The 227,822-nt window shown below is 49.6% G+C and overlaps 17 protein-coding genes, 1 non-coding gene and 1 pseudogene across 89 annotated transcripts; 11 read left to right on the top strand and 8 right to left on the bottom strand.

Moving 5' to 3' along the window:
• The first annotated feature begins 5,577 nt into the window (after nucleotides 1–5,577).
• Nucleotides 5,578–20,592, top strand: KIF22 (kinesin family member 22). The gene is made up of 14 exons (XM_081553085.1): nucleotides 5,578–5,652; nucleotides 12,689–12,884; nucleotides 14,172–14,299; nucleotides 14,390–14,544; nucleotides 14,913–15,122; nucleotides 15,211–15,441; nucleotides 15,578–15,731; nucleotides 15,857–15,992; nucleotides 17,947–18,115; nucleotides 18,620–18,788; nucleotides 19,173–19,240; nucleotides 20,003–20,215; nucleotides 20,308–20,367; nucleotides 20,449–20,592. The coding sequence occupies exons 1-14, from the start codon at nucleotides 5,598–5,600 to the stop codon at nucleotides 20,494–20,496; spliced, it is 1,992 nt and encodes a 663-aa protein (XP_081409211.1). The 5' UTR covers nucleotides 5,578–5,597; the 3' UTR covers nucleotides 20,497–20,592.
• Nucleotides 20,593–21,319: 727 nt separating this feature from the next.
• On the top strand, nucleotides 21,320–25,475 carry MAZ (MYC associated zinc finger protein). 6 transcript variants are annotated; one of them, XM_081553089.1, is made up of 6 exons: nucleotides 21,320–21,397; nucleotides 22,022–22,108; nucleotides 22,192–23,048; nucleotides 23,472–23,535; nucleotides 23,811–23,982; nucleotides 25,303–25,475. In XM_081553089.1, the coding sequence occupies exons 1-6, from the start codon at nucleotides 21,362–21,364 to the stop codon at nucleotides 25,473–25,475; spliced, it is 1,389 nt and encodes a 462-aa protein (XP_081409215.1). In that variant the 5' UTR covers nucleotides 21,320–21,361. The 6 variants fall into 6 exon arrangements, with proteins under 6 accessions (XP_081409215.1, XP_081409214.1, XP_081409213.1 ...); XM_081553088.1 differs by lacking the exon at nucleotides 25,303–25,475 and adding an exon at nucleotides 24,784–25,008; XM_081553087.1 differs by lacking the exon at nucleotides 21,320–21,397 and having other exon boundaries at nucleotides 21,761–22,108.
• Nucleotides 25,476–27,612: 2,137 nt separating this feature from the next.
• PRRT2 (proline rich transmembrane protein 2) lies at nucleotides 27,613–31,216 on the top strand. 3 transcript variants are annotated; one of them, XM_081553094.1, is made up of 4 exons: nucleotides 27,613–27,678; nucleotides 28,342–29,306; nucleotides 29,692–29,824; nucleotides 29,999–31,216. In XM_081553094.1, exons 2-4 carry the CDS (start codon nucleotides 28,410–28,412, stop codon nucleotides 30,007–30,009), a joined length of 1,041 nt encoding a protein of 346 aa, XP_081409220.1. In that variant the 5' UTR covers nucleotides 27,613–27,678; nucleotides 28,342–28,409; the 3' UTR covers nucleotides 30,010–31,216. The 3 variants fall into 3 exon arrangements, with proteins under 3 accessions (XP_081409220.1, XP_081409219.1, XP_081409221.1); XM_081553093.1 differs by having other exon boundaries at nucleotides 30,673–31,216; XM_081553095.1 differs by having other exon boundaries at nucleotides 29,703–29,824.
• A 259-nt stretch (nucleotides 31,217–31,475) lies between these two features.
• On the top strand, nucleotides 31,476–34,343 carry PAGR1 (PAXIP1 associated glutamate rich protein 1). The gene is made up of 4 exons (XM_081553096.1): nucleotides 31,476–31,506; nucleotides 31,864–32,365; nucleotides 32,561–32,643; nucleotides 33,905–34,343. Exons 2-4 carry the CDS (start codon nucleotides 31,884–31,886, stop codon nucleotides 34,102–34,104), a joined length of 765 nt encoding a protein of 254 aa, XP_081409222.1. The 5' UTR covers nucleotides 31,476–31,506; nucleotides 31,864–31,883; the 3' UTR covers nucleotides 34,105–34,343.
• Nucleotides 34,344–34,895: 552 nt separating this feature from the next.
• MVP (major vault protein) lies at nucleotides 34,896–54,200 on the top strand. Of its 4 annotated transcripts, none has more exons than XM_081553099.1 (15): nucleotides 34,896–34,958; nucleotides 42,823–43,009; nucleotides 43,125–43,358; nucleotides 44,414–44,537; nucleotides 44,650–44,781; nucleotides 45,569–45,663; nucleotides 45,911–46,147; nucleotides 47,874–48,155; nucleotides 49,231–49,475; nucleotides 49,562–49,759; nucleotides 50,727–51,113; nucleotides 51,893–52,009; nucleotides 52,203–52,329; nucleotides 53,004–53,192; nucleotides 53,934–54,200. In XM_081553099.1, the coding sequence occupies exons 3-15, from the start codon at nucleotides 43,185–43,187 to the stop codon at nucleotides 54,150–54,152; spliced, it is 2,526 nt and encodes an 841-aa protein (XP_081409225.1). In that variant the 5' UTR covers nucleotides 34,896–34,958; nucleotides 42,823–43,009; nucleotides 43,125–43,184; the 3' UTR covers nucleotides 54,153–54,200. The 4 variants fall into 4 exon arrangements, with proteins under 4 accessions (XP_081409225.1, XP_081409223.1, XP_081409224.1 ...); XM_081553097.1 differs by having other exon boundaries at nucleotides 42,823–42,955; nucleotides 43,163–43,358; XM_081553098.1 differs by having other exon boundaries at nucleotides 42,823–42,955; nucleotides 43,163–43,358; nucleotides 47,883–48,155.
• A 12,358-nt stretch (nucleotides 54,201–66,558) lies between these two features.
• Nucleotides 66,559–70,024, bottom strand: CDIPT (CDP-diacylglycerol--inositol 3-phosphatidyltransferase). 3 transcript variants are annotated; one of them, XR_014072292.1, is made up of 6 exons: nucleotides 69,602–70,024; nucleotides 69,372–69,506; nucleotides 68,507–68,660; nucleotides 67,968–68,049; nucleotides 67,359–67,733; nucleotides 66,559–67,240 (listed from the first exon to the last, which is right to left on the bottom strand). XR_014072292.1 is itself a non-coding variant. In XM_081553113.1 (6 exons), exons 1-6 carry the CDS (start codon nucleotides 69,642–69,644, stop codon nucleotides 67,095–67,097), a joined length of 642 nt encoding a protein of 213 aa, XP_081409239.1. In that variant the 5' UTR covers nucleotides 69,645–70,024; the 3' UTR covers nucleotides 66,559–67,094. The 3 variants fall into 3 exon arrangements, 2 of the variants coding, with proteins under 2 accessions (XP_081409239.1, XP_081409240.1); XM_081553113.1 differs by having other exon boundaries at nucleotides 67,359–67,440; XM_081553114.1 differs by lacking the exon at nucleotides 69,372–69,506 and having other exon boundaries at nucleotides 67,359–67,440.
• On the top strand, nucleotides 69,802–74,084 carry LOC145532350 (uncharacterized). The gene is made up of 7 exons (XM_081557145.1): nucleotides 69,802–69,956; nucleotides 70,568–70,771; nucleotides 71,082–71,151; nucleotides 71,346–71,490; nucleotides 71,766–71,799; nucleotides 71,984–72,089; nucleotides 73,797–74,084. The coding sequence occupies exons 1-7, from the start codon at nucleotides 69,802–69,804 to the stop codon at nucleotides 73,830–73,832; spliced, it is 750 nt and encodes a 249-aa protein (XP_081413271.1). The 3' UTR covers nucleotides 73,833–74,084.
• Nucleotides 74,085–75,929: 1,845 nt separating this feature from the next.
• SEZ6L2 (seizure related 6 homolog like 2) lies at nucleotides 75,930–96,740 on the bottom strand. Of its 10 annotated transcripts, XM_081553102.1 has the most exons (19): nucleotides 96,487–96,740; nucleotides 95,384–95,544; nucleotides 94,311–94,466; nucleotides 93,380–93,679; nucleotides 92,901–93,040; nucleotides 92,441–92,642; nucleotides 86,687–86,872; nucleotides 85,542–85,710; nucleotides 84,744–84,907; nucleotides 82,655–82,855; nucleotides 82,057–82,195; nucleotides 81,040–81,236; nucleotides 80,726–80,920; nucleotides 78,475–78,666; nucleotides 78,200–78,391; nucleotides 77,696–77,734; nucleotides 77,397–77,514; nucleotides 77,174–77,270; nucleotides 75,930–76,143 (listed from the first exon to the last, which is right to left on the bottom strand). In XM_081553102.1, the coding sequence occupies exons 2-19, from the start codon at nucleotides 95,460–95,462 to the stop codon at nucleotides 76,114–76,116; spliced, it is 2,796 nt and encodes a 931-aa protein (XP_081409228.1). In that variant the 5' UTR covers nucleotides 95,463–95,544; nucleotides 96,487–96,740; the 3' UTR covers nucleotides 75,930–76,113. The 10 variants fall into 10 exon arrangements, with proteins under 10 accessions (XP_081409228.1, XP_081409232.1, XP_081409229.1 ...); XM_081553106.1 differs by lacking the exon at nucleotides 96,487–96,740 and having other exon boundaries at nucleotides 93,380–93,469; nucleotides 94,335–94,466; nucleotides 95,384–95,462; XM_081553103.1 differs by lacking the exon at nucleotides 96,487–96,740 and having other exon boundaries at nucleotides 94,335–94,466; nucleotides 95,384–95,462.
• On the bottom strand, nucleotides 87,681–87,753 carry TRNAH-GUG (transfer RNA histidin (anticodon GUG)). The gene has a single exon. It is a non-coding gene; the product is annotated as a tRNA-His (tRNA).
• Nucleotides 96,741–97,134: 394 nt separating the features above from the next.
• Nucleotides 97,135–101,161, top strand: ASPHD1 (aspartate beta-hydroxylase domain containing 1). The gene is made up of 3 exons (XM_081553185.1): nucleotides 97,135–98,419; nucleotides 100,239–100,352; nucleotides 100,897–101,161. The coding sequence occupies exons 1-3, from the start codon at nucleotides 97,540–97,542 to the stop codon at nucleotides 101,004–101,006; spliced, it is 1,104 nt and encodes a 367-aa protein (XP_081409311.1). The 5' UTR covers nucleotides 97,135–97,539; the 3' UTR covers nucleotides 101,007–101,161.
• Nucleotides 101,162–101,286: 125 nt separating this feature from the next.
• Nucleotides 101,287–114,462, bottom strand: KCTD13 (potassium channel tetramerization domain containing 13). Its single transcript, XM_081553134.1, has 6 exons — nucleotides 114,047–114,462; nucleotides 112,497–112,666; nucleotides 104,915–105,004; nucleotides 104,773–104,825; nucleotides 103,889–104,084; nucleotides 101,287–102,066 (listed from the first exon to the last, which is right to left on the bottom strand). Exons 1-6 carry the CDS (start codon nucleotides 114,288–114,290, stop codon nucleotides 101,830–101,832), a joined length of 990 nt encoding a protein of 329 aa, XP_081409260.1. The 5' UTR covers nucleotides 114,291–114,462; the 3' UTR covers nucleotides 101,287–101,829.
• Nucleotides 114,463–114,533: 71 nt separating this feature from the next.
• TMEM219 (transmembrane protein 219) lies at nucleotides 114,534–163,966 on the top strand. Of its 20 annotated transcripts, none has more exons than XM_081553160.1 (7): nucleotides 114,534–115,123; nucleotides 116,576–116,751; nucleotides 151,291–151,492; nucleotides 151,583–151,772; nucleotides 160,461–160,690; nucleotides 162,672–162,838; nucleotides 163,865–163,966. In XM_081553160.1, exons 2-6 carry the CDS (start codon nucleotides 116,741–116,743, stop codon nucleotides 162,804–162,806), a joined length of 768 nt encoding a protein of 255 aa, XP_081409286.1. In that variant the 5' UTR covers nucleotides 114,534–115,123; nucleotides 116,576–116,740; the 3' UTR covers nucleotides 162,807–162,838; nucleotides 163,865–163,966. The 20 variants fall into 20 exon arrangements, with proteins under 20 accessions (XP_081409286.1, XP_081409290.1, XP_081409284.1 ...); XM_081553164.1 differs by having other exon boundaries at nucleotides 151,294–151,492; XM_081553158.1 differs by having other exon boundaries at nucleotides 114,534–114,658.
• LOC145532159 (glutaredoxin-related protein 5, mitochondrial pseudogene) lies at nucleotides 154,199–158,391 on the bottom strand (annotated as a pseudogene). Its single transcript, XR_014073047.1, has 2 exons — nucleotides 158,388–158,391; nucleotides 154,199–158,178 (listed from the first exon to the last, which is right to left on the bottom strand). The product of XR_014073047.1 is annotated as a glutaredoxin-related protein 5, mitochondrial pseudogene (transcript).
• A 718-nt stretch (nucleotides 163,967–164,684) lies between the features above and the next one.
• TAOK2 (TAO kinase 2) lies at nucleotides 164,685–182,570 on the top strand. 3 transcript variants are annotated; one of them, XM_081553116.1, is made up of 19 exons: nucleotides 164,685–165,458; nucleotides 168,449–168,615; nucleotides 168,798–168,869; nucleotides 168,967–169,068; nucleotides 169,556–169,601; nucleotides 169,732–169,828; nucleotides 169,974–170,087; nucleotides 170,194–170,285; nucleotides 172,232–172,325; nucleotides 172,426–172,507; nucleotides 173,283–173,450; nucleotides 173,607–173,885; nucleotides 174,019–174,180; nucleotides 175,632–175,997; nucleotides 176,083–176,286; nucleotides 176,584–176,823; nucleotides 179,912–180,124; nucleotides 181,062–181,244; nucleotides 181,327–182,570. In XM_081553116.1, exons 2-19 carry the CDS (start codon nucleotides 168,484–168,486, stop codon nucleotides 181,846–181,848), a joined length of 3,168 nt encoding a protein of 1,055 aa, XP_081409242.1. In that variant the 5' UTR covers nucleotides 164,685–165,458; nucleotides 168,449–168,483; the 3' UTR covers nucleotides 181,849–182,570. The 3 variants fall into 3 exon arrangements, with proteins under 3 accessions (XP_081409242.1, XP_081409243.1, XP_081409241.1); XM_081553117.1 differs by having other exon boundaries at nucleotides 173,625–173,885; XM_081553115.1 differs by lacking the exons at nucleotides 179,912–180,124; nucleotides 181,062–181,244; nucleotides 181,327–182,570 and having other exon boundaries at nucleotides 173,625–173,885; nucleotides 176,584–178,737.
• Nucleotides 182,571–183,264: 694 nt separating this feature from the next.
• On the bottom strand, nucleotides 183,265–186,671 carry HIRIP3 (HIRA interacting protein 3). 3 transcript variants are annotated; one of them, XM_081553121.1, is made up of 8 exons: nucleotides 186,071–186,671; nucleotides 185,873–185,993; nucleotides 185,640–185,754; nucleotides 185,013–185,191; nucleotides 184,203–184,928; nucleotides 183,933–184,101; nucleotides 183,751–183,849; nucleotides 183,265–183,665 (listed from the first exon to the last, which is right to left on the bottom strand). In XM_081553121.1, the coding sequence occupies exons 1-8, from the start codon at nucleotides 186,133–186,135 to the stop codon at nucleotides 183,502–183,504; spliced, it is 1,638 nt and encodes a 545-aa protein (XP_081409247.1). In that variant the 5' UTR covers nucleotides 186,136–186,671; the 3' UTR covers nucleotides 183,265–183,501. The 3 variants fall into 3 exon arrangements, with proteins under 3 accessions (XP_081409247.1, XP_081409245.1, XP_081409244.1); XM_081553119.1 differs by having other exon boundaries at nucleotides 184,203–185,191; XM_081553118.1 differs by having other exon boundaries at nucleotides 184,203–185,191; nucleotides 185,636–185,754; nucleotides 185,871–185,993.
• An 88-nt stretch (nucleotides 186,672–186,759) lies between these two features.
• On the top strand, nucleotides 186,760–195,761 carry INO80E (INO80 complex subunit E). 13 transcript variants are annotated; one of them, XR_014072296.1, is made up of 10 exons: nucleotides 186,760–186,936; nucleotides 187,092–187,162; nucleotides 187,340–187,392; nucleotides 189,823–189,901; nucleotides 189,996–190,107; nucleotides 190,485–190,601; nucleotides 193,637–193,729; nucleotides 194,303–194,520; nucleotides 195,096–195,200; nucleotides 195,519–195,761. XR_014072296.1 is itself a non-coding variant. In XM_081553175.1 (8 exons), exons 1-8 carry the CDS (start codon nucleotides 186,856–186,858, stop codon nucleotides 195,100–195,102), a joined length of 738 nt encoding a protein of 245 aa, XP_081409301.1. In that variant the 5' UTR covers nucleotides 186,760–186,855; the 3' UTR covers nucleotides 195,103–195,761. The 13 variants fall into 13 exon arrangements, 8 of the variants coding, with proteins under 8 accessions (XP_081409301.1, XP_081409305.1, XP_081409308.1 ...); XR_014072297.1 differs by having other exon boundaries at nucleotides 194,450–194,520; XR_014072294.1 differs by having other exon boundaries at nucleotides 195,096–195,761.
• On the bottom strand, nucleotides 194,584–206,648 carry DOC2A (double C2 domain alpha). Of its 5 annotated transcripts, none has more exons than XM_081553124.1 (12): nucleotides 200,383–200,550; nucleotides 199,969–200,084; nucleotides 198,999–199,276; nucleotides 198,563–198,642; nucleotides 198,192–198,266; nucleotides 197,967–198,076; nucleotides 196,326–196,452; nucleotides 196,186–196,245; nucleotides 195,949–196,112; nucleotides 195,727–195,808; nucleotides 195,546–195,642; nucleotides 194,900–195,455 (listed from the first exon to the last, which is right to left on the bottom strand). In XM_081553124.1, the coding sequence occupies exons 3-12, from the start codon at nucleotides 199,261–199,263 to the stop codon at nucleotides 195,310–195,312; spliced, it is 1,206 nt and encodes a 401-aa protein (XP_081409250.1). In that variant the 5' UTR covers nucleotides 199,264–199,276; nucleotides 199,969–200,084; nucleotides 200,383–200,550; the 3' UTR covers nucleotides 194,900–195,309. The 5 variants fall into 5 exon arrangements, with proteins under 5 accessions (XP_081409252.1, XP_081409250.1, XP_081409248.1 ...); XM_081553122.1 differs by lacking the exon at nucleotides 200,383–200,550 and adding an exon at nucleotides 206,279–206,648 and having other exon boundaries at nucleotides 194,902–195,455; XM_081553125.1 differs by having other exon boundaries at nucleotides 194,902–195,455; nucleotides 198,999–199,272; nucleotides 200,383–200,556.
• A 51-nt stretch (nucleotides 206,649–206,699) lies between these two features.
• Nucleotides 206,700–208,068, top strand: FIMP1 (fertilization-influencing membrane protein 1). The gene is made up of 4 exons (XM_081553193.1): nucleotides 206,700–206,776; nucleotides 207,085–207,243; nucleotides 207,362–207,449; nucleotides 207,570–208,068. Exons 1-4 carry the CDS (start codon nucleotides 206,713–206,715, stop codon nucleotides 207,589–207,591), a joined length of 333 nt encoding a protein of 110 aa, XP_081409319.1. The 5' UTR covers nucleotides 206,700–206,712; the 3' UTR covers nucleotides 207,592–208,068.
• TLCD3B (TLC domain containing 3B) lies at nucleotides 207,798–219,426 on the bottom strand. 11 transcript variants are annotated; one of them, XM_081553151.1, is made up of 8 exons: nucleotides 219,283–219,426; nucleotides 219,082–219,129; nucleotides 218,431–218,654; nucleotides 214,628–214,692; nucleotides 213,717–213,800; nucleotides 210,533–210,767; nucleotides 209,553–209,648; nucleotides 207,798–208,884 (listed from the first exon to the last, which is right to left on the bottom strand). In XM_081553151.1, the coding sequence occupies exons 3-8, from the start codon at nucleotides 218,446–218,448 to the stop codon at nucleotides 208,597–208,599; spliced, it is 786 nt and encodes a 261-aa protein (XP_081409277.1). In that variant the 5' UTR covers nucleotides 218,449–218,654; nucleotides 219,082–219,129; nucleotides 219,283–219,426; the 3' UTR covers nucleotides 207,798–208,596. The 11 variants fall into 11 exon arrangements, with proteins under 11 accessions (XP_081409277.1, XP_081409274.1, XP_081409276.1 ...); XM_081553148.1 differs by having other exon boundaries at nucleotides 214,628–214,812; XM_081553150.1 differs by having other exon boundaries at nucleotides 218,431–218,658.
• Nucleotides 219,427–227,822: the final 8,396 nt, after the last annotated feature.

A 227,822-nucleotide genomic window follows, 5' to 3' on the forward strand; every position in this document is an offset into this window, starting at 1 on the left:
GATTACTTTTAGAAATATAGAAGAGATAAGATTCTGGCCTGAACCAATTCTTTTTTCCAAGTGTTTACCCAAACTGGAGGCTGAAGGTAAGGCCAAGTCTTGGCTTATTGCCAAAACTCCAGATATTTCACTCTCCAGCCCTTTCCTCCTTTGTCTTCTTGACACAGTGCCTTTCCACCAACAGGCTGTCACCTCACTCTCCTGACCTCAACCCCCTCACCGTTTGTGGGTGCCTGGTTCATCATCCTTCATTCTTTCCCAGAACCCACCTGACTCCCAAAGTTTAGCCTGAGTGCCTGCCAAGGACTCTCGCTATTTACCTCATCCTAGCTCCCGCCTTTACATGTAAGTCCTGGGGTCCATGATCAGCTCTCTCAGACCTCAGTTCTTTCCTTCGGAAGCCACAGCCTCCTCAACAGCTTCCACTCTGCCAACTGTTGTTGCTGTCTAGTCGCTCAGTCGTATGACTCTTTATGACCCCATGGACTGTAGCTCGCTAGGCTCCTCTGTTCATGGGATTTCCCAGACAAGAATACTGGAGTGGATTGCCATTTCCTTCTCCAGAGGATCTTCCCAACCCAGGGATCGAACCTGCATCTCCTGCATTGGCAGGCAGATTCTTCACCACTGAGTCACCAGGGAAGCCCACTCTGCCAATTTTACCCTCAAAACAAAAGGGCATTCCAAGAGGTGGGGTTGGGGTGGAGATCTTCCATCATGTTTCCATGAACTGAAGGGGCTGCTTAGAGCTTAGGGGAAGCATTAGGGGGACTGGACAGATTCAGCAAGGATTTAAGGGTATATAGTTGCTTTGGAAATACTAGTTCTTGGTCCCAAATTTTTGACAGTTTTTTGTTTGTTTATTTGTGCTAGTGGTGGTGATTACTCATTGCTCCCCATAGGTTTACTCACATCCCAGGGAATTTCAGTCACATCTTTTCCCAATTAAACAAAAATAACAGTCACGTATATGTAATTTTACAAAGAAATATTAGCATGATACCAAGTCATGACTAGTCTGTTTTTTATAAAAATTCCTTTATTTCTCTCAAGTCCATGGAATGGAATATTATGCAATTATATTTTTATTGATATATAAATCATATAAGATAAAATTCACCCTATTTTTTGACTGTGCCCCCATAGCATGTGGGATGGTTGGCATGGTTCCAGAACCAGGGATGGAACCCATACCCCCTGCATTGGAAGCACCAAGTCTTCATCACTGGCTGGCCAGGGAAGACCCATAAAATTCACCCTTTTAAAAAATTTTTATTTATTTATTTTTTGGCCTTGTTCTTCATGGCTCATTGTGGTAGCTTTTCTTGTTACAGAGCCCTGGCTCTAGAGCGCATGGACTTCAGTAGTTGTGGTGTGTGGGCTTAGTTGCCCCATGGCATGTGAAATCCTCCTTGAGCAGGGATCGAACTATGTCCCCTGCATGGGCAGGTGGATTCTTAGCCAGGCGACCATCAGAGAAGTCCAAAATTCCCCCTTTTAAAGTATGCCATTCAGAGGTATTTAGTATATTCACAGATTGTGGAACCATCATCACTCTCTAATCCCAGCATACTTTCACCACCTCAAAAAGAAACCCCGTCTCCATGAAGCAGTCACTCTCCATTCTCCTCTCCTCCAGCCCCTAGTAACCCTCATCTATTTTCTGTCTCTATGAGTTTGCTTATTCTGGACATTTCACACAGATCAAATCATACAACTACGTGGCCTTTTATGTCTAGCTTCTGCCATTTAACATAGTATTTTCAAGTTTCACCCATGTTAGAGCATATATCAGTATTTTAGTCCTTCTTATGGCTGAATCTGACATCCTTTTGATAGATCAGATATCTGGTCAACTTTAGGAAAGCCTCTGTTTTTCACCCAGTTAGGGGACTGGCACCAAAGGGGCAGCCATGGCAGAAGGGGATTAAGGGAAGGGATTCCTGGCTTTTATCTAGTCCTTATTAGGTTTTGGCAGGAGATTATGATTAAGGAAAATGTCCCCTTACTTAAAAACTTGAGTTTTAAGATTGCTGATATAAGCTAATCACACATTTACCAAATAGTCCCTGCTAAAGGGTAGGAATACAAAGAGTACTGAAGATCTGGTTCTTTTCCTCTAGTTAAACTGTTGGTTTGGTGCCATAACAAAGGTGTTTTTCATAATATGCTAAGAGAGCCAAAAGGACGGTTAACTTTCTCTGGGAGGTCAGGGAAGTCTGTGTGTGTGTGTGTCTGTGGAGGAACAGTACTGAGTCTAGCTTATGTAGAAATACAAAGATATGAGAACTACAAGTGGTTCAGTACAGGTAAAATGCAAAGCACAATTGGGCAAAAGATGAAGCCTCACAGAAAGGCAGGAACCATGAACATAACACTGAACTATTTAAACTTTATGGGTTATGGGATGGCACTGAATCAAATTTTGCCCATCGGATTGATAAGCTGTACACCAATTTTTTTTGGTGTAAGTTGGGGAAATGGACTAAAGATAAAGCAGGATGAGATAAAATAGTTAAGAGACTAGCTCTAGATCAGAAATGATAATGTCTGTACAAAGGCAATAACATGAGAAAGAGAGAAAAGGGAAGAATTTGAGAGATTTGAGGGGGAAGATAGGCTCAGAAGAATTGATAAGTAAATCCAAGAGGGTGAGTGAAAGAGAATCTAGAACTACCACGTCAGTAGCTTGGGCAACTGGGAAGAAGGATATTCTCTGAGATGGGGAATACAAAAGAAAAACTAAATAGTTTTTGGACTCATTGAGTTTTTTTTAATGTTTACTTTCTAATGTTTGTTTTCTTTATTTATTTGGCTGTGTCAGCTCTTGGTTGTAGTATGCAAGATCTTTGATCTTTGTTGAGGCATGCAGGATCTTTAGTTGCAGCATTTGAACTCTTAGCTGTGGCATGCAGGATCTAGTTCCCTGACCAGGGATTGAACCTGGGCTCCCTGCAGTGGGAGCACCAAGCCTTAGCCACTGGACCACCAGGGAAGTCCCTGGTGTCAGCTCGTATATCCAACTTTGCTCTCCTTTGCTACTTAAGGATCTAGTTTGGAAGCTTTTTGTTTTTTTTTTTCAATTATTGTTTCTCTTGGAATACCAGGTGTTTAACAATTGGAATTGCCACTAGGCAGATGCAGATTCCCAGGAAGTAGATCTAACCTTCATTCCCTTTCAAGAGCTAAGGAAATTAAGGCACAAAGAGGTTAAATATCTTGAGCCCAGGCGCCTGGCAACAAAGCCCTGTACCTTAGCTATTTTTTTGATCTTAGAAGTCCTGACTCCCTGAGCTACGCTCTTTTCACTATTTCTGGCAGGTATCTTATCATATATCTGGGGACTGACCACAGATGTGAAAACCTGAATTAAAGTGTTAGTTGCTCAGTCGTGTCTGACTCTTTGTGATCCCCACAGACTGTAGCCCTTCAGGTTCCTCTGTCCGTGAAATTCTTCAAGCAAGAATACTGGAGTGGGTAGTCATTCCCTTCTCCAGGGGATCTTTGGGATCTTCCCAACCCAGGGATCAACCCAAGTCTCCTGCATTGCAGGGAGATTCTTTACTGTCTGCACCACTAGGGAAGCCCAAATAGTCCTCTGTAAAGTGCAGGGAAGACCAAAATGCCAATCGTCTAATGGTTCTTGAGATCCCTGAGACACTGTTAGGGGTCTGCAAGGTCAAAACTATTTTCATAAAAAAACTGAGATACCATCTGACTTTTTACTTAAATTCTTTCTTGAGTATATTGCCGAATTTTCAAGAGGTTATATGATATGTGATATTACAACAGACTGACTACAGAAGCACATATAAGAATCCTGCTATTTCATCTTAAACCAGACATTGTGCATGCAAGCTCAGTTGTGTCCAACTGTTTGCAACCCCACGGATTGTAGCCGACCAGAATTCTCTGTCCATGGGATTTTCTAGGCAAGAATACTGGAGAAGGTTGCCATTTCCTACCCCAGGGATCTTTCCCACCCAGAGATAGAACCGGAGGCTCCTGAGTCTTCTGCATTGGCAGGTGGATTCTTTACCACTGCATCACCTGGGAAGTTCAAACCAGACATTAGGTTTGCAAAAAGGTAAAACAATGTCACTTTTCTTTTTTTTTTTGGCTTTGGAAAATAGTCATTTTAAAAATTAAAATGTTATCTATGTTATATGTAAAGAGTTTATTATTGCAATTTTTGGCAATTTTTAAATGGAGACATAATTCATATACCATAAAATTTATCATTTCTAACTGTACATTTTGGTGGTTTTTAGTACATTCACTGTGTTGTGCAGCTATCACCACTAATTCCAGAACATTTCCATCACCCCTGAAAGAAATTTCAATCTATTAGCAACAGTCCCAGTTCATCAATTCCTTACCATCCCCTGCCAACCACTAATCAACTTTCTGTCTCTATGGATATGTTTCTGTAATTTTTTCAAGTGTATTAATACATGTTTCAAATTTATATTCATTTCTAACCCAGTAAATATGGATAGATAAACCCCATATAAACAGAAGATCTTTGGAGCCTTAATTTTTAAGAATTCAAAGGCATTCCAAGGTCAAAACATTTGAGAATCACTGGTGGTGTATTTGTTTTCTTATATGTTGGACATAATGTCTACACCACGGCCCTACCAGGAGCTCAAAGATGGTTACGCTTCCACAAGGGCTAGGGAACTATTTAACAGACTAGACCCACAGGACATGGGAGCAAGGGTGAAGTTGACCAAGATTTAAGTCACCAAGTAAGAGACGGACCAGGGACATGCTGAGCGCTGAGTTACAAAGTAACTCGACTCAGACAAAAGACGTAAGAGGACATATGTCACCCGGCCTCTACACCTCAGAGTGGCTTTGGGCTCAGCAAGAAGTGAGTGCAACGTGATTATCCACAATCTAGCCAGCGTGGTCCTGACCTAAATCAGTGATTAGACCGCTGACTGGCCCTGACGGCAAAGTGCCCAAATCCACAAAACGATTCCAGCCCCACAAAGGCGAGAAACAACTTCTGAGGCAAGAACCTGTAAAGCTGGAGATCACTGCCAGTCGTTTAGAATAATCCCCTTTCCGTGCAACATCTTTGTTCCTGTAACGTGCTTTTATTCTGCCACTAAAACAGCGAAAGTTGTATTCAGTTCAGAGAAATTTTCCGATAAATCAATTAAGTGCCTTCGATCACCCTTTGCTCAATTCATACCACGATTCGTAGCTATTTGAGGGGGAAAAAATGAGGCGAAAAGGCTACACTTGACGCAAACCTACCACTCAAAACCCAGAAGGTATCGGGAGCCCACTACCCGGCAGCGCTCACTAGCGCCCTCGACCGGCACTGTCGCGAAAGCCTAGAGCAGCGGAGTTTGCGCGGAAGCGCCGGCCCGACGTCAACGGCTAAGTAGCCGACGTGCGCGCATGCGTTCTCCTCCAGGGGAAACTTTTTCTTGCAGGACCTGGAGGCGAGCCCTAGAGGGCGGGATAGTGGTAGGCACACGCAGGGGCTTCCGGCGACGAGTAGCCGTGATTGGTGGAACCCAGTGGAGGGGGCGGGGCAGCGGGAAATTCGAATAGAGAGGCGGGCCCAGGGAGGGAGTGGAATGGACGCGGGGGTCCCGGCGCGGAGGCGACGTGAGATGGCGGCGGCGATCTCGGGTAAGCTAGCCCGACCTGGGCAGGGCGGCTGCTGTAGCCTGGAGTCTTGCGGGGCGATGGGTCAGAGTCCAGCCTGGGCTCCGTGAGTTGTTCCGGAGACCGCGGAATGGCGCGGGGGCGAGGAGGAGAAAGCTGGGAGTGTGGGTAGGAGTCGCAGTTCTGCTTCCTGCTCTTGGTGTTGGTCTGTAGACCCGGGTTGAGACCTAGTTCCGGCGCGTTTTTGACCCCAGCTCACTTTTCCCATGTGAACTTCAGTTTTCTTTGTTAATAAAATGGGGACAGTGCCCCATCTCGGAAGATGACAGGAGTAAGCGAGCGAAAAGTAGCTAACTTTATACTCTAAGCATAGGGACAAAAGGGATCTAGATACACGTTTGGGGAAGAGTTCCCGTGTGACGTGTTGTTTGGGTGCAGGAAGATCCCTGAGAGAGGTTAAGAGGTTCAGACGGGCTGAAGCAGGGTGTGAGTTGACAGCGTAAGGTCTGCTGTTATCACAGAAAAGGGAAATAGTGACTGTTTCCTTTTTTTATAGCCCTTCAAGTCAGAACTGTTTTAAGTTTGGAAAGGTTGTTAGGACATTCAGAATCGTGCTCTGCTGTCTTCCTGTACACTGAATTCTGTTCAGTGATTATAATGGGCACCATAGAAGTTATCTGAGACCTTACTCTTTGTCGGGCCCTGTTTGGAAACAGACCTATTTAATAGGATGTCAAGCACGTGTTGAGCCCTTGCTAGGGGTCAGGCACAGTTGTAAGTACTTTATGGTGATGAATCATTTAATCTCTACATGCTGCTATGAGGTAGTTTATTACTCTTCCTGTTTTACAGATGAAGAAACCAAAGAACCATAGATAGGTTAAAAAGCTTGCTCAAAGTTAACACAACCAGTAAATAGAGTCTGAATTCGTACTCAGCAAATCTGATTCTAGGGTCTCTGCTCTTAGCCATTTTGCCCAAGCACATGATATTCCTGCCATCTGAGCACAACCTACCCTCAGCCTTCCAAGACCCACTGTGTCTGGTACATTGTAGATATCATAAAAATGCTTGAATGAATGGTGTCCCTTCCTTTAGAGGAGCTTTAGTCTGTTTAGGTAGATAGTCTATATATATTATATATATAATATATTATACATAATATATTACATTTATATTATATAATATATATTATATAATACATTTATATATTATATATATTATACATTATATGTTATATATAATATAGATACTTATATATATTATATACTATATATATAATATATATAGTGTGTATTATATATAATATATATGTAGTATATAATATATATAATTATATACAATATGTATTATATATTATAACATTTAATATATAAATCATATATATTATATAATATATAAATATAATTATGATTATATAATTATAATCATATTTATATATAACACATATTTTATATAATATATAATTATATAATATATAAATTATATATGTTATAATTAACATACTTATATATAATATATGCATTATTATATATTATATATAATTATATAACATATATTATATATGTTATAGATTATAATATAGATTATAAATTATAATTATATAATTATAATAGTTATATATAATTATATAATATAATTATAGTTATAGTTTATAAATAAATTATATAAATTTATTAAAAGTATAAATTTATATTATAATTATATAGAATTACATAATTATATAGAATTAATTATATAATTATATAGAATTACATAATTATATAGAATTATAATGTTATATATTATATATAATATATATAAACTATATATAGACTTTATATATATTATATATTTATATAAAAATCTATAACATTGTGAAAAGCATTGAGAGGTATGTATAAACTGCTATAGGGAACACAGACTCTGAAGTAAACTCTTGGGTATTCTAGAAGACTTCATTAAGGAAGTGATATTTGAGGTGGGTTTCAAAGGTTGGATAGAAGTTTGCCAGGCTTTGTTGGAACAAAAAGACCACCAATTGATCGATTTCTTATTTATGTTGTAAAGAGAGGCCAAAGATGCTCTCTTTGGCTCAATTTCTTCATCAATAAAAGAAGAGTTAAGTTGAATGAAGCTTGGGAATTGTGGGAGAGGGGAAAATTAGAAATAATTAGAAGTGCTAACTTCGCCCAACCTCAAAGTGACTTTTTTAATAAATTATTTTTTTCAAAGTGGCTTTTATGGTGAAATAGACTCTTCTACCATTGGCAATTGTGTGAGTGTGCCTCTCCTTCCATCCTCCCCTGGACTCTGAGCTTTGGAGGAAGAATGGCAGCGGCCACAGTTTATGTTATTCATTTGGCAGATCTTAATTTGTTCAGCAAATACCCACCGAGAGCCTAGTCTGTGCTGGACTTTGGGAATATAAAGGCAAGCCAAATAAGACTTGTTTTCACTGAATTCACAGTTAGATGAAAAAGACAGACAAATGTACAGCTACAGTAGAGTGTGATGGAGAAGCTAGGGAGGAAGTAGAGGGAGCATGATTGGAAGGGAAAGAGACTGGAGGCAAGGAGACCAGTTGGGAGGCTGTTGAAATGAACACAACCTTGGCAAAGACTGCACAGTAGGAAAGGAGAGAAGTGGACTTATTTTAAAAAGGTAGAATTAACATATGTTAATGAACAACTGGTGTGAGAAATGAGAGAGAAGATGGAGTTAAGAAAGCCTCTCCGATCTTTGGGGTTGGTTCCATCTATTTACGTTAGAGAGCGTAGAAGGAAGATGGGGTTGCAGAGCGATGGGGAAGGATTCAGTTAAGACGAGTGGAGTTTGAAATACCGTGTAAGAGGAGGTGTCAGGGCAGCAGAGAGCACTCTGGTGTGGAGGTGTCAATTAGGAGTCATCAGCCTTGAAGTGGTAATTGAAGTCAGGAGCATAGGTGACCATGCCTGTGAAATTAGTCAGTCAGTAATGGTGTTCTCAACTGGCGGCAATTCTGTTCCCCATGGGGACACTTGTGATGTCTGGAGACATTTTTGGTGCAGTGGTGATGGTGGTGGGGTATGTGCTAAACTTCCTACAAGGCACAGGGGAGCCCCAGAGAATTATCCAGCCCACAATATCAATAGTGCAGGAATTGAGCAACCCTGATCTAGAAAGAGGATAGAAGGAGCTTAGGAAAAACATCTAAGACCGGAAGAAACTGAGGAGTGAATAGACAGCTGGTGGGTGGCAGGGAAACTAAGGGAAAAGTGTATTTTCCAAAGGAAAGCGGATCCGGGGTGTTGAATACTGCAGGGAAGTCAAACAGGATGGGGACTGAACCGGGCTGTGGGCTCTAGCAGTAAAGAGGTCACTGGTGACCCTGCTGAATGATGAGGGCAGGAGTGTGTTGTTGCCTTGAGGGAAGTAGCAAGAGAAATGTGTAATTACAACAATAGCTGACATTGCTGAGTACTTGCTGCTGGCACTGTGTTAAAACATTGTATGTACATTATTTCTCTGGCTCCTCACAATCTTATGAGGTAGATACTATTATTTTTATAAAAAGAAACAGGTTTGAAGAGGTTAAGAAAGAAGCCTTCCCAAGATCACACAGCTAGTAGACGGAACTTGTCTCCGACTCTGAGGCAATGGATGCAGGGGCTAAGAAGGCCCGGGAATCACATATTGCACTTTAGAGTTAGACCTTCATCGGAAGCTCTGTCACTAGCTAGCTATTGACTATGGGTAAGCTAGCTAACCTCTCTATACTGCCACTTCCTCATTTGGAAAATGGATGGATATATAACAAGATGCTTACTGGGTTTTTATCAAGTACCAGCGCTGTTGTGCTTTCCAGGTGGCGCGGTGGTCAAGAATCCGCCTGCCAGTATAGGAGACACAAAAGACACGGGTTTGATCCCTGGGTCGGGAAGAGCCCCTGGATTAGGAAATGGCAACCCACTGCAGTATTCTTGCCTGAAAAATTCCATGGACAGAGGAGCCTAGCAGGCTACATAAAGTCCATGGGGTCATAAAGAATCCAACATAACTGAGCATATACACCCACACACCAATGCTATTGTTGTTCTAAGCGCTTTTATGGGAATCACCTTACTTACTGCCGTAAGAACCCAACGAGTATTTTTATTTATCCCCATTTTGACAGGTTGTGGAAATTGAGGCATAGGAATGGAAAATCATTTCCCCAGGTTATTTAGTTAGTTGTAAGTGGCAGAGCTAGGATTTGAACCTAGGCCATCTTAACTAGAATTGTTACCAACCTACTTACTATGTACTAGTTACTCTGTAGACATTTTATATGGTACTTCTTTTAATCCTCATTAAGATCTTCCAAGGCCCTCCTCACCCTGTTTTATAGACAAGAAAACTGGGGCTCATGGATGTTAAGTCACTTGCCGAAGGTCACAAACTGCTAAGTGTTAGAGCTGGAATTGAAATCCAGCTTTGTTTAGCCAGAGTCTATACTCTTTCTACATCACCACAGACTTCCCTTTCTACTGCTCACTGAGCTTCTTTAAGTGGTTCTGTATCTACCATCTCTGTTCTCACTGAAAAAAACCTGGGAAAGACAGGCAAGGGGAGGTTCCTGCACACATTTTTGAGAAGTCATTGACCTTCTTGCAATCTTAGCTTTCTCATCTGCATCTGCAGGTTTCTACTTACTTCTGACTTTCAGGACTGCCATGAGGGTCAAATGAAAACTAGATACCCAAGTGCTTCGTAAACTTTAAAGTGAGAAATGGGGTTGCTAGCTTCATTTGTCAGATGAAGGAACAGAGGTCCAGTTTTTGGAACAGGCCGTCTGCTTTTGGGTATACCTTACTTACATAAAAGATTCTTCCTGGGGTAGCCTGTCCACCTTTTTGTCCTGCTGCTTCTATGTTGGCCACAGACACCAGCCTGCTACCTTATATGAGGTCTGTGGTTCCCAGCAACCAGCTGCCACCACCAGCAAAAATAGTGAGTCAGAGCTACCAAGAACTTTCCCAACTGGTATATGACAGTATGTGACAGCAATATGACATCCTCATTAAAAGCAGATTTTTGGAGGTGAAATCTAGGCTTGAATTCTGCTGTTAGCTGTGAGCTATAGTATGGTGTTCTCTAAAATACAGAAATACCTACCTCATAGACTTTTTTCAGCTCACAGAAAGGCCTTTTTTTTTTTTTCAGTTTTATCTTGTTTTTTGATGATAAAAATAACTACCCCCACACTCCCCCGCCAAATGACTTAGATTTAATTATGAGAAGCAAACTAAACAGAAAACTTACCACAGAGAAGCACTGCATGTTAGTGCCTTTGAAAGCTCAGGGACTTGAGGCTGCCTCTTAACTTGATCCTTTCCAAAGTTGTCCACAGTGTCGTGTTTTGTTTTTTTTTTAATTTTTTGACCACATCGCTTAGCATGCGGGATCTTAGTTCTCCGACCAGGGATTGAACTCACACCTTCTATAATGGAAGCACTTAACCACTGGACCACCAGGGAAGTCCTGTTATTTTTTAATGCAAACATTACAGCATTACAGAACTGGGTAACATAGAAAATAAACCCACATGGCCCTCCATGGAGAGAAAACCATCACTTAACAGTTTGTGCAGGGGGGCATATGTGTGTATGTACAAATTTATATACATAAGAAACTCCAGGTAAGAATAGAGGCTCAGAAAGGTCAGGGAGTTCAGTGACTGGTTTTTAGATGGGGGCAGTGTCCACTTCCTTAATCCTAGAAGAATCCTGTGAAGTCCTGGTCTGCCACACCATGACAATTCAGTGTCCCACTGCAGCATAAGCATTACCTAGAAGTTGCTAGAAATGCAGAATCTTAAGATCCTCTAGGTTATTTGTATACACATTACAATCTACACCCCCTTATACCTACTTACTGAGCAGGATAGGAACTGAGACCAAACTTGCGGACACACCCAGCACCGCCAGGGTGGAAAGCGCTTCCCCTGAAATGAGCTGTGGTCCCCTGACCCTCCCAGGGGTATCTCTGGGACACAGTCTTCAGGCTTCCTTCCCTGCCTCTGTTGTCAAGGTTATGGGCGGGCGGGGGGAGTCTCTTAGTCTACTAAGATGCTGGGGTTTTGCTCAGCTTTTAGGCCCTGTTTATTCCTCCTTTGAATAGCAAAGAAGACACAATGTAGGTTATGGTTCAAGATGCAGTAATAGCCACAGGGCTCCAGGCCTAAAACACCAAGGTGCTTGGAGAGCGGCTGCACCTCTGTGAGCGTCTTCACAGGTAAATGGGACTGACAGATGCTACCTTTCAGGGACACCATGGAAGTTAAAGTGTGCCTAGCACGTAGCCAGTGCTTCATAAATGTGAATGTTTGCTAAGTACATGATCTGGTTTATGGTTCCAGCCATAGATAATCTCTCTCCTTCAGCCCCCTACTGCACCCTGCCTGAGACCATGTATTTGATTCATCTTTCTCTTCCATCCTGCCCTTCTGTGCTCTACTCACCTACAGGACACACACAGTCCTTCCTTACCGGTTCTACACGGGGCTGTGCTTTCACCCCTCCATACTTTTTGCACATGCCTTTCCTTCTCCCTGAAATGCTTGGCCGTGACCCTACTCATTCTACAGCGGTCAGCTCAATTAACTGCCTCCACCGCCAAGACTCCTGTGTGCTCAGTTGCGTCACTCGTGTCCCACTCTTTGGAACCCTATGGACTGTAGCCCACCAGGTTCCTCTGTCCATGGGATTTCCCAGGCAAGAATACTGGAGTGGGTTGCCATGCCCTTCTCCTGGGTATCTTCCCAACCTAGGGTTCGAAGCTGTGTCTCTTATGTCTCCCACATTGGCAGGTGGGTTCTTTACCACTAGCGCCACCTGGGAAGCTCACTCCTATCCTTACCTGTCAGCAAAGCTGCCACCACGCTGCTGCTCCTGCTGCTGCTAAGTCTCTACAGTCGTGTCCGACTCTATGTGACCCCATAGACGGTAGCCCACCAGACTCCCCAGTCCCTGGGATTCTCCAGGCAAGAGTACTGGAGTGGGGTGCCATTGCCTTCTCCGGCTGCCACCATACTTCACACCTAAAAATGATCTTCTTCCAGGAGCCGGTCGCTGTCGGCTAAGCAAAGTGGGAGCTGGCCGGCGCCCACCTCCAGCTCGAGTAAGGGTAGCTGTGAGACTGAGGCCATTTGTGGATGGGACAGCTGGAGAAAACGACACACCCTGTGTGCGGGGCCTGGACAGCTGTTCTCTGGAGATTGCCAACTGGAGGAATCACCAGGAGACTCTCAAATACCAGTAAGGTTCAGGCCACACTCCCTCCCGTTCTCTCTCCTAGGCCTGCTCACACTATCACTTGCCCAGAAGTGATTTCTCAGACCTCCTCAGGATCCTTCTTCTTTCCTTAGTGCAGCTTTGTTTGCCACACCTTCGTTTCAGGTAATGTTCACGGGTGCCCACTGCGATAGGGCCTCTCTAGGATAGTGTGGGGAAGGCTGGAGGCTGAATCAGACACACGTTATCGTTCACAGTCTTAGAGGGGAAGCAGGCACAAAGTGGGGAAGGAGCAGCGATAGTGAGCTGGGGAGCCCAGCTCGGACCTTTGGGGAGGGGTGGGAAGGATTGGGGAAACGTAGACCAGCTAGCCAACCCAGTCTGCGGCTGGGTGGTGTCAGAGAAGACCGCCCACGTTTGGGGGATAGAGCTTACAGCTATTTTAAAATTCCTTGGGAGATTTAAGGTTCAGGCTCCTCGGCCTGTCATTCTAGGCCAGGGTGGCAAACTAAGATCTGCAGGTAAAATCTGTCAGCAGACTTTGTGTAAATAAGGCTTGATTGGAATACAGTCATGCTCATTTATTTACATATTATCTGCGGCTGCTTTCTGCCTGACTACAGTGACGGGTGAGCAGTTGTGAAAGGAACCATGTAGTCCACAGAGCCCAAAATATTTACTATCTGGCTTCTTACGGAAAAAGTTTGCCAACCTTATTCTAGGCCCTTGACAACTTGGCTTCAGTTTCTTTCCAGCCTCATTTCCCCCAGCACATGCTACACTCCTCGTCTATTAGTGCTAATCCCTGCCTCAGCCAGTTTCTCCACCAGAGTACAATGAATAGACTTCAGGTGTGTCGAGTCTTTACTCCATTGTGGTGTATGGATGCCACTTTCTATAAATCCTGTGATGTGAAAAAGGATTGGGAAGCCTGGCCCTTTCATACCATGTCTTGTGTGCTATTTTTGACACTTAAGAGTATCTTTCTCTTCTCTCTCTGGCAAAAATCCTCCTTCCTCAGGCAGAATGTTACTCCTAGTGCATTCTCATCTTTGTTTCCTGAGTCACAGCAAAGTGTGGGTATCTATCTATGCCATCAGACTGCAGAACTCCTAACAGCAGGGATACCAAATTCATCTCCATGTTTCTACACCAATACAGAGACTGGGACAGAACAGGTGTTCAGTGGGCACTTTCTTAGATCTTTGTGCAAGAAGAATAGAGACCCTTAAATGTGAGACCAGTTTTATCCTCTAGACCTGGGTGAGAATGGAACCCGCCACTGATTCCCGCCTTTCTTCCTGCCCGCAGGTTTGATGCTTTCTACGGGGAGAGGAGCTCCCAGCAGGACATCTATGCAGGATCGGTGCAGCCCATCCTGAGGCACTTGCTGGAAGGGCAGAATGCCAGTGTGCTCGCCTATGGGCCCACAGGGGCAGGTGAGGAGGCCAGATACAGAGCAGCCCTGGGCCAGAAGAGACTCGGGAATGGGGAAGAAAATCTCACAGCTCTCTCCACTCTTTCCCCAGGGAAGACGCACACGATGCTGGGCAGCCCAGAGCAGCCTGGGGTGATTCCTCGGGCTCTCATGGACCTCCTGCAGCTCACAAGGGAGGAGGGCGCTGAGGGCCGGCCGTGGGCCCTCTCTGTCACTATGTCCTACTTAGAGATCTACCAGGAAAAGGTGAGCCCCCCGGCCCCATTTTTAAGTATTTGGTTGCTCAGGGTCTTAGTTGCGGCACATGTGGATCTAGTTCCCTGACCAGGGATCGAACCCAGGCCCCCTGCACTGGGAGCGTGGAGTCTTAGCCACTGGACCACCGGGAGGTCCTCAAGGCCCCTTTCTGATTGCGGAGGGAAGAAACAAAGGGTAAAAGTCAGACCCGGTTCTGGAACATGAAGTTTTGATCTAGCAAGGAGACCTGGAAAGACAGAGGTTGGGGTAGCAGATGGCACAACTCTTGAGAATCCAGCAAAGAAAATGAGAACCACAGGCAGGAAGTAGGCAGCCTGTAAGTGGAGAATTGGCCCTACCCCTCACTGCTTACATAGGTATTAGACCTCTTGGAACCTTCATTGGGAGACCTGGTGATCCGAGAAGACTGCCGAGGAAACATCCTGATTCCGGGCCTCACGCAGAAGCCCATCACTAGCTTTGCTGATTTTGAGCGGCACTTCCTGCCAGCCAGCCGAAATCGGACGGTAGGAGCCACCCGGCTCAACCAGCGCTCCTCCCGCAGTCATGCTGTGCTCCTGGTTAAGGTGAGGTCCCCCCCGCCCCCGACAGGGGTGAGGACCTGCGGAGCCCCCGGAATCTGAACTAAATGGGGGCCCTTGCTCTTGCCCCCAGGTGGATCAGCGAGAACGCTTGGCCCCATTTCGCCAGCGGGAGGGGAAACTCTACCTGATTGACTTGGCTGGCTCAGAGGACAACCGGCGCACAGGCAACAAGGGCCTGAGGCTGAAGGAGAGTGGAGCCATCAATGCCTCCCTGTTTGTATTGGGCAAGGTGGTGGATGCCTTGAACCAGGGCCTCCCTCGGGTGCCCTACCGGGACAGCAAGCTCACTCGCCTGTTGCAGGTCAGGCCTCCCATCTCGGGTAAAAGGGGCTGGAGAAGGGGGTTCTCAGGCCTGCCAGGGTATCAGGGAACAGTGGTCAGGGAGGGGGAAGGTGAGGCTACTGACCTACCCACTCTGCCCTGTCTCTGTCTCTCAGGACTCTCTGGGTGGCTCAGCTCACAGCATCCTCATTGCCAACATTGCCCCTGAGAGACGCTTCTACCTGGACACAGTCTCTGCACTCAACTTTGCAGCCAGATCCAAGGAGGTGATCAACCGGCCTTTTACCAATGAGAGCCTGCAGCTTCCTGGTGAGGACTAGGGTGGGCTGGAGTGGACAGGCCAAGGCTGGACACCTGGGGAGTTTGCTGAATCCACCAAGGATCAGCATAGAAACTGACGCCCCCTCTTTCCCCACCCTGTCATCTTCCCCTAGTCTTGGCACCTGTTAAACTGTCTCAGAAAGAACTGCTAGGCCCATCAGAGGCAAAGAGAGCCCGAGGCCCTGAAGAAGAGGAAACTGGGGGTCCCGAACTCCCAATAGCTCCAGCTTCTGCCTCCCAGAAACTCAGGTGAGCAGAGAGGGAGGGGTCTTGGGCATATTCCCTTTCCTGTTGTGTCCGGGTTGGGTGCAGAGTGGCTGTGGGTTTAGTCTGTTGGATCCTTGAGTTGTGAACTTGTTCTTCCACTGGATTCAGCCAAAATCCTACTCTACTGAATTCACTGCAACCTCCAGCCTTGATGCTGCTATCAGGGGTCATAAGGAGGCTCCTACTTAAGCTCCTAGCTGCCACTCCCACCCCCTGCCCCCCTTTTTCATTTTCCAACTCCTTTAGGCAATCAGCAAAATCTCACATTTTGGCACCAATGTTTCAAGGATGAGCACTTTTGCTTCTGATTCGAGTAATGAGGACCAGGTCTTTCAGGTCCCAAGGATAAAGCATAGCAAAGGAGATAAAAAGAAAGATGTCTCATTGTCAAAAGTCTGTGTGTCAAAAGTCCAGCCTGTGACTTTCCATGAGATTAGCTGCTGTCCTAACTTTGCCCTGCTTCTACCCTCAATCCAAACAGGGCCTCTCTAAACCAGGGAGGTGTGTGACCTCCCTTCCTGTTCTGATAGCCCCACCTCATGGCCCAGTGTGCACTCATGTTCAAGTCACCCCTGTTCAGTGCTTACTTTCTGTGTCTGGCCACCTAGCCCTCCCAGGAACCATTTGCATCTTGAACTTTGTCCTTTTTCTACCCCTAGCTCCAATAAGCTTCTCAACTCTCTTAAGTCCTAAGACAACTGAACAGAGGTGACATGAGGAGGCCAAGGATTAGTGTACATTCTGCCCTAGGGGACAGTTGTATCATGTTGGCCAAAAGATTCGTTCAGGTTTTTTTCATAGCATCTTACAGAAAAACCTGAACTTTTTGACCATCTCACTATTTTAGAAAGGATGGCAAAAGGCGCTTGGATACTTGTGTTCACTCGGAACCCCATCTCTCGATCTTGTCCTTCTTAAACCATTTGTCAGCAGTCCCCTCTCCTATGTGTACAGACTCAGAGAAACATATATACATGCACATCTGTAAAACACGTGAACAGGCAAGGTCTCTGCCAGATAGGCACCTTGGGTAACCTCAGATGTGGGGCACATCAGACCTAAACAGACCCCAGCCTCAGCGGGCTCACATTTCAGTAGAGGAAGCAAGACAGGAACATCGTATAGGACAGGTCGACAGTACAGAGCACAATAGGGAAGGAGGATCCTTTTGTTCTGCGACAGCCAGGAAAGAAGAAATGACTTCTATGTTCACCTGTACTTTCTGATCCTACTCTCGGAGGCCCTTGCACATAAAGAACAGGGCAGTTTCTATCCTCGAGAAGCTAGTTCACACTGTAGGAAAGAAGATTCACAGCCAAGCTGGCATCACCAGAAAGGTGGCATCAAACTGACTTTGAATGATAACTGAGATCAGATGTGAGGAGGGAATTCCAGACAGAAAGAACAAATGTTGCCCTGTTCAGATTTAAGTCAGGTCTCCGTTTGAATAGGCTTTTCCTACTGCCCACAGGAGAAAGGCTTGGCATTTGAGGTCTTCAGTGGTTTTCAGAGCCTCGCTGAAGATGACCTCCTCTGTGAATCTTGCACCGCCTGCTCCTCCAAATGAACAGGCACACGGATGGCCCTTGCTGTCACCTTATGATCTCTTACTGTTCGACAGTGAGTGCCTCAGGGCAGGGGGATGTCTCAGATCCCAAGAATACCTGCCGTTCAGTGGTCATGAAATGCGTCTTCTCATTTGATCTCCTGGCCTCCTTGAGAGGTTTACCTGGGCAGGTAGTGATTGATCCCCATTCACCTGAAGCAGACACTGCACCCAGGGTGTCTGGATAACTTGTTCAGGGTTGCCAGCAAATTAACAGTAGGGTTCTGGAACCACAGAAACACCAAGTTAAGGCAGGATGAGGGGAATCCTGCTGCTGGAGAGGATGATGAGAGAAGAGGTAAGTGGGGAGTAACCTCTTTGTGTGCTCAGCCCCCTACAGAAGCTAAGCAGCATGGATCCAGCAATGCTAGAGCGCCTTCTAAACTTGGACCGTCTGCTGGGCTCCCAGGGGAGCCAGGGGACCCCTCTGCTGAGCACCCCAAAGCGAGAGCGGATAGTGCTCATGAAGACAGTGGAAGAGAAGGATTTGGAAATTGAGGTGAGTGTTGGGAGGTTGGGGCTGGGATTCCTGCTGACCTTGAGAAGCAGTTGGAGTATCTTCAGATAGGGAAGGACCGGAAAGGCTGGACCAGCATCCAGTTTTCACCCAACACTGGAATCCCTCAGTTCTGTAGCTTCTGTCCTTAACATGGCTGCACTTTGAAAAATAATTGAGATCATATGTGAGGGGGCAAGAGAAAAAAATTCCAGGTACAAGTGTAAGACATTGCCATTTGCTAAACCCAGATCAAATTAAGTTAGGACTCTCTGCTTGAACAGCCTTTCCCTTCAGTATTTCACAAAGAAGCTCCTTCCACCTCTGGGCAGCCCTGATCATTAGAAAGCCCTTAATTACCCTGGGCTCCAGTTGTCTCCTGGTAGTTTCTCTTGTTGGTGCTCACTCTCCTCTTCTAAGGGCCTCAGAGCCCTGCATACCCACTTTCCTAATCCACTGCCTTAAAGTTGGTTCTGGGTCATATTTCTCCCTGATCCTTTCTAACAGAGGCTTAAGATGAAGCAAAAAGAACTGGAAGCCAAAGTGCTGGCCCAGGAGGCTGCTGACCCCAAGGAGAAAGAGAACTACTCTCCCACAATGCTCCGACCCCTTGCTCGCCATACAGTCACAGTGGCTAAGCCCCTCAAAAAGGCAGTGGTGATGCCTCTACAACTGAGTAAGTTTGGCTGTATGGGCCAGAAGGGCCCAGATAACTGAGATCTGGGAAGAAAGGTGGTGTTTGGAGCAGCTGTCCTTATGTCACTCATGTCCTCCCACCATGATGGAAAGGGGGAAAGTGGATACGAAATAAGAGCTGGGTGTACTGCTCTCAGTCACTTAGTACAGTGGGGTAGACTGACCAGTGCATGACTGATTATCATGAAAGACAAACTGAGATTACTTTCATATACAAGTATGAGAAAGGTCCTGTGGAAACAAAAGAGAAGGTTAACTTGGAGTGGAGGGGAACTGAGGAATCAGTAATGGAAGACCAAATGGCTACCAGGGGGGCTGAAAAGTGGCCTCTGCTCTGACTCCAGCTCATAATTCTTACTTTCAGTTCAGGAGCAGGCAGCATCCCCAAATGCCGAGATCCATATCTTGAAGAAGAAAGGCCGGAAGAGAAAGGTGAGAGTAGCTGCAGGCTTAGGCTACATCTAGAGACCAGGAGAAGAGGCAGAGACCTCTAGTGGGAAGAGGACTGGCCAGAGTTATGTGGCCTGTCCAAACACTTATTAGCTATTTACAACCCTTCCATGTTGCTTACCCTCTGAATGCCTTACAGGGCATTTAGGATGAAATGTGATAGTATGAATGTACCTAGCAGGATGGGTGTCCATCACCTGTTATTTTTCTTTCTTCCCAATGGCTCGCACTCTTGACAGTAGCTACTTACTAGGTACAGTGTGTAGCCTGGGTCCTGCCCTATACAAACTACAGAGCCCACTTAGGCAGACAACTAAACAGTCAAGAAATAACACTGAAAGACCCACCTCAGTTTTTAAACTGAGATGACATCACTTGAGAGTCATCTGTTGAGTATTTTGTCTTATGTGCCTTCCTGGAGATGAAAGAACTTATTCTTTCCTTTTCAGAAATGAGGGACCAGATATAAGAGCTTACTGTGTGTTTTACATTCATTAACTCATTTGATCATCACAACAACTCTATTCTACTCTTTCACAAATCAGATAAATTGGGAATCACGCCAGAATGACCAGAAGGAAGGGTGTCGGGACAGACACTGGATAGGAGGGAAATAGAGGCTGGGGAGGGCAGGCAGGTAGCTGCTGTTAAGACTCCTATCCTTGGCATAGGATAGGAGCGGTTCACTGCCGCAGGCCGAACAGCAAATTCTGTTGTTTCTGTCACTCACCTCCTGCCTCATAGCTGGAGTCCCTGGATGCCTTACAGCCAGAGGAAAAGGCTGAGGACGGCTGGGAGCTGCAGATCAGCCCAGAGCTACTGGCCCATGGACGCCAAAAAATATTAGATCTGCTGAACGAAGGCTCAGCCCGTGATCTGCGCAGCCTGCAGCGCATTGGCCAAAAGAAGGCTCAGCTCATCGTGGGCTGGAGGGAGCTCCACGGCCCCTTCAGCCAGGTAATGGCCCAGGGAGGACAGCCCTGGAATGGAGTTGGGTGGGGGGAACCTGGCACTGCCTAGACCCTTCCCCATCGCTGCTGTCCTGCCAGGTTGAGGACCTGGAACGCGTGGAGGGCATATCGGGGAAACAGATGGAGTCATTCCTGAAGGTGAGCTCGGGCCCCCTTGTTCCCCTGGCTTATGCCCTGCCCGGCTTTAAACCTGCTCTCTCCTTCCCTCCTGTGTTGCAGGCGAACATCCTGGGTCTTGCCGCGGGCCAGGGCTGTGGCCCCTCCTGACTGCCGGCTCCCCTCCTCTGTCCCAGCTCCTCCCCCCCCGTTTTTTTTAAGTCCTTGTGTAACTGCTTGTCTTGTAAATACAGTTTTCACTCCGTTGCTTCAGCCTGATTCTTGGGAGTACGGGGGCGGGGCCGGGGTATAATTGCCCTTGGGATGGGCCACAAGCTCAGCCGGCAAACTTCTTTGGGCGCCATCTTTGGGAAAACACGAAGCAGCGCAGGATTGTAAATAAACTGCTGGAGTGGGAGGGGGACGGGACGGTGGCCGAGAGGAAACAAAAAGCTCCCGCGAAAGCCCTAGGACGACGACCGTTAGGCGGGCGCGCGCTTAGAGCTTAGCCCCGCCCCATCCGTAACCCCGGCGCGCGCTCCCCTAGTCTCCCGCTCGACAACGACAGCGAGTTTGTGCGCGTGCGCGCGGAATAACGGCCGCTGGCGGAGGGGAGCGGGGGGTGGAATCTTTGAGGGGGGGAAGAGAGAAGCCGCCCCGTCTCCCGCGCGCCCACCACCTGCGCCATCGTCAGCCAATCAGCAGCCGTCTCAGGGGTCTAGCGCTTGGGGCGACTCCGGCTGCTGGGTGGCTCCCCTGTCCCTCCTCCCGCCAGAGTCCCTCTCGTACCTCCCCCCTCCCGCGGGCCTCGCGCGCGCTCGCGCTCGCGCCCGCTCCAGCCTCTTGTGTGTCCTCGCGCCCCCCGCCCGCCCTCCCTCCCCGCGCGCAGTGTGCTCCGCTCCCCCCACCCTCCTCCTCCTTCCCCCCTCCCGCCCGCCCCGCGCGCCTCCTCCCCGGGTTCCCCCCTCCCCCACGGCCGCCTCCTCCTCCTCCCACCCCAGGGTGAGCGCGAGCCACCTCCCTCCCTCCCTCCGCCATGGATCCCGGCAACTGGAGCAGCTTCATCTTCCAGGTAACAACCCCCTCCCCCGCCCCACCCCCCCTTCCCACACCCCCTCCCGCCCGCCCTCCCGCCCGTCCCACCCCCCCCTCCGCGCGCCCGGTGCGCGCGCAGCTGTCCCCCTCCCTCCCTCGCGCCCTCCCCCGCCCTCCCCGAGGCGCCGGCTGGGCGCGCGCGCGGCGGGGGCCGAGGCTGCTCCCTCGCTCCCCCCACCCCGCCCCGCCAGGCTCCAACCGCCGCCGCCGCCGCCGCCGCCCGGGCCCCCGCCCCCGGCCCCCGGCCCCGCGGGGCCTCCCGCCCCCACCCAGGGGGCGTCGCCGCCGCCGTCGCCGCCGCGCTCCGCGGCCCGCCAGGCGCCCTCCTTCCCTCCCTCCCGCCGGCCGGGGTGCGCGGGCGGCGGGGCGGCCCGCGGGCCATGCGTTCGGCGCGGCCCAGCCCGGCCGGCCGGGGGCGGCGCCCCGAGCCCGGGCCCCGCACGGCCCGCGCCCCCGGCCCCCGCTGAGCCCCGGGGGCCCCGCCGTGGCTGAGGCCATGTTCCCCGTGTTCCCTTGCACGCTGCTGGCCCCCCCCTTCCCCGTGCTGGGCCTGGACTCCCGGGGGGTGGGCGGCCTCATGAACTCCTTCCCGCCACCTCAGGGTCACGCCCAGAACCCCCTGCAGGTCGGGGCTGAGCTCCAGTCCCGCTTCTTTGCCTCCCAGGGCTGCGCCCAGAGTCCATTCCAGGTGAGTAGGGGCCGGCCGTGGCGGGCCGGGCCGGGAGGGCGCCGACCCGCGGCCGCGGCCCACACGGTGCCTTGTCTTCGCAGGCCGCGCCGGCGCCCCCACCCACGCCCCAGGCCCCGGCGGCCGAGCCCCTCCAGGTGGACTTGCTCCCGGTCCTCGCCGCCGCCCAGGAGTCCGCCGCGGCCGCGGCTGCCGCCGCTGCTGCCGCTGCCGCCGCCGCCGTTGCCGCTGCGCCCCCGGCCCCAGCCGCCGCCTCCACTGTGGACACAGCGGCTCTGAAGCAGCCCCCGGCGCCCCCTCCGCCGCCCCCGCCGGTGTCGGCGCCCGCCGCCGAGGCCGCGCCCCCTGTCTCTGCCGCCACCATCGCCGCAGCCGCGGCCACCGCCGTCGTTGCCCCAACCTCGACGGTCGCCGTGGCCCCGGTCGCATCTGCCTTGGAGAAGAAGACAAAGAGCAAGGGGCCCTACATCTGCGCCCTGTGCGCCAAGGAGTTCAAGAACGGCTACAACCTCCGAAGGCACGAAGCCATCCACACCGGAGCCAAAGCCGGCCGGGTCCCCTCGGGTGCTATGAAGATGCCCACCATGGTGCCCCTAAGCCTCTTGAGCGTGCCCCAACTGAGCGGAGCCGGCGGGGGAGGGGGAGAGGCGGGTGCCGGCGGCGGGGCGGCCGCAGTGGCCGCCGGTGGCGTGGTGACCACGACCGCTTCGGGAAAGCGCATCCGGAAGAACCACGCCTGCGAGATGTGCGGCAAGGCCTTCCGCGACGTCTACCACCTGAACCGACATAAGCTGTCGCACTCGGACGAGAAGCCCTACCAGTGCCCGGTGTGCCAGCAGCGCTTCAAGCGCAAGGACCGCATGAGCTACCACGTGCGCTCACATGACGGCGCTGTGCACAAGCCCTACAACTGCTCCCACTGTGGCAAGAGCTTCTCCCGGTGTGCACGGGGCCTCGGCCGCCCCCTGGGCGGGTGGGGAGGGAGGGAGGGAGGGAGGGAAGGTCGGCGATGGAGGTGGCCTGGCCTTGGCTGGTGGGGAGGGAGGGAGGGAGGTTTCTGAGGATGGGGACTGGGAGCCACTCCCAGGGAGGAGGGAGGAAAGCCTCTCCCGGTTACCAGGGAGCAGGGGGTGGTCCTTAGCAAAAGGAGGTGGGTCCTTGGGTTGTAGGAGTGCTTCGAGTGGGAGGAGGCCGAGGCCGCCTAGAGCGAGAGGAGGGATTTCCTGCTTAACCGGGACTCTGAATCCCTGGGCTTGGGAGAAAACGCAGGGACTCGTGCAAGTGCTTGATGGACCGAGCTGGGCAGACTCGGGGGACCCCTCCACACCCCAGGGCCCTAACCCCAACCCCAACGTGTCCCCAGGCCGGATCACCTCAACAGTCACGTCAGACAAGTGCACTCAACAGAACGGCCCTTCAAATGTGAGGTAGGAAGCCCGCCTCCTCCTGTCCTGATTTTCATGATTTTGATCCTCATTGTAGTTGTCTGAGTTCAGCCTCTCAGAGCCCCTTTTTCTCTCTCTTCTTTTTGCTTTTTCACTCCATTTTCTCATCCCTTCTTCAAGGCCTCATCACCTCACTCCCATTTCCTACAGATTAAAGACCCCCAAGGCTCTGATTCCTTTAACCTCTTGCCCCCCTCGCCCCACTCCCCGAAGCTTTAACTCTCCTGACACCCCCCACGCCCCTCCCCCCTCCCCAGAAATGTGAGGCAGCTTTTGCTACGAAGGATCGTCTGCGGGCCCACACAGTACGACACGAGGAGAAGGTGCCATGTCATGTGTGTGGCAAGATGTTGAGCTCCGCTTATATTTCGGACCACATGAAGGTGCACAGCCAGGGCCCTCACCATGTCTGTGAGCTCTGCAACAAAGGTACATGCTGAGAGATGCCGGGAGGGCCAGGGACAGAGGGTGGGGACAAAACCAGAGGCCCTTCCACAGATGTGGGTTAAAGGTGCTGTAGCCAAGAGCTCGTGGCATCTAGAGCCCTTTAGAAAAGCACGCGAAGGAATGTTGGGACAACGGAACATCACTAAGTTCTAAGATGTCATGGCTGGAGGAGATGATCTACCAGAAAGAGTCAACTCCTGGGTGTGTGTGGGGAGATGGGAGGGGGCACAACTGCTTTGGGGAAGGAGTGGTCAAGAGAGCCAATTCCCACCGGTTGGCAGGCAAGGTTTCAGCTGTGCAGCCACAAGTTCTTGTCTTCAGCTCCTGGGGCAAGTGGAGTACATTGGCAGAGATTTACAAAGTACTCGCCCTGTCTCAGTAGCAGAGGGAGCTGCTTTTAAACAAATTCACTCCACTGAGTAACTGGGCTGAGACTGTATGGGGCACTGGAGGGAGGGGACACAGCCGTCTCTGCTGAGGGTCAACTCTTGAAGTGGCTAGGAATCAGTGTCCTGTCACCCCGGGAGAGATCCCCCAGCCACAGAGAATGGACTCTGGGGACACCAAGGCCCAGAAGCCAACACCATTCAACCAGTTCCCACACTCGGGGGGCTGTGCCCCCCCCCCCAGCCCCAGCAGAGTAGTTGGCCCCAGGCTACCAAGGATGTGGTGGGAGGAGGACAGGGCCATCTGAGGAGGACGTCCCCAGCCTAGGAGAACAACCCTGTCTCTGGGGTCTCCGCCTGGCTGACCCCCCCCATCCCCATCCACCCCCCCCAATAGGCTTCACCACGGCAGCATACCTGCGCATCCACGCGGTGAAGGACCATGGGCTCCAGGCCCCGCGGGCTGACCGCATCCTGTGCAAGCTGTGCAGCGTGCACTGCAAGACCCCTGCCCAGCTGGCCGGCCACATGCAGACCCATCTGGGGGGGGCCGCCCCCCCTGTCCCAGGAGATGCCCCCCAGCCACAGCCCACCTGCTGAGGGGGACCCCCGCACCCACCAGGCAAGGCGTGGGGCATGGCTGGGGGGGGTGGGATGGGGTGTGTGGGACGAGGGGGCTCACAGGACCCAATAGGGGATCTTAGGAAGGCCAGGGATGCCCAGCTATCCCCAAGTTAGGGAGACTTCTGGGACCAGGGAGGGCCTTTCAGGAGAATGAAGTGAGGATGCAGGCCGAAATCTCAACTAAACAGGGAGTGAGCAACGGCTGTGTCCCAGGGGAGGGCGTCTGGGGCAAGGGGCAAGGCTCTTGCCATTCAGATCGCGCTGTGATCTCCTGGTGTTTCTCATCCCGCAGGTACAGGTGAGGTCTGTCCAATGGCAGGTGAGGTCTGTCCAATGGCAGCGGCAGCGGCAGCGGCGGCGGCAGCAGCAGCAGCAGTAGCAGCCCCACCCACAGCTGTGGGCTCCCTCTCGGGGGCCGAGGGGGTGCCTGTGAGCTCTCAGCCACTTCCCTCCCAGCCCTGGTGAGCTCCAAGTTGGTGGGGGGGAGAGGGGAGAATGGAGGAAAGTCCCTCGGTACCATCTCCTCTTCCCCTCTCTTTTCCCACCAACTCCTCACTACTTCCCCCAACAACCAAGGAGCCTCCAGAAGGAAAGGAGGAAGAAATGTTTTCTTAGGGGAATTCGCTAGGTTTTAACGATTTGTTTCTCCTGCTCCTCTCTTCTCCCTATGAGACCTGACCCCACACATACCTGTTCCCTTGGTTGTGTTGAAGTCCCCTGGACAGTGGGCAGGGGGGAGCAGAGGACAGGAGTGGCCACTGCCCTCACCCCCTCTCCTCTCTGTGACCCCCCTGCCCTGCCCTTCCAGGGATTTGTGAGCCTTCTCCCTCAATGGTCCTTCTTGCTCTCCTCCTTCCAGTGCCCCCCCCTACTGTCTGCTGCCCCTCCCTGGGGAGTTGGTGCTTTTTTTTTTTTTTTTTCCAGGGGGAGGGAGGAGAGGAAGGAGGGAAATCAAAGATTCTGTCCCAGAGATGGGGAAAGTGAGATTTGAAAAGGGGCAGAAGGCAAAGGTTGTACCTTCATCAGGTGGGGTTGTTTGGGGTCAGGCCCTGAACATCATCCTGCTTAAGAATCTGTCAGGGGAAAACAAGTCAAGGGGAGCAAAAGAAGGAGCCACTAGGGCCAGAGGCAGGACAAGAGATGGAATCCTAGGGGCCAGGGTAAATGGAGGTATCCAGGGACTAGAGGTGCTTCCTGGGGGTGGGGGGAATGCAGCCACAGTGTCTCCCCCTTCCCTCTTCCACCCCAGCTCCAGCCCTGGCCTTTTCTTTTCATCCCTCTCCCCCACGACAGAAGCTGTGGCCCTGGCCATGTCATCGTGTTCCGGTGTCCCCTGCATGTTCCCCACCCTTCACCCCCTCCTTTTGCGCGGACCCCATTACAATAAATTTTAAATAAAAACCTGTTTCAGACTCAATGAATGAATTGCTCTCACCAAGCCCCCTGTTCCACCCCCAAGGGAATTCTTAGGCCTGTAGTCAGTCAGTGGCAGCCTTGCTCTGCCCTTTGCAGCTCTGAAGCTCCTGCTCCTCCTTTCCCAGAGGCAGCACCCCCGAGGCAGTCCAGAGTCAGGGTGGGGCCGAGGCTCCTAGGCTGGGGGTGGGGGGGAGGGTGTTGGGGGGGCAAGTTCTAGGACTTCGGAGTCTCTGGGGAATACTCCATCCACCCAGGCCCAGAATAGCCCCTGGAGGTTTGAAGAGGCCTGGGTCAGAAACCCAAACAGTTGCTGGACATAAATGCTGCTTTTTCCCCTTCCCCCGTCCAGACCCACTGCCTGCTGCTCACATCCTAGCCCAATACCTGCACACTCTTAAGGCCCTGAGAGGTGATGGATGATGTAGCTGTGGAAAAAGTGGGCAACTCAGCCCTAGGACTGGGAACAAAGACGTTGAGAATAAAAACCACTTCTCCCCACTCGACCTCATCATTCTTGGTGTGGTCCACCCTGCTCTTACCCAGCCCCCTCCCGCTGTTCCAGACTGCTCTTGCAGCCTCCATCCTGCCCCTTGGAATTCCCTTCCCAATCACTGCTCTGACCCTTCCAGGGACCCTTTTCTTGAGCCTTCCATTACCCATTTCTGCTGCTGCTGTACCTTGGCGGTAGAGGCACTTCTCTTCTGCAGGCTTCCTTCTGGAAACTCCACCCTGATCATCCTCTGCAGCCTCTCCCAAGTTTGGCCTCATCTCCCTTCCCTTCCTGCTGGTAGGGGTGCCTCCACCTGGTCCTGCCTGACTCACTGGTCCAGCCTCCTCGGAGACCCCTCTCCGCTTCCCCTGAACCCCTGCCTCTGCCAGGACTCCCGGTGACCGTTGGCGGGAGGGGCCCGGGGCCTGGGAAGGGGGCACCCCCAGGAGGCGCGCGGGGGAAGGGCTAGGGAGCCGCGCGAGTGGTCCCCCGGCCGGTTGCCCAGGTAACGCGGGGCCTGGCACGCGTGGCTCCCTCCGGCTGGCCGGGAGGGGCGGGAGCCGTGCAAGGGGCGGGGGCGGTGCGCAGCAGCGAAGCGTAGGGGAGGGGACCTGAGAGGAGGGGATGAGCCGAGGGGAGGGGAGACCCGCCGCCTCCCTCCCTCGCTTGCTGACTTGCTCCCTCCCGGGCTGCGGCGGCTGCAACCGCGGTGGTGGCGACGGCGGCGGCAGCAGCCGGAGCAGTCTGGAGGCCGGCGTCGAGGTGAGACGGGAATGGACTGACTGAAGCTGCGGGTAGGAGTGGACGGACAGACCGCGGACGCCGGGAAGGCTGTACCGGAATGCGGACGCCTGATGGACTGACGGGTGGTGCTGGGCGCGCCACGCCAATGGGAGGAGACGGCGCCGGTCCCCCGGGGCGAGGGAATCCCTGGGAGAGGGGCTGGGAAGGGGCTCAGCGGAGATGCCCAGGTCCCTGAGGGAGGGGCGCGGGCGTCTACGCCCCAAAAGCGCAGCACGAAAACCGCACCGGCTGGGCGCCCAGGCAGGAAGGGAGGATGCAGAGAGAGTGGAGTGTGAGTTTCGGGGTCCTCTGCCTAGTCTGCCTATCGGAACGTCTGAGTCTGAACAGCTTGTTGATTTGGGGGTGCTGTGGTGGATCTTGTTGGGTGGACCCAGGAAGAGACCGTGGGAAACCCTGTTTACAAAAGGGTTCATCTCCCCAGGGCTCTCCAACCAGAAGCCTGAGCAGAGCACTCCTCCCCAGAGATGTCCCACCCCAAAGCAAAGGAAACCCCAACTTTTCTTCCTTTTCCCCAGAGGCAGCCCAAGGCTGGCCCTGAGACAGGAGCATCGCCCTCTTGGGCTGCAGCACTGAAAGCTACCTCTTCCCTCCTCACACCAAGCCTGTCTCCTCCTCTTGCAGGATTTGCTGCTGTCTTCGCCGCCGCTCCATCCTTCCCTCAGAGGCCCTCTCCCCTCTCTTGTCTCAAGATGGCAGCTAGCTGCTCTGAGGTCTCTGAGATTAAGGGGGTAGAGGAGGGTCCCCAAACCCAGGGAGAAGGGCCTGGTCATTCTGAAGGCCGAACTGGCTCTCCCCAGATCCCAGCTGGGGTCTCAGATGAGCCAGAGACCCTGCAGCCAGGCCCAGACGTCATGGGGGCCCCTGTGGACTCAGAGCCCAAGGTTGGGCTGGCTCCAGAAACCACAGAGACCCCAACCAGGGCCCCTGAAGCAGCTCAGGCCAGAGACCTCAGCTCAAGCCCAGAAGGGGAAGCAAAGGCCAACTCTAGCACTGAAGAAACATGCCAAGAGCTAGCATCCAAACCCGAAGTGAGCAAAGAGGCCACTGCAGACCCGGACTCCAACCTGGAATCTGCAGCCCCGCTTGAGCCAGCCTCAGAGCCTGCCCCCCAGCCAGAACCCCAGTCAGAGCCCCAGCCAGCTTCCCAGTCCACTTCCACACCAGCCCTTCAGCCAGAGCCCCCTACCCGGGAGGAGCCCACCTCTGAGATCCTGAGCGAGAGCATGGGAGAAAAGCAGGAGAATGGGGCAGTGGTTCCCCTGCAGGCTGGGGATGGTGATGGGGAAGAGGGTCCAGCCCCCCAGCCTCACTCACCACCCTCCACAAAGACCCCCCCAGCCAATGGGGCCCCACCCCGTGTGCTGCAGCAGCTGGTGGAGGAGGATCGACTAGGAAGGGCTCACAGTGGGCATTCAGGATCTCCCCGAGGAAGCCTGAGCCGCCACCCTAGCTCCCAGCTCGCAGGGTCTGGGGTGGAGGGGGGTGAAGGCACCCAGAAACCTCGGGACTACATCATCCTCGCCATCCTGTCCTGCTTCTGCCCCATGTGGCCTGTCAACATCGTGGCCTTCGCTTATGCCGTCATGGTGAGCCCCAGGGGACCCTGCCTGGCCCAGGCCTGCAGTGGTTCCCAGTTTCCTGCCCCGCGCTGGGACACAGCCCCAGAAGTAACCTCGCCTCCCCTCCCCTCTCTGCATGGATCTCACTTCCCGATTACAGGGCCTTTGCTCGCCTCTTCCTGGGACTTCACCTTCTGAGCCCTACCCCATCAGGTGGGAGGGAAGTTGAGACATTTCACACAGTCTTACTGACCTGTGCCCTTCTCCTACTGCCTCTCAACCCCCTTCCTCCCTTAACCACTGTCCACCGGCTGGCCTGTCTCCTCTGGATGACTCTCACACCCGATCGATCTCTGCCTGGCTGGCATTTCCTGACCTGGGCTGGTGCCTCCACCCCTCACTCTAACCCCAGTCCCGAAACAGCCTGCAACAGGGGGACGTGGATGGGGCCCAGCGTCTGGGTCGTGTGGCCAAGCTCTTAAGCATCGTGGCACTGGTAGGGGGGATCCTCATCATTATCGCCTCCTGCGTCATCAACTTAGGCGGTGAGTGGGGGTCTGGGACAGGCTGGGAGGAATGGAAGGGTTGGCAAGGGCGGCTTTACTAACCCCTGCCCCTGCTCTCTCCTGTCTGTCCTCCCTACTTCTTTGTCTCTCCTTGTCTCCCCCCACTCCCCTGCCCCACCGTCTCTGTCTGTCCCTCCCTCTCCTCTCCCACAGTGTATAAGTGAGGGGCTCTGCCCTGCATTCCAAGACTTTTTTTCCTGTTGGGAGCTGCCTTGGGCCCATCCTTCCCTGGGGGGAGCCCAATCCATGGCCCAGGCCCGCACCCATAGGGACCAAGGGAGCCTGAGCGGCCTTGTTTACAGCTTCTTTCCTGCTCCTGCATCCTGCCAGGCTCCTCTGCCAACCGTAGGCCTCCCTTCTCCCTGCACTGTTCCCAACCTCCCTGCACTTCTGCCTGCACCCCCTCCAGCCTCTCGGCTTCCCTATCCTTGCACTTCTGGAAACCTCCCTGCACTTTTGGAATCCTCCCTGAATATCTCCCCATCTCTCTGTGCTCTCAGCCTCCCTGCATCTCTCCCCACCTTCCTGCACTACAACCTCCCCGAATTTCCTGCACCTGCCCTCCCTTTCCCAACTTTCATTGTCTCAGCTTCCTCCCCCCATTCCTTTCTTCCTTCCCACCTTATTCAACGCCACTTCCCTCCCCACACCCTCCGCCCCCTTCCTCTTCCTGCCTCCTCATCTCCCTACAGCATCCTCTCCTCCACCCTCTTCCACCGTTTATTCTACAAAAACTCCAGCACTTAGATCAGGCTGGGGGAGGGGAGTGGTGTCAGGAGAGGGCTCTCTCGCCCGGGCTCCGACTGTTCTCTGTTGGGACCACCCAGGTCCGGACGATCCCCAGGGTGCCTCGGGGTCGCAGAGCTGGCAAGCCAGGCCTCATTTGGAGACTTATGCAGGGGTGGCGTGTTCCGAACACGCACCTGGGAGAACGGAGGGGCACGGCTGTTGACCCTCCCTGGTCAGCCTGAGTTGACCTGTCCCATCTGGGCTTTTTAACCCAGTCAGCGAACTCGTCGGAGCTGGGGTCATTCACGTACTTTGTAAGAAAAAGAACACCCAAAATAGGACCAAAGCTCCCAGCTGCAGGGAGCAAGGGAAGGGCGGAGAGGTGTATTATTATTTTCTAAGAGGACGAGAGAGGTTTGTGAGGTTTGTTGCACGCGACAGTCCGCTGGGGAGGCGGGGACCGAGCCACAACGCGGTTCGGAGTTGGCGGTTTTTGTTTTTTTTTCCTAAAAAAAGTGTAGGGGAAAAAACCTAAAAGTCTAAAAGCAAAAAAAAAAAAAAAAAGATACATCAAACTGATTCTCCCTTTTTGTATGCCGATGCTGCATGGGTCTGAGACACCAATAAACAAAGAGACTGCATGAGACTCGTCTCTAGCCTCAGTTGGTCCTTACGTGCGTGCGCCGCGGGGGCCAGAGGTACTGCCTCCTTTCCCGCAGAACCTACTGCGTGGTTTGCGCGTGCGCTGCCCCGGTGGCCATCTTTACTGTGGGCCGAAGCCTATCATTCCGGAGCGCCTACCTACGCATGTGCAAGCCTTCCCTCGCTTTCCTCTTCCAAGTAGCTTAGACTAAAGCGGAGCCTCCCGCGCCATCTCGGTGCGCCTGCGTACTGTGACCCTGCGCAGCCCGGGAGGCGGGTCTTAGCTCCAGGTGCGTACGGTAGCTGAGGTGGCGAAACTTCGAGGTGTGGGGAGACGGTGCTGGATCCAGGTGTAGAGAGGGGCGGCGTGAAGGCGAGAAGAGCGGGTCCGCCCCCTCTCCGGCCTGGAAAGTGGTTTCTGTGGGTCCCTGGAACGTCGGAATACCAGATCTCGATCCGTGGGGGTGGGGCCCTTGGCGGGAACTGGAGCGCCCCCTTCTGGGAACCGGCGGGTCTGTTCGCAGGGACTGCTGTTGGAGCCTGATTGGTTAGACTGACGTTTCCCTGAAGCCCCGGGAAGCCCAACCCGCGGAGGCGGGGGTGGGGGATCCCTGGCTTAGTACCCCTGCCATCTCGTGTCATCGCAGGGCCCCTTCCCTAGTGGCATATGTCCCTTGTTCGGGGCCATGGAGACATTGCAGCCATCACGGCGGCGCCTCTGTCTGAAGAAGGGGAAGTGACCTCCGGTCTCCAGGCTCTGGCTGTGGAGGATACCGGAGGCCCCTCTGCTTCGGCCGATCAAGCCGAGGAAGAGGGAGAAGGAGGCCGGGAGGAGGCTGAGCATGAGGGGTCCGGGGCCGAGGAGGTGCAGGGAGAAGCCCGCAGCCCTGAGGGGGAGGAGCGTGCCAAGGGAGAATCCGAGGACTGGTGCGTGCCCTGCAGCGATGAAGAGGTGGAGCTGCCCGCAGATGGGCAGTCCTGGATGCCACCCCCCTCCGAAATCCACCGGCTCTATGAACTGCTGGCTGCCCACGGTACCCTGGAGCTTCAGGCTGAGATCCTGCCCCGCCGGCCACCCACGCCTGAGGCCCAGAGTGAAGAGGAGAGATCCGATGAGGAGCCAGAGGCCAAAGAGGAGGAAGAGGAAAAGTGAGGGCACACCTGACACCTTGTCCTTGGGGCTCCTCCCCTGATGCCGGGAGGAAATAGGGAGGGGAGGTGGGACCCAGGATCATGGGAAGGGAAGAGGGGGAGGGAAAGAGCCAGGAGGTTGGGGACAAGTGTGGTGGTTTGGGGGTGGGGGGGAACCACCCTCACCCTTCACTGTCTGTCCCCCTGCCCTAGACCACACATGCCTACAGAATTTGACTTTGATGATGAGCCAATGACACCAAAGGACTCCCTGATTGACCGGAGGCGCACCCCAGGTACAGATGAGAGGGGAGTACTGGGCAGCGGAGGTTGGGGGTGATGGGGGGGCGAGGGTGAAGAGCCTCTGCTCCCACTTACTCAGAAAGTGACTCCCTAAAAGAGGCCTTGACTTGGTGCCTTGGTAGCTACACAACTTGTAGCTTCAGGAGAGAGCATGCACCCAGTGGTGCCATCCTTCCAGCCTAGGTGGTCCCCTATCTTCCTTTAAAAGATTATCACAGATGATTTCATCATGCCTCTCATTACTTTGATCTCAGTCATCCTAGAAGTCATTATTATTATTACCTAGATCCACATACCTACACTGCTCTGTACATGTCGTAATCTTACCCAGTTTCGCATCCTATGTGCCTTCCTAGAGTTTACCCTCGGAGCCATTTTTGTTTGTTTTGTTTTGGGCCATGCTGCTCGGCATGTGGGATCCTAGTTCCCTGACCAGAGATTGAACCTGTGCCCTTGCAGTGGAAGCACAGGGTCTTAACCACCGGACTATCAGGGAAGTCCCCTTGCTGTTGTGCTGTGCTTAGTCGCTCAGACTCTGCAATCCCATGGGCTGCAACCTGCCAGGCACCTCTGTCCATGGGGATTCTCCAGGCAAGAATACTGGAGTGGGCTGCCATTTCCTTCTCCAGTGCATGAAAGGGAAAAGTGAAAGTGAAGTCGCTCAGTCGTGTCCGCCTCTTAGCGACCCCATGGACTGTAGCCTACCAGGCTCCTCCATCCGTGGGATTTTCCAGGCAAGAGCACGGTAGTGGGGTGCAATTGCCTTCTCCATCCTGACTCTGCTAGCTCTACATTTTTAAACAGACCTCCGTGTTCCTTCCCTGGGGCTTTTGCACTTGCCTGTCCCCTGCCTGTGACACTCCTCCCTGATCTTCACATTTCTGGCCTCTTCTCATAATTCAAACCTTCACTTCCCACCCCTTCTGAGACCCCAGCCCTAAACCTCAGAACCTCCATGACGTCTATGGCAATTATGTCTGAATGAATTGAAAATTTTACATGGTTTACAAGTAGTCTTCTACCCTGCATGTAGAAAGATAATGCGCTTCTAATTCTAAAAATTTGAGTGTGAGTTGAACGTGCCAGATTGAAACCAAAAAATTAAAATGTGACAATGTCCAAAAAAAAGTGCTTTCAACACAGGCCTGGAAATCTCTCTGTTTAGTAAGCTCCCCAAGTGATTAACAAGACCCAGGCAGGTCTGGCACATACTGCCTCACTCTCTTCCACATTTCTCACCTTCCCCTTCTTCAGGAAGTTCAGCCCGGAGCCAGAAACGGGAGGCCCGCCTGGACAAGGTCCTTTCAGACATGAAGCGACACAAGAAACTAGAGGAACAGATCCTTCGAACGGGCAGGGACCTCTTCAGCCTGGACTCAGAGGACGCCAGCCCCGCTAGCCCCCCACTCCGGTCCTCAGGGAGTAGTCTCTTCCCCCGGCAGCGGAAATACTGAGGGTGCAGAGTCTGCCTGCTGGAGCCCTGGCCCACCTTCCCTCACCCAGGGCCTCGGGCGAAAGGAGAGATGCTCATAGACTCCCACCACGACACCTTGCCAGAAAGAGAACCGACGTGTGTGTGTGTGTGCGCGCGCGCGTTTGTTTTCTCTTGAACATCTGTTGGGAGACCTGAGCCGAATTTTCTGAATCTAAAATAAAAAAAAGAAATTAAAAAAGCAAGTTACCTTCTCTTAGAGGAGAGGCTGCAGCTGAAGCCGAAACCCTTGTGGAGAGGCAGGACTGTACTCACCCCGATTGGGCAATTAAAGGCAGATGGGGTAGAAGTGAACTCAGTCAGCACCTGCCCCCCTGCCTCGGGCGGTGGACCCTTCCCAGTCTCAGTCCAGTGCTGCCAGCTGGCTGTGAGGTGGGAATTCCCCACCACTGAATGAGCTCAGTGCCTTCAGCTGTAGTAGAAGCTACCTTGTTGTTCATTAGTTGTTCAGTCGTATCTGACTCTTTTGCGACCCCATGGACTGTAGCCCCATGGAGAGGCTCGTCTGTCCATGGGATTTCCCAGGCAAGAAGACTGGAGTGGGTGCCATTTCCTTCTCCAGGGGATCTTCCTGACCCGGGGATCAAACCTCCATCTCCTGACTTGGTAGGCAGTTTCTTTACCACTGAATCACCTGGGAAGTCAGAAGCCACCTAGAGGTGGAGAGAAAAAAAAAGAAATGAGAACCAGCTGCGAGGGCCCTTTAAATCCCAAGCCCCACCCCTGAGCCTGCCCTGCCGGGAAGTGATCCCCGGGGTTAGGTGCTGGAGTTTCCCGAACTAAGGAGTCTTTTGCAGCCAAGCCACACTTCTGAATGTGAGTACTTCATAAAGGCCCCAAATCCCCAAACCAGTGAGTGGGACCTTGTGTCCCTCAAGTCCCTCTCCAGCTCTGTCGTGCCTTCTTGGGGCTTCAGCTGGGGCAAGTGGTCCGTGAACCAGAACCGAGAGAAGATGGATGGCGGCTTAGTCTTGGGAGGGTTTGTTTTCCTCGTTGGGTTTTTTTTTTTTTTCCTGGCTTCTGAAGTAAAGGTAGATCAACTTGTCACCTTGCCAACACCCCCAGCCCCGAAATCTCAGGCCTTTCTGACTTAACAGCTCCCCCATCGGCAGTAGGGGGCAGAGGAAACCTAACGGGTCCATTTAGACTCCCTCCTCGAGTGAGATTGATCCCTGCTAGACTTATCCTGCCTGTCGCCTTGAGCTCTTAGAATGTGATTTTTTTTTTCCCCTCTCCGTTGAGATTCCTCAACTCGGCAAACATCGAGGTTTTCCCCTCTACCCTGCTCAGGGCTGTGCCAGCTGTGGGCCTTGCAGATCATTTGAGAAATCATTGGCAGAGTAATCTTAAGGAAGGCTTGATTTCCAGAAGACATGGAGTTTGCTGAGCAAGGCTCTGTTTGGTTTTTGTTTTTGATGGGGCGGGGGACAAGGGTGACCAAAGTGAAAAGAGGAAGCTCTATTTTGGACCTACTGTCCTGTAATTCTGGGGATCTTAGAAGCACAGAGGGTAGGGGGGGTAGTAGTAGAAGCAGGTTGTGCCCTCTTCTCTGCTCCATGTCCGGGTGGGCCCCTAGATTTTATGGGGAGAAGGGCTGGCAGTCACGAGGGTGCCAACTGACTCCCAGAAACTTCTGCCTGTCGCCACCCTTGGCACACAGGACACCCGACCTGCCCTGGGGTCAAGGCTTTCTGGGCAGGGCAGCCACCTTGAACGGCTCCTCGGACCTCCTTGTTGGGTGCTGCCTTCCTAGGTTGCAGAGAATACCTTTGCACGGGCACTATCTCCTGAAGAGTACCCAGCCCCACCCAGGTCCTGAAGTCCTGACTCTAGAATCTTACTGACATTTCTGCGTGAGAAGCCACACTACTTCCTGGTTTGGGGCCTCTGCAGACACAGTACCTGGGGTGGAATTCTGGCTCCATCCCTTGATCACTGTGCGATTCTGAGCAAATTCTTTAACTTCTAGGTTCTTTTTTGTGTGTGTGTGAAGTTGCTTAGTCATGTCCGACTCTTTGTGATCCCATGGACTGTAGCCTACCAGGCTCCTCCATCCATGGAATTTTGCAGGCAAGAGCACTGGAGTGGGTTGCCACTTCCTTCTCCAGGGGAATCTTCCTGACCCAGGGATTGAACCCAAGTCTCCTGCATTGCAGGCAGATGCTTTACCATCTCTTGGTCACTGTGTGATTCTGAGCCAATTCTTTTAACTTCTAGGTTCTTAGGAGGATTAAATGAGTTAATTAAAAGCATTTAACACAATACCAGGCCCAAATTAAGTTATTAATGAGTAGGAGGTGTTATAGGGGGAAGGGAGAGGCACTTCCCACAGATAGAAATTCCAGAACCTCGCTCCTGGAAACCTCGTGAAAGTGTTGGTCACTCAGTCGTGTCTGACTCTTTGCAACTCCTTGAACTGTAGCCAGGCTTCTCTGTCCGTGGGATTTCCTGGAAACCTCAGTCCATGGATAGGGGGTGAGGCCTGGGAATCAAGACGACCAGCTGAGTCCTATGATTGGGCGATTTTAGAAAACGTTGATCTGGCTCAGGGGTTCTGAAGCCTGGTTCCTGGGTCACTTCCAATCTAGCTGATCTTTGCTGTCAATGACTGGCATTAATTGGTGACATTTGGGAGTTGTTCTTTTAGTCTCTGAGTCGTATCTGACTCTCTGCAATCTGATGGACACTAGGCCACCAGGCTCCTCTGTCCACAGAATTTCCCAGGCAGGAATACTGGAGTGGGTTGCCATTTCCTTCTCCAGGGGATCATCCCGACCCAGGGATGGAACCCAGGTCTCCAGCATTGCAGGCGGATTCCTTACCCCTGATTCCTTACCCCTGAGCCACCGGGGAAGCCCGCATCTGGGAGGCAGGATAGAAACAGGATCAGCATCAGCCTGAGCTGGCAGAGCTGTTCTGTCCCCAGAACAAGTTGCTGCTCCCCAAAAGTGGCCCAGCAGGGCTAGAGCTTCTCTAAGGTTTTCCTCGGAAGAAAAATTTCCTAAAAACTTTGCTGCTGCTAAAGAAGTGGCTTATGTGAGACAAATTCTCAAGAATTCCCACTCTAGTCCTCTAAAACAGGAAATAATCTCCCTAAATAGGGAAGCTGTTTGGTAAAAACAGCCTCTCTGCAGTCCCTGAGTAATGCGATTCATGAATTACCTAAACAAAGACTAGAATGTTTAAAATCAGTGAAGGGAAGCTGCAAAGATGAGTTCTGTTTGTGTTTGAGTTTTCTGTGTTTTTTCCTAAACGTAAGCTTGATAGAGGGCTTCCCTGGTGGCTCAGTGGTAAAGAATCTTTACCTGCAAAGCAGGAGACGCAGGTTTGATACCTGGGTTGGGAAGATCCCTTGGAGAAGGAAATGGCTACCCGCTCCATATTCTTGCCAGGAAAATCTCATGGATAGAGGAGTCTGGCAGGCTACAGTCCATGAGGTGGCAAAAGAGTTGGACACGACATAGCAACTAAACAACAAATCCACTACAAACAAAACTTGATAGAGGTGGGAGGCAATGGGCACCAAGGCTGTCTCCACCCTTTCCTCCAACCTCAGGCCTGCTCATGGCTTGGGACCAGGGGACTTGAGCGTTGGCTGGGGGGCTACTTGGACCTGGGGGTGAGGGGCTGGGAGAATACATGAAACTTTCTGTATTTGAGGAACAGTTTGCCATCTGGATTGACCTTCCTCCTAGCCACCCTTCATTGAGCTCCTGCTGTGTATGAGACATAATCCAGTCTCTAACCCCTTTAACCCCAGGAAGCAGTCACTTTTATTCCCACTTCAGTCTAGGAGAGTAAGGCTCAGAGGCTAGCAGGTGGCCCAAGATTGTATTGGCAGAGACAGACCTCAGTCCTTTCTGTATATTAGAGTCAATGGAAGAGCTTTTACATATACCAGTGCTTGGACCCCACCCCTGACCAGTTAAATCTATTTCCAGAGACAGATGGTTTTAAGAAATATCCAGGTGATTCTAATGTACAGTCACGCAGGGTTGAGAGGCTGTTACAGAGCAGAGCTGCTCATACTTTATGCCCAAATCATTGGGGATCTAGTTAAAGAGCTGACTGATTGAGCAACTCACAGGTCAGGAGAACCCAAGATGCCGCGTTATTAACAAGCTTCCAGGTGATGCTGTTGCTCCTGTTCGCTGCAGCCCCATACCTCATGTGGCTGGTCGACTAGGCATCTGCTATTTAAGATTCACAGCCATTCACAATTGACCCTGAAAATCGGACCTGTAATGACTCATTTATTAAATTTTGCTATAGCATGTTTACTCTTGAGCCAAAAGGGGTCAAGAAATTACCTCTTAACTGAAGGATAAAGCCAGCTTCTTCTCACGGGCTGTTTCGTGTTCTGGTAGTGCAACACTTACTCCTCCCTCCTTTGTCTGTGGGTGCAGCTGTGGGAGCCGCTGGTCTCTGAGACTTTGGGTGAAAGTGACTGGTTCTGGCAGGAGCCTCATGAGACACGAGGGTCAGTGTGATCAGGCCAGTCTGGACATGTACCCAGAGAGCAGCCTAGGGCACAGATTTCAGAAGCAGACACTGAAAGGAAGTCTCAGTGAATTTAGGGAGTTGGGACCAAACTCGGGGCTGGGCAGGACTTTCTAAAGTTCAACATAAAATTGTCTTCTGAGGGCCCTGGTATATTGAAAGTAAAATGCTCCAACTGTACATGTCATCTGGCAAACCACAAAAGTCTGTATTTGATACACAAACATGCTGCCTTAGGTGGTTTCCCTGGATCCCTGAGAGACCCTCTGAGGCTCACTTCTACTTCCGGGGATAGCAAGATTGAAAAGGCAAAGTCTGTTTTGTAGGGGGTGGAGTTTTTTTGTTTGTGCATTGGTGGCACTGTGCAGCATGCAGGATCTTAGTTCCCCAACCAGGGATCCACCTGTGCCCCCTGCATTGGGAGCACAGAGGCTTAACCACTGGACTGCCAGGGAAGTCCTCAAAGCCTGTTCTTGGGTGAACTTAGCAGGTGATCTTAGGTGGAAGGCACAGCTTTGGGGCTGAGGATGTGGTTGACCAGGGAGGTGAGACAGAGTCCCGGTACTGAAACGAGTAGTTGACAAGGGCTTGGCCTCGAAACAAGACAGGAACCCAGCCTGATAAGCTTCAAGGATGATTCTCAGCTGAGTCACTGAGCTGGGCGAGGCTCTCGGCCCCCCTAACTGGGCCCAACTGGGGTGACAGATGGTGGAGAGGCCTCAGCTGTAGGGGGTGAGGGATCGTCCAAAGGAGCCTTTGGAGGCTGTTCCCAGAGCCTGCTTCCCAGTCTTGTGTGGCCTTCTAGCATTCAAGTCTTGTGGGGCCTCCCAGAGCTCTGTGCTCCCCTCAGCTTGCAGCCCTAGCCCTCCCTCTCCCCCATCTGGCTTTCTGGCCAGGCTTCCACTGTGCAGAGAACCAGGAAGAGGCTTCACTAGGCTGTCAGATGCCCCTTGACTATTCTAGGCCCACAGCTGGGGTGACACAAAAACCTGTCACCTTCCTGATCAGTAAACAAATTTAAAGCAGAGATGCTGGGTGGGATAAGGGGCCTATGGTGCTAGGTCACATCCTCCAACTGGATAGGGAGGCTGGGCTTCAGCTGCAGGCCACACACAGTGCTGCTCAGAGCCAGGCTTTGTTCCAAGTGCTTTATAATAAACTCCATTCTCATAGGCTTGGGCTGATGCCCTATCCATCCCAAGTTCATAGTCCAGGAAACGGGAATAGGGAGGGCAAGGGACTTGTCTAAGATCACCCATCCATAATAAGGCTTAGAACCAAGATCCAGGCAGTCCTAGCCAGGGGAGGGGAGATGCTCTTGTGGGGCCCTGTCCCAGGGAATGGAAGCGCAGCTGAGCAGGATGGACAGTAGAGAAGGAAAGCAAAGGCCCAGGTTAAGAGTGGGGAGAGCAGAAAGCCCACACTGGGTTTTCACACACTACCTGAAATCAACAGAAGAGGGAGCTCTGATGTTAGAAAAGTTAAGGGTAATCAACCTGACAAACAGGCAACAGAAAAGTATCAAGACCAAATCCCATACAAAGTTGCAAGAAAAAGAATGCGGAGCAGAGAATCATAGCCCTCTGGATATAGAAAGTGTACCAAGAAAACAGATGAAAACTGTAACCTTTGAAAATGAGGTAAGATTTAGAACATTGGGCTTTCCTGGTGGCTCAGCTGGTAAAGAATCCACCTGCAGTGCTGGAGACCTGGGTTTGATCCCTGGGTTGGGAAGATACCCTGGAGAAGGGAACGACTCCCCACTCCAGTATTCTGGCCTGGAGAATTCCATGGACTGTATAGTCCATGGGGTCGCAAAGAGTAGGACACGACTGAGCGACCTTCACTTTCATTTCACCAGACAAGAAAGTGGCAAATCGGGATTGTAAGTAGCCCCTGGCAGTCTGGCTGAATCCGTGCCCCTAGCACTGCCCTGCATGCCACTGGAGAGACATAGGACCAAGTATTCCATCAGGATGAGAATCTAATGGTGTCAATGACTTCTGTGGCCTTGAACAACTCATCCTCCCTACCTAGGACTCAGCTACTTAGAACTACGCTGTCTATCTGATATTGGGATCAACTAGCCACATATGATTAATTAAAATTTTAGGACACTCTTGCCTTCTGAGATGACCCATATTCTGTCTGTGGAGTGTGTTTCTCTCTAAATAAATCCACTTCTTAAAAAAAAAAAAAAGTTTCTCAGTCACACTGCCACATTTCAAGAGTTTGGTAGCCACAAGCAGTCAGTCCAAAGACCGCACTGATTATTTCCATCATTGTAGAAAGATCTATCAGATGATGCTGAGTTGCAAATTTTTTTTTTTTTGGCTGCGCTGGGTCTTCACTGCTGCACCTAGGCTGCCTCTAGTTGTGGTGAGTGGGGGCTACTCATTGTTGTGGAGCACAGACTCTAGGCACACAGGCTTCAGTAGTTGTGGCTCAGTTGCTCCGCAGCATGTGGGATCTTCCCAGACCAGGGATTGAATCCATGTGCCCCAAGTTGGCAGGCGAATTCTTTACCACTAGACCATTAGGCAGGTCCTGGAAGGTTTTAAACAGGAGCCACACAGGTGATGTGAGTGCATTGGCACAGGGGTAAGACAACAGGGAGTGGTGGGGATTGTGGTTAAGCAGGAAAGCTTGTGACCCATCTAAAGAGCTCAGCAGCTACTTGGCGCTCACCAGTGTGTCACGTGGGAATGTAGGGCCTGGCTCCTCATTCGTCAAGAGAAGCAGGAATCGGCAATTTATAAAAACTTACAATTTCTAAACAGAAGAAATTTTGCAGATTGTGTGGATCAAGTAAAACTCTTGGGCCTCGCCTTCATTCTATAATTTTGTGGCTCCTGCCTCTGTTTCCCATGTCAAGCCACTCTCCCTTCCTCCTTCTCACTTCCCATTTCTTTCTCACCCAGGTTGAAAACTAGATGAACGGTGGAGTAGATGGGTACCACTCCTTTTTGGTGGTGGCTTCAAAAATGTTGGACTGGGACTTCCCTGGTGGTCCAATAGTTAAAACCCCTCACTTCCAATGCAAGGGGCGCAAGCTTGATCCTTGGTCAGGGAACTAAGATCTTGCATGCTGCACAGTGTGGCCAAAAAAAAAATTTTTTTTTAATTGGACCAAAGTCTCAGGGCAAGGCTTTGAATTCTCTAGTAAATTAGATTCCTTTTGTGTGATTCCAGGGGACATGTCCAAAGTTCAAGGCATGCTGAAGGCAGGACTGGGGTTTAGGTAGGCAGTGTGACATTCCTGAACAGGCCGAGCACTGGATGTAACCACCCAGGATTCAGAAGCAGGTAGGGTGGGGGTGGACGGAGTATTCATTTACTCCCTTTATCCTTCCCACCCGCCCCTACCTGTGATGGCAGGGAGTCATGGGTGGCAGCAGACCAGAGAGAAGTGGGGAGGAAAGGACTAGAATACTTTGGTATTGCTAATCCGGCATCAGTTCCATCAGGGGTCCCTTCCTTGAGAGGTGGCTCATATCTGAACAGTTCATCAGGATTGCCTACCATGCAAATATTCTCAGGATATGGGCTAATGTTTGCATACAGCTGGGGCCCTCAGGATCCCCTGAGATAAAGGATCCTGCCCCCTGGAGAAGCCAGGGAGCTCCTCAGAGCCTCTGCCCCCACCCCCACCGTACTGGGGGAAAACCCCCACAGCTCCGCCAGAGGCTGACCACCTTTCCCAGCTCAATGCACTTCTGCCTCCTCCACACTGAGGGTTGGATATGGGGGAAGTTTTGATCTGAAGCCTCCTCCAGGGGAGTTCCCTGCTGGTCCAGTGGTTAGGACTTGGTGCTTTCACTGCCACGAGCCCGGGTTCTATCTCTGGTGGGGGAATTAAGATCCCACAAGCTGCGCTGCGTAGGAAGCTTGAGGGAGGTAAAGTTGATGGGAATGAGGGAAAAGAGCAGAAAACCGTGGGTTTCTGTGGTTAACTACATCAAGCATCTCTCAACAGAGATGAGGTCCGGACGGGCTGCCCTGGTGGGAAGAAAGGAAGAAGTGGGTGGGGGTTGGTAAAGGATGGAATAACCTGAGTTGAAGGAAGAAGGGCCCATTCCCCCATCACCCCAAGAAGTCTTCACGTCAGCCTCATCCCAAGCCCCCTGGACTCACCTTTTGTCTTCTGCCCACCTCTGTCACTCTGCTGCCCTGGGCTCAGGAGTCACCATGGTGATGGAAGAGTCCATCATCCGCATCCCGCCGTACCACTACATCCACGTGCTAGACCAGAATAGCAACGTGTCCCGCGTGGAGGTCGGGCCAAAGACTTACATCCGGCAGGACAATGAGAGGTGGGTGGCCAGCACTGGGCCGTGGGGACACCCGGGGCCAAGGAGGGCCTGGGAGTCTGGCTGCTTTGATCGTCCATCTCCTCCTCCCTGTTCCGAGCAAGACTGGCATTGGCTCGGGTCACAGGAAGCTGTCTCTCCCATTCGCTGCCTCCTTCGGGACTGGGGACAGGGGTCTGAGTCCTCATACTGCTTCTCACCCTCCAACAGGATCCTGTTCACCCCTGTGCGCATGGTGACGATCCCCCCACGGCACTACTGTATGGTGGCCAACCCGGTGGCTCGGGATGCCCAGGGCACCGTGCTGTTTGATGTCACAGGACAAGTGCGGCTCCGCCACGCGGACCTAGAGATCCGACTGGCCCAAGATCCCTTCCCCCTGTACCCAGGGGAGGTGCTGGAGAAGGTACCCGGCTCATCTTCCCCGTACCCACTCTCTGTGTCCTGCCACCTTGACCTAGGGCTCAGCACTGCTTCTGGAGGGAAAGCAAATTGGGGTGTTGGGAGGGGGTGAGGATGGTAGGGGACATTTGCTGGTTCTCAATGGGACAGAATTGACTGGATGCCCCCTCCCTCACCTTCCCCAAATACCCTCTTCCTCTTCACACGCCCATGTCAGACCTTTGGGAGCTGTTGGCCTATCTCACCACCTAATCTTCAGGCTCCAGAGCCTGCCCAAAGCTCCTGGCCAGTCTGGCACTCAGTGACTTGTGCTGAGAGTAAGCATTCATTCCCTCAGACGGTCTCAGGCGCCAGTGGGCCAGGACAGCAGTGGCGGACCAGGTGAGGCCCTGGCACCTGTGGTTGTTCCACGACAAGGCATCGCAGACCTGAAGTACCAGCTGGGCCCTCGTCTGTGTTGCCCTCCGGCCCTGGGTCTGAGAGAGAGGACACCCCACCTTCATTTCTGTGACATTTCTTCACCTTCACTTCCCTCAGGAGTCCCCTCTACTAAAGAGTGCTGCTTCTCTTCTGCGCTGGGTCTGATGACCATGAGGCAACCTTGAAAACAAAGCCTCATGCTTCAGATATGCCCGTCAGCAGTTTATACCTTCCCACCTCCTCCTATTTCCTGAGTGCCCCAGTGCACCCTGGGCTATGAGATATTCACCTACTCAGCTTCCCTGATGTTTCTCCCACAATGCCCAGCAAGCCCTCTACCCAATCTCCCACATGGATTTCTAGTTCTAAACAAGATCTGAGCACTTCTGCAGAAGAAAGCACGTCCTTGGCCCTCAGCCGTGGCGTCAACTCCATCTTAACTCTTGGCTCTGTCAACCGCGTCTCAGCTCTTCAGGCCAGATGGCTCTGGGACCACCCCTGTCTTATACATTCCACTTGGAGTCGTCTTTGGGGATGTGGAGAGATTGATGCTGTGGACTCTGATCTTGAGGGTCTCAGTTGGCGTCCAGGGGTCACAGCTCTGAGTACTCCATGACTCGTGCCTTCTTCCCCTGTTAGGACATCACTCCGCTGCAGGTGGTTCTACCCAACACTGCCCTCCATCTTAAGGCGCTACTGGATTTTGAGGATAAGAATGGACAGAAGGTGGTAGCAGGAGATGAGTGGCTATTTGAAGGACCTGGTAAGTGTTTTCCTATCCAGCCGGGTTTGGGGTCAGAGGCTTCCTGACTTCTCATTAGGGCCATGATATCTTCTGACCTTCAAACCCCACCTCCCCCATCTTCCCTTCCCAGGCACATATATCCCTCAGAAGGAGGTGGAGGTCGTCGAGATCATTCAGGCCACGGTCATCAGGCAGAACCAGGCCCTGAGGCTGAGGGCCCGGAAGGAATGCTTGGACAGGGATGGCAAGGAGCGGGTGACAGGTGGGGTCTTGAAGCGTTGTTCACAGGGGTGGGGCAGGCTGAGCCTTGACTTGCAGGGGTAAGTGGGGGAGGTTGGGGGCTAGCTGCCTTTAGCCTGGAGGAGGTGCTTCGCTGGTATCTCTTGTCAGCTGTTGGGGGCTGCCTCATGCTGCTTCCCCCACTAACCTGACCCGGATCCTGTTGACATGGCTTTCCCTTTCTCCGACTCTATTGTGAGCTGGGTCTGTCTCTAGATCAACAAAGCAGGTGTTTATATTGTTGCTGTGCCTGTGTGTGCTCAGTCCTGTCTGACTCTTTGCAACCCCAGGGACAGTAGCCCGACAGGCACCTCTTTGTCTATGGGATTTTTCCAGGCAAGAATACTGGAGTGGGTTGCCATTTCCTCCTCCAGGGGATCTTCCCAACCCAGGGACTGAACCCAGGTCTCCTGCAGTGCAGTTGGATTCTTTATTCTCTGAGCCACCAGAGAAGTCCTTCTGCCCATTTTAGGGGAAGAAAACAAGCTGATCTCTGGAGCTTAGAGAAGGCCTAGAGGGTACTAGCATAGCAACAACTTGGATACTTGGAAGGACTTTTTTTTTTTTTTTAATCTGTCTGAGGTAGGGGTTGCTTTTCCTCTGGCCTCAAAAAGGGAAAAGAAGGACTCTGTCAGGCCCTTGAGCCTGGGGGCAATGATCTCAAACTGGTGTGTATAGCCCTGCAGGTGCCTTTTATCTAGGCTGCAGGAAGGGGCAGCTGGGGAGCAGGCTGGGTGACTTTTGACCTTTGCCTCTCCTCCCCGGCCCAGGAGAAGAATGGCTGGTCCGCTCTGTGGGTGCCTATCTCCCGGCAGTGTTTGAGGAGGTTCTGGATGTGGTGGATGCTGTGATCCTTACAGAAAAGGTCTGTGCTCTGGGGGACCCTGGGTGGGAGATTCTCGGAGGGGCAGAGAACGGTGGCAGAAAATAAGATCACCTGAGGAGTGTCCCGGGTCACTGGAAAGGGTTTAAGAAATCCTCCTGGGTTGGTAGACACTGTGACTCAGACCTGGAGCATTTAGTGGCCGGTGGGGTTCCCAGATCCCCCGAGGAAGTTAGTTGGAGGTGGGTTTATTGAAACCCCCCCTACCCCTTGACATCTCGCTCTCCAGACAGCCCTGCACCTTCGAGCTCTGCAGAACTTCCGAGACGTGAGAGGGGTGACCCGCCGCACTGGGGAGGAGTGGCTGGTGACCGTGCAGGACACGGAGGCCCATGTGCCAGATGTCTACGAGGAGGTGATGGGGGTCGTGTCCGTCACCACCTTAGGCCCCCACAACTACTGTGTGATTCTCGACCCGGTTGGACCGGATGGCAAGAACCAGCTGGGGCAAAAGCTTGTGTTCAAGGTAAGTGCCTCCCCCTCGCCCAGAGGGGAATGGCCTGAGGCCCTGGACCCTTGTCCCTTCCCTCCTCTCACCCCAGGTACACGTTTTAGAAACATGAAGCTTGTTTCAGCTCCCTCTGTGCACACTTGCCTCTCTCTCTTGAGATACAGTGTCACTGATCTTTCTGGCAATCCCTGACCTCAGGTTACCCACAACCTCTTCCCGGAGCACCTCCCTGACCACCGTGAATGCAGACCCAAAAACACTCTCTCATATTTCACGTCTCTCTCTTCTGGAAACTTTGTCATCCTGCATCAGACAAATCTCTTGGTTTACCCTTCTCCCCATCCTCTACCTCATCCCTTCTTGGAATTATATGTGGGGCTACCAGAGCTGGGCAGGCCTCTCCTATGACAGTCATAGATATTTGGGGCTTTGGGAGGTGTATGGTCTCTGTTGTGCTTAGTTCTAATGTTATGCCATGAAAGCAACGTAGATTGTCTTTTTTTTTTTTTTTTTAATCACAAAATAATTGCTTTACAGTATTGTGTGGCATAGACATCTTGTAAATGAACCAGTGCTGCTGTGTTCCTGTAACGTTTTATTTGCAAAAACAAGAGGCAGAAAGAATAGAAACAACTCAAATGTCCATCAGTTGATGAATGACTGAAAAATATGGTATAGCCATTCAGTAGCATGTCAATCAAAAGGATAAGATAATCTTTCTGGGGTGGAGGACACTCATGTTCTTGAGATAATTCAAAAACATAAAAATCAAAAATGAGGTTCTAATATGTCCTACAACATGGATAAACTTGAAAGCATTATGCTAGGCAATAGAAGCCAGGCATAAAAAGACCACTTTTTGTATGATTCCATTTATATGAAATGTCCAGTGTAGGTAAATCCACATATGGTGGTTGGGATAGGGATGGGTAGTAACTACTACTGTATACAGAGTTTCTTTTCAGGATGATAATGTTCTGCGATTAGGGAGTAGTGTTGTTGGGCAACTCTGGATATACCAAAGCAACTGAATTGTATACTTTAAATAGGTGTATTTTATAATATGGGCTTTCCAGGTGGCGCTAGTGGTAAAGAACCCACCTACCAACGCAGGAGACATGAGAGAAATGGGTTCAGTCCCTGGGCCGGGAAGATCCCGTGGAGAAGGGCATGGCAACCCACTCCAGTATTCTTGCCTAGAGAATTCCATGGACAGAGGAGCCTGGCAGGCTACATACAGTCCATACAGTTGTAGAGTCAGCCATGACTGAAGTGACTTAGCACATGGGCACACATTTTATAATATATGGGTTTTATCTCAAATATATATTTACATTGTATTATGTTATATTAAAAAATAGTTAGCAGGCCATATTTGGTCCAAAGATCAGAGATGGTAAACTCTGTACTACATCACCCCAAGGGAACAAAGCGTGGGAGAAATAAAGCAATAATAGCTTAATTCTTAACTATTGAGTTTGTGATAACCCAGACCTTGACACTTCACAGAATCTTTCCAGGGCAGGTTTGGCCACATCTACAGGCATTTGTGAAGAGCCTCAGCCTAAATAAACGATTTGCTGTATGATGGAGTGGGGGGGTGGGGGGGGCTTTGGCAGGTGGGTGCAGGGGCTTCTTTCCTCAACAGAAGCCCACGATCACCCAGGCCTGAGGGAGGTACCAGCAGAGGGCGCCACAGTCCTGGGAGACGACGGCTCCTGACCCCACTTCTCCCTACCAGGGAGAGCAGTCTTTCTTCCTCCAGCCCGGGGAGAAGCTGGAACGAGGCATCCAGAATGTGTACGTGCTGTCGGAGCAGCAGGGGCTGCTGCTGAGGGCCCTGCAGCCCCTGGAGGAGGGGGAGGGCAAGGAGAAGGTCTCCCACCAGGCTGGGGACCACTGGCTCATCCGTGGACCCCTGGAGTATGTGCCGCCCGCCAAGGTGGAGGTGGTGGAAGAGCGTCAGGCCATCCCACTGGATGAGAACGAGGGCATCTACGTGCAGGATGTCAAGACCGGAAGGGTAACTTCGGAGGGGTGGGCACCGTCACTGCCGGGTGGGCGTGGTGGCGGCTTGGTCTGGGCGAGTGGATGACGCGGATGGGGAGGTGTGCAGTGGAGGTGACAGAAGGGGCTCCACAGCATTGCTGGCAGCATCCGAGCCAGCTGGCTGCAAAATACCAGGGCATTTTCTGGAGTTCTTGCCTTCCCTTTGCCTTAAATGGTTGTTTAGTCGCTCAGTCGTGTCCGATTCTTGCGACCCCATGGACTGTCGCCCACCATGGCTCCTCTGGCCATGGGAATTCCCAGGCAAGAATACTGGAGTGGGCTGCCATTTCCTTCTCCAGGGGATCTTCCCAACCCAGGGATCAAACCCACGGATCTAACCCACATCTCCTGCATGGCAGGTGGATTCGTTACCATCTAGTCACCAGGGAAGCCCTTGTCTTAGTTAATTTTAGATGTTAGCATTCCTGAGCAAGAAGATGAACCAGATTTGAGGATGTGGACTCAACCCCCAAGGCATCTAGATCTGGCCTCTGGCATAAAGGTCTGACTGGGATGTGGCATAGGAACAGTATGACCCCACCTGCCTCACACACCCTTTTCCTGGTGGAATCCCTCCTCTTTGCCTGTCACCTAAACCTTGATCTTGGTTTGACCGAGGACCACATCTCCAGCCTCTTTTAGGACTCCAACCTGCAAGTCGAGTTCAGAATCCCAGGAAATTTTAGTGTGTGTGAACTATTTCCTAGGATTACATCTGTCCCTGGGATGCCCTCCAAGCTGCCCTATGAAGGAAAATTCGAGAACAATATCGGAACTTAACTATATGCCAAATTCTTGGCGCTACACATGCAAGATGTCATTCATTCTTCCACCCTACCCTCCATTTTGCAGATAAGGAGCAGGAGTGGGGGCAGATAGCTGCCCAAGATGACCGAGCTCGCAGAGCGCAAACTTGCACGCAGCCTCCTTCCAGAGGCCACGTTTAACCAGGATGCTGTCCTGCCTCCTGGATCACTTCCTCTTTAGGGCTGCCAGGTGGGTCTCTCTTCATCTTCCCTTCGCTGGTGACATCCCTCCTCATCTTCCAGGTGCGAGCTGTGATTGGGAGCACCTACATGCTGACCCAGGACGAAGTCCTGTGGGAGAAGGAGCTGCCTCCGGGGGTGGAGGAGCTGCTGAACAAGGGGCAGGACCCTCTGGCCGACAGGGGTGAGAGGGAGACATCCAAGACCCCTAAGCTCTCCGCTCCCCGGAATAAGACCCGCGTGGTCAGCTACCGTGTGCCGCACAATGCCGCAGTGCAGGTGTATGACTACCGGGAGAAGAAAGCCCGGTGAGCAGCGGCCTGGGGGGCTGTGCCGTCAGGGGGCTGTGGCGGGAATGTCTCTCCAGGCCTCTGACCCCTGGCTCTCTCTGCAGCGTGGTCTTCGGGCCAGAGCTGGTGTTGCTGGGTCCTGAAGAGCAGTTCACGGTGTTGTCCCTCTCAGCTGGGCGGCCCAAGCGTCCCCACGCCCGCCGCACGCTCTGCCTGCTGCTGGGGCCCGACTTCTTCACCGACGTCATCACCATCGAGACAGCGGACCATGCCAGGCTCCAGCTGCAGCTTGCCTACAACTGGTAAGGGGCCCCAGGGAGATGGGGCCCCGGGGGGGCACCCTGAGGAGGAGAGAGATGCCTCCTCAAGTGCTGAGCCCACAATCAGGGCGGAGCGCCCGGCACCATGCTGTGCTCAAGGGGCAAACCCAGGGGTCCATGCAAATGCAGTCTGATGCTGGAGGGGAACGACAGGGAAGATGTGGGCTCGCCTGGAGCAGGATTTGGATGGACGTAAGTGGAAGACACTCACCAGCTAAACTCCCAGTGGGAATTCAGCCAAACAAGGTTTTAAAAAGACTGTGTGTCTCTGTGTGTGCTGGGACGATCAGGTGGTCAAGAGCAAGTGCGCTGAGGCCAACAGGTATACCACTTGCTAACCACAAGCTGGGCAACCACTGGGTGCTTTCCACAGGTTGCCAGTCTGTAAAATAACAGTGTAACTATCAATTTTGTGGGGCTGTGGACAGGATGCTATGAGAACTAGAACAGGGACCCGTCTGTGTTTAAAGCTCAAATGGCAGTGATGCGAGTTAGTGGAGAGAAAAGTCAGACCCAGAAGCAGTGCTTGACAGCTTCCAAGCACACCTTCCTCACTTCTTGGCTGAGTGACTGGGACCGTGACAAAGGCAGCTAGCTGGGCACTGGCGTCTTTGGGGGCATGCAACATGACAAACTGAGGGTGCATGGTTCCAGGAGCCACACCACCTGGGTTCAACTTTCTGGCTTGGGAGGACCTGCTGTGTGACTTAGAGTCTGTCACTTAACCTCTCTGGACCTCAGTCGCCTTGTCTAAAAAATAAGGATAATGCTCATTCCCACCAAATAGGGTGGCTGAGTGAATGAAATGGGAACGTGTAAGTTTCTTAGGACTTTACCTGATACATAGCAGATGCTAATTAGCATTCTCTGTTGTGAGACCCTGCCTAAACCACAGAAGGTGGGTGTCAATGTCCTTTTTTGAAGACAAGAGAGCTGTCTTTGCTCACAGGCACTTCGAGCTGAGTGACCGGAAGAACCCCCAAGAGACGGCCAAGCTTTTCTCAGTGCCCGACTTTGTGGGTGACGCCTGCAAGGCCATCGCATCTCGGGTGCGGGGGGCTGTGGCCTCCGTCACCTTTGATGACTTCCATAAGAACTCGGCCCGCATCATTCGCACTGCTGTCTTTGGCTTTGAGACCCAGGAAACCAAGGGGCCTGACAGCAGGGCTCTGCCCTTGCCCCGGGACCGGGCCGTCTTTCCCCAGAACGGGCTGGTGGTCAGCAGTGTGGATGTGCAGTCAGTGGAGCCCGTGGACCAGAGGACCCGGGACGCCCTGCAGCGCAGCGTCCAGCTGGCCATCGAGATCACCACCAACTCCCAGGAGGCAGCTGCCAAGTGAGTGTGGCCTGGGGGCCTGGCTGCCCATGATGCCCACTGTGGGCCCTGCCACTCACAGGTCCCCGCCTCTTGCCCACTGCCAGGACCCCAGGGACACGGCGCCCCTGGTGGTCAGCCTGCTGTCCCCCTTACCCAGCAGATAGCCTGGGCCACTGAAAGTGGAATAGATGCTACCTCTGCTTCTGTGGCTCCTCACCTTGCTGGTGCTGGAACCCAGATTTGTTTCCACGGCCTTCCAGGCACTCTGGGGTCCAGCCCTGCCTCCCCCACCTCGCCTTCCTGCCTTCTCCCAGGGCTCATGTGCTCCAGGCCCATAGCTCCTTTCTGCTCTTCAAGGTGGGAACTCAGCTGTGCATTTCAGGCCTTCTGCACTGGCTGCTCCCTCTGCCCAGAGTGTTCTTCTGCACTTGAGGGCAGGTTCCTCTTTCTGGCCTCCAGAGTTCACCTCCTTGGAGAGCCCTTTTCTTTCTACCCCAACTAAAGCAGCGCCCTCTTTGCCTGGTCATGTTATTGTAGCAGCCATTTTTTAAAGAGCTTGTCACTGTCTGAAGTCATCTTTGTTCACTTGTTTTTTTCTCCCCACTGGAAGGTAAGTCGTGTGAAAGCAGGGTCATGGCCATGTGCCACTGCCCCTAGAACCACGCCTGGTTCACATAATATTCATGCTGCTCTTTCATTTGCACGTCGAGGGCCTCTCATAGGCCAGTGCTCCCGGCCCTTGGAGTTCCTGTTCTGGCCCCACCCCCAGCATCTTACCTGTCCCCTCTCCCACCCAGGCACGAGGCTCAGAGACTAGAACAAGAAGCCCGTGGCCGGCTTGAGAGGCAGAAGATCTTAGACCAGTCAGAAGCTGAGAAAGCTCGCAGAGAACTCTTGGAGCTGGAGGCCCTGAGGTGGGGGGAGAACTGGCAGAAAAGATGGCAGAGGGTCTTGGAAGAGCAGCTGGTGGGGGGAATGTGTGTGTGTGTGTGTATGTATATGTGTGCATGTGTGTTCACTCATGCTGCCATAGCATAAGTCAAGGGTAGAGGAGGGTGGGGCTGGGCTTCCTCCTGGGTCTCCCCGACTTCTCTGCACCGCCCTCAGCACCGCGGTGGAGAGCACCGGGACTGCGAAGGCGGAGGCCGAGTCCCGAGCCGAGGCAGCGCGCATTGAGGGAGAGGGTGCTGTGCTCCAGGCCAAGCTCAAGGCAGAGGCCTTGGCCATTGAGACGGTGAGTCGGGGAGATGCCCGTGAAAGGGTGTGGCCTTGGGGTCTGGACGAGGCCTGATCACTGCGGTCTCTGAAACCATATGGGACACCAAGTACCCTAACAGAAAGCCCCATTCAAGTGTTTTGTGGTTTGTGAAGTCCTTTGCCCTGTTTCCATTCACCTGATACCTGCTTTGAAGGTAAAGGTAGTAATTACCCATCTTACAGATATGCGTTCCCACACTGGCCAGCTTTGTGCTAGGTATGTTGTGTTTTTACAGGCAAGATCTTGAAATTCCATTATGGGTAGGAATTCTCTCCATTTTACAGAGGGAACTGAGTCTTGGATTAAGGAGTTCCCAGGGGTCAAAAGGAGAAGAGGGCGGCAGAGGCTGAGATGGTTAGCATTACCAACTCAGCAGATATGAATTTGAGCAAGCTCCGGGAGATAGTGAAGGACAGGGAAGCCTGGCATGCTGCAGTCCATGGCATCACAGAGAGTCAGACACCACTTAGTGACTGAACATACACAGGGATCACTAGTTGAAACATGGCCTAGGCAGGGTTCACTCCTAACTGATAAGTTTCCTGTTCCATCCTTTCCATCCGAGGCCCCTCAGGCTATCTGGCTAGGTGACTTGCTAGATACGTCCAGGGGCCACCCGATCAAAAGAATGCTGGGTTTTCCCTTTCCAGGAAGCTGAACTTGAGCGGGTAAAGAAAGTGCGAGAGTTGGAGCTGGTCTACGCCCGGGCTCAGCTGGAGCTGGAAGTGAGCAAGGCCCAGCAGCTGGCTGAGGTGGAGGTGAAGAAGTTCAAGCAGATGACAGAGGCCCTGGGGCCCAGCACCATCAGGGACCTGGCTGTGGCAGGGCCGGAGATGCAGGTGAGAGTGGGGGAGAGGGTACAGGTGTGGGCGTGTGTGGATGTCTGTGCATGTGGATGTGTGTCTTGGGACCATGTTTGGAGCCAGGAAGACAGAGCCAGGGAGGCAAAGACTTCTAGAGAGATGTCAGGGACAGATACAAGAGGAGGTGGTGGCTTAGACTCCCTATGTATGCCCTGTTCTGATCCACATCATTTGAGCATGGGGTCATATTGGGCACTGTACTCGATTCAGTGAGCTCCTAGGAGGGCGGTAAACTGATGGAATGTCAATCCATGACAAGTTGCTTCAAAAAAAAAGTCAAACAGGGCGATATGGAGAAGGGGGAGGAGAGGCTGCAGGTTAGCTGGGTAAGGGGGGTGCCCCTCTGAAGAGGGGATACTCAAGTTCTGCAGAGTTGATGAGGGCTTCCCAGCAGAGGCTCCAAGGTACATTTAAGGAACAGAAAGCTCTGGATGGCTGCCACCTGGCAGGTGAAGGGCGGGGAGTGCTGAGCTCCCGGAGGCAGCGGCAGGCAGTGGCCAGAGCTTCAAGGTTCTTGAGGCCTGGAAGAGGATGAAACCCTCAGGCTCCCCTTATGGTCCTCACTTGTCACTGAATAGTCCTACGAGGATGGCTTGGGCAGCAGCTTCAATGTGAGGGCCGAGAACAGGGCAGTCCCCCTCCGAGAGAGGCGGCCAAGGGGATGAGAGAAGGGACTAGGGTCTGACTGCGTTTTCACCTGCCTCTTGCTCCTTCCAGGTAAAACTGCTCCAGAGCCTGGGCCTAAAATCAACCCTCATCACCGATGGTTCCACGCCCATCAACCTCTTCAACACAGCCTTGGGTTTGCTGGGGCTCGGGGCTGAGGCCCAGCCCCCAGCCAAGAAGCCCACTGTGGGGCCCAGAGTCCAAGAGGGCTTGCTTCCTATCTCCACTGCTGCCCCTCTAACTCTTGGAAACAGCCAGGTTGTGCCTTAGCTCTGTACTGCACTGACAAATAAAACTGACACTTCTGGGCATTTAAAACCCTCTTCTGTTACCTTCAGTCTGTTATCACAAGGGAGCTTAATGGTGGTGGGAAGAGATACCTCTGAAATCTTGATGGTTACTACAGGCCACCCTCATCTGGAAATGGAGAGGAAATTTAAGACAGGGAGAAGACTAACCCAAAGTCAGGCTAATGGGAAGGTGGGCCTAAAGTCCCTCTCGGCAGCCAGACTATCCTTTTGGCAGTCAGCTCACCTAGATGCCCGCAGGGGGAGATGATGATGCCACAGGTGAGAGGATGAAGCCTGTACCTCTTGGGTTGGCTTCTGCGCCATCTCTTCTCAGTACCATTTCCTTCAGGAGCCCAGTTTGGCCAGGGCGTTCTGGAGTCCTAACCCACCGTCTGTGGGTACATCCATCCCAGCTTCTCCACCTCCTGCACTTGGAGGCTTTATCTGGCGCCACCTGCTGGTCAAACCGCGCAACTGCACATGGCGCTGTGCACCCATCCCTTCTCAGAGGGGGGCGTCAGATCTGAGAGGAAGATGGTACAGTGGGGCCTTAGGAACCGTAGCCACCTCCCTGGTCTTCTGATTTGGGTTCTTTGGAGCATCAAGGAAGAGCTAATAAGCCCTTATTTGGGGGAAGGATCCAGGCACAATCAATATGGGCACACAGGTAGAGGCTGCAAAGTATACCAGCCCTCCTGCACAGGTAGATCTGTAGGTGCCAGGCCTGCCTGGGCTCTGCCGAGGAGGCAAAAAGATGCCTAGGTAGAGAAGCTTGGGTGTCTAGCTGTGCAACAAGAGAACCCAACCTCCCTGATCTTTTCCTCATTTGTGAAATGAGCCAGCATTTCCCCTACTGAGCAGTTAGCCGCTCAGTTGTGTCTGACTCTTTGAGACCCCATGGACTGTAGCCCACCAGACTCCTCCATCCATGGAATTCTCCAGGCAAGAATACTGGAGTGGGTAGCCATTCCCTTCTCCAGGGGATCTTCCCAACCCAGGGATTGAACTGGAGTCCCCTGCATTGCAGGGAGATTCTTTATGATGCTTTTTTTTAAAGGGTCTTATTCCTTTCCCCACACTGGGACCTGTCCCATGAGCTCTTGTCTCCTGCCTTGAGTTGCACTGGTAACCAATGGCTCCACTCAGGTCTGAACTGGTTGGGGCCGGAGCTGTCTGTTTAGCCCATAGCACTTGGTGGTGCTGTCTCGGTGCTGGTAGAACAGACAAGCGAGTTAGCTCATCCACCTCTCCTTCCTGCAAACCCCCTACATCTTCCCTGAGGAGAGGCAACTAACTCAAAGCTCTTCATCCAGTACCTGGTACGTGCTGTGTTAGCACTGTTTATAGCCAAGGGCCTCTGGGGAGAAGTAACAGCAGATAAGGTTACTCAAGGAGGGTAAGTTCCTTCCTGTCTTGGCCATGGCTCCCATGGCCACCCTTTGACATTGTCATTACTAATAACCACACCACCTCTGAAATCAACTTCTCACCTTCCAACAACCATTCCTCTACTCCAGGGTTCAGTGACCTTGATCTCAACCACTTTCTCAGTGTTGAACCCCACACCCTTTTCATTTCAGTTTCGCCCAGCCTACATTTTGTTGCCTATTCTGTAACTCATTATCACTCAAAACTTCCTTCAGAAACGGGAACCCTCCTACACTGCTGGTGGGTATATAAGTTGGTGCAGACAGTATGGAAAACAGTGTGGAAGTTCCTCAGGAAACTAAAAAACAGAATTAACATATGATCCAGGAATCCCATTTCTGGGCATATATCTGGACAAAACTCTAAATTCGAAAAGATACACACACCCCTATATCTATAGCAGCGTTATTCACAATATCCAAGACCTGGAAGCATCCTAAATGTCCACTGACAGATGAATGGGTAAAGAAGATGTGGTATATATTATACAACGGAATACTACTCAGTCGTAAAAAAGAATGCAATAATGCCATTTGCAACAACATGGATGGAACTAGAGATTATCATACTAAGTGAAGTTAGAGAAAGACAAAATACCATACAATATCGCATATGTGGAATCTAAAATATGACACAAAATGAACCTATCTATGAACCAGAAAGAGACTCATGGACATAGAATGGTCTTGTAGTTACCAAGGGGGAGGGGGTTGGGGGAGGGACAATATGGGAGGTTGAGGTTAGCAGATGTAAGCTATTAAATGTAAGATGGATAAACAACAAGGTCCTACTATATAGCACAGAGAACTACATTCAATATCCTATGATAAATCATAATGGAAAAGAATTTTTGAAAAGAATGTATATAAATGTATAACTGAATCACTTTGCTGTACAGCAGAAACTAACACAACATTGTAAATCAGCTATATTTCAATGAAAAAAAAAAACCCCTCCTCACCTCTCCCCCTCTCCCATGATACTCAGTGGAAAAAGCTCCATCCTGACTTAAACCAGTTACCGCCCCCTCCACCCGCCCTGACCAGCTGCTCGTTCCTGGAGGAGGAACACCCCACCTACGGACTGATCTCACTTGAAACGCTCGGCAAAGAATCTCGAGAGACCTCACGGCCTCTGACTCTGCTCCTCTCGCTTTCGGGAGGGCCCCTTCAGAGCAGCTCTCCCACCCCCTCTCCTCTCCACCTCCCACACCCTGGCCCACTTTCTCTCACCTCTTTGAGAAAATAGAAACTCATTGGGCAGGAAGGCCCTTTCCAGCATCAAATCTAACAAACGACCCCATCTGGACTCTGTCCTTCCTCCTCTTCCCACTGAGCCCAGCTCACCCCCCTTACCCCCAGTCCTCCTGGGAGTCCACTCCCCCATCCCAACGCCTTTATCTCCTGTACCATCTGTTTCTAGAAATGTACTCTGCTCCTTCCCATGGAGAACCAACTCTCCGCCCTACATTCCCTGCAGCTGCCCTATCTCCTCCTTCCTAGCCAAAGTTCTCGGTTTCCATTCCTTCAGTTCGGTCCAGTTCAGTCACTCAGTCGTGTCTGACTCTTTGCGACCCCATGAACCGCAGCATACCAGGCTTCCCTGTCCCTCACCAACTCCCAGAGTCCACCCAAACCCATGTCTATTGAGTCGATGATGCCATCCAGCCATCTCATCCTCTGTCATCCCCTTCTCCTCCTGCCCTCAATCCTTCCCAGCATCAGGGTCTTTTTCAATGAGTCAGCTCCTCACATCAGGTGGCCAAAGTATTGGAGTTTCAGCTTTAACATCAGTCCTTCCAATGAACACCCAGGACTGCTCTCCTTTAGGATGGACTGGTTGGATCTCCTTGCAGTCCAAGGGACTCTCAAGAGTCTTCTCCAACACCACAGTTCAAAAGCATCAATTCTTCAAGCGCTCAGCTTTCCTTATAGTCCAACTCTCACATCCATACATGACCACTGGAAAAACCATAGCCTTGACTAGACGGACCTTTGTTGACAAAGTAATGTCTCTGCTTTTTAATATGCCATCTAGGTTGGTCATAATTTTCCTTCCAAGGAGTAAGCATCTTTTAATTTCATGGCTGCAATCACCATCTGCAGTGATTTTGGAACCCAAAAATATAAAGTCAGCCATTGTTTCCACTGTTTTCCCATCTATTTGCCATAAAGTGATGGGACCGGATGCCATGATTCCATTCCTTACCTCTCTTCAAACCACACCAATTAACTTCTGTCTCCACCCCTTGCTTAATGGAGACAGCTCTGTTCGACATCACACAACCGTTGCTAAACCCAGAAGTTAGGTCCTCTCCTTCAGCCCCTCCCATCATTCAGCACAGCAGCTGCCCGCCTCCTACCACAGGCTCCCATCGGCTAGCCTGCTCCACTTTTCCTTCCACCTCTGTGGCTCTGCCTCAGTTTCCTTGGCCAACCCCACTTTCTCTGCTCAGCTGCTAAGTCATGAGTCACCCTGAGCCTTGCTCTCTCTCTCTTTTTTTTCGGCCACTCGGTGTGGTTTACTGGATCTTAGTTCCCTGGCCAGCACCCTCTGCAGCAAAAGCTTGGATTCCTAACCACCAGACTACCAGGGAATTCCCAGAACCTTGTTCCTTTACAAGGCTACATTCTTGGCCAGTCTCCTGGCTTTAGATTCAAAATTTCTCCATCACTGACCTCACCCCTGAGCTCTAAGCTCTTTTCCAGTTGATGTCTTGATGCCTCCACATAGATTTCCAATGGCCACTGGGCTCGGCGTGTGACTTCTTCTGGCCAATGAAATGCAAGAGGGAATGATATTACCACACTTTTTCCTTTTCCGTGTTAACCAGCAATATTCAAATATTGACCTGGGTCCCAGAGAAAAATGGTGTGAAACAGAGCCACACCCAACCCACAGTAGACATTCAATAGAAGTGAGAAACATTTCCTATGTGAACTAACTGTGGTTTGTGGGGGAGATTTTTACCACAGCATAATCTAGCCTGTCCTGACTACATATACCTCATAAGGCTGTGAAATCCAATAAGCTAATAGAAGTTGCTCTTTAAACTGTACGCATGAAGATGGGTTTTCACCATCTCCCCAGCACTGATTATATAGTGGGAAGACAAGACATATGTCTATGATAGGAAAGCATGCCTTGTTGGAAATATAGTGGAGTTCCAGGTCACGCTGGAGCCAAATTCTCAGTCCCTTGGTACTAAATTTACCCTTGAAGGTCCCTTAAATTGCCTGTTAAATACAGAATGGTGTGATCTCAGGCATAGATCAACACAGCCTGTTTTCCTATAGCTCTGGAGCAAATAGCTTTTCTTTGGTCAAATACCAAATAAATTGACTCACATATCCCTTGTAGAAGAAAAAATGGTCTTTAAACAGCAAAAGACTTTGTCTACCAAATCTATTTTCTCTTCCTCCTAGGCCCACAACTAATCTCTTTCCTAACCTCCTCTGCATGTAGAAGTGGCCACATGACTGACTGGCAGCCAATCTATGGGAGTGGATGTAGCTGGTGCCAGTTCCCTGCCATCCTATAAGCCATCCTCGGGCAATCCTCCCACTGCACCTCTGCCCACGTGAGATGCAAGCAAGCAAGGTGCACTTGGAAGACGTGCGTTGAAAATCAGGAGGCACCTGAGTCTCCAGAATTAGGATTTAACCTGGTAGTTCAGTGTTAAAGAATCCACCTGCCAGGGCAGGAGACACGGGTTCGATCCCTGGGTTGGGAAGATCCCCTGGAGAAGGGAATGGCTACCCACTCCAATATTCTTGCCTGGAAAATCCCACGGGCAGAGGAGACTTGTGGGCTCTAGTCCATGGGGTCGCAAAGAGTTGGACATGACTTAGTGACTAAACAATGACAACAAAAATAACCTGCCTTGTTTGAGCCACTGTACATCTTGAGGTTTTTCACAGCAGTTAGGGTCACCTTTAATCACAGTATTAGGGGTGGGAGAAGTCTCAGGACCACCTGAGGGAACTGTGTTTGTTGTGCCCATCTCTGCAGAGTACATGGCATATCTTACATGGTGATTATTCATTTAATCTGAGAACACAGAGTTGAATTCCAGAAAATTACTACTGCACTTATTTCTTAGCCCCTTCGTACTGCTATAACAAAATATCACAGACATGGTGGCTTAGAAACAACAGAAATTTCTTTCTCAGAGTTCCAGAGGTTGGAAGTCCAAGATCAAGTCAGGAGCACTGATCTGATAAAAACAAAAACAAAAAAAAACCTCTTCTTGATTCAGAGCCAGCATGTGAGGGCTCATAACCTTATCTCTTCCTGAAGGCCCCACCTTCAAATGCCATCACATCAGTCATTAGGTCTCAGCATATGAATTCTTCAGACACACAGACATTGACCATAACAACATATGATGTGACTCCGCTGGTCAAATTCAGCCTTGACGTTCCCTACCCTCATCCTCCAGGACACAGAACCATCCTGAAGGTTCCTCCTGGGCCCTGTCCAGTCACTGGATATGGGACCAAAGGCAGCAGGCTACCCCCCTCCCAACCTGCTCCCAGCCCCAACAGGGGAAGGGATTCAGAGTCTCCTGTGCTGGCTCCTCATGGACACATTCTACTTGAGAGAAATATACCCACACTCTCCTGCCCACCTTTCTTTCTTAGATTCCACTTTGTTGAATTTCCTAGTGGCTCAGATGGTAAAGAATCTGCCTGAAATGCAAGAGACCTGGGTTTGATCCCCAGGTTGGGAAGATCCCCTGGAGGAGGAAATGGCAACCCACTCCAGTATTCTTGCCTGGAGAAGTCCATGGACAGAGGAGCCTGGTGGACTACAGTCCATGGGGTGGCAAAGAGTCAGACACGACTGAGCGACTAACACCATAGTACACTTGCTGAGTTTACACAAATAGAGACATCTGATGTCTGTATAAATGGTTAGGGCCAAAGAGCCAAGGAACCAATCAGGGCTGTGGGGCTGGAGTGAACAATTGGAGGACTTACTTGGTAGAATAGGAGATCTTAATACCATGCAGGGCTCTGTGGGGCTCCTGGACACAAAGCCTTTTCATATCTCCCATTTTTTTGACTACAGGAAGCAGTCTCCATAACCTTCCCTGAGTTCCAATGGGCAGGTTCAAGAGAGGATGTGAGACCAGGAAGAAAGAATCAAGAGAAGACTTGGGGAACTTCCCTGGTGGCTCAGTGGTAAACGATCTGCCTGCCAATGCGGGAGACACAGGTTTGATCCCTGATCCGGGAGGATCCCACATGCCTCGGATGCCACGACTGTGAAGCCTGTGTGCCACAACTACTGAGCCTGTGCTCTAGAGCCCATGGCCCATAAGAGGAGTCACTGCAATGAGAAGCCCACGCACGTGGCTAGAGAGTAGCCCCTGCTCACTGCAACTAGAGAAATGCCTGTGCAGCAGGAAGACCCAGCACAGCCAAAAATAGATAAATAAAATTACATAAAAAAAGAAAGAGCAGCCTTGGGGTAGGCTCCTGTTTCCCCATCAACAGATACACACAACAATATCTTTAAGCTATTTTGCAGATACTGAAACCCCCTCCAGGAGGGAGAAGTAAACAGAAATTAGCAATGGTATGCGGCCCACAAGTATGTAGCCCCCAGGCCAGTTGGACCTGAAGGGGGATGATGCTGACTCCTACTAACCTCACCACCAACTCATCCCACGAATGTCCATGAGCTGATCACGCCCCTTTGAACAATTACTGTAACACTTCTTTCTTCCCCGAGGGGAGACACACGGTTTTGAGGGCATCAGCCTGCTCTGGCCCCCTGAGGGCATCAGCCTGCTCTGGTCCCCTTTGCCTGGCAAAGCAATAACGCTCTCCTTTTCTACCTCACCCCAAACTCTGTCTCTGAGATTAGATTCCAGACAGGTGTACAGAGAAGCTGAGCTTTCGGCATCAAGCTGACTCATGAAGGATGAAGCATGAAGGACCACTGCTCAGCCTCCCACCTGCCTGGGAGCAGGCTGACAGGGGAACGCCTGCAGTTGGAGGGGCTGCTCAGCTGGTGAACCACTCTCTTCCTCAAGTACAAATCGGTCCCTGTCATCACCCTGCTTAAAGCCCTTCAATGTTCATCCTACAAGTGCCCCCAATTAGAGGGCTCAGGTGAGTCAAACACTGTTTGAGGTGGCAGGACCTGCTTAAACAAATAAACCATGGAATTCCATGCCACCGTTGAGAAGACTGCTGAAAAAAAAAAAAGATTGCTGACGTGGACTGCAGTGTGGTAAAGATTAAGGGTGCCAGCTCTGGAGCCAAGCCAACCAGGATGGACTCCTCTCGGGACCTAGATTTCCTCTCTGGAAAATGGGCTTATTGTATTGTTTAGTACACAGGAGAGCACAGATATGAGGTGAAAGAGTAATGCACACAAAAAGCTCATGGAACAGCTTGTGTTAGTGTTACAGAACACAAGTGTGTGTACCCGATGCATAGTGAGGTCAAATAAACTGAAACATTGTAGTTTGGAGCACGGAAAGGTGTATTGCAGGGCCGTGGGAGGAGAATGGTTGGTGGCTCCGGCTCAAAACTCCCCAACGGTTTGAGGGGAGGTTTTAAAAGGCAGAATGTGGGGTGAGGGCTCCAAGGTGTGTGACTTCCTTCTGATTGGTTGGTAGTGAGGTAACAGGGCTGTGCTCCAGCCGGAAGTCACCATCCTCCACCTGAGTGGGGGCCTTGGTTCTGCAGAAGACCTCAAAGATATTGTTATGTATATTCCTTGAGGAGGAACCAGGACCCAGCCCCAAAGCTGTACTTGTTGTTCAGTTGCTTAGTCATGACCGACTCTGCAACCCCATGGACTGCAGCACACCAGGCTTCCCTTTCCTTCACTACCTCCTGGAGTTTTCTCAAATGCATGTCCATTGAGTCAATGATGCCATCCAACCATCTCATCCTCTGTCACTCCCTTTTCCTCCTGCCCTCAATCTTTCCCAGCTTCAGGATCTTTTCCAATAAATTCTTCCAGTGAATATTCAGGGTTGATTCCCTTTAGGATTGACTGGTTGGATCTCCTTGCTGTCCAAGCAACTCTTAAGAGTCTTCTCCAGTACCAAAGATGAAAAGTATGAATTCTTTGGTGCTCAGCCTTCTTTACGGTCCAACTCTAACATCTGTATATGACTACTGGAAAAACCATAGCTTTGACTATATGGACATTTGTCAGCTAAGTGATGTCTCTGCTTTTTAATACTCTGTCTAGATTTGTCATAGTTTTTCTTCCAAGGAGCAAGCGTCTTTTAGTTTTGTGGCTGTAGTCACCAACTGCAGTGATTTTTGGAGCCCAAGAAAATGAAATCTGTCACTGTTTCCACTTTTTCCCAATCTATTTGCCATGAAGTGATGGGACCGGATGCCATGATCTTAATTTTTTGAATGTTGAGTTTCAAGCCAGCTTTTTCATTCTCTTCTTTCACCCTCAAAAGGCTCTTTAGGTCCTCTTTGCTTTCTACCATTAGAGTGGTATCATCTGCATATCTGAGGTTGCTGATATTTCTCCCGGCAATTGTGATTCCCTCTTGATTCATCCAGCCCGGCATTTCACATGATGTACTCTGTATATAAATTAAGTAAGTAGGGGGAAAATATACAGCATTAACGTAATCCTTTCTCACTTTAGAACAAGTCCGTTGTCCCATGTCTGGTTCTAACTGTTGCTTCTTCTCCAGCATATAGGTGTCTCAGGAGGCAGGTAAGGTTATCTGGTATTCCCATCTCTTTAAGAATTTTCCACAGTTCGTTGTGATCCACACAGTCAAAGACTTTAGCGTAGTCAATGAACCAGATGTTTTTCTGGAATTCCCTTGCTTTTTCTATGATCCAGTGGATGTTGGTAATTTGATCTCTGGTTCCTCTGCCTTTTCTAAATCCAGCTTGTACATCTGGAAGTTCTCAGTTCATGTACTGTTGAAGCCTAGTTTGGAGAATTTTGGGCATTACTTTGCTAGAGTGTGAGATGAGTGCAATTGTGCCACAGTTTGAACATTTTTTGGCATTGCCCTTCTTTGGGATTGATATGAAAACTGAAATTTTCTAGTCCAGTGGCCACTGCTTATTTTTCCAAATTTGCTGGCATATTGAGGGCAGCACTTTAACAGAATCATCTTTTAAGATTTGAAATAGCTCGGCTGCAATTTCATCACCTCCACTAGCTTTGTTCATAGTAATGCTTCCTAACGCCCACTTGACTTCACACTCCAGAATGTCTGGCTCTAGATGAGTGATCACACCATTGTGATTATCCGGGTCATTAAGACCTTTCTTGTATAGTTCTTTTGTGTATTCTTGACACCTCTTCTTAATCTCTTCTGCTTCTGTTAGGTCCTTGCCTTTTCTGTCCTTTATTGTGCCCATCTTTGCATGAAATGTTCTCTTGGTACCTCTAATTTTCTTTTTTTTTTTTTTTTCTAATTTTCTTGAAGAGATCTCTAGTCTTTCCCATTCTATTGTTTTCCTCTGTTTCTTTGCATTGTTCACTTAAGAAGGCTTTCTCATTTCTCCTTGCTATTCTCTGGAACTCTGCCTTCGGTTAGGTATATCTTTCCCTTTCTCCTTTGCCTTTACCTTCCCTTCTTTTCTCAGCTATTTGTAAGGCCTCCTCAGACAACCATTTTGCCTTCTTACATTTCTTTTTCTTGGGGATGGTTTTGATCACCACTTCCTGTTCAGTGTTATGAACCCCCGTCCATAGTTCTTCAGGTACTCTTGTCTACCAGATCTAATCCCTTGAATCTGTCACTCCCACTGTATCATCATAAGAGATTTGATTTAGGTCATACCTGAATGGCCTAGTGGTTTTCTGTATCTTCTTCAATTTAAGCCTGAAGTTTGCAGTAAGGAGCTCATGATCTGAGTCACAGGCAGTTCCAGGTCTTGTTTTTCTGACTGTATAGAGGCTGCCCTATTTAACTGCTGCTCCCTTGTTTCTGCAACCCTTCCTTTTCTCTGATTAGCAACTGTTTGAACCTGCCCTTTGGAATTCAGGGAAGGTCAAGGAGGCCGAAGGAAGCCTATCTCCTACAAACAAGAAATGGGGCACACAGAAAGGATTTTTACCCAGGAGCCCCACAATGTCCCGCTGGGTTTCATTAGCAGACCAGCAAATATACAAAATGAATTTTAAAATACAGAATACGAGTACATGTGAAGAATTCATTTAGATACATAAGCAATGAGTACCAGTGGTTGCCTCTGGGGAGAATTGGGAGCTTCAAGTGGCAGGAAGACTTCGTCATCCTTTGGTCATGTGTGCAACTTACTATTTTTGCCAATGAATAATGTACCTATTATTTTGAAAGATTCCTACAGCACCTCCACGTGGCCTTCAGGGTGAAGTCCAAAAGCTCTCTTGGGTTCCTCAGGCTGTTGCTGGCTTCTGCCCTACCTTTCATCAGCTCTCCAGCCCCCAGCCCCCAGCGTTCAATGTTCCAACCACATCGACCTGCTTCCATTTCCCTTTGGCAACTGCCCAGGGTGCTCTCAGGCCGCCTCCCCAGTTGAGAATCAAGCCACCTCTGCATTAACCCTTTCCTCCCCAATTACTACTACCAGCTTTCTTCTTAAGACACCCAAAGCGCTACAGCACATTCAACCCCCACTCTTCAACAAGCACCCTCCTAACGGCATCATCTCTTCCCTGGCTAGCCAGTGGCCTCCTTCTCACTGAATCCCCTGGGCCTAGAGCAGCAGTTGAGGCTCTGATAAATGTCAGCCCTCAGACACGAGGGCCTCTTTGCTGACAAAGGTCCATATAGTCAAAGCTATCGTTTTTCCATTAGTCACATATGGATGTGAGTGTTGGACCACAAAGAAGGCTGAGTGCCAGAGAATGGATGCTTTCAAACTGTGGTGCTGGAGACTTTTGAGAATCCGTTGAAGAGCAAGGAGATCCAACCAGTCGATCCTAAAGGAAACCAACCCTGAATATTCACTGGAAGGATGGATGCTGAAGCTCCAATCCTTTGGCCATCTGATGTGAAGAGCTGATTCACTGGAAAAGACCCTGATGCTGGGAAAGATTGAAGGCAGGAGGAGAAGAGGGCAACAGAGGATGAGAATGGTTGGATGGCATCAGCAACTCAATGGACATGAGTTTGAGCAATCTCCAGGAGTTACTGATGGACAGGGAAGCCTGGAGCGCTGCAGTCCATTGGGTCAGAGTCGGACACAACTGAGCAACAATGACAGACATGAGCGCCTCTTGGTTAAGCTATTATATAGGTAAAATAAGTTACATCTGCAAAGAATCCCCACTACAGGATCTGGCATATGGTATCTGGCTCAATATAGTCTTTCTTTTCAAAGCTGATGCCAGGCAGCTTTCTGTTCAGATGACAGGGGTAAGCTGTTAGGGACAGATGCCCAGAACAGTATCTCCTATTGGGAGGTACCCACAAAATGTTTAAGAGGGGTCAGTGACTTTCAACGTAATTGGGAAAAAGAATCAATCAGCTGGGGTTTATTACAATCCCAGACTTCTGGGCCTATTCCTTAATTCCCAACCCTGGAGGTCTGGCGCAGGGTCCAAGAAGCTGAATTTTCCAGAAATACTTCATAAGTGGTCAAAGAACCACACTCTCAGAAACCAACCCATCTATTCATGAGTCTTTACTAAGCGGCTATGATATGCCAGGTCAAGGTTAATCTTCTTTGTAGGGATAGAGAAAGAATAAGAAAAGTCTGTGCCCTTGCAGAGTTTACTTTTTAGTGAGTGTAGAAAATATCAGGTACACAACTGTACACAGCCAGTGACAGGTGTTGTAAAGAAAATAAAGCAAGTAGGCAGAGGACACGGAATGAGCTTGGGTGGCAGGGAGGGGCTCTGAGGTCACTGAGGAGTGACAGGAAGGAGCCAGCCAGTAAACTAGTATCCAGATGTATCATCATTTTTCCCCCAACCGCTCCCCTCAACCCAGGCCCTGCTCCAAGCAAACCAAGTCCAGAACAGTGACATCCCCTCCTTTATTATCAAGGCCTTCAGAGCCAGGACAGAGGAGATTGCAGTGAGGATCTTGACGGCCTCTTCTCTCCCAGCCATGGTACCCACAGGCTTCCTCCAGCCAGGGAGGAGGTCTGAACCCTGCCTCTTGGGAACCCTGGCCCCTACCCCACCTCCCTTACTCAAATCCCTAAGATCTCAGGCCAAGCCAGATCCCAGGGCTGAGCCAGCAAGTGTGACAATGCCCAGTCCTCAGCCAGCTCTCTTGGGGTCCCCGAAGCACTGCCTGTGCGGGTGGGGCCTCCTGAGCATCCTTCCTGATTTGAAGTCCAGGTCCTTGGCGATTATGGGGTGGGAGGACTGGTCCCCAGGATTACGGAGAACATCATATCAGCAAAGAGGATGCCCACCGCCCCCCTTCCCAGCAGTTTGGATGACACAATTGGAAAGATGTGAGCCTGGGCCCTCCTCCTAGGAAGAGACTGGGGACACAGTGAGACTCCCAGGGTAGGTGGGCAGCCAGGGGCTGGAAGTTCCAGGGTCACTTCCTCTTGGCCCGATCTGCCGCGTCCAGGGCAGCCATGTTGCGTGCAGCTGTGATCAGGTGGATGATGCTGATGAGAGACTTGAGCAGGGCGATAGGGGCGGTGATCCAGAGGCCCATTCGGAAAAGACCCACCGAGCCAACTGTGGGAAGGGATCAAGGGAGATCCAGAGAAAACAGGATGCAGGTGAGGCAGGGGTCTCGTCTCCCCAGGCAGGCCAGACCCCCTCCCGTCCTCCTGCCCAGTCCCTCATCTCCTACCTAAAGGTCCCTCGGAGAAATTAAACAGGTAGAGAAGGCAATAGAAGAGCTCGTTTCCAGCACACAGGGTGAACAGAGCAGGCTAGACAAACGGCAAAGAGGCTGCTTGAGCAAGAGGGCAGGGCAGTGGCTCCCATCCTCCAACTAAGGGCCAGGGGACCAGGAACTGGGAAAGAGGGGTGCAGGGTGGTGTGGGGAAGATGTGGGGGACAGGGCAGATCAGTCTGCCCAAGGCTTCTCACCCTCTCCTTCAGCCTGGAGCCATGGGCAGCACTCACCATAAGGATACACAAACAGGAAGATATTCTTACCTGGCAATGCTGCAATTCTCACCCTCCTTACCCTACCTGGAGGTACTAACACTGTCCAGCCCACCTAGGAGGAAGACTACATTCCTTATTATAGCCTAAGGCCTTTAGAGAGCTGGTTCTGCAGACCTCTCTGGCTTCTTCCTCCTTCCCTCACCCCTCAAGTAACTCAATTCCTCCCTCCAGTGCACACCTGCTGCCTGAGCAATTCACACACACCCTTCCCATCAATCCTGCCCTGGGCCCAGGGCTGGGGCCAGGACTTGCCCTAAGCAAATAGGGAGGGGCGGCAAAGGCTCACTCTGGAGGTGTAGTAGATGCGAAGCACAGGGTTTCCAGACAGGTCGATCATCTTGTGACTTTCACTGCCTCGGACCACAGAACTTAAGGAGAAAATAGAGGGGGAGTCCATGAGTGTTTACCACCAGGAATGCCCACCAAATCCTCAATGCAACTCCCACAACATAAGTACTGGGATTGACTCTGCTGAACAGAGTGGGGACTGGGACACAGCTGAGGACCACTGGGCCAGAAGTCACAGTCTAGCTGGGTAGCTGGAGGAAGCAAAATCAGGATTCAAAAGCCCCATGCCCCTTCTGAAGGGATGTTATCTCTTTGGAATCCTCAGAAGAGTTTTAGAGATTACTAAGCCAACTGTAAAACAGGATGCTGAGTCAGAGCCCAGCATCCCAGACACCAGAGCCCAGAGCCCAGACTCCCTTAACAAAGCACAGCTAAAAAGGAGACCTCCCCAGAAGCCTGAAGATACCCCCTGATAAGGTCTCATCCCTCCCCATGTAGCGTCTTCTTCAACTGGTCCATATCCCCAGAATTGCAGACCTGTGGAGGTGCAGCCAGTGGCTGGACACATCCAAGCTCATGTTGAGCTGGAAGAGAAGGGTGGCGCGAGGGTACAGCAGGGCCAGGTTGACCAGCAGACACATCGTGGAGCACCGGTCTGTCAGCATGTCCAGCATGGCCCCAAACCGGGTCCCTGAGAAAAATGGTGGAAAGGGGCTGTCAGGGGACAGTGGAGCTGTAACAGGGGCCATATTTGGTGTATCACTCTGATGCAGAGTCTAAGAGTGAAAATGTCCACCATCCACTGAGGGGAGAGGAAAGCAGACTGCTCTGGCTGGAGTGTAAAGGTCAAAGGGCAAGGGTCACCATACCATAAAAGGGGGAAGCCTGGTAGTGTGGAGACAACATTGTAGAAGGGTGTGAGAAAGTTAGCTAGCTAGCTCTACAACTCATCAATCCAGAACCAAGGGTCCAGGTCTCAAGACAAGACTTGAAGTCTTAGGAAGTCTTAGAGGTGGGTCTGAAGAACAGATGATAAAAAATGAGGTCAACCCTCCAGAAACCATCTCCATTCCTTCTCCATTCTCCCTCTAAACATGCCTTCTGGAATGCTGATCGCTTGTGTCTGGCACACAGCAGATGCCCAATAACCTGCTGAATGCCTTTTTATTCAGGAAAGCCTCTAGCACTGCCACTGCCATCCCCAGTCGCGCTCGTGCTCAGCAGGGAGCTTCAATCCCTTCTGCTCCGAAACCAGGTCATTCTAGACTGCCTTCTACAGAGATAGGAATGACAGAGCCCTCGTATTCCCGAGTACCCGCCCACCCCGAGGTTCTGAGGAAGCAGGAAAAAAGGGGCAGAGGGTGGTGGGGCCTCAAGGCTGGCTGGAAGAGATGTCTGTCACCTTGATTAAGGACTCGAGCAGCGTGTCCATCGAAAGCGTCCAGAAGTCCGCTGAGCAGGTAAAAGGAGGAGGCCGTGAGGGGGCAGCAGGGCATGAAGTAGAAAGAAATGATGGCGAAGACGATCCGAGCATAACCTTGGAATTGAGACAGGGTGAGACAGGGCAGATTCGGGAGCCTGCCCAAGGCCCCTGGCCCTCCCGTTCCGCCCAGAGCCGCGGGTAGCACTCACCGATGAGGTTAGGCACAAATAGGAAGATATTTTCGCTTGCCATCGCGGAGGTCCCCTGGCCGCTCTGGGCCTTAACTGGAGGTGCCAACTCTGTCCCAGCCCGAGTGCAGATTCACTCTCCGGCCCGGGGCATCAGCCACGCCCACTGAGCGCAGGTCCCTGCCGGGTCCCAGATGTTTAAGCTTGCTGCCGGCCGGAGCATGGGCCGACCCAGCTGTACGCCGGGCGCAGGGGGCGCGCACACCCCGCCCTTCCCATGGGCAGAGAGCCTCCGCCTGCCTCTCGGGAGCTCCCGCCTACAGCTGCGGCCCCTGCTACTCCAGCTGCGCTCGGCTTCCGGAACCTACTTTTCTGCGTTTGTCCTTGCAAAATTAGAGAAAGGAACAAGAGACTTAAGAAATGGCTGCGTCCCCTTTAAGATCTGCCCGCTTCCTTTTCCTTTTCTTCCTTCCGCCCCTTTCCATCGGTCCGTACCAAAGTACACAGGGAGGAGAGGGGGCAAAGAATCATCGACGCTGAGCAAAGGAAGGAACTTAAAAGGAGAGATCAAAAGAGAACGAGGCCTAGGTAAATGTCTCTACTTTCTTTTCTGCGGAGGATATTACTCATAATGGCAAAAAGATCCCACCATCCAGAGTCTTTGCACCCCCAAGAGGCAAAGTTATTTGCTACAGCCCACATTTTCCCTTCCCCGCCCCCTCTCTAGTCCCTCATTTGCTGTCGCAGGCTCCAGGCAAAAAGATGACGGCCAGAGAGGCTGGAAGGCGGCCTGGGGCGGGGTTGTTTCTCGCCTGCCCCTAGTGGTGGGAGGATTAGGTGCCAAAGTCCACCGTACGTGATCTTCCCAAGTTTCTCAAGCCACTGGCGCTGGGGTCAGTGCCCGCAAGGAGGGACCTAGAGAGGGTGGAAAAGCCGGGGAAGCGCATGCGACCAGCTGGGAAAATGCCCTCCCCCATTTGGTTCTAGAATCCTTAATTTCCTGGCAACGGGGCTGCGGAACGTCCTCAGACGCCGAGGCTTTTATAGCAACGGCGCCTCCCCGGGTTCCTCTCTTTCCAGCCTTCCTCCCCAACTCCCAAAACCCCAGTCCCCACGGCCCGTAAAAGGGCTCCTTAGACCTCTCCGTCTCCCCTCCTGCCGAGTAGCCCAAGATTTCGACACATCTGCCAGGTCGGGGGCGGCAAGTGGGCTGCCATGTCTTGGGAAGAGCCTTGGGTGGGAAGAAGGAAGGAGAGGGTCCCTGCTGGGCGAAGTAAGGGGTAGGGGAGGTGGGTGTTGTGGGCGTCCCACCTCCTCCCTCCCCTAGGAAGATTTAAAGCAACTATTTCTTCTTTTTTTTTTTTTCCCCTGAGAGGGAACTGACACAGTTCTCCAAGGCCCCGGGGAATGGTGATGGGTTGGGGTTAGGAGAAGTGAGCTGGTTTTGCAGCCTAATTCCTGCTCCCACTGTCCCCAGGGGAATGTCATCCTCTCTTGCCAGGAATGAGGAGAAAAAGGGCAGCCGGCCATCCCAACCCGCAACCCCTGCAACCTCACTGGGCTGCGGTCTGGTGAGCACTGGAGAGGGATTCTTGGGGTGGGGGTGAAGTGAGGTGGAGCGTGCTTAGGCTGAGGATACTGAGATTGCCGGCCTTCGGACTCTGGCCTCAACCCTGAGCCCAGAGCCCCCAGCCTGGAAGCCTCCAGACCCTGCATGTCCATGTGGGAACTCTGAGGCTGAACCCCCCAGCTTTCCCTTTTCCAGAAGGTTTCTCACTCTGAGGAATTCCTGACATGGATCAGCGCAGAACTCACTGATGAGGCCTTGTTTGTTGCTGCCTACCACATGAATCCTGCGCCCATCAAGGAAAAACAGACACAAGACCAAGGGACTCAGATATCCAAACATGGTGACTCCCCACCTGAGGACCCCTGTGTCCAGAGACCCCCAGTTCCAGTCCCTGAGCCCCCCAACCCACCCGCAGCTGACCTCTCCAGGAGTCTGTCCCTGGCTCCCCCATCTCACAGCAGCCCTGGGACCACTAACCCAGTGGTCCTCGCCACCCACTAACCCAGTCCCCATCCCTTACCCTGGCCAGGAATCTCCTTAGCCCCTTCCTCGCTAGCCACATCTCTTTCTGGCTATGGGGATAGTACTTTCTCTGACTGGGGCCTCTACTTCCAGTGTTCTTCACCAAGACCCGAGGCACTGATACCCGGTGAGTGAGGCTTCACAGGAGATGCCCTTTGTCCTGGGAGAAAGACGAGGATCCTGTAAGGGAGCCAGGGTTTGACAACGGCCCAGCAGGGTAGGGGGATTTTACACCACATAGTCCTGTTCTGTTCTGCTCCGATCCTTGACTTGAGTTCTCACCTCTCTCCTTTCTCTTCCGCCATCTTTAGCTCTGACAGAAACCGTACCCACACGAAGGCACATCTCCTGCTGTCCTCTCATGAGAAAGTATGCGCTGGGTCCAGGGATGACAAGGCCATTCAGAATAACCACGCGGTTAGAGTTCACATGATATACCAGTCCCTGTTTTAGGAACCTGGGGCACAAATGAATGACACAGGCTCTGCCCTCTGCCTTAGTGTGGGGCCAGTTAAGTAAATGGCCAGTTACAACAAATATAGTTAAGTGCCCATGACAGAAATGGAAACAGCGAGAAGAGCACTTACTCGCAGCCTCAGCTGGGACAGGAAGGAAAGGAATCATGGAGCTTCCTGGAGGAGGTGGCACTGAAAGAAAGAAATTTCTAGGGAAAAATGAGGTGGTCGGGGTATTCCAAGTGGTAGGACTTGTATGAACAAAGGCACAGAGGTGAGTCTCAGGAGGATGACCATGGGTATAAGTGTGTATTCTTTTTTGTTGAAATTAATTTATTTTTTTGGCTGCACCAGGTCTTAGTTGCAGCATGTGAGATCTAGTTTGCTGACCGGGTGTTGAACCTGGTCAGGGCCCCCTGAATTGGGAGCACAGAGTCTTAGCCACTGGACCACCAAGGAAGTCCCTCTCTGTGTACCCTTTAGGGCAGGGGATACAGTAGGACCAGAAGCAGTTTTACTGCTAGACTGTGCAGGCATGGTAGCCAGGGACTAATCAAGGAACCTTATGTGTGTTTTATTAAGATCCAGAGATGTTTTCCTACAGGTGAGGAGTCACCGAAGAGTTTTGAGCAGGGGAAGTTGGAATTTTAGATCCATCATACTGGTGGTCAATGGGGAGAGTGAACTGGAAAGGGAGAGATGAGAGATTGGCTGGAAGGCCAATTAGGAATTGGAGGTCAAACTAGAGATGAGATGAGTAGGTCCTGAATATTCACAGTAAAAATAGAGATGAGAGAAAGGGTAGATATGAGTAATAAAGACCAGGAAGAATGAGTTTGGTAATTGATTAGAAATGGTAGGGGAAAAAAGAAGGGATCAGAGGGCTCCCAGTTTTCTGACTTGGGAAACCTAGGTCTGATGATGCCATGCTTCTGCCCAGAACTCTACAGTAGGTCTCCATTTCAGAGTCAAAGCCAAAATCCTTCAGTGGCTTACAAAGTCCTACATGATCTCTCTCCTCCCCAACCCTGTTGTCTCTCTGACCTCATTGCCCATGACTGCTCCCCTTTTCCCAGTCTCACCAGTCTTCTCATTCTTCCTGGGGCATGGCAGGCATAATGCCACCTTTGGACAGATTGTGTTTGAGGGGCCTCTGGGATCTCCAGGTGGAAATACCCTGTAGACAGTTGGAAATACAGCTTCAAAGCTCACTGGCGAGGTCTGGGCTGGTGCTAGAGATCCAATGTAGGAGAGGGTTGGCAGTTAAAGAGTGTGCAGTTACCCTGGCAGTGGGGGTGGGAGGGTTTGTGCAGAGTGAGAAAGACAAGGGCACTGAGAATGGAGCCCTGGAGAACCTCTCCAAGAGGTTGGCAGAGAAGAGAGGGGTTCATGAAGAAGGCAGAGAAGGAACTAAGAGCAAATGTTTATTGAGTGTCTATTATGAATGGGGAATGATGGATAGATTTGTGGGTGGATAGATGGATGGATGGGTGGATGGATGGATGGATAGATGGATGGAAAGAGAATGGTGGGTGGATGATAAATGGGTAGGTGGGAAATGGTGGGTGGATAAATGATTGAGGGTAGGGATTGGATGGATAGGTGAAGGATGGAAGGATAAAAAGACATGAGCCTTGGATCTAAAATCAAGACTCTTATTCTTTTCTAGGGAGCTCTGCCTAGCAACTTGACATCTGGAGGATGATCCCAACTTTGGTGCTGCTCTTGGCCTCTCATGCCCTCCCCCACGCTGTCTCTCTGCAACATGTCAAAGCTCCTCTTTCACTGCTCATTCAACAGTTCGGTTCTGGGGGCGTTCCTGGTCATGAGCGACATCACCCCTGAAGTCTCCAAAGTGTTCCGGAACCATCACGCACCTTGCCACCCTCAACTGGCAAGGACACCAGCAGCAATGAAAAGCTTTAATAAAGAGACAGAGATCCTTCCCTCCTCTCAACCTGGGCAGTGCTCTTGTGTGACTTCTCTGGGGTGATGTGAAAGGAGCACCCCTGCCCGCTTTGGGCAGATGTGTGGGCATATTATTGGAATGGCATATTCCATATTATGGGAATGGCTTTAATTCAGGCAGTTATCAACCTATTATCCATCAGCCTGTTGGCAGAGATGAGTTCACAGGTTCAGATCCATCCTCCCAGCCAGACTCCAGCATCTTAAGGTCTAGGCCTGTGACATCTGAGAGACTCCACCGCTGCCACCAGTGTCAGTGTTGAGGTCTCTCCTCTGTGCTTTGGAGCCACCTGGCTTTGGAACACATCATGATGGAAGGCTGTGCTGGAGGCTTTGTGAAATTTGCATTTAAATCTCAGTCTGGCCACTTTTTGGAGCCTCCTGAGGAATTTCCTGTCAGTTCACATCTCCAAGCCCCTGTTTCCTTATCTGAAAATGGAAATAATTGTCCCTGCCTCACAAGGAGCTTGTGAGAGTTAAAAACATAATTGTATACATAGTGCTCATCACAATGCCTGGCCCAGAATAAATGCCCCAAAACTTAAGCATTTATCAAGGTCAGTTTGCTTCGTGTTCTCCTAAAATTCAGTCCTCTTTTGAGTGTTCCAGAAATGTTTCATTATATTTAGGTATAAAATTTTAATTAAGGAAAATTCAGTTGATTTGGAGAAAGACTTTAAGACAAACTGGTTATAAATTCCCTATAATGCTCAAGAGTAAAGAAAAGGACACCCATAGGATACAAAACAAGCTCATTGTTTAGGAAAGGCAGCAAATCTAATACTTGGTATACATGTTAATAGCAGATATGCCTAAAATGCCAAGAAGATTAGGGGAAAAAGAATGGTACACTTGGGTTTATTACAAGAATTTTCAAGAAGGGGCTGACTTTTAGGTCAACTGGCCGTGAAACAAATTAAGCGCTGTTTCCCACCTGTTAGACAGTGAGAGGTGGGCTTCCCAGGTGGCGCCAGTGGTAAAGAACCCGCCTGCCAATGCAGGAGACAAGGGACACAGGTTCGATCCCTGGGTAGGGAAGATCCTCTGGAGAAGGGCATGGCAACCCACTCCAATATTCTTACCTGGAGAATCCCATGGACAGAGGAGCCTGGCAGACTACCGTCCATAGGGTCTCAAAGAATCGGGCACAACTGAAACAACTTAGCAAGCGGGCATGCAAACAGTGAAAGATGAGAGGCACCTATTGCCAGCTATGGCCCAGCCTGAAGAGCCTGGAAATGCCAAGCCCAGTAGAGAGATAGCTGAGGCCAGGAGGGGACCGAGCTGGTCCTCCAGAGGCTGAGCCTAAAGTCAGGCTTTTTGATCCCAGGCCAGCCTCTTCAACACTGCGCTGTTTGCAAACTTAAACTTCCATCTTTTCCCCAAATTGTTCCTCTCTCTCCAGCCCTCGAGACCACTATCACCGTCTCCAGAGCTCTGTGACCCCCCCTTCCCACACCGCACCGGCCCAGTTACAAATGGTGATTTTCTGTTTATTGCTCAAAAAGAAAAATCCAGAAGCAAATGTGGGGAAACTACGGGGAGGGAGCATGGCAGGAAAGGGGTAGGGGTCTTGTCCCAGCTCTCCATTTCATCCCTCTTCTTCTGACCCTCCAAGGGTTAGAGGTTAGGCCGGGGCCAGGGCAAGTGGGAAGGACAGAGCCTTCCTGGCCAAGGGAACAGCAGAGCTCTTGGGTATAGTCCCTGTGGGGTGCCCTGGGCTGGAGGCGCCCCAGGAGTTGCAGCCGGGACTTAGTTCCCCTCCCAGGGTCCAAAAGCAGGTAGAGTCAGGGGCAGGGGTAGGCCCCTTGTTTGGCAACTGAGAAGAGGAGGCTTTGGGCACAGGATGCTGGTTTATTTACTGTAGGGTCCCCAGGGCCATCAAAGCCCCCTTGTGGGAACAGGAGACTATTTACATAGCAGGGAGGAAGGAAGCCAGAGACCAGGTCCTGTGCTCCTTCCTGCCCAGAATGAGGAGAGGAAGGGTGTCCTGGATCCTGCAGCCTTTGTCTTGGTGTTCAGATGGATACTTCATACTCCCGTGTATCCTGGAAACAGAGAGATGTATCAGCTGCTGGAGTGGGATGGAGGTGGACGAGACAGCAAAATGGGAGGAGATATCCATAAGGAAGGGGAAAGACCCTCTGTGTGTTTTGTTTGTTTGTTTGTTTGTTGTTTTTTGGCCACAGAGTGCAGGATCTTAGTTCCCCGACCAGGAATTGAACCCATGGCCCCTGCATTAGAAGTGTGGAGTTCCAGTTCACGCTGGAGCCAAATTCTCAGTCCCTTGGTACTAGATTTACCCTTGAAGTTCCCTTAAATTGCCCATTAAATATAGAATGGGGTGATCTCAGACGTAGATCAACACGCTTGTTATCTTCCAGCACAGGAGCAAATGGCTTTTCTTTGGTCGAATACCAAATAAACTAACTGATTTAAATACCCCTCGTATAAGAAAAATTTGCCTTTAAATAGCAAAAGACACTGTCTATCAAATGATAGAGTCTTTACTACTGGACTGCCAGGGACATCCAAGACTGTTTTTAAAATAACATTGGTCACTGGGAGTTTGGTGGCCATGGGATGTGAATGGGGCTGAATCTGGCCGATGGATATGTTTGGTTCACTCTACAGTATCTTAACATCACATAAAAATTGAAATTTCTGGATCTTCTTGGACAATTGGAAGATCTGGCAATTGAGCCTAGGTTTCCGCCAGAGGATGAGATGGTTGGGTGGCATCACTGATTCAATGGACATGAACTTGGGCAAACTCCAGGGGATGGTGAAGGACAGGGAAGCCTGGCGTGCTGCTGTCTGTGGGGTTGTAGAGTCAGACACGACTTGGCAACTGAACATCAATTCCGCCACAAACTGGATGGAGTACAAGTTTTCCAATTAGCCATGGTCCCCACCACTCCCTATTGACCCACTGACTTGCTTTGTTCACTGACGTGGCCTTTGTAGGCAGCTGAGTTTGCAGTTCCCAAGACTAATACTACAGAGACCTTGAGAGAAGCTTATAGGGTCCCAGGGCAGCAGAGGGATGGGGCACTCTAGGGAAGGGGAAAGGCTCACCCCAGCTTCATACAGTGGATTGCTGAAGTCTGACTCCACCGTGATGGGGCTGTAGGAATGGGAGCCCGAAAAGCCGAAGAGGGATTTTCCCTGTAGCCTGGGAAAGGAAGGAGATAGAGGGGCTTATCGAGAAGTGAGCCCCTAACCCCCCCTCACCCGGGCTTCTGTGCCAGGCAGGCAGGACGTCTGCCCTGGCCAGCAGCTTCCCGAGTCGGGTACTTACTTGGTGTAGTATATGTAAACGCCACTGCCAAGGATGATGACCAAGCCCAGGGGCAGCAGAATGGCCAAGGCGAGGTTCCCACCCTCCAGCTGCCGTGATGGGTCGGTGGTCTGGGTCACTGGAGAGAGGAGGAGAGGGCAGTGAGCTGGCGCTGGGCCTACCTGGGCTCTCCCAGCCTCCTGCCCTGGGCCCTGAACCCCTGGGCCCTCACCCCGCCGGGGACCTGGCCTCCTGCCCCCGGCCTCTGCCTTGCCCTCCCAGCTCGGCCAGGCCTGGGTCTCCACTGTGCCCTCACTGACCTTCCAGTTTTCGGTTGTCCAGGAGCTCCTCAAAGGCCACTGCAGGGAGAGGAGGGGGAGGGGACGGGGTCTGAGCCAGGGAGGGAAGGAGGCTGCAGAGAGGGCTGGGAGCCCGGTGGGGCTGGGTTGGACAGCCTGGTTTCTCTGCCCTCTGCTCAACCTAAGCATGATCCTTCCCTCAGTGGGGGCAGGGCCTTGGTCCTCCTTCTCCAGACCCCTGGGGAGTCTAAACCCACCAGGTCTGTAGAATTTGTCAAAAATAGGGAAACTGAGACCAGTTCAGAGGGCAAGGGACTGCCAAACCAAAGCCCCCTGTCCTACTTCCCTTAGGATGAGTCCATGACCTCGAACTTCCCCAGGGCTTGTGGATCTACCTCTGAGGATGAGAGCCCATGGGAGGTGAACGGGAAACTCAGCAGGGTCTCAAATGTGCTACCTGACTTTCCCCGCCCTGTCACATCCCAGACTCTGCTATGCCCCTTCCTGCCCTGCCTGCCCAGGCACCTTTGCAGAGTGGAGGCTGGCTGGTCCACTGGGAGGGGTGACCGGGCACACAGGTGATGGTGACCTCGCCGATGAGCTCAAAGCCCTCATAGCAGAAGAAGCGCAGAGACTCGCCGGCCTGGTAGTGATGCTTGTATAGTGTCTGGTAGCCGTTCTCTGGCACCCCAGGGTTCAGGCACGGCTCGTACTTCACTGTGGGGAAGAGGTCAGCCATGGGCCAGCTGCACTGTGAGCAGGCCACCCAGCCACCTGTCCCAGGGTGTCCCCAGACTCACAGGCGCACTTGGGGACCCGGTCGCTCCACTTGGGCGTGCCCGTGTCCCGGCTGTAGCAGGTGAGCACGGCCGCCCCCTCCAGGCTGTACCCGGGCAGACAGCGGTACTGGACGTGGGAGCCAACAGGGAAGCCGGCATCCGAGGTGGTGCGGTGCCCATTGGTGATCTCACCCGGGTCGGCACAAGTCATGACTGTTGGCAAGAGGGCAAAGTCAGGGGGAGCCGGGGCCTTAAAAGATCTCCTAGAAGCTGAGAGCTGGGGAAGCCCTGAGCTGTGGGCCATCTCCTCGGGGCAGACCCCCCCACCACCACCACCTCCCACTCCTTCCTCAGAATGAAGAGAGCAGGAATTGGAAAAACTTTTAAAATTCAATGCATTTTACACATCAGGTTTCCAGTATTGTTGCCTGGAGAATTCCAAGGACAGAGGAGCCTGGTGGGCTACTGTCTATGGGATCGCAAAGAGTCAGACATGACTGAGCGGAGCTCACACTTTTCTTCCAGAAAACCGAGTGTGTGGGGCAACCTGGGCCTCAATCCCAGGGTGAAATTTGAAATAGTGAACCACTCAGCCAGAGCAAACCAGCTAAATGCCCGCCGTGTCAGCCCTGCCTGGCAAATCATCAGCAGAAGAGGGGCCCAGCCTTCCTGCTTCCCTCATTTTCAGCCCAGTCTGCTCACTTTTATTGCCTGCCTGGCCCCTGTGGGCATCTGTTCACAGACATGCTATGGAAGAGTCCCAGGCAAAGCCATTTCTTATATACAGACCTGTGCAAGGCACGCTGCTAAATGTTTTACAAACACATTATTATATACCCTGATGAGGGGTCAAGGTCACTGTCATCTCCCTTGGGGCTCAGAGTTCAAGGCAGTCAAATGACTGGCCTATGGTCACTCAGTTAGGAAGTGGCAGAGCTGGAACTGTTCAGGGTCACAGCCATGGAGCACTGGGCTGAGTTTCAGAGACCTGGGTCTCAGCTCAGCTGAAGGCTGTGTGAGGCCTTGGGCAGGTCCCCTCCTTAGCCCTGGGCAGCTGGACCAGGCCCTATCCCTTCTGGGTCCTGCTCCCATCTCTTCCTGTCCCTGTCCCATCCTATCTGGTTTCCGGGTTAGACATCCTGTGAATCCTTCGAGGAAAGGGGACCTGTGTCAACTAGAAAGTTTTCCTGGTGTCCAGTCCAAATCTGGCTTCCTGAAACTTATCCTCATTGGTTCCACCATTCCTCCTAGGTTTCAGATGAAAGATCTACAGCCCCATATCCTGGTGACAGGCTTCCCAAAATTTGGTGAAAGTGACAAGATGCCACCCCGCTTTTCAATCCTAAAAGATAAACACTCCCAGCTCCTTTAAGTGTCGCCTCCTCTGTGAAATCTCCAGCCCTATCTGTGGGGTGATGAACACCCCCTCTTCCCACAGCCCTTCTTCATACTTATAGCAGCTAGTACTCACTGTTTACTATCACCAGGTACTAACGTGAAAAACTTTTCATTTGCTTTTCACAACACCCTATTCCTACTTCACGGATGAAAAAACTCAGAGATGTTAAATACCTTGCCTGAAGTCACCCAGCACTTAGCACTGTAATATCTTAAGTATCTGTCCCTCTCCCAGACTGTGAGCTGTGAGCTCTGTCTCCGAAGGGAGGGTTTCCAACTTCTCTGTACAACCCCAGCCTCAGCCCAGCACAGCACTTTATTGACTGCATTGAAAATTAACCAAGTTCTCTGACGAGCTGAGGCCCCAGCAAAGTGGCTCCCCGTAATGTCAAGGGCTGAGGACTGAGAGACTGGAGAAAGGTCTAGAACAAGAAAGGGGATGATCGGGCGGGCCAGGTAAGGGGTGGAACTCAGACGGGGCAGAGGCAGGGTCAGGAGACTGCAGGGGCGCGGCCACGAAAAGATGAGGCAGGTCCTAGAGGACCAGGGTCATGAACCAGGAGAGCGCAAGACGGAGGGATGTAGCCATGGGAAGTTGAGACTGGGGACCAGAGAGGGCAGTTTCAGGACACCGAGGAGCAGAGGAATGGTATACCCACTGGACATATGGTCAGGGCCTGAAGAAGATCTGGGCAAGACCTAGAGCGAAGGGGTGGACCCTAGACAAAAGAGGGGCGGGGACAAGATGGGACGAAGCAGGGCGTAGAGGGGATGGGCGGGGCCCAACCAGAGCAGTGAAACACAGGTGGGCGGGGGCGGGGCCACGAGAGGACGGGGCGGGGCCATAAGGGACAGGGGCGGGGCCCGGGCTCACTCTTTTGGCAGGCGGGCGGCGCTGCGCTCCAGGACAGGTCCCATTGGCAGGTGAGAATGTCGGAGCCGAGTAGCTCATAACCAGGCTCGCATTGATAAGTAAGCACCGTGCCCCGGATCAGGTCCCCGTGGGAGGCCGTCCTCCAGCCCCACTCCGGAGGCGGCAGCTCGGGGCACGTGTCGTTCCTCGGGACTTCTGCAGGGGAGAGACAGAGAGTTTGGAGGCTGTCCTGCGACTCAAGGCGTCCTTCCAGCCTTGGGGGCCTCTCTGACCTGCGGGACCCCTGCCCATCTCGGGACCCTAGGCCTTCGTACCTTTGAAGTGCAACACGAAACCCTGGCCCAGACCCGGGTTGGGGGGTCCGGGCGGTGCCTGGAACTGCAGCGTGAGGTCGGACCCAGAGGAGAGGAGGCGGCGGCGCGGTTGAGGCCCTCGCAGCTGGGCCAGGACTCGGGCACTGGGACCGTCGCCATCGAACAGCGTCAGCATATCGCCTTCGCGCACATTCAAGCTGCAGAGTGGGGGATGGGTTATGATCAGCCCCTCCCATCCAGTTCTGCCCAATCCTAACTCGGTTCATTACTAACCTTACCTACTCTCCAGTTACCTATCCCATGCCTCAGGTTTGGATAAATTATGGGCTTCTCCATGCTAGCCGCTCCAGGTTCCATTGGCTTCTCTCGATTTCTGCTTCCCAATCCCCAACTCTGCTCACTGCTAACGCCTTCTACTCCCCAGTCCCTTCTCCATCACCAGGTGATGCTCAACTCCAAAAGCCTGTGATTGGTCAGGCTCAACTCCAGCTCTGACCAACCACAGGCCATGCTCATTACCACCTTGCCCAATTCTAGGCCCCTCCTGAGTACCTGCTTTTTGAGCTATGCCCACTCTAGTTTTGTCCAGGCACATGACCACCTCACATCAAATGAGCTCACTGGATTTCCCCCACACCTATACTCATCTTGTGTGCTGCTGCTGATGCAACATTTGGGCCTGGGTCCCCGGAAATCACTCCACAGGTGGCCTTGGAAACAGTCAAACAGTGAGACTCCAGACCAGAGCCCCCTTTTCACAATAGCCCCTGAGGAAGGCTGCATTACCCCATTTGCTTCTCCAAGGTTGTCCAACCAATACATGATTTGTCCCTAGGTCTACTTGATGTCCCACACCCCCATCCTGAATCCTTATACACCTCTTTCATCTGAACATATATCCACCGAATCATGTGAAAAAGCTCAAGACAGCTGGGCTGAGAAAACAGGGCAGTGCATTGTCATACCACACTTGGCTGAGCCCACATCCATAGCACCCTCTGTGGTACCCAAACGTACATCTCAACTTGGAGCAAGATGCGTTTTTCTTCCTGGACATGCAGACCCCACACACAGTCTTGGCCAGGGCTATAGCTCTGGGGCCAATCCGGAGAGAGGACCACACCAGCTGGCTCTGACAGCTCCCCTCCACACATGGCTAGGGGAGAAATCGTGTCAGATTCAGGATCCAGGAGGGCATGCAGTCTCCATTTCACCACCATTCACCACCACTTCCAACTCTGTGCACCATACCTCCTCCCGGCCTTCTATTACCTATTTCCCACCTGATTCTTGCCACACTTAGTCCTGTTGTGTCCAATCCCAGCCCCACTCTTAACTCACCACACCCACTCACCAACCGATGCATCACCACCCAATCTCTGACTTAGCCCAGCTCCAGCCCTAGCTCTTGAAGATATTTGTGTTATGATCCCTGAATTCTGTAACACGCCCACCAACTACTTAGCTAAGAAAACCGAGCTGAGCCTCTGAAAAGGACAGGGATTGATCCAAGGCCTGGATTTACTAGGTTCTCCTTTCTGATGGCCTTCCTAGGTTCCCCGGCTCAGGAGGTAGCCTGTGGACTGAAGGAAGTCTAGGGCGGTGGAAGCCTCACCCTTGCAGGCCGGCTCCGTGTCATTCCAGTGGGGTTCTGTAGGATCCACACATTCGATGACATTGGGGGGGCCAGGGGGCTCCAGGGCATATCCTGGGAGGCACGAGAAGGTGGCCAGTGCCCCTGGGCGGTACTCAGGGTCCGTGGTGGTGACGTTGCCATGTGCCAGAAAGGGGGCGAAGCAGCGATCTTCCTCAAAGGCTAGAGAGGAATCAGTCACAGGAAGTAAACATTAGGACAGGGACTTCCCTGGCAGTCTGGTGGTTAAAACTCTGTGCTTCCAATGCAAAGGGCGCAGGTTCAATTACTGGTCAGGGAACTAAGATCTCACATGCCATGTAGCCAATAAATAAATACTTTCAAAAAATACACACACATACATATTAGGACGGGCCTCTAAGGATCTCAGACTGGGGAACTGGGCTGAATTCCAGTGTGGTTTGGCCCCCCAGTGGGCTATTTAAAATCGAATGCCCTTGGGTTTAGCTTTCACTCTCCAGTTTCCCCCAAACCTTAGCATTCTTCATTGGCACATTTATGTTAGCTCCTTGACCTCTAGACAGAGGTTGAGACTAGTCAAATCCCAGCCACTATTCTATAGATGAGGACACCAGGTCCACAGACAAAAAGCCATTTGCCCCATGTCACAGGGTGGGGCAGAGGCAGAACCAGACCTTAAGCTCAGATTCCTTGATTCCCAGCCAGAGACACTTGGCTCTGGAAGCTGCAATGGACTGAGGGGGAAAGGGTGTCTTTGGAGACTTGGCTCATGTAGTTGTGCTCGCTCCTCAAAAATAACAGTTGACTTCTGATCATCCCTAATAATCCATACTGTGGCTGGAATCCAAAAATGAGGCAAACACAAAAAGCTACTTATTTAACTTTGGGCTAAGGCAGTGAAAATGAACATTTGTAGAGCATTTTAGTTTTTACCCATCTGAGTCATATCTTAGCTGCAAAGACTCATGTAAGATTCCGGTCCCTATGATACAGAAAGAGTCTGAAGCCCATGGAGCAATAGTGACCCATAATTATGGAAGCAGGCTTCAGACGTAGAAATTCTCTTTGCAGTCTCAGAATCTAATATGCAATTTATTTATCAGATCCGCTGTTCTATTTCACTGTTACTTAACCTGGTAAGGTGTGATGTCCAAATGCTATGCACCCATCAGGGCACAGTGCCAATTCTCTTTCTCCCTTGATTCATATCAGAAACTAGCCCCTTTCATCTCTGTACATTTCACTTTCTTTGTCTTTTTCCTGCTACTGTTTGCATAAATCCTCCACTTGAGACACAGTGAAACTCTATGTATCCCAGATATATCAGGCTTTTCTCTACCTCTCTCCTGTTGCTCACACTGTTCTTTTATCTGAGATGCTCATTTCCAATCTTTGTCTTTTAAAATTCTCTCTATCCTTTAAGTCCTAGTTCAAATGACTCCTCCTATGATCACTGACTTCCTTGCTTCTACTTGTCTGGCGTCCAGTCTTTCTTCCTCTGTTAAGAGCACTCCTATTTTCATTTTGGGTCGCATGCCCTCCCCACTTCCAGTCCATGAGGTTCAGCTGGGGCCAACGAGGAATGGACGTGTGACATGGATCTGCCAATCATTATACCACCTGACAGTGACTGACTCAGGCATAGACATCTGACCTAAGCCAGGACAATGAAAGCCTTTCCTGGCATCTTCGCTGAAGCTCTTAGAAAAGTGGTATGCTTTCTCTCTTTTTGATGGAGTTACTAAAGCTGGTGGTATGTAAATCTGGAACTGCTAGGTACACAGACTGAGAGTCTGCCTAAGAATGAAGCCAGCCAAGAGGAAAGAAAGGAGAGATGAAAGCAACTGGTCTCTTGGCTGTGTATCTGAGACCAGCTGTACCTGGATCCAGCCATACCTGAAGCTCAAGTAGAAAGGTCACCTCAGGAAATTAGATGGAATCTTTGTCACTTGGGGATGGGGAGGCAAGTCAGTTTTTAGGAATCCAAACATGGAGATGAGCAGAGATGGAATATGTGCTTGTGACCATGCCCAGGCATCAGGAAGAAGGGAAAGTTGGGGAGTTGGGGCCCCAGAGGGAAGGCTGTTACCTTCAAATCGGAGGCTTAGCAGCAGGGGATTGGCAGGTGTCTCTGAAAGCAGCTCCACATAGAGGGACTGGGCGTCACTGATGAGACCCCGCTCCGGGACATCATCCATGTCTGAATCGTAGATCACTGGCGAGAGAGGACTGCCCCCTGAGCGTACCATCAACCTGGGATGGACAGAGGTGGTCAGAAGCTTGGCTTCCTCTTGGAAGCTGCCTCACCTCTTGCCTGCTCTCCTAACTTAGTTTCATAGCTATTACTTTCAAATATTAACTATATGCCTTGGACTCTTCTAAGCCTGTACACATTTTATCTCATTGAATTCTCACAAGAACCCTCAAGTCAGATACTATTATTATTCCTCATTTTATCGATGAGTAAATTGAGGCACAGAAAGAGTAAGTAACCTGTCCAGCATCACATAGCAGCTAGTGACAGACCTGGGGTACCAGTTTATTAGATAAAGAGTGAGGATAGTGATAATGATGGTAAACACATTTAGAGTGCTTACAGTGTGCTGGTCACTCCCACATCCAGCATTTACATTTTTAATTCATTTGTCCTCACAGAAACCATAAGAGGGAGCTACTATTATCTCCATTCTATAGATGATGAAAATGAGGCACAGAGAGGTTAAGTGATTGTCTCAGTTTGCACAGCTATACTGCCTAAGAAAGGAGGAGGACTGACCTCCATTTGACATAGATCCCAACTGGGATGCCCCCAATCTGCCTGCCTCCCCACGGTAGCCTTGCTATTTCCTTGAAGTGGGAACCTCTGACCCAAGGCTCAGACCCTCACCGGTCATTGTCCTCATCGAGCGAGACTCTCTCGAAGTGGAGGTGCAGCCGGCGCCCCTCGGCTGCTTCAATGACCCAGCGGCAGGTGAGGTTGGGCCCTGCAGCTCCCCCGGGCTCAGGGGACACGATGCGGCCAAGAGTAGCATTGTGGATGGTGCCCCCACAGGATGCTGTGGGCAGAGGGGCAGCAGGTTAAGGTGACTAGTCCTTGTCCCATCTTCACAGCTGTTGCGCCCACACCTCTTCCTGGGCCTTGGCCTTGGGATGACCTCTGCCCTACAGGCTCACCCCAGGACCTTTTCCATGTCACTACCCAGGTAAGGAACCAGCTCTGGAATAGAAAAACCCCAGGATGGACACCCCACCCCCAGGATGGGGACTCCCCAAATATGGACACCCTGGGGTGGAGAGTTCTGAGGGATTCCCCCCAGGTGGCACTAGTGGTTAAAAACAAAACAAACAAAACCCGCCTGCCAATGCAGGAGTCGTAAGAGATGCAGGTTCGATCCCTTGGTGGGGAAGATCCCCTGGAGGAGGGCATGGCCACCCACTCCAGTATTCTTGCCTGGAGAATCCCATGGACAGCGGGCTGGGCAGGCTACAGTCCATAGGGAAGCAAAGAGTTGGACACGACTGAAGCAACTTAGTACACACGCACATGCATGTGCCCCCAAACTGAAGCTCTCGGATGGCAAATACTCAGGATAGGACCCCAGGATGAAGGCTCTCCAGTACAGAGACCCTCCAGATACAGACCCCAAAAGCGATTTCCTCTAGGTTGAGGGTTATCCAAAACAGGGGCCTCCAGAATGGTGACTCCTCACGTGGGGACCCTCCAGGAATTCCCTGGCAGTCCAGTGGTTAGGATTCCATGCTTCCACTGCTAGGGGCATGGGTTCAATCCCTAGTCAGGGAACTAAGATCTGGGAACCCTCCAGGTGGGATTTCTCCAGATGGAGACCCTCCAAGGAAGGAGACACCAAGGATAGAGACCCTTAGGGTGAAGAGCTCCAGAGGGAGACCCTAGGATAGGGACTCTTCAGGATAAAAAAACCCCTTCACGATGGGTGCTCCCCAAAGATAGAGATCCCCAAAGACAGCCCCCTCCAGTAGGGCTCCTGGGACAGAAAGGAACAGGAGACTCACCTACACAGCTGGGAGGCTCACTGCTCCAGGCTGGCCGGGTGCCATTGAGGCAGACGAGGGTCTCCTCTCCCTGCAGCTGGTAGCCTGAATCACAGTGGAAGGTGGCAGTGCCTCCAGGGTGAAGGTCTGTCACACTCACGTCCCCGTGAGCTGGCCGGGGAGGAAAGCCGCAGCTCAAGAGGTAGGCTGGATCAGGCAGAGAAGTAGAAGACCTCACTTTCCCATGCCACCCTCTCTCACTGGCCCCCCAGCACTTCCTCCCTTCTTTTCACCACCCCGCCTTCAGGGGAACACACTGGCTCCATGCTGGAGTCCTTACGTGGACACATTTTTTCACAAGGAGGTAATTTCCAAACTCCTGATATCCCCTAATCTTTGGCCCCCATTTTACAGATGAGATGATAACCTGAGACCCAAAGAAGTTCTGGACCCTAACTAGCACTCATTGGCTGTGTGACCTCAGGCAAATCAGTTGACTACTTTGAATCCCATCCAGCTCTAATAATAACACATGGTATTTGCAGAGCCCTCTCAGCTTCCAAAATGAGTTCATGCATTGCTTTTGTGGAGGAAAGCTGTGACCCACTTTCCAGATGTAGAAATTGAGGCTCCAAGTTATTAAGTGGCTCATATTATTTTCTCCTCTCCACACCCACAGACTTCCTTCCACTGAGGTGCATTGTGGTACTATATCCTCAGCTCTCATCCAAAGGAGTCACAATAAACTCCTTTAGAAAGTATTTTGCCATTAAAGACTCTAATACTCAGTGCCCTTTGAGTAAGTCCTCCACAGAAAGTAAATTGCTAGGGAAAGCTCTGCTTTCCCTAAGGAATTGGTTTGTCTTCTTTCCTGTCATGAGAGCTCTGTAATTTCTCTTTTTGCACTGGTTGCTGGGAAGCTCAGAACCAGATGGAGTGAGACTTGCTCCGTGTAACAGTGGCTTGTCCATCCACAATTTTTTCCGGTCGTGCTGCTCAGCCTGTGGGATCTTAGTTCCCCAGCTAGGGATTGAACCCAGGACCTCAGCAGACACAGCACAGAGTCCTAACCACTGGACCACCAGGGAATTTCCATCCACATTCTTTTTTTTTTTTCCAAATTTAATAAACATTACCTGGTGCCAATTTTTTCCTACTTATTCTATTTAATTTTATTGCTTGTGGTCTATTTTTGAAAGCCTCCTGAAATTCTTGCAGTCATATGAGATAAAACAAATAAATAGAAAGTGCATTGGTAATCAATGATGGACTCTGAACTTGATCCTGACAGAGCTCTGTGTGTCTGGTTAAGCAGAGCTCATCAAGAAGGCCTTCCTGGGGACTTCTCTGGTGGTCCAGTGATTAAGAATCCATCTTGCAATGCAGGGGAAGCTGGTTCCATCCCTGGTCAGGAAACTAAGATCCTACAAGCCACTGCAACTAGAGAGCCTGTTACTGCAACAAAATATCTTGTATGAGTCAGTGAAAATCATGTGTGCTGCAGCAACTAACACCTGACACAGCCAAATAAACAAAATAAAATAAAGTGGTAGTAATTTTTAAAAGCTGGCAGGGGTGCTTCCTGGAGGAAGTACCTCAAAGGTGGGTCTTATAGGAGGGGCAGGCTGTGGTCAGCGGAGGGTCCAGCTTGTCTAGGCATTTGCTTTTTCTGACTCTCCAGTCCCGAGTGATTCTGTTAGAGGCCTAGTCTCTCCCTCAAAATTCAACAAGCATTTCCTTGGCTGAGTCCGAGGGCCAGAGGTGAAACAGACTAAAGCCTTGCCTTCAGGAGTTCATGGTCTACTAAGATCAACACAAATACAACCTTGTAGATCATAGGATTTGGGCATTCCCTAGTGGTCCAGTGGTTAGTGACACTGAGCAGGGCCCTGTGGGCTTCTGAGCACAAAGTCTTTCTGTGTCCCTCATTTTTTGGTTATAGGAAACAGCCTTCATTCAGCCTCTATGACCTTCCCTCAGTTCTAATGAGCAGATTCTAGCAGCTATTAATTAGGGAAGGGAGGGGATGCTGAGGCCAGGGACAGTCAAGAGAAACAATAGTGGGACTTCCTTGGTGGTCCAGTGGCCAAGACTCTGATCTTCCAATGCAGGGGGCCCGGGTTCAATCCCTAGTCAGGGAACTAGATCCCATATGCGGCAACAAAGATCCCCAGTGCTAGAACTATTAATAAAACCCAGAGCAGCCAAATAAACAAGTATTTTTTTAAAAAGAGAAACAATAGTGCACCCGTGGGACATGGTCCTATTTCGCCTTCAATGGATACATGCAATATCTTTGAGCTATTTTGTAGATACTGAAACCCCTGCCAGGAGGGAGACGCTAACGAAAATTAACAATGGTGTGCTGCGCACAAGTTTATAGACCCCAGACCAGTTGGACCTGAAGGTTGATGACGCTGACTTCTACTGACCTCACCACCAACCCATCAGAATAATATCCATGAGCTGATCATGCCCCCTCTGAACAGTTACTATAAAACTTCTCATTGTTTTCTCTAAGTTGGGACACATGGTCTTGAGGTCATTAGCCAGCTCTGGGCCCCTTTGTCTGGCAAAGTAACAAAGCTCTTCTTTTCTACATCACCCCAAACTCTGTCTCTGAGATTCGATCCAGGACTGGTGTACAGAGAAGCTGAGTTTTCAGCATCCTTAGGGCTTGGCAATTTCACTGCTGAGCCAGGGTTCAATACTCGGTAGGGGATCCTGCAAGTCACACAGTGGCCAAAACAAAACACCCCCCCTCCACCGGCAAAAAAAACACAAAACCCCAAACACTGTGATTTGAATAAACTTTAGCTTCTGTGATGGCTCACTATGACCGACAGACTCAAGCCTGAATACTTTAGATTGAAGGGGCTTGAAAGCCGCTTCCACAGCTGGGTCTAGCCCAGACTATCCATCTTCAGTTCTCAGTACCCATGACCCATATATCTTACATGATATAGTTTTGTGACTCCTTATGGTCCCAATTCCATGTATTTTTCACATAATTTCCTCTACCTGCAAGGCTCTTGTCTCACTTTTCCTCATTTTTCAAGGAATAACTGAAGTACCATCTCCTCTGGGAAGTTTTCCTGACCCCCCCCCCAATAAAGTTAGTTTTTTTTTTTTGTCTATACAGAATCCACATGCATAATTTTATCATCACATTAATGCCTGCCTATTGCCACTGTGAGACTGAACCAAACTGTTTTTATTTTGTCCCCTAAAAACCTAGCCTTGCTGATCAATTGATGCCACCAAGAGTCAATGTGGAGCAGTGCAAAGAGCACTGATTTAGAGACGGGCAGACCTGAGCTCCAATTCCAGCTGCACACTGTATTTGCTGTATGGCCTCGAACACATGACTTTGCCTCTTGGGCCTTTCATCTGTAGATGACAATAACAATTCCTATCATTGAGGATTGGCCTTAGAGAAAATAAATACACCAAGCACCTGGAATTAGAAAGTCCTCAGAAAATGTTAATCACTTGCCCCTCAGCCTCAATTAATAAATGACTGGGGGTCAGGGACTTGAGGATCTGACTTCTGAATCTGCAATGCATTTGCTAGTGGCCAAACCATCCTTGTAAGCTTTAGGGCTTTGTCTTCCTCTCAGAGACAGAGTTGACAATGGCCACCCCCAGGGCTACTGTGAGAAGGGGAGGAAAGGAGAGTTGGTGAAAGAGTTTTGTAAATGGGAACGCTGGTTGGCCCTGGGGTGAGGGGTGATGGAGCCTTTGACCATCCAGAGAAGCTAATGGGGACCCTGTGGATCAGAAGGCCCAGTTAATGGAGACTGGCAAGGGCTTAAACAGGTCCTCAGTCCCAAAGGGGCCAGAAGAAGCTGCAGAACAAGGAAGACTGAGGTAGGTCATGAAGGCCCATTTACACAGTAGCCCTGCTTCCCCAGATGTTCCATTTAGCCTAACGAGTCCTATTTTCAATGCACGAGGGATGTGGCTGCTTAAAGGAGCCAGTGGGGAGCCGTTTTGCAATATCTGAGGCATAGCCCTCAGCCTTGGGCCCTCGAGGCCTGCCCTTGCTCCCCAGCAACCAGGCCCTGACCACCAACATGTACCCCAACTCACTGGTCTCTCTACAGGTAGGTTTGCTGACTCCACCTTGCACACCTGACCCCGTGGGACAGGTCCAGAAGAAAGATCGCAGGACAGGGTGTGAGGAAGGGATACAGGTTGCCTGTATCCTGGATAAAATCACAAGGGATCCAGGGTCTGCAGAGCTCACAAGGGGGCAGCAAAGCCATGAGATGACATGAGGGGACACAATTCCCTCTGTGTTTCTGAGCCAAGGAAGGGATTTTGGAGATGGCAACAATGTCCAGAAAAGGACCGTGGGCTGGGCCCCTGGCCTCATGCACGCGTGTATGCTAGAACATGCACTTGCATCGCGGGAAGGTTTCCATACACACAGGCAAATATGGATGAACACGTGTGTGTAGGCTGTCTGTGGGCAGGTGCTGGAGAATGCAAGCATGCGCAAACACATCCCCTCTTTCCTGCCCGCTCCCCCGGAAGTCAGCAGGATCTTTTTAGGTCACAAATCTGAGGCTGTCACTATCTTGCTTAAAACATTTCGAAGTGGCTCCTTCTCCCCATAAGGATAATGTAGTCTGAGAACTCCTCACTGAACCTGGTAAGGCCCTTTGTGATCCAAATCTGACCTACCTCCCAGTCTAGTCTTTTCGCCTATTTCCCCACCACTTTCTGGGCTTTCCCTGTAATGGCAATGATCAACATTTTTGAGCCCTCTTTGGGCACCAGACACAGTTTTAAGCACTTGTATCAATTCATCTGATCTTCCTAATAATGTGATGAAGTAAGTATCATCATCCTCATTTTTCAGTTAAGATGATGCAGTCCAGAAAGGTTAAGTAACTCACCCTTGGTCACGCAGGACAATTCTATATTCCATGCTGAGTGACCTCAACTCCTCTGGGTGGGGTGTCACAATTCTTATTCTCCTCTCTGGGTCTTGGGATATGTTTTTTCATCCATCTAGACATCTGCCTTTCTCTTTCTGTCCTTCCCACCCTTTCCCTAGTTAACTCATTTCAGGTGTCAGCTTAGTCATTACCTCCTCCAAGGAGGTGTTCCTATATTCCTTACAGAGTAAATTTAGGTCCCTTTGACATTTTGCCCATGATTCTTCCATCATAGGGATTGGGGTCCTATCTCACTGGATTATAGTCATCTTGATTATTTGCCCATCTCCCTTCCTAGATTCCGAGTTTCCTTTACTGTTGGCTTGTTTAGTCTTATCCCCAAGGATAACCCAGGGCCAGTATGAAGTGGGCTCTGGATAAAGATTTGTTGAGAAAATGAAAGAACTGTCCTTTGGATAGGTGCACACCCAGACACAGATCTGTGTGTGAGATAAGTGTGTATAGGTCTCCTCTGGGGCTTCCCTGGTGGCTCGTGGTAAAGAACACTCCTGTCAATGCAGGAGATGTGGGTTTGATCCCAGCATCAGGAAGATCCTCTGGAGGAGGAAATGGCAACCCACTTCAGCATTCTTGCCTGGAAAGTCCCATGGACAGAGGAGCCTGGCAGGCTACAGTCCATGGAGTCGCAAAAGAGTCGGACACGATTTAGCAACTAAACAATAAGAAGGTCTCCTCTGAGGATTCTGCCCCTCACCATCCTAGTCAAGAGGAAAAGGCTTTGACATCAACCTGAGCTTAGCAGGCCTGTGAGATATCCCCTGAGCCCAGTGTGGCCCCTGCCTTTCCACCAGGACCCCGAAGTCCTCACCCTGATAGTGGATCTTGAAGCCAGCACCCCTGGGGACCCGTGGGCTCTGGAAGTGCAGGAGCAGCCGGTTGGTGGGACTCCGAAGGACCTGTCCTTCACCCAGCATGGAGGAGTTAGCCAGGAGTCGGGGGGCCAGACCTGGAGACCCCCCACCAGCCAGCACCAGAAGTTCCTCCTCCCGAGACAGGTTCAGCGTCTGCACCTAAAGAAGCCAGACCCAGACCCGCCAGGGCAAGTCAGCCAGGGTGGTAACCCCCTAAATCCCCCGCCCTTTTTCCTGTATATAACATCACAGTGACCCTGGCCAAGTTGTAGAACTCTAGGAGAGTTTGTGAGAGCCTCAGAAACCAGGCTTATCGGAGAAAACAAGTTCTCTGATTCTTAGGCCAAATCTGTACACACCCCTGGGCCCAGAGGAAAGGGTTGGGAGGTTTCACAATCGGATGCTTAATGCAGTTACCTGGATCTCAATGCCGTAGCCAGGGTAGACATGGATACTGTACGTGCAGTCCAGGAGCCCCAAGGTGCGGCTGGCTGCGCTCCCTAAATCTGGGGATTCCACATGCCCTTCGCCTTCGGAGATGTTGTTATTACACAGAACTAAAGAGACAAAAGCGCTGGGACTGAGAGAATCTCTGCGTTCGTGCCCTCCCAGCCAAGCAACTCTGGGGGTCCCCATCCATCCTCTCCCCAGCACCCTTCACATCTTAATCCAATGCTTACTCTCCCACTGGCGCCCAGAAATCCCTTCCCCAACTGTCATAATAGATAAAAACCTAGAACGGCGCTGGTACATAGTAAGCAAAGATCAATGCTAGCCTTTATGGTTACTCTTAAGCAGGAGACCCTCTCCTATCTGGACTCCTTCCACACGTGTGCAGCAGCCTCTCCCCTATCCACGCCCTCCTCCTCTCCCACATTCCCCTTCAATCGCCTCACCTGGGCTGGTCACTGTTGTGGTGACAGTTGTCGTGGTGATAATGGTGGTCGTGGTCTCCTCTTCTCCTCCCTCGGGCCCCAGGGGTGGGCCTGGGGAGGCGGGACCGGGAAGGGGCGGGGCTGTAGTTCCTGGGGGTGGGGTCAGCAGCTCTGGCGCGGTGGGGCCTGCCCCTCTACCCCCTTTAGGGGTTACGGCGGTTGTCAGAGGCCCTGTGCCTGGCTCAGTGGCCCGAAGCAGAAAGGGTGCTGCAAGAGTCTGGCCGACTGGAGGGGTTGCTAGTGTGGGGTCTGGATCAGATCCTGGGACAGGGCAAGGGAAGTCAGGGAACAGGAGCAGCAAATTGGTGGGCCTCGGTTGGGGAGCAGGGCTCAGGGAAACTGAGAGTTCCCCATTGAGACCAAAAGACTTCCCCCACAAGGCACAGATCCCCCACCTCTCCCTTCCCCACCCCAGCTTCCCACCGCCTCTCAAGATTTCCACAACCTGCCCTCCACTCTTTTTCTTCTCTCTGTCCAGGCCCTTGCACTCTGACAGTCTCATCGAGCATCTCTGTCTCTCCATTCAGGTCTGGCTCCCTCTCCTGGTTACCCCTTTCTTTTTCCTCTGTCTTTTTCTTTTGCACTCTCTAGAACTCTTGATCTCTGTTTAATATTCTTACCCCTCTCTGATATTATGAATCTAAATCTACTAATCCTTGCTCTTCTCTTTCTTTCTGTGTTTCTTTTCTGCTCTATCTCTGATTCTGGTTCTCTGAGTTTCCATCTGTCTTTCTCTTTGATTGTCTGCTTTTCCGTCTGGCTCTGTTTCTTGATCATTCTGGCTCTCTGTCTACGTCCAGTTTTGATTCTCTCGAACCATTTCTCTGTCTCTGAATTTTACTGGGCTGGTTGCCCATCTCCCTAGGTTAATGTCCCTCCCTCTGCCTCTCACCTTCTGCCACTCTGGGGGCCTCACCCGGCAGGTAGCCCATCTCTGGGCCCTTCCTCAGCAGGGCCCCATGGAGCAGCTCCGCCAAGGCCTCAGAGGCTACTGTGGGGGTCTCACTTCCAGGCTCCGGCAATGCCTCCTCCTCCTTCAGGGGCAGACCTAGGAGATGAAATCATCTGAGCTCTTCCACTGCCCCACACGCCTTCCTTCTCCAGAAAGATCTTTTCCAGAGCTCTTCCTCCCCAGTCAGCTGGGCCAGCAGGAGCTCGGAGGGTCCCAGACTGGGCTGAGAGCCAAGACTGGAGGAGGGGCTTCCCGCTGCCCATCACACCCTCTAGCCCTTTCTTTCTCCCTTTTCCCCTAGGCCGTGTGGGCCCTCAGTAAGCACCTTGGACAGCGCCAGCAAGGCGGAGAAGCGGCGGGTTACTACATTCATTTTTCCCTCAGAGGTGCTCCCCGCAACCCCGGGGCTCTGCGGAGGGTCTGGCAGCACCTCCCAGCCCTTGCTTGCTTCTGCAGTGGTTAGCTTTCTCTCTGGGTTTCTGTCTGCAGTGTGGTTCTCTCTCTTTCTCCGCGCTACCCGCCCCCCCCCCATTCTCTGCAGTCTCTGCCCCCTTCACTGGAGTCTGGCTGGAGGGTCAGAGTGGGGGAGTAAATATCTGGCCTCTGAGCACTGCCGCTGTTCATCTGTCTTTGTCCATTCGTCCAAGAATGTTTGTGTGTGCAGTGCCTGGCATCTCTCCCATCACCTCCATCTCCCACCCAGGTACCCTGCCTGCTTCTGCCGCCTCCGCAGACAGCCCACCCCCCACAACTTCCCCAGCCCTTCTTCCTGGATTTAACCCCTGAGACGCTGCTAAAAGCTCCCCTCGTTCGTTTCCCAACTCAATATATGGGGTTAGAGGCTCCAGGTGCAAGCTAGAAAGCCCTGGCTTGCCCCCCTACTACGTCCGTCAGCTGTGCCCCTCCCCTCCCCCAGGAGCTCAGAAGACGCAGGATGTTCTGAGAAAGAAAGATAGAGAACCCTCCCAGGGGGACCTTCCCGGGGGCCCACCGCCACGCACCCATGTCCTTACCCTGAATCCAGGGACAGCTCAGCAGAAATAGGAACACCAGCTGGGGAGGCGGCGGATGCTGGGCCCTAGGAGTCCCCATGGCGACTCACACCAATTTCTCTCCTCTGCGACTCTCCTAAATAATCTAGCTGTCACCTTTCCTCCGTCTCCTTTTATCTTTCCTGTTAATTTTACCCCCTACTACCAGTTAGTAAGGGAGACAATTTTTCTGCCCTTTGGGATGGAGAGGCAGAACTAGGTAGGGGGTCGCCTGGAGCCCACCCCTCTTTGCCCAATCTCTTCTGTCCTCTGCTGTCGAGTGTGTGGGAGAGGGGGCGCGGCTCCGGCTGCAGGGGGTGGGGCCGAGAAGGGCAAAGGAGCCGGGTCGCCTGGGTTACCCTCTGGCTCAGGCGCCTGGGTCCCCCAGGTTGGCTGGATTCTAAGCTGGGGGAGTGGGTCGAGGCAAAACAGGTCCCGGGGACCTAGGGTGGGGTCGAAAATAGGGAAGGTCCCTACTGTGCTCTAGTGGGGCTTGGTGGGGAGGGGAGGAGAGGGGGTTGCAGAACCTGGAGAGCTGAGGCTCGGGCACTGGAGCTGCGGGAAGAAGCCGAGAAAGGTGTCGAGCCCACGTCAGATCCTGGGGACGGGCGAAGGGAGGGGCCTGTGATTTATTTGGGGGAGGTGGGGGGAGGGAGGAGGAGGAAGTGCAGATGGAGGAAGGAGGGACCACATGAGCCAGGGTCGTAATCCTCACTCCCGCGGCCCCTAGGGGAAGCGAAGGAAACTCTGGTCCCAGCAGTAATTATACCCCCTCCCCCAACCATTCCAGCACATTTGAAAGCTGAATCTTCTCTTCCTGGGGTGCCCAGGGGGGCAGCGTAGCTGGATTCGCGCTTGCTCAGCCTCCCAGTATGCCCCCGGCTTACTTCCAGGCCCTTTCAGAGGAGCTTATGTGGAATGGGCTTTCCCTTCCTCTAGAATGACAGGTTCCTACGTTTGTGAGAAGTCTAAGGGGTGACAGGGTGGGACCTGGGAAGGGGAGACTCCCTTCCCCTTCTAACGTACAACAGGACCCCAGCCAGCTGCCTGGCGGCTTCAACTTTGATTTTTTTTTTTCTCCTGACCTCCTCACACGAGGCCTCCGGAGCGCCCTTTTCAGCACCACCAGAAAGGACAGCTCTTCTCAGCCCCGCCCGAGCTGGCCTGGCCCGCGGCGCGACGGGCGATTGGCTGCGGCCACCTTCAGTATCAATCTGGCTCCCGCCGGGGGCTGGCTCTCGGGAAGGGAAAGGGGGAGGTGGAGTCACAGGCCGACTGGTCTGGGGATCGGCTGACCCACCGACAGGCCGCAGCATCCCTGTCCGCAGTACGCGAGCGCGGGCCTTGTGGATCAGTCCTCGCCCTAGCCCCGCCCCTTAGCTTGCCACACCCCTCTCAGGCCCCGCCCTTTCTTTTCGCATTGCGGGGCGCTGGAGGTTGGCGCTGTGCCCCCGGCGCCCCACGTGGCGCCCCGTAGGGGCCGGGGGAGGCAAATCCGGAGACGGACCCCCCCAGCCCCCCGACCACAACCCGGCTGAGTTGCGGTGGCCACTGGGCGAGGGCGGGGGTCGCCAAGCTGAGAGGACTGTGGGGAGGGGTGACGTCAGGGTGAGTGGGAGCCGAGAAAGGAGCGAGTAGGAGAGAGGTGGGGAGGGGGTAGCGGGAGAGAGAGCGAAGCCGTGGGTCGGGTCGAATGAGAAGCGAGGGCAGGCAGGAGAGAAGGGGGAGGAAGCAGAGAGAAGTCGCTGCAGAGGACGGCTGATTGCGTTCCCTTCCCGGGGCTGCGGGTCCAGGTTGGGTAGGAAGTGCTGTCTGGGGAAGCTGGAAGGAAAAGCGGGCAGGGGGAGGAAAAGAGAGAGCGAAAAGAGGTGGGGTGGGAAGGTGGTGGAGGAGGAGAGAAGAAAGGAGAGGGGGAGAAAGGAGAGACTGACTGGAGAGAGGAAACTGCCGGAAGGAGAAAGAAGAGGAGGAAAGAGGCAAAATAGAAAGAGGAGAGAATTGGAAGGAGAAAGAAGTAGAGAAGAGAGAGAGAGGTAGAAAGAGAGAAAAGAAGGGTTAGAGGTACATGAAGGGAGGGAGAAAGGAAGAAGTATAAGGTGGCAACAGGACCTCAGAAGGAGAGAGAATCAAGAGTAGGAATGTGGCGAGGAAACAGCGCAGGGAGTAACCAGGGAGCAGCCATGGAGGGAACCGGTGGAGAATTGGGGGGACAGGGGAACTGGGGTCTGGAGGATGCCCCAGGCCTCTTGGCCAGGGCCTCCCTGCCCATCATGCCTGCATGGCCATTGCCTCTGGCCTCTTCTGCCCTTACCTTGCTCCTTGGAGCCCTCACTTCCCTTTTCCTCTGGTATTGCTACCGCCTGGGCTCCCAAGACATGCAGGCCCTGGGGGCTGGAAGTCGGGCTGGGGCTGTCAGTGGTAGGCCTGGAGGGTGCTCTGAAGCCGGCAGGCCAAGTCCAGGCCGCTCTGGAGAGTCCGGAGAAGGACCCAGGACGGAAGGCCTAGTGAGCCGTCGCCTTCGGGCCTACGCCAGGCGCTACTCTTGGGCAGGGATGGGTAGGGTGAGGCGGGCGGCTCAGGGTGGCCCCAGCCCGGGGGGAGGGCCAGGGGTCCTGGGCATCCAGCGCCCAGGCCTGCTTTTCCTGCCAGACCTGCCCTCTGCCCCCTTCGTGCCCCGGGAGGCCCAGCGGCATGATGTGGAGCTCCTGGAGAGTAGCTTCCCTGCTATCCTGCGGGATTTTGGGGCTGTGAGCTGGGACTTCTCAGGGACAACTCCTCCGCCTCGGGGCTGGTCCCCACCCCTGGCCCCTGGGTGCTACCAGCTCCTGCTATACCAAGCAGGCCGCTGCCAACCCAGCAACTGCCGCCGGTGCCCGGGGGCCTATCGGGCACTGAGGGGGCTGCGAAGCTTTATGAGTGCCAACACTTTCGGCAATGCTGGCTTCTCCGTCCTCCTGCCCGGCGCCCGGCTCGAGGGCCGCTGTGGGCCCACCAATGCCCGCGTCAGATGTCATCTGGGTAAGTGGATGCTGCTTACAGACCACCTCCTTGCCTCCACGATTTCCCCTCCAGACTCTCTCCTCTGCATCCTAGCTTTCTACACTGTGATTCTGATTGTGCCTTTCTTCTCAGAAGTCTTCCATGACTCCCTATTGCCCACAGCAGCATTTCTTGAGCTTCAGTGATCAGAAAGCCACCCTCACAAGGTTCCCACAGTCATTTACCACCTGTCCTGTTTCTTCATATTGACTTCCCCTCATGTCTTGTTTTACTTATTAGAAGGCATCTTTATAGAACAATGATGATCAGTATTACTTGCCCTAAATAGAAGTTATTCATAAGACAAGATAAAACTTAAAAAAAAAAAAAAAGCTTGAAAACTTCTAGCAAAATATTCTAGTCTTGAGACTGAACCTTACATTCTCCTCCTTTAAAAAGGAGCAATGTTGGGAATTCTCCAGCAGTCTAGTGGTTGTAAATGTTGCTAAGTTGTGCGACCTCGTGGACTGTAGCCTGCCAGGCTCTTCTGTCAATGGGACTTCCCAGGCAAGAATACTGGAGTGGGTTGCCGTTTCCTTCTCCAGGGAATCTTTCCGACCCAGGGGTAGAACCTGCGTCTCCTGCATTGGCAGGCAGAATCTTCACCACTGAGCCACCAGGGACTTTGTGTTTTCACTGCTGAAGGCCTGGGTTCAGTCCCTAGTCAAGGAACTAAGATCCCATAAGCCACATGGTACACTCCAAAATAAAAAGCAGCAATGTTAGTAGGGGTGTTCAAGTTATGTTAGCATCATCCTGAGATTTTCAATGTTTTAAAGGTTGAAAGAAAATGAGGAAAAAAAAAACACCTCATTTTCTGGTAAGTTATTTAATGCCATGACCTCGTTTTGCCTACAGTCATCTCCTGTGCTACCAGTTCAATGTGTTCTATACTTTAAAGGACACTGTCTTTGAAGAGACCTGGATCAAGTTCAGCTCTTTTCTTTCCTCTTCTCCCACCTGTTCCCTTCTTTCCCTTCCCTTCCACCATGCCCTAAATTATGAAGGCCTTCTGGCTGGTCCTGGCAGATGCCACATGCATGCTCTTAACCTAGGATGTCTTTCCCCCTTTATCACCTCCTGGGAAACTCCTAATTAGCCTTCACAACTCACACTTTCAAATGTCACACCTCCTCTGGGATGTCTTCCTATTCCCCATTATTTGAGTTGGCTCCTCAGTTTTCTGCACCCCACTGTGTGGTCCTCCGCAGGATGGAGCCCTTTGCTTTATACTTTTTGGGGAGAGAGGACCTAACACAGAGAGGGTTCTTTAGCTAAACTGACAGAAGCCCAAGAAGGGAGGCTGGTTCCTTTAGGAAGCCTTCCCTTTTCTCTGAAACAAAACAGATTGCGTTTGCACTGTGTTTCCCGTCTCCTAGCATTTCCTCTCATCCACTACTGTATTGTAATTTTACATGGGTCACCTTCCAGAGACCAAGGGAACACCATTTGTTGTTGTGTTGGCCAGTCGCTAAGTCGTGTCCGACTCTTTTGTGATCCCACGGACTGCAGCCTGCCAGGCTCCCGTCTTTCACTATCATCTCCCAGAGTTTGCTCAAATTCATGTCCATTGAGCCGGTGATGCTATCTAACCATCTCATCCTCTGCCACCCCCTTCTCCTTTGCCTTTAATCTTTCCCATCATCCGAGTCTTTTCCAGTGAGTCAGCTCTTTGAATCAGGTGGTCATAAAACCATAGAACCTGGCATGTAAGATTCTCAGATTCTGTTTTTTGACTTAAGGGGGTGGGCCTCTTCAATGGAGGCAGGAATTTGGAGGTCTGCATCTCTTTCTACAGGCCTGAAGATTCCCCCTGGTTGTGAGCTGGTGGTTGGGGGTGAGCCCCAGTGCTGGGCTGAGGGACACTGTCTCCTGGTGGATGACTCCTTCCTACACACAGTGGCTCATAACGGTAATGGGGCTCCCATTCTGCCAGGAGGGATGAGGGACTGAAGAGTGAACAGGATTAGACTATAGAGGCTGCAGAATTGGACCCAACTGGCTTCCTGCCCTACACCACTATTCCCCAGTTGCATGACCTTGAACAAGTCACATAACTTCTCCAATCACCTGGAAAATGGGGCAACCCCCTTCTTTGTCAGGTGACTGTAAGGATTAAATAAGTTAATGTAAGTGCACAGCCAAGTGGTTCGTGGCACCAGACCCTCGAACCGGACCACCTGGGTTCCTGTCCTCCCTCTGGCACTTACTAGCAGTGTGACCTCAGGCAAGTTACTTAACCTCTTTGTGCCTCAGTTACTTTGTATAAAATGGGAATGCTTATGGTACTATCTCCTAGTTTGTTTTGATGATTAAGAGCTAATACACGTAAGGGATTAGAACAGTGTCTGGCACTTATTTGCATAGTGTCTGCCTTTCTGAGTATTTGGTAAGTGTTCTGGCCTGTAAGTACTTAATGTCAGCTGTTCTGCTGTCTCCATCCCCATGTGCCCTAGGCTCTCCCGAAGATGGGCCTCGAGTGGTCTTCATCGTGGACCTCTGGCATCCCAACGTGGCTGGGGCCGAACGCCAGGCCCTTGACTTTGTCTTTGCACCAGACCCTTGAAGGAAGCTGCTCCTTTTAGACATCCGGGCTGGAGACAGGCTGCACTCAGAGATGGCTTGAGTGGTAGCCAGAACTGCCTCTCCACTGCAGTGGGTGGGGTGGGGCTGAGGGTGGGAACTGGCCAGGGAACACTGAAATATAGATTTTACATCCTCTCCTGACTACTTTCTTCCCAGCTGCCAGCCCAGGGAAAGGCTAGGGGCAAGGGTTTGTCTCTTCTCCCATCCAGGTGTCTCCCTAAACAAGCTATCTTCCTGGGAGCCAGCACCAGACCCTCAACTCGACTTTATTCCAATAATTTAATAGAAAATTAAAATAATAAATAATATGAAACAAATTGGGAAGATGCTAAGCTGGTGCAGGCCCAGGCCAGCCTAGTATTAAGGAAGCAGGGAGGGTGGTGGGGAGGAGGAGGGAGCAAACAACCCTGCACAATGGTGAGGAGGCGGCTCAGAACGCGGCGGGTGTTATTACGGGCTGGCTTGACACTTTGGCGTGTACGATGTACTAAAAAAAGAGAAAGGGAATTCTAAATCCTTCTGAACCAGCTGGTGAGGGGCGAGGGCAGGACAAGGATGGGGATGAAGGAACGAACGTAGGCTTTCTGAAGGCCTCTGAGGGGAGGGGCTGGAATGTACCGTGTGGTTAGCAACGAGGTGGGAATGGATGGAAAAGGGCCAAAGTGAACTGTACCATGTGATGAAGGGATGGAAGGGAGACCCACGACTTGGCCAGCAAAGCCCGGGTAAAGATCTGGGAAGGGGAAGAGGAAAAGAGAGAGGGACTCGGGTCCCAGTGGCTAGAGGAAAATTCAGGGCAAAACTCAGTCCTTGAAGACAATCTGTTGGCCGTGAGGACGCTCATCGTGGGTGATGTGGCGGCGGACGTGGATCCTGCGGACACGGTGCTCTCGGTTCTCTTCATCCTCCCCTCGGCTGGCCCCGCCACCTCCAGCTGCACCCCCTGTGGCCTCCAGGAGGGCTGGGTCTGGGCCTCGGGGAGTCTCGTAGATCAGGATGTTCAGGGTCTCCTCAAAGATCCGGGCCTCTGGGAATTCCACCTGCAAAAGGCCAGCAACCCCCAGCTCCCTCCTTCTGGCCCGACTACACAGCCAACCCCTCCCCCAGGCTGCTCCTGCACTGGCAGGCCTCCTAGCCTCTGTAGTCGCCTAGCCTCTACAGTCACAGGTTCCTTGAGCCTGGACTGTCCTCTTTGCAATGTGTTTACTTAGCAAAGTCATGCTTATGCTGTGAGGTCCAGCTCTGAAGTCAGGCAGAGTTATTTGCTTTGTCCTTTGTTGCTAAGACTCTTGGTTTTTTTTTTTTCATTTGACAAATATTTACTGAGTGACTGCACAGTACCAGGCATTATTCTAGGCACTGGGGAATATAGCAGTGAATAAAACAGGCAAACTTCCTGTCCTCAGGAAGTTTACATTCTAGGATGAGGACCCAGACATACATGTAATAAGATATAAAGTGTCAGATAATGATAAATGTTATGGAAAAGTTATAGCAGGAAAAGGGGAGGAATGTTACAACTTTAAAGACAGAGCTCAGAGAAGCCCTCACTGAGGTGACATTTGACCAACAGCCAAAAGAAGGGAGGGAAGGAACCAGATGAACTAGAGAAAGATCAGTCTGAGAAGAGAACAGCAAGTGTAAGAATTCTGGGGCAGGAGTGTGCTTAGTGTATATTTAGATCAGCAGCAAGGCCAAAGCAATGAGGCAGAGTGAAGAAGAGTAGAAAGGGATGAAGAGGTGGTTAAGTGTTCCCTTTGTGTGACTTGGAGGGATATAAACAAACTTTAATGAGCTGCATTCTCATTACTGGTTTATCTTCCTGTCTTCCCAACTACAGAGGAAGCTACTTGGAAATTGGGTTATTCATTCATTCACACTTTCAATAAATGTTTACTAGCTTCTATAGTGTGATAAAAAGCCTGGCTAGTGCTAGAGAGATAGGGGAAAAAAGATACAGCTCTGCTCTCAAGAAGCTAACCCCTTGCTGCTGAAGTAAACACCCTCCACGGCCCCATCCCGAGCAGACTACAATCAACGCTGTGTTTAGCTGCAAGGGGTGTAGGACCAACTTTTTTGGGGTGGTTGTCTTGAAAATTCATGAGCTAAGTTGTCCCAAAGGAACTGATGCTTGACTTAGGTCTTAAAGATTAAGCACAAGTTCACTAAAAGCAGACAGGAATGAGGAAATACAATCCTAAGAGGGAACGGTGTGTGCAAAGGCAGCGAGGTGTGAAATAGCACTGGGTGCTTAGAGACTTCCAAGATCTCCTGTGTATCTGAGGCACACCCTTCGTGTCAAGGTCGGAGGGACCAGGGTGATAAGATCTTCACAGACAGATGTCATGACAGAGGGCTTGTTCTTTACTCAGCATCTCATTTACCTTGGTTTCAAGCCTCTTGCAGTGCTTAGAAAGTCTCTAATGATGGTTGCCATGGTAATAACTCAAGGCCTACGATCTCAGTGTGTTCCAAACACTTGAAGTTTTAAGAACCTACTCTGGGTCATTAGATCCTTCTGAGAGTCTAATGACAGGTACGGTCCTTCTACACAGAAAAATGCACACACAAAACCCCAAACCACATATTCTTTCAAGATAGCCTTGAAACCCAACTGGCCTAGATTAAGAATCCCATTCTAATACAACACCCTCCTTTCACAGGTAGAGAAGCAGAGACCCACAGAAAGTTAAAATGACTTGCCCAAGGTTACAGAGCTAAGACCCCCAAAACTTGGAACTCCAGCTCCTGATTCCCACTGATGGATTTCCCAGGCCTGACTGGATGAGCTACCTCTGTCCAGGGTGCTGATCCTGCCCACCGCCACAGCCCTCCCTAACCAGGGCCCGAACCCCATCTGACCTTGGTCTGCTTCTTCTCCGTGGCATAGACAATGGAGGTGCAGCACACCTCGGCGATTTTGCGGCCCTGCCCGTAGAAAGACCAGCAGCAGATCTCGTCCCCCAGAACATCCTTGAGGAAAAGCAGCCGCCCGTGGAAGCGCAGGGCCAGTTTGTCAAACAGCTCGATGTTCTTAAGTAGGTTGTCATCCGAAGTGCTGAGGACCAGGGGGGCCAGGAGGCCTCAGCACGATGGGCTTCCCTCCCTCTGTTCTGCAACCCCCCGTCCCCACCCCAGCTTAGGGACCCTGAGACCCAGCACTCTCGTCCTGCCTAGGAGGTTGGTGCCCAGCAGGCCTTGAAAAGGAAGCAGCATTTGTTCAGCAAGTTCCAGCACAGCAGAGGGAGCTACCCGTGCAGGTTCCGGAGGCAAGTGGCCTCACCAGACCTCCTCGCTCCACCTCTTTTTAACTGAGTGATACCGAGCAAATTACTTCACCTTTTGCTGCCTCAATTGCCTCATCTGTAAAATGGAGATCACAACAATAACTACTTCCAACGACTGTGAGGTTCATGTGAGTAAATATATGTAAAGCACTTAAAGAGCCATGCCTCTTATAAAGCAAGCACTTAGGAAACGCTAGTCACTATTATCTAATCCTCACTGGGACCCCAGTTTACCGATAAAACTGAAGCTCAAAAAAAAACCCAAAAACCTGAAGCTCACAAGTGAAAATGACCTCTCCAAAGTCCCCAGGGGGTAAGTGGCAAAGCTGGAATTTGCATCCAGGCAGGATTCCTTCCACACCTCCTGTGTGACCATAACTCTCCCCATGGGCCAGGAGCAGGGTTATGCTGGAGCCCAGGGTTCCACCCACTGCACTTCCCCACCTCCGAGGGGGTCACCTGGTGTAGGAGTACTTGTTGTTACTGCGGTTGTGCAGGAGCTTCACCACGGGCTGTTGGGGAAAAGAGGGTGGAGAAGGGTGGGGGTCAGGCTGCCGGAACAGGCGCCCAGCCTCCACCCTACAGGGCTCAGGGGCCTCACCTTGGAGGTGCTGGCCAGGAGCTGCTGCTCCTCCCGGGGAGATGTCACCGTGGGGATGAGGCACAGCGGGGACACGTTCTCCCTTTTTTGCTGGAGAAGAAGCGGAAGGTGATTAACAGCACAACCAAAGGTCACTCGCTCCCCTGCCTAAGAGCTTTCCAACACTGCTTGTCGCCTCTGGGAAGAAAATCCAGACTCCTCAGTGGTCCACGTGTGAACTCTCTGATCTCAGCTCCGCCACTCCCCTGCCTGCCGGGCTGAGCCCCGCCTGTTCCTTCCTGCATCCAGCTTGTGCCCCCCCGGGCCCTTTGCTGCTGCCACTGCCAGCAACGGCCAGCACTCAGCTGTCTGTATGGCTGGCCCCTTCATGCCATTCAGACATCGATGCAATTAGTGCCCCTAGGAGGGTACTGGTCCTCCTCCCTAGGCTCCCTGGCTAAGTAGCCTTCTCTACTTCTTCCTTTTCACACTCTCCATTCACTTTCTTCATGGCACTCAGGTCCTCACATTTTCGCATTTTTTGGTACATTTGCTCATAGTCTCTTTCTAGAGAATAAGTACCTAGTACACAGTAGATGCTCAATAAATATCTGGTGAATGAATGAATGGGGCTGGGTGGGAGGTTGGAGGGAGAATTAGAACCAGATACAGAGGTTTCTTTCCTCTTCTCTGCCTTTGAGAATCCTCATGCCAAAACCCTTCTCACCTCCCCCAACCTAAAAACTAGATGTGTAATTCTAATACAAATTCCAGAATTTTTTTTTTAGAAATGCCTAAGGCTTTTACTAAAATTAATATGGAAGAACAATTCTATTACTTAGGTCAATTTTTAAAAAGAGTCAAGAAAGAGGAGATTGACCCTCCCACATATTTAACTACCTTACAAAGCCACAATAATGAAAACAGTGTAGGTCTTGTGTGGAAACAAACAAAAACAATACAATAGAGAACTTGGAAACAGACTGATATATCTGTATATATATATATAAAATGAAAACTGTTATTTATAGAGAGAACATCACAAATCAGTGAGGGCGAGTGTGTATTAGTTATTGCTGTGTAACAAACTGCTCCAAAACCAAACAGCTTAAATCAACAACAAATACTTATTATCCATTTCTATGGGTCAGGAATTCAGGAATGGCTTAGCTGAATGCTTTTGGCACAGGGTCTCTCACGAGGTTACAGTCAAGTCAGCTGGGGTTGCAGTAATCTGAGGCTGTCTTCGTCTGAAGGATTTGTTTCTCACAAAGCTTATTCATATGGCTGGCAAGTTCATGCTGGCTATTGGCAGGAAATATTTGACCCCTGTCATTTGGACCTCTGTGATGGGTTACTTGAGTGTCCTCACAATATGGCTGCTGGCTTCTCCAGAGCAAGTAATCCAAGAGAGAGCAAAGTAGAGGCCTTTTTTTTTTTTAAAATATTTATTTGGCTGCATTGGTTTTAGTTGCAGCAGGTGGGATCTTTTATTCCAGCACACAGGCTCAGGAGCTGTGGCATTTCGGTTCAGTAGTTGCCCTGAAGCATGTGGGATCTTAGTTCCCTGACCAGGGATTGAACCTGTGTTCCCTGCATTCCAAGGCAGAGTCTTAACCACTGGGCCACCAGATAAGTCCCCTCACAGTCTTTTATGATCTAGTTTTGTTAGCCCTATTCAATGTGGAAGGGAACAACACAAGGTAATGAATGCTAGGGAGTAAGAATCACTAAGGATTGCCTTGGAGGATGACTCCACAATCCATCTTTTGGCCCCCATTGATTCAAATCCCTCTCATATGCAAAACATACTCACCACCTCTTCCTAAGATCCCCCAAAGTCCCATTCCATTACAGCGCTGATGCACAGAAGCTGGTGATTCTTCTCTATGGCTCTTGGCTCTAACCTGAGTCACTCTTCCTTTTCCATGCAAGACAATCAATCCATGTTTGCAGCTCCACAGTTTGTTAGTTTTTTTTTAACTTTTCTTGTATACTGGAGTATAGGCAATTAACAATGTTGTGATCATTTCAGTGCAGCTCCATAGTTTCTTTAGTCTGCTTTTTGCCTGTACAACTTTTGGAGGTCCAAAGGTTTCTTTTCCTCTTGTATTGTCTCTGTCCCTTTCAGTCTAAGCTGGCAGTGTTTCTGCCAATATAATTCCCTTAAAAACTTAATGGGTGTCTTGTGACTCACTGGAAAGGACCCTGATGCTGGGAAAGATTGAAGGCAGGAGGGGAAAGGGATGACAGAGGATGAGATGACCGGATGGCATCACCAACTCGATGGACATGAGTTTGAGCAAGCTCCGGGAGTTGGTGATGGACGGGGAAGGGTGGTGTGCTGCAGTCCATGGGGTCACGAAGAGTCAGACACAACTGAGCAACCGAACTGAACTGTCAGTCCGGGGTTCAGTTCATTAGACAAAAACCACACCCACACAACTTCGTGAAATGAGCTCTTCTCTACTTTGAGCTTATGCTGAGACTGCTGCCTGACAATAGCTTTAAGCTTCTTAGAAGAGCTATCATTTGACTGAATGATTCTGAGGCATCTTCTTAGATATTCTGAGGTCTTAACAAAGGATTTCACAATTGCATCCTCAGCTTCATCTTTAGACCATATCATACTGAGAATGCTCTGTATTTTTTCTTTGCCTGGAAGCAATTTGTTAATTTTAACATCAGTTGTTGTTTGAAAGGCTGGGGATGTTCAAGTGCCCCCCCATCCCCAAATTACTGGCTCCTTTGTGTTCAATTCTTTTTCCTTTTGCTTACCCTCTCTTCTGTTTTAGTATAAGCAACAAGAAACCTGTGGCGCCTAACATTCTGTCTGGAAATTTCTTTGCTACATCACCCAGTTCATTAGGTATGTTTTCTACTTTCTATTAATATATTACTATCAGAGACAGTGTTGCTACTTCTGCCACTATGTAACAAGGATCCCCTTTCCACCACTTTCCAGGAAAAACATTCCACACTGCAGCCTCCTCAAAGGTCATCAGACTTCTATGGATACTCTAAAGCTTTTTAGGCTTTTCTTAATACTCTTCTCAAAGTCCTTCCAGCTTCTGCCCACTCTGCAGTTCTAAAGCCACTCCCACATTTTAGGTTTTCTTCTGGCAGAATTGCATTCCAGATACCACAATCAGTTATCTGTTACTAGGTAATAAATTAGTACAAACTTAGCAGCTTAAAACAATAAACATTTATTATCTCACACAGTTTCTGTGGGTCGGGAACTTGAGCTTGGCTTAGTTAGGTGGTCCTGGCCCAGGGTCTCTCGCAAAGTTTGAGTCCATGTGTTGACTAGGGTTGTCGTTATCTAAAGACTTGAATGGGCCTAGAGGACCCAGTTCTGGGATAGCTCACCCATTTGGCTGACAGTCTGTGCTGGTCGTGAGCAGGAAGCTTCAGTTCCTCATCAAGTGGAAGTCTCCCTAGGACTGCTTGAGGATGCTCACATGGCAACTGGCTTCCCCACAGTGAGTGATCCGAGAGAGGCAGAAGCTGCTATGTCTTTTATGACCTAGCTTTAGAAGTCACACACTATCACCTCTGCAGTCTCCTACTGGTTACACAGGTCAGCCCTATCCAGTGTGGGAAGGGACTGAACAAGAACCTGAATAAAAGCAAGAGGCAAAAAAAACTGCCGGTGGCTCTCTCCGATACTGGCTACCACAGGTTGTGCAGTGGATGGCACTGTCCTCTCCACAGAGGACAAAAAAGTTAAATCTCTTCATAATTCACATTACAACAGTGAATTCCAAATACAAAAGATATAACTATAAAGCTAATAAAAAATACAGCATAAACTTAAACAAGATCCTAAAAGGATCTTGTGGAGAAAAAAAAAAAGAAGAGGAATTTGAATATATTAAATTTAAGAGTCTCTCCAGTTGACAATGAAAAGCATGATTTTATAAATAATTCCATGTAATGTTGAAGGAATTATAATTATTCTAAAACACTAATGAAACTATTGATTCTGGTGAGAATTAACAATTGATGTGTGGTTGACAGATAACTGCCATTCATGAAGTACCTAAATTACTTTATAGTTGGCAACAAAGGAATGGAACTACAATGAAGGATCAAACCATCACCACCTGAATCTAGTGGCCAATTCTGAGCATCAATAATGATGGATCATATTAACAATACTATAGGTCTTGATATAACACAGTATGAAATATGTAACATTACCTTAAATGTTTTCTAATCAAAATTTTTCATATCAAGCCTTTGACTCTACCATCTAGTTTAGAGAAACTCAAGAGAGGGTGAGGGTTAACAAACCAAATCAGGCAAATTTGGAAAGTAGGTCATTGTGCAGGACAACTGGTGGTCAGTATTATGAGAAAAAAAGAACTGCTTTGGGTTGGAAAAAAAATATAATAACCTGATGTAATGCAAGGATCTAGACTGTACTGGTTTATACGTGAACCAGCTATGACAGACATTTCTGGAACAAATAGGAGAAATTTGTACATGCTCTTGATGTTAGACAAAATTTCACTGACATGTAAAGATGGCAATTATTAACAAACAAACAAAAAAAGCAGATTACAAAGCAGCACATACACCATAATCATATTTTGGCAAACACACTCACACAGGAAAAGACTCGTTAGAGTATTTGGTACTTTATTTTTTTGATTATCTGTGTTTTTTAATTTCTACAATACTTATATACACTTTAAAAATAATAAATGATTATGTATAATTTTTTTAAAAATCAACAATTTCTGTTCGACAACAGATGCCACAGATAGATGACATTCTAAGTGAAATGATTGGCAACATCTAAAACTGACTAGAAAATATTATCTGAAACAGACTTTAACTGCGGTTCCTTATTGAATATCAAAACCCAGCAAATAATCTGAGTAACTATTTTCTCAACTCTTCTGAAAATGTCAGATAAAGAGTACCATTCTATATGCACAGGACAAGTTAATTTATTATGTAAAGTATATGCCCTAGAATAATAGAGCTTAATTCTCTCTAGGAACTAAACTATGTAAGAATCTCCAGCAAAGCAACAAGAAAAAGGAAATTCAATAGAAAATTTGGTAAAGACTATGACTTGGCAACTCACAGAAGGGGAAACCAAAAATGCTAGTGAGTATATGAAAAGATGCTTAATCTAATTAGTATCAGAAGCATGCAAATTAAAATTAGATCACTCTACACCAATCAGATGGGCAAAATTAGAATGTTGGGTGATGCCATGAGTAGTTGAAGATATGCAGAAATGGGATTCCTTATGCACTGCTCATCAGCAATATAAAGTGCTAGACCCATTCGGGAGAATAATCAGATGATACTTGCTGAAATTCATCTGTATGTGTCCTATGGCCCAGCAATTCCAATCCCAGCTACAATCATGTGAAAACATTGGTCCGGGACCCATAAGGGCACAGGTACAAAGATGCTCATTGTGGCATCATCTGTGAGGGCAGGAAGCAGGAGGCAATCTAGGTCTCCGACCTCAGGGGAATGTATAAACAAAATATTACAAATGCACATCAGATTCCTGTGCAGCAGTTAGAAGCAAAGAACTAAATGTACGTACAGCAGCATGAACAGAACTTGGAAAAAGTGCTGAATTAAGAAACAGAACACACAATCCATAGCTCAAAGCCATTTATGGAAATTTAAAATGCTTATGTATACATAGCAACACTTTATAGTTTTTCAAGGGTACAAACATAATCCAAGCAAACATATTAAAACGTTAGAACTGGAGGGGTATCTATGAGGACAAGGGAAGTGGGTAGGGGATCGGGAATGAAGGAAAAATGAAAAGTGAAAAGATTTGCTAGAGACTAAAGATGTTTAAGTGCACACACTGAGAAGTATGATGAACTCAATAGTCTGTACCTGAATCTTAAAAACAAAACCCAAACCTCCAAACAAACATGCATATTCTAGCTGAGTGGGTTGAGGATGGGAATAGCCTTGAGAAAACTTTGAAAGAAGGAAGCTGGAGCACAGAAGAAAAAGTACTGTACTTGGGAGTCGATAAACTGGGGTTGACTTGGAGCTCTGCTGCTTAACAGTTCTTTGACCCTGGATGTATCCCCAGCTTCCCTCATTTCTTTTTATATCAAACAAATGTACAAGGAGGTAACAGACCCTAACCACAGTGGATATGAGATAACATTAGATACATGTAAAGCTATCCAACGGGAACGCACTTCCAAAATCATCTAGTTTAATGTTTTTTCAACTGCAAGTGGTACCCCATAATGGGCCATGAAATAAATTTAATGGATCACAAATAGCATTAGAAAAAAAGAAAACAATATATCAGAGTGTATTTCACTACAAGTATCATTTTATAAAACTCTTACTTCAGTTATATAAGTGAGTGAAAGTCACTCAGTCGTGTCCGACTCTTTGCGACCCCATGGACTATATAGTCCCTGGAATTCTCCAGGCCAGAATACTGGAGTGGGTAGCCTTTCCCTTCTTCAGGGGATCTTCCCAACCCAGGACCCGAACTCAGGTCTCCTGCATTGCAGGCGGATTCTTTACCAGCTGAGCTACCTGGGAAGCTCTCGGTTATATAAAGATGAACATAAAAAATGCATTTTTCTCTATGAGATGCAGTCAAAAAGCTTGAAAAACAAACACAGCTATTGCCCAAAGGAATTTTATATTTTTGGATTTCAAGGACCAATAAGTATTCCCCAAGACAACAGAAAATTGTTCATAATTGACACTTTTTAGTATATAAAGGGCATCAAAAAAGAAAACTCTTATTAGCTATTAATATTATATCATCAAAGAAAGGACACTTTTAACATTGTAAAAATAGAACAGAATAAAAGGCTTTCTGTGAAACTTACTATATCGCACATATTTTTCTCATTTCCCTATCTTCTGGAACATGAGAACGGAATGCCAGAGGTAGGAATTGACTCACTCAAGGTCACTCAGTCAGCAGTGTGGGAGGTGACATTAACCCATATCTCCTGGCTGTCCTTTCCAATCTCTTCTCCTCAGAATTCTAAGAGATCCCCAGAAGAGATGCCCAGCAGATGGGGCTCTGGAACTCCCAACCCTGTTTTATCGGGAGGGGTTGCTTCTACGGTACTTCATTGCTAGAAAAAAAAGTTACTTAACACCATGGAAGTGATGGAATGCTGCCTCCCAGGTTAGGACCAGATCATGGAGGTCATTATATTACAATTTAAATTTAGAATTTTTTTTTTTAACTTAGTGGGGCAAGGGCATTACTTGGGATTGCTGAGCAAAGGAGAGAATAAATTGGGATTATGTTTAAGGATCATTATTCCCGTGGCAGTGTAACAGTTGGATTGGCTGGGTAGGAACAGTACGAAGCAGAGAAAGAAGTCATTCAACCAACCCAGCAGTCTTGGCATGAGGTGGTGGTGGGACAGTAGAAATACAGAGGACCCCCAAAATCGCTGGGGTCACGGCCAGTCAGAGTCAGGCCAGAGGCAACATTCCAGTCATTGCCCCATATTTCCTTTTGTTTTTCTTTAATATCTTAATAGCTAACTACTTGGGCAGCTCTCCCAGGGACATGGGCATCAGGGTGGGAATCAGGAGGTGGGGAAGGGATGCTCACCTGCAGTGCCAGCTGGCAGTCCTCAATCAGTCCCTGCACCAGGTAGTAGCGGGCTTCGCCCAGCAGCTCCCCCAGTTCTCTGGTGCTCTCAGGAAGTGGCACAGACCCGTCCCGCAGGTAGTTGAGGATTGTACCAAAATGGCGGCCGCTCCGGTCAATCAGCACCCAACCTGGTGGGGTGGGGAGAGGCAGGAGAAAGGATGGCTTTGCTGAAGGCCACAGAACTACTATATGTATGAAAAAAGGATTCCAAAGCCACAAATCTGAATACCAATCTGTCTCAGGCCTCTGCCATATCCAAGAAAATCCCTTTAAAACATCTCCAGTGAGTTCTCCCATGGGCCTTTTATTTTTTTTTTCTTCAACACATCCAGCCACAGAGAATTAATTCCCTCCCAAGTCTGGTCTACACTGAGACGATTCTCATCATGAGAAAGTACCTACAGATAACCTTATCAATAAACCCCTAACCTCTTGTGCTAACTCTGACCACTCTATTAAGTAAGAATGTCTACCCCACCCACCAGTTCACTACTTTATAAACTTCATAGAACTTATTACTATCTGAAATCACATGCTTTGCTCTCCTTTTTGTATATTTGTTTATTCTCCCCCTACCCGCCCCCCCCAACCATACACACACAGAAAAAAAGCAAAACTCTGTAAGACTTATCTTACCAGATTTGTTTACCAAACTATTTCTAACACTAACTGGCATTTTACAAATACTTAGTCAATAAAAAAATTATTCACCTTCAGGCATATGAAGGCTGAGCGATACCTCCCCAATTTCTATTTGCCAGCTTTCATAATTCTTAACCCCTTCTGAATCAATCATCTCCCCTTCCCCCCATCAAACTTTAAAGTTCCACTTGGGCATGTGGGGGACGGAGCTGAATGCAACACTTCCAGAGGGTAAGGTTCACCTGGTGAGGAGAACTGTCCACTCTCCATTCTGGCGTCCCTGGCAAAGCAAAAGCAGCCCCCCCCCCCAACTTCTACAGTCTGTATAGATAGATTCCTAGAGTGTACAGGGACCTGCGTTAGGAGAACAGAGACAGACAAAATCCTCTAACACTCTGGGATAGTTGTTGGCAGCGCTGAGGAAGAGAGCGGAACAAAAGGCTCGGCAAGTGGAAGAAACTGATGAAAAGTTGCCTGGAAGGATGCTGTTGCCAGCATGGCGGGTTCCCAAGTCTTTTGAGCTGAGGGGTGAAGGGTGGGAGTGTCGGTGGGACGCAGTAATGAACATTCTCAGCTGACATGTTTAATCACTTACCACTGTGCCTGGCAGAGTAGCTGGAGGGGCGGGGGGTGGCGGGTGGTCCATGAATGTTGGTTACTACTGCTGGGGGTAAAGACCGGGGGAGGATGGAGATAATGAATGAGAAAGGGGAGATGAGATGGGATGTGGGCGCCGGAGGAGGTGAGAACGAGTTGACTGGACGGTAGGAGAGAAGGGGCACGAAGAGATTGGGCGACGACAGACTAGGGGAAAGGGAGGCGGGATCTGGAGGATGCAGGACAGTAAGCAAGGGCGGCTCGCGTACCTCCGGCGTCAGTGAGCACCTCCGCGCGGCCGCTGAACATGGCCTTGAGCCTGGTGTCCTGTCCGGTAAGGGTCCGCAGCGTGGTGTAGTGCAACGAGCCGCCCACGTTCAGCTTCACGTACTTGCTGTTCGTGGTCAGTGGCTTGAGACCGTAGGCGGCGGAGCCAGGCTCGAGACCCGAGGGCTTAGCGATCTCCAGGGACGGCGCCTCGGCCGCCGCCGGGCCCGAGGCCTCGGCGGACATGCCTGGTGGTGGCGGTGGGCAGCGACCCTAGGTTCTCTTCGCGCTCTCTGGCCGCTCCAGAGACCCCGAAACCTGAGCGCTCGGACCGGACCGCTGGCCCGCACGCCTCTACGCCGCCGCTACTCAGCGACACCGGCCTTCCGTCCCATTGCGCCGGTACCTCCCGGAAGCCGGGCGAGCAGCTGCGCAGGCGCGTCAAGGCCCCGCCCCCCGACCTCGCGGGGCCTGGAGTGCGGAGCATGCGTAGTAGCCTTGGGCCGTTGGCGGGGTAGGCTGTGGCTGAGCCGGGTGCTGAGCGATGTGCCCTCTGGTCGCCACTTTTGGGGTCCCGAAGTAGGAGGCTGGTGGCCACCTGCCTGTTGAGGAAAGTGTTGTCTCTGCCGCGTGTTTCTGCTGTCAGAGTGCTTCGTGGGCATAAAAGGAACACTGGCCCAGATAGGCAGGGGATTGGAAACAGTTCGCCGCCTCCCAGCCCCGCGCAGTTGACAGAGAAGAGCTTCGAGCAAAGCACCATAGAAGCTCTTAAAGGAGATAGAGGGGGTGGCCTCACAGAGGAGGTGGCAGTAGTGTTAGAGCAGGCAGAGTGTGAGGAGGTAAGTCGTCATGGAGGGCTTCTCTGAGGAGGTGATACTGAGCTGAATGAAGCTCAGAAGAAGCGGCCACGAGCAGGTGTGAGGGGGCAGAGTTGCAGAAAGAGCCACAGGCAAATACAGAAACCCTCAGGCATGAACTCACTGGACACAGTTGAGAAGCAGAAAAGGTCAGCGGTGGCTGGAGCAAAGGTCTTAGAATCCCAGCCGATGTCAAAAGACACCCAACCCTTGAGGAAAGAAGTAAGCTGGAAACACGTTGTTGATAAAGTGTGGTGAGAAGTGTTTTTATGGGACCCCCATCTGTATTCGGTTGATGGGCTGACACCTCAGAGATTTAGCAGGCTACCTGAATGTCTAGCGGGGGGCCCGCTGGAGGGAAATGAGAAAGTTGAATACTTTCCGCCCTGCCACCACTTCATTGGGTGATCCTAGGCAACTCACTTTTCTCTGGGCTTATTTGGTTCCTTTTCTGCTTAGTGAAGGGGGTGCAAATTTAAATGCCAGGGAACAGGAATGTAAAGGAGTGGAGTGGACCAGTTATAAGGTACTAGGGAGTCCTGGGGCTGGTGGTGACCTGCAAAGTCCATGCTTTATGAAAGGACTGCCAATTCTGATTTTTCAAATGTAGCTGATGAAAAGGAGAAAAAGGTGTAGCTGGGAGCTAGTTTACACTCTTCCTTCAGAAACCTCAGTATTGCTGGGAAGGGGCCTGGCCCACTAGGCTATGGTGTTGCCCTGTTGAGCATAAACAATTTTACAGAACACCAGCCTCAGACAAAGCCAGTCTCTTATGAGTTGAAAGACCATTCCATGATCATATCTGAACCCAAAACATTGCCCAGACCACAAAAATGACCAAACAGAACCCTCTCCTCCACAGCTTGAGTGACTGCTATTCCTTCATTGAGTACAGCTTTAGCCCTGATCCATTCCTCCTAATTTCTAGATAAGAATTATTAAGATGGGACTTGCCAGTGGCTAAGACTCCGTGCTCCAAATGCAGGAGGCCTGGGTGCAATCCCTAGTGAGGGAGCTAGATCCCACATGCTGCAACTAAGAGTTTGTATGCCACAAGTAAAGATTCTGCATGCTGCAGCTAAGACTTGGTGCGTCCAAATAAATATTTTTAAAAATGAAAAAAAGGATTCAGTTCAACTCAGTCGCTCAGTCATGTCCGACTCTGCGACCCAATGAACTGCAGCATGCCAGGCCTTCCTGTCCACCAACTCCCAGAGTCCACCCAAACCCATGTCCAGTGAGTCGGTGATGCCATCCAACCAACCAAAAAGAACTATCCCCACTTCCTGACACCATCCAACCTAGAGTAAACCTTCCCTTTTCTCGATCCCTCCAAGAAAATCATCTAACATAAGTTTCAATCCTGAAATACCAAGTGAGTGAAAGTCGCTCGGTTGTACCCAACTCTTTGTGACCCCAGGGACTGTAGCCTGCCAGGCTCCTCTGTCCATGGAATTCTCCAGGCAAGAATACTGGAGTGGGTAGCCATTCCCTTCTCCAGGGGATCTTCCCAACCCAGGAATCGAACCCAGGTCTCCCGCATTGCAGGCAGATTCTTTATGATCTGAGCTACCAGGGAAGCCCGATCCTGTAATGAACCATTTTTATTATGCACTTGCCGAGATGCCCAGCATGGGTTCCCCATGATAAGCAGCCTCCCTTGTTCAACTACAGGTGTGTTCCTGGTGGTCTTTGCCTGGAGGGCATTATCAGAAATGGAGGCTCCATGGCGATTCACCTGAAGCCCTCAGTAACCTGGACTGGGATCCTTGACTCTAGTAATAATGTGCACATCTGAGACCCCTTGTGTCTCTAACTGTTTGAGGTGCCATCCTGCCCATGGCTGGGAGGTAAGTTCTTGCTGAACTGAGTGCTGTTGAGACCCTTGAGTTTGGGAATTATTTTGTTTGTTTTCCTTGGAACAGGATCCTCTTCAGGGACTTCCCTGGTGGTCCAGTGGTTAGGATTCTGCACTGCCAATGCAGGCGGTACAGGTTCTATCCATGGTCAGGGAACTATGATTCCGTATGTCACAACTAAGACCTGGTGCAGCCAAAAAGAGATCCTCTTCAGTTTTGGGGTTATCCAATCAGATTTTATTTTTCCTTGGGGAATTTATTTTCTGACTTTCTACATCTGTCTGTTCCAATGGTCCCCCCGTTGGATATTGTTTGTCTGTCAGAGAAGCATATAGGAACAAGATGGGTATGCAGCCCTGGGTGTCTAAGAACATTGCAAAGACTTTCTTGCACAGTGTCTAGTGGCTGAACACCATTTGTCCCTCTAAGAAGTTGGGCATGCCAACCACTCAGGGGTCAGGTAGCATGCAGAAGTGTCATTTGCTATCCAAATTAACTAGACAAATCACTTCATCAACCAAGGCCCAATAAGCCGGTACTCAGCCAGCCCAGGGGACTGTGGCTTTTAGACCCTCAAACCAGGGTGCTTTGAATAAACTTTGCCTCAGGTCGCCATTCCAAACCTTTGTAAGGAGTTCTGCCTCAGTTCTGTGTGTGTCCCTAAGAACTGCTTTGTTTCACTTCTGCCCAGAATCAGGTTATTTGCTCTGGCTTCTGATCAATGACAATTGGTCTTTGGCCAAGTTCTGGAGATACAAGTTTGCACAGCACTGTTTTATGAACTCTTGTCTCAACTAAAACTGGCCAAATTCCTGATTCCTTCATGTTTTCTTACAGCTACATTAGCTTGTATCCTTATCTTTCTGACATAATTTCATTAGGGACCATTTAGAATTGCAGTGGCCATTTTGGGGAATTTGGGACAAGAAGAAGATTCTTTATTTGAAAGGTACCTTAGAACAAAAAGAGAAGAGACCCTCATGAGGGGATTGTCAAAAAGAGATTGTTTTGTTTAACATAGGTGATATTTCATTTCTGTACTTTGGAGATTGATAAATACTGATTTTTAAATTATATAGCTCTATTGTCAAGCACCTAAGATATGTTTTAAAATTAGGTGGAACATGACTCCTTTTGTGTGTATATATTAATATATGTCAAAATCTGGGCGGGGGGGATTTGCATTTAAACAGTTTCTGTTTTGGACTTAAACTATTTTATCTTTTCCTGCAGAGGGAATACAGATTAGCTTTTTTTTTTTGGTAATAGTTTCATATACTATTACCATAGTAATAGTTTCATATTTGTCTGAAGTAGCTTTCTCTCATTTTTTCCTGTCCATTTTTCTCTCTCAGAAAAGTTTAAAGCTTAATCAAAAAAACATTTTGTTGAGTGTGCACAATTCAGTTAAGTACAGTTGGCCTTCAAACAATATGGGTTTGAACTCCGAATATATTGGAAAAATTGGAGGGGGAATTTGTAATAATTTGAAAAAATGTGTAGCCTAAAAATATCAAAAAATTAAGAAAAAGTTAGGTATATTACGAATGCATAAAATATAAATAGACGCTAGTGTGTTTTGTCATTTGTTAACCATAAAATATACACAGATCTATTATAAAAAGCGAAAACTTATCAAAACTTGTATACACAAACATTTACAGACTCTTCATGGCATGTTTACACAAGATTACCAGAAGGTGATCATATCGCTGCTTCTTCATTATCAATATATGAATCACTTTATCTGTAAATAAACATGAGTTTCTTTTCACACTATTTTTTTTCCATGCACAGCACAGCACGCAGGATCTTGTTTCCTGACCAGGGATGGAAGCTATGCCCCCTGTGGTGGAAGCGTGGAGCCGTAACCTCTAGACCGCTAGAGAATTCCTTATCTTTTCCTTCTTGATGTTCAGTGTTAGTAGTACTCAGGCTTCCCAGGTGGTGCTAGTGGTAAAGAACTCACCCGTCAATGCATGAAACCCAGGTTTGATCCCTGGGTGGGTCAGGAAGATCCCCTGGAGAAGGGAATGACTATCCACTCCAGTATTCTTGCCTGGAAAATCCCAGGGACAGTGGAGCCTGGTGGGCTACAGTCCATGGGGTTCCAAAGAGTCTGACACGACTGAGTGACTAATACACACAATGTTAAATTAGTAGTACATTTACTAACTACAATGTTTTGTGTACTATAAGACAGTATTGACGTAGATACTGACAGATGATTCATCATGTTAACATATGGTATCAGTATCAACAAATACAATCAGTATCTTAAGTGTATTTTCTCTTTCTTAATAGCATTTTCTCTAGCTTAGCTTATTGTAAGTATATAATACATATAACATAAAAAGTATGTTTTAATCAACTGTTTATGTTATCAGTAAGGCTATTAGTAGCTAAGTTTGAGGAGGGAGTCAATTGTGCCCTCGAGGGTGGGGTTTTAAGGAGTGTTATTTCCTTGAGTTCCCTAACTCCCACATTGTTCAAGGGTCAACTTTAATCAAAAATGTCTGAAAGGATTGCTAAACTATGTATGTTTCCTTTGTGAGCACTGAAAAAGTATATTTATGTAATAGGTTTTGTATCGTTACAGATAAGATAGAAATGGGCTGAATTCCAAGATGAAAGGAGCTTTTAGCATAATCCAGTGTTTTTACATTTTAATTTGCTATGTAAAATAATGCCAGCACAATATTTTGATTTATACAAGATAAGGGTTAGTTTTCTCATGATTTAAACCTTTTTACTTTTTATATTGATTTTATAAGTAAATTATCTTAAGTTTTCATGTATGATTTCTTTTGAACTTTTAAAAAATACTCACCATGCTGTCCATTTTATTGCCAGAACTTATTTATCTTATAGTTTTCGACCACCTTCATTCACTTCCCCAACTCCTACCTCCAGCCTCTGGCAGCCACCAATCTGTTCTCCGTTTCTCTGTTTGAATTTTTTAGATTCTACATATAAGTGATACAATATTTGTCTTTCTCTGTCTACCCTGGTGGCTCAGCTGGTAAAGAAACTGCCTGCAATGTGGGAGACTGTGTTTGATCCCTGGATTGGGAAGATCCCCTGGAGAAGGGAACGGCTACCCACTCTAGTATTCTGGCCTGGAAAATTCCATGGACTGTATAGTCCATGGAGTTGCAAAGAGTAGGACACAACTGAGTGACTTTCACTTCTATGTCTGTTAGCATAATAGTCTCGAGGTCCATTCAAGTTGTCACGAATGACAGGATTTTTTTCTTTATTGCTGAAATAAATACATACATAAATAAATATTACATTTTCTTTATTCATTCATCTTTCAGTGGACACTTAGGATGTTTCCATGTCATGACGATTTTAACTAATGCTGCAGTGAACATAAGGGTGCAAATATCTCTTCTAGACATTGTGGTTTCATTTCCTTTGTCTGTATACCCAGAAGTGGAATTGCTGGATCATAGGATAGTTCTATTTTTAATTTTTTTAAGAACTTCCATACTGTTTTCCAAACTGGCTACACCAGGTTACATTCCCACCAGTAGTGCACAGGCTTTCCTTTTCTCCACATCCTCTCCAACACTTCTCTGTTGTCTTTTTGATGACAGCCATTCTAACAGGTGTAAGGTGATATTTCATGGTGGTTTTGATTTGTATTTCCTTGATGATTAGTGATACTGCATGCCTTTTTATGCACCTGTTGGCCATTTGTATGTCTTCTCTGGACAATTATCTAGTCAGATTCTCAGTCCATTTTTAAATTGGATTTTTTTTTTTTTGCTATTGAGTTGTATGAGTTCTTTATATATTTTGGATGTTAATCCCTTATCAGATATATGATCTGCAAATATTTTCTCCTACTTCGTAGGTTGCCTTTTAATTTTGTTGGTTTCCTTTGCTATGCAGAAGCTTTTTAGTTTTATGTAGTTCTACTTGTTTATTTTTGCTTTTGTTGCCTTTGTTTTTGGCATCAAACCAAAAATATCATTGCCAAGACTAATGTCAAAGAACTTACCTTGCCTCTATGTTTTCTTCTGGAACTTTAATTGTTTTAGGGCTTACATTCAAGACTTTAATTCATTTTGAGTTCATTTTTGTATGTGGTGTAAGAGAGCAGTTCAGTTTCATTCTTTTGCACATGAGTCTCTAATTTTTCCAACACCATTTATTGACAAGACTATCCGATTCCCATTGTATATTCTTGGCTCCTTTGTTGTAAATTAATTGACCATATATACATGGGTTTATTTCTGAGCTCTCTTTTTTGTTCTATTGATCTATGTGTCTGTTTTTTTCTTTGTCCCTAATTTTTTAAAAAAGCAAATGGAAGTTTAACTCTTTATTTTTATTTTATTAATATTTAGAAATTTATTTTTGGCTGCACTGGGTCTTCGTTGCTGTGTTCAGGCTTTCTCTAATTCTGGCAAATAGGAGCTACTCTTCTTCGTGGTGTGTGGTCTTCTCATTGTGGTGGCTTCTCTTGTTGTGGAGCACAGGCTCTAGATGTGCAGGCTTTAGCAGCTATGGCATATGGGCTCAGTAGTTGCTACTTTCGGGGTCTAGAGTGTGGGCTCAGTAGTTGTGGCGCACGGGACTTAGTTGCTCTGTGGCACGTGGAATCCTCTCAGACCAGGGATTGAACCCATGTCCCCTGCATTGGCAGGTGGATTCCTATCCACTGTAACACTAAAGAAGTCTGCCCCTAATTTTTAAATTGAAGTTTAACTGACATATAACATTATATTAGTTTCATTATGTTGTAAAATGAAATGATTCAGTATTGTATATATTGTGAAATGATCATCACAATAAATCTAATTAACATCTGTCACCACATATAATTACAAAACATTTTTTTGATAAGACTTTTAGGACACAGTCTCTTTTTTTAATATACACTCTCTTTTTTCCTTTAGTACCATACTGTTTTGATTACTATAGCTTTGTAATGTAGTTTGGAATCAGGAATTGTGATGCCTCAAGCTTTGTTCTTCTTTCTCAAGATTGCTTTGGCTATTTGGGATCTTTTGTGGTATCATACAAAATTTATTTATTTATTTTTGGCTTTGTCTTGGCATGTATGATCTTACTTCCCCAACCAGGGGTTGAACCCATGTCCCCTGCATTGGAAGCATGGAGTCCTAATCACTGGACCACCAGAGAATTCCCCCATACAAATTTTAGGGTTTGTTCTATCTCTGTGAAAAATGACAGTGGAATTTTTGATTAGGGTTCATTGAATCTTTAGATTGCTTTGGATAGCATGGACATTTTAACAATATTAGTTCTTCCAATCCAGGAGCACAAATATCTTTCCATTTATTTGTGGCTTTAATTTGTACTGGGAGTGAGATGGTTGGATGCCATCACTGACTCAATGGACCTGAGTTTGACCAAACTCTGGGAGATAGTGAAGGACAGGGAAGCCTGGCATGCTGCAGTCCATGGGGTCTCAGAGTCAAATATTACGTAGCGACTGAACAATAAGACATAGTAAAAATGGAGTATAGCAAAAATGCTCCTTTTTTTCTCTTTCTTTTTTTTTTTTTAATTTATTTGGCTGTGTTGAGTCTTAGTTGTGGCATGTGGGATCTTTAGTTGCTGCACACAGGCACAGTTGCTCAATGGCATGTGGGATCTTAGTTTCCTGACCAGGGATCAAATCTACATCTCCTGCATTGTAAGGCAGATTCTTAACCACTGGACCATCAGGGAAGTCCCAAGAATGTGTCTTGATATTGCCCAAATAGCAGAGACAAGTTGACAACATTGAACCAATATAGGTGGATGTAATTTTAAGGGTATTGTTGAGGGTTTTTCAATGCACGTCTTACCAGCCAGTGACATATTCCTGGCAAGTCCACAAAGGTGGAACATGGACAAGAACCAAGGCCTTGAGGCCTTTTGAATACCTCCATATGAACTATGAATACATTTTAGATATTCTTCTTTATTCTTAGGGTAGATTGAGACTTTTTCCTACTGGAGAGTTATGGATATATTGGTGGGGGGGGAATCGCTTGATTTTTAAATTCCCAACGTTGGGGAAAGAAGTCTCAATTTATCTCTCCAGTAACAAAGACGTTTCAATTTATCTTTCCCATACCATCATTTTTTAAAAAATCTGTATAGCTTTACCTTTTACTTGGAAAGCACACTGTTCATGTCATCCACTATCTTCAGCAAAAATAGAACTAAAAGAATGAAAAAAACTTGTAGAAAGGGACTTCCCTGGTTGTCCAGTGGCTAAGAATCCACCTGTTAATGCTGGGGACACAGGTTTGATCCCTGGTCCAGGAAGATTCCACATGTTGTGGAGCAACTAAGCCTGTGCACCACAGCTACTGAGCCCGCATGCTCTAGAGCCTGTGGTCTGCAATAAGAGAAGCCACTGCAATGAGAAGCCTGTGCACTGCAACTAGACAGTACCCTCTACTCTCTGCAACTAGAGAAAGCCGGCACGCAACAATGAAGAGCCAGGGCAGTCAAAAACAAATAAATAAAAAATTTTAAAACTTGCAGAAAAGGACTTCCCTGGTGGTCCAGTGGTTAAGAATCCACCTTCCCATGCAGAGGATGTGGGTCTTATCCCTAATCAGGGAACTAAGATCCCACATGCCACGGGGCAACCAAACCAGTGTGCCATAACAAGAGAAGCTTGCATGCCACAACTATAGAAAGCCCATATGCCACCATGAAGAGCCCACACGCCACAATGAAGACCCAGTGCAGCCCCAAAAATATAAAATAAATGAAAAATAGGTCTTAAAAAAACTTGCAGAAACCAAAAATTTTGCCATTACCCTTAACAATAAGATCAGTTCTCTCTCCTCAGGACCCACAGGTTATCTCCTTCTGAGTTAACTCCCTCATGCATTTGAGAATCACTTCCAATCTTCGACTGACCCCATTATAAATTTATATGGTTCATATAATACTTCCATATTTATCACCAACAGATATAAACTGCATTTCCAAAACACCCACCTAAGCAGCTCTGCATGATCTGAAAACTGGAGATTTGGTCTTCTGGAAAAGAATCAGAAAAAAACTGCCCTTGAGACTCTACACAAAGGATCTTTAACAGATAACTGACACAACAGTAAAACTCCATGTTGCTGATCTTTCGGCTCATATTTCCTAAGTAAAAAGACATACATTGCTTTTTCCAGGTTACTGAGCCTCTAGTCCATTGGGAGACCTCAAACTGAGCATTCTTAGACATTTTCTAGAAGCTACTTTTACAGTCTTTTACAGAAGACTGTGGGCAGCTTCTGTCCAAGATTAAAGGACAAGATGATAATTGCATATAATGAACAGATTCTGCAGAACAAGATGAATTTTTTGATGCTTCAGTACCCTTTCCCTTATCTTTTGTTCTCCTGGTAATCTTGCCTGTTGTCTTTAACATCCTCTTTGACTAACTGTTTTCTTTTTTAATTTAAATATTTTATCTGCTGCATCAGGTCTTAATTTCGTCATACAAGATCTTTCATTTTGGCACATAGACTCTCTAGTTGTGGCACAAGGGCTTAGTTGTTCCTTGGCATGTGGGATCTTAGTTCCTCAAGCAGGGATCAACCCATGTCCCCTGTTTTGCAAGGCAGATTCTTAGCCACTGGATCACTAGGGAGGTGCCCTAAAAGTTTTCTTAATATGTCTTCCCTATCTTCATCTTGTTACTTTTGACTCTTTTGGTCTCCTTTTGCTGCTTAAGGAAAAACAATAGTTTGGTGCATATTTTTCAGACTGTACGTATTGCTCTGAATTGACCTCATTCCTGGAACTGTTGCCTCCCCATCTAATCCTGTTGACCAAAAATGTAATAACTTCTAACACACAATGTAGATACTTAAAACAAGTCCCTTCTGGTCTTAAGTTTTTCTCACATAATTAATTCCAAAGTTCGGTCTTAACCAAACTTGAACTTGAATGAAACGCTTCTGCTGAGGTCATTATGCTCGTGCTGGTGCTCAGGCACTTCAGTCGTGTCTGACTCTTTTCCACCCTATGGACTGTAGCCCACCAGGCTTCTCTGTCCAAGGGATTCTCCCTTATAAAATCTAGGTCATCAGGAATAGGAACTAAGATTGGGGCTATCCTTGCTATTCTCTTCTAAGACACTCCAACTTACCTTGAAAGCACCATGTAATCCACTCAAAGAGTCTGTCTACCTCAAGGATCCCCAAATTGGGTACTCCTAACCATAATCGATGCCTCAGTAGGGTCCAGTGTTTTTTTCTTTTTTGATGTGTCAGGTCTTAGTTGCAGCATGCAAACTCTTAGTTGCAGCATGTAGGATCTAGTTTTCTGACCAGGGATTGAACCTGGGACCCCTACATTGGGAGGGCGGAGTCCTAGCCACTGGACCACCAGGGAAGTCCTGGCTTTAACTTCTCATGCAGGCAACAGGTTTTTACCTGCCTGCTGCACACTAACTTATCCTGTGTAGTCAGGGTAATTGTTAAGAGCCTTTAAAGTATTTTAAACTATCACTTCTCCAGAAATCTCCAAAATGAGGCAGACTGTTTAAGAATGGGCTATTCAAGAAAACTGCCAGGAGGGATAACCTACTCCATTATCATGCATGCTGTATGAGCTATACTTGTCAGAGAGGGGTAATACTATTGGAAAAGGTGATCCAGATCTTGTCTCTAACCTTAGCAAACATCGTAAATGACAACTGCTACTTAGAAGCCCAACAACCAATTTACATTTAAATTCATTAACCAAAGGGAAATTCATGTTTTGGCAAACACAGCTTGCAGCACCTGTATAAATACAGTTCAAGTTGAGCAGGAAATGGCAACCCACTCCAGTATTCTTGCCTGGAGAATCCCATGGACAAAGGAGCCTGGTGGGCTACAGTCCACGGGGTCACAAAGAGTCGGACACGACTGAGCAACTAACACACACACACAAGTTGAGCAGCCTGTGACTATGCTAAAAAAATAAATAACTTGAATTGCTAAAAAAAGACAAGCTGGACTTTGGAACTACTAATAGTGGGGGCTGTTCTTCTTGCGGTGTGCAGGCTCCTTATTGCAGTGGTTTCTCTTGTTGTGGGGCACAAGCTTTAGGCACGCAGTAACTAAAGTCTACTGCGGCACACCTGCTCAGTATTTGCAGCTCATGGGCCTTAGAACTTGGGCTCAGTAGTTGTGGTGCACAGGCTTAGTTACTCACCATGTGGAATCTTCCCGGACTAGGGATCGAACCCGTGTCTCCTTCATTGGCAGGCTGATTCTTATCCACTGTACCACCTGGGAAGTCCTGGTCACAGTTTTAAATGCTGCTGTATATCATTGTATCAGAGGTTTTGAGAACTCATTCTGCAACAAAAGGAGAAGGAAAGACTAACCTCAGTCTAACTATAGATCTTCTCTTGACAGTCTCCTGATGAACAAAATCTTTGCAATAGTGAAAAACTGGGTGGTAAGCTACCATCCTGAGGCATGACTCCATCTGCCTTTGGCCAAGAGGGAGACAGAAAGAGAAAGCATCCTCTGACAGCTTGGAGCTGGCTGGCACTATCATCTCCACCTTGGTGTTGATAGGAGCCAGTATGAACTCACAGCTAGATGTTGTTTTCTCTTGATAAATGTAAATGATTTTACAGAATACCGGTATCATAGATGGATCAAAACAAAAACAAGACCACCATGTCATTATATCTGAACACAGTGAAAAATAAGAATAGGGACTTCACTGGTGGTCCAGTCAGTAAGACTCTGAAATTCCAATGCAAGGGGGCCTGGTTTCAATCCCTGGTCAGGGAACTAGATCCCAAATGCCACAACTGAGAGTTCGCATGCTGCAACTTAAAAGATCCCCCATGCCGCAACTAAGACACAGCACAGCCAAATAAATAAATAATAAACAAACAAAAAGCAAAAACATTATCCAAACAACAGAAATGACCCAATACCCACATCCTGCCTAATAGAAATTACTTTTCCTTTATCAGTGATAGCTTTAGTCTTCCCATCATTTAGATTAAAAGTGTTAAGATACCAATCATAGAACTATTCCCCACTTCTTCATAGCATTTAAATCAGAGCCCATTTCCTTGAATCCTCCCCAGAAACCTAACACAAGTTCAAGTCCTACAATAAGTCGTTTACAGCATCTCTTACTGAGATGTCTTACAGTTTCACATATTGTGTGGTCTCCCTCTGCAATGAGTCAATAAACCCAACTTTGTTCAGTTATAGGTTTGTTCTTGAGAGCCTTTGACAGGAGGGCATTGACACTGAAAATTGGATTTTTTTTTTTTCACTGAAAAGATACGGATTTTTTAAAAGTTGACTCAAAACAAATTTTAAACATTCTGAACTCATAGCAGGTAGGCTTATGGGTTTTATTTGGCCTGGGGGCTGCCAGTGTGCAACGCTTTCAGTTGGATGATCTCCCTTCTGGGTACGGAAGATGAATGGTGAACAGTTATGCAGGATGCAAACTGAACCAAGGATAGAACACATCCTTTCACATGGGTCATTTCATGTACTGTTCTTTTCCACTTAAGTCATTCAGGACTCTCTTGATTCTATTCATGCTGTGCCATTTGCACAGTGGCCTGCTGCATGTTTGACTATAAAGGAGGTCAGATCCCAGTTTTACAGGAAGATGCTGATGTATACCTGTTCCATTTTCACTGTGAGCCTGTAGCCATAGGAACTGTGATACAGCAAACAACAACACCTCCACGATCAAATCCTCGGGGAACATAGTTCATTTTAATGAAGTTGACCTGATCACAGAGGAATCTGGTGAACTTTCTGGGCTTCTCAGCATTGTGCCTCCTCCTGACTTTAAGCTGGCTCTGGAGAGGAAGAAAGTGGAGCTCTTTCAGGTATGGGCTTCTTACTGGGAGCTGGAACTTGGGCCAGGCAGAGAAAGGTTGTGGGGAAAGATCCTTCCAGGCCTGCTTCTCCTGAGGAGAAAGCAGGAGAAGAGTCTTGTATACCAGGTCCTATGGTCTCTGAGGCATTGCTAGTTCTGTGAGTGTATGAATGGAGTCTAGAGCATAGAAGGATTCTAGCATCACTGAGGACCTTGCTTAAAATATCTTTAAGGACTCTTCCAGCCCTGGACTCATAGGAACAAGGGACTCAATTCTATGATATCTGCTCTGGCTTGTGAAGATGGAAAGGAACAGAACAGTTGAGTAATGTGTTTTTTTAACGTGGCTCACTCACTTCCCTTTCTGTATGCTTGCCATTTCCCACGTCGTATGTCCTTCACTTTGTTCTCCAAAAGCCGAGGGAGCTTTCCCACCTTTCACTGCCTGAGGTGAACTCTGGGGAACGCTTAAGCTCACCAAACCCCAGCCTCTTCCTTTTCCTCTGCTTCATGGGCCATGGTTTCTGTCTCAGTCTCCCTGCATGACAGGACAGTTTCCCTAGGAAGGGAGCCCGCTGCAACCCCTTGGCAGCCCAGACTTCCCTGGCCAGTGCTGATTTTTGAGGTCAAGACAGTCTTCCCATGCTCATAATATCAGGCTGGGCCTTGTTGTAGAAGAAACTGACTACTTAGTATCCCCATTCTGAATATAGCCACCCTAGGGAAACTCTGACGGCCTCTCACATAATATGTGGATCTATATATATGGATCTATAATATATGGATCTACATATGGATCTTATGGTCCAGTGGGCCATGGCCACCATCTTTCCAGGAGTGGCTCAGTGGCAAGATCAAGTTCCTAATCCAAGTCTCCAGTCCCACTCCTTTTCCCTTTCTCATTGAGAGAGAGACTGAAGACAGAAACTCCTAAAAAAGGTGACACTTTTCTGTCAATCACCTAAGGCACAGTAGAGGGTTGAATCCTTCTCCATCCTTTCCTAATATGCAATTTTGAGTCTTACTTTATCATTAAAAATTTTTAAATTATTATTGGAAATGTAATATACATGATAAAAAATTCAAACTAACGGAGTATACAGTGTAAAATAAGTGTTCCCCTCACCTTGACCTCTGATACTCCAGTCCTCCTCTCTAGAGGCAGCCACTGTTCAGAGTTTCTTGTTTATCTTTCCAAAATACTCTGTGAACATATAAGCACGTGTATCTAGTGTTCTCCTTTTTGTGAAATACACATATTGGCATACTCCATGTTTACCTACATTATATTCTTTCTATCTGATACATCTCAGAGCTTGTTCCATGTTTGTACATACAGATATGTCTCATCCTACATAGCAGCCACAGAGTGATTCTATTATGGATATACTGTAATTTGTATAAGGCCCTACTGGTGGTACAGTTATGTTTTATATATATACATATGTATATATTTATCATAAACTGTGTCTCAGTGAATATCTCTGTCTATTGGAATACTTGAATGAGTAAATATGATAGATGCATTCTTTTTTAAAATTTTATTTATTTATTTATGGCTGCACTGGGTCTTCGCTGCTGTGCACGAGCTTTCTCTGATTGCAGTCGAGCAGAGGCTACTCATCGTTGTGGTGTGCAGGCTTCTCACTGTGCAGGTTTCAGTAGCTCTGGCGCAGGGGCTCAGTCGCCCCTTGGCATGTGGGATGTTCCCACACCAGGGATCGAACCCATGTCCCCTGCATTGGCAGGTGGATTCTCAACCACTAGACCACCAGAGGAGAAGCCCTGACAGATACATTCTTAAAAGCAGAATTTCTGAAAGTAAATGTTTAACTTGATAGATATTTTCACTTCGTCCTGCAGGGAGCGTAAGTCAGTCAGTTTACACTCCTATCAACACTGTGGGCAGGCCTGTTTCCCACATGGTCACCAACAGAGTATTTCCACACTTTTGATCTTGGTGTGGCTTTACTAGTTTATTTATCAAAATAATACATGTATACTATTGTCAGGCCCTGAGATGGCAAGAATAATAGTTCTACAAGAATGTAGAAATATATCAGATGGGTCTCAAACTTTGCCCTCATAATCTAGACATACAAACGACAATATTATCTGGAAAATCCAACAATGGTACAAGATACAAAGGTAGCCCAAAGAAAGGGGAATTAATTTGGGGGAAAGTGGGGCTTGTTCACAGCTGGGAAATACTTTGTGAAGAACTAGTGACCAAACAAAAGATTCCTGCCCTTGTGAAGTTTATGGTCTAGTGAGGGGGTAGTCAATAAACAGTAGACTTAATGAATAAGTAAATTATGTAGTATGTTACAAGGTGATAGGCACTATAGAAAAATAAAAAGCGGAACTTTCCTGGTGGTCCAGAGGTTAAGAATCCACCTTCCAATGCAGGGGATGTGTGTTTGATCCCTGGTGGGGGAACTAAGATCCCACATGCCATGAAACAACTAAGCCTGTGTGCCACAACTACAGAGTCTGTGTGCTGCGATGAAGACCCAGTGCAGCCAAAAGAAAGGAAAGAAAAAGCAAAATAGGATCAGGGGATCGGGAGGGTCTGTGGCAGAGGGGATGTGAATAGGAATTTTAAGTAGGGTAGTTGGGTAGGCCTTGTAAAGGAGGTGACTTTTGAGCAAGGACTTGAAGGAAATGAGCAAGATAGCCAGGCGGATATCTAAGGAAAACTTTGAAGACAGTGAGAACAGCCAGAACAAAGGCTCTGGGGTGAGAGTACACAGGACATAATTGAAAAGCAGCAAGGAGGTCGGTGGACTGAGGGAGGGGAAAGGCAGTAGGAAATGAGGTCAGAGAAATGATGCAGGACCTGGAGCTTGGAGGGCCTTATAGGTCACCGAGACAACCTTGGCTTGTCTCTTTCTCTCTGGATCCTCATACCACTGTTCCTTCTACCTGGACTTCTCATCCCCTAGAATTTCACACAGAAAATTCATTCACATCCACATCCTTGAGGCATCAGCTCAAATGTCACCTCCACAATAAAAGTTTTTTTTCCCTCTATCCTCCTTATGAATTTATTTAATATTTGGCTACACAAGGTCTTAGTTGTGGTACACAGGATCTTTGATCTTTGTTGCGGCATGCCAACTCTTCATTGGGCATGTGGGATTTAGTTCCCTGACCAGGGATCAAACCCCAGTCCCCTGCATTGGGAGCACAGAGTCTTCGCCACTGGGCCACCAGGGAAGTCCTTGACTTCCTTATTTAAAGAGACCTGGTGACTCAGTGGTAAAGAATCCAGCTGCCAATGCAGGAGACACAGTTTCAATCCCTGGGTTGGGAAGATCCCTTGGAGAAGGAAATGGCAACCCACTCCAGTATTCTTGCCTGGGAAATCCCATAGACAGAGAAGCTTGGCGGGATACAGTCCATGGGGTCGCAAAAGAGCTGGACACAACTTAGAAACTAAACAACAACAACAAATCATGTTTCCTGGGAAAAAATATCAAAAAACAAAACAAAAATAAAGTGACCTTTATCTTATTCCCTTATCTTCCTATGCATTTCCTTTACATCCATTTCAGTTTTTTTTGTCTATCTTTCTCACTACAGTGGAAGCTTTGTGAGGTCTGGAGCATTATCTAACTCATTTGTCATTATAATCCCAGCATCCAGATACAGTGTTGCTCTGTAAATATTTGTTGAATGAATATGGGTGGAAAAGGAGAGAAGGATGATTGAAGAAGCCCTGAGGAGATGAGAGATCTGGAGCACAGTGATGGCACTGGTCTTGGGTGGACAAGGGACACATCTTCCTCTGTGAGCCAAGGCAAGGAGGAAAGCATAGATTGGTATGCAGGGTATGTAGGGTATGTGGCAAGGGTAGATGATAAAAGATGTCATTAGTGATGACCACTCTAATGGCATAAAGTGAAGAGCGACTAACGAGCCTCTTGATGAGAATGAAAGAGGAGAGTAAAAAAAATTGGCTTAAAACTCAACATTCAAAAAACTAAGATCATGGCATCCGGTCCCATCACTTCTTGGCAAATAGATGGGGGGAAAATGGAAACAGTGACAGACTTTATTTTCTTGGGCTCGAAAATCACTGTAGACGGTGACTGCAGCCATGAAATTAAAACACACTTGCTCCTTGAAGAAAAGCTATGACAAACCTAGACAGCGTTTTAAAAAACAGAGACATCACTTTGCCAACAAAGGTCCGTATAGTCAAAGCTATAGTTTTTCCAGTAGTCATGTATGGATCTCCTCAAGAAAATTAGGAATACCAAGGGAATATTTCATGCAAAGATGGACACAATAAAGGACAGAAACAGTATGGACCTAACAAAAGCAGAAGATATTAAGAAGAGGTGGCATGAATACACAGAAGAATTATACAAAATAAAAAAGATTGTAATGACCCAGATAACCATGATGGTGTGATCACTCACCTAGAGCCAGACATCCTGGAGTGTGAAGTCAAATGGGCCTTAGGAAGCATCACTACAAACAAAGCTAGTGGAGGTGATGGAATTCCAGTTGAGCTATTTTCAAATCCTAAAAGATGATGCTGTAAAGTGCTGCACTCAATACGCCAGCAAATTTGGAAAACTCAGCACTGGCCCCAGGACTGGAAAAGGTCAGTTTTCACTCCAGTCCCAAAGAAAGGCAATGCCAAAGAATGTACAAACTATGGCACAGTTGCACTCATCTCATACGCTAGCAAAGTAATGCTCAAAATTCTCCAAGCTAGGCTTCAACAGTATGTGAACCAAGAACTTCCAGATGTTCAAACTGGATTTAGAAAAGGCAGAGGAACCAGAGATCAAATTGCCAACATCTGTTGGGTCATAGAAAAAGCAAGAGAATTCCAGAAAAACATCCACTGCTTCAATGACTACAATAAAGCCTTTGATTGTGTGGATCACGACAAACTGTGGAAAATTCTTAAAGAGATGGGGATACCAGACCACTTTACCTGCCTCCTGAGGAACCTATATTCAGGTCAAGAAACAACAGATAGAACTGGACATGGGACAACCAACTGGTTTAAAATTGGGGAAGGAGTACATCAAGGCTGTATATTGTCACCTTGCTTATTTAACTTATATGCAGAGTATATCATGTGAAATGCTGAGCTGGATGAAGCACAAGTTGGAATTACAATTGCTGAGAGAAATATCAATAACCTCGGATATGCAGATGAACCTCGGATATGCAAATGAACCTCGGATATGCAGATGACACTGCCTTTATGGCAGAAAGCAAAGAGGAATTAAAGAGCCTCTTGATGAAAGTAAAAGAAGAGAGTGAAAAAACTGACTTAAAACTCAACATTCAAAAAATGAAGATGACAGCATCCAGTCCCATCACTTCATGGCAAATAGATGGGGAATCAATGGAAGCAGTGACAGCCTTTATTTTCTTGGGCTTCAAAATCACTGCAGATGGTGAGTGCAGCCATGAAATTAAAAGACACTTGTTCCTTAGAAGAACATCTATCATAAACCTAGACAGCATATTAAAAAGCAGAGACATTACTTTCCCGACAAAGGTCCATATAGTTTTTCGGTAGTCATGTATGGATGTGAGAGTTGGACCATAAAGAAGGCTGAGCATTGAAGAATTGATGCCTTTGAACTGTGATGTTGGAGAAGACTCTTGAGAGTCCCTTGGACAGCAAGGAGATCAAACCAGTCAACCCTAAAGGAAATCAATCCTGGATATTCATTAGAAGGACTGATGCTGAAGCCGAAGCTCCAATACTTTGGCCACCTGATGCAAAGAGCTGACTCATAAGAAAAGACCCTGATGCTAGGAAAGATTGCAGGCAGGAGGAGAAGGGGACGACAGAGGATGAGATGGTTGGATGGCATCACTGACTCAATGGACATGAGTTTGAGTAAGCTCCGGGAGATAGTGAAGGACAGGAAAGCATGGCATGCTGCAGTGTATGGGGTCACAAAGAGTTGGACATGACTTAGCAACTGAAGAGCAACAAAGTGATGGCCGCTCTCTTGTGAGGTCATCTGCTGACAGTTCAGATAGACTGAACTGAGAAGTTGGGAAAAGGATTTGAGGAGAGTGGCAGAGATTTAGAACAGTTGCTGAGGGGAAGGGAAGAGGGAACTCACCAACATTTTGAGATTCCCATGTGCCAGGTACCGTGCTGAGTGTTGAGGTTATAGAGATGAGGAGAGTGTGACACATTCTCTGCCTTTCAGGAATTCACATTCCAAAGGAGATAGATTTTCTTCACAAAAAGGTAAAATGCAGGGTGCTCTGTATTGTAGTATAAGGAGTGTTGTAGAAGCATGATGTGGGTGGAGGCATAGTTCTGAGAGTGGAGGAAAAACATCACAGTGGCTGTGACCTTTGAGGTTAGTCTTAAAGACAAAATATGTATAAGGTAGAAGTAAGTAACTGAGTTCCATGAGAAGTATAATCCTAGCCAAAAAAAATGGTGGTGTGGAATAGCTAGAATCGTGAGATATTTTTGTGGCTGGATTTAAAAATGGAAAGATGATGCTGCGTGGTTGAGACTAAGTTGTGAATTATGTCCCAGGAGATGGAACTTTCTCCTGGAGCCAGTAGAGGTCATTTTTATTTTTATTTATTTTATTTAGCTTTCTTAAATGTTGTTTATTTTTTGGCCGAGCTGTATAGGCATGTGGGATCTTAGTTCCCCAACCAGGGATCAAACCCATGCCCCCTGCATTGGAAGAGTGGAGTCCTAACCACTGGACCACCAGGGAAGTCCAGCAGAGGTCTTAAGGAGGGCAGCAGAATCTTGTGATTGCTCTTTTAGAAAGCTAATTGAGTAGGTAACATGCATGATGGATTGACGGGAGGAGAAACTGGAGGCAGTGAAAAGGGTTAGGAGATAGCTGCGTTGGTCCTGATGAGAGAGAATGAGAATCTGAAACAATCAAAGGCAGTAGGCATGGAGAGGAGGGGAAGGGTACCAGAGATAATTTTGATGATGGATGGAATGTGTGGGATAAGGGAAGAGGGTGGAGTCAAGGCTGACTCAGAGGTTTCTTACTTGGGAGATTGGGTGGATGGTGATCCTGTCACCTGAGATGAAGATGCAGTAAAAGGAGTATATATTAAGGAAAGGTAGTAAGAGCAGTTTTAAAAAAATTTTTTGGAGTATAGTTGATTTATAATGTTGCATTAGTTTCAGGTGTACAGCAAAGTGAACCTAATACAAACATATATATCCACTTTTTTTAGATTCTTTTTCCATATAGGCTATTACAGAGTATTGTTCCCTGTGCTGTATTGTTCCCTGGTCCTTATTATCTGTTTTTTATATAGTTATGTGTATATGTCAATCTCAATCTCCCAGTTTATCCCTCCCATTTCCCCTGGTAACCATAGGCTTGTTTTCTACATCTGTGACTCTGTTACTGTTTTGTAAATAAGTTCATTTGTACCATTTTCTTAGATTCCACATAGAAGCAATATCACACAATATTTGTCCTCTGTCTGGAGAACCTAACTTTAAATTCACATATTTATTTAGATGGAACTAAGGTTCTGCTCAGCATCACTGAACATGAAATACCTGTCCAGAATATCTCCCGGAACTCTGTCATGTTCATTCTGACAGTTTTTGCTGTTTTTTTTTTTTTTTTTTTTTTTTTAATTCTGGGGCCGTACAAGCTACTGGAGGTACTAACTCCATCCTTTTCACTGATGTCACTCCATGAGTTCAGTTTTTGAACATACTGAGTTAGGTGCCTGTACCACACCAAGTGTAAACAAGTATATAAATTCTTTAGGCTAAAGATCTGTTTGGTATATTCACTATTGGATCCCCAGCACTTAGAACAGTCCATAGCACACAGTGGGCACCCAACAAATGTATGTTGAATGAATGGAGCTTCATAGTAAAAATATGAAAATAGGAACATTAAACTTGACTTCAGCATATGGTTTAGAGGTAGGGATGTTTGAATCATCAGTGTATAGATGATAACTGAAGCCACAGATGAAAAAGAAGTTGTTTTCAAATTACATTAGTAACAAATTCCGTTTTAGGACAAAGCAAAATTACTATTGCCACCTACCTCCCTAAAGTAGTTATACTGGCCCTGTGTCCCCTCCTAGACAATTTACTGTCTTTCTCTCTTTTTTTTTTTTTTACCAAATAAGAAACAAGCACATGAAAAGTGTTCAACACCGTTAGTTATTAGGGAAATGCAAATAAAAACTACAGTGAAATACCACTTCCAATATACTAGGATGGCTGTTATCGAAAAGGTAATAACAAGTGTTGGTAAGAATGTGGAGAAACTGGAACCTTTGTGCATTGCTGGTGGGAATGTAAAATGGTGCAGCTGCTGTGGGAAACAGCGTGGCAGTTTCTCCAAGAGTTAAACAGGATTACCATATGATCAAGGCAATTCCTCTCCCAGTCATAGAAACATTTAAAAACAAGGACTCAGACACTTGTACACCAAAGTGTTCATAACAGAATTATTCAGAACACCCAAAATGTGGAAAAAAACTAACTGTCCATCAACATATGAATGAATAAACAAACTGTGGTGTGTTTATGCAACGGAATATTATTCAGCCTTAAAAAGGAAAGAAATTCTGACACATGCTATGCTTGAAGACATGATGCTAAGTGAAATAAGCCAGACACAAAAAGACAAATATTATGATTCCATTTATATGAAATATCTTAGAATAGGCAAATGCATAAAGATAGGCAGTAGACAAGAGGTTATTAGTGTCTGGGTCAAGGGAGATATGATTGCTTAATGGTTACAGAATTTCTGTTTGGGGTGATAAAAAAAGCTTTGGAAGTAAATTGTGGTGATGGTTGCACAACACTGTGAATATAACTAATTCCACTGAATTGCACACTTTAAAACTATTAAAATGGCAAATTTTATGTTGTATATGTTTTATCACATACACACCCTAAGGGAGAAAAAGAATCAGGCAGATCCTCCTTTAAGAAAACTTACAATCTAGTGAAAGAATTTGGACATTTTAAGGAAAAAAAGAAAGATTTCGGTGATAGAATCAGAATAGTTATGGCCTTTGGACAGAGAAGGCAGGGAGTAACTGGAAGAGGAATGAAGGAAGTTCCCAGAGTACTGGAAGCATTTCATACCTAGATTGAGGTATTTTTAATGGGCATTACCTTTCATAAATTACAATATATGAAATTTTATACTTAAGGTCTCTGCATTTCACAATATATAAATTTTACCTCAAGGGGAAACATATCAACTGCTACTAATCTCTTTTTTAAATTAGTTAACTTTTTAATTGAAGGATAATTGGTTTACAGAATTTTGTTGTTTTCTGTCAAACCTCAACATGAATCAGCAATAGGTGTATCCCCCTCTCTTGAACCTGCCTCCCATTTCCCTCCCCATCCCACCCCTCTAAATTGATACAGAGCCCCTGTTTGAGTTTGCTGAGACATGCAGCAAATTCTGGTTGGCTATCTATTTTATATATGGTAATGTAAGTTTCCATGTTACTCTGTCTCCATACATCTCACCCTTTCCTCCCCTCTTCTCATGTCCATAAGTCTGTTCTCTATGTCTGTTTGTCCATTGCTGCCCTGCAAATAAATTCTTTGGTACCATCTTTCTAGATTGTATGTATCCATTAGTATATGATATTTATCTTTCTCTTTCTGACTTGTTTCACTCTGTATAATAGGCTCTAGGTTCATTCACCTCATTAGAACTGACTCAAATGTGTTCCCTTTTATGGCTGAGTAATATTCCATTGTGTATATGTACCACAACTTCTTTATCCATTCATCTGTCAATGGACAGCTACATTACTTCCATGTTCTAGCTATTGTAAATAGTGCTGCAATAGACAATGAGATACATGTGTCTTTTTCAATTTTGGTTTCCTCGGGGTATATGCCTAGGAATGGGATTGCTGGGTCATATGGTCATTTTATTCCTAGTGTTTTAAGGAATCTCCATACCATCTTCCATAGTGGCTGCATCAGTTTACATTCCCACCAACAGTGCAAGAGGGTTCCCTTTTCTCTACACCCTCTCCAGCATTTATTATTTGTAGACTTTTGAATGATGGCCATTCTGACCAGTGTGAGGTGATATCTCATTGTAGTTTTGATTTGCATTTCTCTAATAATGAGCAATGTTAACCATCTTTTCATGTTAGCCACCTGTATGTCTTCTTTGGAGAAATGTCTGTTTAGGTATTTTTCCCACTTTTTGATTGGGTTGTTTGTTTTTCTGGTATTGAGTTGTATGAGCTGCTTGTATATTTTGTAAATTAATCCTTTGTCAGTTGTTTCATTTGCTATTATTTTCTCCTATTCTGAGGGTTGTCTTTTCACCTTGCTTTTAGTTTCCTTTGCTGTGCAAAAGCTTGTAAGTTTAATCAGGTCCCACTTGTTAACTTTTGTTTTTATTCCCGTTACTCTAAGAGATGGGTCATAGAAGATCTTGCTTTATGTCATCAAGTGTTCTGCCTATGTTTTCCTCTAAGAGTTTTATAGTTTCTGGTCTTACATTTAGGTCTTTAATCCATTTTGAGTTTATCTTTGTGTGTGGTATTAGGAAGTGTTCTAATTTCATTCTTTTACATGTAGCTGTCCAGTTTTCCCAGCACTGCTTATTGAAGAGGCTATCTTTGCCCCATTGTATATTTTTGCCTCCTTTGTCAAAAATAAGGTACCCGTAGGTGCATGGGTTTAATTTCAGCCATGAAATTAAAAGACGCTTACTCCTTGGAAGGAAGGTTATGGCCAACCTAGATAGCATGTTTAAAAGCAGAGACATTACTTTGCCAACAAAAGTCCGTCTAGTCAAGGCTATGGTTTTTCCGGTGGTCATGTATGGATGTGAGAGTTGGACGGTGAAGAAAGCTGAACGCCGCAGAATTGATGCTTTTGAATTGTGGTGTTGGAGAAGACTCTTGAGAGTCCCTTGGACTGCAAGGAGATCCAATCAATCCATCCTAAAAGTGATCAATCCTGGGTGTTCATTGGAAGGTCTGATGTTGAAGCTGAAGCTCCAATACTTTGGCCACCTCATGCGAAGGGTTGACTCATTGGAAAAGACCCTAATGCTGGGTAGGATTGGGGGTGGGAGGAGAAGGGGACGACAGAGGATGAGATGGTTGGATGGCATCACCGACTCGATGAACATGGGTTTGGGTAGACTCCGGGGGTTGGTGATGGACAGAGAGGCCTGGCGTGCTGCAATTCATGGGGTCGCAGAGAGTCGGACACGACTGAGCGACTGAACTGAACTGAACTGAGGTGCATGGGTTTATTTCTGGGCTTTCTGTCTTGTTCCATTGGTCTAGATTTCTGTTTTTGTGCCAGTACCATACTGTCTTGATGACTGTAGCTTTGTAGTATAATCTGAAGTCAGGAAGGTTGATTCCTCCAGCTCTTTTCTTCTTTCTCAAGACTGCTTTGCTATTTGGGGTCTTTTGTGTTTCCACATGGACCACAGCCTTGTCTAACTCAATGAAACTATGAGCCATGCTGTTTAGGGCCACCCAAGATGGTTGGGTCATGGTGGAGAGTTCTGACAAAACGTGGTCCACTGGAGAAGGGAATGGCAAACCACTTCAGTATTTTGCCTTAAGAACCCCATGAATAGTATGAAAAGGCAAAAAGATAGGACAGGGAAGCCTGGCATGCTGCAGTCCATGGGGTTGCAAAGAGTCGGACATGACTGAGTGACTGAACTGACTGACTGACTGTGTTACTATATGAATTGTGAAATTTTTTTGTTCTAGTTCTGTGAAAAATCCCATTGGTAATTTGATAGGGAACGCATTGAACCTGTAGATTGCATTGGTAGTATAGTCATTTTCACAATATTGATTCTTCCTACCCAGGAACATGGAATATCTCTCCATTTGTTTATGTTGTCTTTGATTTCTTTCATCAGTGTCTTATAATTTTCTGTATACAGTTCTTTTGTCCCCTTAAGTTTATTCCTAGATATTTTATTCTTTTTGTTGCAATGGTGAATGGGATTGATTCTTGAATTTCTCTTTATGATTTTTCATTGTTAGAATATAGGAATGCAAGTGATTTCTGTGTATTGATTTTGTAACCTGCGACTTTGCTAAATTCACTGATTAGCTCTAGTAATTTTCTGATAGTATCTTTAGGGTTTTCTATCTATAATATCATGTCATCTGCAAACAGTGAGAGCTTTACCTCTTCTTTTCTGATCTGGATTCCTTTTATTTCTTTTTCTTCTCTGATTGCTATAGCTAGGACTTCCAAAACTATGTTGAATAATAGTGGTGAAAGTGGACACCGTTGTCTTGTTCCTAATCTTAGGGGGAATGCTTTCAGTTTTTCACCGTTGAGAATAATGTTTGCTGTGGGAATAATGTTTGCTGTGGACTTATCATTTATGGCCTTTACTATGTTGAGGTAGTTTCCTTCTATGTCCATTTTTTGAAGAGTTTTAATCATAAATGGGTGCTGAATTTAGTCAAAGGCTTTTTCTGCATCTATTGAGATTATCATATGGTTTTTATCTTTCAATTTGTTAGTAGGGTGTATCACATTGATTGATTTGCATATATTGAGGAATCCTTGCATCCCTAGAATAAACCCAACTTGATCGTGGTGTATGAGCTTTTTAATGTGTTGTTGAATTCTGTTTGCTAAATTTTGTTGAGGGTTTTTGCATATGTTCATCAATGATATTGTCCTGTAGTTCTCTTTTTTTGTGCATTGTCTTTGTCTGGTTTTGGCATCAGGGGGATGGTTGCCTTGTAGAATGAGTTTAGAGGTGTTCCTTCTTTTGCGATTTTTTGAAAGAGTTTTAGAGGATAGGCATTAGCTCTTCTCTAAATGTTTGATAGAGTTCACCTGTGAAGTCATCTGGTCCTGGACTTTTGTTTTTTGGGGAGATTTTTGATCACAGCCTTGATTTCAGTACTTCTAATTGGGTTGTTTGTAATTTCTATTTCTTTCTGGTTCAGTCTTGGAAGATTGAACTTTTCTAAGAATCTGTCCATTTCTTGCAGGTTATCCATTTTATTGCCATATAGTTGTTCATAATAGTCTCTTATAATCCTTTGTATTTCTGCATTGTCTGTTGTAACCTCTCCTTTTTCATTTCTAATTTTGTTGATGTGATTCTTCTGTTTTTCTTGATGAGTCTAGCTAAAAGTTTGTCAATTTTGTTTATCTTCTCAAAGAACCAGCTTTTAGTTTTATTAATCTTTACTATTGTTTCTTTCATTTCTTTTTCATTTATTTCTGCTCTGATCCTTATGATTGCTTTCCTTCTGCTAATTTTGGGGGTTTTTTGTTCTTCTTTTTCCAGTTGTTTTAGATGTAAAGTTAGGTTGTCTATTTGATGTTTTTCTTGTTTCTTGAGGTAGGATTGTATTGCTATAAACTTTCCTCTTAGAAATGCTTTTGCTGCATCCCATAGGTTTTGAGGTGTTGTGTTTTCATTGTCATTTGTTTCTAGGAATTTTTTGATTTCCCTTTTGATTTCTTCAGTAACCTGTTTGTTATTTAGAAATGTATTGTTTGATCTCCATGTGTTTGTGTTTTTTATTGTAATTGATATCTAGTCTCATAGCATTGTGGTCAGAAAAGATGCTTGATATGATTTCAATTTTCTTAAATTTACTGAGGTTTGATTTGTGACCCATGATGTGGTCTATCCTGGAGAATGTTCCATGTGCACTTGAGAAGGTGTATTCTTCTGCATTTGGATGGAATGTCCTGAAGATATCAATGAGATCCACCTCATCTAATGTATCATTTAAGACTTGTGTTTCCTTATTCATTTTCTGTTTTGATGATCTGCCCATTGGTGTAACTCAGGTGTTAAAGTCTCCTACTATATTGTGTTACTGTCAAAATTGATGGAGAAATCAAAAGCTTTTCAGACAACCAAAAGTAAAGAGAATTCAGTACCACCAAACCAGCTTTACAACAAATGTTAAAGGGACTTATATAGTCAGGAAATACAGAGAAGAAAAAGATCTACAAAAACAAACCCATAACAATTAAGAAAATGGCAATAGGAACATATAATGGATTAAATGTTTCAACCAAAAGACACAGACTGGCTGAATGGATACAAACCAAGATGCATATACATGCTGTCTACAAGAAACCCACTTCAGATCTAAAGACACATATAGACTGAAAGTGAGAGGGTGGAAAAATACATTCCATGCAAATGGAAAGCAAAAGAAAGCTGGAGTAGCAATCCTCATGTCAGACAAAGTAGACCTTAAAATAAAGAATATTATGAGAGATAAGGAAGGACACTACATAATGATCAAGGGATTGACCCAAGAGGAAGATATAACAATTGTAAATATCTATGCACCCAACTCTGTCTATCAGATCTAGTCCCTTAAATCTATTTGTCACTTCCACTGTATAATCATAAGGGATTTGATCTAGGTCATACCTGAATGGTCTAGTGGTTTTCCCTACTTTCTTCAATTTAAGTCTGAATTTAGCAATAAGCAGTTCATGATCTGAGCCACAGTCTGTTCTCGGTCTTGTTTTTGCTGACTGTATAGAGCTTCTCCATCTTTGGCTGCAAAGAATATAATCAATCTGATTTTGGTGTTGACCATCTGGTGATGTCCATGTGTAGTCTTCTCTTGTGTTGTTGGAAGAGGGTGTTTGCTATTACCAGTGCGTTCTCTTGGCAAAACTCTGTTAGACTTTGCCCTGCTTCATTCTGTACTCCAAGGCCAAATTTGCCTGTTACGCCAGGTGTTTCCTGACTTCCTACTTTTGCATTCCAGTCCCCTATAATGAAAAGGACATCTTTTTTGGGTGTTAGTTCTAAAAGGTCTTGTAGGTCTTCATAGAACCGTTCAAGTTCAGCTTCTTCAGCGTTACTGGTCAGGCATAGACTTGGATTACCGTGATATTGAATGGTTTGCCTTGGAAACGAACAGAGATCATTCTATCGTTTTTGAGATTGCATCCAAGTACTGCCTTTCGGACTCTTTTGTTGACCATGATGGCTACTCCATTTCTTCTAAGGGATTCCTGCCCACAGTAGTAGATATAATGGTCATCTGAGTTAAATTCATCCATTCCAGCCCATCTTAGTTCGCGGATTCCTAGAATGTCGACGTTCACTCTTGCCATCTCCTGTTTGACCACTTCCAATTTGCCTTGATTCATGGACCTAACATTCCAGGTTCCTATGCAATACGGCTCTTTACAGCATTGGACTTTGCTTCTATCACCAGTCACATCCACAGCTGGGTATTGTTTTTGCTTTGGCTCCATCCCATCATTCTTTCTGGAGTTATTTCTCCACTGATCTCCAGTAGCATAGTGGGCACCTACCAACCTGGGGAGTTCATCTTTCAGTGTCCTATCTTTTTGCCTTTTCATACTGTTCATGGGATTCTCAAGGCAAGAATACTGAAGTGGTTTGCCATGCCCTTCTCCAGTGGACTACATTCTGTCAGACCTCTCCACCACGACCTATCTATCTTGGGTGGCCCCACACGGCATGGCTTAGTTTCATTGAGATAGACAAGGCTGTGGTCCGTGTGATCAGATTGGCTAGTTTTCTGTGATTATAGTTTCAGTGTGTCTGCCCTCTGATGCCCTCTCGCAACACATACCGTCTTACTTGGGTTTCTCTTACCTTGGACGTGCGGTATCTCTTCACGGCTGCTCCAGCAAAGTGCAGCCGTTGCTCCTTACCTTGGACAAGGTGTATCTACTCACGACGGCCCCTCCTGACCTCTAATGTGGAGTAACTCCTCTCAGCCCTCCTGTGCCCATGCAGCCGCCGCTCCTTGGACCTGGAGTAACTCCTCTCGGCCGCCCCCGGCCTCAGCCATGGGGTAGCTCCTCTCAGCAACGCTTCTGTGCGGTCCATCGCAGCCGCCACAAAAAAGCAAGAGAGTTCCCGAAAAACATCTATTTCTGCTTTATTCACTATGCCAAAACCTTTGACTGTGTGGATCACAATAAACTGTGGAAAATTCTGAAAGAGATGGGGATACCAGACCATCTGACCTGTCTCTTGAGAAACCTGTATGCAGGTCAGGAAGCAACAGTTAGAACTGGACGTGGAACAACAGACTGGTTCCAAATTGGAAAAGGAGTATGTCAAGGCTGAATATTGTCACCCTGCTTATTTAACTTCTATGCAGAGTACATCATGAGAAACACTGGGCTGGAAGAAACACAAGCTGCAATCAAGATTGCCAGGAGAAATATCAATAACCTCAGATATGCAGATGACACCACCCTTCTGGCAGAAAGTGAAGAAGAACTAAAGAGCCTCTTGATGAAAGTGAAAGAGGAGAGTTAAAAAGTTGGCTTAAAGCTCAACGTTCAGAAAACTAAGATCATGGCATCTGGTCCCATCACTTCATGGGAAATAGATGGGGAAACAGTGGAAACAGTGTCAGACTTTACTTTTTTGGGCTCCAAAATCACTGCTGATGGTGATTGCAGCCATGAAATTAAAAGACGCTTACTCCTTGGAAGGAAGGTTGTGACCAACCTAGATAGCATATTTAAAAGCAGAGACATTACTCTGCCAACAAAGGTCCGTCTAGTCAAGGCTATGGTTTTTCCGGTGGTCATGTATGGATGTGAGAGTTGGACGGTGAAGAAAGCTGAGCGCCAAAGAATTGATGCTTTTGAACTGTGGTGTTGGAGAAGACTCTTGAGAGTCCCTTGGACTGCAAGAAGATCCAACCAGTCCATCCTAAAGGAGATCAGTCCTGGGTGTTCATTGGAAGGACTGATGTTGAAGCTGAAACTCCAATACTTTGGCCACCTGATGCGAAGAGTTGACTCATTGGAAAAGATCCTGATGCTGGGAAGGATTGGGGGCAGGAGGAGAAGGGGGCGACAGAGCATGAGATGGTTGGATGGCATCACCGACTTGATGGACATGGGTTTGGATAAACTCCGGGAGTTGGTGATGGACAGGGAGGCCTGCCGTGCTGCGATTCATGGGGTCACAAAGGTTCGGACACGACTGAGTGACTGAACTGAACTGAACTGATGCACCCAACATAGGAGCACCTCAATACATAAGACAAACACTAACAAACATAAAAGGAGAAATTGACAATCTCTTGACTATTAATATATATTGTAGTTATTTTCTCCTACTTCTCACTTGTATTTTTTGTAATCATTTAGAAACTTTTAAAAAGTGCATCAATATTTTCATTTATGGTTTCTATACATATATGTGTCTTTCTTTAGAAAGTATGTCTTATCCCAGGCAGACTTATAAACATATTTTCCTTTTTTCCCCAATATTTTTATCACATGTGTATGTATTACATGTAGCTACTGATATCTGGAGACCATTGGCAAGTTTCCTAACATTGCTAACCTTTTGTTTTCTCATTAAGTAGGGATAATACCAATTTTATTTTGATATTGACATGGTTGAACAAGGGAATATTTAAAGGCCATCAAATGCCTGACCCATTTAGAAGTTATTCAGTAGTGGGTAACTATTGTTATTATGTTATGTGATTATCACAGTATTTAACATCTTATCATAATTTTTTTGTATCTGCCTCTTTCACTAAGGCTTTTCATTGATAGGAAATATGGTTTCCCTCATTGTGGTTTCTACCCAGCGAGTTCCTTGGTGGCCTGGTGGTTAGGATTTGGCATTTTCACTGGGGATGCCCAGGTTGAGGAGACATCCCACATGCCTCAGAGCACAGCCAAAAATATTGCTTCTACCCAAGTGCCTGGCAGTTAGCAATATTCAGGTGTTTGTTGAATAAATGAATTGGTTGATGGAATGGATGAAACCACATCATAAAGTGGGAAAGCAATAATCTTATCAAGCAGTTCTGATACAAAACTAAACACAAAAGTGAGGTTTAACTAGGTATAGAAGGAATGTTATTAAGTACTAATATCTAGGTGCTCTTGTCTAAGGATGAGCTCCAAGAGGGCTGTGGTTCCACTGATTTAAACTGCATGTGGATGTTTAGATGAACGTGCATTTTTCCAAGGAGAGGGTACAGAAGCAGGTTGTCGTTCCAGGAGGCCAGGGATCTTGAATCCTTTGTTCACCATTGCATTCTTAGCTCACAGAATAGAGCCTTCTGCTCATGATATTTATTGAATGAATATCTGGCTGAGTGAATGAAAAGCTTTCATCAAATTTTCAAAAGGATCTTTAGTCTCCTCAAGTTTTAAGACTCAATAATTTGGAAGGAAAAAATAAAACAGCTCTCTGAGAGAGGCTTTATCTGAGTTAGAGCTCTGAGAGGAATTTATCACCGTGGAGTGATTGAAGAATCTCTCTTTAGATTCCTTTCAAGGGACTGGTTGATTCCCTTCTCCATCAGCTTTCTGATCCTCATATGATAGGCTGTAGACAAGCCTGAATCATAAGCCAGCTTCTGTCATCTCCTGTCTGGTGGTCCAGGGGTTAAGACTTCGCACTCTCAGTGCAAGGGGCAGGGGTTCGATCCCTGATCAGGAAACTAAGATTCCACTTGCCATATGATATGGCCAAAAATAAATAAATAAACTAATTAATTAAACATATCTAGGGCCAGGTTTCCACAGTAACATCCTTTGAGGGCATGATGAGTAGATTAAGTCAGAATGTTGATGTAATGCTGGAGCATTACAGTTCACAACTGATTTTGTGTCTTCATTTGCTCCCCTCCAACTTTTAAGACATTTGTTCACATCCATTTACCCTCATTCGCAGACCTCAAGGAATTTTCTTGCTCTAACCAGTTTGCCTCTACTGGTCCATAGGATTTGCTTGGTTTGGCAAGTAAATATCAATTATGGTCATTTACAGAAACTTCTGTCCAAATATGCCTAATTACTCTGAGGCACAAGTATAATGGGGGAAAATTGTTTGTTGACTTTCTATTGTGTCATCTTACCCTACAAATTAGACTTGTCATTAAGTCAAAGCATTAACAAAATTTTTGCTATGTGGATATTAATTTTGAACCTGAACCATAGCAGGCATTAAAAAAAAAAAGATTGTTGACTGAACAAACTTTTTTTTACATTTTAACCTAAACTTCACAAACATTCAAGCCTGGGTAGACATGCTGCTGCTGCTGCTGCTGTTGCTGCTAAGTCGCTTCAGTCGCGTCCGACCCTGTGCGACCCCATAGACGGCAGCCCACCAGGCTCCGCCGTCCCTGGGATTCTCCAGGCAAGAACACTGGAGTGGGTTGCCATTTCCTTCTCCAATGCATGCAAGTGAAAAGTGAAAGTGAAGTCGCTCAGTCGGGTCTGACTCTTCGCGACCCCATGGACTGCAGCCTACCAGGCTCCTCCGTCCATGGGATTTTCCAGGTGAGAGTACTGGAGTGGGGTGCCATCGCCTTCTCCGGGGTAGACATGCTCCCAACCATAAAATGAGACTAAAAATCAGTGAGTTCTTGGGGAAACTGGGCTGTATGGAGCTGTAAATTGGTGTATCGTAAATTCATCAATAAATATTTACTGAGCAAATAATATGTGCTCAAACTATGAAAAGACCTGGGGCTTGTGAGAACATAGTACTCCAGGAGCTGAGGTGCAGGTAGGGAGACTAGATCAGGACTAGGGAAAGTTTACCTAGTTGGCCCACACTGGGCTGGACGTGACTACAAGTGAATGTGCAGAGACCTTTGTAGGTTTTCAGGAGAGGTCTCTTGGCAGGACTGAGAAAGGATTTAGTGGGAAAGGACTGGATTCAGTGTTGGGACATGTCGGCTCTACTTCTGGCTGAGGCTCAACTGGCTGGAAGACTTGGGGCAACTAAGTCCCTTAACTTCTCAGACATCAGTTTTAGCCCCTTTAGAAAATAAAGGAGGGTGGTGGTATTGTTGAACTGTTCAGTCATTAAAGTGTTAGTCGTTCAGTCATGTCCAACTCTTTTGTGACTCTGTGGATGTAGCCTGCCAGGCTTCTCTGTCCATGGAATTTTCCAGGCAGTACTGGAGTGGGTAGCCATTCCTTTCTGCAAGGGATCTTCCTGATCCCGGGATTGAACCCGGGTCTCCCTTATTACATGAAGATTCTTTACCATCTGAGCCACCAGAGAAGCCCATTGTTCAGTTATTACGTGCCTTCCAATTCCTAGAATCTAAAATTCTGACAGCCACACTTATTTTTCCTTTGAGAAGAAAATACTTCCTATACTTGGAATTGCAACAATCAATGGCATTTAGAAAACACCCACTAATACCCTAGAAGACTGGGTCATAAGTCTTCTCCAGGTTTCTTAATTATTACTTTTAATCATGGCAAAATGCACATCGTTTACTATCTTAATCATTTTTAAGTATATATTTCAGTAGTGTTAAGTACATTTACCTTGTTGTGTAACCATCACCACCATCTGTCTCCAGAACACTTTTTATCTTGGAAAACTCAAACTCTGAACCCATTAAACAATAACTCCGCATTCTCCTCACTCCTGCCTCTTTATTTTCTGTCTCTATGAATTTGACTACTTATTGAATATCTTATATGAGAGGAATCATACAATATTTGTCTTTTTGCGACTCACTTACTTCACTTAGCATGATGTCCTCAAAGTTCATCCATGTTGTAGCATGTGTCAGAAGGCTCTTTTTAAAGGCTGAATAATATTCTATTGTATGCATACCATTTGTTTTTTATCCATTCATCTGTCGATGGACACACTGAGTTGCTTCCACCTCTTATCTCTTTGGAGTAATGCTGCTATGAACATGGTACATATATATCTTTTTGAGACTTTACTTTCAGTTTTGGGGGGTATATGCCCAAAAGTGGATTTGCTTGATAATATGGTAATTCTATTTAAAAATTTTGAAGGATACACTGGTCTGTTTTCCATAGTAGCTGTACCATTTACCTCCTCACCCACAATGCATAAGGGTTCCACTTTCTTCAGCCTTGTCAACCTTTGTTTTTTTTTTTTAAGTGGCCATTCTGATAGCTATGAAGTGGTATCTAATTGTGATTTTGATTTGCATTTCCCTAGTGCTTAGTGATATGAAGCATCTTCTCATGTGTTGTCATTTACATATCTTCTTTGGAGAAATACCTATTTAAGTCACTTTTTAAATCAAGTTGGTTTTGCTATTGTTGAGTTGTAGGAGTTCTTTATATACTCTAGATATTAACTCCTTGGCAGATTCATGATTTGCAAATATTTCCTCCCATTCCATGGATTGCCTTTTCACTCTGTTGATTGTGCCTTTTGATGCACAGAAGTTTTAAACTTTGATGTAGTCTAATTTACCTGTTCTTTTCTTTTGTTGTCTGTGCTTTTGGTGTCATATTGAAGAAATCATCAAGTTTTCCCCTTATGTTTTCTTCAACATTTGTATAGTTTCATCTTTTACATTTAGTTCTTTCATGCATTTTGAATTAACTTTTGCATAGGGTGTGAAGTATAAGTTTAATTTCCTTCTTTTGCATGTGGATATCCAGTTTTCTTATAACCATTTGTCGGAAAGACAGGCTTTTCTCCACTGAATGGTCTTGGCACCTTGTTGAATATCACTTGACTATATATGAGGGGCTTCCCTGGTGGCTCAGTGTAAAGAATCCACCTGCCAATGCAGGAGATAAGGGTTGGATCCCTGAGTAAGGGGAGGGTGATCCCGTGGAGAAGGAACCACTCCACTTCCGGTTGCCTGGGAAATCCCATGGACAAAAAGAACCCAGCAGGCTACAGTCCATGGGGTTGCAAAAGAGTTGGACATGACTTAAGGACTAAACAACATATACGAGAGGATTTTGAGCTATTTAACTTTTGGGGGTGGTGGTACAGAAAGGACATGGTCTCTCCTTTAAGGAAGCCTCATCAGAGTTGAATAATCAGATTCTGTTTCATACAGCATTTGTCCAGTGCTGGTGGTGTGCTCAGTGGGTTCACGTTTTCCCACAGTTTCTTTCTTAATCTTCCCATTCAAACAGTGAGACAGATAAGATGATCCCCTTTAACAGAGAAGTAAACTCAGTCCCCAGAAGAGCACGGTTATGTTGTATGTAAGGGCAGGGACAGAGTCAGGATTTGAACCTAAAGTTCTTGGCTCCATGTGTCCTGTCGGGTTAAGATGGACCTCCTGTTCTCATCTCTAAAATGCAAGCAGAAGTGAAATCAGATGGTCTCTATTGAGCAGCCTTGCAGCTGTAGGATCCGATGCATCAAGGGGTCACTAAAAGCCATGGACCAAGCGTGGGGTAGACGTTAGACACTATTAAATTGCAGAGAAAAGTCTAAGCTCCAACGCCGGAAGACCAGAGTTCTGGGACCGGAGCCCCGCCCCCGGGCGGACCCCAAGTCTTTACCCGGAACTAGGGCGCGGCTGGGCTGTGCTATTGGCACCGGTGGGAGACGAGCAAAAGAAAATTACCTGCGACGAAATTCTCGTTGAAATGCCCCCATGATCCCTCCGGATGGAGAGATTACCATTTCAAAATGCCTCCAGAATTACCTCCGATGCCTCTCTCCCTTTTACTCACCTCCCGTGGCGTTATTTCTTTCTCTTTGCCCCTGCATTGGATTTCCTTTTGGTACGCCCCCACCCCGACCAGGAGGGGCAAGGCGCCCTCGCAGGGGCACTGCGCATGCGAATCCCGGCGAGGCCGGGTGGGGCGGCTGGGTGGGAGCACGGACCCCGCCCCTTCGCGGCTCCACGCGTGACGTCGCGGGGGGCGCCGGCCTCCGCCCGGCTCCGAGCGGTGAGAGCGAGCGGCGGGCAAACCCGACGCAGCTAGAGCGGGAAGGGATGCGGGTGTTGAGTTTCTGCAGGAGGGGCTTGGCGGGGGAGGGGAGGCCTAGGGACACCACCAGCCGCCGACCTTCTGGCTCTGCCCTCCCCTTCCTGCGTTTTCCGTCCTTCCAGGTGTGCCAGGACGGAAAACAGGGCCAGGGCTGAGCCTTGGTGACACCTGAATTTCCCTGGAGCTCTCCTTCTCCCCCAGCCCATCTGTTTATCTCACCTTCCAGATGTTCCTTTTCATCAGGCTGTCGCTTCTCGCCAGGGAAAGAGCACTCCACTTGGAAGAGGAGCCGGGTTTCAGACTTTGGCCCTTCACTCCTTTGTTAAAGTGCCCGAACCTCAATTTTCCCCGTAGTTATTTTTGCCTTGTCCCACCTGGTTTTGAAGATCCGTATGACCCAGAGAAATAGAAAGGAAATGAACATTTGTTCAGTTCTTGCAAGGCCAGGTACTAGGCCAACTTTTATCTGCCCCATTTAGTCCTTACTACTTGATGTTCCTAGAACTTCCATTTCACAGATTTCTTAAACTCACACAGGTTCGCTGATTTGTCTCCTTGAGCCAGTGAGTGGCAGAGGAGGATTTCAGTTGAGTTTAGCTCCAAAGTGGAGTTTTTTTCGTCCGACGCTAACTTGTCTGGACTCGCAGCTGAAACCCTGGCCAAACCTAGCCCCGGAACAGCTGCTTCCTGAATTTCTCCCCTGGAGAATTCTCCTTTTTGAGTTCCTTTTTCCAGCACAGCGTACTCTGCTCTGCTTCCGCCTTGATTACTTCAGAAATAAAATTCAGCAAACATTTATTGAGTGGTGCATGGAGATGAACACTCGGAGTCAAGAGCCTCGGATTCCTGTCCTGGCTCTGCCACTGACTAGCTGTGTGGCCTTGGACAAGTCCCTTGTCTTCCCGATGCTTTAACTTCCCTTTGAATGAAATGGGTAAGTGCCTTCTTACTGGCAGGCTCTTGTCCAGGTCTCCCTTCCTGTCCTCCAGCAGGCTCTTCCCGGAGGCTCAGACCCCTCTGCTCCCCATGGGCAGCTGCCAGGCAGGGCACTACCTGCATCTCTGCCTGGCCCACCACCCACCTCTGGTCTGTGCCACTTTGATCCTGCTGCTTCTTGGCCTTTCTGGCCTGGGTCTTGGTGGCTTCCTTCTCACCCACAGAACTGACCTGCGCAGCCCTGACATCCCCCAGGTGAGTACTCACCCTCCTGCTCATCCATGCCCTGCAGGCCACTTCTTGCTGCTAATCTCCTCTCACCTCTCCTCACCTTTTTGCACACAGGACTGGGTCTCCTTCTTGAGATCTTTTGGCCAGCTGACCCTGTGCCCCGTGAATGGGACAGTCACAGGGAAGGGGCGTGGGTCTCATGTCGTGGGCTTACTGACCACCTTGAACTTCGGAGATGGTCCAGACAGGAACAAGACCCAGACATTCCAAGCCCAGGTCCAGGGTAGTCGGATGGGATTGAAAGGTGAGACCAAGGAGGAATTGTGGGGTTGGATATCAGAACACTTGGGGGTGGGGCCCTGCCTCTGACCTCACCATGCTGGTGACCTTGGCCACATCTCTGAGCCTCAATCACTAGGACTAGATATTTTCAGTGAACAAAATGCCCACTGTGTAGAGTCTCGATAAATGTTTTCTCTCTCCCCTTCCAGCTTTGAGGTTGTTTGATTCTGTCCTTGGAGATGTGGTGAGATGGGCAAGATTTGACCTGAAGTTCTTTCTCAGTCCTCTTCACCCCTGGGGGCTTTTGTTACAGGCACCTTCTTTTTTTCCTCAGGGATATCACTGAAGCACGTTCTATTTATTTAACCTAGTGTCTTTAGTGCCTGATACGTGCTTGACACAGTGCCTGGTACAGCTCTGTGTGCTATGAAGTATACAGAAAAGTTAGACATCTTCCATTTCCAAATTGCTTAAGTCTTGTGGGAAAATGACGAGTGAGAGTGAGTTGGGGGTGCCATTAATTCCTGGGTGAGAGTTGGCCTCAAGTTCCTTATCTAAAGACTGTTGAATTGAAGGAGGAGGAGGGAAAGGTGGAATTCTTAGACTTCTGTGGTCCTTTCCAACACTATCGTTCTAAGATTCTCCATGAAATCAATATGTATATGTGTGGGGAGGCACACATATACATATATTGCCAGGTGAGAGTAGGTCTTTATATTGTCAGGTGTACATGTATGTGATCAGAGAGCAAGAGTAAAGGAATGTGTCTGATATATACAGACTTGGAACATTTTTTCCTGTTGTTTTTATGTAAAATATATATATATATAAATATAAATGATTCACATACTATAAAATACACGTATTTAAAATGTACAAGTAAATGGCTTTTTTATATTAAAAAAAATGTGCAACTGTCACCACTGTCCATTCTAGAACATTTTCATTATGTGACGAAGAAATCCTGTCCCCATTAGCATGCACTTCCCTTTTTCTCCTAATCGCCCAGCCCTAGGCAACCAGTAATACTTTCTATCTCTGCAGATTTGCCTTTTCTGGACATTTTATATAATATGTTGTCTTTTGTGATTGGCGTCTTTTACTTAGCATGTTTTCAAGGTTCATCCATATTGTATGATATGTTAGTACTTAATTTCTTTTTATTGCTGAAAGGCATTCAGTATATGCATATTCCACATTTGATGTATCCATTCATCAGTTGATTGACATTTGAATTGTTTCCATTTCTTATCTGTTACGAATGATGCTGCTGTGAACACTAATGTACAAGTTATTACATTATTCTGTGTTTTCATTTTTTTTGAGTATATACCTAGAAGTGGGGTTTCTGGGTCAAATAGTAACTCTATGTTTAAGGAACTGCCAGACTGTTTTCCAAAATGACTGTCCCATTTTATATTCCTTCCAGCAGCGTATAAGAGTTCTAATTTCTTTACATCCTCACCAACACTGGTTATTGCCTGTTTTTTGACTATAGCCATCCTAGTCAGTGTGAAGTGATATCTAATTATGGTTCTGATTTGTGTTTTCTTTTTTAATTGAAGTACAGTTGATTTACAGTGTTGTGTTAATTTCTGCTGTACATCAAAGTGATTCAGTTGTACATATATGTATTCTTTTTCATGTTCTTTTCCATTATGTTTTATCACAGAATATTGGATATAGTGTCCTGTGGTATACGGTAGAACCTTGTTGTTTATACATCCTATATATAATAGTTTGCATTGGCTAACCCCAGACTCTCAACCCTTCCCTCCCCTGCCCCCCTTTTCCCTTGGCAAACACAAGTCTGTTCTCTATGTCTGTAAATCTGTTTCTGTTTCGTAGATACGTTCATTTGTGTTGTATTTTAGATTCTTCATATACATGATATCATATGGAATTTGTCTTTCTCTTTCTGACTTAACTTCACTTGGTGTGATAATCTCTAGGTCCATTCATGTTGCTGCAAATGGCATTATTTCATTCTTTTTTATGGCTGAAGAAGGCAATGGCGCCCCACTCCAGTGCTCTTGCCTGGAAAATCCCATGGACGGAGGAGCCTGGTGGGCTGCAGTCCATGGGGTCGCGAAGAGTCAGACAAGACTGAGCAACTTCACTTTCACTTTTCACTTGCATGCACTGGAGAAGGAAATGGCAACCCACTCCAGTGTTCTTGCCTGGAGAATCCCAGGGACGGGGGAGCCTGGTGGGCTGCCATCTATGGGGTCGCACAGAGTCGGACACGACTGAAGCGACTTAGCAGCAGCAGCAGCAGTAAGTATTTAGGTTGTTTCTAGGTCTTGGCTGTTGGGGGGTGCATGTGTCTTCTTGAATTACAGTTTTGTCTGGATATATGCCCATGAGTGGGATTGCTGGATCATATGGCACCTCTATTTTTAATTTTTTTAAGGACCTTTCATTCTGTTTTCTGTAGTGGCTGCACCAGTTTACATTCCTACCAACAGCGTAGGAGGGTCCCCTTTTCTCCGCACCTCTGCCAGGATTTGTTATTTTTAGACTTTTTGATGATGGTCATTCTGACCAGTGTGAACTGGTACCTCATTGTAGTTTTGATTTGCATTTTTCTAATAATTAGCGATGATGAGCCTCTTTTCGTGTGCCTATTGGCCATATCTATGTCTTCATTGGAGAAATGGCTGTTTAATTCTTCTGCCCATTTTTTGATTGTGTTGGGTTTTTTTGTTTGTTTGAGTTGTATGAGCTGTTTGTATGTTTTGGAAATTAAGCCCTTATCAGTTGCATCATTTGATTTGCATTTTCTTGATGACTGATGATATTGAATATTTTTTTCATATGCTTATTGGCCATTTGTGTATCTTCTTCAGAGAAATGTATATTCAGAGTCTTTGCTCATTTTAAAAATTGGAAAACTTTTCTTTTAATTATTGAGTTGTAGGAGTCTCTTGTTTTCTAGATACAGGTTTCTTATCTGATGTATGATTTGCAAATTTTCTCTCCCATCTCTGGGTGTCTTTTCACCTTGTTAATGGTGTGCTTGGAAGCACAAAAGTTTTCATTTAGATGAGGTCCAGTTTCTACTTTTGTTGTTGTTACTGCTTGTGATTTTAGCATTATATCTAACAAGACTTTGCCTAACCCATGGTCACTAAATATAGGTTACTACTATTATTTTCTTGTAAGAATTTTGTATTTTTAGCTCTTACATTTAGATCTGTGATCAATTTTGAGCTAATTTTTTTGTGTATGGTGTGAGGATAGGGTCCAACTTTATTCATTTGCAGGTACTATTCAGTTGACCTGACACATTTTGTTAAGAAGACTATTCTTTCCTCATTGAATAACCTTGGCACTCTTACTGAAAGCAATTGACCATAGACATATGGATTTATTTCTGGATTCGCAGTTCTATTCCATTGATCTATGTCTCTACTTATGCTAGTACCACACTGTTTTGATCACTGTAGCTTTGTAGTAAGTTCTGAAATCAGAAAATGTGAATTCTCATCTACGGCTGTACCACCCTGACTCAGAAGCTAAACAGGGTCGAGCCTGGTTAGTACTTAGATGGGAGAAAATGCAAACTCTCCAGCTTTGTTCTTTTTTTTTTTTTTTTTTTAAGATTGTTTTAGCTATTCCAGATCCCTTGAATTTTCATATTATTTTTAGGATCAGCTTGTCAGTTTCTGCTTCTGTATGGTTAGAAACAAAGTTGTTACATTAAAGATTGTTTTGGACCAAGTAAAAAGTAATCACATATGATTGCATCATCTAAGCAGTAATTACTGAACATCTACTATGTACCAAGCATGGGAAATAGAGCAGTCTGTAAGATATGGAGCCTCACCTCAAATCACTCACAATCTAGCAAGGATACAGATGTGAACAGAAGTAAAATACCTTTCAGCATGTGCAGTAGAACACAGGGTACCGCGAGAGTACTCATAAGTCTGTCAAACAGGGATGGTGACGACAGGCCTTTCCAAGGATATAGATAGGGATTAAACTGAAGCTTGCGAGAGGCTTAAGAATGTGCTCTTTTGGCCAGTGCGTGCACGTGGGCACGGTTGCTGCTGTGTCCTATTCTTTGTGACACTGTAGACTGTAGTCCACCAGGCTCCTCTGTCCATGGGATTCTCCAGGCAAGAATAATGAAGTGGCTTGCCATTTCCTCCTCCAGGGGATCTTCCCGACTTAGGGATAGAACCCGTGTCTCTTGCATCTTCTGCATTGGCAGGCAGATTCTTTACTGCTGAGCCACCTGGGAAGCCCTATTCCAGCCAGAGGGAAGAGCATATGCAAAAGCAGGCAGACGGGGATTACGATGGCACACTTAGGGACTTCCGGAGGTTCAGTTTGTTGCAGGAAAAGGAGTATTGATGAGTGGCAGGAGATGGATCTGAAGCAGCAGGCAGAATTCCATGAAGAGTCCCTTGTGCCAAGCCAAGGTAGTTGGGCTTTTAACTAGTATATTTGGCTTACTCAATGAGTTTAATCAGAAAGATAGTAGAATTTTGTTCTTTTCTTCTTTTTAAAAGATTGTACTCTGTTGGCTGACTGCCTGGAAGGAATGGGTCAAGGTACACGAAGACCAGTTAGGAGGTGATTGTGGTAAAAAGATGATAAGGACTTCCCTGGTGAACCAGTGGTTAAGACTGTGCATTTCTAATCCAGGGGCACAGGTTCCTTCCCTGGTCAGGGAACTAAGATCCCACTTGCAGCGTAGTGCAGCCTCCCCAAAAAAGATGATAAGAAAAATTGAGCTAAGACGGTGGTGTGAAAGAGGGGGACTGATTTGAGAAAGTTGATAGAAGTGTGAGATTGATAGGATTTAGTGAGAGATTTGATTAAGGGAACGTAGAAGCAAGGGGAATTCTCTTACAGAATTTCACAAATATGTTTCTCAGTTGCAATTACGATGTATATACTGGTTTGTATTTTTTTTTCACTTTATGACATCATGTTTTCTCTATTACTGAATGGCCAGAACATTATTATTTTAATGGATATAAATTGATCTGTTAATTGGTTAGGCCAACTTTTGTTAATGCTTTCTCTATTGATAGACATTTTTGTTTTCTATTTTTTGGTATTTTTCATGAAATTACAACAAACACTTGGTATACTTTGCATTTTTCTTTTAAATCCTTAGGAATAATTTCTACAAGTGGTATTACTGAGTCAAAGTATGGACATTTTTTTAAATACACAAATTCATTTTGTTTTGGAATCAGATTGCATAGAAATGTACAGAGCAAATGTAAAAGTCTTCCTTCCACAGTTTGCTGGGCATCCTCTCAGTCCTTCTCTGTCTCCATTTAAAATTGCAACAGAAACAACCAAATTGTCCTGTAAAAGTGTCACCAGTGAAGAGTGCCCATTTCTTCACATTTCAACAACTATTGTTATTATCACTCCTTTTAATTTTTATCAATTTAATGGTCCAAAGAATTACCTGATTCTTATTTTATTTTTTTAGTGAAACAAGTGAAGTGTTTATTGGAAAAAAGAGTACAGTATGTGTGGATAGACACATGGGCAAACTCAGAGAGAGAGTCATATCCTTGTGGTAGTTTAAATTGCTTGTGTGGGGCATTTCTTCTGAGTTTCCTCTGCCAGTCTTTTTTTTCCTGGGTTGGCAGTTTATTTTTTAAAAAACTAAAAACCCAGTTGTCTTATTTTCTTCCTTGTCCATCATTTTTCTTAACAGAACAAGTTACAAAAAACTGGGGAGGGGGGTTATATTATCTTTGCAGGTTGACATATTTGCGGAGGACCCGTGAATAACAATGATTCAGAAGCTCCTAGGTTTACTCCTGAATCAGGCAAAGAGCAAAGGACAACACCAGAAGGAATTTCGTTCACAACAATGTCGTAATACGACATTGATTATGACAGTAAAGTGGTTACGATTATGTTCATGATTCCTTGCCCAAACACCAGACAGGCTAAAATCACCCAGCTGCTTACAAACTGGAGGAAGCAGTGCAAGCAGTCATCTGAAGAGTGGGAACCCGAATGGGTAAGGCTTCTCTTTTGGTGAGACTCTGACACCAACGGCTCCTCGCCCAGGCCACCCTCCCTCACTTGAGTCCTGGTCTTTTGTTTCATCTAAGAACGCGGAGTGGATATCCAGCTTTTTCAGTTCTTCTATTAGGTCCCTGTTCTGGTGCATCTGCAGGAGAATGTCACAGCCCCCCACGAACTCACTGTTGAGGTACACTTGCGGGATGGTGGAGTAGTCTTTAATGCCTTGCCGGAGCTGGCGGTCGTCCAGCATGTTGTAGGCCAGGTAGTCATGGACGCCGTGGAGCTGCAAGATCTGCACCGTGGCGTTGCTGAAGCTGCACTGGGATGCTCCGGTGTCCCCTTGAGGAAGACCACCACCTTGTCCTTCTTCACCAGTGCATCCAGATGTTCCCAAGAGCTGCTGCCGCCCAAGCGTTCTGCCCCGCATGCCCAGGACCCACAGGCTGTTGCCTGCACCGTGCTCACAGTGGAGCAGAGCCGCTATGCTCGGCCCAGGGACCTGCTCATCCCCGCATGCTGGCCGGAGCCCTTGGCCAGCGGCGACCTGGGCTAGCCACTGGCCAGTCATTTTGATATGCCTGAGTCCGTATTTGGTATATCACAGGATCCTCCCATGTATGCTCACGCATCTCTAAGCCAAGGTGGACTCCAGCGAAAAGGCCTGTGGGTAGTTTAGCATCACTCTCTTTTTGACCTCCAAGGAGTTTTCTAGACAGGAAGGTCTCCTTGACTTAAAGAATGAGGAATATGTGATTTCTTATCTGGATAGGGCCTACCCTCTCTTGATTGTTCTGCTATTAATATTTTGGAGTTTCTGAGCACAGGGAATGAACTCCCAATTGTTCACCCGATGGGGATGGGCACATCTACCTCCTGCCTCAATCTGACATTGGAAACAGCCCCCAGGTTGAAATTTTTTTACCCTGAACCCCACCAGTCCCATTGCCTGCTAAAACAAAAATAGCAACATTCTCCATAGAATTTAAACAAGATTATGTTCAGAATCTTGTAAAATAATTCTTAAAATGTCACGATACAACCGAAATTATTCAGCATATAAGGACCACAAAAATTTCAACTTGCACAGGAAAAAATGATCAATAGATGTCAGAATACACATGACAGAATTATCCGACAAAGATTTTAAGTCAGCCATTATAAAAATGCTCAATCAAGAACACTCTTAAATGCTAAAAATAGTTTGTAAAGAAATAGAGAACATAAAGATGTAAATGCAAATTTTAGAATTGAAAATCACAACAACCAAAATTAGAAACTCACTGGCTGGACTCAGTAGCAGACAGAGGAAAGAGTCTGAACTTTGACTTTTGTTGTTGTTTAGTTACTAAGTTGTGTCCAGCTCTTGTTTTTGTGACCCCATGGACTGTAGCCCACCAGGGTCCTCTGTCCGTGGAATTTTCCAGGCAAGAATACTGAAGTGGGTTGCCATTTTCTTCTACATGGTTTTTTTAATTAATTTATTTTTTATCGAAGAATAATTGCTTACAGAATTTTACTGTTTTCTGTTAAACCTCAACATGAATCAGCCATAAGTATACATATATCCCCTCCCTTTGAAGCTCCCTCCCACTCCTACCTGATTTTTAAAAACTAATTTCTTTGGCCACCTTTGGTCTTAGTTTCAGCAGGAGGACTCTAATAGTGGTGTGAGGGCTTAGTTGCTCTGCAGCATATGGGATCTTAATTCCCTGGCTGGGGATTGAACCCGCATCCCTTGCGTTGGAAAGGCAGATTCTTAACCACTGAACCACCAGGGAAATTCCAGGAATTACCTGATTGTTTTAATTTGCTTTCTCCTGATTGCTAGTGAAGTTGAGCAATTTTCGTACAGGTTTATTGGCCATTTTCATGTATTCTCTTGAATTTCCTATTCATATCCTTTAGTTATTTTTCTTTCAAGATATTTATCTTATGATTTTTTTAAGATATTTATACATTCTGGATAGCAAACACTTTTGCCAATTAAATACGCCATAGGTATTTTCAATCATTCTGTTACTTTCTTCTTTTTTTAAACTTAACCTTTCATTGTATGGAAGCCTTTAATTCTTATGAAGTTGATTGTTCTTGTCCTCTACTTGGGCTTTTAAGTTTTTGTCTTTTTTTGAAAGGCCTGTGTTTCCCACTTTAAAATGAGAAAATATTCTTCTCTGTTCTCTTTTAATACTTATTTAGGTTTTTGTTTTGTTTTAGTTTATTTACAAAAGCTCTTTAATACATCTGGATTTTATAGTGTCAGGTAACAGTCTAACTTTTTTTCCAAATGGAAATTGTCCCAGGGCCATTGACTGAGTAGGCCGTTCTTTTTCCACTAATTTGAAATGAGATGTGAACTTTTTAATGGATTTGGGTACCTAGTAGAAAACTTTTCTTCAGAAGAACGAACTAGTTTATACAAATTGATAGCAGCAGTGTGTATCTATCTCAGTTTTACTTCAGCCTTCTGAGAACTGGTATGACCGTTTTATTGATTGTATGCTAACTTAAATTTTGTTTATATTGGTATGCAGTTATTTTCATTTCTCAGTGACATAAATGATGATATTAAAGGACTTTCTTGAGAACAATCAATACCAAAATACCTGGTACTGTAGGAAGCCTTCAGAAATGAATAGATGTCTAAAGATGGACACCTCTCAGAATTTTCTTAACATCTCCTCCCCTTTGCCTCTCATAGGATCTTTTGCGGAAGAGCGGGTCCTCATTACGGCCAGAGTGACCACAGAAAGGACCCCAGGAACCTGCCTGTATTTTAGTGCTGCTCCAGAAATCCTGCCCTCCAGCCAGCCACCGATACCCTGCTCAGAGGAGGGAGCAGGAAATGCCACCCTGAGCCCTAGAATGGCTGAGGAGTGTGTCAGTGTCTGGAGCCACGAAGGTCTTGTGCTCACCAAGTTGCTCACCTCGGTAAGAGCCTCAGTTTGTTGGGCTTTCATAAACTGCCATGCTGACTGCTGTGTCATGAAGGCCCCTGGAGGTAGCTTTACCAAGGGGGGAAAGCACAGGCTTTATAATCTTGCCGCAGAGGCTGTGTGACCTTGAGCAAGCATGTGGGCCTTTCAGAACCTCAGCTTCCTCATCTGTAAAATGGAAAACATGATACTATCTCCTGCTGCTGCTGCTGCTGCTAAGTCGCTTTAGTCATGTCTGACTCTGTGCGACTCCATAGATGACAGCCCACCAGTCTCCCCATCCTTGGGATTCTCCAGGCAAGAACACTGGAGTGGGTTGCCATTTCCTTCTCCAGTGCATGAAAGTGAAAACTGAAAGGGAAGTCGCTCAGTCGTGTCCGACTCCTAGCGACCCCATGGACTGCAGCCTACCAGGCTCCTCCATCCTTGGGATTTTCCAGGCAAGAGTACTGGAGTGGGTTGCCATTGCCTTCTCTGGATACTGTCTCCTAGTACTAACAAATAAGGATAAATGAGAAGGAATGTAAAGTGCCTAGTACAATGCCTGGTACATAATAGATTGGATAAATGTTAGCTATTACTATTAACAATTGTCTTTAGATATAATAAAACATGATCTTCACCTCAAAGGAGTTCAGAAGCTATAATAAAAAGCAGAATGGGCTAATTGCTATTGGAGAGAGGTGAGCAAAGTGTTATTCAAACAGAGTGAGGACCAATTAACTCTTAACTTGCACATTTATGGGGAGTGCTTCACCAAGAAGGTGGCATTTAAAAAAGGGAATTGTTTACAGTAGTTTATAATGTACAAAGTGCTTTCAGGTTCATTATCTTATTTGATCTTAAAATAGCCTTTTGAGGTAGCTGTTATTATCCCATTTTACAGATGAGGAAACAGGGAGTGAATTGCCCCAGGCCACACAACTGGTTAAGTTGGCAGAGCCAGGATTGCAACCTGCAGTGTCTGACTTCCAAGTCTGAGGCTCATTCTGCCCTGTCAGGGTAATCCTTGGAGAATGAAGAAGACTTGGGCCAGGAATGCCGTAGAGGGGGTTCAGGAGAAGGGAGACACATTCCAGGCAAAGGGATTAGCATGAGCACAGGCCTAGGGATTGAAAAGTGTTCAGTGTTCGGGGGCACTCCGCAATGAGGGCTTAGGAATGACTTAGGGGAAGAGGCAAAGAGATGCAGGGGCCAGGTCATGAGGCACCATGATGCCTGGCTAAGATGCTATGACTTGACAACCACAAGTCATAGGATTCCCTGGTGCTGGGTGGACAAGACTGACTAAGTGGAGGAGAGAAACAGGAGGCTGCTGCATACACTTCCCTCAGATTTGTGAAGACCCTGTTGAGGAACATGACCTGGGAGCTTGGAATCCAAAGATCTTGGTTTCCAGACCTGACCCTGCTTGCACATTTCAAAACATAGACAGTAGTGAACTTTCCTGTCTCTTGGCATCATTACAGGGTTCAATTTAATGTTTGAGCAAGAAAGTAGACAAGTGTTAGATTGTATAAAAATAGAGGGCTTTCCTGGTGGCTCAGTGGTAAAGAATCCACCTGCCAATGCAGGAGACACGGGTTTGATCCCTGGTCTGGGAGGATCACACATGCCATGGAGCAGCTCAGCCCATGTGCCGCAACTACTTAGCCCATGTGCTGCAACTGTTGAAGCCCTCATGCCCAAGAGCCCGTGCTCTACAGCAGAAGCCACCTCAATGAAAAGCCCTCACGCCCCAACTAGAGTAGCCCCCACTCTCCACAACTAGAGAAAAGCCCACGCAGCCACAAAGACCTAGCACAGCCAAAAATAAATAAAAAGAACATTTTCCCTATAGTTGTGCCCTGGATATGGAGAACCTTTTCCCCCATGGCCCTTGGGCTGGGGGTATCTAAGATGTCTTCTTCCCCAGGGAAGATTCTCCACAGACCCTCTCCCATCATTCCTCCTCCCCTCCTTGTCCCCACCCCTAGGAGGAGCTGACTCTGTGTGGCTCTCGGCTGCTGGTTTTGGGCTTCTTCCTGATTCTGTTCTGTGGCCTCTGCTGTCTCACTGCTGCATGCTTCCATCCGCGCCGGGAGTCCCACTGGTCTAGAACCCGGCTCTGAGGGCTCTGGCCTAGTTCCCGTCTCGTTCTCAGGTAAGGTTCTTTGACTCAGTCCTGTAGGAATAGGGGATGAGGTGGGGGTGGCAGTTCTGAGACAGAACCATTCCTAAACAATACGGTTTGGTTTTACTTAATTTCTGTACTCGATACAGATGGAATCATACACACCCTTTTTGTGACTGACTTCTTTCAGTTAATATTCTGACTTTAAGATTCATAGCTGTAGTTCATGTCCAAGCTTTTTGGCAACAGTGGTGAATTAAGAGGGTTGAAATTTGATGATGTGCCCTGGATATAAATCCTATTTGTCTTGCTTTTTTTGTGAAATTCTGATGCCAGTTTTATGATGTAAATTTTGTGAAATTCATCTTGAGGTGCTCAAAAGGATTGATGATGCCTGTTTACTAGACATATACTATGTGCCCAAGTACTTCACATGCACTTTCTCTTTTACATTAGCCATGATTGCATTTACAAAAAGTTCTGCCAATAGGATCTTTGGAGGGAAACAGCCTTCAGTGAGGGTAGGACATATTGGCTGGCTAGTTAGTGTGCTCGCTCATTAAGGTAAAAAAAAAAAAAATCTGTAAAAAACAATCTCATCTCTTCAAGTGAGTCTCGTATATAATTTGAGAGTCATTTTATTGTGTACCCAGCTCTTACACTATTTTCAGCTTCGGCTGGCTGCTGTGCCCTAGAAAGTCCCTGTGGGAGAAGAGGAAACAGCCCAGGCCCAGGCAAGGGCACTAACCAGAGGATCTGGGCCCTCATGATCAACTTTGCTTATCTTGCTTAGGGCTAGGCCTGACTACTCCAGCCACCTACTTGGGTTGGGAAAAGGTGAAACTCTCTCAGCCTTTCTTAGATCTGAGCAGATTGGAAAAGGAAGGCCTTCTGGCTCCTGGCAGGTCCTGGGGTCCTGAGGCCATCTCACTTGGAATAAGTGCCTGTGCCTATCTCTAGTTGTCACTTCCTCTGCTCCTTCCTCAATTTCTGCAGCCATCCGGAGCTTCCTCCAAGGGCCCTCTGACCTGCCCTGTCTTTTTTCTTTCTTCCCAGGTGTGGATCAACTTCTTGGGCCTTGATTCTGAGTTGGAAGAGATGTTACAAAAAGTGGAGAGCTGGAATGTGGGAGGAAATAAAAGGCTTTTTTGCTCAGTGTGTCCTGGGGTGTTGATTGGGGGTTGGATTGAGGTGGGAATTTTAGGGTAGGAAGGCTAGGGAGGTTTGGGGGGTTTTTCCTTGTTGACTGTTTAGGTTAGGGAACAGGTTTAAGGCATAGATTACTGCAGTTCTTGAGTGTGGTCAAGGAAATGGGTTGACATAAAGGCAGTGTGACCTTGTGCAGGTCATGGTGCTGTGAAGGGCCTCAGTCTCCTGATGGGATTTGACAGATTGAGTTTTCCTAGCAAAGATTCCTCGAATTAGGGAGCCCACGCCCAGGCTGGATAGTTATCAACCAGGAGAGTCCGTTTTCCCGCCTTTTCCGCGCCAAGCGGCAGTCTTCCCTTACCCCTCCCAACCTCTACCCTGCACGCAGGCGCAGATCACGGCTTCTCATTTCCTTCCACCCGCGCCCCCTCAAAGCTTCCCCTAGCAACAAGCTCGGGCTCCGCGCAAAGGCGGGGCGAACGCATGCGCCGCATCCCTTTCCACCACCAGTTGTCGGACAGCGCGCTGGGCTCCTCCCTCTCTAAGACTAACCCTTCTCCCCGCCTCTTCCCACCCAGGGTCCGCGTGGCGGGGCGCGCGCGCACTCTGGCTGGGTTGCTGCCCAGCTCTCTGGCAGCAGCAGTGAGGGGAGAGGGGCGGGGCTGTTTCCTTTGGGGCCCCGCCCCCCTTGGCCCGGCGTCCTTACCGCGCTTGCGCGCTCCCGCCCGGTCTCCATCTTGGAATTGGGAGGAAGAGGGAGAGGGAGACCGGGACGAGACCAGGGCTGTCGCGCGGAGAGAGGCTGAGACTGAGAAGAGGAGAGAGAGAGAGGGCACGGGGACCGCCCTTCGCTACAATCTTTCAGCTACCCTCGGGAGAGAGAAGGGGAAAGGGAGGGGGCTGGGGCGGGAGTGGGGGCTGTCACCCTCGGACCCCGGCGTGAGAGGGGCCGTGCGGTCGGACGTCCTCGGGTAGGCCCCCTGTCGGTGGCCGAAGACCTGGGGCTCAGTCCCCTGGTCCCGAATTTCCGGGCTTGACCCCACGCTTCTCAGATATCCTAGTATCAGCCCCTGAGATTCCAGATATCCGGGACTCGGGTCCCAACCTCTATAAACCTGGGGCTCTGTTTCATAGGATTTCAAATATCTGGGGTTCAGGACCCTGCCCGCACCAGTGTCCGGGGTTCATTCCCCACGAATTCAGATATCAGATTCAGCCTCTCCCCTTTCACATATCTGGGGTTCAGACCCCACAATCAGAAATCCGAGATTCAGCAACTGTCGCCCTCGAGGAGGAGGAGGACTGGACCGCGAGGTCAGATCAGGTTGTCACTCCCTCCCCTCCAGGGGAGGCTTCCCGGGCCCGCCCCTCAGGAAGGGCGAAAGCCGAGGAAGAGGTGGCGAGGGGAAAGGTCTCCTTGCCCCTCTCCCTGCTTGGCAGAGCCGCTGGAGGACCCCAGGAGGAAGCGGAAGCGCTGGGGCACCACAGTGACCCCTACCAGGTGAGACACGGGGTGCAGGGGCGCGGGTCCCTGTGTTTAGCTTGAGAAGAAAGGGTGCTTTTTTCTGGGAAACTGGGCCTGGGTAGACTGTCTCCTCAGGATGGGGAAGCCAGCTAAGCCAGTGGTCAGCCTCTGGCTAGTCTTGGCTTCTGCTGCCACCTTCTTCCCCTTCCTCTTCCCCTCCTTATATCTAGTTGATGGGGGACCTCAGATGACAGGGTCTGTCATGTCACCCGGGGTCACGCCCTACAGTCCTTGAGCTAATCAGATGGGTTTGCACCCTTCTGGTCATCTCCCTGTTCACTTTGCCCCTCACAGCTACCCCTTCATGATTGTAACTCTCTTTCCTTTTGGGTGTTAATTCCCATACCTCTCCTCCCCGTGGTGGGTCTGCTTATATGTTCTTTAGGCTTGGTCTGATTGGGTTTCTTGTCCTTTCAAGGAAGTGTGTGTGTACATTTGTGTTTGGGGGTTCTTGGCAGTATTTCCCCTCATCTATTGTTACCTTCCAACCTCTTGCTGTGATGGTATGAGGACTCTCATTTGTCAGATTTATCGTTTACAAAGTGCTTTAGGTCCATTCTCTCATGTGATCTCTCCCTCTATTCATCTGGTGGGGGGCTGTTTTATTGCTGTCTTCCCATTTTACAGTTGAGCATATTGAGGCCCAGAGAGGTTGCCCAAGGTCACACAGTGGCAGAATCAGGATTTGAACTCAGGTCCTTGATCAAGTTTTGCTCCTGCTCCACACCTGTCTCTTGTCATCTCTTTTCCTCTATTCCTAGGTTTAGCCAGGGGTCCAAAGTAGAATGGGTTGGGGTGAGATTTAAGAATGAGAGGGAGGAGAGCTTCCTTTTTAGGAGGGCTGTTCTCAGAACCTTTCCTGATGGGAGGCTCTGGCTTCTGCCTTCTGCCTCATGGATTTCTGTCTCTACTGTGACCTTCATCTTTACCCTGATCCCCATCTTTGGCCTGGGTTCCTAAGAGGGCTGTGTCTTCCGACAAATGATGGTGATGTCTCTTAACAGTTAAAGCCAAGCTGCCAGGGGGTAGAATGATCCCCAAAGTATTTAAGCCTTGTGGTGATGACTCTGGAGGCAGGGAAGGAAAAATCCATATGCTGAGTGTCTGCATAGTGTTCCTAAGTATGAGATCTCATTTAAAATTTCACAACAGCTCCACACTGCAATCCATTTTACTGAAGAGAAGACCAAGTGTTAAGGAACTTACTCAAAGCCTTGTTGCTGTCCACTGTGAATGAAATGCACTGGTAGTGTAGCTTAGGGTGGACAGGCTTGGGTTTCCTCGTCTATAGCATGGAGGTAACATTGCCCGTTTTAGAAGGTAGTTAGGATTTAGCACAGACCTTGGTAATCACTCAGATGTTTGTAATTTGAGGAAGAGGCCCCTTGTGGTGTTTTGCTGGCATCTCTTATATGTGACCTGGGGTCCTTGGTTGGCATTCTTGGCTGGGTGCTGATAAAGAGGTCAAGAAGATTCCTTTGGCAAGTTGTGAGCACTTGCCTTTGTGTGTGGGTGTGTGGTGGGGGTGAGGGGTGCTTGGCAGGGTTGCTGGCAGGAGAATGGAGAACAGGGCCTGGGAGCTGCTTGGGGCTGGGCTGAGGGCAGTCAATCAATCTCCCAGGCTATTCTGAGCCCTCTGCACCCTGGGGGCCCACCAGAGAGTCGGGCTTACTTCTTGCCCTCCAGCTTCCAGTTGGGCTGAGGAGACAAAATTAACAACACAACAGGAAACAATGCACAACAGAATATAATTACATGCTAAATTGTTAGGTGCTTTTAAGGAGCTAGAACTCTGCCCTGGGAATCCAGTCCCACTGAAAACTCCTTTGTACCTAAATTCCAACAAGTGCTTATCCAGGCGCTTGCCTGGAATCCCCTGGGGGTTGGGGGTTCTTGACTGATGTATTGCTGGAGTTTTCAATATTTTTCTGACTGTGGGCTCTGGAAGCTCTCCCCAAGAGCTGAGGTAGTCAGGGGAGGCTTCCTGCAGGAGGGAACTGAGCTTGGGGTGAGTTTTTGAGAGAGTAAATGAGTACACAGGCCTGACTGGAGAGGAGAAGAGCCTGTTCGCTGGCCTTGGAGAAGTCCTTCCATTCCATGCCTCAGCGATCTCATCCGTGAAATGGTGATAACGATCCTTCCCTTCTTGTTGTATAGGACTGTTAAAGTAGACAGGGGTAATAGTAACACCTAATAAGGTTGTGGTGAGGATTGAATGAGATAATGCACAGAAGGTGCTTACTACATATGCTCAGTACATGTTCTTTGTGCCGCCAGTGTCCTATACGTGTGTAATGGGTATGCCATCGGACTGGACAAGTAAGGCAGCCCAGATTGCAGGCCCACAGAGCCAGATGCCATTTCTCTCTGTCCTCCCATTCTGGATCTCCTGCCTGCCACAGCATCCCTGGCCCTTTTTGAGAGCGAGTCTCCTGGCCCCTCTGGGCCAGTACCCACTTGTAACAATGGCCGGATTTCCACTGCCTCCGGCCTGGCTGTTTCCTGCTCTCTTCCAGAGTGTGAGAGGTTGAGGGAGGAGGGGGCCTCCACACCAAGGGGAACGGGAAGGTGCCTGGAAATATTTGGGGCATGGGACTTGTGGGACAGGACACTTGGGGACATGGGGCTCTAGCTGGGAGGCAGAATCTTTATTCTTGAGGGGAGATTTAGGGGTTATGGGGAAGTGAAACTTGTTGAGGACTGAGGGTGTTGGTGAGGATGCTGAACTCCCAGTCTTCCTGCAGTTTTAGGGACTCCAGGGACCCAGCCCCCCGTACTCTGGTTGCCAGGGCAACTTCATTATATTTTCTTTTTGGAGCTTTGATGTTGCTCCTAATCTCCCCTTGCCCTTCCTTAGTAGTGCCTCCCCCTCATTGGGACTAGGAGAGAAGGCAGAAACTTGAGGGGCTGGCTCCTTTCTCTCTGAGGGCCTGGTGTTTGTCCTAAGGGTCCCATCTCTTCACCAGGTCAAGCCCCACTCTCAGGGCCCCCAGGGGCCACCATGCCAGCTGGGGGCCGGGCCGGGAGCCTGAAGGACCCCGACGTGGCTGAGCTTTTCTTCAAGGATGACCCAGAAAAGCTCTTTTCTGACCTCCGTGAGATTGGCCATGGCAGCTTTGGAGCTGTGTACTTTGTGAGTTAAGGCTTGGGAGGGTGGGGTAGGGAGTGTCTCCCCACTGTGGACCTCCAAACAGCCCTGTATGCTCCTCTCCTCCACCACACCAGCCTTTCCTGCCCTCTCCTACTGGACCAGCAAGTCTTCTTGCTGCCCAGTGCTTTCTGGGGGCCTTCACTACCTTCTGGTCTGGTCCTCAGGCCCGGGATGTCCGGAATAGTGAGGTGGTGGCCATCAAGAAGATGTCCTACAGTGGGAAGCAGTCAAATGAGGTAGGTCGAGCTTGACAGACTGGGTAGGACGCCGAGGACCCCAGTCTTAAGATACAGGCTAAGTAAACCTTTCCTCCCCTTTCTTACCTTCTCTCAGAAATGGCAGGACATCATCAAGGAGGTGCGGTTCCTACAGAAGCTTCGGCATCCCAATACCATTCAGTACCGGGGCTGTTACCTGAGGGAGCACACAGCTTGGGTGAGCTAGCCCCTGACTTTGCCCTCATCTTTGCCAGTACTCAGGCCTGTCCTTATCCTGGTTTAGTCTCCGAGATGGGCCCTGTTCAGGGGGTTGTCATGCAGATCTTGGAAGGGAGGAAACCTCTCCCAACCTCTTTAGTCCTCAGACTAAGTCATATTGTGCATCCAGAAGGAGAGGCTGAAGAGTGACATAGCCTGTTAGCAGTTGAAGTGGGGCACGTGGGCTGGAGGAGCAGGAGATTGAATGATGGGATTCAGCTGCTGGTGATAGTGATGTCTTGCGCTCTTTTTAAAGGAGGTCCTAACTCCAGGGACTTCCCCCACCTTTTTGTTTTCTCAGTTGTCCTTTCTCCTTGTTATTACCCCTGGGGGCATTGCTTGAGTAGTGGCTAGGCAAGGAAGCCCTCTGTTTTGGATCTCTCCCCAAGCGAGCTAGGCCAGGGGTGGCCAGGTCTGCTGATCTCTGACCCTTGACCCTTCCATAGCTGGTGATGGAGTATTGCCTGGGTTCAGCTTCTGACCTTCTGGAAGGTAAGTGATTCTTTGGCCAACAAGTGGGAGAAGGGAGAAGAGCAGAGAAGCTGTAGGGGATGGGTAATGGGAAGGTAGTTCCAGCCCCACCCTGGACTCCCTCGTTTGATGGTTTTCCCTTACTCCCCAGTGCACAAGAAGCCCCTTCAGGAGGTGGAGATTGCAGCTGTGACCCACGGGGCCCTTCAGGGCCTGGCTTATCTGCACTCCCACAACATGATCCACAGGTACAAGCAGCACTGGTGAGGGCTGGGAGGGAGAGCGTGCTCTATATACCACCCCTCATTGTGCTGGGCTGCAGTCTTCTTGGCCAAAGCCCCTGCCCAGCCTTCCTGAGATGCATGTCTTACCCCTGTGCTTTGCCTTTGGCAGGGATGTGAAGGCTGGAAACATCCTGCTGTCAGAGCCAGGCTTGGTGAAACTGGGGGACTTCGGCTCTGCATCCATCATGGCACCTGCCAACTCCTTTGTGGGCACCCCATACTGGTGAGCGGGAGTGGTGGTGAATGGAGAGAGCTCCTGGGATGTTGGGAGCAGGAGTTGGCAGGGTCTGGGCGGGTGATTAGCCTCTCTCTCCTGACCGTTCTCGTAGGATGGCTCCAGAAGTGATCCTGGCGATGGATGAGGGGCAGTACGATGGCAAGGTGGATGTCTGGTCCTTAGGCATAACCTGCATCGAGCTGGGTAAGGACATTCGCCTCTCTGCTCCTTTACTCTCTTTTTCTCTCCACTCCTTTCTCTTTTTCTTGCTTTATCCTCACACTATCCCATCCTCTGAGGCTTCCAGGCACCTGTCCATTTTGAGGATCCTTGATCCCCAGTACAAGCAGCTGTCAAACCCTGCCATTTCTTAAACCAAAAGATTTCATAGCATTCATCTTTTCCTGTCCACTACTCTAGTTCTAAATCTGTTTTTGAGTGCCCACTGTGTGCCATACACTGTACTAGTGGGTTCTGAGGGTAGAGCAGTGAATGAGGTTCCTGCTTTCTTGAAACTTACATTCAAGTGGGGGAAGTAGGCATTTTTTCTCTCTGTGAAAAAAGCTGAATGAAAATGATACAGGAACAGTACAACCAGAAAACAAGGGACTTGGCCTAGTTAGGGGCTGAGGAACATCTTCTTGTAGCAGAGATGTCTAAACAGAACCAACCACACAACAAGTAATAGGTAACTGTTGGAAGACTTGTAGAGAAAAGCATTACAGACAGAATGAGGAGCAGGCCTGGGGAGCTGAGGCTAGCTTTAGTTGGTGGCAAAGAGCAGTGAGTGATAAGGCCAAAGAGTTCGGTTCAGTGAGTTCATGAGGTCTTGAAGCCACGTTCAGGTTCTGTTTTCTGCCAGCCAATGCTGTTGCAACAACTGTTGTAGGGAGAAAATGTTTGTAAGCACACACACACACACTTACATCAGAGATGTGCTGTTTTCTCTCCTCCTCAGAGCCTCTCTGTTGCCTTCAAGACTGAAGCCTTCCCCATTCTTACTGACACCAAGCTTAAGGCTCTTGCTTCCTGAAGGCTGGCTTTCCCCTTTACAAGCTCCACCCCTAAGTGTGCTATGAATATTTCCTCTTAATTACCTTTGTACCGTGTCCTTGGCCTGAGCTTGGAGATTTGTACTTGGCTTTACCTCTATGTACACATTTACCGTTTAAGGCTGTGAACAGATAGGTGATGGAAGTATGAGAAGCAGGCCAATATAAGAAAAATCTAGAGCCATCCATTTTAGTGCTAATTTTTGGTAGAGAAATGTGCACAGAAAACTATTTCTCTATTATAGGAAAAAAAAATCAGTCGTGATGGTAAATGGCAACTGATACTCAATTGGTGTCAGAGAAGCAGTATGGAGGAGACTAAGGCAAACTGGAGGTTGCTGTTCCCAGGAGAACAGGCAGCTATTGTTTAGCTCCAGCCCATTGTTATGCAGGAATGTAGGCTTCATTTCACCAGATCTAATTTTTTTTAAAAAGAAACTGGAAATTTAGATTATTCCGTTGCTAGTGTCAGAATTTAAAAATCATTGTTGAGGCCCAAACCAAAACAACACAAAACATTTGTCTAGGCCACAAGGGGCTTCTGGCTTACAACTTCTGAACTAAGGCCTACCTCCATTATTCCTTTTTCCAAACAAGCTTCCCTGAAACCCCTGCAAATGGACCAACTTGAAGGCCTGGCTTCTCAGCCATTTACTGTTTTGCTTTTAGGCCAGCTATTAGCACTTTGAACTTGATGTTATTTGTTCAGTCTCATTTAACCTTCTCTGTTAGACTGGAAATTGCTTGAAGACAGGGCCTATCTATTTATCTTTTCCAGTACCTAAGCAAGTTTTTTGCTCTCATTGGGCACCTGGTAAATATTACCTGGGCTGGCAAGTGAATGTGCTTTCCTCTGTCTTTGTTGATGCTTTTGTGTGTGTTGTTTTCTCTGATCCCTGTTCTACCTATGTGCAGTGGAGAGGCTGGATATTGCATCTTAGAGAGGAAGGAATTGATTGAGATTACGGGAATTGCTTAGGGTCAGGGAGCGAGGAAGTCAGGGAGTGGGGGTGTGGACCAGAGTCATCTGATTTCAGTTTAAGTCTCCTCTGCCCACCTGCCACCTCTCACCTTCTCCCCCTTGACCTTTCTCTGTAGCGGAACGGAAACCACCGCTGTTTAACATGAATGCGATGAGTGCCTTATACCACATTGCACAGAACGAGTCCCCCGTGCTCCAGTCAGGACACTGGTGAGGACTGGGGTTTCTGGGCCCACGGGTTAGGCCATAGGGGTAAGGCTGCCTGACTCATGCCCTCCCCACCCCACCCTTACCCTCCTGTGACTTCTAGGTCTGAGTACTTCCGGAATTTTGTTGACTCCTGCCTTCAGAAAATCCCTCAGGACAGACCAACCTCAGAGGTTCTTCTGAAGGTGAGGGCTCACTGACCTAGAACTGAAGTTTGTTGGAATCACAGAAACACCCCAGTGAAAGTAGTGATTCCTGATTCTTCCTCTACCAAGAACTTCATTTTTGAATTCCCACACCCATCCCCAGTGCCCAGTGGACTCTGTTTTGCAAGAGTTTGTCTAGGAGACTGCCTTTATTAAGCAATAATTTGTTTTCGCATCTTTCATTAATTAAAGACATACATAATTGCAAGTCAGAGCTTCTGGTCAGCGTGCGATAACCAGGGTTACTGACAATTACATTACTGATCTAATGTAATTCCAGCCAAAAGCCTATGTAAACTTGTCGTGGGTAAATGTATGATTTCCCTAGGTGTTTTTCGAGTTATCAAAAGTAGAGGGGCCCCCATTCCTTCAGAGATCCACGGGGGCCCTAGGACCCCTAGTTGGGAACTGTCTAGTTTGACCCACTTATTTTATAATTGTGGGATGCCTTGTGAGGCCCAGAGAAGCCTCATGACATGTCCAGGGGCCCAGAGCACTTTGAAGACCTGGACTAGAATCCAGATCTCTGGCTGTTCTCGCCTGTCAGCCGTGCCTCGAGGAACAAGAGTGTCTGGGGAGTAGAGATTGGGTGGTAAAAATTACTGTGGGAGGATGGCTTGGGGCAGGGCCAGCATCAGGCTATGGTGGGCACAGGCCCCAGGGGAGTGCCTCAGACCAGAGGGAATGCCAGTATCCATGGGACGTTGGGGTGCGGGGGTGCTTGGCAGCAGGTCTCAGTGTTCTCTTCCCCCAGCACCGCTTTGTGCTCCGTGAGCGGCCACCCACAGTCATCATGGACCTTATCCAGAGGACCAAGGATGCTGTTCGGGAGCTGGACAACCTGCAGTACCGCAAGATGAAGAAGATACTGTTCCAGGAGGCGCCCAACGGCCCTGGCGCCGAGGCCCCAGAGGAGGAGGAGGTGACCCAGGGTGCCCTGCCACCATCTTCACCACCATGTTGTACTTGCCTCTGAGCAGCTGCTTAGTCCCACTCTCCCACCCCTCTTCATACCCTCTGTCTCTGTGTGCTACCTCCACATGCACTTGCCTTGCCCTTCGCCTTCCCTGCCCAACAGCCCATGTCCTGTCCACAGGAGGCAGAGCCCTACATGCACCGGGCCGGGACGCTGACCAGTCTAGAGAGTAGCCATTCAGTGCCCAGCATGTCCATCAGCGCCTCCAGCCAGAGCAGCTCAGTCAACAGCCTGGCAGATGCCTCTGATAATGAGGAGGAGGAAGAGGAGGAGGAAGAAGAGGAGGAGGAGGAAGAAGGCCCTGAAGCCCGGGAGATGGCCATGATGCAGGAGGGGGAGCACACAGTCACCTCCCACAGCTCCATCATCCACCGACTGCCGGTATGCAGCTCTCCCTGAGTAGGCTTGACAGCCACAGGGCCCTGCTCCAAGTCTGATTGGGTCTTCAGGGAAGTCTCTCTGGACCCTCTGACCTCTGAGACTTGGGCATTCCTTCCACCTTCTCTTCCTCTAGGGCTCTGATAACCTCTATGATGACCCCTACCAGCCAGAGATGACCCCAGGGCCTCTCCAGCCACCTGCAGCCCCGGCTCCCACCTCTACCACCTCTTCTACCCGCCGACGGGCCTACTGCCGCAACAGGGACCACTTTGCCACCATCCGTACTGCCTCCCTGGTAAGCACAGCCATCCTGGGTCCCCCCAGACTATATTAAGTTCAGAAATGGCTTTCTCCCTATGGGGTGTGATTAAGTCCAGATTCCAGACTCTGTTACTGTCACTTCCTTCTTACCTCGACTGTCTAACCTAAATCCTCCCCTCTCGTCTCCCTTCTCTCAGTAGACTGTTTTGGTCACGTTGCCCAACTCTCACCCTGTCTTTGTGGCTAGACTTAAATAGCACCTACTGGTGGGTCTTCCCAGGCTCCTGGCCAGCCAGGTGCTTCGTGTCCTGTGCTGTGGTGCTCCTGAACATCATTGTGACAGGTCTGCTGGATTCTGTGCCCCTAGAGAGCAGAGATGATGTACAGGTATTTGCCTGTACCAGTAATTGGCTTGCCGGCCCCCACACCTACCTGTATTTAATCCTTCCAGCTTTTCTGGGAGGGTGAGGATATGATTCCATTTAAGAGATGACATAGTTGTGACTCAGAAGGGCTCCCTTTGGTAGTTCTCAAATTCTGTGACCAGTACCTTGGTCCTCTCCTAAAATAAAGGCATGGCGTTTTAGTTTTTTTTTTTCTCAGTTCATAGGAAAACTATGTTTTCCTAAGACATAGTTTTTTGTCTATAATTTTAGTAGACTTTTAGATTATGTTCTTGTTTAGCTGTGTCGACAGTGCTCTTGGAGGCCGTTGGTTGGTCTATTATGTTCTTTTAGCCTCTACTTACAACTGGTTGTTCTGCTAGGATAACTCTTCAGACCCTCTGATGCTTGGTGCTTTGTGGTGCTGTGCAAGAGGTCTGGGACTTCCAGGGATTTGGCCACCTGGACTAGTTTGGGGCCATTGACATAGCCTTTGAACAATGGGATCTGAGTTCAAACTTCAGATGAGGGCATCCAGGTCCAGTGTTCTTGTCATCCAACATCCCATGGTCTGTATTCTGCCTCCATACCTGGTCTGTAAAGGGTCTTCAATGTTTGCTGAAGGGGAAGGAACAATCACTTTCTAGTTCAGAGTGTTCTAGGTACTATTACATAGGTATCGAACGTAATCTCCACAGCCCCCTATGAGGAGGTGTTATTGTCTCCTGTAACAGAACTGAGGCTTAACAGCATTAACTTTCTTGAAGTCACATGGCAGAGCTGGGGGTCTGGGCCCAGGTCTGTCTTGATTCTTTTAATCCTTTGAATCAACCTGAATTGTCCCTACTTTTAGGCAAGACCCTGTGTTCAGTCCCTTTTCTTGTCTGATGGGGTCACACCAACCCACGCAGGAGATGATGTCTCCATTCTCCAGTGGAGGTGGCAGGTTCAGAGAGGTTAAGTGAGGAAGGTACCAAATGAGGATTAAACCCATGCATCTAAAACTCACGTTGTTGCCCATACAGCACGAAGACTGTGTGTGTGTGTTAATAACACGGGGGCCAGAGCCGCGCCCCACTCCTCATCCTTTCTCCCTCCCCAGGTCAGCCGTCAGATTCAGGAGCATGAGCAGGACTCAGCCCTGCGGGAGCAGCTGAGTGGCTATAAGCGGATGCGACGACAGCACCAGAAACAGCTGCTGGCGTTGGAGTCACGACTGAGGGGTGAGCGCGAGGAGCACAGTGCGCGGCTGCAGCGGGAGCTCGAGGCACAGCGGGCTGGCTTTGGGGCTGAGGCCGAAAAGCTGTCCCGGCGGCACCAGGCCATTGGGGAGAAGGAGGCGCGAGCCGCTCAGGCCGAGGAGCGGAAGTTCCAGCAGCACATCCTTGGGCAGCAGAAGAAGGAGCTGGCCGCCCTGCTGGAGGCGCAGAAGCGAACCTACAAACTGCGGAAGGAGCAGCTGAAGGAGGTAGGTTTGGGCCGCAGCTGTGGGTGGGGTTGGTGGGGGGTGAGGCAGACCCTGACCCCCTGGCTTTCCCACTGCCTTTTCCTAGGAACTGCAGGAGAACCCCAGCACCCCCAAGCGGGAAAAGGCTGAGTGGCTTTTGCGGCAGAAGGAGCAGCTACAGCAGTGCCAGGCAGAGGAGGAGGCTGGGTTGCTGCGGCGGCAGCGCCAGTATTTTGAGCTGCAGTGTCGCCAGTACAAGCGCAAGATGCTGCTGGCGCGCCACAGCCTAGACCAGGACCTGCTGCGAGAGGTAAGCCTCCCCCTCTCCTGGTCCTCCCAGGTCCCAGGCTCCTGCCCTGTTTCATCTGCCTCACTTGGGACCATCTTTCCTGTCTGCCCTTATTCATGTTGTGGGTCGGCTTCTCTTCAGCATCTCTCTGACTTCTTGTGCCCACCAGACCCCGCTCGAGTTCCCAGCCTGCCAGGAGCTTGGCACCCTTTCCCCTTTCACCCACACCCCTCATCTCCCCACCCTCAGTTCCCTTGCCAAGGAGTCCTGGGGCTCTCGTTTCCTGACACTCACAGGGCTTCCTAACCTTTCCCTCAGGACTTGAACAAGAAACAGACACAGAAGGACTTGGAGTGTGCGCTGCTGCTGCGGCAGCACGAGGCCACGCGGGAGCTGGAGCTCCGGCAGCTGCAGGCCGTGCAGCGCACTCGGGCTGAGCTCACCCGCCTGCAGCACCAGACGGAGCTGGGCAACCAGCTGGAATACAATAAGCGGCGTGAGCAGGAGTTGCGGCAGAAGCACGCGGCCCAGGTTCGCCAGCAGCCCAAGAGCCTCAAAGTACGTGCAGGCCAGCGTCCCCCGGGCCTCCCGCTCCCCGTTCCTGGGGCTGTGGGACCACCTAACACAGGCGCCCCTAGAGAAGAGCAGCCCTGCTCACCTGGCCAGGAGGCAGTCCTGGACCAAAGAATTCTGGGAGAGGAGGAGGAAGCGGTTCCAGAGAGAAGGATTCTGGGGAAGGAAGGGGCTGCCTTGGAGCCAGAGGAGCAGAGGATACTGGGGGAAGAGTCAGGAACTGCTAGCCCCAGTCCACAAAACCATGAGAGTTTGGTTGATGAGGAGGTTTGGGGGCTACCTGAGGAGGAGACAGAGGAGCTTAGAGTGCCATCCCCAGCACCGCAGGAGAGGAGCATTGTGGGCCAGGAGGCATCCGTGGAATGGAGATTGTGGGGGAAGGAGGATGGCAGCCTCTTGGGTGAGGAGTTTGAGCTTGACTGGGTTCAGGGTCCAGCACTGACCCCAGTCCCTGAGGAGGAAGAGGAAGAGGAGGAGGGGGCTCCATTTAGGACCCCAAGGGATCCTGGAGATGGCTGTCCCTCACCAGACATCCCCCCGGAACCCCCTCCAACACACTTGAGGCCAGGCACTACTAGCCAGCTCCCTGGACTCCTGTCCCATGGCCTCCTGGCTGGACTCTCCTTTGCAGTGGGGTCGTCCTCGGGCCTCTTGCCCCTACTACTTCTGCTGCTGCTCCCATTGCTGGCGGCCCAGGGTGGGGGCGGCCTGCAGGCAGCCCTGCTGGCCCTTGAGGTGGGGCTGGTGGGCCTGGGGGCCTCCTACCTACTTCTTTGTACAGCTCTGCACCTGCCCCCCAGTCTGTTCCTACTCCTGGCTCAGGGCACCGCACTGGGGGCCGTCCTCAGTCTGAGCTGGCGCCGAGGCCTCCTGGGCGTCCCTCTGGGCCTTGGGGCTGCCTGGCTCCTCGCCTGGCCAGGCCTGGCTCTACCTCTGGCAGCTCTGGCAGCAGGGGGTAAATGGGTGCGACAGCAGGGCCCCCGGATGCGCCGGGGCATCTCTCGACTCTGGTTGCGGGCTCTGCTGCGCCTGTCACCCATGGTCTTCCGGGCCCTGCAGGGCTGTGGGGCCGTGGGGGACCGGGGCCTATTTGCACTGTACCCCAAGACCAACAAGGATGGTTTCCGCAGCCGTATTCCTGTCCCTGGGCCCCGACGGGGTAACCCTCGCATTGCCCGACATCCACTAGCCCTTTTGGCCAGGTTTTGGGCCCTGTGCAAGGGCTGGAACTGGCGGCTGGCCCGGGCCAGCCAAAGTTTAGCCACCCACCTGCCCCCCTGGGCTGTCCACACACTGGCCAGTTGGGGTCTGCTTCGGGGTGAGCGGCCCAGCCGTATCCCCCGGCTGCTCCCACGCAGCCAGCGCCGCCTGGGCCCTCCTGCTTCCCACCAGCCACCGCCAGGGATGCTCGCTGGGCGGAGATCCCGAGCTCGCCAGTCCCGGGCCCTGCCTCCCTGGAGGTGACCAACTCCAGCTCCTCCCCAGCCCAAATCCAGAGCATTGAGCACTTTATCTCCCACTACTCAGTGAAGTTTCTCCATTCCCTGGCCTCTCCTCCCATTCACCTCCCCCTGCCCCACACCTCACCCCCGAGCCCTTGGGCCTCTAGACAGGCAGCCTCCTCCGCCATTGAGTCTGGAGACAGAGACGATACTTTGTGTCCTCCTGATGCTCCTCCCCACCCTAAGTTATTGCTGTTCTCCCGCTGTGTGTGTGCTCATCCTCACCCTCATCAACTCAGGCCTGGGGCCAGGGGTGGCAATGGGTGGGAAGAGTCATGTTTTTTTTTTTTTTCTCTCTTTGATTTTGTTTTTCTGTCTCCCTTCCAACCTGTCCCCTTTCCCCCACCAAAAAAAAAGAAAAAGACAAACACAAATAAAATATCTGAGCGGAACTGTACCTTTGGCCCAGGCTGCCTCTGTCTGCTTTGTCCTGCCGCCTAGCCTCCCCGGTATGCCCCCAGTCTGGACCCTTGGTCCCCAGTTCCATGACCTTTTCACCCCATCTACGTTATCTCAACCCCTTTCACTCCTCAGCCTCATCTTCTCTACCTTCATAGCTTCATTGCACCATGACCACTACCAGCTTGGCGGGGCTGGGCCCCTGTTGAGCTGCTTGGTCCCACGGTTCCCCTGTATGTGGATTCCTCCCAGAGAGTGCTCAGGTCCTGGGTCCTTTCGTCCTCATTCACTGCCTTTTCTCCCAACCCACTCCCTGTGTGGTTCCCTTCTGTCTGGGAGCTGAGTTTCTCTCCTGGCATCAGGGCTGGGGGATGGGACTGCAAACCCTCCCCAGTAGGGGGTGGTGAGTTTGGGGGCCCAGACAGTGTGGGGGCCGTGGAAATGGGATTGGTTGTGGGCTTGGAGTGGGAGCTGAGTGCACAAGGGCTGGGCTGGAACGCGGAGGTCTGGTCAGGGTGGCAGCTGCTGGCCTGTTGAACTTGTCAGGCCCTTTCTGGCCACCGCCTTTGCCCCTTTCCCTTGTGTGGCCCGAAATGGGGCCACCCTTTCTTATCCATTTCTTGGCTTGGTGCTTATCCTTCTTCCCTCCCTCCTACCCTGAGGTGATGAACCTGAGACTTCCTCTGTCTTTCCTCAGCTTTGTTGCTGTCTTCCATGGGTGTGTTGAGTGACTTGGTTTTCTCACTCGTGTATATTCTGTATGTGCTCACAGGCATCTATCTCTAGGTCATATTTTCTTCCTCTGCATGGTCAAAACTTCTTGTGTGCCACTCAGTACTTGAAAGATTCTCAGTTCCCTCTTCATGAACTCTCCTGCTGTTTCTTGTGAGTTGTCCACCCAACTCTGAACATGCTCTTGGAAGCTGTCTTCTTCTCTTTGCATCTCTTGCCCATTGAGCATCTTCTTGATCTCTTTCCACACAACCCCGTCTCTCCATGTCTGTCTGTATACAGCTCCCCCGCCCCCTCTGTCTAACATGTTTTCTGTTTCTCTCCCTCTCCCTGTCTCTGCTGCTGTCTCCTCTCCTCCTCTCTTTCTTCTCCCCCTCTCCCCTGGTTGTTCCTCCTCCTCCCCCCTGCCCCCATCTCCCTTTGGTCCGTCCACTGCATAGTCTAAGGAGCTGCAGATCAAGAAGCAGTTCCAGGAGACGTGTAAGATCCAGACTCGGCAGTACAAGGCTCTGCGGGCCCACTTGCTGGAGACCACGCCCAAAGCTCAGCACAAGAGCCTCCTTAAGCGGCTCAAGGAAGAACAGACCCGCAAGCTGGCAATCCTAGCCGAGCAGTACGACCAGTCCATCTCAGAGATGCTCAGCTCACAGGCGGTGAGGCCTGGGGTCCAGGGAGGGAGCATGGTGGAGGTTGGCCTTTGTATTTCCAGCTTAGCTGTGAACACTGGAAGTGGGGAGTGTAGAGAGAGAGAGGGCTTTTTGTTCTTGGGAAACTCAGATACTCTCCCACTGTTGGGATTCTCTGCAGTGGTTTTATTATTTCTCTTTAAGTATTTTCTTAAGGTCTTGACAAAGCCAGCCTGCCTACTCCACCAAGAACCACCAAGGAAAGAATGGCTGTACTTTTTTCCTGGGCCTGAGTTAGTTTAATGTGTGAACAGGGAGCAAATCAAAATGAGTGTGGCCTTCAGGCCAGTTTGGAGGGTTTTGAAGGTTGCTGTTAGTGATCACATGACACTGGAATGGGTCACTTAACACAGTATAAAAAGTAAAAGTGTCCTTATTCATTTACCATTCCCTCACCTAATCCCACCTCTCAGAGGTAATTGTTAAAAATGGATTGTATTAGCTTTTTTTTCCTATGCATATTTGGAAAAATTATATTAAAAATTTAAACCAAAATGGAATCATACTTTGCAAACTGTCCTCTTAACTTCTTTTTCCACCTAATATTTCTTGGACATCTTTCCATGTCAGTACATGTCTCATTTTTTAAGAGTATAGACTTTTCCATGGTATGGATGTACCATAATTTATTTAACCCATCCCTTATTGGTGGACATTTAGGTTGTTTCCAGTATTTTGCTATTACACCGCTTCAGTGAACATCTTCAAGCACATGTGCAAGTATACGTGGGGGATAAATTCCTGGAAGTGTAATTGCTGTGTCACAGGGTATGACGACCTTTCATTCTGATAGATGTTGAGACTGGCTGCTGCTTGAAACCTTAGGGCCCAGGCCTACTGGGGCAGGGGAGGATTGTGGGGGTCGGGGAGGAGGCCCTTAAAACTTGTTCTTCCTGATCTCTAGCTGCGGCTTGATGAAACCCAGGAAGCAGAGTTCCAGGCCCTTCGGCAGCAGCTGCAACAAGAGCTGGAGCTGCTCAATGCTTACCAGAGCAAGATCAAGATCCGCACGGAGAGTCAGCATGAACGGGAGCTGCGGGAGCTGGAGCAGAGAGTAGCCCTGAGGCGGGCCCTGCTGGAGCAACGGGTGAGAGGGCTGGGCTTCCAGGATGGGCTGGGGAGGGAAGCCCCTATCCTGGACCCTCTAACCTCTCTTCTGGGTACTCCAGGTGGAAGAGGAGCTGCTGGCCCTGCAGACAGGGCGCTCCGAGCGAATCCGGAGTTTGCTTGAGCGGCAGGCCCGTGAGATCGAGGCTTTCGATGCTGAGAGCATGAGGCTGGGCTTCTCCAGTATGGCTCTGGGGGGCATCCCAGCTGAGGCTGCTGCCCAGGGCTACCCTGCTCCACCCCCTGCCCCCGCGTGGCCCTCCCGGCCAGTTCCCCGTTCAGGGGCACACTGGAGCCATGGCCCTCCTCCACCAGGCATGCCGCCCCCAGCCTGGCGTCAGCCTGCTCTCTTGGCTCCCCCGGGTCCCCCAAACTGGCTGGGGCCACCGGCACAGAGTGGCACACCCCGTGGTGGAGCCCTGCTGCTGCTAAGAAACAGCCCCCAGCCCCTGCGGCGAGCAGCCTCGGGGGGCAGTGGCAGTGACAGTGTGGGCCCACCTGCTGCTGCAGTGCCTGGGCCTCTGAGCCGCAGCACCAGTGTCGCTTCCCACATCCTCAATGGTTCCTCCCACTTCTATTCCTGAAGTACAAGGTGGATATGAACAGATGAATGAGGCAGGGGTGGGTGGAGCCTGATCCTGGAGGGCTGTAAGCCTGAGGTCCACCCAAGGGTGGGGGATAGGATGTTGGCTCCAGCTCCTCCCCTCAGACCTCATCTCATGAGCTTCTTGGGCTGGCCAGTGGCCCAAGGCCAGCTTGGGCATAGGTGCCTCAAGGCTGACCGGGAGCCCTTGCCTCCCCACCATGGTGCCAGGGTTTCTCTCCATCACGGCCTCGGGAAAGGAGGGAGATTTGCGTGTCAAATATTTATCTAGTCCCCTGGGGGAGGGGGAAGGGTGGGTCTAGATATATTATATAAAGAGAACTATACTACCCCCTGGAATGGGGCCATGGACTGGGGACGCCAGGCCCCCAGACTTGGGATGTGGCAGAGCAGGTCTGGGGCCTGGGAGGGAAGAACGGGAGGAAAAGGCCTTCCTGAAAGGAGATCAGGATGGGGTCTTGGGGTCAGGATGCCTGGGTCTCTCCATTCCCCCATTGCTGTCTGACGTCCTGTGCCGTCTTGTCCTTTTATCTTTTTTTTTTTTTTTTTAAATTGAGATCAGAGCTGGGGCAGGTGAACAAGATAAAAATCTTGGAAGGGGCTGCTCCCGGGCCTGGGGGCGGTCATGAGAGCCCCTCCCAGGTATGGGGCTGGCACAGAGCCCTACAGCAAGCTTTTAATAAACTGTTGGTTATTCTGACAGATCCTAGGACTCACCTTTTCTGTCTTAATGTGTGTGAAGGAATGTTCAGTGGCAGGTGATAGTGTTACTTGAACTCACTGAGCTGTGTAACTAAAAATTTCAATGACTTCATTGACTTCAAAGGAAGCTATCAGTCCCTGGACCTCTGCTTCCCTTTCCTTTGGCTTCAGATTTTCAGGTTCACTTTACCCACAAGCCCCTGGCAGCTCCAGGCTTACAGCTTACTAACAACCTCAACAGTAAGAATTCAGCAGTCCTGAAGTGACTCTATTGGTTTGATCTGTAGCCAGAGGCCTCGGGTGCTCCAGTTGGTCAGGTTTAGATCTTGTACCCTCCCCTTTAAAGACTGAACGAGTCAGCCCATGAACTAAGTGGCTGTTTCCAGGAGGGGGAAGAAAGACATAAACAACAGCTGTTCCTCAGTCCTTTCATTCTGTTTCACATTCTTATGGCCAGTTATTCATATCCTCCTCCCAGCTAGGCGTTAGGTTATCAGCTAAAAAGCAGGGTGGTCAGAGGGGCCCACTGATCAGGCTGGAGGAAGGAGCCACATCTTCTCGAGTCAAGACTGGATGGCAGGGTCTGGATGCTGGGACTTCTTTTGGAGAATCAGAGAAAGTACAGGGAATCAGACCAGGGGGGACAGTAGCTGCTCCTCAGCTTCCTGGACAGGGGTTAAGAGTGGGGGACCAGTTTTGACAAGGTGATTCAAACACTCCTTTATTGGGTCTTTAAAAATAAATCCCTGTAAACACCTTAAATTGAGAATGTGAAGCTGAGAAGTAGAATCCCAACAGCTTGTGTCCGTGGGGGCTGCGGGTCCTCTGAAGAAAGCTGCTTCTGCTCTGTAGGCAGAGTTGGGGGTTGTGGTGAGAGGAATGCTGTATATGCTTTCTACCAGAGCAAAGTCCCTCCTGGGGTTGGGGGAGCTCAGTTGCTCTCGCCATCACTGCTGATGATGCCCCGCAGATGTGACCAGTCTGGGGGCGGGGGGCGGGGCCGCTCTTCATCTGAGTCCAGGGTCCTGCGGTATAGCTCCCCTGGTAGGGCTGCTTCTCCTGAAGGGTTCCAGGCTGTGCGTCTGCGTGGCCGGCCTACGGGCAGGAGAAAGCAGCAGAGGAGTTGTTGGACAAAGTCTGCGTCCCACCTGCTCCTGGGGAGTGGAAGGAAGCCCCTCACCTGAACTATTGATGATGTTGGTAATATCCAAAGAGGCCACCTCGGCTGCCTCTTCCCGCTGCTCCTTCAGGGCCCGACACTTCTCTAAGGAAGGGTTACCTGGAGCAGAAGCAGCCCATGATCCTCCCTCCCCAGCAGCCAAATCCCTCTCTCTGCAGCCCCCAGGGCACAGCCAGCCTCACCCTTCATGCCCAGGGCTTCCAGCTCTGCCCGGAGAACACTCAGGCGTTCCTTGCGTGAGCGGCAGGAACCCAGCAGCTTCTTGTAGTTTCGATGGGCGCCACAGGCCCGGATGTAGCGCTTGAGCCTCCTCACAGCAGGGTGGTCCTCACCAGAGCGACCAGAGCCAGCCTGGCAATGGAAGACAGAAGCTGAAGGCCAAGCCTTCCGGGCTGGAGTCAGGGTCTCCCTCTTCCCTGAGGGTGGCCTCCCACTCCATCTTCAACCCTCACCTTCCTGCCTTTACTTTCTGGACTGCCATCTGTGGAAGAGGAGGAGGAACTTCGTGTCCTGCCTTTCTTGGAGCTCTTCTTGGAAGAGCGGTTCTTCCTCTCCTTTTTGGGGCTCCCCTCTGCCTCGCTGTCACTCACTTCCTTCTCTGAGTCGCTTGCCTCGCCACTGATACTGCCCTCTTTGGCTGTCTTGCCGGTAGTTGGTTTCACCTTCCTCAGGCTTTCTCCATCCTCCTCGCTGCTTCCACTCTGCCTTTTCTCACCCTTCTCCTGGGTCCTGTCTTTGTGCTTCCTCTGTACTAGGGGCTCTTCATCTTCCTCACTGCTATCGCCACTGCTTGCTGCTGCTTTTTCCTTCTGTTCCTCTCTGTCCCCCCGGTTTCCCACCAGTCTTGCTGCTCTGCTTTTCTGCTTACAGCTCTTCTCCTCCCGAACTGACATTTTCCCTCCACTGCTCTGGGCTGTGGGTTTCCAGTCCTCTTCTTCCTCTCTATTCTCTTTCTTCTTGGTTAGGGTCTCCTCCTCCTCACTCTCCTTTTCACTTTCCTGGTGGCTCTTAGCGCCTTTCTTTCCCTCTGTTTTCTTTCCCTGGGCAGGTTCCTCCTCACTGTCCTCACTCTCCTCCCTGGCCTGCTTCCTACTGCCTGAGGCCTTGCCTGGTGCCTGCTTGGTCTTTGTCCCAGGCTTCTTCTTAGTCCTGCCCTTGGACTCCTTTTCCTCCTTCTCCTCCTCCTCACTGCTCTCTTCTTTCCAGACCTTTCTCTTTCTGGCAGAGCCCTCTTCCTCCTCCTCACTGCTCTCCTTCACCACCTCCTTCTCTAATCTGATCTTTGCAGTCAGGTCCCTCTGCTGTTCCTCATCACTGCTCTCAATTGCTTTCTTTGAGGGTTGATTTGGACTCTCATCCTCGGTTGGAGTGACTTCTGCTGCCATCCCATTCTTTGCTGAGGGGTTGAGGCGGTCTGGACTGGAGGCTGCAGAGCTGGGCTCTGAAAAGTGGAGAAAAGAGAAGGTTGGGACGAGTTCCCCTGTCCCTTCCCCCTGCACTTGGGACACGCTGCCTTGAATCCTGCTTTGATGGATGGAAGGAAGGGCAGTAGGAAAAAGCTCTCAGTTCACCGTGTTTCTGGTTCTTGACTCCTGGGCCACGCGCCCTCATCTAAGTTCTTGGGACGTAAAAAAGATAGCGCCAAGACGCGTCCGACTCTTGCGACCTATGGACTGTAGCCTGCTAGGCTCCTCTGTCCATGGGATTTTCCAAGCAAGAATACTGGAGTGGGTTGCCATTTCCTTCTCCAGGGGTTCTTTCCGACAGAGGAACTGAACCCAGGTCTCTAGCATTGCAGGCGGATTCTCTACTGACTGAGCTACGCGAGAAACATAACATATGTCCAATAATTACTTTTTGAATGAACCAACTACGCAGAAGGCACTAACCTGACTCTGAATTGAAACGGAACCTTTTTCTCTCTGGGTCACGGCAAGGGATGGGAGACCTCTTCGCCTTTTTGCCAACGTGGAGCCTCTCTTCCTTCGCACTCGCTTCATCCACCTGTGTGTGCGTCAAGAGAGACAAACGTATACCAAGGAAGGGTTTTGCCGCACCCCTCTTAGGCCCCTCCTCCTTGGCCACAACCCCGGCCCGCGGTGGCCCAGGGTCACGCCCACACCTGCATCTTCAGCAGCTCCTCCTCCACCAGCCGCTTCAGCGCCTGCTTCTCCTCAGGTTCCAGGTGGTCGCGGCCCGCGTGAGCCAAGAATCGCCGCCGCACGATGGAGTGCGTAAGCGTGCTGCGGAAACACGTGTCAAGACGGAGTCCTTGTCCCGCCCCTGCCCTTTCCAACCCCAACTCCAACCTCCGGTGCACCTGAGGTCCGGGTGGCCTTGGAAGAAGCTACGGGTGAACTCCTGCATCTCATTCTCCCGCGCCATTTTGCTCCACCTGATATTGGCGGCTCCCGCCTTTTTTTTCCCCGTCCTCCGTCCAAGCGTTTGACAGGAGGTTGCGCACGCGCAGTGCCGTGACGCCGTGAGGCAGGAGACCGTTGCGTGTCGGTCGAGCGCCGCTTGGGCCGAGTTTGCCAGACAAAACTTGTTTTTGCCGAGCAGTTGGAGGGTCTCGTGGCTCCTTCCTTTTCTTAGAAGGAATCGCTTTTTAAAGTTCTCGTTAGAAATCGATTCGGAGCCGGCTACACCGTTGACTGTAACGTAATCAAACCGCGACGCTGCCTCCGTTCGTGGTCGCGGGCAACAACTAGGCCTCTGTGACTTTGAAAGACAGACGGAAAAGGGTGTCCTCGCCTGAAGACTAGGAACCTCAGTGGGGGGAATGTCTTCTTGTGACTTCAAATCGCTAAGCACATTTCGAATCAGTTAAGGGCGCCCTCCAGCGTCCTCCATCTTTGTGACATCACGCTTCGCTTCGGCGCCATCTTCCGCGTATCCCCTGGAAGCAAAGTTCCTGTCCCGATATTGCTCCGGAGAGCAGATCGTGTGGTTAAGATCCCTGAGCGCGGGGCACGCCGGGAGTTGTAGTGCCCCGGACCCAGCCCTGCCGAGTCCCCGGAAGTTGAGGAGGGAGAGGCCAGGCTGAACCGGCTCGGCGTAGCGGGACTTGGGACTACAGCTGAGGCGCTTCTCCCGGAGCCGGTCATGAACGGACCGGCGGACGGTGAAGTGGACTACAAGAAGAAATACCGGAATCTGAAGCGAAAACTCAAATTCCTCATCTACGTGAGTGCCGGGGTGGGAAGGTGGTGGGGGTGAGGCCTGGCGCCGGTAGGTCGTCAGTTTACCAGTGTGTAAAGGGAGCAGGGTGAGTTGTGGTCGGCTTCCAGACCCAATTTACGACGGCGGTTGGCTCAGCGCGCATCTTGCCCGTGGTACAGGAACACGAGTGCTTCCAGGAGGAACTGAGGAAGGCGCAGAGGAAATTGCTGAAGGTGTCCCGGGACAAGAGGTGAGACACGTTGAGGGGAGGAGGGAAGCCAGAGGGTGATGTGGCTCCTATGGATCTGCATTCGGACCCCATCCTGGAATGGGCCACAAATGCATGAGGCCGACTAGTTGGGGCGAGGGCCCGGAGGACATTGCAGATGGGAATAACCACTCTTGTTCTCCTGGCCTCTTCCCTCAGTTTCCTCCTAGACCGACTTCTGCAGTACGAGAACGTGGATGAAGACTCTTCTGGTGAGCAAGGTCATGAAAAATTGGTGGAGGACATGCTCCTGGCACTCCAGCAAGTTTCCTGGGCCCTCCCTTTAGGCCTTGGAGGCCAGGGCAGCCTAGTTGCTGGCCCTCCTCCTCTGCGGTTCTTTGACTGAAGTATTACTGAGTGTCTACTTTGTTTCAGACACTGAGCTTTGCACACGGGATGCAGTGGTAACAAAGATAGACGAAACCTCTTGGAGTTTGTATTCTAGTTGCCAGGAATAAGTAAGCAAAGAAATAAATTAGAATTTCAGATTGGAAGGGAATAAAATCAAGGTTAAGTGGTAGTCATTGGAATAGAGCAGGGGTTGATAAGCTTTTTCTGTGAAGGGCCAAGTAATAAGTATTTTAGGCTTTGCAGAACATACCATTTTTATTGCACCTACTCAGCTCTGCGGTCATAGTTCTGAAACAGCTATAGGTGTTGTGTAAATAAGTGAACATGGCTGTGTTTCAATAAAACTTTATTTAATAGCACTGAAATTTGAATTTCATAAAATTTTCACATCATGAGATATCTTTCTTTGGATTTGTCTTTTTCCCTAACCAACAATTTAAAAATGTAAAAGCCATGCTTAGTTTATAGAGCATACAAAAGCAGATGGCAGGAAACATTTCAAGAGAGGGTCTTTTCAGGAAGTAATGTTTGCGCTGGGACCTAAATAGGAAGAAACCTATCTTGTGAAGATGAGTGAGAGATTTCCTAGCAGAGGGAGTCACAAATGCAGATTCTCTGAGGTAAGACTGTACCAGTTTGTTTGAAGAGCAGAAAAGCTGAAGCCTAAAAAGCAGTGTTCTCAAGCTTTTTGAGCACTGTTGGCAATCAGTAATACATTTTACATCATGACAGACTCTCACATACTTCCTTACTTACAAGACAGAATTGAACAAAACAACGTTAAGATCACCATATGCAGTTCTGATACTTTTTAGAATGATTTTTTTTTTTTTTTTCCTCAAAAGTGGTAAGTTAAATTTGTGATCCACTATTAGGTTGATACCCACAGTTTGGAAAAGCCCTAAGATTGGCCTTTGTGGCCCTGTTTTTCTCATAAGCCAAGTCACATGCAGTCACCTTTCCATGGTGTCTAGAGCAGGGATCAGCAAACAGCCAGCCAGGTTGCTTGTTTTTGTAAATAATATCTTGCTAAAACATGCAGCACCCATTCATTTACATATTTTAAGAGAACAGTAGATGAGGTCAGAGAAGTAGAATCAGGCCAGCCCATGTACCTCATGGCAAATCATTCAGCTTTTATTCTAGTTTCTCATTGTTCCTTCCTGGAGGTCTTTCAGTTAACATCCTGTCGAGGGAGACTTCAGGATAGGCAGCATTAGGGAACCCAGCATGTTCACGGTCAGAGTGGGATATATCTGAGAAGCAAGAGCCAGAGATGTAAGCCACTTTTATATCCCAGAGAAGCCCACAGTGTGGTGAGGGAGACACCCACACATGACACTGCCTGGCACAGCGAGGAGAGCCCTGACTATTTATAGAGTTATGGGAGAATCAGCCATCAGCTGAGGGATTCTGGGAGACTTCTCAGAGAGGTGGCATTTAATCTGCTTCTTAAAGGATATCTGAGCAGAGCAAGTGGGAATAGTATATTTCGCCTGTAAGTAGTTGTCAAGTGAATGGTGGACCTTCTTGATAGAGACCCAACCTGGGGAATGACTTTCGGCTTTGAGAAAACAGGTTGGTGTGATGTGAATACAGTGTGGTTGGAAGACCAGAAAGGTAGGTTGAGGCCTATTTCTAATGCTGGCAGGCCTCAGTAAGGATGTGATCAGTTTTACATTTTAGGTCATGCTGGGGTTGGGGAGGACAGAGTGGCAGGAGTGGTGAGATTCCTGAGCAGGTGGCTTTGACATGGTGGTGGCGGCCTGACCTCTTGTCAGTTGGAGTGGGGAGCAGTAGGTGAAGGAAAGATTTAAGGAACACATTACCAGGAGCCTGGATGTGGGGAGTGGAGTAGAGGTAAGTGCTAAGACAGCTCAGAGGCAAATAAGAGCATAAAATGGTCAGGAGCCGGAGGCCTGGGTACAAGCCCCAGTCCCACACCTTCATTTCCGAGCCTCAGGGACTGCATCTGTAAAACGGAGGTGACGCTCTCCCCTTCCTCCTGAAATACTTCTGAAGACAATGAGAGGCAGCAAATGTCAAGCACCTGTTCAGAGCCTGGCACATAGGAAATGCTTGACAAATGTGTTAGCATGGAGGAGCCCAGGCAGGAGTTAGGGTGTAAAAGGCATTTTAAGAAGCTGGGGAAGCTGTGGGCCTCTCCACAATAGCACCTCTGTGCCCTTCAGGTTCACCAGAGCCCTTCTGTAGAGTTGAGATTACACCCCTTTGGGGTAGCTAGGGAACCCCCTCCAACCTCCCTACTGACCAGCCCTTCCCCTCGACAGACTCAGATGCCACTGCATCTTCAGACAACAGCGAGACAGAGGGGACGCCCAAGTTGTCAGACACCCCTGCCCCTAAGAGGTGAGACAAGTCATCCTTCTCTTGAGGAGGTGGGAGGTGGGGAGGATACAGGCCACCTCTCTGCCTCTGACGCCTTCCCCTGTCCTTTCTCCAGGAAGAGAAGCCCTCCACTGGGGGGCGCTCCCTCCCCCTCCAGCCTCTCCCTGCCTCCTTCAACAGGGTTTCCCCTTCAGGCCTCCAGAGCCCCCTCCCCATACCTGAGCTCGGTGAGTTGGGGTTAAGGGTGGGAAATGGTCCGATGCCTGGGAAAAGGTGGGCATCATTTGGGCAGAGGGGCCAGGCCTCAGGGTGAAGTCAGCCCAGCACCAAGGACATCTGTCTGGGGGTGGCCAGCAGGCGTCCCTCCGAGGGGTGTGAGTTGGGGCTGCCCGCTCCTCTCTGGTGTAGGAATGGGGGACAGGCGTGACTGAGGAGAGCAGACTCCAGGACACAGTCCTGCTGCTGTCCCCTCCCGTCTGTTCTCAGGAGCCACACTCATCACCATCTCTTGTTTTTCCATTCTTCCTCCTGTTTGCATTTCTTCCCTCCACCCCCACCCCATCCACTCCATTTCCCATCTCCATCCCCTCACTCCTGCCTGCAGCTGGCTTCCCCCACCTACCCCCCATTCCCTTCCGACTACCTGGCCCTGCAGCTGCCCGAGCCCAGCCCCCTGAGGCCCAAGCGGGAGAAACGGCCCCGCCTGCCCCGGAAACTCAAGGTACCCTGTTTGGGGGACATTAGGGAGGGGCCAGAACGGCAGGACAGCCATCTGAGGGAGGCTCAAGACGGCTCTAGGCTGGGGGCCTGGCCTAGAACTATGAAGGACTTATGTGGGACTGCTCCCAGGGGCCCAGCCCAGGGCTGGGTGCTGAGGGGTGGGTTCCAAAAGTCCTGGCTCCTGCAACACCAGTCAGGTCAGGCCCAGCCTCGGGGGATGCAGAGTGAAGACTGCTGGGGGCCAAACTCCTTTTCACAGGTGTTCTGTGATCCCAAGGAGCCCCCGAAGAGGGATGGAGTTGTGGAATCTAGAATTAAGTCAAGGTTGCACCACTTAAAAACCATGTGACCTTGACCCTCTAGGTCTCAGGTTGTGTGTGTATGAAGGGAGTGATCAGACCACATGTAATCAGCAAGAACTGTGGAGTGCCTCCTGTGTACCAAGCAATATTCTAGGTGCTGCAGATACAGTAGTGAACACAACAAAAATCCCTACCTTCTCAGAGCCCACGTTCTTAAAGGGATAGGCAGAAAATAAGCAAGATAAATAGGTCACAGTGTAGAAAAATGGATTCAGGTAAAGAATCCATCTTACAGTTGTGTGGTCAGAAATTTAAAAGGGAGTCCAAAAAAAAGAAATTTAAAAGGGAATAAGCAGCAGCCCTTTGGCTGTCTGGAAAGTGTTTCGTTTAGGAAGGAAGCCAGTGTGGTCAGAGGAAGGTGAGAAAGAGTGACCAGAGTGTAAGTCAGAGCAGCACCTGAGGGGCAAGGACGTGGAGGGCCTCAGAGGTGTTGTAAAGATCTGGGCTTGTCCTGTGAGTGAAATGGGAGCCATGGGAGAAGGTGGGGCCTAGTGGGGTCTGATCTGACTGACATGTTAAGAACATTGCTTGACACTGCTGTGAATAGTCTAGGGGTTAGGGGCAAGGTTAGGATGGAAGTGGGGAGACCAGTGAGGAGGCTACTGTAGTCAGCGAAGCAGTATGGGGAAGGGTGGAAGTCGATGATGGGTGAAAGAGCCCTGGGAAGACCTGTGTGGCCTGTGAGAGAGAGGGGCGTGGACAGTGATTCCAGGCAGTTTGCCCTGAGCAGCTGAAGAAGTGGAGTAGCCCTTCTGAGTCGGAGAGGACTGTTGGGAGGAGCAGGTTTGGGAGGGAAGGTGACTTTGGCTTTGGACATGTTGAGATGCTGTCTGGAAATGTGGACAGGACAACTGGGTAATGTGAGCCTGGGCCACATGGGCTGCATATTTGGAAGGTCAGGAAGGTAGATGGAGAGAAGAGGTTGGCACCCTGAGTGCCAGGAGAGATGAGGACTCAGAAGGCACAGTGCCCTTCCAGCTCTGAGCCAAAGTGATATAGGGACTGGTCTGATGGCTCTCCATTGGGTAGACTGTAGACTCGAGACTCTGGAGCCAGAAGTGAAATGGGAGCCATGCTTGTGGTAGTCAGGAGTGTGGGTTCTGGAGTTTGAACCCCAGCCCTGCCACTTACTTCTGTACGACCCGGACTTTGAGCCTGGAAAATGAGTGACTGCCCAGCTTCTGTTTCACTCTCCTCAGCACGGTTTTTGCTTCTGGCGTGTGGGACGGGCTGGGGGAGAGGGCTCAGGCCGCTGAAACCTGGAGCAGAGGGTGGAGGCGTGGTGCGGGCTTGGCAGTTTGAGGCTCTGAGGTTCTGCGTCCTCAAGCAGAGATGTGTCAGGAAGCTACGTTCTAGACATGCAGGGCAGAGGGGCCCAGATGGATCACTGTGCATGGGGGAGAGGGTGTGTCAGGGAAGGCGTCAAAGAACAGGTAACATCTGGGTCCAGGGTGAGTGACATTTGGGTATTCAGGCTGAGGCGATGGTGAAGAGAAGGCAGGGGCACAGTGAAAGTGTTGTCTGGGCTGAAGCATGAGTGGTGAGAGTGAAGAACATTGGAAAGAAGATAGGGTGGGGTGGGTCGTAGACAGCCAGAGGTTCTGCAAGAAGAGTAAGGGGTCACTGAAGTTTCTGGGTGTGGTGGTGTGAGGAGACAGGAGGGGCAGGTCTGAGGAGGAGAGGGAACGCTGTGAAGACTGAAGCAGGTCAGTCAGGAGCCCGGGCCTCGTCTGCACATGCGCTGTGTGACTTGGGTAGATTGTTTGACTCTGGGAACCTCCACTTGCTTCTCTGTTCAGTGGGGTCCCTGTGAGGATAAAATGAGTCAACAGAGAGACACTTAACCCAGTGCCTGGCCCCTGGCAGGCCACAGATAAACATTTGCTGCTGTGGGTCATTCTGAGGAGGCCATGGAGTGAATCCAAGCAGAGGGGACTTGGGTAGGGACTCGAGAGGCTGTGGCCAGAGGAGGGCACAGCCATGCTGCTGGCCTTTTCAGTCGGGGATGTGCATCTGGTCCCGTGTGTGCACATGGGTGCCTGGTACTGTGTGCAAGGGCACTGTGCAGAGCTGGCCTCCTGCCTGTCATCGGAGCTGGCAGACTCCTGTCCCCCGAGGTACAAACCCCCTCTGGCCTTCCATGCCACCCCAGGAACAGCAGTGAGTTGGAGGGGAAATGCCTTGAGAAGCAGAGAGTAGGCCTCTGGGGCCCGAATGTGTTAAAGCAATCAGAAGGGCCACCATGAAGACCACTGCCCCGCCCCCACCCTGGGGCCAGACTGTACACTGCCCGGTGGGAACCTGGGAGGCCTGTGCCTTCAGACCTCCACTCCAAGCCTCTGTTTCCTCTGGCCGATGACCTCTCCTCCCTTCCAGAGTGGTTGGAATGGTCAGAGGTCATTAGCGGAAGTCATTTGGCACATAATAGGTGTTCAGTTTGTGCCCACAGGCAGAGCATGAGGCCCCCAGAGCTCTGGGGAGGATTCAGAAGGACCTGGGGGGGACAGCTGGAGGGTTGAGCTGGACAGAGGCCACTTCCCAGCCTCAGCACAAAGCTGGACTTCTGATCCATAGAAAAGGGCACTCCAGGTGGAGGGACCAGCCTGTTCTCAGGCACTGCCTGTCCCCTGAGGCCCTGGAGTGGAAGAGTGACACACTCAGGTCTGTGTTTTAGAGAGCTCACTCTGGCTGCAGTGCGGAGGAGGAGCTGGATCTGGGAGAGGCTGAAGGCAGGGATTCCAGTTAGGAGGCTGGTCCCATAGCCCAGGTGAGCTGAGAGGAGGGCCTGGCCCAGGCCAGTGGCTGCGGGGATCACAAAGAGGGGCCCGTCCCAGACAAAAGAGGTAGAAGCCTCACATAGTGTGTGTTGGGGGGCGGTGAAGACCTTGGACACCCTGCACCGCACCAGTGAGCCCCTCAAGAGGAGGAGGGAGAGGAGGCCAGTGGAGGCCAGCAATAACTCAGGTGCCCAGAGCAGTCAGGCAGGCCCCTGACTGGCTCTGACTGCTACTACAGGGGCAGCCACAGTGCCTTACTGGCCAGGGCCAGGCCCAGCCTTTCCTTCCTGGTTTCCTGTGAGACCCCCTCCACCACCACCCTCATCTCCACCTCCATCACCACCCCTCACCCCCAGGCACTTGCTTATTTAAGGCTCTGAAGGGGCTGAGGTGGGGCAGGTTCCCTGACTCCAGCCTTGGCTGGCCTGTGTGTTCACTGCCCCTTGAATGAGCCTTCGCCCCCTTCCCTGGCCCTTAGAACTGTCTTAAGGGGCAGTGCCAGCCTCCTGTAGCTCCCAGTGCCTCCCTGATAAGCCCTCCCTATGTTTCTCCCCCTGCTGCAGATGGCGGTGGGACCCCCCGACTGCCCTGTGGGAGGGCCGCTGACCTTCCCAGGCCGGGGCTCTGGGGCTGGGGTGGGGGCAGCCTTGGCCCCCCTACCCCCACCCAAGATGCCCCCCCCTACGATCCTGAGTGCCGTCCCTCGGCAGATGTTCAGCGATGCGGGCAGCGGGGACGACGCCCTGGATGGGGACGATGACCTGGTGATCGACATCCCGGAGTGAGCCCCTCTGCCCAGCCCCCTGCCCAGCCCCCTCGGTGCCAGAACACATGAGCCCCCAGCTTCCGCAGAGAAGTTTATTGACACCCAGTTGCCATGCTGCGGCCACGGACACAGTCAGAAAAGGCGTAAACATGCACGAATGTCTCCCAGAAGGTGGGCCCTCTCCAGGGAGGGCAGGGGTCCTGCCCTCACATCCCAGCCCGATCCAGAGGACAGTTATTTAAAGGAGTGGCCAGGGCCATCTGTCACCTCTCAGAGAGGCAGAGACCCTGTGGTGGCCCCCTGCTTAAAAGGGCAGCCGTACAGGGCTAGGTATTGTGTGTGTGTGTGTATGTGTGTTGTTTTTTAAATGAAGATTGTGTATTAAAGAAGTGGCTCTTTGTTTTTTCTCCTTTTCTTTTTTTGGAAATGTTCTCCTCCAAACCCCCCCGAATCCGACCTCCTCCTGTAGGGGAGGGGAACGGGCAGCCTGGAGAGGCAGGAGGAAGAAGCAGCAGCCGGGGCTCGGGGCTCAGGGCTCTGTGGGACCCTCCCGCAGGTGTGCTCAGGATGGGTGGTTTGCATATTTGCAGGTTGTAGCAAGTCAGGCAGAAGGAAGTTTGCATATGTGAATATAGATCTCCACAGTCCCTCACAAGAAGACAGACCCACGGTCATGGAGACTCTCACAAAATAAGGTAGTGCGGGGTGGGGCATCCACCCCGTGTAAACGTGCAACACACTCGTGCGAAGGTTGGGTACTGGACCCGGCCCCAAGGGGCCTGTGCCAGGGGGCCACTGTGCCACTCAGGCTGAGGGCAGCGCCCCGGCTGCAGGGGGCAGCTGGCTGGTCAGAGTGTGCCAGCGCTCCAGGGCTGCGTCCGGCTGCTGTAGACAGTCGCTCCAGTGCTTCCGGGCCTCTCCCCGGGCGCCTGGCCCCAGGGACACGCCACCTGGGGAGCAGCAGAGGCAGGCAAGATCAGGGCCCGGCTGGCTGCAAGGCTGCCCTCCATCAGGCACCACCCGGCAGGCTCCTGCCTCACCGATAAAGTCGTTGGATTTGCCGATGTCATAGTCCCAGACTGTGACTTCCAGAGTCTTGGTGGCCAGAGTGGAGAGCTCCATATCATAGAAGAACTCCTGGGACAGGGCAGGTCACACCTTCCATGAGGTGCTGCCCCCAGTCCCAGCCCCCCCACAATTTCCGGTCTCGGTCCCATTCACCTCATTAAATTCCGGGTTGAGAGTCTTCTTCTTCACGCATGTTTTATGCTTGGATTTCTTATCCACGTCCGGCCTCAGGTACCTGCCAAGGAGTGGGGGGAATGGGAGTTGGGGAGGTGGGGGCAGGTAGGTCAGGGACAGGCCAGACCCCAGAGGAGGATGGGGCTGGGGGCAGGTCCCTGGGGAGGGGAGGAGCGACCTCAGGACAGGGCAGGAGCTCACGTCTTGACATAGGGGTCGGAGTAGCCGTTGACGTCCATGGCAGCCAGGTGGGCGCAGCGCACGATGCCCACCAGCAGCCCGCGGCGCCTCGAGCTGTAGCTGAGGCTCAGCAGGATGCGACCCCGCTCCTCCAGCAGCCCCGGCCCCTGCTCCGCCTGCTCCAGCTGCGGGCAGACACGGGGGTCAGCGACGCCCCCCACCACCTCCCACCAGAAGCAGGCCCCGCGGGTGGCTCACCTCCTTCAGGTAACAGGAGATGCCCCTCAGCGCCGCAGACATGGAAGAGGGTGAAGCCAGCTGAAGGGGCAGAGAGAAAGTTCTGGAAACCTGGTCTCCCTGGGGCCCCTTGCCGTGGTACCCCACCGCCCCACACAGACCGGGACCTGGCGCTCAAGGCAGATGTTAAAATGCTTCTTCTGTGAAGGCTTGAGGCGGCGGAGGGGTACTCGGATCTCCCCGATGAACTCGTTGTGGCTCAGCTTGTCTTCATCACAGACGGAGATCCTGGTGGGGAACTGCAGGGTCAAGGCCCCCTGGGGTACCTGAGCCCCACTCCAAGGTGGGAGAAAGGTCCCCAACTGAATTCTGAACACCCGAGACTGGTCCCAGCTCTGCCCTCAATACTCTGCTGTTAGTTGCTCCGTGGTGTGCTACTCTTTGCAACCCCATGGACTGTAGCCCTCCAGGCTCCTCTGTCCATGGGATTTCCTAGGCAAGAACACTGGAGTGGGTTGCCATTTCCTCCTTCGGGGGATCTTGCCAACCCAAGGGTTGAACCCGGGTCTCCTGCATTACAGGCAGATCCTTTCCTGTCTGAGTCACCAAACCCCTCACTTGTAAAACAGCTGTCTCCAGCACCAGGCCTGGAGCTTGAGGAGGATGCTTTGATTTGCCTGTGCCTCAGCCCCTCCCTTTCCAGCTGCTCAGGCTGTCCCTGACCATCAGGACCTGCTCAGCTTGCTGAGGAAACCCTCATAAATCTTGGGAATACTGCCCCCTGCCCCCTACACACACATAACTACCTCCATTCAGGGCCTGGGGACTGGATCCAGCTGAGCGTGCACAGGGTGTGCACTGGTGAATGTGGGTCACGAGACCAGGACGTCAGAGCCAGAAGGGACTGGAGGAGCCTCGCGCAGTCGGACCAGGAGCCCACACCTCCTCCCCAGAGCCCTTGTCCTTTACTCTGTGGAACAGGAGCCAGCCTGGCAGATACTCATGAGCCCAGGAATTAAAAGATACTGCTTTGGGACTTCTCTGGTGGTCCAGTGGCTAAGACTCCATGCTCCCAATGCAGGGGGCCTGGGTTCCATCCCTGGTCAGGGAACTGGATCCCACATGGTACAATTAAGATCAACTGAGACCTGACAGAACCAAATAACTTAAAAAAAAAAAAGACTGCTTTTACTTCCATCCATCACCTTCTGCAGCCCCCTGCCCTGCCTTCAGCGTGATGCTGTTGAGCAGCTCTGTCCTGTAGAGATGTTCAGTTCCCAGCTCTGCCACATAGCGACCACATGACCTTGAGCAAGTCACTTAACCTCCCTGAACCTCATTCCCATTCCTGTCCCGTGAGACCTCACTCCTTAGAGATGTCAGGGAGACACGGGCAACAATGGGCTGTGTAGGTCTGACTTGAGTCAGGGACTCTGAGAAGTCATCCCAGTGTCCAGGGAAAGACTGCAAGAGGAGGCAGAGCCTTGAATGATGAGTGGGGTTCAGGCCAGCAGAGAGAGGAGGCAGGAAGAGGCACAGCAGACAAAGGTGGGGAGTGAAGAACCTTCACAAGAGGGCAGTCCTCGGAGGAGCAGTAGGAGATACTGGGGGAGGGGGTGGCAGGAAAGTCAGGGAAACACTTTGGCTTGCTCCTGAAGGGGGTGGGGAGCCACTGATGGTTCTGGAGCATCTGAGGGCTTAAGGGGAGGCGGGTCAACCAACCAAAGAAGGTTCCAATGACAGCTGTCCCCAAGAAGGTGCTGAGCTGAAATGCTCAGGACGGGGGAGGATGGACCCCTCACCTGAGCACCTTGTGCGTGATGTCATCGACCGTGATCCCACTATACGTCAGGTCCTCGTTCCACACGGGATTCAGCGTGTTCCTCTGAGTCTTAGTTTTTAGTTTATTGGCCTTAGGTGAGGGGATGAAGGATTCACAGTATGTGTCCCCCAGATCCACAGAGGCTGGAGAAGGTTGGGAACCCACAAGCTGGGGGGACTAGGGGAGGGGAGAGGCCAGCCAGTACCTTGCAGGCTCCAGGCAGCAGGTGCAGCTTGACATAGGGGTCGGCCAGGCCATTGAAATCCATGGGCTTGAGGCCCTGGAGAGGACGAGAGGGAAGATGGATGTGAGCTCCCAGCCTGCCCACCCGCCTGCCCTCTCCCTGTCTGTCTCTCTACAGCATGGACACTTAGGGGCTGGAGGGGAGGAGCAGGAATTAGGCCTGGGGAAGGGAAGGGAGTGGAGAAGGGAAAGGCTACTCCAGTATTCTGGCCTGGAGAACTCCATGGACTGTAGAGTCCATGGGGCGCAAAGAGTCGGACACGAGGGAAGGGAGAATGGAAACCCACACCTCTCAAGATAGGAGGCCAGCAGGGGGAGGCAAGGAGTACCCACCTTAGCCCTGAGGATACTACAGTGCAGAGTGCAGGAAGCCTGGTCATAGAGAAGGTCAAACTCCAGCGTGCCCAGGGCGGCTGGAGGAAGAGAGAAGAGCTCACCTGAGTGTGTAAAGACAAGGTGTGTGTGAGAGACGGGTGGGCAGCCCTGCTCTGTGCGCCAGCTGTGAAGGTGTGTGCGTGTCTGCGGCTGTCAGCCCGCGAGCCTGTACGTGTCTGGGTCCCTGGCTGGGCTGCAACTGGGACTGTGTGGGTGGTTGAGTGTCTCAGCAGAAATATTGAATATTGAGCCTTGCTGAAGCTGTAATCTCCACTCTGACTGCAGCTGTGGCAGCAGTGCCCGCCGCCTCCCCACCCCCACCAGAGCCCAGGCCCTTCCCACCAGCCTGGAGGCCCCCAGGAGTGCCCTGGGCCCTTCAAGCCCCCAGACTCACTGGTATCATCCGAGTCATAGCTGTCCACCTCGGCTCCCTCCTCGGGTGTGGTGGCCCCAAGGAGGGCTGCCGGGGGGGCCAGGGCCAGGGGGGCCAGATGAGCAGGGGCCTCTCCGAAGCCCCCGCCACCCCCTTCGAGGCCGGGTCCCCGGCGGGGGAAGTAGTCGGAGATCTGGCGGATGGGCCGGATGGGCCCCGGGCACACGTTGATGGCCATGTGCTCCTGGATGTTGATGGCCATGCGGTCGCCCCTGCGGCCCCTCATGAAGCACCCCTGGCTTGGGGAGGGAGAGAGCGTGAGCCCTGGGCTGGCTGAGTCCTCAAACCTCCCGTCTGCTGGCTGAGGGCCAGGCAGCAACCACCGGGGTCTGAGGGCCCTCACTGGCCTCCCTTCCTGGGCGCTGAGGGAGAGGGCAGCCTGTGCCAGCCGAAGGGCAGGCAGGAGGCCTGGGCCCTCCAGACCCTGAGCTGTGCTCCCCCTGGGGCCGGGCTGGCAGCCACTCCCCAAAGAGAGGTCCTGGCTCCAGCACAGCCTTGCCCACCTACCTCTAGACTGTCCCCTGTCCTCGTCCCAGCTCCTGCCCCTCATTCTGGGCTTCTGTCTGCTCTGGGGCCCTGCCGACCCCTCAAGTGGCCCCTGTAGGCCCCCTCCTCTCCCTCTCTGAGGCTCTGGCCATCTTTCTGCACCAGGCGCTGTTCTGGCCTGGGTGTCTGTCACCCGCCCCTTAGGTTCTCACTTCCCACAGTCCCTTCATTCAATCTCAGGGTCTGCCTGCTGGCTGGTCCCCGACCCCCTGCGGCCCAAGGTGGGGACCCCCACCTCAGAATGTTTCTTCCTGAGATTGGATCTCCAGCGGAGCCAGGAATTGCAGCCTCCGGAGAGCCGAACACCCCCCAGAGGCACAGACAGGCTGACACACACACACGCTCACCCGCACCCTCTCGCCCCCGGCAGCCCAGCCCCCAGCACCTATCTGTGCGCCTCCAACAGGTGCCCAAGCACTGGGGGGCCAGCGGGTGCGGGCTGGGCGGTGGCGGCCGGCGATTCCCAGGGCGGCCGGCGAGAAGAGCGCCGAGTCCGGCAGTCTGAGCCGAGCGGGAGGGAGAGCCGGAGAAAGTGCGGGGAGGAGGGGGTGAGCGAGGTGGAGGCTAGGAGGCGGCCGGCGCGGGCGGCGGGGGGCGGGGAGGGGCGGCTAGAGGCTGGGGAGGGGGCGGGACTCTCCCGCCGGCGCCAGCCCGGTCACACTTAAGATGCGCACCGGGGTGCACACACACTGGCAGGCTGGCACACGCATCTTGCACGGACACTCCCGCGCACACGCCTGTGCCCACGTGCGCACGCTCACAGTCATGCACAAACCCAGACACGCGCTGGCACACTTACCCCGGAGAACTTCGCAGACACACGCTCGCAAACACACGGACAACCTGCGCCACCAGGAACCCTCAGAGAGAACAGCCTGGTGTTCCCCAGCTCCTCCCTGGAGACCCGAGCCCCCGCGCCCAGCCCGCGGAGCCTGGCTCCGCCGCTCTCTGCTAGCTTCCCTCCAGGGTCTCCAGGGCAGACCACCGGCCTAGTTGCCATGGCGACGCCGGATCGTCCTACCCGCCCCCCCGCACCTCGCCAGTCCTCACGCCCCTCCCCCGCGGAGTAGGGGGGAGGGTGTCTAGCCTCCCCTATCAATACCCGTAGGGGCGGGGCCTGTGGGGCGGGGCTTAGAGAACCGCAATGCCCAGGAGCAGGCTGGGGAAGGGGATCTGATCCGCCTGCGGTCCCTGGTTTGGGATCTCGCGTCCCGGCCCCTCGGCTGGGAAACCTCACAGTTTGAGGCCCGAGGCTGTGGCTCATCTCACTCTTCCATCCTTTGACTGGTCAGGCTTCTTTCTTTGGACCCAACCCGGCTCCCGAGGGTCCATGTCCGCTTCTTAGGGGTAGCATCTCCTTTGGGAATCCACCTTCTCTCACCTTCCCACTTGCAGTCTGACCCTCAGGTGCAGCGGGGCACAGGAAAGTGAAAGTGAAGTCGCTCAGTCGTGTCCGACTCTTTGCGACCCCATGGACTGTAGCCCACCAGGCTTCTCTGACCATGGGATTTTCCAGGCAAGAATATTGGAGTGGGTTGCCATTTCCTTCTCCAGGAGATCTTCCCGACCCAAGGATTGAACCCGGGTCTCCCACATTGTAGGCAGACGCTTTACCATCTGAGCGGGGCACAGGGCTTCGTTCTAAATGCCCCAGAGCCCTGCAGGCCTTCCTTCTCCTCTCCTTCTCTCACCTGAGCCCAGCACATACCTGTCAGTCTAACTCCAGTCTTTGATCTTGGTTCTCTTCTCTCCCACATTTGTCAGCTCCCAATGACAAAGTCCTCACAGTGACCTTCAAGGCCCTTCAGCCTAAGGCTGTGACTTCTCCTATCTCATCCCCCTTACTCATCTTGCTGGCTTTCAGGAACATTACTTGCAGTTCCTAGAACACACCTGGGCTGGGTCTCTCAGACCTGCGGAACTTGCTCCCCAAGTTCCTCAGCCTGGAAGATCTTTCCTTTTTTCAGAGGGCACCTTGGACCCCCTCTTCCTAAGACACATCCCCCACACCCCCAGCCCAGCCCCCGGCTTCCTGAGCTCTTATAGCCTCAGCTCTGGTGATGCTGGTATGTCATGCCTGTTTACATTTCTGTCTCCACCACCACTGAGGAACAGAGGCTGTCCCAAGCTGGGCCTGGCACTCGGTTGTCATCATTAAATATTGTGATTTTAGGTTGTGTAGCAATGTGAATATACTTAGTATTGCTGAATCTGGTGCTTGAAAATGGCTAAGATATTGAGTTGGCCATAAAGTTCGTCTTTTTCTGTAACATTTTAAGGAAAAACTCGAATGAACTTTTTGACCAACCCACTATAACTATTCATATACGAATTTTTACCACCACCCCCTTTTTTTTTTGGCTGCACTGTGTGGCATGTAGGACCTTAGTTGCCTGACCAAACTCGTGCCCTCTGCAGTGGGACTGTGGAGCCTTACCACTGGACTTCCAGGGAAGTCCGTACCCCATTTTTTTTTAAGTAAAGGAAATGTAAAACCAAACTATACTGAGATACCACTTGTCACTGATCACATGGTAAAAATCAAAGCAAATGTTAACACACAATGTTGGTGAAGCTGTGGATAAATGGGTACCATCTCTGTAACCACTGTTAGACTCTTTGATCCAGAAATTCCGCTTTTAGGATTTGGCCCATGAGCAAAATAACAGAAGTTCAAGGTTATTAACTGCACCATATCTGCCATGGCAAAAGATTGGAAACAACTTAAATGTCCATCTGGTTCAATCAGTTATGACACAGTTTCACACAATGAAATAGCATGCAGCCATGACAATGAGGCTCTTTACGTACTTATACAGAATCATCTTCACAGTCTCATCGTAACTGAAAAAAGTAAGCTACAGAGGAACATGAATGGAATACTGCCATTGAGTAAAAAAAGAAAGAGAACTTATATATGTTTGTTTATTTGTGCATAAATATGGAAGGCTGCACAGGAAAATGGTAGCTACAGTGACCTCTGAGGGGGCTGTCATGAGGCAGGTGAGGGCAGGAATAGGAAATGTTTATTTTGTACCATGTGCATATGTTACCTACTCAGAAGAATACTGTAAAATAGCATCTTTTAAAAAATAATTTTATTTATTTATTTTGGCTATGCTGGGTCTTCACAGCTGCTTGGACTGCTCTCTAGTTTCAAGGAGCAGAGGCTATTCTCTAGTTGCAGTGCGCAGGCTTCTCCTTGCAGTGGCTTCTCTTGTTGTGGAACACAGGCTCTAGGGCGCCCAGGTTTCAGTAGCTGAGGTGTGGGCTCAGTAGTTGTGGTTCCTGGGCTCTAGAGCACAGGCTCAATAGTTGTGGTGCACGGGCTTAGTGGCTCCACGGCATGTGGGATCTTCCCAGATTGGGGGTCAAACCTGTGTCTCCTGCATTGGCAGGCAAATTATTTACTACTGAGCCACCAGGAAACCCTGAAATGATATCTTTTTAAAATAAAAGCAACCATAAGGCTTCCTTTGAGTTTCTCCAGGATAAGAAAGGAGGCAGGACTAAGGGAGATGCTATCCATGATCAGAGCTGGTGAGTTTGAGGAAAGGCAGACCTAGGTCTGCAGTGAGAGGAGGGGCAAGAAGCCCACACCTGCTTCCTCCGCTGCTTTCTTCTCACGGGGCTTAGTGCAGACCCATCATGGGGCATCCAGAAAGCGTTGTTGCAGGAAGGCGAGGATGAGGCTGGAGTTCTGGCTGGTTGCAGGGGGACATGCAGACAGTGCTGAGCCCTGGTAAGTCTAGAGGTAGAAAGGCTTTTCATCCATCCACTAAGCCAATAAATATTTATTGAATACCTACTCTATATTGTGGTGCCATGGCTATTACCAAGATCAATGATCTCTGGCTTCACAGGCTTGTAGGGGAAATAGACAAATGCACAGACAACTCCAGTGCAGTGAGACAGATGCGGTGACAGGGGGATGGTCAGAAAATTCAGGTTCACTTCGCAGGGGAAATGTTGTCTCAGCTGAGACTTGGGAGATGAGGAAGAATTTCTGGGTCAAGTAGGGGGCAAGAGAGTAGGAGGCAGAGGTGTATGCAAAGGCCGGGGTATGCTAAGGAAGGAAGCTGGGAAAGAACTGAAGTGGGTAGGTAGACAAGAGACTCACAGATCAGGGTAAGAAGTTCAAGGGAAGCGACTGGAGGGTTTTAAGTAGTGGATCCATGTGTTCTGGTTTGTTCTCAATGGGGGAAGAGCAAATAGAGATCATTCAGTCCACAAAACATTGCAGTAAGCCAGATGAGACATGGGGTTGGCTTGAATGAGAAGAGGGAAGTAGATGAACTTGAGATTTAGATTGGAAATTGAGCCAACAGTTCTTTTTAAAATATATATATATATTTACTTACTTATTTGGCTGTGCCGGGTCTTAGCTGAGGCATGCTGGATTTTTTTTTTTTAGTTGCTGCATGGGAACTCTTATTTTCAGCACACAAGATCTAGTTCCCTGACTAGGGATCAGACCCAGACCGCCTGCAGTGGGACCACAGGGTCTTAGCCACCAGACCACCAGGGAAGTCCTGAAGCAACAGGCCTTGATTATGGGTTTATTAGGAGAGAAATAGGGAGGGGTTTGAGGCAATTCCTAAGTTTTTATGTTTAGCAAAACATCTAGAGCAACAGCGAGCTCGTTTGCTGCAATGGGAAGAAGGCACAGGTTTGGGATAGGACAATTGAGAGCGGTACTTGGGATCTACTGAGTTTGAGATGTTTTTGGACAGAGTCATGAAGCAGGAAGTTGGGTAGGGGAGTCTGGAGCTCAGAGGAGAGGGCTGGGCTGGAAATATACATCTGTGAGTCACCAGCATATAGATAGTATTTAAAGCCATGCGACTGGATGAGATCACCTAGAGAGAGAGGGTATAGATAGAAAAGAGAAGGTCCAAGCCTGAGCAGCTTAGAGGCGGAGGAGTCAAGAAAATCGGTGAGTGCCTAGAGGCAGGAATGTGCACACTCTGCTGAGAGTCAGAACCAACAGAGAAGTAAGGGTTAGATTTGGCAAGTTATGGGGTCCTTGGTGCACCCACCGAAAATGACTTCAGTGGAGTGATGGGGACGAAACCAGTTGTGAAGAGTTTGAAGGATACATTAAAACTGAGTGAGCAATGACAGCAAGTGTAGACAGCCCCTTAGGGTTTGTCTGTCTACACTCAAATAATGTGCATCCCTGAGTTCTCTCTCCTCTGTGGTGCCCCAGGGCAGAGACCATGCCCTGGTGATTTCTATCTAAGCCATAAATGGAATCCAGCACATAACAGGAGCTCGATACATTTATTTAATGGTTGGATGAATAAATGAATGGATAATTCACTGCTAGTGTCCAAAGGGCCTTTTCTGGTAGAGGACAGCTGTGTTCCTTTGAGGCAACTCAGGAAACTGTCAAATCCACTCCAAAGGCTAAATAGAGTCTGGACCCCTTCTCCCAGGACCCCTTCTCCCAGCTAAGCCCTGGAGGGCAACTGCCTATAGGCCTGCAGAGGGAGCCCTGGGCCAGAGCTAAGAATCAGGCTGAGTCCCTGCTGCCCCTCACATGCCTGTGCTACTAGGCACTTCCTTTTTCTGAGAAGAGATATATGTAAGGTTCAATCCCTGGGTCAGGAAGATCCCTTGAGAAGGAAATGGCAACAAATTCCAGTACTTTTGCCTGGAAAATCCCATGGACAGAGAAGCCTGGTAGGCTGCAGTCCATGCAGTCACAAAGAGTGGGACAAGACTGAGAGCACACACACACAGAGCCAGTCCCCCAGAAGGCCCCGTAGATGTGAGTCTGTCTCCTCCTTTCCCCTCTTTTTCCTCTCTGCGCCTTTTCCTTGTTTGAGGAAGTAGAAGCTGACCCTGACAAGTACCTCCCAGGGTTGCTGTGAGGAGAATAGGTGGGTAGTCCCTGAGGGTTGGAAAGATGAAGGTGGGGATCCAGTGGAGGAAGGAGCCTCCTTCCATAGGACAGAGGACCTCACACACCACAGACACATGTCTGACATGGGGCATGTCAGGGAACTTGTCAGAGGCTGTTAAACAGGCAATTGTGTAGCAAAACCAAGAAGACCCTGAAGTCTCCTTTGGCTTGGATGGGGCGGGACAGATGTTTGACAGGCCTACCTGCCAATCGAAGGGGAGCTAACTATTATCCGCTGAGGGAGGCCCACAAGAGTGAAAGTTGCTGTGGAAAGTGACAAGGGAAAAGAAGAAATCAGAAAGGGGAAACAGAATGGACCCTGAGGGAGCCTACCCAGAGATGGGCAGTCTGTGAAGCCTCTAGGCATGACCAAGAGACCTGCCCCGAGATGGGTCAGAGGACTTCTTCTGACCACCCCCATGCCTGCCATTCCCCCAACGATATCTTTTCCTGAGGCAACCTGATGGGATGAGGTGGGAGGACTTGGAAACTGGGAGCTGTGTCTTCCTTAGGTAAGGAGAAACAGACAGGCAGACGTAGACACTGCTGCCACCTAGTGGAGGTGCCTGCTGTTTCTCTAGGTGGCTAACCCTACCGTTGTCCTCAGCGGAGCACCAAGAGATGGAGTTTGCGGCATGGGGAAGATCCCCCGGCCCCTGCATTTGAGGATACAAGGCAAGGAGGGGCCCCAGGGGGCAATATAGGTGCCCTTTGGAAGTGTGTGTTGCCTACATCACCTCTCTCTGTCTTGGCTCCCTCTTCTGTAAGATGAGGACATAGTACCTACCTCAGAGGATGTTATGATGGTTAAATGAGTCAGTCCATGAAAAGTACTTGGCATCGTGGCAAGTGCTCAATAAATGCTATCTGTGGTCGATCCAAGGGGGTAACTGGAGATGTTTAGCCCTGTCCTCCATCCCCCCCACCAATCCACTGTGCCTGCTATCCAAATGCTGCTTTCCTCAGTTCTGGCTTTCAGCAAATTGCCCCAGCAAGCTCCTCATTTGTAAATCCTGGGGCTTCCACTCTTACTGTTCTAGCAACAGCATCAGTCTGAAGGCTCTTTGAGCCCCAACATCTCCCCTCCGGATTCAGGGGCTTGCGGGGGAGGGTCCTGGATCCTAACACTTCCTCTCTCCCCTCACCCTAGAGTGTGTAATCAGAATGGCTCCGGGCTGTGACATCACAGAACTCTCACCTCATCACAGGAGTGGAGGGGTGATGAGGCCAGGGCGGTGGGTGTGGGTGTGGATGTGGCTGCTCAGGCTGGGGCCCCTAGAATCAGGTGGGAAGCTGGGAAGAGTGGGGAGGAGGCAGGCTGGGGATCGGGGTCAATGCTGCTACCGACCCCCCCACCCCCCACCGCCCAGAGCTCTCTCTTTGCTCTCCACACTTCTCTCCCATCTTCCCTGCCCAGCACGGGCCTTCTCCTGGAGAGCCCATCCAACCCTCAAGTTCTGGGAACAAAATCAAGGCCCTCCACAGCTACACAAAGGCTGTGTGGCCTGCCAGGGCCCTGGGTCTGTCTCAGCCTCTCGGGTGGGGTGCAGGGTTCTGCTTGGCTCTTTCATAGACTTCCCTCTGTGTCCCCAGCACCCAGTCTGGAGAGTGCCAAGGCCTCGGGCTGGGGAGCAGAGTCTCCGCTCTTCCTAGACAAGCCTGACTTCTTTGATTACCCAGACTCAGACCAAGCCAGGCTCCTGGCCGTGGCCCAGTTCATTGGAGAGAAACCTGTCATCTTTGCTAACTCAGGTATGACCCAGCTTGAGAAGGGGCTGCCCTCCTGCCCAGGGCCTGGAGGACGTCTGCCCTTGGCCCTTCGGCTAGAGGCAAGTCCAGGGTCCCCTGTCTCTCCGTCACTGTCAAGCAGGTTCTGACTCCAGGCTCTTCCATCACATCCTGGTGGGTGCTCTGCTAGTGGCCTTCTTCTTCCTGCTTTTCCAGTTCTGCACGCACATGTAAGGCCTGTCCCTCACCCCCTGGTCCCGCCCAGCAGAACCTTGCTCAGAAAGAGGCTGAGGGACCCAAAGTCCAGGGAGGCAGCATGACCTCCAACCTCTGATCTCCACACCCCACAGGAGCTGTGAGAAAGGGGCCTAAAAAGCCGGAGGAGGATCCTGGATTCTGCCCTGGGCACCCATGCCTTCTCTCCTCTCCTGCTGATGAATAAGAGTCCTTGCTTCTTTCTCCCTGACTGCTCAGCTTGGGGGGCCTGCCCTGTCCCACAGTCAACCTGTTATGGAGCTGTCTGCCCCCAGACGCCTGCTCCCTCCCCAACCCCAAAGAACTGGGTGACAGGGCCTTGGTGGTGTTCACGCTATCATCTTTATTAGCGGTCTGTAAAGCACCTCCCAGGGTCCCCCCAACCCCAGACTGGAGGAAGCCTCGAGAAGTCTGTAGCACCAGGGACATGCCAGGACCCAGGGGCAAGATGTCAGCTTAATGGGGAAGGGGCTGGGCGCTCCCCCACTTGCCCCCGGGGTTGCTCAGCACTGGGAAGGCTGGGGGGTAGCAGCCACCTCCCTCCCCCCACCCCAACAAATTTGAATAAATAAATAAAATAAATAAGGTTCCTCAGGTTGGCCTCCCCTGGAGAGAAGCTGTGGAGATGACCAGACTAGGGACGTTAGAGGGAGTGTCCCCTCCCTCCTAGAGGAGTTTGCAGCAGGGGGACTGGGACGGCCTTGGCAGCAGGGCCTCCCCCACAATTCTTTGAGTCCTGGTCCCCTCAGACTCCCCACAGCCTCAAAAGCCCTAAGCGGATGGGAAGGGGTGCGCCTTCTTCCTCTTCCTTTGCTTCTCCAGGGCCCAGAGGTCATGATGGAGAAAGGGGTATGCAGGAGGGGGTCGACCCCTCGGCTCAGGCACTGTGGGGAGAGGTCCCCTCTTCCCACCTTCCGTCTCCCCTGGTCCCGGCCCCCAGCCCCTGAAGGGACGTGACCCCACCCCGTCGGAGTCCATCTGTCAGTTTCCAGGGGGGCTGTCAGGGCCAGAAGCCCCTGGCTCCCACTCCTAGCCCAGCGGCCCCAGAGCCCTGTTCCCACGCGGTGGGGATGGGGGTGGGGTGGGGTAGGGTGGGGAGGGTCCCCGCCCTCGGCCCCACCCTCAGTCCTGGGTCTGACAGGGGGAGGGCGGCCGGGAGCCCCGGGGCCGGAAGAGGCGGCAGGCCCCGCGGCAGATGAGGAAGAACCAGTAGAGCTGCGGGGCGAGGAGCAGCGCGGCGCCCAGGTTGACGTGGACCGGGATGGCTAGGGGCACGGCGAGCAGGGGCAGGCCCGCGTGCCGCCCGTAGGCCCAGTACAGGTAGGGGAAGAGCAGCACCCGGCAGCAGAGGAAGCTGAGCAGCATCAGGGCCCCGTTCACCTTGTGCAGCAGGGTGTGCTGCTGTTTGTACTGTGGGCGGGGCGGGCAGACAGGGGCGGGGTGAGAGGCGGAGCAGGCACGCGGGGGCGGGGCGAGCAGACAGGGGCGGTGAGGGGCGGGGCGAGGGCGGAGAGGGCAGGCAGGGGCGGGGCAGACACACGGGGGCGTGGCGTGGCGGGCACACGGGGCGGGGCAGGCGCCTCCGGCCACGCCCCCGACTCAGCCCCCTGGGCCACCTCCCCCTCCGCCCACCTCCCTGCCTTCCCCCCTTGGGACAGGGGCCAGGTTAGGGGCCCCAGGACCCGCCCCCTCTCCCTCTCTCCCTCCGCCCTGACAGCTCCCCTATACCCTACCTGATAGCCCCTGCCAGACCTGACTCCACCTGTCCTTTAAAAAATCCCAGTTGTTTGCTATTTAGTCGCTAAGTCGTGTCCCATTCTTTTGAGACCTCATGGACTGTGGCCCGCCAGGCTCCTCTGCCCATGGAATTCTCCAGGCAAGAATACTGGAGTGGATTGCCTTTTCCTCCTCCAGGGGATCTTCCCGACCCAGGAATCAAACCCTTGTCTCCTGCATTGGCAGGTGGATTCTTTATCACTGAGCCACCAGGGGATAATCCCTGATCAGTTCCTACAAGGGAAGTGCCCACCCTTCCCTTGTCCTCCCGTCAAGCTCGCAAACCCTCAGTGCCTTCTCACCTGGATGAGGATCTTGCCAAGGCAGACGAAGGGGGTGCTGACCTCTGCCATCAGCAAGCAGCCTAGAAAGAAGTCTCCCTTGCCTTGACGCCACACCTGAGAGGAAAAGAAGGAAATAGCCTGGCCTGAGCCTGGATTCCTGGCAGCACCTGTCCTCCCTCCCTGTCTCCTCTCTCTCCCTTTTGGAGATGCTTCACTCTGAAAGTCTGAGCACAGGTGAACAGTAGCAAATCTGGGAGCACTAACCCCCTATATCCCTCCAACCTTCCTACAGGTAAGACGATATCCATGATACTACAGATGAGGATACTGAGTCTCAGAGGCATGTGTGTGTGCTCAGTCATTCAGCTGTGTCCAACTCTTTGTGACCCCATGGGCTGTAGCCCACCAGTCTTCTCTGTCTATGGAATTTTCCAGGCATGAATACTTGAGTGGGTTGCCATTTTCTCCTCCAGAGGCTCTGCCCGACCCAAGGATCGAACCTGCATCTCTTGTGTCTCCTGTATTGGCAGGCAGATTCTTTATCACTGTGCCACCTGGGAAGCCCTGAGTCTCAGAGTGTGTGTGTGTATGTGTGTGTGAAAGTTGTTCAGTCATGTTCGACTCTTTTCCACCCCACGGACTGTAGCTGCTAGATTTCTCTGTCCATGTAATTCTCCAGGCAAGAATACTGGAGTGGGTTGCCGTTCCCTTCTCCAGGGAATCTTCCCAACCCAGGGATTGAACCCAGGTCTCCCACATTGCAGGCGGATTCTTTACCGTCTGAGCCACCAGGGAAGCCTGAAGTTGTATGTAACCAGCTCCAAAACATCACAGCTGGGTGTGATCCAACCTCTTGCTGTTTGGGGCTGGGCTGGAGCTCAGGAAACTCTCCCTGGGGCACTTCATCCTGCTGGGACCTGGACCCAGGGCTTCCTAGGCTCCTGAAGGACCAGCGTGAGCAGGACGCGGGGCCCTAGTTCCCAGCAGCCCCCACTCACCACTGACAGCGGGAAGCATACGAGCACCATGACGGCGTGGTGGAGCACCATGAGGAACTCCTTGTGCAGGTAACCACGTGCCACTGCCCAGGTGCTGCCTGGGGCTCTGGTGCCACTTTCGTCCCCTCCGTGCCCCTTGACCTGGTGCTTGTGCCAGTGACACAGGAACATGGCATAGATGTCATAGATGAAGTAGGGCACTGCAAACTGCGTGTAGGCGGAGGAGAGCCAGTGTCTGTCAGGCAGAGAGAGGGGTGGGGTCAATGAGGGAAGGAGATGGACAGGGCAGCTGCCAATTGCCGGGGGTTATGTTGGATGCATCCCAGAAGTCACATCTCCAGTCATACTTGTAAGATCCCTGAGACAGAAGTAGACTCTCAGATTACAAGATGGAATCCCAAGGTGGAGGGCAAGAAACTTGCCCAAGTGATCACAGGATCACTCAGCTGGTAAGCAGTAGGGCTGGGGTTCAAACCCAGACTGAGCTCAGAATGCACACATTTTTCTTTTTCTTTCTTTCTTTTTGGCCACACCATGTGGTAAGTGGGACCTTAGTTCCCTGACCAGGGATTGAACCTGTGCCCCCTGCAGTGGAAGCAAGAAGTCTTAACCACTGGACTGCCAGGGAAGTCTCTCACTCATTTTTTATATTAATTCATTCATATTCTCTCTCTCTGCAATGTGCTAGGAGAAAAAGGAAGACAGACCAAAAGACAGTCACAGAACTGAGGGCTGAGACAGAGTGAGAAAACAGGCCAGACCAGCTCTTAGAGACAGCGGAGATCAGGACAAATTACAGCAGAAGTGGTAGGAATGGTGGGGAAAGATCATATTTGCTGACATTAAAAGTGAAAGTGTTAGTGGCTCAGTCACGTGTCTGACTCTTTGCAACCCGATGGACTATAGTCTGCCAGGCTCTTCTGTCCATGGAATTCTCCAGGCAAGAATACTGGAGTGGGTTGCCATTTCCTCCTCCAGGGGATCTTCCCAACCCAGGGATCAAACCCGTGTCTCCTACATTGCAGGCAGATTCCTTACTCTCTGAGTCACCAGGGCAGCCTCGACTGACATTAATTGACTACTTATTACATGAGGGCCCTATTCCGATACTCTAAATGTTTTACAAGCACAAACTTATTTACTTCCCACAAAAAGCCTATGAAAAGTAAGTATGACTGTCACTCCATTTTACAGGTGAGAGAGGCTAGGTTACCGGACCAAGGGATAAACATGAGAAGTCTGGCTCCACAGCCCTCACTCTCAGCCTTACTGTCCTCTAGAAGATTTGAGATGGGAATTGGTGATGCTGTCAGCGCTGCTTGTTCTGCCTGAATGTGGCCCCACCTCTTGTTTTTTCAGGTACAACCAAGCATTAAGAAGAAAACGCTGAGCAAAAGGAGCCAAGAGCAGAGAAAGTTCCGTGTGCTTTGGGAGTAAACAAAAATGAAAAGTGCATGAATATGCAACATTGCATTTTTCTTCTTGAGTCAGCACATGGAGTATGTTCTCAGAAGTCCATAGTCCCGTGACAGGTTCGAGATGGGGGCGGGAGGTCTAAGATGCAAACCCAGTGGTACTCCCTGGGCTTGGTAGAGAGATGAAAACAAAGTCAGCTGGAAGGGACACAAATATGAGGACCAAATGAGAGGGGCTGCTGAAGGGAGAAGTGGAGTGAGACCTGGGAAAGGGCCAGCTAAGGACCAGGGGTGACATGGAAGGAGAAGGTGAGCCCGGGGAAGGCTAGCCTGGAAGGGATGATTTTGGGGAAAAAAGAAGCAGAGAGCCATGCTGGAGTGTGTGACCAGGAGGGATGGAAAGAGAGAGGAGAGGAAGCAGCAGCCCCGGTTGGAAACGAAGGGCAGGAAGGTGGAAAGGGGTCCAGCTGGCCTGAAAGAAGTTAGAACAGAGAGTGGCCTAGGGAGTCAGCCACAGCAGACACAGTGACACCACTGGCTTGTGGGGGTCCAGACCCTGGGCTCTGGTGTGAAGGGTTAAACCCATCTACACCCTCTTCAGCAATTAGGTGCTCAGAGGTAGGAACAGCTGTTGCCCCGGGATTAACCCCGATCCTCCCACCTACCTGAGGATTAAGGGAGGAGGGAAAAGAACAGACTGGGGGGTGGGAAGGAGACCATGTAAGAGCTGGAAGGTGACCTCTGTGAGAAGGCAAGAGAAGGGAATGTGGGGTTGGGGAGGATCCAGGCTCCTCTTGGACCCAGGAAGGGGAATGGGGGAAAAGGGCAGGAGGAAGCCAAGTCCCCGGGGAGGGGTCTGAAGAAGGAGTTTGGCATCCACTCTGTATGGCCAGGACTGCTGTAGGCATCTGACACACACAAGTCAGTTCCTCCTCTCAGCAGCCCTTCCAGATAGGGGTGGACCTCACTCCGAAGATGAAGAAACTCAAGGGAAAGAGGAGACGCCTCTAGGTCGGGTCATCCAGACCATGTCCCCAGGGCTCAGCAGCCACCAGAGAAGAGGAACAGGATCAGAAGTTAAGCAGGGGGCATCATCAGCACTCTCCCAGGCAACTCGCAGCAACGACAGCCTGGGTCCACCTTGAGCTGGCCTGTCAGCACCACGGACAGGGCCCCTTTCTCCCTCCTCCTGCCCCACCTCTCCGGCCTGGGCTCTTTTGGCAAGCACCAGGCACTGCATCAGCTCCCAGTGCCAAAATTTGGCCTCTTCACCCTTCACTCCCCACCCCACTGTCTAACCATTGGTGGCCTTGTTTTGTGTCGTCTGTCCCTCTCACGCACGGAGCTGGGGCTGGACACCTGGATTCTGGGAGGATATGAGGGGTGAGCCTGGCATGAACGAGTAGGGAAGAACCCCAGTTGGGTGCTGGTTGGAAATGGGATCTGAGGGGGTGAAAGAGTGGGAGGAGGGCGGGGAGGAAATGACACTCAGAACCTACTATGATCCAAGAGGCTGGGAAACCTAGGAGCTGCCTTGAGAATCCTTTTTGCTCCCCGCTTCTCCTCCTCCTGGTGTTGACCTTTAAGGACAGGATGTGGATAAATTTGTCTCGGGGTGTTGAGTTGCAGCTATTGTAGTTAACTTGCTCAAGCCCAAGTTAAGGGCTTGGGGTCCACTGAGGGAGTCTCCTGGATGATCTGGGGTACTCAAGGGTCACATGCACACAGGCTGCTGGAATGGGGGGAAGTGGTGGTCTCATGACACTTACTGGTCATCTATGATGTGCTTGCAGGAGGTGGAGACAATGTAGCCAGCAGTGGAGGCCATGACGGCTTGGACAGAGGACACTAGCCTAGGAGGAAGAGGAAGTAGCTGTAAAGGAGGGAGATGCACCCCTTGGTTCCTCCTCTTTACTGTCCAGCTTCTGTGCTTCTCGGGTGCTCCCTGCCCATCTTTCCCCCAGGCTGCCTCGCCTGGGACTCAGCCCCACCACTTCAGCCTCCAGGACTGCTACGGAGTCGCCTTCCTCTCAGGAGGACACCCGGGAGGTCATCGTGAGGTGAGAACCAGTGGCAGATAACAAAGTCCCTTCCACGGAAGGGACAGGGGTCGGGGGGGTGGTGACAGCACAGGATGGCAGGGGGAAGCCCTGGACCTGTTCTTACACCTCTCAGCTGCCTAGTCATCATGGGTCATCTCCGGCCCCTCGGTTGCCCCTGATTCCCCTCCCAGCTACTTTCCCGCTCTCTGCTTGCCAGCCACCACACTCCCCTCCCCAACTCTGGCCCGCATCCCAGGGCTGTGCAGAGTTCCACCATTCACTTCTCTGTCCCTCATTCCCCCAGACACAGCCCCTCTACACACACACAATGATACATGGCCCCTTGCCGTGTTCCCTAGTATCCTATAGGAATGTTTTGGTCACATGCCGGCCCTGTTTTGGAGGGTAGGAGGGTGAATGGGAAAGGGAAGCAGAGCAGACTGCATCCTAGTAGACCAGATGGCTGGGTTTGAATGAGGTCTCCTGGGACAGCAAGTAAGGCAGCACGGAGAGAAGGAAGCTGGAGGTAGAGCCCACCGACCACTTCAGGAGCCCCCAGTCCCTATCCGGCCAAGGGTCCCTTCCATCCCCATGCAGCCTGGGAAGGGGAGGGGGCGGAGGGAAGGGAGGCAGTTTACCTGGCTGAGACAATGACCGCGTCGGCCTCCTCCCAGCGCAGCTGGGGCAGCCGCTGGAGCGTGTTCTTGGAGAGGAGGAAGAGTCCGGGGAACACCACCCCCCCGGCCACCATGGGGGTCAGCATGGTGGCTCAGGCCTCCAGCAGGGAGCCTGAGAGCAGCTGGGAAAGGGCTGGGAGGCCGAGCTGAAGGGAGTTACGGGGGTGGAGAAGGGACGCCAGGCCGGGGAAGGAGAGAGAAGAAGAGAAAGGGGCACAAAGGGGACAGACAGGGTGGGGAGGGGATGGGACCGGAGAGCCCGACCCCGACCCAGGACCGGAGAAACGGAGTTAGATGGAGACTGGGGAGATGGGAGAGACTGGGGGAAAGGGAGGATCCGAGCAAGGGAGCCGGAGAGAGCCAGCCAGAGGGTTGGGAGCGAGCCGAGGAGGAGAGGACTGGGTGAGAGGACAGAGGGAGAGGGGACAGGACGAGGAGGCTGCGGATGGGGGAGGGGAGGGAGTGAGGCAGGTGGGGGGGGGCTTACGTGGAGAGGCTGGGAGGGCCCGAGGGGGCGGGGTGGGGGGTGGGGGTGGGACTGTGGTGCCAGCTCTGAAAGGGAGGGAGGGGAGGGAGACTGAGGAGCGGCAGGGCAGGCGGTCAGCGGTCAGCACCGCTCTCCCGCCTCTCGCTGCCACCAGAGTGCCCGCGGCCCGGCCCAGAGGCAGCCCCGGGGCATTATGGAGAGTTCGGGCCCAGCCCCCTGCCCCCTCGGCGGGGAGGGGGCGGGGGAGGGGATATCACCAGCTTGGGGAGGGCGGGCGGGGGGAGAAGGAGGGAGTTGATGGCACCGACCAGACACCCAGAAACCAGACCTGCAGCGGCGTCTCCCCAGGCAGCTCTGAGCCACAGCAGTGGCTGCGACAGAGATGGGGGGAGCAGAGAAAGAGGGAAGGGGGAGGCCCTTAAAGAGACAGCAGCTGCGGCAAGCACAGGGGGCTGCTGAGGACAAGGGCCAAGGACAGGACCGCTCTCCTCTGGGGCTCCTTGGCCAGCTGGGCCAGATGGGCCTGAGCCGGTTTCCCACCAGCAGTTTGCAAATGCCTGCCATCTCCTCCTCTGCCAAGGCCTCTCAATACTTATTCCTCAACAGCCTTAGGGTCCCAGCTTAGGGGCACCCATTCCCACAGAGAGTAAGAGGATTCCCTGGGAAGGGAGCAGAAGTTAGTGCAGCTCGCTGTCTCTCGGAAGGTTGAGTTTAGGGAGTGGATGGGAATAAAAATACATCTTAACACAGTATCAGATTCAGAGACCTGCAAAACTCCAAGGTATGAGACCCTGATGGCTCAGATGGTAAAGAACATGCCTGCCAATGCAGGAGACGCTGATTCGATCCCTGGGTTGGGAAGATCCCCTGGAGAAGGAAATGACAATCCACTCCAGTATTCTTGCCTGGAGAATCCCCATAGATGGAGGAGCTTGGTGGGGCCACCGTCCATGGGGTCTCAGAGTCAGACATGACTTAGTGACTAAAAACAAAACAACACATACTTTTACATGAGGTGTCTCTGGGTCCCAACTCCACTGCGAGACTGTCCCGTGACCTCCTCTAACTATTGGAACAGCACTGAGGTAACTGCATGTATCCCCTTTTTACAGGTCAAGCAATAGTCCCAAGGGTTTCAGTGACTCTCCCTAGACCGGTAGCTAAGAAGACAGGAGCCCTCTCATACTGGGTGGCAGGCTTTGAAGAGGAACTACAGTGTCTCTGAAAACTCACTTCCAGCCCGAGGATGCCCCTGCCTGTGTCCTTCAGGCTGCCTGACCTCCCCAAGGCCCTGGTCACTCTCTTCCTCTTCAGATTTATGATGGTCCCAGCTCCCCTTCCTCTGCAACTTCACAGCCCAGTTTCCATGGGGGAAGGGCCCCTGATTTGAGCTCCTCAGTGCACTGCAAGAAAACCAAGGCCCAGTGACTTGGCCAGGGTCTTGCTGCAGGTCAGAGACCCAGCCAGAACTACACTGGCCTCTGAGCAGCTTCTCACACTTTCATGCCGCCTCCCTAGGCCTTCTCATCCTGAACCCAACCTCCTAGTAGACTTCTGCATGACGTGGGGTCCTGCTACCAAAACCGTACTTTGGTTTTCAAGTCTGCCCTAAGATATGCTTCCATAGCAACTGTATGATTTGCCTCTCCCTGTCCAAAGCCTACCCAAAGGACTGGGATTTGCTATTTTGTGCTGTCCTCTAGTGGCGTGCTGTGGGAACAGACTCTGGGAGGTCTCTGGCCTTAGGCAGCAGGAGTTAAGAGGCAATAGTGGACCTAGCTTCCTGGCTTCAGGGCTTCACTTAAAGGAAAAAGGGACCCAACTTCCTGAGTGTTTACTATGTACTGGGCCCGGGGTGAAGTGGTTTATGTTTATTCTTCTTTAACCTTCACAGATTATAGCATCTTTGTCTATATTATAAACAAGAAAGTGAGGTTTAGACATTTAAGAAAAAAAAAGAAGACAAAAAAGTTGCCCAAGATAACATAGCTATGAGAATTGGCAAAGCTGGCTTTCAAACCCATGTTTGCATAGGTCCAGAGCCAAAGATGGGCAAAGCTTCAGGATGGTGCTGCACTGGGGTGAGGATGGGTGATAGCAAGCCACTCTGACTACTGGGTTGAGGACCACAGACCTGGTGAAGGGGCTGTGGCTTCATTTTGGATAGCAGAGATTAAAACAGGCAGGGATTTTTTTTTTTTTTTTGGTCTTTCAGACACCTAGGTATTATAAGTTCTGCCTTCTGCCAGCTCCTCCTCCTCCCTAAGGTTTGGGGATAGTTCACCAGTGTATTACTAATCTTTGTCAAATAGACCATAAATTTGCATGGCACATGCATGCTAGGTCACTTCAATCACGTCCACCTCTTTGTGACCCTATTGACTGTAGCATGCCAGGCTCCTCTGTCCATGGGATTCTCCAGGCAAGAATACTGGAGTAAGTTGCTATGCCCTCCTCCAGGGGATCTTCCTGACCCAGGAATAATAATAAAATCACAAAATTATAAAAATAAGATTTCACATAAAAGTTCAACTTTTAAGAAAAAATGAGAAGATCAGACAACACTGGGCCCACATTCTAATTCCATTATGTTTGGCTGGATTCGAGGAGCTGCTGCCCCCATTGGGATAAACGTAGTCCTCCGGCTCAGGCAGTCCACACAGAGCTTATATCTCTTGTATCACTTGCAGGAGTTTGCAACAACTATTTTTATTTTTATTTTATTTTGGCCATGCAGGGCTTCCCAGGTGGCTCAGCTAATGAGATCTCAATTCCCTGACTGGGGATGGAACCCAGGCCCCTGGCAATGAGAGCACTGAATCCTAATCACTGGACTGCCAGGGAATTCCCTAGCCTTATTCTATAGATGTGAATTCACCTTACCTTCACACAACATTCCATGAAGAATGGAAGGTGAGTATTCTTGTTAAATCCATTTACTGACAATGGGGACTCTAAAGTTCAGAGAGGTTAAGTGGCTTGCAAGAGAGTTGTTGCTATTTAGTGGATAAGTTGTGTCAGACTCCTTTGTGACCCCATGGACCGTAGCCCGCCAGGCTCCTCTATCCATAGGATTATCCTGGCAAGGATACTGGAGTGGGATGCCATTCCCTTCTCCAGGAGATTTCCTGACCCAAGGTTGGAACCCGAGTCTCTTGCATCTCCTGAATTGGCAGGTGGATTCTTTACCACTGAACCACCTGGGAAACTAGAGATCCCATAGAGAGTGTCTTTGGATTCTATACCCGCCCCCAGCCACCCTCACATACACACACACCTCTGCTTCTGCTCTCATCACTAATTCTTCCTGGAAGTAGGAGACCAGCTTCCCCAGCACTGGCCCCAGGAAGGATGTCCTTGCCCTGTCCTCTTACTTGGATGCCACCAAAACAGCCTCTTGTTTCTCCATCCGCAGGTTGGAATGGCGCTGCAGACCCCAGCAGAGGACAGCAAAGCTCAGCGGGAAGAAGATACAGCCAAGTACAAAGAGCAGAGGCATGCCTGTCTGGGGTAGAGAAGGTAAGATGGCTAGGAGACCACCTCAGCACATTGTCCCTCAGACTCACAGACCCCTCCCCCAATTCCTATAACTCAGTGGCCTGTAGGATGCATTTTTCTGTAACCATCAAAAGTCATCAGGCATAGCTCTTTCCTGATCTGAGATCCTCACTGCACTTTAAATATGCCTCATCCTTGAGCAGCTGGACATCCTAATTTTGTCTTATCACTCCAATTCCATTAATTTAATTAATGTTCCTTGTAATCAAAGAAGCTGGTCTATACCTCCCAGCCCATCTCATACCTTAAAATTCCTTCTTTCTCTTTCAATTCTAAGTATGTGCCTGCGATTTCTTAATTCACCCCATCCTAGCTCTGTCCCCCCACCCTAAGCTCTTTGTGTCTCCTCCCCCCTCTCCTAGGTCCTCACCTGGGAGGGGCAAAGTGGAGGCTAGAGAGGGAGGCTGGTGACTCTCATCTGCACTCAGAAATCGGGAAAAAAAGGAGGGATGGGTGTTTAGACTGTAAAGATAACTGAAATTAGAAAAAAAAATAGTTCTTTTAAAACGAAAACTCTATTATCCCATTTAAAAAGCAAACAAACGGTAGGAAAACCTTTGAAAACATTTACATATGTTATTTTTGTCTGGAAAAGCCTCTCCTCCCATCCACTCCAGGGAAGAGAGGAGTGGGAAAGGCCCAGGAGGGATGAAGAGAGTCAGGGCCTGCCATCCTGCACCCCTTAAGCAGCTTTGGGGGGACCCTTTCAGGATACAAGGAAGGCGTCAAACTGCAAGGGCACGAGGTAGAGGCAGTTCTACAGAGGCAGTTGGAGGGGGCGGGAACATCATCTTCCTATTGGTGGGCTGGTGGATGGTTTGGAAAATGCCATCTTCCTATTGGCCCACTTCTTAACACGTGTGCCCTATCATATGCTTCATGGCGGGCCTGCTTGCGGGCTGGGCAGAGGGGGCGAAACTGTCTAACAGAGAACAGATCAATTAGAATTCGTTGATGGCTTGAAGGACAGCTAGGATTCAGGGGTAGAGTTGAACGAGGGGACAGGAAGAGGAGGTGGGGGAAATGAGAGCGGCCCAAGCAGTCAGTGATTTAACAGACGGTATAGGGTAACAGTTAAGACGGCAGGTCCTAGGGTGGGACCATCTGAATTTCAAAATCAGAATCCACAGATAATAAAAGAAACATACCGTATGGCTCCATTTGGAGGAAGTTGCAAACTGGCAAAATAACTTCCGTGAAAAATCAGAACGGCGTTTAACTTGGTGGGAGGTACTGACTGAGAGGAGACCTCAGGGAGCCTTCTGAAGGGTTGGGAATGCCCTTATATAGATCGCGGGCATTTACACATATACCTCCTATGTGCATTTTAAAGTCAACTGGATTTTTCTTTTTTTTTTTTTTCTGATGGTGCCCAGAGACATGTGGAATCTTAGTTTCCCGCCAGGGATGGAACCCTTATCCCTTGCAATGGAAGAACGGAGTCTTAACCACTGGACTGCCAGGGAAATTCCTAGAATTTTTAAAACATTAAACAAATTTAGGCTCTTCCATTCCCTGAGTGATGGTTGGCTAATCTCTGTGGGCCTCAATTCTTTCATCTGTGAAGTTAGAATAATAATAATGCCAGCTCATTAAATGCTAATTATACAGACACTCATCTGAGTGTTTAGCAATATTAAGTCATTTTTTCAAAACAACTTTGCAGATGGGAAGTATTATTGTACCCATTTTACAGGTGAGGAAACAGAGGCATGGAGAGAACTGATACCTTTTCCAAGGTTATGCAATATGGTTTTTTCCAACCATATTTTCTGAATGTATTGGGCTCTGTCATGTTAAATGGATATAGAAAACTCATAAACTCATTTTCCTAAAGAAATTGAAAGGTTAAGAGAAAAAAGGAATAAAACATCACTGAATACAATTTAGACATGTCATCCACATTTTCAGAGCTTATCTCTGCTAACAGTTCTTACTTGTTTACTCCATATTGCCTCCTCTGGATAGGCCTTTGAAAATTAAAGGTTAAATCGAGAGCGAGATAAAACTGTTGAAGATGAGACTCTAGTTGCCTAACCAGTATCCATCTTTAACATCTTATTTTGCTGGAGACTGAAATGTGCTTATTTAAAAAACTCTATTTCCCAGCCTTTCTGGTAGTTAGAAGGCTGGCCAACATAATAACATAAACTGAAATCATTATGTGGGGTTATGAGGGAAGCACCTTTTTAAAAAGGGACACACTGCAGTAACAAAGAAAGAAATATGTGAAAAGATACAGAACTGAGGTTTGAAACCAGATAGCCTGACACAAGTCTGCCCTGTCACCTTCCCTGCTCCTGTGTAAGCTCATTTCAAGGATTAAATAGAGATAACATCGATAACCAGGGTTCAGAGCCTGTTAGCTACATGGGCACTCACTGAACACAAGGCACTAAAATACTAATATACTTTATCCCATCTAAGCATCACTACAGTCTTTTGAATAATTTCTCCCATTTTATAGCTGAGAAGACTGAGGCTTGGAGAAGTTAGATGACTTGTTCTGGGATTGCACAGTAAGTGGCAGTGCTGGGACTCAGACTCGGGTCAACAGGACTGCTGCCCTCCAAGGTGGGAGCAGAGAGGAAAGGAGGCAAGGGAGGCAGAGGGAGGAATATTAGGGGAGGCAGTGAAGAGGAAGCCATTTTCCCCTCTGGTGCGAAGGGCCAGTCATTGTCCTCTGCAGCCATGGGCTTACCCTGGAATAGAGACTGAGGAAGGGGAGAGTCCTGGGCCATGAGCTGGTAAAGGTCGGGCCCTAGTTTCACTGGAATCTGGGCATTCTCTTCCACGATTCGTTCCTTATCAGGTTCTTCCTGTTCAGAGTAAAACAGTCCAAGGCTGCATGGGTTTGCCTGAGGGAGATAAGTAAGGAGGGGAGAAAAAGAAAAACCGTGGTTTAGAGCAATGGCTTTCACCATTTTTTTTACAGAGAGACTCAGCACATGCACACACATGCCAAACTTTCTCACAATACTTTCGGATCCTGATGATGTGCAGAGCACACTGTATTGTATCATTTTCCCTTTTTATCATTTTTTATCTCCCAAAATGCTTATCATGACCCATTAAGCCTATTTCACAACCCACTTATGAGTAGCAACCTGAGTTGCTGGTTAAGGGCAGTATTTCTCAACTTCTTTTCACTATTGCTCCCCTAGCCTTTTTTAGACATTCTGTTTCCTAATGACCATTTTTCATGAACTTCTGATAACATAGATATACTGTATTTGTTGTTCAGTCGCTCAGTCGTGTCCAACTCTTTGTGAACCCATGGACTGCAGCATGCCAGGCCTCCCTGTCCATCGCCAACTCCCAGAGCTTGCTCAAACTCACATCCATCGAGTCAGTGATGCCATTCAACCATCTCATCCTCTGTTGACCCCTTCTCTTCCTGCCTTCAATCCTTCCCATCATCAGGGTCTTTTCCAATGAGTCAATTCTTCTTATCATAGCTAAAGTATTGGAGCTTCAGCTTTAGTATCAGTCCTTCCAATGAATATTCAGGGTTGATTTCCTTTAGGACCGACTGGCTGGATCTCCTTGCTGTCCAAGGGACTCTCAAGAGTCTTCTCCAGCACCACAGTTCAAGGCATCAATTCTTTGGCACTCAGGCTTTTTTATTGTCCAGCTCTCATATCCATACATGACTACTGGAAACACCATAGCTTTGACTATGTGGGCCTCTGTAGATACCTATATATCTGTGCCTTATATGGGGCTGCCCTGGTGGCTCAGATAGAAAAGAATATGCCTGCAATGCAGGAATCCTGGGTTTGATCCCTGGGTCAGGAAGATCCCCTGGAGAAAGGAATGGCTTACCCACTCCAGAATATCAATATTTAAAAGATCCACCCCTGAACCAATTTCTACCCTCCTGGCGGCGGGGGGCTCTTATCTCTGTTGAGAATGTACAGGAGACATCATCAGTTCAGTTGCTCAGTCATGTCTGACTCTTTGCGACCCCATGGACTGCAGCACTCCAGGCCTCCCTGTCCATCACCAACTCCCAGAGCTTGCTCAAACTCACATCCATCTAGTCGGTGATGCCATCCAACCATCTCATCCTTTGTCATCCTTTGTCGTCCTGTCTTCAATCTTTCCCAGCATCAGGGTCTTTCCCAATGAGTCAGTTCTTCTCATCAGGTGGCCAAAGTATTGGAGCTTCAGCTTCAGCATCAGTCCTTCCAGTGAATATTCAGGACTGATTTCCTTTAAGGTTGACTGGTTTGATCTCCTTGCAGTCTAAGGGACTCTCAAGGAGATATCATAGCAACTCATTTTCTGAACCTCTACACACAGCATCCCAACATCCAATGAGATAGTACTAGTCCCACTCTGCCCATGAATAAGCTGAGGCTGCAAGGTGATGTTAATTGTTGAAGATTGAGATGGCTGGTAAATGGATTAGGAATCCAGAGACCGACCCAGATCCTTGCTCAGCTGCTTTATCATCTTCTCCAAGGCTTCACTTCCTCATGTGGAAAATGGTGGGATATCCAAAGAAGTGTTCATTAAACCTCTGGTCCTCCCCCACATATAAGCTAATAATAACAAACATTTATACTGGCTATGTATGCCAGTTTTGTTGCCTGGAGAATTACATGGACAAAGGAGCCTGGTGGGCTACAGTCCATGGGGTTGCAAAGAGTTGGACATGACTGAGCAACTAATACACACATACGGTATATATCAGATGTCAGGCACTAATCTATGCCCTTCGCATACTTTAACTAATATAATCCTCACAATAACCCAAGAGGGAGATACTATTATTTTTTTTATTTTTTATATGGACCATTTTTAAGTGTTTATTGAATTTGTGATAATGTTGTTTCTGTTTTATGTTTTGCTTTTTTTTGGCCACAAGACATGTGGAATTTTAGCTCCCTGACCAGGGATCCAAACCACACCCGCTTCATTGGAAGGTGAAGTCTTAACCACTAGATCACCAGGGAAGTCCCATGGGAGGTGTCATTATTAATTTCCTTTTCCAGATGAGGGTATCGAGGCACAGAGAGGTCTTTTGTCTTGCCCAAGGTCACACAGGTCAGAAGTGGCACTGCTGGGATTTGAACCTATAGTCTGGGTTCCAGAGTACCTGCTTTTAACTATGTCCGTTGAAAGGAAACATTTTTATCAGTACCGAAAAAACTGAAAACCACTATCACTTGTTGTAAATAAGGTAAATAAAATAAAATGAAAAAACTTGTTCTTACATTCTCACTAGATATCATCCCACGCTCAGAATTCTGAGCCGGAGGCCTTCTGTCTCTTTGTTAAAGACAAGACAAGACAAGCAAGGATAGGGAGGTGTTAAAGGGCTTCTGGCAGCAAAAGGAGACTTTGTCCTGGAATAACCAGATGTGTTGAAAGAGAACTGGAAAGAGAATGGCTTTCAGGTGTGTGTGTGTGTGCCTGTGCACACATGCTTTCTTTCTGACGGGTGTACCATCTAAAACAGCAGTCCCCAAGCTTTTTGGCATCAGGGACCGGTTTGGTCGAAGACAATTATTCCATGGACCAGGGGATTGGGGGTGGGGTGGGGAGGGTGGGTCAGGGGGTGGGAGGATAGGGTGGGTTAGAGGGGTGCAGGGTGGTTTCAGGATGATTCAAGCTCATTATATTTTTGTCCACAATATTTCTAATCTAATGCCATCACTGATTTGACAGGAAGTACCTGGTCGGTGGCCCAGGGATTGGGGACCCTTGATTTAACATAAACCCGAGATGGGACATGTTCCACACACTGTGGTCCCCTGTCTGGGCGTTCCAGGACTGTCTGAACATCCTGAGGAGGAAGGCCGACACACGAGCCAGTCCTGGCTGGAGGTGCAGTCCCAAGCACCCCAGGGAGTGCACCCCCAGAAGGCAAGGAGAGGGGCAGCGAGGGGTGGCACTGCCGCCGTGCCCATCAAGGCTCTGACGACTTCGGCCGCAGCTTTCCTGCCCCAGCCTGGCCCCTAAGGTGAGTCTCTCTCTCACCCCCCAAAGGGACCTCACACACCTGTCACACAATTCACCCTGGACCTGGAGTTTACCGTCTCCCCGCTCTTTCAGCCTCCTTTAAGTCCAAATGCTGACTTGCACATTTTCTTTGCCTGGGTGCTGTGCCGCCTTGGCCCTGTGGAGGTGTGCAGGTGTGATTATCATCAAAGCCTGTGAATAAGTAAACGATAAGCGGCCAGAAGTGGCCTGTTTCCCACATGATACCCAGGAAAGGGTTCAATTCCCCCTCCCTGTGCTCTGGGGTGTGTCCTGGCCAGCATGCCAGATAATTTATTATTTAGTGGGTTTTTTTGGTATCTGTCCCAAGTTAATTTCAGGCAAGTTCAGTCCCAGTCTTCATCTGTACAATAGAAAAGGGCACAATAGGTGAGCTGAAGTGAGAAAATCAAGCATCCAGACCCTTTTTTTCCTCTCATGGGTTGGCTGTGTGACCTTCATCAAGTGTCAGAACCTCTCTGACCTTCAGTTGAATACACAGAGTGCCATTGCCTGGGCTCAAATCTTAGTTCTGTCACTCACTAACCAGGAGAACTTGTGTGAGTGATTGAACTCCTCTGAGCCTCAGGCTTCTTATCCATAAAATGGGGACAAGAGCAGTACCTCCACACAGGGCTCTGGGATGACTGAATGAGATGTATGTAAACACAGTTCCAATGTGGCACAGTGTAAATATTCACTGTGACAATCATTAATGGTTCTTGTTGTTCACTTATTTATGTATTTATGGGCGCACCTTGTAGCATGCAGGATCTTAGTTCCCTGACCAGGTATTGAACTTGTGCCCCCAGCAATGGAAGTGTGGAGTCTTAACCACTCGACCGCCAAGGGAGTCCCCTCGTTGTTCTGATTTTTTTTTTTTTTATCCCTCTTCTGTACCAGCTGCTCTACATACTTGTCTTCTAAACATCACAATGAATCCTGTCAGTTTCTTAACGTAATCCCTATTTGCCAGGGGAACCCTGAGGTTTGGGGAAATCAACTGACTCACCCAAGGTCACCTAGACACGTGGTGGAATAACTAGAATTCAAACCTATATCTTGCCTGGTTCTAAAATTTCTTTACAAATGAGTCCTAATTTGTTTCTATCTGTAACATTAGAAACTTTGGAAATGATAGTTTCTTCCACTTTCATTTTACTGTTAGGATGAAGGAAGACTAAGTCTGTGAAGAGGCCTCTACTGATGCTCTAACTCAGCTCAGCTTCTTATCCTCTCAGTAATAATAAGTAATTATCTAAGCATAGATCTTTCATTTTCATAATGAGGAGGTTGATGAACCCCCTCTTCATCTCTGGGAGGCAATATTATCTGATGTCTAGAGAAGGGAGTTGAAAGTATTAGATAAAAATCGGAACTGCCAGGTTCCCTTCTTACATCCAAGCCCAGGTCTGCAGAGGTGTCTTTCATCATCTGGGTTTTCTCTGCATCTCAGTTTCCACCCACCCCACCCCACGGTGAATGGAAGGATACAATCTTTTACTCTCTTTCCCAGGGCCAGTGTAAAACTACAGGTGAGACTATCTGACATTGCCAGCTTTGAACTTTAGGTACAGGGAGGTCTTATGGCTATTCGGCTATTGTGAAGTCAGTTTCTCCCTGCCTCCAGTGAATGGTGTGATATGGGTAGAAGTGGGACCCTGGCAAAGGGGTGCATTCACCCCCCTCCTCCTGGCTTGCCTTGCAAAGAGCAGACCTGGTGCCCTGTCCACCCTCCTGCATAATGTATGAGCCCGTGGTAGGAACAGAATACCATCTGTGGCAAGTTTGGCCACGGCAGCCCACGGACGTGTCCAGAGGTCTTGCCAAGGCTGACGTCTCTCTGTTGGCAGGAGGTGAAGGGAGGTCGGGGCACTGTGTCACCTGAAGCCTTTTCCTGGTCTGAGGTGGGAGCTGGTTTCATCTTGGGTCTCAGGATTCTGCAAAGATAGGGGCAGACGAGAAGACAGTCCTAAGCAGGCAGTCTGACCCAGACTTAGATTCGACAGAGGTGACACTGGGAACAGCTAGACTCAGGTTTTCTGAGCTTGAAGCTCCTTCTGAGTGGGCTGGGGTGGCAGAGCCGATGGGAGCTTCTCGGTGTGGTAGAGGGGTAAGGGGAGACCTGGGAACCAGGGATGCAGACCCTGGTGATCTCATACACCCCCTGTATTGGAAGGCAAATTCCCAGCCGCTGGACTGCCAGGGAAGTCTCTCTCTTTTTAAAATATTTATTTGGCTGCCGGGTCTTAGTTGTGGCATGTGAGATCTTCAGTTACAGCATGTGGAATCTAGTTCCCTAAGCTGGGATTGAACCCGGCCCCCTGCATTGGGAGCTTGGAATCTTAGCCACTAGGCCACCAGGGAGGTCTCTCCCCTGGCAATTTCCTTTTCTTTTTTTTTCAAATTTTTTGGATGTGGGCCATTTTTTAAAAAGTCATTATTGAATTTGTTGCAATATTGTTTCTGTTTTATGTTTGGGCACTTTGACCGACAGGCATGTCTTAGCTCCCTGACCAGGGATCAAGCCTGTGCACTCTGCATTGGAAGGCAAAGTCCCAATCGCTGGACTGCCAGGGAAGTTCCTTTAAAAAAATATATCTATTTATTTGGCTGTGCCAGGTCTCAGTTGTGGCATGTTGGATCTTCAATCTTAGTTGCAGCATTTGAGATCTTTAGTTGTGATATATGAACTCTTCCTTGTGGCATGTGGGATCTAGTTCCCTGATCAGGAATCAAACCCAGAGTCCCTGCAGCTCAGAGTCTTAGCCACTGGACCACTAGGGAAGTCCTGACCCTGGCCATTTCTGTGGCTGCCCCCTGGTGCAGGAAACTCCTTGGGCAGCAGCCATGGTGAGGTATATTGGGGCAGAGAATGTGCACAGAAATAGGTGTACTGGGTTGCTTTCAGGGGAACATGCCAGGATGCAGTAACCAAGGGTGACGTCTGAGGCCTCTTTGAGGGAGGTGTGCTTACATGAATGTGCATGTGTGTGTGCATACGCACAGCATGTGTGTGGAAAATCAAAAAGGTCAGCAAGAAAGTGGGAGGTCAAAGTGCCTGAAGAGCCAAGGGAACAGGGCATCTGGATAACATTACCTGATTGGTTGGATTCTAGTCAT

The sequence above is a fragment of the Giraffa tippelskirchi genome, chromosome 13, assembly GCF_054371585.1.
Source record: "Giraffa tippelskirchi isolate mGirTip1 chromosome 13, T2T-mGirTip1v1.2.pri, whole genome shotgun sequence".
Taxonomy (NCBI): domain Eukaryota; kingdom Metazoa; phylum Chordata; class Mammalia; order Artiodactyla; family Giraffidae; genus Giraffa; species Giraffa tippelskirchi.

What these genes read in the sequence shown, in the direction of transcription:
- CDIPT (XM_081553113.1), bottom strand. Translation starts at nt 69,644, where the DNA reads ATGGCAAGCGAAAATATCTTCCTATTTGTGCCTAACCTCATCG. An exon ending in TGCTCGAGTCCTTAATCAAG is followed by an intron (nt 68,661 to 69,371) that starts GTGACAGACATC and finishes CATTTTTCTCAG; the next exon opens with GGACCCGGTTTGGGGCCATG. An exon ending in CACTGGCTGCACCTCCACAG is followed by an intron (nt 68,050 to 68,506) that starts GTCTGCAATTCT and finishes TTTCTCCTTAAG; the next exon opens with TTCTGTGGTCCGAGGCAGTG.
- PRRT2 (XM_081553093.1), top strand. Translation starts at nt 28,410, where the DNA reads ATGGCAGCTAGCTGCTCTGAGGTCTCTGAGATTAAGGGGGTAGAGGAG. An exon ending in CCTTCGCTTATGCCGTCATG is followed by an intron (nt 29,307 to 29,691) that starts GTGAGCCCCAGG and finishes CTCTAACCCCAG; the next exon opens with TCCCGAAACAGCCTGCAACA. An exon ending in CTGCGTCATCAACTTAGGCG is followed by an intron (nt 29,825 to 30,672) that starts GTGAGTGGGGGT and finishes GGGACCACCCAG; the next exon opens with GTCCGGACGATCCCCAGGGT.
- INO80E (XM_081553175.1), top strand. Translation starts at nt 186,856, where the DNA reads ATGAACGGACCGGCGGACGGTGAAGTGGACTACAAGAAGAAATACCGG. An exon ending in AAGGTGTCCCGGGACAAGAG is followed by an intron (nt 187,163 to 187,339) that starts GTGAGACACGTT and finishes CTCTTCCCTCAG; the next exon opens with TTTCCTCCTAGACCGACTTC. An exon ending in GACACCCCTGCCCCTAAGAG is followed by an intron (nt 189,902 to 189,995) that starts GTGAGACAAGTC and finishes TCCTTTCTCCAG; the next exon opens with GAAGAGAAGCCCTCCACTGG.
- MVP (XM_081553097.1), top strand. Translation starts at nt 42,831, where the DNA reads ATGGTGATGGAAGAGTCCATCATCCGCATCCCGCCGTACCACTACATC. An exon ending in GTGGCTATTTGAAGGACCTG is followed by an intron (nt 44,538 to 44,649) that starts GTAAGTGTTTTC and finishes TTCCCTTCCCAG; the next exon opens with GCACATATATCCCTCAGAAG. An exon ending in AGGCCTTGGCCATTGAGACG is followed by an intron (nt 52,330 to 53,003) that starts GTGAGTCGGGGA and finishes TTCCCTTTCCAG; the next exon opens with GAAGCTGAACTTGAGCGGGT.
- ASPHD1 (XM_081553185.1), top strand. Translation starts at nt 97,540, where the DNA reads ATGTGGCGAGGAAACAGCGCAGGGAGTAACCAGGGAGCAGCCATGGAG. An exon ending in CCGCGTCAGATGTCATCTGG is followed by an intron (nt 98,420 to 100,238) that starts GTAAGTGGATGC and finishes CTCTTTCTACAG; the next exon opens with GCCTGAAGATTCCCCCTGGT. An exon ending in ACACACAGTGGCTCATAACG is followed by an intron (nt 100,353 to 100,896) that starts GTAATGGGGCTC and finishes CATGTGCCCTAG; the next exon opens with GCTCTCCCGAAGATGGGCCT.
- PAGR1 (XM_081553096.1), top strand. Translation starts at nt 31,884, where the DNA reads ATGTCCCTTGTTCGGGGCCATGGAGACATTGCAGCCATCACGGCGGCG. An exon ending in AAAGAGGAGGAAGAGGAAAA is followed by an intron (nt 32,366 to 32,560) that starts GTGAGGGCACAC and finishes CCCCTGCCCTAG; the next exon opens with ACCACACATGCCTACAGAAT. An exon ending in TGACCGGAGGCGCACCCCAG is followed by an intron (nt 32,644 to 33,904) that starts GTACAGATGAGA and finishes CCCCTTCTTCAG; the next exon opens with GAAGTTCAGCCCGGAGCCAG.
- KIF22 (XM_081553085.1), top strand. Translation starts at nt 5,598, where the DNA reads ATGGACGCGGGGGTCCCGGCGCGGAGGCGACGTGAGATGGCGGCGGCG. An exon ending in ATGCTGTGCTCCTGGTTAAG is followed by an intron (nt 15,123 to 15,210) that starts GTGAGGTCCCCC and finishes TCTTGCCCCCAG; the next exon opens with GTGGATCAGCGAGAACGCTT. An exon ending in AGATGGAGTCATTCCTGAAG is followed by an intron (nt 20,368 to 20,448) that starts GTGAGCTCGGGC and finishes CCTGTGTTGCAG; the next exon opens with GCGAACATCCTGGGTCTTGC.
- DOC2A (XM_081553122.1), bottom strand. Translation starts at nt 206,332, where the DNA reads ATGCCAAGTACTTTTCATGGACTGACTCATTTAACCATCATAACATCC. An exon ending in CCATCATAACATCCTCTGAG is followed by an intron (nt 200,085 to 206,278) that starts GTAGGTACTATG and finishes CGCTCGGCTCAG; the next exon opens with ACTGCCGGACTCGGCGCTCT. An exon ending in CTATGACTCGGATGATACCA is followed by an intron (nt 198,643 to 198,998) that starts GTGAGTCTGGGG and finishes CTCTTCCTCCAG; the next exon opens with CCGCCCTGGGCACGCTGGAG.
- MAZ (XM_081553086.1), top strand. Translation starts at nt 21,917, where the DNA reads ATGTTCCCCGTGTTCCCTTGCACGCTGCTGGCCCCCCCCTTCCCCGTG. An exon ending in TGTGGCAAGAGCTTCTCCCG is followed by an intron (nt 23,049 to 23,471) that starts GTGTGCACGGGG and finishes ACGTGTCCCCAG; the next exon opens with GCCGGATCACCTCAACAGTC. An exon ending in CTGTGAGCTCTGCAACAAAG is followed by an intron (nt 23,983 to 24,783) that starts GTACATGCTGAG and finishes CCCCCCCAATAG; the next exon opens with GCTTCACCACGGCAGCATAC.
- HIRIP3 (XM_081553118.1), bottom strand. Translation starts at nt 186,135, where the DNA reads ATGGCGCGGGAGAATGAGATGCAGGAGTTCACCCGTAGCTTCTTCCAA. An exon ending in TTCAATTCAGAGTCAGGTTA is followed by an intron (nt 185,192 to 185,635) that starts GTGCCTTCTGCG and finishes TCCACTTTTCAG; the next exon opens with AGCCCAGCTCTGCAGCCTCC. An exon ending in CAACATCATCAATAGTTCAG is followed by an intron (nt 183,666 to 183,750) that starts GTGAGGGGCTTC and finishes TCCTGCCCGTAG; the next exon opens with GCCGGCCACGCAGACGCACA.
- LOC145532350 (XM_081557145.1), top strand. Translation starts at nt 69,802, where the DNA reads ATGGGCCGACCCAGCTGTACGCCGGGCGCAGGGGGCGCGCACACCCCG. An exon ending in TCCGGAACCTACTTTTCTGC is followed by an intron (nt 69,957 to 70,567) that starts GTTTGTCCTTGC and finishes ATTTGGTTCTAG; the next exon opens with AATCCTTAATTTCCTGGCAA. An exon ending in GACTCAGATATCCAAACATG is followed by an intron (nt 71,491 to 71,765) that starts GTGACTCCCCAC and finishes CTCTACTTCCAG; the next exon opens with TGTTCTTCACCAAGACCCGA.
- TAOK2 (XM_081553115.1), top strand. Translation starts at nt 168,484, where the DNA reads ATGCCAGCTGGGGGCCGGGCCGGGAGCCTGAAGGACCCCGACGTGGCT. An exon ending in TTTGTGGGCACCCCATACTG is followed by an intron (nt 170,088 to 170,193) that starts GTGAGCGGGAGT and finishes CCGTTCTCGTAG; the next exon opens with GATGGCTCCAGAAGTGATCC. An exon ending in CCTCAGAGGTTCTTCTGAAG is followed by an intron (nt 172,508 to 173,282) that starts GTGAGGGCTCAC and finishes CTCTTCCCCCAG; the next exon opens with CACCGCTTTGTGCTCCGTGA.
- FIMP1 (XM_081553193.1), top strand. Translation starts at nt 206,713, where the DNA reads ATGAGGCCAGGGCGGTGGGTGTGGGTGTGGATGTGGCTGCTCAGGCTG. An exon ending in GCTGGGGCCCCTAGAATCAG is followed by an intron (nt 206,777 to 207,084) that starts GTGGGAAGCTGG and finishes CTGTGTCCCCAG; the next exon opens with CACCCAGTCTGGAGAGTGCC. An exon ending in TGTCATCTTTGCTAACTCAG is followed by an intron (nt 207,244 to 207,361) that starts GTATGACCCAGC and finishes ACTGTCAAGCAG; the next exon opens with GTTCTGACTCCAGGCTCTTC.
- SEZ6L2 (XM_081553102.1), bottom strand. Translation starts at nt 95,462, where the DNA reads ATGGGGACTCCTAGGGCCCAGCATCCGCCGCCTCCCCAGCTGGTGTTC. An exon ending in GGCCCCCAGAGTGGCAGAAG is followed by an intron (nt 93,680 to 94,310) that starts GTGAGAGGCAGA and finishes GCCCTGTCCCAG; the next exon opens with GATCTGATCCAGACCCCACA. An exon ending in TGAGCCTCCCAGCTGTGTAG is followed by an intron (nt 85,711 to 86,686) that starts GTGAGTCTCCTG and finishes CTCTGCCCACAG; the next exon opens with CATCCTGTGGGGGCACCATC.
- TLCD3B (XM_081553141.1), bottom strand. Translation starts at nt 219,319, where the DNA reads ATGGGAGGAGAGGCTTTTCCAGACAAAAATAACATAT. An exon ending in AAGCACATCATAGATGACCA is followed by an intron (nt 210,768 to 213,716) that starts GTAAGTGTCATG and finishes TCTGCCTGACAG; the next exon opens with ACACTGGCTCTCCTCCGCCT. An exon ending in TATGCTTCCCGCTGTCAGTG is followed by an intron (nt 209,649 to 210,532) that starts GTGAGTGGGGGC and finishes TTTTCCTCTCAG; the next exon opens with GTGTGGCGTCAAGGCAAGGG.
- KCTD13 (XM_081553134.1), bottom strand. Translation starts at nt 114,290, where the DNA reads ATGTCCGCCGAGGCCTCGGGCCCGGCGGCGGCCGAGGCGCCGTCCCTG. An exon ending in TCCTGGCCAGCACCTCCAAG is followed by an intron (nt 104,826 to 104,914) that starts GTGAGGCCCCTG and finishes TTTCCCCAACAG; the next exon opens with CCCGTGGTGAAGCTCCTGCA. An exon ending in AACAAGTACTCCTACACCAG is followed by an intron (nt 104,085 to 104,772) that starts GTGACCCCCTCG and finishes CCTGGTCCTCAG; the next exon opens with CACTTCGGATGACAACCTAC.
- TMEM219 (XM_081553153.1), top strand. Translation starts at nt 151,232, where the DNA reads ATGGGTAAGTGCCTTCTTACTGGCAGGCTCTTGTCCAGGTCTCCCTTC. An exon ending in TAGTCGGATGGGATTGAAAG is followed by an intron (nt 151,773 to 160,460) that starts GTGAGACCAAGG and finishes TGCCTCTCATAG; the next exon opens with GATCTTTTGCGGAAGAGCGG. An exon ending in TCACCAAGTTGCTCACCTCG is followed by an intron (nt 160,691 to 162,671) that starts GTAAGAGCCTCA and finishes CCCCACCCCTAG; the next exon opens with GAGGAGCTGACTCTGTGTGG.